Below are 288,358 nucleotides of genomic sequence, written 5' to 3'. Positions count from 1 at the left end.
TTACAATTGGCGGGTATTATTCCAACGGCAGCGGTGGCTGCATATGGTTGTCTGTAACTAGCGCGTATGCTGCTTGCGTACCCTTGCCGAATCATATGTGGACACTTAAACCAGTGCACTGATACTACGACAATGCAAATTAGAAACTATAGCCCAAACCAAAATCAATTTCTTTTGTCGTCGTTCCAAAGTTTTGCAACTCCTATCCCTATCTTATTATGTCACCAATTAAATGTCACCCTAGGAAAAATTTGGTAGAATATAGCAAAAAAAGAAATCTTATAAAATATGCCGCTACGACATAGTCCTCAGCGAAACAATCCGCTGAGCTCGGAAAACTTTTGCGTCATTTGTTGCTCCGAAATGTCCAATACTCAGCCGTGTTTTTGTACTCCTTGCAATCACTTTTTCCATAAAGCATGTCTGGAAGAATGGTTCCCTCATCACGATGATTGTCCGAACTGTAGCCGAGTATGTACGTTACCTCAAGCGAAACTAGTTGTTGGCAATTGTTCGCCAAACAAGCCGTAGCCGGAACCAACAGAATTACCAGGTTCCTCGGGGATTACTACTCGAAGTCTTGCCAAAGCTTTGGAGGTAGCACAGACCCCGGCAAATGGACATTTTCAGCCAGAGACGAGAAAGGTAACCTAGGGAAATGGCAATAATACCCAACTGAGCCAAATTCCAACTGTAGGTTCAGTCCCGGTTGAACGAACCACTAGGCCAACTCGTTCCAAAAGAACTCGAGCACCAGCCAAAAAGCAGGTCCCGAAGTTCCCGCCAGGTCGATCTTCCGGTCCGGAAGTAGTGTGTTTGTCGCGATTGGATGCTAGCCATAGTTCCAACCAGACTGAAGCTCCGTCGCCACTCACTATAGCCCTTGGGAAGCACCCAATGCACGGACAGCCCCTCCAAGCCTGGGGTTGGACTTGGATGCTCTCCAACAGATAATTGAGCGCACTGTGGCCAGAGCCATTTCCACCTTGCAAATTCAGCCGCCAGCGAGTCCGCAGGAAGGGTATGCGAGGCCAAATATTCCAACACCAGTTTCATGTATAACCAGCAGCTCTAGCCAGCCAACGGCCAAGAGGGCCGACATTATGCAAAAGTGGAATGTTCCTTTTGATGGTTCTACCGAAGGTCTAGGGGTAGAAGAATTCATTTACCGAGTCAAAACATTAACCGATGAAACCGATGAACCACATCTTGCTGGTTGGCAAAGCGCGCGAATGGTATTGGAGATACCACAAGCAGGTATATCGCATCGTTTGGACGGAATTTTGTGAAGCTCTTAGACAACAATATAAAGACTATCGTTCCGAGTTTATGAGCAAGGAATTGATTCGATCGCCAAAACAAAACGTCGGAGAATAAATTTGGCATTAAAATGGCGGAAGAGGAATTAATAGAAATATTAAAAGCAAATCCCGAAACCCGTCACAAAATCTTATATCAGTCTATTAGCTTAGTTGGTCAATTGAGAAGATTGAGATTCAGAAATCTGAAAAGTCTAGGCCACCGGTAGGCCGACGTTCGATACATAGTCTGGAGGAATCGCGCCCCGAAAGCGATCAAGAAGAGTATGAGGATATCAGCGTAGAAGCCATTCAAAGTTCGACTGCTAAGCGTTTTTGCTGGAATTGTGAGGAGCTTGGACATGTGTGGGAAAATTGTATGGCAGATGGCTGTGGAGCTCCGAATGTCTATAAGCCGCAGTGCCAAACATGTATTCGTAGAGCTTCGGAAAACCGTCAGAAAAGTGCATCCAACAACAGCCGGATGCACCCGAAAAACCACCATTAAACTTGCCCGTTGACTTAGAGCGAGACAAGAAGAGTTTGGCTTCTTGTTGTCAGAAAATAAAGTAAACGAATACGATCGTAAAGAGAAGTTGTCGGTTTTTACCGTATCCCGAACGGATTAATAAATATTTAGAGGTTCGAAAAAGAATTTTTAATGAAGAACCACATGAAGCCCCAAAACGAATCCAGCGTTTAAGAAAATATTATGATAATGTCAAAAATAACCGTAGACTGTTAGTTTCCGTTATTATTAGTAGTCCCAAGGATATGCGCAGTTATGCCGAAGTATCCTTTCTGGGTCGAACAGAACAGGGTCTGTTAGACACCGCTGTATAGTATCAGTATGTATAGGTGCTGAAGTAGCTCAGACTGGCCCCAGACATCATTGCAGCTGTCGAGATAAGTTCGAAGGACGATGAGGCAGCCGAACCAGATCCCTTACGGTATCCTTTGACTAGGCAGCAAAACCAACAACTCGAGGTTGTTAAACAGTTATTTCCCAACGCGACGGAGGGACTAGGGCGTACGGCCTTGCTTAAGCATCATATCGATGTAGGTCAGGCAGCGGTGGAAAAGTTGCTATATGCCGAGGTAGATCGCATGATCCAACTAGCCGTTATTGAGCCGTGATCCAGTGCTTGGAGTTCGCCAATGCGACTGGTTCTCAAGCCCAACAAAGTCCGTCTGTGTCTCGATGCTCGACGACTGAATGAAGTCACCCGTAAGGATGCCTACCCATTACCAAGTATCGATGGTATTTTTGCCCGGTTGCCCAAGGGAAATATCATAACCAAGCTGGACCTAAAAGATGCTTATTGGCAGATCGAACTCTCTGAGGATTCCAAGTCACTAACTGCTTTTACGGTCCCGGGAAGGCCTTTATATCAGTATAAGGTCATGCCTTTTGGCCTGTGTAACGCTCCATCCACTATGTGTCGTTTGATGGATGAGATCATTCCCCCGGATTTGCGTTACTGCGTCTTTGGATACTTGGACGATCTTTGCATCGTATCTGCAGATTTCTCTTCCCATCTAGCAGTGCTGGTACGAACCGCTGAACAGTTCAGAAAAGCCAACCTGACTCTGAAAATTAAGAAGAGTCAGTTCTGTGTCACCAGCGTAAATTATCTTGGATACGTCATCACTAATGAGGTATTTGCACTGATCCCTCCAAAGTAGCTTGTATAGTGAACTGGCCGCCGCCGAGGAATCTAAAACAGGTTCGCGGCTTTCTTGGGGTCTGTGGCTGGTATCGTAGATTCATCCAGAATTTCTCTGAGCTATCCTGTCCTATCACCGAGCTTCTTTCCAACAAAAAGAAATTTGTTTGGACCCCGGAAGCACAAGTCGCAATGCAGGAAAAGCCAATAGCGTTTATGTCGAAAAAACTAAGTCGTGCGCAACGTAACTATAGCGTTACGGAGCGCGAGTGCTTGGCCGTAATTTTGGCCATCGAAAAGTTCCGTTGCTATCTGGAACTGCAGGAATTCGAAGTGGTTACTGATCATTCCAGTTTGTTGTGGCTAATGCGCCAGCAAAACGTGTCGGGGAGGTTAGCTCGATGGATTTTAAGATTGCAGCAATTTAAATTCTCGATATCGCACACACATATCGCAAGATCACATTGTCCCCGATGCTCTTTCCCAATTACATGAACCTGAAGTATCCGCAGTAGAGATGAGTCCTGTGATAGATCTCGAATCCGATGCCTTTCAGGATGAGAGCTACCAACAGTTACAAGAACAGTATAAGAAAAATTCCTCTCAACTGCCCGATCAGAAAATTATCGACCTGTACATTCGAACAGAACACGCAGATGCAAAGGCGGTGCAAGACAGTCAAACTTGGAAGTATGGGTTCCCGAGCGATTGGAGACCGAAGCGCATGCCGGCATGCAAAAGACCATAGAAAGAGTTCGAAGAAGTCTGTTTTGGCCCGGCTTAGCTAAAGATGTTCGAGAGTATATTCGTAGTTTTGAAGTGTGCAAAGTATGCAAAGCTCCTAATTATACTCTGCGGCCACCCATGGGAAACCACATACCAACTTGTCGACCATTTCAACGATTGTACATAGATCTGCTTGGACCCTATCCACGCAGCAAAAATGCATGTTGGTTTGCTAATTGTTTTAGATCACTTCAGTAAAAACCATTGGCTACACTCCTTGAAGAAATTTACTTCCGTAGTAATCCAAGAATATCTGCTAAAGCATATCTTTCATGCATATGGTGTGCCTAAAACTATTGTTAGCGACAATGGAAAACAATTCAAAGCTACAGAATTCAACGCATCCCAGCTGGGAATTAAACTTATCTACACGGCACTATACTCTCCTCAAAGTAATCCGGCGGAAAGAGTAAATCGTATCTTCAGCAGGATCAGACCTACTGGGATCAGCATTTCACAAGTATATCTTGTTGGCTGCGATCGTCACTACATCAGTCCGTAGGTTGTTCACCATGGGAAGGATTATAAGCTTCTGAAGGATTTAGACTTGCTGGAAGAACCCGTTGTCCCGGTATCTAGGTCAGACAATTTAGCTCTAATTCGAAAAGATATACAGGGCAATATTAAGAAAGCGTATGATCGCAACGTTGCTCAATACAATTTACGAGCAAAGCCTGTGTCGTTCCGAGGTCAGGAAGTATTTCACCGAAATTTTTCTTTTGTCAAATTCACGCAAAAATTTAATGCCAAATTGGCTCCTAAATTTCTTAAATTTAGCGTTCGAAAAAAACTTCGTAATTGTTTCTACCTTCTGGAAAATCTGCAGGGCCGAGAAATAGGAACCTTTCATGCGAAAGACATTCGATCCTGAATCCCGCTAATATTCTGTCTAACGGTGGCATATTATCGGGTGGTGTAACGGCTGCGGTTGAAAAGGACCGATTCAGGTTAGGTTATCGCTATGGTGCTCGGGTATATCGCATGCAATAACCTTGGGCCAATTTTCGCTGCATGGCATAGCATAGTTGGGGTGGGTGCAGGCAAGCTCGATGTAGGGAATAGCTGAGCTAAGCTTCCGTAAGTGTTGTGCAGCGCATCGCAACGGAGCTTTCGAAGCCGAGCTTTAAGATCGGTAAGCTCTTATTTAAGCAGTGAAAAAGCACCAGAGCGTTCTCTTTTGAATCTTGAGTGAATCTTGAATTTGAATCTGTGCAGCCGGTGATTATCTCCGCCTCGGTAGCAAATATATATCTAAATCGACCACGTGCAATCACCCTAAAAAGAAACGAGGGTGAACGTTGTGAGTTGCTGCGGACACCGCAACTCTACATTTCTACTCGATACTTAGTCAGTATGGCTCTCCTCCGGCAAACACCGCTAATATTAAACGAAACGACAAAGAGTGCGTGCGAGAGAGACAGAAAATCAGTCTGAGCGTGACGTCGGGCGCTGCGTACCCACTGCGAATTGATTTGTTGGTTTTGGCAATACAAATTATCCGATCTGATCCAGATTCAGCAATTTGATAGATATGGTCATTCTCTATGATTCTGCGTTTTTAGTTTTCTCGAATCTGCAATATTGTGGATGCCCCAGATTTTCGTCCTTTGCGGGGGCGGAAGGGGGTGTGGCGAAATTTTGACACGAAAAGGTCAAGGTTCGATATCACAGGAGTGTGGATACCAAATTTGTTTGCTCTGGCTCTTATAGGTTCTGAGATCCTTGAACTCATATTTTGCAATTGGCTAAACCGACCATGAAACCTGTGTGTTAGAGAGAGACAGAGCGAGAAAGAATGAAATTGCTTAGAAGAAAGAAGATATGGTCATCCTCTACGATTCTGCGTTTTGAAAGTTTTGCAAAGTTTCTGCAAAGTTTTGAAATATACTTGTAGCAGTGACATATCACAGAAGTCCGCATATAAAACGTCGTTCCTCTAGCTTTTATCTTTCTTTGGACGTTGACATGCAATGACTGCATCTTTCAAGAGGCGATGCAGTTACTGCACCGTCAAGTGGCCCGTGTGAAACCAGCAGAAGGCTGTTACGCGCGGATCCCAGGCAAAACGCAGCCCTCCTCCCGCCCAACCGACCGAGGGGCGCTGCCGCATGACGCGCGGTGCGTAGCCGAACCAAACGCGAACATGCAAGAAAGATAGCTATTAGACTAACATTCGAGGAAAATTAGTACTAAACTTACTAAGAAACTAAGCATGCAATCAAAATACAAATACCACTACAGTTACTAATTAATAGAAAGGTGTGTAAGGATTAATAATTTAATAAGAGGAAGAGAATTAGTGGTGGATATAATATGGTAGAGGGAATTATAATCCGAGCATAAGACCCTAAACGGTTCATGCAAGGAATAATTCGATCTACAAAGTGGAAGGAACAACGGTATAAAATTTCTAGTCAGTCTTATAGGAATCGTGAAGTTTATGCGGCTCAACAGATCAGGGCTGTCTATGTCACCCCTGATCAAGTTGTGCATAAATATCACACCAAGCATTTTTCTACGGTTAACTAAGGATGGGAGGTTTACTAATAGTAGTCTACTAGAGTAAGATGGGAGTCTTACACCCGCATCCCAGTTAAGGCCCCGCAGAGCAAAGAGTAAAAAGTTTTTCTGTACTGATTCTATACGGTCCTGGTGTACTTTGTACTGAGGGCACCATACACAGGAGCCGTATTCTAAGATCGGACGAACAAGCGAGGTATAGACAGTCTTTGTTATATAGGGGTCGTCAAATTCCTTTGACCACCTCTTTATAAACCCAAGCACGCCCATGGCCTTATTTACCATGGTAGAAATGTGTTCGGAAAACTTTAACTTGGGGTCTAACATAACACCCAGATCATCCACCAGGGTAATTCTCTCAAGAGAACCACCAAATAGGGTGTAGGGAGCCAACAAAGGGCTAGAACGATGAAATGTCATAACTTTGCATTTCGAGGCATTAAGGTGTAACAAGTTTGCACAACACCATGACTGAAAGTTATTGAGATCGGATTGCAAGCGAGAATGAAATGAAATGTCCTTGTACTGGACACAGAGTTTAACATCATCCGCATACATAAGTACTCGAGAGTATGTTAATACTGAAGGTAAGTCATTAATAAAGAGTGTGAAGAGTAAGGGGCCTAGATGGCTGCCTTGTGGTACTCCCGAAGAAACCTTTACTGGTAAAGAGAGGGAGTTTTTGAAGAGGACTCTTTGAGACCTAGAACAAAGATAGCTAGATATCCATCTCAGGAGGTTGGGCGGAAACCCTAAAAGGTCAAGTTTATGCGCTAAAAGGGAATGGTTTACAGAGTCGAATGCTTTACTAAAGTCGGTGTAAATAACATCCGTCTGTAAGTTACATTGAAAGCCTTTAATAATGAAAGAGGTAAACTCTAACAAGTTCGTGGTGGTTGATCGCCGCCTTATAAATCCATGCTGAGTTGGAGATATAAGTGACTTGCAGAGATGTTGCAAGTGCGGAGTTAAAACCTTCTCAAACATTTTAGGAATAGCGGATAACTTTGCTATACCTCTATAATTTTTTGCATCAAAAAGGTAGCAATTTTTTTTGGAGAGGAATTATAAACGATTCCTTCCAGATCGGGGGGAAGCAAGAAGAATCAATGGACAGGTTGAATAGTTTAAGCAAAGGTCCACACAGAGCCTCGGCGCAGTACCTGAGTACACAACCTGGAACCCCGTCTGGACCCGGTGAAAAAACCGGCTTAACTAGTCGAAGATCATGAAGTAGGGAACATTCATTTAACAAGGGACTGAAAATGCCGTTCGACCTCGGTAAACCGTATGGGTACGGATGACCAGAGTAGCTTTCCTCAGAATAGGTGGTTTGGAAGAATTGGGCAAAAAGATCGGCAATTGCCTGATCATTATTTGCCGACGTATTACAAAATGATAGCGAGGATGGGTGTGCGGACGTTCTACGCTTACTGTTTACGAAGCAGTAAAACTGTTTAGGGTCCTGAGAAAAACGTATCCTGCATCGAGATAGGTAGTTCTTATAGCACTGAGCATTAAGAACTGAAAAGTTTGACCGAGCTAATACATAGCGAGAGTGAGAAGTAGGAGAACCCACTTCTTGAAATTTTGTATAAGGTCTTGATTTTAAGTTTTTTAGACTGGATAACTCTTTGGTAAACCAAGGGGGTTTTCCAGATCTAGTCGGACAAGAAAGCGGGACACAAGAATCGAAAAATGTGCCAAGAGCATTGTAAAAAATGTTTGTGCCTTTTATGATATCAGTGCACAAGTACAAAGCGGACCAATCAAAATCCCTAATGAGGTTATTAAGCTTCGCAAACTCGGCTTTACGAAAGCAGCGGACACGTTCGGGCAGCCTACTCGACCGATCCAATACAGTTGGTCCTATATCTAGCGACACCTCGAAAGTAGGGTGGTAGGCGTCTTCAGGTATAGTGAGCGGAAGGGCTCGGGTTAACAACACTATGGTCGGATCCAATACAAAGCACAGATCAAGCAATCGACCCAAGGAATTTTTCACATGGTTGACTTGAGACAGGGATAGGTCAAGCAAGCCGTCAACAAAGTCATGTCGTGACATGGGCTCTAGGATACTAGACTCGTTTACCGAATACCAAACAGTTCCTGGCAAGTTGAAGTCACCAAGAACTATCATACGATCTTTATCAGATAGCGAGGAAGAAACAGCGGTTAAAGCGGACAAGTCCTGCTCATAAATTGAAATATCCGAAGAAGGTGGGATATACGAGCAAGTAATGAATATAGCGAAAGCGGGAAGAATCAGTTTTACACACAGGAATTCCAGTTCCTGTTGAGTTTGGACTGTGAAGTGTTCCGACGTGAAGTAAGAGTCCACTGCAATTAGAACCCCCCCTGCACGTCGAGACGAACGGTCCTTTCTAAAAGTTGTGTACCGACCTGCCAAAACCTCGGAACTAAGAATGTCCGGCTTTAACCAGGTTTCAGTAAACACAATAACGTGGGAAGCAAATGCAACACTATCCCGGAAAAGAATGCTGAGCTTACTACGCAAGCCTCTTACATTCTGATAGGTTACTAAAAGAGATGTTAGTTTTTTGGAAAGGTGGAAGCAAGACGGGAAGTTGAGGAAGAGGAAGTTGAGGTTGAGGGTGGCACACTGGAAAGATTTGTAAGGGATATTGGGGGGGCCTATTCTTCTTCTTAGCCTTAAACTCCTTCACCACCAAATGCTCCGGCCAAATTTTGGCGGAGCAAATGGTGTCAAATTGAGTTGGGGAGATGCTTATCTTAAACGAGGCTATCTCCCTGGCATAAGAGAAGTTAAATTTTTTCACCTTTAAACCCACGGCTTTTATTTTGCTTTGAATAAAAGCAATTACATCATTAGATGTGAGGTCAGGGGCCAGCCGTGAAACAAAAACTTGTCGTTTTGGTGGGACTCCCACCAGTGGTTTAGTCACCACAGGCCTAGTACCTTCGGTGGCAATATCCGGAGGTCCGGAACGTCTATTTACTGGTGGGATCGGGATAGACGGGACAACTAGCGAACTTGCGGACACCACGGACACGGACGCTGCAGACGTACTTGGCTGCACATTCTCCGAGGCGATGAATTCGGCTACCGAATCTGCATCGCCAGCAGCTGTCGTTGCCCTTGGAGTGGCAAACGAGATCAACTGCTGCACACTTGGAGTGGTCGGAGTCAGTTTTTCGGCGGCGCACGGCTGAGTGACGCAGAAGTCCGCATATAAAACGTCGCTCCTCTAGCTTTTATAGTCTTTGAGTACAATGCGCTGATAGGGACGGACAGACGGACAGACAGACAGGGCTCAATCGACTCAGCTATTGATGCTGATCAAGAATATATACACTTAATGGGGTCGGAAACGATTCCTTCTGGACGTTACACACATCCATTTTCACCACAAATTTAATATACACCAATACTCATTTTGAGTATCGGGTATAAAAAAAACTCAAATAACTTCCCACAAAGCCAAACCGAAAACGAATAAAAAAGAACTGTGAAAATTCCACGCGGTGGGAGCTTCGCACAAAATCGGGCGAAATTAATAACCGTGCGCTGAGAAAACTGGCAAGACAACCAGACAACCCTGGCGTAAAGTGCATATTTGCCTCGCCTCGCCGCCAAGTGTTTTTTTTTTGTTGCAAACCCGTGCGTCCCACAGCTCTGCCAGGAGCGAACAACACTCGTGTCTCCGTGGAAAAGTCGGTAAAACGGTACTTTAAAGTGCCCTGTAGAGAAAAATTAGATTTTTTCTTAGCCCTCGTGGTTTTGTTCTGTTTCGCCCCTAGGGCCCTGGCCACGAGTTTTTTCTCCTTTAGAAATCGTTGGAGAGTACACCTGCCCGGCTACATAACCTCCACTGGCCCTTGCGCCATCCCTAACCTACGTGCATAGAGGGCATAGAGATCACCCCGCTCCCCGTATGCGCCGCTAACTCGCTTTCTGCGAGTTGTCATTTTTTTGGTTCCTTCTGAGCCCTTATATGCCTATGTAACTTTCATTAACTCTGCGTCACAGTCTCACCTCGATAGCCGTGAAAGACATGCGCAGCGGCCAGCCTCAAACCACAAAAAAAAAGAAATAAAATTGTTTAATTAAATTTCGTTTTGGCTCACCAATGCGGATCGCTGGTCTGACCCCCGCTGCTTTTGATAATTATTTTTCATTTTTCTTTTTTCTTTATACATATTTAATGTCCTTATTTCTAATATCATATATTATATTCATATACTCTATCGTTTAGATATACATATATCTATAACTTTTCTCTTTCTCCTTTAGTGATTAAGCCTCATATTTTTTCCATTCCATTCGTTTTTTTCTATCCTTGATTTGCCTACTGGTTGTAATTAAAGACTTGTGTTATTTTCGGTAGTGATTATGTAGCAACATGTCTAGTATTAAGTACAGAGAAATATATTGAATTTTGTTAGCCATGAATATGGAGTAGACTTCTAATTTCCTAGTGACATGGTGACGTAATGGGGTAGGGTGAGAATTATAGGGATTTCCAGAACCTTCGTGCAACTGGAAATCATGGAAGGGTGGCTACAGAATTGTGTGGCTCGATTTCCATCTCAAGACCTCACGCCCGCGATAGTTTTGGAACACACCGACGAAAGCCTCTAGTACTTTCGGGTATGAAAGTATGATTGTGCCATTTAATTTCGGCTATGCTCGGAATAGGTATATTGTTGTTTTCGGAGTTATCTCCCTGTAGAGTCACGGGATTCTACAATTTTAAGGTTTATGTAGTAGGAGTCGAGACGCGGTCAAACAAATCAATTACTTTGATATCGGGTATTTTCTGGCGAGTCTAGAGCTCAAATACGATTGACTCATAAGCCATTTTAACAAAGCATGATCTGTAATAATGACAAATTCAAATGGAATCCGAAAATTTTGACTATGTAAAACGAGAGCACTGCAAAGTTTACCTTTCAGGTCCTCCGAAAGGTCGGAGGACCTGTTGACCACCAGCTGGAAGATCGGTCTGCGTCCTGGTACCAAAGGACGGGCTAAAGAGAAGGCAAGGTGAGATGAGGAACCCAAAAACTCGGGAGGCTTACCAGATTCAAGGCGATGCCAAACAACACGACCTCGATCAGCAGGGGGATATTCGCCAGACCTGGAAATTATAAGTGGAAGTTAAAATCGCAAAATAAGAACAAGAAGAAAGCTAACAAAACCCCGGGGCACCCTAGGGTGCCAAGAGGCCCATGTAGAGCCCCGTTACATGGAACGGTGAGTACCGGCACGAGCCCTTATAAGGCGGGGGCAGCACGAGATCACTTCTTTTTGAAGAAAAAAACGTGAGTGAAAAAGTTAAAATGCTGCAACACTTAATCCGATACTTGACCGAGCAACGAAAGTTGATGGGCCGTGGGTTTTATGCTGCCGATACCCAAAGTCGGCGACAGGCATACCGGCTCGAGAGCGAAGGGAGAAGGGCACGAAGGAATGGGTCCCCAGAGCTGCGGCTTCTGGCCGCACCGCTGGTGTCCACCGCTGGATCAATGGGACCAACGATGTTCCCGGTGGTATCGCCGGGGTGCAGCGAGGCGGAGAGTGACCTCGAGTTGGTGACCTGGGAGTCGGCCCCGACGAGGAAACGCGCGAGGAGCCCCGCGCCAGCAAACGCGAGGAGCTCCACTCCACCAAGCGCGAGGAGCCCCGCATCAGCAAGCGCGAGGAGCCCCGCACCGTCAGGCGCGAGAAGCGCGAGGAGCGCCACACACGGCCGCCAACCAACGGCGAAAACCTGCCCGCGACGGAAGTTGGACCGTACCCAAAGGAGCGACCGGCTGGAGTAAGCCAGAAGTGGACAGAGACGCGGAGGGAGGAGCCCAGAGAGGGGCGGCTATCGAAGCGGATATCCACGCGATCGAAGGGACCGGCCGAGAAGGAGAAGCGGTCGGCCACGCGGTCAACGCGCCCGGCCGAAAGGGAGAAATCGTGGGCGAGCACAAGGGGTAGATCGGCGACGCGGCAGGCGGGGCAAGAAGACCAGCGGCCAGCCAAACCGCAGCAGAGGAGGAGCTGAGGCAACGACGCGTGTGGGGGACGCCCTGGCGCTGGCCAAGAGGCTGAAAGCCGGGAAGCAGGCGAAGCCGAAGACGCGGAGGCAGAGCGCCAGAAGCGAGCCATCGAGCACCAGTGGCAGTGTGCGCTCCGATGTCACGCCGTGGAGCAGATGGAGGCGAAGATAAAGAGGCCAGAAAGCTCGCCGGACGGGCTGGTGTTGATCTCCAGCGACGAGGAGGAGGCGGAGTGCCACCAGCTCCGAAGGCGGCTCGAGTCCAGTCGCCCGAAGAGGACTGGAGGAGGCAGCGGTGTCAATCGACAACGCGGAGAGTGCGGCGAACGCAACGATGCCCGCCACGACGGAGGAGACGGCGGTGCCAAACGACAACGCGGAGATGACTGCGAACGCGACGATGCCCACCAGGACGGATGGGGTGGCAGTGGCAGGCGACGGACGGGATGCATGCGCGGCACCAGAGGTAAAGTACTCAACCGAGGCAAGGGAGCGGGGTCCATGGCAATGTCCGGAACCCAGCCAGACCAAGAGGCCACAGATAGGCCGGCAGACGTCGTGCCCAGGCGAGCGTGCGGAGGCGCGCCGGCCGGAGCTGCAGCGTCAGGCATCATGGCCCCAGACGGGAAGACCGGCGGACAACCCGCGGTGGCAGCTCATCAAACGCGAGGAGTGGCCAGCCGTCGTCACGCGCTCTCTCACATGGATGAGACCCACGACGAGGAGGGTGAAGCGCTTGGTCACGAACGGGGGCGTCCGATATCGTTTATCGGTGTCCACCGAACGGCAGGAGGTATTCCGTGCAATACACTAAAAAAAAGGAAAAAGAAAAATAATATAAATATATATAAATATAAACGGCATGACAAAGAGTGCGAGCGACAGAGACAGAAAATCAGTCTGAGCGTGACGTCGGGCGCTGCGTAGCCACTGCAAATTGATTTGTTCCTTTCCGATCTGATCCAGATTCAGAAATCTGATAGATATGGTCATTCTTTATGAATGTGCGCTTTTAGTTTTCTCGAATCTGCAATATTGTGGATGCAACAGATTTTCGTCCTTTGTGTGGGCGGAAGGGGGTGTGGCGAAATTAGCTCTTATAGGTTCTGAGATCCTTGAACTCACATTTTGCAATTGGCAAAACCGACCATGAAACCTGTGTGTTAGAGAGAGACAGAGCGAGAAAGAATAAAATTTTTTTCTTGATTCTGGCTATAATAATTATACGATCTGGTTCAGATTTTGCACTCTAGAAGATATAGTCATCCTCTACGATTCTGTGTTTTCTCGTATCTTTGAAATTGTGGATGCCACAGATTTTCGCCCTTTGTGGGGGCGGAAGTGAGCGGGGCGAAGTTTTGAAATATACTTGTAATAGTGACATATCACAGAAGTCCGGATATAAAATGTCGTTGCTCTAGCTTTTGTAGTCTTTGAGCACTAGGCGCTGATAGGAACGGACAGACAGACAGGGCTCAATTGATGCTGATCAAGAATATTTATACTTTATGGGGTCGGAAACGATTCCTTCTGGACGTTACACACATCCACTTTTACCACAAATGTAATATACCCCAATACTCATTTTGAGTATCGGGTATAACAATTATGATGAATAAAACAAATACATGAAGTAGAAAAGGAACATGGTGTTTACCTTTCAATGGGAGAGATTTCATCGCTGAAATCATCGGTAAAGTATGAATGAATGCGACGGAAGGCGAGAAGAGAGAAGGAAAATTTACCCGAGGCACCCGGGGCCAGGCGGCCGGGCGTTGAAAACGCGAGGTGGAGCCACGGGAAGGCCAGCGCATCAGCCGAGGGCCACAAGAAGCCAACCGGACACGCGAATGCACCGGAACAAGGTGAAAAATAAAACTTACCCGAGTCCATTGAGGAATTCGCGGGGCGGAAGTATAGTACGCACGCGCAGTATCGAGTAGAACACAGAAGCGACTCTACCCTTTATCGAGTAGATCGCAAAAGCAACCCTTAGTCGTATCGAGTAAGTCACAAAAGCGACCCTACCCGTTGTCGAGCGGATCGCGAGAGCAACCCAGACGATCGCACACAGCGTGGAGATTCGGCAGCACCGTATCGGGTGAAGCCAAGAGAGGGCGCCAGGGTGCAGCCGGCTCGTGAATAAATCGCGCGCGCGTCTTTTGAAATGTCCCAATACGGGACGCGGAAATTCGGGGTTTTCCGCTAATGCAAGAAAGGGGGAAGTGTGAGGAAATGTATTCCTACACGCAGGGGCGGTACAGGGTTAAGGGCTAGAGGCCGTTATCCGGGAATATGCGGATGCGGCGAATTCCCGAGGGGAGCTCTCCCAGAGAACCAAGACGAAAGGAGAGGACCCTCGTGGAGAGAGCCGCGGAATGACGGGATCGGGCCGGCAGTGGTCCGGCGCATGACCAAATACGGTCATGAGATCAGGCCAACAGCCACGTCCCGTTATGAAGCGAGTAGAGAATGAAGAAAACGCTGATGGAAAAATAATTGCACCGCATGGCGGAAAGTGCCGATGTAGCCAGGCGAGCCTATAAGAGGAAGACCGCGACGGTGAGGGTGGACAGCCAGCCAGAGAGGAGACATCAAGACTGAAGTGAAAAGTGAGCAACAAGCAGTGAGACCCGGCACGAAGGGAAGAACTTTGGAAAGCGAACACGTTGCGTGAGGATTGAGAGGCGGACTCGAGCCCAAAGCCAAGAGCCAAAAGCCCCAATCCCTTGAACCAACGGTGCAACGCTTGGAGTGCATCCCAATTCCATCTTGGTAAAAACAAGATAATTGATGGAATTCCAGCTTCGGGCTTGCGAGATCAGGCTCGCACTCAGTGCTTCTCGGATCCGAAGCAAATTCTACGTGCATTCTCGGAAATCCGCCTTCCGCAGCGGAAACAGTATGCCACACCAGTCTCGGCAGATGCTGCAGCTAACATGGGCTTACGCTGCGCCAACAGAAAATCACGTGGTCATTTCGCCAAGGACTGTGTTCGGGCCAGCCGCTGAAGAATAACTGTAACTTTAACATTATTACTGTATGAGCAGAGAGAGCCGCCTATGTTGTAAAACGTTGACGTTCTGCAGAGCTGCTGCGCTCTCCCGCTAAAGGGGCTCTCTGCCGCCGCCACTTCGGCAACTACTTTGATCTGCTGCCGCCACTTCGGCAATCACTTTGATTTAACGCCGTCGTCTATAGTTTAGTTCTATGCTAACCCCTCTGCGCATTGGTTGCATATCGATCTCGCATAAAGTTTATCTGGCAATAGCAAGCAATCGGCATCCGCTAAGCCACCAAGATTAAATACGAATTATAAAGTTTAACCCAAAATCTCTTTTCATTTTTGAAACACATAGGTGCCAAAAAAGCTTGGCATCTCAAACATTGGTGACCCCGACGTGATATAAAACCATTTCTTAATCGCGTTCCGTTAAAACACTTATTAATTATACAATATTGTGTTGTTGTGTAGTTTAACTACCAACAAATACATTTGGGTGCACGTTGAAAAACAATTTAAAGTGCAAATTCAGTGAGAGTGCGGCTGGAATATTTATAGACAAATTCCGGTACTTTAAGCGTCGAATCTCTCATTCTCTGCGCAGCTGCAGCCGCGGTTCTTGACTTTTCGTGTCTTGCATTCTCGCTCTCGCGTCTATACATCGTCGCTTAAGCGGTATTTTTTTTTCCGTTGTTGTGTCGAATTGCACAACGGTTAACATGGACAACGATCCGAATACAGCCGCGGGCGGAAATATTGTGGTGGCTGATTCCAGACTGAGTCTGTATAAGCGTAAAAGTCAGTCATTATATGATCGACTGCACAGGCTTGGCGAATCCTTCGCGGGGAATAAAATCGATAAGATGACCGCCGCGGAAGTCGAGGTGCGCCTTGATATGTTGGCAGAAATTCGAGAGGAATTTAATAAGGCCCATAATGAATTGGAGGCTCTCGATCAAAACGAGATTGGGAGTGAGCTGCGCGAAATCTTCGATACTCTTTTCATATCGTTGAAAGCTGAGTTGCTGGCTGCTGTTGAAGTAAGCCAGTCACACGCCGCTGCCCATTCTACGACTCTGCCAAGCCATTCCGGACATAGTACCATCATCATGGCTCACAAGCAGCGACTTCCTGAGCTGAAGGTGCCTAAATTTTCTGGTGGATACGTCGAGTTCTCGGATTTTATGGCAATGTTCAAATCGGTGATTGAAGCGGATGCGGATCTCAGTGACATCGAGAAATTCCAGCACCTTCGCTCTTGCCTCGCTGATGCGGCTTTGGATTCGGTTCGATCGTTAGAGCTCTCCAGTGCCAATTATCGTGCGGCTCTGGATATACTTAATAAACGCTTTAATAACAAAAGACTTGTTTTCCAGGCACACATCAAGAAGATTCTTGGGCTAAAGAGGGTAGACTCGCCTTCTGCTAAAAGGCTTCGGGAGTTTTCGGATGCAGTCAATTTACACATGCGAGCGTTGCAGACTTTGGGAACTGCTGAGGAGGTTTCAGGATCCATGGTCATCAACATGCTGCTGCAGAAGTTGGATTCGAAGACGCAAACCAAATGGGAGGAGCACACATCGTCGGATGCTATACCTACCGCAGAGGAATTCTTCGAATTCTTGCAGCAACGCTGCCAGAAAATGGAGCGATTGGAATATGCTACAGCGACACACGCTAGTAGCGATCAGGTGGGAAAAAACCATTCCTATACGCAGGTTAAGAAAACGTTTGTAGCTTCAAACTCTTCCGCCGACCCGTCTGTATGCGTCTTTTGCCACTCAGCGGGCCATGGAATATACTCGTGCAAGATATTCGGAAATCTCTCACCGTTGCTGCGCCACAAAGAAGTGAAGAAGCTTTCCCTATGCTTCAATTGCCTAAGGCCGGGGCACCGGACCCGCGCATGCAATAGTGGAAAATGTCGAGTATGCGGCGGTAGGCATCATAGTTTGTTGCACTTCGATAGTATACAGCCCACAACACAAGGCTGCCCAGGTATTACTCCTCCCGATCTGGCCGTTCAACCGGACACTCTTTCCGTTGCTCAAAATTCTGCTAGCAGCTCGTCTCTACCTTCGTCTACCTCTCTTGCTGCCCAAGGTCTTCACTCTGATGTCGTGCTTCTGGCTACAGCCGTGGTTCTCGTAAAGAATCGGTCTGGCGTTTTAGTTCCTTGTCGTGCCATCTTAGATTCAGGATCGCAGCTGCATCTCGTCACATCCAGGTTCGCCCAGCAGCTTCAGCTTAGGAGAACTCAATCGTCTGCACTTGTGTCTGGGCTGGGCGATACCAGCGTTTCTACTGAGGGATCCACCATAAGCATTTGTATGCATTCTCGCACCTCTGCTTACACAACTACGCTTACTGCTCTCATCGCCCCCACGATTACCGATTCTCAACCAAGTATGACAGTAAATGTATCCGATTGGCGTATTCCATCTAACATTCAGCTCGCTGATCCTGCATTTTTCAATCCTCAACGGGTTGATCTTCTCATTGGTGCGAGCGTTTTTTATGATCTCCTCTGCGTAGGACAAATCAAACTCACCGATGGACTGCCTCTTCTGCAGAAGACCCGGCTTGGGTGGATCGTATCTGGCGGTGGACAGAAGGTATCAAGCTCGGCGCTTTTGGCCACGCACAATTGTCCAGATTCGATAGCTGAGATGGAAGCAAGGTTGGATAAAACTCTTCGTATGTTTTGGGAAGTCGAGAATTGTGTGGAGGCTGGGTTGAATACCAAAGAAGAAGACGATTGTGAAGCACATTTCGTAAGCCACCTTTCACGGTTGCCATCCGGGGAGTATGCAGTTCGTCTGCCGCTAAATAACAATACTGATCGTTTAGGAGAATCTTATGCTCAGGCTTATCGACGGTTCATCAGTCTGGAGCGAAAACTGGAGCGTAATCCTACACTCAAGGAGCGGTATTCCGCCTTTATGAGGGAGTACATTGATTTGCATCATATGCACCAAGTCAACCCTGATTCCCGTAGCCTCTGCAAATATTTCTTGCCTCATCACTGTGTCCTAAAGGAGGACAGTACGACGACAAAACTCCGTGTCGTTTTCGATGGATCCGCAGCTACATCAACTGGATGTTCTCTAAATGATGTGATGATGACAGGCCCTGTTATTCAGCCTGCATTGTTTAACATATTGATTCGCTTTCAAACATATCCAGTCGCTCTCACTGGGGACATTTATAAAATGTACCGCTGCGTACGAGTGTCTCCACCCGACAATTTGTATCAGTGCATCCTATGGCGAGATTCCATCGAGTCCGAGGTTCAAGTCTACACATTAGACACCGTCACATACACATTTTTAGCGGTCCGCGCAATGCACCAGCTGGCCATCGACGAGGGTGAGTCCTACCCTCTTGGCTCAGCTGCTCTGCGGCAGGAGTTTTACGTGGATGACCTTATTTCGGGCGGTAATTCGGTCGCACAGGTCATGGACAAGATGCACCAAACATCAGCTTTACTGTCCCGTGGTAATTTTAGACTTAGGAAATGGTGCTCCAGTCACCAGGAACTACTTCAGGGAACCCCTGAAGATGACATAGAGAAGTTCCTAAAGTTTAATGATGGAAGCGACATAGCCAAAACGCTCGGCTTAGCTTGGGACCCTGCTTCGGATCAGCTGCTTTTTGCCTTGTCCGCACTGGACACAAACTCAAAGATATCAAAGCAGTCGGTTTTATCTACGATTGCGCGGTTCTACGACCCTCTTGGATTGATAAATCCAGTCATTGTCAAATCTTCCTTCAGCAGCTTTGAAGAGAAAATTTGGATTGGGATGAAAGCCTACCCTCAGCGTTGCATTCAACTTGGATGGACTTGAGAAATAGTTTGGCAAGCATTTCTCGGATCTCATTTCCTCGCTTGGTTCTTCGTTCTAGTGTGGCTACAGAAGTTCACGGATTCTGTGATGCCAGCTTAGAAGCATATGGCGCTTGCGTGTATGTCGTGTCCAGGGAAGCCCAGTCTTCGAGCCACGTTTTGTGCTCAAAGTCGCGAGTGGCGCCGCTAAAGACTATATCGATTTCTAAGCTGGAATTAAGTGGAGCCCATTTGCTTGCGAAAATCATGCAGAATGTAAAGGACATGGGAATCTTTACAGGTCGGTTCTATTGCTGGTCGGATTCGTCAACAGCATTATCTTGGATTAGGGACGAGCCAGCTAAATTTCAAGTTTTCGTGGCAAATCGAGTGGCATCAATTCAGGAGTTGACGGCAGCCATGGAATGGCGCTATGTTCCCACATCTTTAAATCCTGCTGATATTCTCTCGAGAGGCTCGCTTCCCAACCATCTTATCCAGTCAGAGCTATGGTTTCACCGCCCATCCTTTTTGCTGGGCTCCAAGGATAAGTGGCCTGTATCTCCTACTTACATAGCAACTTTGGAGCTTCGCCAGAGAGTATTGCTAATCACGTCTCCACATGCCGGTTTCACGTCCGGATGCAAATTTGCGAGTTCATTCTTTCGCATGCAGCGCACATTCGCCCACATGCATAAATTTATACATCGTCTTAGGCATCCAGGACTCACCGTTTCTGATATTCGGCAAGGAACGCATCTTCTAATTCGACACATTCAGCTGGCAAATTTGTGGATGGACATAAAGGAGATTCGGCGCAATGGTCAAGTCATGAAATCCAGTTCTATTAGTTCGCTCAACCCGTTCATCGATCATTCTGGACTACTTAGAGTTGGAGGTCGTCTTGGCAACTCATCGCTAGGATTTGACGCTCAGCACCCGCTCATTCTGCCAAAGGGACATTCCATTACCTTTGCGCTGATAAGATATTATCATGAAAGAAACCTCCATGCCGAACCTCGCGCCTTGCTATCCAAAATTCGGAATATTGGAATACTGGAATATTGGCCCATTGGAGGTGTTAAGGCAGTGTCAAGGGTCGTCAGCAGATGTGTGAGATGCTTCAGGACTAGGCCGCGCATGGTTGAACACATCATGGGAGACCTACCTAAGGAACGTTTGGAAGGATCTCGAGCTTTTGAAGTCACTGGAGTAGATTACTGTGGACCTTTTTTCTACCGATCAGAAATCCGCACGAGGACTCCGATCAAGTGCTACATTAGCGTATTCATCTGTTTCACTTCTAAGGCTATACACATGGAGCTCGTAAAGGATTTGAACACCGCATCGTTTCTAGGCGCACTAAAGCGTTTTACTTCCACTCGAGGAAGGCCAAGTCAAATTTGGTCGGACAATGCGACAAACTTCGTTGGGGCCAAGAACGAGCTTCTGGAGCTAAAGAAGCTTTGTCTGAGCGAACCGCGAACCGAGGTCCATGAATCTTGCTTGGCTGACTCGATCGACTGGCGTTTCATCCCAACACGCTCTCCGCATTTTGGAGGGTTGTGGGAAGCGGCGGTGAAGACCTCAAAATATCACCTGTACCGCTCAGTTGGACCATCTGTGCTTAGCTTCGACGAGCTGCGCACTCTGATCTGTCAGATCACTGCAATTTTTAACTCTCGCCCTTTGCGCTGTCTTTCAGAAAATCTTGATTATTTAGACGTTTTGACTCCTGCTCATCTGCTTCTAGGCGGCCCCCATGAGCAAATCCTCGAGCCTGACCTAACGAAGCTGAACTACAATCGTCTGGATGGCTGGCAGCGGGTCACCCAGATCAGATTCAGATTTTGCACTCTAGAAGATATAGTCATCCTCTACGATTCTGTGTTTTCTCGTATCTTTGAAATTGTGGATGCCACAGATTTTCGCCCTTTGTGGGGGCGGAAGTGAGCGGGGCGAAGTTTTGAAATATACTTGTAATAGTGACATATCACAGAAGTCCGGATATAAAATGTCGTTGCTCTAGCTTTTGTAGTCTTTGAGCACTAGGCGCTGATAGGAACGGACAGACAGACAGGGCTCAATTGATGCTGATCAAGAATATTTATACTTTATGGGGTCGGAAACGATTCCTTCTGGACGTTACACACATCCACTTTTACCACAAATGTAATATACCCCAATACTCATTTTGAGTATCGGGTATAACAATTATGATGAATAAAACAAATACATGAAGTAGAAAAGGAACATGGTGTTTACCTTTCAATGGGAGAGATTTCATCGCTGAAATCATCGGTAAAGTATGAATGAATGCGACGGAAGGCGAGAAGAGAGAAGGAAAATTTACCCGAGGCACCCGGGCCAGGCGGCCGGGCGTTGAAAACGCGAGGTGGAGCCACGGGAAGGCCAGCGCATCAGCCGAGGGCCACAAGAAGCCAACCGGACACGCGAATGCACCGGAACAAGGTGAAAAATAAAACTTACCCGAGTCCATTGAGGAATTCGCGGGGCGGAAGTATAGTACGCACGCGCAGTATCGAGTAGAACACAGAAGCGACTCTACCCTTTATCGAGTAGATCGCAAAAGCAACCCTTAGTCGTATCGAGTAAGTCACAAAAGCGACCCTACCCGTTGTCGAGCGGATCGCGAGAGCAACCCAGACGATCGCACACAGCGTGGAGATTCGGCAGCACCGTATCGGGTGAAGCCAAGAGAGGGCGCCAGGGTGCAGCCGGCTCGTGAATAAATCGCGCGCGCGTCTTTTGAAATGTCCCAATACGGGACGCGGAAATTCGGGGTTTTCCGCTAATGCAAGAAAGGGGGAAGTGTGAGGAAATGTATTCCTACACGCAGGGGGCGGTACAGGGTTAAGGGCTAGAGGCCGTTATCCGGGAATATGCGGATGCGGCGAATTCCCGAGGGGAGCTCTCCCAGAGAACCAAGACGAAAGGAGAGGACCCTCGTGGAGAGAGCCGCGGAATGACGGGATCGGGCCGGCAGTGGTCCGGCGCATGACCAAATACGGTCATGAGATCAGGCCAACAGCCACGTCCCGTTATGAAGCGAGTAGAGAATGAAGAAAACGCTGATGGAAAAATAATTGCACCGCATGGCGGAAAGTGCCGATGTAGCCAGGCGAGCCTATAAGAGGAAGACCGCGACGGTGAGGGTGGACAGCCAGCCAGAGAGGAGACATCAAGACTGAAGTGAAAAGTGAGCAACAAGCAGTGAGACCCGGCACGAAGGGAAGAACTTTGGAAAGCGAACACGTTGCGTGAGGATTGAGAGGCGGACTCGAGCCCAAAGCCAAGAGCCAAAAGCCCCAATCCCTTGAACCAACGGTGCAACGCTTGGAGTGCATCCCAATTCCATCTTGGTAAAAACAAGATAATTGATGGAATTCCAGCTTCGGGCTTGCGAGATCAGGCTCGCACTCAGTGCTTCTCGGATCCGAAGCAAATTCTACGTGCATTCTCGGAAATCCGCCTTCCGCAGCGGAAACAGTATGCCACACCAGTCTCGGCAGATGCTGCAGCTAACATGGGCTTACGCTGCGCCAACAGAAAATCACGTGGTCATTTCGCCAAGGACTGTGTTCGGGCCAGCCGCTGAAGAATAACTGTAACTTTAACATTATTACTGTATGAGCAGAGAGAGCCGCCTATGTTGTAAAACGTTGACGTTCTGCAGAGCTGCTGCGCTCTCCCGCTAAAGGGGCTCTCTGCCGCCGCCACTTCGGCAACTACTTTGATCTGCTGCCGCCACTTCGGCAATCACTTTGATTTAACGCCGTCGTCTATAGTTTAGTTCTATGCTAACCCCTCTGCGCATTGGTTGCATATCGATCTCGCATAAAGTTTATCTGGCAATAGCAAGCAATCGGCATCCGCTAAGCCACCAAGATTAAATACGAATTATAAAGTTTAACCCAAAATCTCTTTTCATTTTTGAAACACATAGGTGCCAAAAAAGCTTGGCATCTCAAACATTGGTGACCCCGACGTGATATAAAACCATTTCTTAATCGCGTTCCGTTAAAACACTTATTAATTATACAATATTGTGTTGTTGTGTAGTTTAACTACCAACAAATACATTTGGGTGCACGTTGAAAAACAATTTAAAGTGCAAATTCAGTGAGAGTGCGGCTGGAATATTTATAGACAAATTCCGGTACTTTAAGCGTCGAATCTCTCATTCTCTGCGCAGCTGCAGCCGCGGTTCTTGACTTTTCGTGTCTTGCATTCTCGCTCTCGCGTCTATACATCGTCGCTTAAGCGGTATTTTTTTTTCCGTTGTTGTGTCGAATTGCACAACGGTTAACATGGACAACGATCCGAATACAGGCGCGGGCGGAAATATTGTGGTGGCTGATTCCAGACTGAGTCTGTATAAGCGTAAAAGTCAGTCATTATATGATCGACTGCACAGGCTTGGCGAATCCTTCGCGGGGAATAAAATCGATAAGATGACCGCCGCGGAAGTCGAGGTGCGCCTTGATATGTTGGCAGAAATTCGAGAGGAATTTAATAAGGCCCATAATGAATTGGAGGCTCTCGATCAAAACGAGATTGGGAGTGAGCTGCGCGAAATCTTCGATACTCTTTTCATATCGTTGAAAGCTGAGTTGCTGGCTGCTGTTGAAGTAAGCCAGTCACACGCCGCTGCCCATTCTACGACTCTGCCAAGCCATTCCGGACATAGTACCATCATCATGGCTCACAAGCAGCGACTTCCTGAGCTGAAGGTGCCTAAATTTTCTGGTGGATACGTCGAGTTCTCGGATTTTATGGCAATGTTCAAATCGGTGATTGAAGCGGATGCGGATCTCAGTGACATCGAGAAATTCCAGCACCTTCGCTCTTGCCTCGCTGATGCGGCTTTGGATTCGGTTCGATCGTTAGAGCTCTCCAGTGCCAATTATCGTGCGGCTCTGGATATACTTAATAAACGCTTTAATAACAAAAGACTTGTTTTCCAGGCACACATCAAGAAGATTCTTGGGCTAAAGAGGGTAGACTCGCCTTCTGCTAAAAGGCTTCGGGAGTTTTCGGATGCAGTCAATTTACACATGCGAGCGTTGCAGACTTTGGGAACTGCTGAGGAGGTTTCAGGATCCATGGTCATCAACATGCTGCTGCAGAAGTTGGATTCGAAGACGCAAACCAAATGGGAGGAGCACACATCGTCGGATGCTATACCTACCGCAGAGGAATTCTTCGAATTCTTGCAGCAACGCTGCCAGAAAATGGAGCGATTGGAATATGCTACAGCGACACACGCTAGTAGCGATCAGGTGGGAAAAAACCATTCCTATACGCAGGTTAAGAAAACGTTTGTAGCTTCCAACTCTTCCGCCGACCCGTCTGTATGCGTCTTTTGCCACTCAGCGGGCCATGGAATATACTAGTGCAAGATATTCGGAAATCTCTCACCGTTGCTGCGCCACAAAGAAGTGAAGAAGCTTTCCCTATGCTTCAATTGCCTAAAACCGGGGCACCGGACCCGCGCATGCAATAGTACAAATGTCGAGTATGCGGCGGTAGGCATCATAGTTTGTTGCACTTCGATAGTATACAGCCCACAACACAAGGCTGCCCAGGTATTACTCCTCCCGATCTGGCCGTTCAACCGGACACTCTTTCCGTTGCTCGAAATTCTGCTAGCACTCGTCTCTACCTTCGTCTACCTCTCTTGCTGCCCAAGGTCTTCACTCTGATGTCGTGCTTCTGGCTACAGCCGTGGTTCTCGTGAAGAATCGGTCTGGCGTTTTAGTTCCTTGTCGTGCCATCTTAGATTCAGGATCGCAGCTGCATCTCGTCACATCCAGGCTCGCCCAGCAGCTTCAGCTTAGGAGAACTCAATCGTCTGCACTTGTGTCTGGGCTGGGTGATACCAGCGTTTCTACTGAGGGATCCACCATAAGCATTTGTATGCATTCTCGCACCTCTGCTTACACAACTACGCTTACTGCTCTCATCGCCCCACGATTACCGATTCTCAACCAAGTATGACAGTAAATGTATCCGATTGGCGTATTCCATCTAACATTCAGCTCGCTGATCCTGCATTTTTCAATCCTCAACGGGTTGATCTTCTCATTGGTGCGAGCGTTTTTTATGATCTCCTCTGCGTAGGACAAATCAAACTCACCGATGGACTGCCTCTTCTGCAGAAGACCCGGCTTGGGTGGATCGTATCTGGCGGTGGACAGAAGGTATCAAGCTCGGCGCTTTTGGCCACGCACAATTATCCAGATTCGATAGCTGAGATGGAAGCAAGGTTGGATAAAACTCTTCGTATGTTTTGGGAAGTCGAGAATTGTGTGGAGGCTGGGTTGAATACCAAAGAAGAAGACGATTGTGAAGCACATTTCGTAAGCCACCTTTCACGGTTGCCATCCGGGGAGTATGCAGTTCGTCTGCCGCTAAATAACAATACTGATCGTTTAGGAGAATCTTATGCTCAGGCTTATCGACGGTTCATCAGTCTGGAGCGAAAACTGGAGCGTAATCCTACACTCAAGGAGCGGTATTCCGCCTTTATGAGGGAGTACATTGATTTGCATCATATGCACCAAGTCAACCCTGATTCCCGTAGCCTCTGCAAATATTTCTTGCCTCATCACTGTGTCCTAAAGGAGGACAGTACGACGACAAAACTCCGTGTCGTTTTCGATGGATCCGCAGCTACATCAACTGGATGTTCTCTAAATGATGTGATGATGACAGGCCCTGTTATTCAGCCTGCATTGTTTAACATATTGATTCGCTTTCAAACATATCCAGTCGCTCTCACTGGGGACATTTATAAAATGTACCGCTGCGTACGAGTGTCTCCACCCGACAATTTGTATCAGTGCATCCTATGGCGAGATTCCATCGAGTCCGAGGTTCAAGTCTACACATTAGACACCGTCACATACACATTTTTAGCGGTCCGCGCAATGCACCAGCTGGCCATCGACGAGGGTGAGTCCTACCCTCTTGGCTCAGCTGCTCTGCGGCAGGAGTTTTACGTGGATGACCTTATTTCGGGCGGTAATTCGGTCGCACAGGTCATGGACAAGATGCACCAAACATCAGCTTTACTGTCCCGTGGTAATTTTAGACTTAGGAAATGGTGCTCCAGTCACCAGGAACTACTTCAGGGAACCCCTGAAGATGACATAGAGAAGTTCCTAAAGTTTAATGATGGAAGCGACATAGCCAAAACGCTCGGCTTAGCTTGGGACCCTGCTTCGGATCAGCTGCTTTTTGCCTTGTCCGCACTGGACACAAACTCAAAGATATCAAAGCAGTCGGTTTTATCTACGATTGCGCGGTTCTACGACCCTCTTGGATTGATAAATCCAGTCATTGTCAAATCTTCCTTCAGCAGCTTTGAAGAGAAAATTTGGATTGGGATGAAAGCCTACCCTCAGCGTTGCATTCAACTTGGATGGACTTGAGAAATAGTTTGGCAAGCATTTCTCGGATCTCATTTCCTCGCTTGGTTCTTCGTTCTAGTGTGGCTACAGAAGTTCACGGATTCTGTGATGCCAGCTTAGAAGCATATGGCGCTTGCGTGTATGTCGTGTCCAGGGAAGCCCAGTCTTCGAGCCACGTTTTGTGCTCAAAGTCGCGAGTGGCGCCGCTAAAGACTATATCGATTTCTAAGCTGGAATTAAGTGGAGCCCATTTGCTTGCGAAAATCATGCAGAATGTAAAGGACATGGGAATCTTTACAGGTCGGTTCTATTGCTGGTCGGATTCGTCAACAGCATTATCTTGGATTAGGGACGAGCCAGCTAAATTTCAAGTTTTCGTGGCAAATCGAGTGGCATCAATTCAGGAGTTGACGGCAGCCATGGAATGGCGCTATGTTCCCACATCTTTAAATCCTGCTGATATTCTCTCGAGAGGCTCGCTTCCCAACCATCTTATCCAGTCAGAGCTATGGTTTCACCGCCCATCCTTTTTGCTGGGCTCCAAGGATAAGTGGCCTGTATCTCCTACTTACATAGCAACTTTGGAGCTTCGCCAGAGAGTATTGCTAATCACGTCTCCACATGCCGGTTTCACGTCCGGATGCAAATTTGCGAGTTCATTCTTTCGCATGCAGCGCACATTCGCCCACATGCATAAATTTATACATCGTCTTAGGCATCCAGGACTCACCGTTTCTGATATTCGGCAAGGAACGCATCTTCTAATTCGACACATTCAGCTGGCAAATTTGTGGATGGACATAAAGGAGATTCGGCGCAATGGTCAAGTCATGAAATCCAGTTCTATTAGTTCGCTCAACCCGTTCATCGATCATTCTGGACTACTTAGAGTTGGAGGTCGTCTTGGCAACTCATCGCTAGGATTTGACGCTCAGCACCCGCTCATTCTGCCAAAGGGACATTCCATTACCTTTGCGCTGATAAGATATTATCATGAAAGAAACCTCCATGCCGAACCTCGCGCCTTGCTATCCAAAATTCGGAATATTGGAATACTGGAATATTGGCCCATTGGAGGTGTTAAGGCAGTGTCAAGGGTCGTCAGCAGATGTGTGAGATGCTTCAGGACTAGGCCGCGCATGGTTGAACACATCATGGGAGACCTACCTAAGGAACGTTTGGAAGGATCTCGAGCTTTTGAAGTCACTGGAGTAGATTACTGTGGACCTTTTTTCTACCGATCAGAAATCCGCACGAGGACTCCGATCAAGTGCTACATTAGCGTATTCATCTGTTTCACTTCTAAGGCTATACACATGGAGCTCGTAAAGGATTTGAACACCGCATCGTTTCTAGGCGCACTAAAGCGTTTTACTTCCACTCGAGGAAGGCCAAGTCAAATTTGGTCGGACAATGCGACAAACTTCGTTGGGGCCAAGAACGAGCTTCTGGAGCTAAAGAAGCTTTGTCTGAGCGAACCGCGAACCGAGGTCCATGAATCTTGCTTGGCTGACTCGATCGACTGGCGTTTCATCCCAACACGCTCTCCGCATTTTGGAGGGTTGTGGGAAGCGGCGGTGAAGACCTCAAAATATCACCTGTACCGCTCAGTTGGACCATCTGTGCTTAGCTTCGACGAGCTGCGCACTCTGATCTGTCAGATCACTGCAATTTTTAACTCTCGCCCTTTGCGCTGTCTTTCAGAAAATCTTGATTATTTAGACGTTTTGACTCCTGCTCATCTGCTTCTAGGCGGCCCCATGAGCAAATCCTCGAGCCTGACCTAACGAAGCTGAACTACAATCGTCTGGATGGCTGGCAGCGGGTCACCCAGATCAGATTCAGATTTTGCACTCTAGAAGATATAGTCATCCTCTACGATTCTGTGTTTTCTCGTATCTTTGAAATTGTGGATGCCACAGATTTTCGCCCTTTGTGGGGGCGGAAGTGAGCGGGGCGAAGTTTTGAAATATACTTGTAATAGTGACATATCACAGAAGTCCGGATATAAAATGTCGTTGCTCTAGCTTTTGTAGTCTTTGAGCACTAGGCGCTGATAGGAACGGACAGACAGACAGGGCTCAATTGATGCTGATCAAGAATATTTATACTTTATGGGGTCGGAAACGATTCCTTCTGGACGTTACACACATCCACTTTTACCACAAATGTAATATACCCCAATACTCATTTTGAGTATCGGGTATAACAATTATGATGAATAAAACAAATACATGAAGTAGAAAAGGAACATGGTGTTTACCTTTCAATGGGAGAGATTTCATCGCTGAAATCATCGGTAAAGTATGAATGAATGCGACGGAAGGCGAGAAGAGAGAAGGAAAATTTACCCGAGGCACCCGGGGCCAGGCGGCCGGGCGTTGAAAACGCGAGGTGGAGCCACGGGAAGGCCAGCGCATCAGCCGAGGGCCACAAGAAGCCAACCGGACACGCGAATGCACCGGAACAAGGTGAAAAATAAAACTTACCCGAGTCCATTGAGGAATTCGCGGGGCGGAAGTATAGTACGCACGCGCAGTATCGAGTAGAACACAGAAGCGACTCTACCCTTTATCGAGTAGATCGCAAAAGCAACCCTTAGTCGTATCGAGTAAGTCACAAAAGCGACCCTACCCGTTGTCGAGCGGATCGCGAGAGCAACCCAGACGATCGCACACAGCGTGGAGATTCGGCAGCACCGTATCGGGTGAAGCCAAGAGAGGGCGCCAGGGTGCAGCCGGCTCGTGAATAAATCGCGCGCGCGTCTTTTGAAATGTCCCAATACGGGACGCGGAAATTCGGGGTTTTCCGCTAATGCAAGAAAGGGGGAAGTGTGAGGAAATGTATTCCTACACGCAGGGGGCGGTACAGGGTTAAGGGCTAGAGGCCGTTATCCGGGAATATGCGGATGCGGCGAATTCCCGAGGGGAGCTCTCCCAGAGAACCAAGACGAAAGGAGAGGACCCTCGTGGAGAGAGCCGCGGAATGACGGGATCGGGCCGGCAGTGGTCCGGCGCATGACCAAATACGGTCATGAGATCAGGCCAACAGCCACGTCCCGTTATGAAGCGAGTAGAGAATGAAGAAAACGCTGATGGAAAAATAATTGCACCGCATGGCGGAAAGTGCCGATGTAGCCAGGCGAGCCTATAAGAGGAAGACCGCGACGGTGAGGGTGGACAGCCAGCCAGAGAGGAGACATCAAGACTGAAGTGAAAAGTGAGCAACAAGCAGTGAGACCCGGCACGAAGGGAAGAACTTTGGAAAGCGAACACGTTGCGTGAGGATTGAGAGGCGGACTCGAGCCCAAAGCCAAGAGCCAAAAGCCCCAATCCCTTGAACCAACGGTGCAACGCTTGGAGTGCATCCCAATTCCATCTTGGTAAAAACAAGATAATTGATGGAATTCCAGCTTCGGGCTTGCGAGATCAGGCTCGCACTCAGTGCTTCTCGGATCCGAAGCAAATTCTACGTGCATTCTCGGAAATCCGCCTTCCGCAGCGGAAACAGTATGCCACACCAGTCTCGGCAGATGCTGCAGCTAACATGGGCTTACGCTGCGCCAACAGAAAATCACGTGGTCATTTCGCCAAGGACTGTGTTCGGGCCAGCCGCTGAAGAATAACTGTAACTTTAACATTATTACTGTATGAGCAGAGAGAGCCGCCTATGTTGTAAAACGTTGACGTTCTGCAGAGCTGCTGCGCTCTCCCGCTAAAGGGGCTCTCTGCCGCCGCCACTTCGGCAACTACTTTGATCTGCTGCCGCCACTTCGGCAATCACTTTGATTTAACGCCGTCGTCTATAGTTTAGTTCTATGCTAACCCCTCTGCGCATTGGTTGCATATCGATCTCGCATAAAGTTTATCTGGCAATAGCAAGCAATCGGCATCCGCTAAGCCACCAAGATTAAATACGAATTATAAAGTTTAACCCAAAATCTCTTTTCATTTTTGAAACACATAGGTGCCAAAAAAGCTTGGCATCTCAAACATTGGTGACCCCGACGTGATATAAAACCATTTCTTAATCGCGTTCCGTTAAAACACTTATTAATTATACAATATTGTGTTGTTGTGTAGTTTAACTACCAACAAATACATTTGGGTGCACGTTGAAAAACAATTTAAAGTGCAAATTCAGTGAGAGTGCGGCTGGAATATTTATAGACAAATTCCGGTACTTTAAGCGTCGAATCTCTCATTCTCTGCGCAGCTGCAGCCGCGGTTCTTGACTTTTCGTGTCTTGCATTCTCGCTCTCGCGTCTATACATCGTCGCTTAAGCGGTATTTTTTTTTCCGTTGTTGTGTCGAATTGCACAACGGTTAACATGGACAACGATCCGAATACAGGCGCGGGCGGAAATATTGTGGTGGCTGATTCCAGACTGAGTCTGTATAAGCGTAAAAGTCAGTCATTATATGATCGACTGCACAGGCTTGGCGAATCCTTCGCGGGGAATAAAATCGATAAGATGACCGCCGCGGAAGTCGAGGTGCGCCTTGATATGTTGGCAGAAATTCGAGAGGAATTTAATAAGGCCCATAATGAATTGGAGGCTCTCGATCAAAACGAGATTGGGAGTGAGCTGCGCGAAATCTTCGATACTCTTTTCATATCGTTGAAAGCTGAGTTGCTGGCTGCTGTTGAAGTAAGCCAGTCACACGCCGCTGCCCATTCTACGACTCTGCCAAGCCATTCCGGACATAGTACCATCATCATGGCTCACAAGCAGCGACTTCCTGAGCTGAAGGTGCCTAAATTTTCTGGTGGATACGTCGAGTTCTCGGATTTTATGGCAATGTTCAAATCGGTGATTGAAGCGGATGCGGATCTCAGTGACATCGAGAAATTCCAGCACCTTCGCTCTTGCCTCGCTGATGCGGCTTTGGATTCGGTTCGATCGTTAGAGCTCTCCAGTGCCAATTATCGTGCGGCTCTGGATATACTTAATAAACGCTTTAATAACAAAAGACTTGTTTTCCAGGCACACATCAAGAAGATTCTTGGGCTAAAGAGGGTAGACTCGCCTTCTGCTAAAAGGCTTCGGGAGTTTTCGGATGCAGTCAATTTACACATGCGAGCGTTGCAGACTTTGGGAACTGCTGAGGAGGTTTCAGGATCCATGGTCATCAACATGCTGCTGCAGAAGTTGGATTCGAAGACGCAAACCAAATGGGAGGAGCACACATCGTCGGATGCTATACCTACCGCAGAGGAATTCTTCGAATTCTTGCAGCAACGCTGCCAGAAAATGGAGCGATTGGAATATGCTACAGCGACACACGCTAGTAGCGATCAGGTGGGAAAAAACCATTCCTATACGCAGGTTAAGAAAACGTTTGTAGCTTCCAACTCTTCCGCCGACCCGTCTGTATGCGTCTTTTGCCACTCAGCGGGCCATGGAATATACTAGTGCAAGATATTCGGAAATCTCTCACCGTTGCTGCGCCACAAAGAAGTGAAGAAGCTTTCCCTATGCTTCAATTGCCTAAAACCGGGGCACCGGACCCGCGCATGCAATAGTACAAATGTCGAGTATGCGGCGGTAGGCATCATAGTTTGTTGCACTTCGATAGTATACAGCCCACAACACAAGGCTGCCCAGGTATTACTCCTCCCGATCTGGCCGTTCAACCGGACACTCTTTCCGTTGCTCGAAATTCTGCTAGCACTCGTCTCTACCTTCGTCTACCTCTCTTGCTGCCCAAGGTCTTCACTCTGATGTCGTGCTTCTGGCTACAGCCGTGGTTCTCGTGAAGAATCGGTCTGGCGTTTTAGTTCCTTGTCGTGCCATCTTAGATTCAGGATCGCAGCTGCATCTCGTCACATCCAGGCTCGCCCAGCAGCTTCAGCTTAGGAGAACTCAATCGTCTGCACTTGTGTCTGGGCTGGGTGATACCAGCGTTTCTACTGAGGGATCCACCATAAGCATTTGTATGCATTCTCGCACCTCTGCTTACACAACTACGCTTACTGCTCTCATCGCCCCCACGATTACCGATTCTCAACCAAGTATGACAGTAAATGTATCCGATTGGCGTATTCCATCTAACATTCAGCTCGCTGATCCTGCATTTTTCAATCCTCAACGGGTTGATCTTCTCATTGGTGCGAGCGTTTTTTATGATCTCCTCTGCGTAGGACAAATCAAACTCACCGATGGACTGCCTCTTCTGCAGAAGACCCGGCTTGGGTGGATCGTATCTGGCGGTGGACAGAAGGTATCAAGCTCGGCGCTTTTGGCCACGCACAATTATCCAGATTCGATAGCTGAGATGGAAGCAAGGTTGGATAAAACTCTTCGTATGTTTTGGGAAGTCGAGAATTGTGTGGAGGCTGGGTTGAATACCAAAGAAGAAGACGATTGTGAAGCACATTTCGTAAGCCACCTTTCACGGTTGCCATCCGGGGAGTATGCAGTTCGTCTGCCGCTAAATAACAATACTGATCGTTTAGGAGAATCTTATGCTCAGGCTTATCGACGGTTCATCAGTCTGGAGCGAAAACTGGAGCGTAATCCTACACTCAAGGAGCGGTATTCCGCCTTTATGAGGGAGTACATTGATTTGCATCATATGCACCAAGTCAACGCTGATTCCCGTAGCCTCTGCAATTATTTCTTGCCTCATCACTGTGTCCTAAAGGAGGACAGTACGACGACAAAACTCCGTGTCGTTTTCGATGGATCCGCAGCTACATCAACTGGATGTTCTCTAAATGATGTGATGATGACAGGCCCTGTTATTCAGCCTGCATTGTTTAACATATTGATTCGCTTTCAAACATATCCAGTCGCTCTCACTGGGGACATTTATAAAATGTACCGCTGCGTACGAGTGTCTCCACCCGACAATTTGTATCAGTGCATCCTATGGCGAGATTCCATCGAGTCCGAGGTTCAAGTCTACACATTAGACACCGTCACATACACATTTTTAGCGGTCCGCGCAATGCACCAGCTGGCCATCGACGAGGGTGAGTCCTACCCTCTTGGCTCAGCTGCTCTGCGGCAGGAGTTTTACGTGGATGACCTTATTTCGGGCGGTAATTCGGTCGCACAGGTCATGGACAAGATGCACCAAACATCAGCTTTACTGTCCCGTGGTAATTTTAGACTTAGGAAATGGTGCTCCAGTCACCAGGAACTACTTCAGGGAACCCCTGAAGATGACATAGAGAAGTTCCTAAAGTTTAATGATGGAAGCGACATAGCCAAAACGCTCGGCTTAGCTTGGGACCCTGCTTCGGATCAGCTGCTTTTTGCCTTGTCCGCACTGGACACAAACTCAAAGATATCAAAGCAGTCGGTTTTATCTACGATTGCGCGGTTCTACGACCCTCTTGGATTGATAAATCCAGTCATTGTCAAATCTTCCTTCAGCAGCTTTGAAGAGAAAATTTGGATTGGGATGAAAGCCTACCCTCAGCGTTGCATTCAACTTGGATGGACTTGAGAAATAGTTTGGCAAGCATTTCTCGGATCTCATTTCCTCGCTTGGTTCTTCGTTCTAGTGTGGCTACAGAAGTTCACGGATTCTGTGATGCCAGCTTAGAAGCATATGGCGCTTGCGTGTATGTCGTGTCCAGGGAAGCCCAGTCTTCGAGCCACGTTTTGTGCTCAAAGTCGCGAGTGGCGCCGCTAAAGACTATATCGATTTCTAAGCTGGAATTAAGTGGAGCCCATTTGCTTGCGAAAATCATGCAGAATGTAAAGGACATGGGAATCTTTACAGGTCGGTTCTATTGCTGGTCGGATTCGTCAACAGCATTATCTTGGATTAGGGACGAGCCAGCTAAATTTCAAGTTTTCGTGGCAAATCGAGTGGCATCAATTCAGGAGTTGACGGCAGCCATGGAATGGCGCTATGTTCCCACATCTTTAAATCCTGCTGATATTCTCTCGAGAGGCTCGCTTCCCAACCATCTTATCCAGTCAGAGCTATGGTTTCACCGCCCATCCTTTTTGCTGGGCTCCAAGGATAAGTGGCCTGTATCTCCTACTTACATAGCAACTTTGGAGCTTCGCCAGAGAGTATTGCTAATCACGTCTCCACATGCCGGTTTCACGTCCGGATGCAAATTTGCGAATTCATTCTTTCGCATGCAGCGCACATTCGCCCACATGCATAAATTTATACATCGTCTTAGGCATCCAGGACTCACCGTTTCTGATATTCGGCAAGGAGCGCATCTTCTAATTCGACACATTCAGCTGGCAAATTTGTGGATGGACATAAAGGAGATTCGGCGCAATGGTCAAGTCATGAAATCCAGTTCTATTAGTTCGCTCAACCCGTTCATCGATCATTCTGGACTACTTAGAGTTGGAGGTCGTCTTGGCAACTCATCGCTAGGATTTGACGCTCAGCACCCGCTCATTCTGCCAAAGGGACATTCCATTACCTTTGCGCTGATAAGATATTATCATGAAAGAAACCTCCATGCCGAACCTCGCGCCTTGCTATCCAAAATTCGGAATATTGGAATACTGGAATATTGGCCCATTGGAGGTGTTAAGGCAGTGTCAAGGGTCGTCAGCAGATGTGTGAGATGCTTCAGGACTAGGCCGCGCATGGTTGAACACATCATGGGAGACCTACCTAAGGAACGTTTGGAAGGATCTCGAGCTTTTGAAGTCACTGGAGTAGATTACTGTGGACCTTTTTTCTACCGATCAGAAATCCGCACGAGGACTCCGATCAAGTGCTACATTAGCGTATTCATCTGTTTCACTTCTAAGGCTATACACATGGAGCTCGTAAAGGATTTGAACACCGCATCGTTTCTAGGCGCACTAAAGCGTTTTACTTCCACTCGAGGAAGGCCAAGTCAAATTTGGTCGGACAATGCGACAAACTTCGTTGGGGCCAAGAACGAGCTTCTGGAGCTAAAGAAGCTTTGTCTGAGCGAACCGCGAACCGAGGTCCATGAATCTTGCTTGGCTGACTCGATCGACTGGCGTTTCATCCCACCACGCTCTCCGCATTTTGGAGGGTTGTGGGAAGCGGCGGTGAAGACCTCAAAATATCACCTGTACCGCTCAGTTGGACCATCTGTGCTTAGCTTCGACGAGCTGCGCACTCTGATCTGTCAGATCACTGCAATTTTTAACTCTCGCCCTTTGCGCTGTCTTTCAGAAAATCTTGATTATTTAGACGTTTTGACTCCTGCTCATCTGCTTCTAGGCGGCCCCCATGAGCAAATCCTCGAGCCTGACCTAACGAAGCTGAACTACAATCGTCTGGATGGCTGGCAGCGGGTCACCCAACTACAGCAAATATTTTGGAGCCGTTGGCGCGAAGAGTATCTCACTCTTTTGCAAGAGCGCGCGAAGTGGCGTACCCCCGCGCAAAACATCTGCAAGAACGACCTCGTTCTGGTGAAGGACGAAAATCTTCCTCCAATGCGTTGGCCACTGGCTAGAGTGGTCGATGTCGTTTTGGGCAAGGACGGAGTGTGTCGCGTCGCTGACCTGAAGACATCCTCAGGAAACATCAGGAGGGCCGTCACTCGGCTATGTTTGCTGCCCCTTAAGGAATCTGTTGAGAGACTAGCTCCCAACGGGGGGAGTATGTTCGGGCCAGCCGCTGAAGAATAACCGTAACTTTAACATTATTATTGTATGAGCAGAGAGAGCCGCCTATGTTGTAAAACGTTGACGTTCTGCAGAGCTGCTGCGCTCTCCCGCTAAAGGGGCTCTCTGCCGCCGCCACTTCGGCAACTACTTTGATCTGCTGCCGCCACTTCGGCAATCACTTTGATCTAACGCCGTCGTCTATAGTTTAGTTCTATGCTAACCCCTCTGCGCATTGGTTGCATATCGATCTCGCATAAAGTTTATCTGGCAATAGCAAGCAATCGGCTTCCGCTAAGCCACCAAGATTAAATACGAATTATAAAGTTTAACCCAAAATCTCTTTTCATTTTTGAAACACATAGGTGCCAAAAAAGCTTGGCATCTCAAACAGACTGCTTTAAGCTAAAAAGGGAGCCTGGATCCTGCTACGCATGTGGGGCATTTGTTCAACTAGGCGGACAATGCCCGAAGAGGAAAAGCATAATCAACAAAAATTATGTAAGATACTGTAAGCTACAAAAATTATGTAAGATACTGTAAGCTTTTCTTATGCAATAATAATGTTACACCATTAATTGCAGCATGCCTCATAGATTCTGGGAGTCCAATATCGTTCGTCAAGAAAATCAATATCCATCCTTGAGACAGTTTCTGAATAATATTTTGGGCTGAATCGAAGCCAATTGAAAACATTTGGTAAAATTTTATGTTATGTTTTGAAAGAAGGAATAAAATGTTTTTTTCATTCGCTCATATGAATTCTATGAGTCTATGAGTCTTGGATGGTTCTTGGCAGAAGTTAAATGAGAGTTAAATTTAGACCTAAACAGTTTGAAAATGGTTACACTAGATGCTACAAATGAGGAAGCTAATAATCAGTAAGTAATTATTCAGCAATACCGATTGAAAGATTGAAACAGGTACTTCGACGATGCGGTGGTTACTGATGAAATCGTTAGTAGCAGGGGATTTAAGGAAATGTATGTATAGATTTAAGAAAACTTAACTTAACTTAATCGATTATCTGCTCGATAAACTAGCCAAAAAGATCTTTACGAAGCTTGACCTCAAAAAAGCCTATTGAAATTTTAGAATAGTTTTTCTAAATGTAAAAGACCGAAAACTTTGGGTGGCTGCAAATTAAGGTATTTTACGACGAAAAACTAATAAGTGCGTGCGTTCGTTTTCAATAGATTTTGTCGACTCCTCTATATTCAAACAATTTCGTTTAAGCCTATCGTACCTACGGTGGCAAAGCGGGGCGAATTCGCCAAGAGCGAGAGAGCGAGCTTTTATTGCGCTCCCGCTTTGCCCTAGCCTAACTTACACTAGACTTTATCAAATTCGATCCTAATCTTATTCTAATACAAATTATAAGCCAAATGGCGCTACACCGGCCCCGTTGAAGGCCTGGAAGGCTTCAAGCCAGTGGCAGAAGCGCCAACTTGTGGATTGGCCTCCTGAACGTGGCTGCGCTGCTTGTCCTTAGGTCGACCACTCTGACCCTTCCGTCCTGCCCTGCGGTTGTTCCAACCACTCTTCCGAGGAGCCACTGTTCAGGGGACAGGTTGTCCTCGGCGACGATTACGAGGTTGTACGTTGCCACATACAACGATTGTTGTGTGTGGCGGTGCCACTCGAGCTGGTCGGGGGTGTATCGGGCAGGACTGGTGCACGCGCTGGCTCCGGCTGTATGGTCGGTAGTATGGGGGGTTCCTATACTGGTCCTTTCATTTACGTGCTCGCGTCGATGCCTTATCTTATTATTTTTGTTCGCGTGCAATACCCTGCGTATGACCGTATGACTAGTGTCAGGGGGTTGGGGAAGGAGGATGAGGAGGCTGGGGGAATTAGAAGGGACAAAGGAATTAAAGGGAAAGGGAAGTTGGCTTCCGCCATGCATATCCGAACCGATGGGTAGCTGTGCTGGTGTTGAATGCAACAGCCATGGCCCTCCCAACCTTGATCATCCTAATTCCGGAGAAAATATGGCTTATGGATGATCCCTTTTCCCGCCTGGGGTCATACCACACTCTCCCTCATCGATCCCTGCATGGCTCCTAAACAAAAATCTTCTAACAAATCATTTCCAAATCATTGACAATATTTATTTTTAACGATAGGGCCTAAAGCTAAATACATGGGTGGAAAGAAAACGAGGGGGAACGTTGTGAGTTGCTGCGGACACCGCAACTCTACAGTTATACCCGATACTAAGTCAGTATGGCTCTCCTGCGGCAGACGCCGCTAATATTAAACGACACGACAAAGAGTGCGTGCGAGAGAGACAGAAAATCAGTCTGAGCGTGACGTCGGGCGCTGCGTAGCCAGTGCAAATTGATTTGTTCCTTTTGGCTATAAAAATTATCTGATCTGGTCCAGATTCAGCAATCTGATAGATGTGATCATTATCTATGATTCTGCGTTTTTAGTTTTCTCGTATCCTCAATATTGTGGATGCAACAGATTTTCGTTCTTTGTGGGCTCGGAAGGGGGTGGGGCAAAATATTGAAATATAGGTTTTAAAGTGAGATCTAACAGGAGTGCGGATACCAAATTTGGTTGCTCTAGCTTTTATAGTCTCTGAGATCAAGGCGCTAATGTTCTAAGCAAAGCCGCCTATGCTACGTGTGTGTTAGAGAGAGACAGGGCGAGAAAAAATGAAATTGTTTTCTTGATGCTGGCTATAATAATAATACGATCCAATTCAGATTCTCCAGTCTAAAAGATATGGTCATTCTCTACGATTCTGCGTTTTTGGTTTTCTCGTATCTTTAAAATTGTGGATGCCACAGATATTCGCCCTTTGTGGGGGCGGAAGTGGGCGGGGCGTAGTTTTGAAATATTTTTGTAGCAGTGACATATCACAGAAGTCTGGATCCAAAACATCGTTGCTCTAGCTCTTATAGTCTTTGAGCACTAGGCGCTGAAGGGGACGGACAGACGGACAGACGGACGGACGGACGGACGGACAGACAGACAGGGCTCAATCGACTCGGCTATTGATGCTGATCAAGAATATATATACTTTATGGGGTCGGAAACGATTCCTTCTGGACGTTACACACATCCACTTTTACCACAAATCTAATATACCCCAATACTCATTTTGAGTATCGGGTATAATTATATATAGGGTTGAGTATAAGCTAGGGCAATAAGAGAATTAAAAATATAGGAATAATAATTTTAAATAATATGAATAATATGTATGATCTCAAAAACACATAGTAGGGTACTGGGAATAATTTCATGAATATTTAACTAGGAACTTTTGTAATTTAAGATTTCTTCATTTTCGTTATTTTCGTATTAATGCAAAAAGTAAGGATAACTAATCACAGTCGCATAGGTGTGAAGCACCGGCTGCCGCTGATCTTCGCTAAAGCTTAAAGCTTCCAAAGCTCTTGAGCATTTCGTGGGCTTAAGGCCTTTTTAAAAAAAAAAAAAAAAACCCCAACATAATTTAGGGAAAATCAAAGAACACCGGGCGACCGGGCTCATGTATGGTTTTTGTCTCTTTATGTTAAAAGTTTATAAACGATAACTGGGAGTTCGTTCACTTACGTACTTTCATGTTCCGGCCACGTCCAAAAGACCTTTCGGCGAGGGGAATACCTGCAAGTTTTAGAGAGAGAGCACACACACATGGACACGCATGACCACGGCTAACACCAGATTATTTTGATCTTCTTTTCTTTTTCTTTTTGCTTAGGGACTTTTTTTGGCCATATATAGTGCATAAATCAAATTATTCCATATTTAACTTCTATATATTATTATTTATTCAATATTTATTCGTTTATTCAGGTTCGTTGGGGTAGGTCTTGATACATAGACCAAGGTGTGGGCGCACGGAAAAAGCACCAAGCAGCTGGTTTCGTTTCACGGGCACAAAGGGGTCAACGGCCTAACAAGCGCACATATGTTCCTTGGGAGTAAGTGCACAATGGGCCACAAAAAGGTTCATACGACTTCTGCCCGTTCCGTTGGGGTTTATTTAATTCACTTAACCTGCACATGCCATGATCTGACTTTTAGGTTAGGGCGAAGCACGGTGACAAAAAAAATTCGGGTCAGGGTCTCTTTTTCCTTGGACGAGTCTGGTTATTCCTTGTCATTAGCAAGGAAGATCACTTGTCACTTTTTATGGCCCACTCTCGGTCGCGACGGCTCGCGTTGGGGCGGCGAAGAACTCGCTGCTGCCGGCGCTAAAGCTCGGAAACGGCTGAGGGGCCGCTCTCTGTCGGCGCTGAAGCTCGGGAACTGCTGAAGGGCTCGCTGTGGTGGATGGCGTTGGGGCTTTAGGTGGAGCTTCCCAACTCTACGGAGGACCGCTTCGGTGGATGGCGTTGGGGCTTTAGGTGGAGCTTCCCAACTCTACGGTGGACCGCTTTGGTGGAGGGCGTTGGGGCTTTAGGTGGAGCTTCCCAACTCTACGGTGGCCCGCTTTGGGGCGATCGTCGGAAAATTCGCACCACCCTCTGCACAGTGGATCGAGGATTGGTTTCTCTTCTGTGTGGATGGGGTCTTGCTTTCGAAAGGCCGGCGGATCGTGCTGATCTCCCGAGAACTTTTATTTGATTTTTAACTTTTATTAAATTTTTTTTGAGAGCTGGATAAGTACGTCCGTACTGTTCAGATACCACGAGGAGAGAGAGAGCTGCTTCTCCCGGAAATCAAGGCCTCATCCAATCTTTCTTCCCTTTTTCTTTTGGATTTGTCAAAATGACAGTGTGAGGAAGAGGCCGATTAAAACGTCAGCCAAAAGAAATAATATGGGCAGCCCACGGTGACGAAGCGCACCCAATAGATGGCGTGTTAAAAGCTTAGCTTTCTTTAACCCAAAAGAAGACTTAGCCTATTCGCGAAGCATAATTTTAGGGAAAATTAAGACGTCGATGCCAACAATTTTTTTCTTACAACAAGCGCACTACATAATCCCCCCCACTTAAATCACGCTTGGGGTGGGACACCCGAAGTGGGATCCGCGCTTGTAACAATTCATGTCAAGGTTTTATATCCTTGGTATGAAATTTGCCTACAAGGCGGCCTTGAAAATCTTCAAGTTCGTAATAGCAGTTTCCTAGCTTCCTTCGCACTCGGGACTTTATAAAGGTTGGTGCTAACTTTGCGCTAAAGCCCTTAGCGAAATTGCTTTGCTGAAAGTTACGTCTATATACTTCTTGTCCATCCCTAAAGGAAATTTGTCTCGTTCGTAGGTTATAGGATCTGGCATTTCGGAAGAGCTGGGCCTGTATAGAGCCTTTTGCTTTGCTGCGAATTATGTCGAAGGAATCTTCTCGCGAAAATTGGACACCGCGATCTTCTAACATGTCTAGGTTACGCATCAGTTTATAGCTACTGGCATCGGTTACCATATGCTGTCCAAAAGCAAGCCGATACGGGGTAGTGCTTATGGCTAAATGATGACTAGACCGAAGTGCACAGCAAATGCTGCTTAATTTCTCATCCCAATTACGTTGATCCGGGTCAACATAACTTTTAATGGCCGCCAGAACGGATCTATTTACTCTCTCCGAAGCATTGGCTTGAGGAGAATAAAAGGCAGTATAGAAATGAAAGATATTATATTTGTCAAGCAAGGAGTTAAAAGTGTGAGATTTAAATTGGACCCCATTATCGCTTACAATGGTTTCGGGGACCCCGAAACAGTGAAAGAGGTCTTCTTCCAGGAAGCGTTTTATGGAATCTGCTGTAAATTTTCGTACCGGCTTCAAAAATGGAAATTTTGACAGATGGTCTAAGACGACAAAGATGCCAATATTTCCTGACTTGCTTCTCGGATAAGGTCCTAAAAAATCTACAAATAATTTTTGAAAGAATCGAGAAGGTAATCCCGTATTTCCCATTGGTTGCTTTAAGGGTTGATTTGGATGCTTCGTGGTTTTACAGATATGGCAATTATTTATGAGTTCTTTGACATCCACCACTAAGTTTGGCCAATAAAAAGATCGCCTGAGTCTTTCAAGGGTTTTATTTATCCCACTGTGGGCACACAAGGGATCCTCATGGGCAGCTTTGAGGACGGGTTTTACAAGGGATGGGGGTATCCAAAGCTTCCAGCAGGAATCGTCTGTGATCTTGGTTCCATCGGCATGTTCCGCACGCCGAAAGATGCGTTCATCTTTGATTTTTAGATCAGGCAATCGGGAACTGTTCAACCTAAACTAAACTCAGGAGAATCAGGGTCGACCAACATGCTATCAATCGCCAAGAAGGACAAGTCCTCTGAGTGCGTACGGGACAAGGCATCGGGGACTATGTTATCACTCCCTTTTCGGTGTAAGATTTTGAATTCAAGTCCTTGCAACTTCAAGGACCAGCGAGCCAATCGGGAGCTAAGATCAGCCTGCGACATTAGCCACTTTAAGGAGGCATGATCTGTAATGATTGTGAATTCTTGGCCCTCAACGTATGCTCTGAACTTTTTTACAGCTAAAACCGCAGCGTAACACTCTTTTTCAGCTACAGTGTATTGCTTCTGGCATTTGTTAAGCTTTTTCGACATAAAAGCAATTGGAACGTCTGCGCCCTCGTTGTTTTCCTGCATTAGAACTGCCCCTACGCCTGTATGACTGGCGTCACAGTGTATAGAGAATTGTATGGAGAAATTTGGGCTATGTAGAACTGGCGCGGAACACATTTGAGACTTTAAGGACTCGACAGCAAGCTGAGCCTCGTCAGTCCAAATAAACTTGCGCTTAGATTTCAGAGTATCTGATATGGGTGAACTAATAGCTGCATAATTGTGGATGAACTTGTGGTACCAGCCTGTCATTCCGAGAAATCGACGAACTTGTTTGATCGACTGGGGAGCTGGAAAGTCCTTAACGGCGGCTATTTTGTCAGGATCAGTGCGAATATTTCCAATCAAGTGGCCTAAATATTTAACCTCCTTCCGGCAAAATTTGCTTTTTTCCACATTTATAGTAAGATTGGCCTTGGAAAGTTGGGATGCGACCAGGGACAACACCTCCAGATGGTGCTCAAAATTATCGGATATAACTAAGAGGTCGTCAAGATATATGAATATTTCATTCCGTAGATGGGCTGGTATGATTTTATCCATAAGTCGCGACAAGGTACAAGGTGCGTTAATTAAGCCAAATGGCATGACGACAAACTCATATAAGGGACGGCCAGGCACGGTAAACGCTGTCTTATCACGAGATTTTTGATCGAGAGGAATTTGCCAAAACGCGTCCTTTAGATCGATGCTTGTGATGAACTCTGCTTTCGGTAGTCTACTCAGGATTCCGTCTATAAGGGGCATGGGATATGCATCCTTTACCGTGACCGAGTTTACTTTCCTACAATCGATACACAATCTAACCTTGCCAGGCTTTTTAACCAGCACTACGGGCGAAGACCACGAACTAACCGATTCTTGTATAACCCCAAGCTTAAGCATTCGGTCTAATTCCTCGTACATTAGCTTCTCCGTTGCCGGTGACACCGCATAGTGGCGTTGTTTAATGGGCTTTGCGTCGGCTACCTCTATCGTGTGAGTGATTACAGAGGTCTTTCCTAGACCTTGCTTTGAGTAAGATGGGAAGAGAGTTATTACCTCCTGTAGTAATACTTGCTGTGAAGGCAGAAGCGCCCTCATTGTGGGGTCTTCTAAGGTTTCAATACGTAAATTTTGTGTCATCAAGTGCAACGGTAAAAGTACAAAAGCCGTCCAAAAATCGATTCCTAAATAGAGAGATTACCCGTCAAGGAAGGTACAATATAAAAACAAAGTTCCTTGGATTCCCCGACTATACTTTGGCTTTTTCCGCCGGCAGTTCTAACTTTTAGGGACAGCGGCTTTTATTTGACTTTATTCCGAATAACGTCGGACGCGCAACTTCCCCCATGCAGCTAACTGAAGCTCCAGTATCCATTAGTCCTATGACTGGTTTACCAAAAAGCATAATCTGAGCATGGGGTCGTAAATCATTTAGTTTTCCAACTACAGAAGCTAAGAGCAGTCTTTTCTCAAGTTTGCATTGTTTCTTAAAATCGCTTCTTCGGCGCTGGGATCGATTTGGAAGGCTAGCAAGGTGGTCAGCGTATACGCTGTTTGACACATCTGATATAATAAGGTCAGTGGAAGGAGAAGAATTGTTCACTCGGTATTGGTCGCTTGATTGACCAGTTGTTTGCGTGCACTTTTCGGCGGTGCACGCGACAACGAGTTTTTTGCCGTGTGGGGGAGCAACTAGGCTTATAAGTATCGGCCCTGCCACAACCATAGCAAAATACCCTACGTTCGGCCATACACTCTTGGTATCGATGGCCTTTGCCACCGCAATTCCAACAGACGAACTCCACTGCTGATACTTCCAGATCTTCTTTTTCACATACTTCTTCACTATCTGGGGTAATAGATTCGTCTAATATAGCATTGACTTGGCGGCGTGGTAAAGTTCGGGGGGCCGCCAGGGGAGGCTTGGTTTTAGCTACGGACTGCATGAATATTTCTCGCGTTCGGACAAGGTGACGTAAGGATTTCACAGTTGCAGCCGACTCATACAAAATTTCATGCTGTATATCAGCCAAAAGGTTTGCTCGCAGTGTCTCAACCAAGGCTGCCTCAGACATGGGCTCAGACAGTTTATATGCCAATGCGGCAATTACGCCATAAAAATCATCAAAGGATTTGTTTGGTCGCTTTTTCCTTAATTCGATCTCTTTTCTGATATTCCTATCTGTTCTATCGTCTTTAAATTGGCCACGCAAGGCTAGGCATAGATATTCCCAACGGACTTCAGGGACACTTTTATGATACCGCCAAAACCACTCGCTGGCGCCTCCATCAAAGAGGTTACTGGCGTATCGAGCTGTTATTTCAAAGTTACCGTCCAAAGTTTGCTTTGTAAGTGCTTCAATACGGTAAATGAAGTCCTCAATCGACATACCAGCCTTTCCCGTAAACCGCAAGTTCCAATTAGACATTATCTGGCTAACACGATCTGCCCGAAGGGATGAAGCGGAGGAACCTGTGGAAACTCCTGAGCCAACATTATGGGCTTTCCCCAAATTCGAGGGTGACGAACTATTTCCCGATTGATTAATCCCCGGCACTGGTACCTGTTCACTAGTGGACAGCCGAAAAAGTTGCTCGATCGTTTGCTGTTCTAGTTCTGCTACCGGTTGCATCCGAGCTGCATTTATGTTCGGGGAGGGTACAGAAGCCGTACTTTGAAGTCCATCGGATATGGCTCGAACTAGCCGGTTAGTTTGATCAGCCATGCTGGTCGCCAAAATTCGGGTTTGCTCTACCATAGCTACTCTAATCGCGTCAACTATGGACTGCTGTATAGTTTCCGCCATAGTGGCCTGACTCTGTTGAGGGTCGACGGAGATTGGAGACCTGTTGGCATTCTCTGAGTTAGCCATCTCGAGAGGGCTTAACGCTTCAACTCTTTTGCTTTGACTTCTAGTCTGAAGGGACTGAGTAACAGATGGCATTCGTGCTTTAGACGTAGACGGACCAATGGGACTAAGATTCTCAGCTGAGGCCGATGTGATGTTCAGGTCTTGGTGACAAGTGGGACACTTCCGTTTGTTACCACTTTTAGCGGTGAAGCACACTCTGTGAAAGGTGTGCCCACAATTGGCCGATAATAGTTGTACCTGGTAAACGATTACTTCGGAGCAAATTTGGCAATGTTTCCCCGTTTCTTCTGAGAGGGCTAAATTCTCCGTACTACGAGACACCACCATTTCGGCTTGGGCCCCACAAAGTATTAATATATTAGATATATATATAGCAAATGCAACAAAAATGAAAAAAAAATTTTACAAAAAAAGTCAAAGTCAATAGATATAGATATCAAAACAGTTTAGGAGCCGTGCAATCGTTCTTGGGTAACAATAGAGTAAAGCGGATTGCATTGTTTTTGGGTAGGGAAGGGACAGGAATGGGGCAACCTACTTATAACTGAAATCTGCCTCACAGGTTAGGTCCGTGGCCGGATAAATAATCCCTCATCCAGCGAAATCTAAAAGGTCAGATCAGAAGTATTGGGGCTAATGAATTCCACTAATCATCAGGTAGTATGGGAGTCCAAGTCACCTAGGCTTACCGAGGCGTGCAACCTCAGTAATCTTCTCAGGGGTTCCTCGGGACAGCCAAAACCAAATTAATTAGGGGCAATCTCCGTAGAATTTCATCCTAAACGATTTGGAATGCGCTCTCCTTTCCTGCAGTAGTGTTCTCGCTTAGCTCCTATAACAATCTTCAACTAGTTGATAGGCTAAGCTCGACCCACGGAGTTATACCCAATATAAGTTATAACACTTCCAGTGTATCGGACCCACTGCACGCCAATATACCCTACACGATTCTAGGCCCTGTAGGCCATGATGAGCTTACACGGATCCACAGTATCCACTGGATAATGTGCAGAGGAAAGACGAGCAAAAAAACAACAAAAAAAACGGTCTGGCAAGGATAAAAGTCAGGTGTTACTTTTGACCAAGGTATTTCTTTAAATGGGGCAAGCCGGATCGGGCCCCACGTTGGGCGCCAAAATAAGATAAATGTAGCATATCACATACAACGATTGTTGTGTGTGGCGGTGCCACTCGAGCTGGTCGGGGGTGTGTCGGGCAGGACTGGTGGCTCCGGCTGTATGGTCCGGTAGTATGGGGGGGTTCCTATACTGGTCCTTTCATTTACGTGCTCGCGTCGATGCCTTATCTTATTATTTTTGTTCGCGAGCAATACCCTGTGTATGACCGTATGACTAGTGTCAGGGGGTTGGGGAAGGAGGATGAGGAGGCTGGGGAATTAGAAGGGACAAAGGAATTAAAGGGAAAGGGAAGTTGGCTTTCGCCATGCATATCCGAACCGACGGGTAGCTGTGCTGGTGTTGGATGCAACAGCCATGGCCCTCCCAACCTTGATCATCCTAATTCCGGAGAAAATATGGCTTATGGATGATCCCTTTTCCCGCCTGGGGTCATACCACACTCTCCCTCATCGATCCCTGCATGGCTCCTAAACAAAAATCTTCTAACAAATCATTTCCAAATCATTGACAATATTTATTTTTAACGATAGGGCCTAAAGCTAAATACATGGGTGGAAAGAAAATTATATATAGTTAAGGGTTGAGTATAAGCTAGGGCAATAAGAGAATTAAAAATATAGGAATAATAATTTTAAATAATATGAATAATATGTATGATCTCAAAAACACATAGTAGGGTACTGGGAATAATTTCATGAATATTTAACTAGGAACTTTTGTAATTTAAGATTTTTTCATTTTCGTTATTTTCGTATTAATGCAAAAAGTAAGGGTAACTAATCACAGTCGCATAGGTGTGAAGCACCGGCTGCCGCTGATCTTCGCTAAAGCTTAAAGCTTCCAAAGCTCTTGAGCATTTCGTGGGCTTAAGGCCTTTTTTAAAAAAAAAAAAAACCCCAACATAATTTAGGGAAAATCAAAGAACACCGGGCGACCGGGCTCATGTATGGTTTTTGTCTCTTTATGTTAAAAGTTTATAAACGATAACTGGGAGTTCGTTCACTTACGTACTTTCATGTTCCGGCCACGTCCAAAAGATCTTTCGGCGAGGGGAATACCTGCAAGTTTTAGAGAGAGAGCACACACACATGGACACGCATGACCACGGCTAACACCAGATTATTTTGATCTTCTTTTCTTTTTCTTTTTGCTTAGGGACTTTTTTTGGCCATATATAGTGCATAAATCAAATTATTCCATATTTAACTTCTATATATTATTATTTATTCAATATTTATTCGTTTATTCAGGTTCGTTGGGGTAGGTCTTGATACATAGACCAAGGTGTGGGCGCACGGAAAAAGCACCAAGCAGCTGGTTTCGTTTCACGGGCACAAAGGGGTCAACGGCCTAACAAGCGCACATATGTTCCTTGGGAGTAAGTGCACAATGGGCCACAAAAAGGTTCATACGACTTCTGCCCGTTCCGTTGGGGTTTATTTAATTCACTTAACCTGCACATGCCATGATCTGACTTTTAGGTTAGGGCGAAGCACGGTGACAAAAAAAATTCGGGTCAGGGTCTCTTTTTCCTTGGACGAGTCTGGTTATTCCTTGTCATTAGCAAGGAAGATCACTTGTCACTTTTTATGGCCCACTCTCGGTCGCGACGGCTTGCGTTGGGGCGGCGAAGAGCTCGCTGCTGCCGGCGCTAAAGCTCGGAAACGGCTGAGGGGCCGCTCTCTGTCGGCGCTGAAGCTCGGGAACTGCTGAAGGGCTCGCTGTGGTGGATGGCGTTGGGGCTTTAGGTGGAGCTTCCCAACTCTACGGTGGTCCGCTTCGGTGGAGGGCGTTGGGGCTTTAGGTGGAGCTTCCCAACTCTACGGTGGCCCGCTTTGGGGCGATCGTCGGAAAATTCGCACTATCCTCTGCACAGTGGATCGAGCATTGGTTTCTCTTCTGTGTGGATGGGGTCTTGCTTTCGAAAGGCCGGCGGATCGTGCTGATCTCCCGAGAACTTTTATTTGATTTTTAACTTTTATTAAATTTTTTTTGAGAGCTGGATAAGTACGTCCGTACTGTTCAGATACCACGAGGAGAGAGAGAGCTGCTTCTCCCGGAAATCAAGGCCTCATCCAATCTTTCTTCCCTTTTTCTTTTGGATTTGTCAAAATGACAGTGTGAGGAAGAGGCCGATTAAAACGTCAGCCAAAAGAAATAATATGGGCAGCCCACGGTGACGAAGCGCACCCAATAGATGGCGTGTTAAAAGCTCAGCTTTCTTTAACCCAAAAGAAGACTTAGAAAATTAAGACGTCGATGCCAACAATTTTTTTCTTACAACAAGCGCACTACAAGGTCGCCTTCCTTGATGTTGGGTTCCTCCTGGTGCCACTTGCATCTTATTTGCAAGCCCAGCACATACTCCCGGGACCATCGCTGCCAGAACATTTGGCTGGCTGACGAGACAAGCCGCCATCACTTTACGCAGCTCAGACCCTCCTGGTCCAGGGTCCTGGGTGCTGGGGGTGCGATTAGCGGCCCGCCTGTCAGCAGGTGCCCGGGAGTCAGCGCGTCTCCGTCGCTTGGGTCTGGGCTTAGGGGTCCTAGCGGGCGCGAGTTGAGTACCGCCTCGATCCCGACCAGCACGGTCTCCAGCTCCTCTGCGGTGAGGAGAGCGCTTCCGACTGCCCGTAGGAGTAGGCCCTTGGCATACCTCACACCGGCCTCCCAAAGTCCGCTCATGTGCGGTGCTCGAGGCGGTATGATGGCAAACTCGCACCCGCTTCTTGACGCGAAGTTCGCTGAAGTGGCGACTTGCTCCGACGAAATTTGTCGCGTTGTCGCAGTTCACGCGTTGCGGACATCCTCGACGACCGACGAACCTTTGGAATGCCAACAAGAAGGAATTAGTCGTCAAATCGGAGACAATTTCTAAATGAACCGCCTTGGATGCAAAACAGACAAATAACGCCATGTACGACTTATAAGGCGGCCTTCCATGAATTTTCAGAGTCGTATAGACTGGGCCACAAAAATCAACGCCACATACTGAAAATGGGCGGAGAGCACGGAGCCGGTCTGCGGGTAAGTTGCCCATCATTTGGGTCTGGAGCAGAGGCTTGCATTTAAAGCAACGAATGCACGAATACGCTGTCTAAGGATACTCACGAGTGCTCGTGGGCCGGCATGAAAATTCGTTTGATGCAGATGGCGAACGTTTGTCTGCACAAACTGCGAGCATTTTGTCAATAACAAAGGAAACTTGGCATTATATGACAAAGGAGCGTTAACTAGTCGCCCCCCAACTCGCAACAACGAAAAAGAGCACCAAGTCCCAGCCTCTTCATGGATGAAGGGATTCAAACGCTGAAGACTGGGGCCTAACTTGGTGCCTTTACGAACCCTTTCAATATCTTCTTGAGACTCATTTTTCTGCGTTATTTCGACTATTTTTAGAAACGCCTCGTCGTATTCTACGGATGACGGAATTTTCTCAAAGTTGAGACTTTTGTCTTTGCATTTTCGGATGAAGCGGAACACGAAAACGAACACTCTTAGCAGTTTGAGGTGTGACGAGTATCCCTCGATTAAATCCACTAAATAATTTGGCTTGGCCGCGACGGTCAGTCCGACCGATTTCTTCCGACTTTCCATCTGTAGCTCTTCTTCGGAAAGCTCGAAGTGTGGATTTCTGGGCCAGCTCTCTTCTTCAAACTTAAGGAACGCTGGTTCACCAAACCAGATCGACTGCACGATTTCCTCTACGCCACAACCTCTCGAAAATATGTCTGCTGGGTTCTGTTTTGTTGGCACATGCCACGTAGCTTCACTTGACACACTTGACACTCTTGAATCTGCGCTACTCGGTTCGCAACGAATGTTGACAACGACGAAGGGTGGGATCGGATCCAATGAAGAGTAATTTCTGAATCTGACCAGTATATTATTTTTTCAATTGGAACCTTGAGTAGCGATTTGATTCGGTGACAAGGGTCTGCAAGAAGGTGAGCGGCATATAACTCAAGCCTTGGGAGCGTTTTCGTCTTGAGCGGCGCTACTTTCGACTTTGCAGTCAACAAGGAGACCTCGAAACCTTCTGCAGTCTTTCTACGGATATAGACGCAGGCTCCATAAGCTCTCATGGATCCGTCGGCAAAGGCATGTACTTGAATCGGTGACATGGGATCAGTATGCACAAAACGAGGCATGGTAATCTTCTCCAACTGACGCAAGGATTCTTTTAATAAGTTCCATGCTGTTTCCAAGTTCATTGGAATTGACTCATCCCAATCTAGCTTGTTAAGCCAAAGCTCCTGCAGTAGGATCTTTCCCTTAATTACTAAAGGACTTAACAAGCCAAGGGGGTCAAACAGCTTTGATGTCACCGATAATATGTTCCGTTTTGTCGCTCGGAGACCCATAACTGACGTGTAAATTTGGAACTTAAAGACGTCATCGTGTGGCAGCCACGATATTCCTAAAGCCTTAGTTGACTCTGAGTCCGAGATCGTTATCGGTTTAACTGTGCTCTCGGATGCGGTGACCTCAGGTGAGTTAGAAAACCATTTAGTCAATTCAAACCCAGCAGTTTGAAGAACCTGAGCCACATCAGACTTAATTGTCTTTAGCTCCTTTACGCAACCAGCACCAGTCAACATGTCATCGACATAGAAGTCGGAGTCAATAACTTCAGCAGCTTTAGGGAATGAGAGTTTTGCAGACTCACTCAACCTCTTCAAACACCGAATAGCCAAAATTGGGGCTGGTCCTGTCCCATATGTTACGGTGTTGAGCTGGTATATTCTCAAGGACTCAGACGGGTCTCTTCTCCACACTATGAGCTGGAATTGTCTATCCGCATCAGCGACCCAGACTTGGCGATACATCTTCTTGACATCAGCTGTCAAGGCGTACCTGTGTAGTCTGAATCGGAGCAATGTCGAATACAGCTCATCGTATCGTAGGACCGACCATCAAGATGTCGTTTAAGGCCACCTGAGAGGACGTTTTACAAGACGCATCGAAAACGACACGGAGCTTGGTCGACGTGCTTTCGGGCCTCAACACACACTGATGTGGAATGAAATAATGTGGAGTTTTAGGGATTGTGTTGTCTGTGGTAGACATGTGACCCAAGTAGAGGTACTCTTCCATGAACTCCAAGTACATTTCCTGTAACTCGGGGTCACGAGACAATCTTTTTTCAAGCTATAAAAACCGCCGTTTAGCCACTTCAAAGGAGTTGCCTAAGATACTGGGATCTGATTTGAACGGCAGTTTTACTTCAAACCGACCAGAAGGCACGACCTGAGTAGTCCTTATATAATGCTCTTCACATAACTTGTGTTCAGGAGATAAAGACTTTTGAGAAGACGGCAATTCTTCCAGTGACTCTTCTCGACAACTCAAACAATTCCTCGCTTCTTGGGTGGCAGTCACCTTTGGAGTGTATCTGCCCGACACAATCCAGCCGAGTCTGGATTGTCTTGTCTAATTTGACCAACAGTAAAAGTTCGAAAAATGTTTCTGCACCTATCAACATATCTATCTTCTGAAGAAATATGGGTCTGCAAGTTTTCCAGTCACTCAAGTTAAGTGTTTGATCAGGGTGATACCCCGAAATGGACCTTAAAATCCAGAAATCGACCGAAAACTCACTACCAGTAATTCGCGACTTCACCACCGTATGTATCTTTTTTTTGACTTGTGAATTGGATTCACCAATACCAAGCAAGTTGATACACGACTCCTCCCTACGGATCTGTAAGCGCTGTGCTAAGTCCTCAGTTATAAAACATGTTCACCATTATTTGTTCGGACGCTTACGATCGACGTAGCCAGAATAACTCTATCCATAGCTGTCGCATGGAGAGCATGCGAAGTGGAAGGTTGATTCTGATTGGGAGGAGGAGAAGAATTCTCTGGGGGTGATGGTAACGCCAGACTTTTATTCGCCACTGTGTACCTATGCAATAAGGTATGGTGTGAGCAGCCACACACTCGACACTTCTTAGCTTTCCATCGTACTACAGAGTGGCCTTGTTGCAGACAATTGATGCACAGGGATGCAGTTTTAGCGAATTCGAACCTTTGCATTACTGCCAGCCGACCAAATGGACTGCAATCTGTCAACAAATGGCCTTTCGCATTGCAGTAGCTGCATTGTTGGTTTTTGGTGTTCGCGGTAGAACACGCGAATGAGCTCCGACTATGCGGCTTGCTTGGCACAGCTTTCTGCTCCTGCTTTGGTTTGTCCGAATTTTCGGCGGAAAGATGCTGATGTCTGCGATTAAGCAACTTTTTACAGTCAGCCCAAAGTGGCAGCTTCTCATAATCGAGCTGTTCTTCCCATTTCTCATTGGTCACCGGATCGACTCTGCTCAAGACGAGATGAATAATCATCGCATTTGAGATCTTTTTATCATCGCCTATCGACAACAATGAACCATATATGGATGAGGCGGTATCGCTAAGGTTCCTTAAGGACGATGCTGATTGCTGGGTCATTTTGGGAAGACTAAATAGGGCATCAATGTGATTTTTACAGATCAGACAATCATTATCGTAGACCCGTTTTAAGCTAGCCATTGCTTTCTCATAGTTGGTCTCGGTTACTTGGAAAGCCCTAACTGTTCCCAACGCTTCACCAGAGAGACACGAAAGCAAATGGTTGAACTTTTCGATAATTGGAATGCTTTCGTTATTGTGAACCAGAGTCTCAAATAAACCTATGAAGTTTTTAAAGTCCGAAAAGTGGCCGCTGAACTGCGGCAGTGCTAACTTCGGAAGGCGAGCACGAGTTGGGCCACCATAAGCTGGTACTGCAGGTTTTGTCTCATCAGCTGTCTGCAAGGCGCAAATGAGAGTCATTAATTTGAAGTTCGCGTGCCGTGTCAATGCTACGCATCAGCGTTTCGAGTCTGCACTCGAGCTCCGTCAAAACCAGCGGAATATCCCACGCTTCTAAACGGTCCGCTAATAAACGAATGCCTTTGCGCTTTTTCTTCAGCTCTTCAAGGACGATATTTGCGAAGCACGACTATGTCCTAATTGATAGCTGACACCAAACGAATATACCCGACGAAAACAGGGTAGCGCGTCACTTGGTGTTTGGTTTGGATCAAGCGCGCCAAAGAAAAAGAACAGCAATAAGCAACGGTGATGAGCGAAAGCGAAACGAAAAATTCACCGCTGCAGCTGCGTATTGGTATGCGTGCTTGGCCAACGACCCAACTATAAATATGTATATTTGACACAACGAAAACGAGAAAGGGGGAAGGGGTGACAGCGATTGCAGTTAAATGAGTTACATATATGTGTTGCGTCCAAGATGGTTAGGTGTATGTATATGTATTAATATATGTATGCTCAGCTCTAACTACAGCATGAAAATCTAGCTCTACTATGTCATACGTATGTGCCAAGAATTGAAAGCGAGGTGCAATTGTTTCAGCACAAGACAATAATTGCGAGTTTTTTAATCTTTGCGTCTTCACTCGAGCTTTCAATTTTTGCACAGATACCTCTTTATCAGATCGGAAAATCCAGGTGATGTACTCTCCTCTTCTGGTGCTGGATGCTTCCACTTGGCTCTCCTTTGATATATGTATTTATGTAGCTGCAGACAGGGTATTGCACGACCGACGCGGTTATTTTCAGTTTGTTTGCTGTTTTCTTGCACAAACGTCGCGGTCAATTTGGCAACTTAGATTTGGGCATATGTAAATATGTACATACATACATATTGAAAAATTAGAAGAGTTTTTCTAACGAAATTAACCGAAAACTTTGGGTGGCTGTAATTTAATTATTTATTCGGCGGGGCGAAAATGGATACGCTCGATCTATTTCAATTTTAGCGAACAACTATCTTTTTTTTCACAATTCAAATTTCTTACTCTAGCTAACCTACGGTGGCAAAGCGGGGCGAATTCGCCAGGAGCGAGAGAGCGAGCTTTTATTGCGCTCCCGCTTTGCCCTAGCCTAACTTACACTAGACTTCATAATTAAGATCAAATAACTAATAATCGCCGCCATGGATGGAAGGTCACGCAACACCGGCCCCGGTGCCCCGGCAGGCGTTCAACTGCATCGGCTTCAACACATTGGGAGCGGCGCCAACTTGTGTATGGCCCGCCAAAAAACCGCTCCAGTGCTAGTCCTTATTTCGACGACCCTGAACATGCCGTCCTCTCCTTCGTGGGTGGCGATGACCCTCCCCACGAGCCACTCCTGAGGCGGCAGATTGTCCTCGGCCACGATGACGAGGTCTCCTTCCTCGAGGTTCGGTTGCCGCTGGTGCCATTTGCCCCGAATTTGCAGCCCCAGGACATATTCGCGGGACCATCGCTGCCAAAACGCTTGCCTGACTGACGAGACAAGTCGCCATCGCCGCAAGCAACTGAGACTCTCCTGGTCCGGAGTCCGCAGTGCTGGGGGGGCGATGAGCGACCCGCCTGTCAGCAGGTGCCCGGGTGTTAGGGCCTCGCCGTCGCTTGGATCTTGGCTGATGGCTCCCAGCGGCCTCGAGTTTATTATGGCCTCGATGCCGACGAGGACTGTGGCGAGCTCTTCGGCGGTTAGGGGCGCACTGCCCACCGCCCGTAGGAGTAGGCTCTTGGCAGTTTTTACACCTGCCTCCCATAGCCCTCCCATGTGAGGAGCTCGCGGCGGTATGAACGCAAATTCGCATCCGTTTTTTGACGCGAAGTCGCGAATTGCGTCTCCCTGCTCCTTGAGCCTGATCCGCAAAGCGCTGAGATGGCGGCTCGCTCCGACGAAGTTCATCCCGTTGTCGCAATGGACGACTTGGGGATATCCTCGGCGCCCGACGAACCTTTGGAAAGCCAACAAAAAACAGTCAGTGGTTAGATCGGAAACTATTTCTAGGTGAAACGCCTTGGAAGCAAAACAAACAAAAAGCGCAATGTATGACTTGTATGGGGGCCTTCCGCGAATTTTCAATGTCGTGTGCACTGGTCAACAAAAATCAACGCCGCAAATTGAAAATGGGCGGAGAGCACGGAGTCGATCTGCGGGTAAATTCCCCATGAGTTGCGTCAACAATCGAGGCTTGCATTTAAAACATCGAACGGTCTGACGGCAGACCTCCTGAGCGTTCACTATCCAAACGCTCTGTCGAAGGATGCTCACAAGTGCTCGTGGGCCGACAGGAAAATTCGAATGGTGCAGATGACGAATATAGCTTCGCACGAATTGCGAGCGCTTAGTCAAAAGCAGAGGAAACTTGGCATCGTATGATATAGGAGCTTTGGCTAGTCGCCCCCCCACTCGCAACAACGAAAAGTTGCACCAAGTCCCTGTGTCTTCATGGATGAATGGGTTCAACCGCTGAAGACTAGGACCAATTGTAGATCCTTTCCTAACCTTTTCGATTTCTCCTTGATACTCGTGATGCTGGACGATTTCGACAATTTTATAAAAGGCTTCATTGTATTCGGTTGGTGAGATAGTTTTTTCGAAATTTAGGCTTGGGTCTTTACATTTTCTTATAAAGCGGAACACATACACGAACACTCTAAGCAGTTTGAGGTGTGACGAGAATCCCTCGATGACATCTTACAGCTCCGAACTTCGCACAGCCGCGGTCAGCCCGACCGCAGTCTTCCTCTCTTCCAGCTGAAGATCATCGGAGTGTTCGAAATGAGCGTTCTTGGGCCAGTTTTCTTCTTCCTCTTTCAGAAATGATGGTCCTTCGAACCAAATTGACTGAACGATTTCGACGACGTCACAACCTCTTGAGACAATATCTGCTGGGTTCTGTTTCGTGGGTACATGCCGCCACGTAGCATCATCTGACCGCTCTTGAATCTCAGCCACTCTATTTGAAACGAAAGTCGACAACGACGATGGATGAGACCGGATCCAATGAAGAGTTACCTCTGAATCCGACCAATAAACGACTCGTTCAATGGGCACGTTTAATACGGGCTTGATTCTGTGACAGAGATCTGCGAGAAGGTGAGCAGCACATAACTCAAGCCTTGGGAGCGTTTTGGTCTTGAGCGGCGCTACTTTGGATTTCGAAGTCAACAATGATATTTTTAAACCTTCTGCAGTTCTGCTACGTATATAGACGCACGCTCCATAGGCTCTCATGGAGGCGTCAGCAAAGGCATGTATTTGAACCGGTGACATCGGATCGGAATACACAAACCGAGATATGGATATGTCTTCCAATTGAGAGAGTGTATTTTTCAACTTATTCCGTGCTGTTTCCAAATGCTGCGGGATCGACTCATCCCAATCTAGTTTGTTAAGCCAAAGCTCCTGCAATAGGATCTTGCCTTTTATGACGATAGGACTTAACAAACCAAGGGGGTCAAACAACTTTGATGTCACCGATAGTATGTTCCGTTTTGTCGCTCGGAGACCCATAACTGAATTGTCAATTTTGAACTTAAAGGCATCGGCAGTAGGTAACCATGAGATTCCTAACGCCTTTGTCGACTCTGAATCCGAAATTGTTATGGGTTTGGCTGTGCTCTCAGATGCGGTGATCTCGGGTGAGTTTGAAAACCACTTAGTCAACTCAAACCCTGCGGTCTGAAGAACCTGAGACACTTCGGACTTAATTGCCCTTAGCTCCTCTACGCATGCAGCACCAGTCAACAAGTCATCGACGTAAAAGTCGGACCCAATAACGTTAGCAGCTCTAGGGAATGAGAGCTTCGCAGACTCACTCAACCTTTTCAAACACCGGATAGCTAAGAATGGGGCTGGTCCAGTCCCATAGGTTACAGTGTTGAGCTTGTAGAATCTCAAGGATTCAGAAGGGTCTCTTCTCCACACTATGAGCTGAAACTGCCGATCCGCTTCGTTCACCATCACTTGGCGATACATCTTTTTAACATCAGCAGTCAGGGCAAACCTGTGCAGACGGAAACGGAGCAGTGTCGAGTATAATTCCTCTTGAATGGTAGGTCCCACCATCAGAATATCATTTAAGGCCACCTGTGAGGACGTCTTGGACGAAGCATCGAACACGACTCGGAGCTTGGTAGACGTACTTTGGGGCCTCAGAACACACTGATGAGGGATTCGTAGTGTGGAGTAGAAGGAATCGTATTGTCAGTAGGAGGCATATGACCTAAGGAGAGGTACTCTTCCATGATTTCCAAGTACATTTTCTTCAACTCAGGGTCACGATGCAATCGTTTTTCAAGCGACAAAAACCGCCGTTTCGCAACCTCAAAGGAGTTGCCTAAACAATTTGGATCCGATTTAAACGGGAGCCTTACTTCGAACCGACCTGATGATAGTACCTGAGTTGTCTTACGATAGTGTTCTTCACATAGCTTGTGCTCAGGTGTGGCAATTTTCTTGGTAGATGGCATTTCTTCCAGTGACCAAAACTTTTTCAAGGTCCTATCGATGGATACTAGCAACTCTTCAGTGCAACTCAAACTGTTTGTAATTTGAGGAGCAGAACTCCTGGAAACATATTTTCCCGACACAACCCAACCAAGAAGGGTTTTCTGAAGAGTTGGAAAGTCAGGACCTTGTTTAATTTGACCAACAGCTAATAATTCAAAGAACGATTCTGCTCCAATTAGCATATCTATTCTTTGTGGCTTGTAGAAATAAGGGTCTGCCAGTGGTAGGTTCTCTGGGATTCGCCAGTCAGTCACATTCACTGACTGGTCAGGGTGATAACCTGAAATTGATTTCAGGATCCAAAAATCAAAGAAGAACTCACTACCATTTATTCGCGACTTCACCACTGTGTGTATTTTATCCTTTACTTGAGAATAAGAGTCACCAATTCCAAGCAAGTTAATACAGGACTCCTCTCTACGGATCTGTAAGCGATTAGCGAGGTCCTCGGTAATGAAATTTGTTTGTGATCCAGAGTCGAGCAGAGCTCTGGCCAGAATGTGTTTTTTTTTTTTTTTTATATATGTGGACGTTGACATGCAATGACTGCATCTTTCAAGAGGCGATGCAGTTACTGCACCGTCAAGTGGCCCGTGTGACACCAGCAGAAGGCTGTTACGCGCGGATCCCAGGCAAAACGCAGCCCTCCTCCCGCCCAACCGACCGAGGGGCGCTGCCGCATGACGCGCGGTGCGTAGCCGAACCAAACGCGAACATGCAAGAAATATAGCTATTAGACTAACATTCGAGGAAAATTAGTACTAAACTTACTAAGAAACTAAGCATGCAATCAAAGTACAAATACCACTACAGTTACTAATTAATAGAAAGGTGTGTAAGGATTAATAATTTAATAAGAGGAAGAGAATTAGTGGTGGATATAATATGGTAGAGGGAATTATAATCCGAGCATAAGACCCTAAACGGTTCATGCAAGGAATAATTCGATCTACAAAGTGGAAGGAACAACGGTATAAAATTTCTAGTCAGTCTAATAGGAATCGTGAAGTTTATGCGGCTCAACAGATCAGGGCTGTCTATGTCACCCCTGATCAAGTTGTGCATAAATATCACACCAAGCATTTTTCTACGGTTAACTAAGGATGGGAGGTTTACTAATAGTAGTCTACTAGAGTAAGATGGGAGTCTTACACCCGCATCCCAGTTAAGGCCCCGCAGAGCAAAGAGTAAAAAGTTTTTCTGTACTGATTCTATACGGTCCTGGTGTACTTTGTACTGAGGGCACCATACACAGGAGCCGTATTCTAAGATCGGACGAACAAGCGAGGTATAGAGAGTCTTTGTTATATAGGGGTCGTCAAATTCCTTTGACCACCTCTTTATAAACCCAAGCACGCTCATGGCCTTATTTACCATGGTAGAAATGTGTTCGGAAAACTTTAACTTGGGGTCTAACATAACACCCAGATCATCCACCAGGGTAATTCTCTCAAGAGAACCACCAAATAGGGTGTAAGGAGCCAACAAAGGGCTAGAACGATGAAATGTCATAACTTTGCATTTCGAGGCATTAAGGTGTAACAAGTTTGCACAACACCATGACTGAAAGTTATTGAGATCGGATTGCAAGCGAGGATGAAATGAAATGTCCTTGTACTGGACACAGAGTTTAACATCATCCGCATACATAAGTACTCGAGAGTATGTTAATACTGAAGGTAAGTCATTAATAAAGAGTGTGAAGAGTAAGGGGCCTAGATGGCTGCCTTGTGGTACTCCCGAAGAAACCTTTACTGGGAAAGAGAGGGAGTTTTTGAAGAGGACTCTTTGAGACCTAGAACAAAGATAGCTAGAAATCCATCTCAGGAGGTTGGGCGGAAACCCTAAAAGGTCAAGTTTATGCGCTAAAAGGGAATGGTTTACAGAGTCGAATGCTTTACTAAAGTCGGTGTAAATAACATCCGTCTGTAAGTTACCTTGAAAGCCTTTAATAATGAAAGAGGTAAACTCTAACAAGTTCGTGGTGGTTGATCGCCGCCTTATAAATCCATGCTGAGTTGGAGATATAAGTGACTTGCAGAGATGTTGCAAGTGCGGAGTTAAAACCTTCTCAAACATTTTAGGAATAGCGGATAACTTTGCTATACCTCTATAATTTTTTGCATCAGACTTGCTACCTTTTTTATGGAGAGGAATTATAAACGATTCCTTCCAGATCGGGGGGAAGCAAGAAGAATCAATGGATAGGGTGAATAGTTTAACCAAAGGTCCACACAGAGCCTCGGCGCAGTACCTGAGTACACAACCTGGAACCCCGTCTGGACCCGGTGAAAACACCGGCTTAACTAGTCGAAGATCATGAAGTAGGGAACATTCATTTAACAAGGGACTGAAAATGCCGTTCGACCTCGGTAAACCGTATGGGTACGGGTGACCAGAGTAGCTTTCCTCAGAATAGGTGGTTTGGAAGAATTGGGCAAAAAGATCGGCAATTGCCTGATCATTATTTGCCGACGTATTACAAAATGATAGCGAGGATGGGTGTGCGGACGTTCTACGCTTACTGTTTACGAAGCTGTAAAACTGTTTAGGGTCCTGAGAAAAACGTATCCTGCATCGAGATAGGTAGTTCTTATAGCATTGAGCATTAAGAACTGAAAAGTTTGACCGAGCTAATACATAGCGAGAGTGAGAAGTAGGAGAACCCACTTCTTGAAATTTTTTATATAGTCTTGATTTTAAGTTTTTTAGACTGGATAACTCTTTGGTAAACCAAGGGGGTTTTCCAGATCTAGTCGGACAAGAAAGCGGGACACAAGAATCGAAAAATGTGCCAAGAGCATTGTAAAAAATGTTTGTGCCTTTTATGATATCAGTGCACAAGTACAAAGCGGACCAATCAAAATCCCTAATGAGGTTATTAAGCTTCGCAAACTCGGCTTTACGAAAGCAGCGGACACGTTCGGGCAGCCTACTCGACCGATCCAATACAGTTGGTCCTATATCTAGCGACACCTCGAAAGTAGGGTGGTAGGCGTCTTCAGGTATAGTGAGCGGAAGGGCTCGGGTTAACAACACTATGGTCGGATCCGATACAAAGCACAGATCAAGCAATCGACCCAAGGAATTATTCACATGGTTGACTTGAGACAGGGATAGGTCAAGCAAGCCGTCAACAAAGTCATGTCGTGACATGGGCACTAGGATACTAGACTCGTTTACCGAAGACCAAACAGTTCCTGGCAAGTTGAAGTCACCAAGAACTATCATACGATCTTTATCAGATAGCGAGGAAGAAACAGCGGTTAAAGCGGACAAGTGTTGCTCATAAATTGAAATATCCGAAGAAGGTGGGATATACGAGCAAGTAATGAATATAGCGAAAGCGGGAAGAATCAGTTTTACACACAGGAATTCCAGTTCCTGTTGAACTTGGACTGTGAAGTGTTCCGACGTGAAGTAAGAGTCCACTGCAATTAGAACCCCCCCTGCCCGTCGAGACGAACGGTCCTTTCTAAAAGTTGTGTACCGACCTGCCAAAACCTCGGAACTAAGAATGTCCGGCTTTAACCAGGTTTCAGTAAACACAATAACGTGGGAAGCAAATGCAACACTATCCCGGAAAAGAATGCTGAGCTTACTACGCAAGCCTCTTACATTCTGATAGGTTACTAAAAGAGAAGTTAGTTTTTTGGAAAGGTGGAAGCGAGACGGGAAGTTGAGGAAGAGGAAGTTGAGGTTGAGGTTGAGGGTGGCACACTGGAAAGGTTTGGAAGGGATATGGGGGGCCTATTCTTCTTCTTAGCCTTAAACTCCTTCACCACCAAATGCTCCGGCCAAAATTTGGCGGAGCAAATGGTGTCAAATTGAGTTGGGGAGATGCTTATCTTAAACGAGGCTATCTCCCTGGCATAAGAGAAGTTAAATTTCTCCACCTTTAAACCCACGGCTTTTATTTTGCTTTGAATAAAAGCAATTACATCATTAGATGTGAGGTCAGGGGCCAGCCGTGAAACAAAAACTTGTCGTTTTGGTGGGACTCCCACCAGTGGTTTAGTCACCACAGGCCTAGTACCTGTGGTGGCAATATCCGGAGGTCCGGAACGTCTATTTACTGGTGGGATCGGTATAGACGGGACAACTAGCGAACTGGCGGACACCACGGACACGGACGCTGCAGACGTACTTGGCTGCACATTCTCCGAGGCGATGAATTCGGCTACCGAATCTGCGTCGCCAGCAGCTGTCGTTGCCCTTGGAGTGGCAAACGAGATCAACTGCTGCACACTTGGAGTGGTCGGAGTCAGTTTTTCGGCGGCGCACGGCTGAGTGACGGTTGGCAATTGCAGATCCCGCGGAGTGACCTTTTTGCGCCTCGGAGACTCATTCAGCAGTTTTAAACCGCTAAACTGAGCCTCCATGGCTAGGAGCCGATCGTATTGGTTTTTAAAACCAACGGTCAGCTCCTTAAAGCCACTCCGCGTCTGCCTCATGAAAGCCACCATGTCATTCTCCACCGCACGGCATGCCTCGCAACTGTAATGCAAGCCATTACGTTTGGCTATAGCATCACTCACGAGGCCAGAAAATCCAGCGCATTTTGCGTGCACTACGCTGTCGCAGAGCCAGCAGGGGACATTCGGCTGATCGTGGGTGATCTGCTTCTTACAGCTTTTTTTGGCACAGACCACAGCGTATTCCATTTTATTTTATTATTTATTTATATATATACTTTTATTTGCAAAACAAATTGGTATCAGACCAATGTGCCAGACAACGCTCAAAGCGGAATTGGTAAAAAAAAAGAGAGCAGCGTGGAGAGCGGTTATAGCGAGAGCTACTAGGCAGAGAGCGCTATTGCTCAGAAAGTTTAAAGAGCGAGAGAGAAAGAACAGTTATTGAAGTTGAGGTGATAGCGAGAGAGTGATAAAACAACAAAAGCTACCAGACGAGAGCGGACTGCAATGCAATGTAATGCGTACTCACTCACTGCAACAACACAAACACAAGCACAAGCACAAGCCGACGCCGAAAAATAAAAAGTTAAATAATGTTTTAACACAAATCAAAAGGCATGCACTCGCGTAATAGAATAGGTTTCCAGATTGTTGTCTGGTTAGGAAGTAAATTTAGAATTTAGTTATGAAAACACCGGCTGTTTATTCAAAACAAAAGGAAAAAATGCGGAGCGCAAAACAAAAACACGTCTGATCACTACGAAAGATACGAAAGATTCACCGCTCTTAGTTCGGACGCTTACGATCGACGTAGCCAGAATTACCCTGTCCAACGCTGTCGCATGCAGAACATGTTACGTGGAAGGTTGATTCTGATTTGATGGAGGAGAAGGACTCTCTTGGGGTGGTGGCAACGCGAGACTATTAGCCGACACTGTGTATCGATGCAATAATGTATGATGTGAGCGGCTGTACACTCGACATTTATTGGCTTTGCATTTTACAACAGCGTGGCCTTTTCGCAGACAATTAATGCATAAGGATGCCGACTTGGCTGACTCAAACCTTTGCATCACCGAGAGACGCGAAAATGGAGGGCAATTTGACACTACATGGTCTCCTGAATTGCAGTAGCTACAAGTTTGCTGAGTTCTACTGTTGGTGGAAGTGGAAGAACAAGCAAATGAACTGCGATTATGTTGCTTGCTTGGCATGACTTTGTCTTGCCTTGGCTTGGTCGATTTTTCAGCAGACAGATGCTGGTATCGACGATTCAAGACTTTCTCAAAGTCGGACCAAAGCGGCAACTTCTCATAAGTAAGTTCATCCCACTTTTGTTTCGTCACTGGGTCGACTCTGTTTAAAACGAGATGAATGAGCTTTGCATTCGAAATTTTTGTATCATCTCCGATCGACAGTAACGATCCGTAAATCGACGAAACAGTATCGATTAGATTTCTTAGAGATGATGCAGATTGATGCGATATTCTCGGCAGATTGAACAATGTGGAAATATTATTCGTGAAAATCAAGTAATCGTTGTCATATACTCGTTTTAGGCCAGCCATGGCCTTTTCATAATTTGCCTCGGTGACTTGGAACGCCTTTATTGTTCCTAATGCTTCATCAGAGAGGCACGAAATCAAATGATTAAATTTTTCGATCGCCGGTATGCTGTTGTCGCTATGGAGTAGTCTCTCAAAAGGCTAATGAAATTTTTGAACTCCGAGTGTATACCACTAAATGTGGGTAATGCCAATTTCGGAAGTCTAGCATGAGTTGGGGCTGAAGAAGACACTGGCTTCGTCTCGCTTGCTGCATCAAAGGCGGCGATAAGCGACATTATCTTTCCCTTGGTGACAATCGTCAGCACTTACAACTCGGCTGCATACGCATCATCACCTGTTATGTCCTCGATTTGCTCCTGCAAATGGTTCGCCTTTTCAACTGAATGTTTTAAATGTTTGAACGAGATCGATAATCGAAAACGAATTTTAATTGAATGTCGAGGCACGAGGTATCAAGGGAAGAGTAGTGGCAAGTGACGTTCGAAAACAATATACCCGTTAGATACAAAGTAGCGTGTCACTTGGCGCACCGTTAAGCTCAAGAGCGGCAACGAAAATTCTCCCAACAAATACAACGCAAGCAGCAGTGGAGAAGCGAAAGCGAAAACGAAATAATGCACCGGTGCTGCAGCTTGTATGTATGTGTGGATACTTACTTTCTATACGCCGTGGCTTGGGTGAACGAACGAACAAACTTTCTTGTGAGGTTCTAACGACGAGAAAGGTAGAACAAAATAAAGGGTGGGGGGGGAGGTGATTGCAGTAAACGATAGATGTATGTACATATAACTGTTGCGTCCAAATGGCGGTTCACATATGTCTGTATGTGTCGATATGTATGTATTTATGTGTGTTTAGTTATATTTATGCAATTACTAATAAAATGCATGCAATCAAGCTCTACTATATGTATATCATACGTCTGTGCCTAGAATTGAAGGCGATGTGCAATGTTTTCAGCACAAGACACCTCAAAGAGAGATATGAATGTCTTTTGCTCAGCCTTCAATTTTCTGCACAAATACCTCTGATTCCTCTTTTGGATCTTTGAATCCAACTGCTACTTTCCTGGCTTTATCGCAGGGCATCCCTCGGTGGTAGCAGAAATTTTCACAAAAATTATTCTTGGCGCGACCGACGCGATGATATTATGCAAATTGATTGCTGATTGACACACACACCACGACGCGGGCAACGAATATGTTTGCATATACTGCAATTTCTTGTGTCACTGTCACTTATTGTTGTTGCCTATAATTAACTTTACAGTCCACCCGGGGGCGCCATGAAAAACTAGAAGAGTTTTTCTAACGAAATTAACCGAAAACTTTGGGTGGCTGTAATTTAATTATTTATTCGGCGGGGCGAAAATGGATACGCTCGATCTATTTCAATTTTAGCGAACAACTATCTTTTTTTTCACAATTCAAATTTCTTACTCTAGCTAACCTACGGTGGCAAAGCGGGGCGAATTCGCCAGGAGCGAGAGAGCGAGCTTTTATTGCGCTCCCGCTTTGCCCTAGCCTAACTTACACTAGACTTCATAATTAAGATCAAATAACTAATAATCGCCGCCATGGATGGAAGGTCACGCAACACCGGCCCCGGTGCCCCGGCAGGCGTTCAACTGCATCGGCTTCAACACATTGGGAGCGGCGCCAACTTGTGTATGGCCCGCCAAAAAACCGCTCCAGTGCTAGTCCTTATTTCGACGACCCTGAACATGCCGTCCTCTCCTTCGTGGGTGGCGATGACCCTCCCCACGAGCCACTCCTGAGGCGGCAGATTGTCCTCGGCCACGATGACGAGGTCTCCTTCCTCGAGGTTCGGTTGCCGCTGGTGCCATTTGCCCCGAATTTGCAGCCCCAGGACATATTCGCGGGACCATCGCTGCCAAAACGCTTGCCTGACTGACGAGACAAGTCGCCATCGCCGCAAGCAACTGAGACTCTCCTGGTCCGGAGTCCGCAGTGCTGGGGGGGCGATGAGCGACCCGCCTGTCGCTTGGATCTTGGCTGATGGCTCCCAGCGGCCTCGAGTTTATTATGGCCTCGATGCCGACGAGGACTGTGGCGAGCTCTTCGGCGGTTAGGGGCGCACTGCCTACCGCCCGTAGGAGTAGGCTCTTGGCAGTTTTTACACCTGCCTCCCATAGCCCTCCCATGTGAGGAGCTCGCGGCGGTATGAACGCAAATTCGCATCCGTTTTTTGACGCGAAGTCGCGAATTGCGTCTCCCTGCTCCTTGAGCCTGATCCGCAAAGCGCTGAGATGGCGGCTCGCTCCGACGAAGTTCATCCCGTTGTCGCAATGGACGACTTGGGGATATCCTCGGCGCCCGACGAACCTTTGGAAAGCCAACAAAAAACAGTCAGTGGTTAGATCGGAAACTATTTCTAGGTGAAACGCCTTGGAAGCAAAACAAACAAAAAGCGCAATGTATGACTTGTATGGGGGCCTTCCGCGAATTTTCAATGTCGTGTGCACTGGTCAACAAAAATCAACGCCGCAAATTGAAAATGGGCGGAGAGCACGGAGTCGATCTGCGGGTAAATTCCCCATGAGTTGCGTCAACAATCGAGGCTTGCATTTAAAACATCGAACGGTCTGACGGCAGACCTCCTGAGCGTTCACTATCCAAACGCTCTGTCGAAGGATGCTCACAAGTGCTCGTGGGCCGACAGGAAAATTCGAATGGTGCAGATGACGAATATAGCTTCGCACGAATTGCGAGCGCTTAGTCAAAAGCAGAGGAAACTTGGCATCGTATGATATAGGAGCTTTGGCTAGTCGCCCCCCCACTCGCAACAACGAAAAGTTGCACCAAGTCCCTGTGTCTTCATGGATGAATGGGTTCAACCGCTGAAGACTAGGACCAATTGTAGATCCTTTCCTAACCTTTTCGATTTCTCCTTGATACTCGTGATGCTGGACGATTTCGACAATTTTATAAAAGGCTTCATTGTATTCGGTTGGTGAGATAGTTTTTTCGAAATTTAGGCTTGGGTCTTTACATTTTCTTATAAAGCGGAACACATACACGAACACTCTAAGCAGTTTGAGGTGTGACGAGAATCCCTCGATGACATCTTACAGCTCCGAACTTCGCACAGCCGCGGTCAGCCCGACCGCAGTCTTCCTCTTTTCCAGCTGAAGATCATCGGAGTGTTCGAAATGAGCGTTCTTGGGCCAGTTTTCTTCTTCCTCTTTCAGAAATGATGGTCCTTCGAACCAAATTGACTGAACGATTTCGACGACGTCACAACCTCTTGAGACAATATCTGCTGGGTTCTGTTTCGTGGGTACATGCCGCCACGTAGCATCATCTGACCGCTCTTGAATCTCAGCCACTCTATTTGAAACGAAAGTCGACAACGACGATGGATGAGACCGGATCCAATGAAGAGTTACCTCTGAATCCGACCAATAAACGACTCGTTCAATGGGCACGTTTAATACGGGCTTGATTCTGTGACAGAGATCTGCGAGAAGGTGAGCAGCACATAACTCAAGCCTTGGGAGCGTTTTGGTCTTGAGCGGCGCTACTTTGGATTTCGAAGTCAACAATGATATTTTTAAACCTTCTGCAGTTCTGCTACGTATATAGACGAACGCTCCATAGGCTCTCATGGAGGCGTCAGCAAAGGCATGTATTTGAACCGGTGACATCGGATCGGAATACACAAACCGAGATATGGATATGTCTTCCAATTGAGAGAGTGTATTTTTCAACTTATTCCGTGCTGTTTCCAAATGCTGCGGGATCGACTCATCCCAATCTAGTTTGTTAAGCCAAAGCTCCTGCAATAGGATCTTGCCTTTTATGACGATATGACTTAACAAACCAAGGGGGTCAAACAACTTTGATGTCACCGATAGTATGTTCCGTTTTGTCGCTCGGAGACCCATAACTGAATTGTCAATTTTGAACTTAAAGGCATCGTCAGTAGGTAACCATGAGATTCCTAACGCCTTTGTCGACTCTGAATCCGAAATTGTTATGGGTTTGGCTGTGCTCTCAGATGCGGTGATCTCGGGTGAGTTTGAAAACCACTTAGTCAACTCAAACCCTGCGGTCTGAAGAACCTGAGACACTTCGGACTTAATTGCCCTTAGCTCCTCTACGCATGCAGCACCAGTCAACAAGTCATCGACGTAAAAGTCGGACCCAATAACGTTAGCAGCTCTAGGGAATGAGAGCTTCGCAGACTCACTCAACCTTTTCAAACACCGGATAGCTAAGAATGGGGCTGGTCCAGTCCCATAGGTTACAGTGTTGAGCTTGTAGAATCTCAAGGATTCTTCTCCACACTATGAGCTGAAACTGCCGATCCGCTTCGTTCACCATCACTTGGCGATACATCTTTTTAACATCAGCAGTCAGGGCAAACCTGTGCAGACGGAAACGGAGCAGTGTCGAGTATAATTCCTCTTGAATGGTAGGTCCCACCATCAGAATATCATTTAAGGCCACCTGTGAGGACGTCTTGGACGAAGCATCGAACACGACTCGGAGCTTGGTAGACGTACTTTGGGGCCTCAGAACACACTGATGAGGGATTCGTAGTGTGGAGTAGAAGGAATCGTATTGTCAGTAGGAGGCATATGACCTAAGGAGAGGTACTCTTCCATGATTTCCAAGTACATTTTCTTCAACTCAGGGTCACGATGCAATCGTTTTTCAAGCGACAAAAACCGCCGTTTCGCAACCTCAAAGGAGTTGCCTAAACAATTTGGATCCGATTTAAACGGGAGCCTTACTTCGAACCGACCTGATGATAGTACCTGAGTTGTCTTACGATAGTGTTCTTCACATAGCTTGTGCTCAGGTGTGGCAATTTTCTTGGTAGATGGCATTTCTTCCAGTGACCAAAACTTTTTCAAGGTCCTATCGATGGATACTAGCAACTCTTCAGTGCAACTCAAACTGTTTGTAATTTGAGGAGCAGAACTCCTGGAAACATATTTTCCCGACACAACCCAACCAAGAAGGGTTTTCTGAAGAGTTGGAAAGTCAGGACCTTGTTTAATTTGACCAACAGCTAATAATTCAAAGAACGATTCTGCTCCAATTAGCATATCTATTCTTTGTGGCTTGTAGAAATAAGGGTCTGCCAGTGGTAGGTTCTCTGGGATTCGCCAGTCAGTCACATTCACTGACTGGTCAGGGTGATAACCTGAAATTGATTTCAGGATCCAAAAATCAAAGAAGAACTCACTACCATTTATTCGCGACTTCACCACTGTGTGTATTTTATCCTTTACTTGAGAATAAGAGTCACCAATTCCAAGCAAGTTAATACAGGACTCCTCTCTACGGATCTGTAAGCGATTAGCGAGGTCCTCGGTAATGAAATTTGTTTGTGATCCAGAGTCGAGCAGAGCTCTGGCCAGAATGTGTTCACCGCTCTTAGTTCGGACGCTTACGATCGACGTAGCCAGAATTACCCTGTCCAACGCTGTCGCATGCAGAACATGTGACGTGGAAGGTTGATTCTGATTTGATGGAGGAGAAGGACTCTCTTGGGGTGGTGGCAACGCGAGACTATTAGCCGACACTGTGTATCAATGCAATAATGTATGATGTGAGCGGCTGTACACTCGACATTTATTGGCTTTGCATTTTACAACAGCGTGGCCTTTTCGCAGACAATTAATGCATAAGGATGCCGACTTGGCTAACTCAAACCTTTGCATCACCGAGAGACGCGAAAATGGAGGGCAATTTGACACTACATGGTCTCCTGAATTGCAGTAGCTACAAGTTTGCTGAGTTCTACTGTTGGTGGAAGTGGAAGAACAAGCAAATGAACTGCGATTATGTTGCTTGCTTGGCATGACTTTGTCTTGCCTTGGCTTGGTCGATTTTTCAGCAGACAGATGCTGGTATCGACGATTCAAGACTTTCTCAAAGTCGGACCAAAGCGGCAACTTCTCATAAGTAAGTTCATCCCACTTTTGTTTCGTCACTGGGTCGACTCTGTTTAAAACGAGATGAATGAGCTTTGCATTCGAAATTTTTGTATCATCTCCGATCGACAGTAACGATCCGTAAATCGACGAAACAGTATCGATTAGATTTCTTAGAGATGATGCAGATTGATGCGATATTCTCGGCAGATTGAACAATGTGGAAATATTATTCGTGAAAATCAAGTAATCGTTGTCATATACTCGTTTTAGGCCAGCCATGGCCTTTTCATAATTTGCCTCGGTGACTTGGAACGCCTTTATTGTTCCTAATGCTTCATCAGAGAGGCACGAAATCAAATGATTAAATTTTTCGATCGCCGGTATGCTGTTGTCGCTATGGAGTAGTCTCTCAAAAGGCTAATGAAATTTTTGAACTCCGAGTGTATACCACTAAATGTGGGTAATGCCAATTTCGGAAGTCTAGCATGAGTTGGGGCTGAAGAAGACACTGGCTTGGTCTCGCTTGCTGCATCAAAGGCGGCGATAAGCGACATTATCTTTCCCTTGGTGACAATCGTCAGCACTTACAACTCGGTTGCATATGCATCATCACCTGTTATGTCCTCGATTTGCTCCTGCAAATGGTTCGCCTTTTCAATTGAAGCATTCAAACAATCTAATCTACATTGTAACTCCGGTAATTGCAAAGGAATCGACCCTTGATCTTATCGATCCTCTAAGCGGCGAATGCTTTTCACTCGACTTTTGTGCTTAATCTTTAAGTCTTCAAGAGTGGATTTACTGTTTTCTGCCCTAATATATGTGTATGTAGATTTTACGCAACAAACCACTATTATTTCAATTTATTTATTTATTATTATTATTTTTTTTTTAAATGTTTGAACGAGAACGATAATCGAAAACGAATTTTAATTGAATGTCGAGGCACGAGGTATCAAGGGAAGAGTAGTGGCAAGTGACGTTCGAAAACAATATACCCGTTAGATACAAAGTAGCGTGTCACTTGGCGCACCGTTAAGCTCAAGAGCGGCAACGAAAATTCTCCCAACAAATACAACGCAAGCAGCAGTGGAGAAGCGAAAGCGAAAACGAAATAATGCACCGGTGCTGCTGCTTGTATGTATGTGTGGATACTTACTTTCTATACGCCGTGGCTTGGGTGAACGAACGAACAAACTTTCTTGTGAGGTTCTAACGACGAGAAAGGTAGAACAAAATAAAGGGTGGGGGGGGAGGTGATTGCAGTAAACGATAGATGTATGTACATATAACTGTTGCGTCTAAATGGCGGTTCACATATGTCTGTATGTGTCGATATGTATGTATTTATGTGTGTTTAGTTATATTTATGCAATTACTAATAAAATGCATGCAATCAAGCTCTACTATATGTATATCATACGTCTGTGCCTAGAATTGAAGGCGATGTGCAATGTTTTCAGCACAAGACACCTCAAAGAGAGATATGAATGTCTTTTGCTCAGCCTTCAATTTTCTGCACAAATACCTCTGATTCCTCTTTTGGATCTTTGAATCCAACTGCTACTTTCCTGGCTTTATCGCAGGGCATCCCTCGGTGGTAGCAGAAATTTTCACAAAAATTATTCTTGGCGCGACCGACGCGATGATATTATGCAAATTGATTGCTGATTGACACACACACCACGACGCGGGCAACGAATATGTTTGCATATACTGCAATTTCTTGTGTCACTGTCACTTATTGTTGTTGCCTATAATTAACTTTACAGTCCACCCGGGGGCGCCATGAAAAACTAGAAGAGTTTTTCTAACGAAATTAACCGAAAACTTTGGGTGGCTGTAATTTAATTATTTATTCGGCGGGGCGAAAATGGATACGCTCGATCTATTTCAATTTTAGCGAACAACTATCTTTTTTTTCACAATTCAAATTTCTTACTCTAGCTAACCTACGGTGGCAAAGCGGGGCGAATTCGCCAGGAGCGAGCTTTTATTGCGCTCCCGCTTTGCCCTAGCCTAACTTACACTAGACTTCATAATTAAGATCAAATAACTAATAATCGCCGCCATGGATGGAAGGTCACGCAACACATATGTTGGTTGATAAATTGTATTTATTTTTCACTCGTGTCACTGTCACTTTTGCCTTCCACTTTTAATTAATACTTTTAATTTGCGAGTCCACCCGGGGGCGCCATGAAATTTTAGAATAGTTTTTCTAAATATAAAAGACCGAAAACTTTGGGTGGCTGCAAATTAATGTATTTTACGACGAAAAACTAATAAGTGCGTGCGTATTCAAACAATTTCGTTTAAGCCTATCGTACCTACTGTGGCAAAGCGGGGCGAATTCGACAAGAGCGAGAGAGCGAGCTTTTATTGCGCTCCCGCTTTGCCCTAGCCTAACTTACACTAGACTTCATCAAATTCGATCCCAATCTTATTCTAATACAAATTATAAGCCAAATGGCGCTACATGTGTTTTTTAATAATGAATCAATTAAATATACATCGTTTGTAACACAATTCGGACACAATTAGGACAATTCGAGTTCCTCAGAATGATGAATGCTGCCGGCATTAGCATTGTTTTAAAGGTTCGTTAACAAGATTAACAAGATTCGATGATATCCGGATGCGGCGAATTCCCGAAGGGAGCTCTCCCGGAGATCCACGATGAGAGGAGAGGACCCCGGAGAGAGAGCAGCGGGATGACGGGATCGGGCCGGCAGTGGTCCAGCGCATGACCAAATATGGTCATGAGATCAGGCCACCAGCCAGGTCCCGTTATGAAGCGAGTAGAGAATGAAGGAAACGCCGATGGAAAAATACGGGCACCGCATGGCGGAAATGCCGTTGGAGCCAGGCGGCCGCGTTGCCCGCGTTGAAGCGAGCCTATAAGAGGAAGGCTGCGACGATGAGCGAAGACAGTCAGCCAGAGAGGAGACATCAAGAGTGAAAAGTGCGCAACAAGCAGTGAGAGTGAACGAAGGGAAAAACTTTGGAAAGCGAACACGTTGCGTGAGGATTGAGAGGCGGACTCGAGCCTAAAGCCAAGAGCCAAAGGCCCCTACCCCTTGAACCAACAACGCGACGCTTGAAGTGCATCCTATAGGAGGCGAACTGCGATCGGGCCGAAAAGCCAAATTGCGTCGAGTGAGAGCGAACGCGTCAGGCGCCGACTGAGTGGCGGATTTGGGCTACGTGCCAAGAATCACTAGCCCCAGTTGTCAGAGCCGGCGGAGCCACGCTTGGAGACGCCTTGGGGGGTCCAGAGTAGGTCGCGCTTACCAAGAACGGAGAGGAGAACCTAATTGTCGAACCAGCCCAGGAGGCGAAGTAGCGTAAGATAGCTCTAAGATACCAATAAAGCATAATTGTCATATCAGTAACCTAACCCAATCCGTGCGTTCTTATTTGTAAATGTAAATGTAAAAATGTAAATGTCCAGTGTGAGCAAAAAAAACGTTAAAAGAAAAGCAGAAACTGTTTATTCAGTGGGTGCTATGTCACTTTTAAAAGTGTCATAATGCTCATAATGTGTCATAATGCGGGCCTTTCTTAATTTGGACGTTGACATGCAATGACTGCATCTTTCAAGAGGCGATGCAGTTACTGCACCGTCAAGTGGCCCGTGTGACACCAGCAGAAGGCTGTTACGCGCGGATCCCAGGCAAAACGCATCCCTTCTCCCGCCCAACCGACCGAGGGGCGCTGCCGCATGACGCGCGGTGCGTAGCCGAACCAAACTCGAACATGCAAGAAAGATAGCTATTAGACTAACATTCGAGGAAAATTAGCACTAAACTTACTAAGAAACTAAGCATGCAATCAAAATACAAATACCACTACAATTACTAATTACTTGAAAGATGTGTAAGGATTAATAATTTAATAAGAGGAAGAGAATTAGTGTTGGATATAATATGGTAGAGGGAATTATAATCCGAGCATAAGACCCTAAACGGTTCATGCAAGGAATAATTCGATCTACAAAGTGGAAGGAACAACGGTATAAAATTTCTAGTCAGTCTAATAGGAATCGTAAAGTTTATGCGGCTCAACAGATCAGGGCTGTCTATGTCACCCCTGATCGAGTTGTGCATAAATATCACACCAAGCATTTTTCTACGGTTAACTAAGGATGGGAGGTTTACTAATAGTTGTCTACTAGAGTAAGATGGGAGTCTTACACCCGCATCCCAGTTAAGGCCCCGCAGAGCAAAGAGTAAAAAGTTTTTCTGTACTGATTCTATACGGTCCTGGTGTACTTTGTACTGAGGGCACCATACACAGGAGCCGTATTCTAAGATCGGACGAACAAGCGAGGTATAGAGAGTCTTTGTTATATAGGGGTCGTCAAATTCCTTTGACCACCTCTTTATAAACCCAAGCACGCCTATGGCCTTATTTACCATGGTAGAAATGTGTTCGGAAAACTTTAACTTGGGGTCTAACATAACACCCAGATCATCCACCAGGGTAATTCTCTCAAGAGAACCACCAAATAGGGTGTAGGGAGCCAACAAAGGGCTAGAACGATGAAATATCATAACTTTGCATTTCGAGGCATTAAGGTGTAACAAGTTTGCACAACACCATGACTGAAAGCTATTGAGATCGGATTGCAAGCGAGAATGAAATGAAATGTCCTTGTACTGGACACAGAGTTTAACATCATCCGCATACATAAGTACTCGAGCGTATGTTAATGCTGAAGGCAACTCATTAATAAAGAGTGTGAAGAGTAAGGGGCCCAGATGGCTGCCCTGTGGTACTCCCAAAGAAACCTTTACTGGTGAAGAGAGGGAGTTTTTGAAGAGGACTCTTTGAGACCTGGAACAAAGATAGCTAGAAATCCATCTCAAGAGGTTGGGCGGAAACCCTAAAAGGTCAAGTTTATGCGCTAAAAGGGAATGGTTTACAGAGTCGAATGCTTTACTAAAGTCGGTGTAAATAACATCCGTCTGTAAGTTACCTTGAAAGCCTTTAATAATGAAAGAGGTAAACTCTAACAAGTTCGTGGTGGTTGATCGCCGCCTTATAAATCCATGCTGAGTGGGAGATATAAGTGACTTTTCCTTCAAGATCGGGGGAAGCAAGAAGAATCGATGGACAGGGTGAATAGTTTCAGCAAGGGTCCACACAGAACCTCGGCGCAGTACCTGAGTAAACAACCTGGAACCCCGTCTGGACCCGATGAAAACACCGGCTTCACTAGTCGAAGATCATGAAGTAAAGAACATTCATTTAACTGGGTACGGATGAATTCCTCAGAATAGGTGGTTTGGAAGAATTGGGCAAAAAGATCGGCAATTGCCTGATTATTATTTGCCAACGTATTATAAAATGATAGCGAGGATGGGTGTGCGGACGTTCTACGCTTACTGTTTACAAAGCTGTAAAACTGTTTAGGGTCCTGAGAAAAACGGCGGTGCTTAAACTAATCAAGTTGGGCGCTGGTTTTTATTTTTGTTTAATCTGGGGAACTTTTTGCCGCTGCTTTGACGTAATGTTGTTGGAACGAGCATCAGCTGGCATTTGAAGGAAGTGAGGGCATAAACTGATTGGATGATTCCCTTTGGAGCAGAGATCATACGTGCTCCTCTTTTGATCGAGCGAAACCTCCAAGGATAAGGACTTCCTTGGGACCGAAACGGATTGCTTCTGGAATTTTCTGAAGGGGGTATGCTCGCCCTGAAGTGGGGCTGAGTTTTCATGCCTGGATGGCCATGCTCGGTCACTTCGAGATAGGTACCGCTCCGCCAGGAACTTGTCCATGGAGCGCCAGGTGGGAATCTGGACTTGTGCGTCACGAATTGCTCCCAAAGCTCCAAGGTCGTCTTTGGCAGCTTAGCGGAAATGAGGTACACCAGCACTCCATCAGCGAAAACGCTGTCTGTGGAGACCTCGGAGTGGGTGAGTATCGTGAGGCACTTGTGGACAGCCCTCTGGAGTTCTTTTAGCGCTGCTGCTGACTCGGTACAGATTTGGTGCAGACTGAAAAGGATCTTCAGCTGGGCTTTGAGGATCTGCCTCTTGTTCAAATTTAAGCTTGGGAGAAGTAGGAGGTCACAACCGTTGGCAGAACGAAGTATTGTTTAACTTGGAGCTAGAACGAGAAATGCATACATATGTACCTATGCCAGGGAAACTCGGACTGGAATGGAATGGAATGGTTTTTGAAATCTTGAACTGCTTCTTCGGCGCTCGTAAGCCGTTGACCACGCAGTATTTTTTTTAATGTGAGTGAATAAAAAAAAAATCATTGGATGCCAAGTCAGGACTGTAGTGCGGATGAGTCATCAATTCGATGTTTTGAGTGCTTAAAAATTAACATAATTAAGATGTGTGAGAGCTCGCCTTGTCATGATAGAGAATTATTGGTGTTCGGCAGTTGGTTTTGCGAATTTCTACGAAGACCTCCGGCAAAAAAATGATCGTGTACCACTCAGAATTGACAGTCCTACGTTGCTCTAGCAGAACAATGGCCACATGACCCATTCTCCCGAAGAAACAGGCAACCATTTGATTCAAAGTGTTTCATGCTCGAACAACTTCTGTTGGATTTGGCTCATCTTGGAACACCCACATGATTCATCACCTATCACGATTTAATAAACTACTTTTAAAGCACCACGGTCGAACTTTTTAAAGATTTCCTTACTTCAATCGACGCGAGCCTTTTTTTGAGCGATTGATAAGTTATGGGGTATCCAACAAGAACAAACCTTTTTTACAACTAAGTGTTCATGGAAAATGGAATGTATTGAAGTGGACCTAATGTGCATGGATGCCTCTATCTCACAATATGTCACATGTCGATCTTGCACTATCAGTTCACGCACACCATCGATGTTTTCTGGCACACCAATTGATTTTGGACGACCTTCACCGGACTCGTCATCGACTGAACTACGACCACGAATTTAACTAAAAACCAGCGATAATCTGTCCTTTTTGATGATAATTTCTCGACATACAAAGAACTAAGTTCATCAACATATTCTTGTTGGGATAACCCACGTCTAAAGTTGTGAAAAAGAATCCAAGGAAAACCATTTTTGTGCCAAATGGATTTTTTTAACTGATTGTAAAAAAAACAAAAACCAATTGTACATATTTGCTAAAAAATGATAAAATTTATTATGGCGTTGGAATCGTAACTAAAAAACCTAGCTTAAACGTTTTGCTGCGGTGAACGCCGCACGTCGGCAAAGCTGACCATGAAACCTGTGTGTTAGAGAGAGACAGTATTTTGCAGTCTAGAAGATATAGTCATCCTCTACGATTCTGTGTTTTCTGTTTTCTCGTATCTTTATAATTGTGGATGCCAAAGATTATCGCCCTTTGTGGGGGCGGAAGTGGGTGGGGCGAAGTTTTGAAATACACTTGTATACTGATACTGTGATAGACATATCACAGAAGTCTGGATACAAAATGTCGTGGCTCTAGCTCATACAGTCTCTGAGCACTAGCCGCTCATAGGGACGGACAGACGGAGGGACGGACAGACAGACAGGGCTCAATCGACTCGGCTATTGATGCTGATCAAGAACATAAATAGTTTGTGGTAGAGCTGGGAAAACATCGATAGTTGAGACATTCGATATTCTCGAGGCTTTTCAACAAAAAATTCGATACTATCGATGGTATCGGGATTTTTTTAATCATTGTCGACGGTCGATAGTTGACCGCGATAGGCGAGCTAGTATTAGATCTAGTATTTAATGTATATCGATAGAAGGTGAATTTCCAGCCACGAATGAACGGGCATATTTTTCGGCTACCACGAGGTGCCGCCATAATTTTAAGCTTCACTTTACTGTCGAGAGGTTAAAGCAGGAGGACATACTGCGGTAAGATTATTTGGCAACATTGTGCTAGATTATGACCGATGTACTTTATAGAATAAAACAGCGCCAGCGCCAGCCAGTGCCAGCGCCAGTGCCAGTACCTGCAGCAGTCAGCAGCAACTTGCGCCAGCCTAACTGCTAGAGCGGATTTAATTGGTGCTGTTAAAGGCAACTCCGCGGGACCATCGACATGATCTTTTATTCGCAGTCCTGGGCAAGGAACTGCAAGGGCAATTTGCGCTGGAGTACAGGCAGTCAGCCACCTCCAGTCAGAGAATTGCCAGGGACGCAGGCAGCGTCGATTTGAGCTGGGCTGCAGGCAGCGCCCAGATGAACGCGGACAGCGTGTATATTTGGACTGGGCCGCAGGCAGCGACCCAAAGCAGACGCAGGCAGCGTCGATTAGCTGGAATTTCTAGGGAATAGAAGGATGCAACATTCCCCCAGAAGAAGTAACCGAATAATGAAGGGGCAAGCCACCCCCACAACAACGAGTGCGTCTTCGCAACCTGGAAGTAGTAGTAGTGCAGGAAACAGGCCGCCGAAGTCGAAAGTAATAGTTACGTCGGCGCCGCTGATTCCTAGCCAAGCCACCACAGCCTCCTTGGTAGCTTCCCAACCTAGGAGTATTACGACCACAGCAGGAGTTTCCGCACATGGACAGAACGAGCCACCTCTAATGCTGGATCTCTTGGAGAGAATTGCAGCGTTGGAGAAGGAGCTGGAAAGGGCAAGAGCCTAGAACGATGTGAGTACGAACATCGATACCGTAATACCTAACGGGGTCGGTGCGAGCAGTGCGGCGTCACAGCTGACCTGGAGAACAACCAACGCTTGTTGAAGGCACTGAAGGATGAAGCCCGCGAGACCGTCAAGTCTCTCCTAATTCATCCAAGCAACGTGAGCACTGTCGTGGAGCAGCTGCGTTTCAGATATGGCCGACCGGAGCAGCTTATACGCAGCCAGCTGAGTGGAATACGAGAGGTGCCCAATATTTCGGAGCACAATCTGGCGAAATACGTGCTCCTTTTTTGATCGAGCGAAACCTCCAAGGATAAGGACTTCCTTGGGACCGAAACGGATTGCTTCTGGAATTTTCTGAAGTGGGTATGCTCGCCCTGAAGTGGGGCTGAGTTTTCATGCCTGGATGGCCATGCTCGGTCACTTCGAGATAGGTACCGCTCCGCCAGGAACTTGTCCATGGAGCGCCAGGTGGGAATCTGGACTTGTGCGTCACGAATTGCTCCCAAAGCTCCAAGGTCGTCTTTGGCAGCTTAGCGGAAATGAGGTACACCAGCACTCCATCAGCGAAAACGCTGTCTGTGGAGACCTCGGAGTGGGTGAGTATCATGAGGCACTTGTGGACAGCCCTCTGGAGTTCTTTTAGCGCTGCTGCTGATTCAGTACAGATTTGGTGCAGACTGAAAAGGATCTTCAGCTGGGCTTTGAGGATCTGCCTCCTGTTCAAATTTAAGCTTGGGAGAAGTAGGAGGTCACAACCGTTGGCAGAACGAAGTATTGTTTAACTTGGAGCTAGAACGAGAAATGCATACATATGTACCTATGCCAGGGAAACTCGGACTGGAATGGAATGGAATGGTTTTTGAAATCTTGAACTGCTTCTTCGGCGCTCGTAAACCGTTGACCACGCAGTATTTTTTTTAATGTGAGTGAATAAAAAAAAAATCATTGGATGCCAAGTCAGGACTGTAGTGCGGATGAGTCATCAATTTGATGTTTTGAGTGCTTAAAAATTAACATAATTAAGATGTGTGAGAGCTCGCCTTGTCATGATAGAGAATTATTGGTGTTCGGCAGTTGGTTTTGCGAATTTCTACGAAGACCTCCGGCAAAAAAATGATCGTGTACCACTCAGAATTGACAGTCCTACGTTGCTCTAGCAGAACAATGGCCACATGACCCATTCTCCCGAAGAAACAGGCAACCATTTGATTCAAAGTGTTTCATGCTCGAACAACTTCTGTTGGATTTGGCTCATCTTGGAACACCCACATGATTCATCACCTATCACGATTTAATAAACTACTTTTAAAGCACCACGGTCGAACTTTTTAAAGATTTCCTTACTTCAATCGACGCGAGCCTTTTTTTGAGCGATTGATAAGTTATGGGGTATCCAACAAGAACAAACCTTTTTACAACTAAGTGTTCATGGAAAATGGAATGTATTGAAGTGGACCTAATGTGCATGGATGCCTCTATCTCACAATATGTCACATGTCGATCTTGCACTATCAGTTCACGCACACCATCGATGTTTTCTGGCACACCAATTGATTTTGGACGACCTTCACCGGACTCGTCATCGACTGAACTACGACCACGAATTTAACTAAAAACCAGCGATAATCTGTCCTTTTTGATGATAATTTCTCGACATACAAAAAACTAAGTTCATCAACATATTCTTGTTGGGATAATCCACGTCTAAAGTTGTGAAAAAGAATCCAAGGAAAACCATTTTTGTGCCAATTGGATTTTTTTAACTGATTGTAAAAAAAACAAAAACCAATTGTACATGTTTGCTAAAAAATGATAAAATTTATTATGGCGTTGGAATCGTAACTAAAAAACCTAGCTTAAACGTTTTGCTGCGGTGAACGCCGCACGTCGGCAAAGCTGACCATGAAACCTGTGTGTTAGAGAGAGACAGTATTTTGCAGTCTAGAAGATATAGTCATCCTCTACGATTCTGTGTTTTCTGTTTTCTCGTATCTTTATAATTGTGGATGCCAAAGATTATCGCCCTTTGTGGGGGCGGAAGTGGGTGGGGCGAAGTTTTGAAATACACTTGTATCAGTGACATATCACAGAAGTCTGGATACAAAATGCCGTGGCTCTAGCTCATACAGTCTCTGAGCACTAGCCGCTCATAGGGACGGACAGACGGAGGGACGGACAGACAGACAGGGCTCAATCGACTCGGCTATTGATGCTGATCAAGAACATAAATAGTTTATGGTAGAGCTGGGAAAACATCGATAGTTGAGACATTCGATATTCTCGAGGTTTTTCAACAAAAAATTCGATACTATCGATGGTATCGGGATTTTTTTAATCATTGTCGACGGTCGATAGTTGACCGCGATAGGCGAACTAGTATTAGAGCTAGTATTTAATGTATATCGATAAAAGGTGAATTTCCCGCCACGAATGAACGGGCATATTTTTCGGCTACCACGAGGTGCTGCCATAATTTTAAGCTTCACTTTACTGTCGAGAGGTTAAAGCAGGAGGACATACTGCGGTAAGATTATTTGGCAACATTGTGCTAGGTTATGACCGATGTACTTTATAGAATAAAACAGCGCCAGCGCCAGCCAGTGCCAGCGCCAGTGCCAGTACCTGCAGCAGTCAGCAGCAACTTGCGCCAGCTTAACTGCTAGAGCGGATTTAATTGGTGCTGTTAAAGGCAACTCCGCGGGACCATCGACATGATCTTTTATTCGCAGTCCTGGGCAAGGAACTGCAAGGGCAATTTGCGCTGGAGTACAGGCAGTCAGCCACCTCCAGTCAGAGAATTGCCAGGGACGCAGGCAGCGTCGATTTGAGCTGGGCTGCAGGCAGCGCCCAGATGAACGCGGACAGCGTGTATATTTGGACTGGGCCGCAGGCAGCGACCCAAAGCAGACGCAGGCAGCGTCGATTAGCTGGAACTTCTAGGGAATAGAAGGATGCAACATTCCCCCAGAAGAAGTAACCGAATAATGGAGGGGCAAGCCACCCCCACAACAACGAGTGCGTCTTCGCAACCTGGAAGTAGTAGTAGTGCAGGAAACAGGCCGCCGAAGTCGAAAGTAATAGTTACGTCGGCGCCGCTGATTCCTAGCGAAGCCACCACAGCCTCCTTGGTAGCTTCCCAACCTAGGAGTATTACGACCACAGCAGGAGTTTCCGCACATGGACAGAACGAGCCACCTCTAATGCTGGATCTCTTGGAGAGAATTGCAGCGTTGGAGAAGGAGCTGGAAAGGGCAAGAGCCTAGAACGATGTGAGTACGAACATCGATACCGTAATACCTAACGGGGTCGGTGCGAGCAGTGCGGCGTCACAGCTGACCTGGAGAACAACCAACGCTTGTTGAAGGCACTGAAGGATGAAGCCCGCGAGACCGTCAAGTCTCTCCTAATTCATCCAAGCAACGTGAGCACTGTCGTCGAGCAGCTGCGTTTCAGATATGGCCGACCGGAGCAGCTTATACGCAGCCAGCTGAGTGGAATACGAGAGGTGCCCAATATTTCGGAGCACAATCTGGCGAAGATTATTCCCTTTGCAACCCGTGTGAGTAATCTCACTGCCTTCTTGCAGCCAGCGAGGGCAGATCAGCATTTGGGGAACCCAACACTTTTGGAAGAACTTGTGGCCAAACTCCCTACAAGCAAGCGAGTGGAGTGGGCAAGGCATGCTGCAACGATTATACCTTTCCCAACTATTGTGCATTTTAGTGCGTGGTTGACGGAGTACGCTAACGTGGTGTGTACTATCGTGGACATTGAAGGGAAGGAACCAAAGCGTCGATTGCTACATGCAAGCATCGACCAAGACCAAGGCGAGCAACAAGACAGCCGTCTCAGAGGTTGTCCAATCTGTGGAGGGCAACATGCAGTTAAAGGCTGCAGAGACTTCAATGGAGCTTCTCCACCAGACAGGTGGAGGTACGTGAGGAGGCATCGACTATTCTTTTCATGCCTACGAAGTGGTCACATGACTAGATCCTGCAATTCGCATGGTGAGTGTCAAGTGAATGGATGCAGAAAGAGGCGTCACCGTCTGGTACATGGTGTGGACAACGAACGTAGAAGGTCGCCGCAACGAGGCGGTGAGAAAGGCTACAGCCAGCGAAACTAGCAGACAGCAGTTTCTAGACGTAGCCTGGACAGAGGGGCTCCGCAGGCGGATGCACCCGCACAGAGGATATTAAATTGTGTCGACGCAGAAAGAGGCCGCTTACTGTTTCGTATACTGCCAGTAACGCTGTACGGAGCAAACCGACGGATGGATACATACGCACTTTTGGATGAAGGATCATCTGTTACGATGATTGACGATTCCCTCAGAAAGGATCTGGGCGTGCAAGGTGAGCGTCGACATCTGAATACTCAGTGGTTTGGAGGTAGATCCTCCAGGGAGCTTACCAGATTGGTAAGCCTGCAAATCAGTGGAGCAGGCAAGCCAATTCGCCATGCGTTGCGAAACGTGTATTCCGTTTCGAACCTAAGCCACCCGGTGCAGACTCTACGCCGACGAGATGTTCAAGGTGTGGATAAGGATGCCAGCTTACCAATGAGGCCCTACAGCAACGCATTGCCGAAGATACTCATTGGACTGGATCACGGACATCTAGGATATTCACTTAGATCGAGACGGTTTGCCAGACAGGGACCGTATGCGGCTGCAACCGAGCTGGGCTGGGTTGTCTTTGGGCCGGTAAGTGGGAAATCAAACATGCCTTCACCACGGTCTTGCCTCCTAGCTGTGTCACTGGAGGACACTATTCAGAGGATGGTGGAAGACTATTTCGATGTCGAGAACTTCAGCGTGAAGCCCGCGCCACCAGTTGCAGCGCAGGCAGCGACGAAGAGCGGGCGCAGAAGATACTCGAAGATACTACGGTGAGATTGGGCCAACGTTACCAGACAGGACTACTATGGAAGGATGACCACATTGTGCTGCCACGGAGCTATGATATGGCGTACAAGCGGTTGGTCAACGTCGAGAAGAAGATGAAGCGCAACGGGTCGTTCGCGCAGGAATACACCAGGGTCATCAAGGATTACGTGTCTAAAGTATGGACAGTGGAAAGCGACAGGCTATGGTACTTGCCACACTTTGGAGTCAAAAACCCGAACATTTTAGAGAAGGTGCTGTTGGAGTCTGTGGCGACATCAAGGAGATGTTCCATCAGGTCCTGATCCAACCCGAAGACAGATGTTCCCAACGGTTTCTGTGGAGAGATGGCGATGACAGAAGAGATCCTGACATCTACGAGATAATCGTAATGACCTTTGGAGCAGCCTGCCTGCCAAGCGCTGCGCATTACGTGAAGACTGTGAATGCTGAACAGTTTCGACATTCGGATCCAAGAGCAGTCAAGGCCATCATCGACTGTCATTATGTGGATGACTATGTGGACAGCTTTGCTACCGAGAGCGAAGCCATCAGCGTATCTACCCAAGTGAAGGAGATACATGCGAACGCTGGATTTGAGCTGTGCCAGTTTTCATCCAGCTCACCAATTGTGGAGACGGCATTGGGCCCACCAGGACGAAGCGTGAGCGTCGGATGGAATGAGGCTGAACAGAAGATTCTCGGAATGTGTCGGCAGGCAGCCACGGACGATATCAGGTTCACTGTGAAGTATCATCGATTTCCAAGCAGCGTATTGAACGGCGATCGAGTCCCTACCAAGAGGGAGTATTTGAGCTTGGTCATGTCCACGTTCGATCCCCTGGGATTCCGGTGTTGCCTTATGATAACAGCGAAGTTGCTGCTACGAGAGATTTGGAGGCAGAAGATCCAGTGGGATGAACCACTTCCGGACGAGATATACAAGGCCTTTGTGAACTGGCGCAAGGAAATGGACGGCGTGGGACAGTTCCGATGTCCTCGCCATTACTTCGGGCGTGGACTCGTGAAGGCTATAGAAATGCACGTCTTCGTGGATGCAAGTCAGTCTGCATTCGCGGCAGTGGCCTACTGGAGGGTCACCTATGAGGATGACGACGTGCTGGTGAGCTTCGTATGTGACAAAACGAAGTGCGAGCCGATGAGAACAATGTCAATCCCACGGTTGGAGCTGCAGGCAGCAGTTCTAGACCAGGCTGATGGACACTGTCAAGAGGGAACACAGTGTGACCATCAGTGATATCGTTTTATGGACGGACTCCAAGACGGTGCTAAGATGGATCGGCAGCACCCACCGACGATATAAGCAGTTCGTCGGCAATCGGGTGGCAGAAATCTTGGAGTCGACGAAGGTAGCCCAATGGAGATGGGTACCAACAGCCGACAATGCGGCGGATGATGTGACGCGTTCGCAATGCCACGTGGACCTCAGTCAGAAGTCACGTTGGCTAGGCGGACCAGCATTTTATATAGATGTCCATGGAGTTCTGCGAGCATACGGCAGAGTGGATGCCGCATTGGGTATGCCATACAGTGCGAAGAGGCCAATAATCCTGTCACACAAGCACAGTCTTACGGAGATGATTGTGCATCATTTCCACGCCAAGATGAAGCATCAAAACGTGGATGCTACGATTGCGGAGATCCGAACAAGGTTATGGATTACGAAGCTGAGACGCGTACTACGGAAGACGATCTCAGCATGCAACGTGTGCAAGTTGCATCGGGCGCGGGCAGCGCCACCAATAATGGGACCCCTGCCGAAGGATCGCCTGGAGGCCAATTGCTGGCCATTTAAGAATACCGGACTGGATTACTTTGGACCACTATTGGTGAAAGTATCGCGGCACACGGAGAAGCGCTGGGTCGCCCTTTTCACGTGCCTGACGACCAGGGCGATACATCTGGAGTTGACACATGACCTGTCAACTGATTCCTGTATAATTGCGATACGGAACTTCGTCTGCCGTCGAGGCCCAGTACATAGACTGCGCAGTGACAACGGCAAGAACTTCATAGGAGCTGACAGGGAAGCCAGACGATTTGGCGACGTGTTCGAGTCAGAAAGGATTCAGAGTGAGCTATCTGGCCGAAGCATCGAGTGGGTTTTCAATTGCCCAGTGAATCCATCTGAAGGAGGAGTCTGGGAACGAATGGTGCAGTGCGTGAAGAAGGTTCTGCGCTACACATTGAAGGAGATAGCGCCGAGGGATCACGTACTGGTGAGTTTTCTGATCGAAGCAGATTACATTGTGAATTCGCGTCCGCTCACCCACTTGCCGGTGGATGCGGACCAAGAAGCCCCCCTGACGCCAAATATTCTGCTCAGAGGAGTAGCTAACCTGCCGGACACGCCTGGCGACGATGTGGAGCTGCCCAAGGAGTGCGCTACACGCAAGCAGTGGCGTTTCTGGAAGAGGTGGGTCTTGGAGTACCTCCCTACACTTGTTCGCCGAGAGAAATAGTGCCAGAGGACAGAGCCGATTCGCCAGGGTGACATGGTCTTCATCTGCGATCCAGCCTTTCCCCGAAGAGAGTGGCGCAAGGGCATCGTGGAAGCCGTTTACAAAGGAGTCGATTGAGTCATCAGACGCGCTAGTGTGCTCGTGAATGACAGCGGCCTATCCCGGATTATGATGCGTCCCGTCTCCAAATTTGCGGTTTTGGATTTGAGTGAAGCGGTTCTTCACGGGGTCGGGGTAGTCGACGGTCGATAGTTGACCGCGATAGGCGAGCTAGTATTAGATCTAGTATTTAATGTATATCGATAGAAGGTGAAGCCACGAATGAACGGGCATATTTTTCGGCTACCACGAGGTGCTGCCATAATTTTAAGCTTCACTTTACTGTCGAGAGGTTAAAGCAGGAGGACATACTGCGGTAAGATTATTTGGCAACATTGTGCTAGGTTATAACCGATGTACTTTATAGAATAAAACAGCGCCAGCGCCAGCCAGTGCCAGTGCCAGTACCTGCAGCGGTCGGCAGCAGAGGCAGCAACTTGCGACAGCTTAACTGCTAGAGCGGATTTAATTGGTGCTGTTAAAGCAAAGACTATACAATACCAAGATGTTGCATGAGCGACCAAAAAGCTGTTCTATGGCGGGTCCTAACATTAGGACCCAAAAGGCACGAGGGAGCGCGCGGGGTTTCAATTCCCTTTTCGCCTGTACTTCGTCTTTACCGCGACCCCGCTGCCCATCGGTTTCGTCTGTTCGGCAATGCCTTCACCAGCAACGAAATAATTCTGGACTCTCGAGCCTCAGCACCGCCGAAGCGGTGGTCGCGGATCGCCGATGTCTTTGGAGCGGCACAGTGGGACCGTTGACCGTCTCAGCTTGCTAAGTTAGTTAGTGAATATGAGTTCAATAAATATTTGCACACTGAAAAAATGTTAAACTTTGAGTGCTTATATCTCCTAAACTAAAACTATCTTGAAAATTCGATTGGAAAATTCTCTATTAGATGCGTACATTAAATTTATCTAAAGCACTCATACAATTTTTTGACTATTTCGGCTGAGTCCCCACTGTGCCGCGCCAAAGACATCAGCGACCACGCTGCCCTACGGTTTCGGCACGCAGACACTGACATGCTTTCACACCGACTCGACGCTGACCGAGGCATTGACGAAGCCGAGTAGCATTTCGGAGGCGAAGGTAGCGTAAAAGAGAATTGAAGTACTAGCCCCGCGCGCCCGTACCATGAAGCGTCAAACGAAAATTGAAAAAGCATTTGTTCCTCATGCAACATCTTGTTATTGTATAGTCTTTGGTTAAAGGCAACTCCGCGGGACCATCGGCAATCATTATTAAATTATAATAAAAAATTAAACTTTCACTATAGCACTATAGTTAGTTAAAATTATTCGCTCTATCATATAAAATGCGCTGTAGACCTTGTAGACACTTCTTGTTTCAAGCTGTACTTTTCTTTGGTTTGTTGCTCTGCTTTAAATTTGGATGCAATTGGACTAGACTTAAAATACGTGACAATCCGTTTGCACTTTCCGGTAGTATATATTAGGCACAACTAAATTTATTGTGTGTGCAAAGCACTGTAGACGTTATTTTTTCAACAGTTCACAAGCTTTCTTTATAGAATTGGCACTATCAGTTGTAACTGCTAATATTTTAGTAAAAATATGCCACTCGTCAAAGATCGCCTGTAGGAAATCAGCTATGTTTTGAGCTGACTGATTTAAACTATCAAGTAATGGTACTTTCAGCTTTCAATACCATCCAAAAGTGCACACAGTTTCGTCTTCAATTCAAAAATGGATGCATGTCTTCCGAAAGAAGTATGGGCAAAGCCCTGTCACTCATTTTTTTTCGATCAGAAGAGGGATCGTAATAACCCTCCAAAAATGGCGGCTCTTTTGGCGATTTGTCAAATGAAATGCCGGGATGCAGTCTTTTAATGTGGTCGAATAAATTGGACGTGTTGCCACTTCTTCTATAATCATTGTAACAGTGTATGCACCTGGCGGTCTTGGACCTCTCAAAATGAAGCCAGACCTTCGCTTTGCCAATTCGCTGCCTTTTTAAAGTAGGCGATTCTCCTTCAATTCTATTGTCGGGATATGCGTATGAACAAAACTAAAATGAAAATTTGCGCATAGCAATAATTAAATTTTTCCACATTTGGAAAATAAAATGCCATTAACACCAATATACACGCGTCTGTTTGTGACAAATGCAAATCAAATAGTGATGTGATCAAAAAATGTTCAAGCGCTATCGCTTACTATCGAATCAAATCGAAATCAAAACATCGATAGTGTATATCTCACACAAAAATTCAATGTATCGATAGTGTAGTGAGTGGTCGACCCAGCTCTAATGGGAACCATACACAGGAGCCGTATTCCAAGATCGGCCGAACTAGCGAGGTATAGAGAGTCTTTGTTATATAGGGGTTGTCAAATTCCTTTGACCACTTCTTTATAAGCCCAAGCACGACCATGGCCTTATTTACCTTGCTAGAAATTTGTTCAGAAAACTTTAACTTGGAGTCTAACATAACACCAAGATCATCCACCAGGGTAATTCACATAGGGTATAGGGAGCCAACAAGGGGCTAGAACGATGAAATGTCATAACTTTGCATTTCGAGGCATTAAGGTTTAACAAGTTTGCCCAACACCATGACTCAAATTTATTGAGATCGGATTGCAAGCGAGAATGAAATGAAATATCCTTATACTGGACACAGAGTTTAAAATCATCCACATACATAAGTACTCGAGAGTATGTTAATATCGAAGGCAAGTCATTAATAAAGAGTGTGAAGAGTAAGGGGCCTAGATGGCTGCCCTGTGGTACTCCCGAAGAAACCTTTACGGGTGAAGAGAGGCAGTTTTTGAAGAGGACTCTTTGAGACCTGGAACAAAGATAGCTAGAAATCCATCTCAGGAGGTTGGCGGAAACCCGATAAGGTCAAGTTTATGCGCTAAAAGGGAATGGTTTACAGAGTCGAATGCTTTACTAAAGTTGGTGTAAATAACATCCGTCTGTAAGTTACCTTGAAAGCCTTTAATAATGAAAGAGGTAAACTCTAACAAGTTCGTGGTGGTTGATCGCCGCCTTATAAATCCATGCTGAGTGGGAGATATAAGTGACTTTTCCTTCCAGATCGGGGGAAGCAAGAAGAATCGATGGACAGGGTGAATAGTTTCAGCAAGGGTCCACACAGAACCTCGGCGCAGTACCTGAGTAAACAACCTGGAACCCCGTCTGGACCCGATGAAAACACCGGCTTCACTAGTCGAAGATCATAAAGTAAAGAACATTAATTTAACTGGGTACGGATGAATTCCACAGAATAGGTGGTTTGGAAGAATTGGGCAAAAAGATCGGCAATTGCCTGATTATTATTTGCCAACGTATTATAAAATGATAGCGAGGATGGGTGTGCGGACGTTCTACGCTTACTGTTTACAAAGCAGTAAAACTGTTTAGGGTCCTGAGAAAAACGGCGGTGCTTAAACTAATCAAGTTGGGCGCTGGTTTTTATTTTTGTTTAATCTGGGGAACTTTTTGCCGCTGCTTTGACGTAATGTTGTTGGAACGAGCATCAGCTGGCATTTGAAGGAAGTGAGGGCATAAACTGATTGGATGATTCCCTTTGGAGCAGAGATCATACGTGCTCCTCTTTTGATCGAGCGAAACCTCCAAGGATAAGGACTTCCTTGGGACCGAAACGGATTGCTTCTGGAATTTTCTGAAGTGGGTATGCTCGCCCTGAAGTGGGGCTGAGTTTTCATGCCTGGATGGCCATGCTCGGTCACTTCGAGATAGGTACCGCTCCGCCAGGAACTTGTCCATGGAGCGCCAGGTGGGAATCTGGACTTGTGCGTCACGAATTGCTCCCAAAGCTCCAAGGTCGTCTTTGGCAGCTTAGCGGAAATGAGGTACACCAGCACTCCATCAGCGAAAACGCTGTCTGTGGAGACCTCGGAGTGGGTGAGTATCGTGAGGCACTTGTGGACAGCCCTCTGGAGTTCTTTTAGCGCTGCTGCTGACTCGGTACAGATTTGGTGCAGACTGAAAAGGATCTTCAGCTTGGCTTTGAGGATCTGCCTCTTGTTCAAATTTAAGCTTGGGAGAAGTAGGAGGTCACAACCGTTGGCAGAACGAAGTATTGTTTAACTTGGAGCTAGAACGAGAAATGCATACATATGTACCTATGCCAGGGAAACTCGGACTGGAATGGAATGGAATGGTTTTTGAAATCTTGAACTGCTTCTTCGGCGCTCGTAAGCCGTTGACCACGCAGTATTTTTTTTAATGTGAGTGAATAAAAAAAAAATCATTGGATGCCAAGTCACGACTGTAGTGCGGATGAGTCATCAATTCGATGTTTTGAGTGCTTAAAAATTAACATAATTAAGATGTGTGAGAGCTCGCCTTGTCATGATAGAGAATTATTGGTGTTCGGCAGTTGGTTTTGCGAATTTCTACGAAGACCTCCGGCAAAAAAATGATCGTGTACCACTCAGAATTGACAGTCCTACGTTGCTCTAGCAGAACAATGGCTACATGACCCATTCTCCCGAAGAAACAGGCAACCATTTGATTCAAAGTGTTTCATGCTCGAACAACTTCTGTTGGATTTGGCTCATCTTGGAACACCCACATGATTCATCACCTATCACGATTTAATAAACTACTTTTAAAGCACCACGGTCGAACTTTTTAAAGATTTCCTTACTTCAATCGACGCGAGCCTTTTTTTGAGCGATTGATAAGTTATGGGGTATCCAACAAGAACAAACCTTTTTTACAACTAAGTGTTCATGGAAAATGGAATGTATTGAAGTGGACCTAATGTGCATGGATGCTTCTATCTCACAATATGTCACATGTCGATCTTGCACTATCAGTTCACGCACACCATCGATGTTTTCTGGCACACCAATTGATTTTGGACGACCTTCACCGGACTCGTCATCAACTGAACTACGACCACGAATTTAACTAAAAACCAGCGATAATCTGTCCTTTTTGATGATAATTTCTCGACATACAAAGAACTAAGTTCATCAACATATTCTTGTTGGAATAACCCACGTCTAAAGTTGTGAAAAAGAATCCAAGGAAAACCATTTTTGTGCCAAATGGATTTTTTTAACTGATTGTAAAAAAACAAAAACCAATTGTACATATTTGCTAAAAAATGATACAATTTATTATGGCGCTGTCAGATTTTACGTATTGACATTAGTACTGCCAATTTCCGAAATATAAATAGCAGCCCTCGTATAATCGTGTATGAATATGTGCGAATATGTGCACGGCGCGGTAGCTTGTAGCGGGGGGTGGAATCGTAACTAAAAAACCTAGCTTAAACTTTTTGCTGCGGTGAACGCCGTGTGGATCGTGGATCTTCCGAGCGCCCGTCCCGAGCGTGCGAGAGCGACCTGGGAGCGACCTGCTGCCCTGAACAGGATGAATGGACCTTCCTTCTTGCGAAAAAAGATGCTGGACTGAACGGTGCTCGCCAGAAGTCAATCTTCCAGAAATTCGACATAGGGTATAGCTTTTGTATGAGCGTGTCCAAATCTAGCTTTCGTTTAAGCACATCATTTTGAGTCATGATACGCATTTTTGGTTATGTTAAGAAATTTATCAGTATTATGAAGTCCCCGGATCTCTCATCTCGGGACCTTCGCAAAGGATCGCATTTGATATGTCGCATCGTTGTCGCATCCGGGCCCACCTGTATCCTGAGTATCTTGCTCTGCGGAGAAGAAACTGCGTGGAGGCTGCCAGCAGTACCATCTCGCTCTCGCCGTGTATAGATGACTTTGGTCTAATTCATGTTGGTGGCGGGCTGCGGCACTCAACTCTCGGCTTCGATGAACGCCACCCAATCAGCGGACGTTAATGGTTTTTAATACCCTTCAAAAACCTCTCTCTCAAGTTTTCTATTATCGCGATCATCGCATGAACGCTTTCAGTGCATACACGCACACATTCCATTGCTTCGACCTTTTCTTCAGTCAGTTCTCTTCGTCCTTGAAAGCCTCTAACACCTAAATCGAAGTTCACGGTAGCTACTTCTAACAAACATTCGTTCGTTCTCTTTCGTAGATCAGACGAGCTTTTGTTTTGCGATCCGCATATTTCCCTTTGTTTTTTTTTTTTTTACTTTGGACGTTGACATGCAATGACTGCATCTTTCAAGAGGCGATGCAGTTACTGCACCGTCAAGTGGCCCGTGTGACACCAGCAGAAGGCTGTTACGCGCGGATCCCAGGCAAAACGCAGCCCTCCTCCCGCCCAACCGACCGAGGGGCGCTGCCGCATGACGCGCGGTGCGTAGCCGAACCAAACGCGAACATGCAAGAAAGATAGCTATTAGACTAACATTCGAGGAAAATTAGTACTAAACTTACTAAGAAACTAAGCATGCAATCAAAATACAAATACCACTACAGTTACTAATTAATAGAAAGGTGTGTAAGGATTAATAATTTAATAAGAGGAAGAGAATTAGTGGTGGATATAATATGGTAGAGGGAATTATAATCCGAGCATAAGACCCTAAACGGTTCATGCAAGGAATAATTCGATCTACAAAGTGGAAGGAACAACGGTATAAAATTTCTAGTCAGTCTAATAGGAATCGTGAAGTTTATGCGGCTCAACAGATCAGGGCTGTCTATGTCACCCCTGATCAAGTTGTGCATAAATATCACACCAAGCATTTTTCTACGGTTAACTAAGGATGGGAGGTTTACTAATAGTAGTCTACTAGAGTAAGATGGGAGTCTTACACCCGCATCCCAGTTAAGGCCCCGCAGAGCAAAGAGTAAAAAGTTTTTCTGTACTGATGCTATACGGTCCTGGTGTACTTTGCACTGAGGGCACCATACACAGGAGCCGTATTCTAAGATCGGACGAACAAGCGAGGTATAGAGAGTCTCTGTTATATAGGGGTCGTCAAATTCCTTTGACCACCTCTTTATAAACCCAAGCACGCCCATGGCCTTATTTACCATGGTAGAAATGTGTTCGGAAAACTTTAACTTGGGGTCTAACATAACAACCAGATCATCCACCAGGGTAATTCTCTCAAGAGAACCACCAAATAGGGTGTAGGGAGCCAACAAAGGGCTAGAACGATGAAATGTCATAACTTTGCATTTCGAGGCATTAAGGTGTAACAAGTTTGCACAACACCATGACTGAAAGTTATTGAGATCGGATTGCAAGCGAGAATGAAATGAAATGTCCTTGTACTGGACACAGAGTTTAACATCATCCGCATACATAAGTACTCGAGAGTATGTTAATACTGAAGGTAAGTCATTAATAAAGAGTGTGAAGAGTAAGGGGCCAAGATGGCTGCCTTGTGGTACTCCCGAAGAAACCTTTACTGGTAAAGAGAGGGAGTTTTTGAAGAGGACTCTTTGAGACCTAGAACAAAGATAGCTAGAAATCCATCTCAGGAGGTTGGGCGGAAACCCTAAAAGGTCAAGTTTATGCGCTAAACGGGAATGGTTTACAGAGTCGAATGCTTTACTAAAGTCGGTGTAAATAACATCCGTCTGTAAGTTACATTGAAAGCCTTTAATAATGAAAGAGGTAAACTCTAACAAGTTCGTGGTGGTTGATCGCCGCCTTATAAATCCATGCTGAGTTGGAGATATAAGTGACTTGCAGAGATGTTGCAAGTGCGGAGTTAAAACCTTCTCAAACATTTTAGGAATAGCGGATAACTTTGCTATACCTCTATAATTTTTTGCATCAGACTTGCTACCTTTTTTATGGAGAGGAATTATAAACGATTCCTTCCAGATCGGGGGGAAGCAAGAAGAATCAATGGACAGGGTGAATAGTTTAAGCAAAGGTCCACACAGAGCCTCGGCGCAGTACCTGAGTACACAACCTGGAACCCCGTCTGGACCCGGTGAAAACACCGGCTTAACTAGTCGAAGATCATGAAGTAGGGAACATTCATTTAACAAGGGACTGAAAATGCCGTTCGACCTCGGTAAACCGTATGGGTACGGATGACCAGAGTAGCTTTCCTCAGAATAGGTGGTTTGGAAGAATTGGGCAAAAAGATCGGCAATTGCCTGATCATTATTTGCCGACGTATTACAAAATGATAGCGAAGATGGGTGTGCGGACGTTCTACGCTTACTGTTTACGAAGCTGTAAAACTGTTTAGGGTCCTGAGAAAAACGTATCCTGCATCGAGATAGGTAGTTCTTATAGCATTGAACATTAAGAACTGAAAAGTTTGACCGAGCTAATACATAGCGAGAGTGAGAAGTAGGAGAACGCACTTCTTGAAATTTTCTTGATTTTAAATTTTTTAGACTGGATAACTCTTTGGTAAACCAAGGGGGTTTTCCAGATCTAGTCGGACAAGAAAGCGGGACACAAGAATCGAAAAATGTGCCAAGAGCATTGTAAAAAATGTTTGTGCCTTTTATGATATCAGTGCACAAGTACAAAGCGGACCAATCAAAATTCCTAATGAGGTTATTAAGCTTCGCAAACTCGGCTTTACGAAAGCAGCGGACACGTTCAGGTAGCCTACTCGACCGATCCAATACAGTTGGTCCTATATCTAGCGACACCTCGAAACTAGGGTGGTGGGCGTCTTCAGGTATAGTGCGCGGAAGGGCTCGGGTTAACAACATTATGGTCGGATCCGATACAAAGCACAGATCAAGCAATCGACCCAAGGAATTTTTCACCTGGTTGACTTGAGACAGGGATAGGTCAAGCAAGCCGTCAACAAAGTCATGTCGTGACATGGGCACTAGGATACTAGACTCGTTTACCGAAGACCAAACAGTTCCTGGCAAGTTGAAGTCACCAAAAACTATCATACGATCTTTATCAGATAGCGAGGAAGAAACAGCGGTTAAAGCGGACAAGTGCTGCTCATAAATTGAAATATCCGAAGAAGGTGGGATATACGAGCAAGTAATGAATATAGCGAAAACGGGAAGAATCAGTTTTACACACAGGAATTCCAGTCCCTGTTGAGTTTGGACTGTGAAGTGTTCCGACGTGAAGTAAGAGTCCACTGCAATTAGAACCCCCCCTGCACGTCGAGACGAACGGTCCTTTCTAAAAGTTGTGTACCGACCTGCCAAAACCTCGGAACTAAGAATGTCCGGCTTTAACCAGGTTTCAGTAAACTGAAACTCAACTCAACTCTCGGCTTCGATGAACGCCACCCAATCAGCGGACGTTAATGGTTTTTAATACCCTTTAAAAACCTCTCTCTCAAGTTTTCTATTATCGCGATCATCGCATGAACGCTTTCAGTGCATACACGCACACATTCCATTGCTTCGACCTTTTCTTCAGTCAGTTCTCTTCGTCCTTGAAAGCCTCTAACACCTAAATCGAAGTTCACGGTAGCTACTTCTAACAAACATTCGTTCGTTCTCTTTCGTAGATCAGACGAGCTTTTGTTTTGCGATCCGCATATTTCCCTTTGTTTTTTTTTTTTTTACTTTGGACGTTGACATGCAATGACTGCATCTTTCAAGAGGCGATGCAGTTACTGCACCGTCAAGTGGCCCGTGTGACACCAGCAGAAGGCTGTTACGCGCGGATCCCAGGCAAAACGCAGCCCTCCTCCCGCCCAACCGACCGAGGGGCGCTGCCGCATGACGCGCGGTGCGTAGCCGAACCAAACGCGAACATGCAAGAAAGATAGCTATTAGACTAACATTCGAGGAAAATTAGTACTAAACTTACTAAGAAACTAAGCATGCAATCAAAATACAAATACCACTACAGTTACTAATTAATAGAAAGGTGTGTAAGGATTAATAATTTAATAAGAGGAAGAGAATTAGTGGTGGATATAATATGGTAGAGGGAATTATAATCCGAGCATAAGACCCTAAACGGTTCATGCAAGGAATAATTCGATCTACAAAGTGGAAGGAACAACGGTATAAAATTTCTAGTCAGTCTAATAGGAATCGTGAAGTTTATGCGGCTCAACAGATCAGGGCTGTCTATGTCACCCCTGATCAAGTTGTGCATAAATATCACACCAAGCATTTTTCTACGGTTAACTAAGGATGGGAGGTTTACTAATAGTAGTCTACTAGAGTAAGATGGGAGTCTTACACCCGCATCCCAGTTAAGGCCCCGCAGAGCAAAGAGTAAAAAGTTTTTCTGTACTGATGCTATACGGTCCTGGTGTACTTTGCACTGAGGGCACCATACACAGGAGCCGTATTCTAAGATCGGACGAACAAGCGAGGTATAGAGAGTCTCTGTTATATAGGGGTCGTCAAATTCCTTTGACCACCTCTTTATAAACCCAAGCACGCCCATGGCCTTATTTACCATGGTAGAAATGTGTTCGGAAAACTTTAACTTGGGGTCTAACATAACACCCAGATCATCCACCAGGGTAATTCTCTCAAGAGAACCACCAAATAGGGTGTAGGGAGCCAACAAAGGGCTAGAACGATGAAATGTCATAACTTTGCATTTCGAGGCATTAAGGTGTAACAAGTTTGCACAACACCATGACTGAAAGTTATTGAGATCGGATTGCAAGCGAGAATGAAATGAAATGTCCTTGTACTGGACACAGAGTTTAACATCATCCGCATACATAAGTACTCGAGAGTATGTTAATACTGAAGGTAAGTCATTAATAAAGAGTGTGAAGAGTAAGGGGCCAAGATGGCTGCCTTGTGGTACTCCCGAAGAAACCTTTACTGGTAAAGAGAGGGAGTTTTTGAAGAGGACTCTTTGAGACCTAGAACAAAGATAGCTAGAAATCCATCTCAGGAGGTTGGGCGGAAACCCTAAAAGGTCAAGTTTATGCGCTAAACGGGAATGGTTTACAGAGTCGAATGCTTTACTAAAGTCGGTGTAAATAACATCCGTCTGTAAGTTACATTGAAAGCCTTTAATAATGAAAGAGGTAAACTCTAACAAGTTCGTGGTGGTTGATCGCCGCCTTATAAATCCATGCTGAGTTGGAGATATAAGTGACTTGCAGAGATGTTGCAAGTGCGGAGTTAAAACCTTCTCAAACATTTTAGGAATAGCGGATAACTTTGCTATACCTCTATAATTTTTTGCATCAGACTTGCTACCTTTTTTATGGAGAGGAATTATAAACGATTCCTTCCACATCGGGGGGAAGCAAGAAGAATCAATGGACAGGGTGAATAGTTTAAGCAAAGGTCCACACAGAGCCTCGGCGCAGTACCTGAGTACACAACCTGGAACCCCGTCTGGACCCGGTGAAAACACCGGCTTAACTAGTCGAAGATCATGAAGTAGGGAACATTCATTTAACAAGGGACTGAAAATGCCGTTCGACCTCGGTAAACCGTATGGGTACGGATGACCAGAGTAGCTTTCCTCAGAATAGGTGGTTTGGAAGAATTGGGCAAAAAGATCGGCAATTGCCTGATCATTATTTGCCGACGTATTACAAAATGATAGCGAAGATGGGTGTGCGGACGTTCTACGCTTACTGTTTACGAAGCTGTAAAACTGTTTAGGGTCCTGAGAAAAACGTATCCTGCATCGAGATAGGTAGTTCTTATAGCATTGAACATTAAGAACTGAAAAGTTTGACCGAGCTAATACATAGCGAGAGTGAGAAGTAGGAGAACGCACTTCTTGAAATTTTCTTGATTTTAAATTTTTTAGACTGGATAACTCTTTGGTAAACCAAGGGGGTTTTCCAGATCTAGTCGGACAAGAAAGCGGGACACAAGAATCGAAAAATGTGCCAAGAGCATTGTAAAAAATGTTTGTGCCTTTTATGATATCAGTGCACAAGTACAAAGCGGACCAATCAAAATTCCTAATGAGGTTATTAAGCTTCGCAAACTCGGCTTTACGAAAGCAGCGGACACGTTCAGGTAGCCTACTCGACCGATCCAATACAGTTGGTCCTATATCTAGCGACACCTCGAAACTAGGGTGGTGGGCGTCTTCAGGTATAGTGCGCGGAAGGGCTCGGGTTAACAACATTATGGTCGGATCCGATACAAAGCACAGATCAAGCAATCGACCCAAGGAATTTTTCACCTGGTTGACTTGAGACAGGGATAGGTCAAGCAAGCCGTCAACAAAGTCATGTCGTGACATGGGCACTAGGATACTAGACTCGTTTACCGAAGACCAAACAGTTCCTGGCAAGTTGAAGTCACCAAGAACTATCATACGATCTTTATCAGATAGCGAGGAAGAAACAGCGGTTAAAGCGGACAAGTGCTGCTCATAAATTGAAATATCCGAAGAAGGTGGGATATACGAGCAAGTAATGAATATAGCGAAAGCGGGAAGAATCAGTTTTACACACAGGAATTCCAGTTCCTGTTGAGTTTGGACTGTGAAGTGTTCCGACGTGAAGTAAGAGTCCACTGCAATTAGAACCCCCCCTGCACGTCGAGACGAACGGTCCTTTCTAAAAGTTGTGTACCGACCTGCCAAAACCTCGGAACTAAGAATGTCCGGCTTTAACCAGGTTTCAGTAAACACAATAACGTGGGAAGCAAATGCAACACTATCCCGGAAAAGAATGCTGAGCTTACTACGCAAGCCTCTTACATTCTGATAGGTTACTAAAAGAGATGTTAGTTTTTTGGAAAGGTGGAAGCAAGACGTGAAGTTGAGGAAGAGGAAGTTGAGGTTGAGGATGGCACACTGGAAAGATTTGGAAGGGATATGGGGGGCCTATTCTTCTTCTTAGCCTTAAACTCCTTCACCGCCAAATGCTCCGGCCAAAATTTGGCGGAGCAAATGGTGTCAAATTGAGTTGGGGAGATGCTTATCTTAAACGAGGCTATCTCCCTGGCATAAGAGAAGTTGAATTTTTCCACCTTTAAACCCACGGCTTTTATTCTGCTTTGAATAAAAGCAATTGCATCATTAGATGTGAGGTCAGGGGCCAGCCGTGAAACAGAAACTTGTCGTTTTGGTGGGACTCCCACCAGTGGTTTAGTCACCACAGGCCTAGTACCTGTGGTGGCAATATCCGGAGGTCCGGAACGCCTATTTACTGGTGGGATCGGGATGGACGGGACAACTAGCGAGCTTGCGGACACCACGGACACGGACGCTGCAGACGTACTTGGCTGCACATTCTCCGAGGCGATGAATACGGCTACCGAATCTGCATCGCCAGCAGCTGTCGTTGCCCTTGGAGTGGCAAACGAGATCAACTGCTGCACACTTGGAGTGGTCGGAGTCAGTTTTTCGGCGGCGCACGGCTGAGTGACGGTTGGCACTTGCAGATCCCGCGGAGTGACCTTTTTACGCCTCGGAGACTCATTCAGCAGTTTTAAACCGCTAAACTGAGCCTCCATGGCTAGGAGCCGATCGTATTGGTTTTTAAAACCAACGGTCAGCTCCTTAAAGCCACTCCGCGTCTGCCTCATAAATGCTACCATGTCTTTCTCCACCGCACGGCATGCCTCGCAACTGTAATGCACCATTACGTTTGGCTATAGCATCACTCACGAGGCCAGAAAATCCAGCGCATTTTGCGTGCACTACGCTGTCGGAGAGCCAGCAGGGGATAATCGGCTGATCGTGGGTGATCTGCTTATTGCATGATTTTTTGGCACATACATCAGAAAACTCCATAATAAGATATTTGAACAAAATTAGAATCAAATAATATTTCCAAACAAATGGCTATCAAACCAGTGTGCCAGACAAACGCTAACAGGAGGAGAGGATAACAGTTGCAGCAGCAGCTAATGAGAGAGAGAGAGCTACTGAACAGAAAGTTACGAGAGCGAGAGAGAAAGAACAGTTATTTAAGTTTAGGTGATAGGGAGAGAGTGATAACACAACAAAAGCTACCAGACAAGAGCGGACTGCAATGCAATGTAATGCGTACTCACTCACTGCAACAACACAAACACGACAAGCCGACGCCGAAAAATAAAAAGTTAAATAATGTTTTAACACAAATCAAAAGGCATGCACTCGCGGAATAGAATAGGTTTCCAGATTGTTGGCTGGTTAGGAAGTTAATTAAAATTTATTTAGGAAAACACCGGCTGTTTATTCAAAACAAAAGGAAAAAATGCGGAGCGCAAAACAAAAACGCGTCTGATCACTACGAAAGAGAAAACAGTATTTTTGTGATGTGTTGACGATTCGATTTTTAAATAGTTAACACGCTGTTTTCACCGGGTTCTGACGGAATTCCCGGCTGTGTACTCAATAATGCCTCCAAAAGAAAGGTAGCAAATCTGATGCAAAGAACAATAAAGGTCTTTCTAAGTAATTCGTTATTCCTAAAATGTTTGAGAAGGTTTTAACTTCGCACCTGCAACATGTCTGCAAGTCACTTACATCTCCAACTCAGCATGGATTTATAAGGAGGCGATCAACCACCACGAACTTTTTAGAGTTTACATCTTCCATCATTAAAGGCTTTCAAGATAACTTACAGGCGGATGTTACTTACATTGACTTTAGTAAAGCATCCGACTCTGTAAACCATTCCCTTTTAGCGCATAAACTTGACCTTTTAGGGTTTCCGCCCAACCTCCTGAGATGGATTTCTAGCTATCTTTGTTCCAGGTCTCAAAGAGTCCTCTTCAAAAACTGCCTCTCTTCACCCGTAAAGGTTTCTTCGGGAGTACCACAGGGCAGCCATCTAGGCCCCTTACTCTTCACACTCTTTATTAATGACTTGCCTTCGATATTAACATACTCTCGAGTACTTATGTATGTGGATGATTTTAAACTCTGTGTCCAGTATAAGGATATTTCATTTCATTCTCGCTTGCAATCCGATCTCAATAAATTTGAGTCATGGTGTTGGGCAAACTTGTTAAACCTTAATGCCTCGAAATGCAAAGTTATGACATTTTATCGTTCTAGCCCATTGTTGGCTCCCTATACCCTATGTGAATTACCCTGGTGGATGATCTTGGTGTTATGTTAGACTCCAAGTTAAAGTTTTCTGAACAAATTTCTAGCAAGGTAAATAAGGCCATGGTCGTGCTTGGGCTTATAAAGAAGTGGTCAAAGGAATTTGACAACCCCTATATAACAAAGACTCTCTATACCTCGCTAGTTCGGCCGATCTTGGAATACGGCTCCTGTGTATGGTTCCCATTAGAGCTGGGTCGACCACTCACTACACTATCGATACATTGAATTTTTGTGTGAGATATACACTATCGATGTTTTGATTTCGATTTGATTCGATAGTAAGCGATAGCGCTTGAACATTTTTTGATCACATCACTATTTGATTTGCATTTGTCACAAACAGACGCGTGTATATTGGTGTTAATGGCATTTTATTTTCCAAATGTGGAAAAATTTAATTATTGCTATGCGCAAATTTTCATTTTAGTTTTGTTCATACGCATATCCCGACAATAGAATTGAAGGAGAATCGCCTACTTTAAAAAGGCAGCGAATTGGCAAAGCGAAGGTCTGGCTTCATTTTGAGAGGTCCAAGACCGCCAGGTGCATACACTGTTACAATGATTATAGAAGAAGTGGCAACACGTCCAATTTATTCGACCACATTAAAAGACTGCATCCCGGCATTTCATTTGACAAATCGCTAAAAGAGCCGCCATTTTTGGAGGGTTATTACGATCCCTCTTCTGATCGAAAAAAATGAGTGACAGGGCTTTGCCCACACTTCTTTCGGAAGACATGCATCCATTTTTGAATTGAAGACGAAACTGTGCACTTTTGGATGGTATTGAAAGCTGAAAGTACCATTACTTGATAGTTTAAATCAGTCAGCTCAAAACATAGCTGATTTCCTACAGGCGATCTTTGACGAGTGGCATATTTTTACTAAAATATTAGCAGTTACAACTGATAGTGCCAATTCTATAAAGAAAGCTTGTGAACTGTTGAAAAAATAACGTCTACAGTGCTTTGCACACACAATAAATGTCGTTGTGCCTAATATATACTACCGGAAAGTGCAAACGGATTGTCACGTATTTTAAGTCTAGTCCAATTGCATCCAAATTTAAAGCAGAGCAACAAACCAAAGAAAAGTACAGCTTGAAACAAGAAGTGTCTACAAGGTCTACAGCGCATTTTATATGATAGAGCGAATAATTTTAACTAACTATAGTGCTATAGTGAAAGTTTAATTTTTTTATTATAATTTAATAATGATTGTCGATGGTCCCGCGGAGTTGCCTTTAACCAAAGACTATACAATAACAAGATGTTGCATGAGGAACAAATGCTTTTTCAATTTTCGTTTGACGCTTCATGGTACGGGCGCGCGGGGCTAGTCCTTCAATTCTCTTTTACGCTACCTTCGCCTCCGAAATGCTACTCGGCTTCGTCAAGGCCTCGGTCAGCGTCGAGTCGGTGTGAAAGCATGTCAGTGTCTGCGTGCCGAAACCGTAGGGCAGCGTGGTCGCTGATGTCTTTGGCGCGGCACAGTGGGGACTCAGCCGCTATAGTCAAAAAATTGTATGAGTGCTTTAGATAAATTTAATGTACGCATCTAATAGAGAATTTTCCAATCGAATTTTCAAGATAGTTTTAGTTTAGGAGATATAAGCACTCAAAGTTTAACATTTTTTCAGTGTGCAAATATTTATTGAACTCATATTCACTAACTAATTTAGCAAGCTGAGACGGTCAACGGTCCCACTGTGCCGCTCCAAAGACATCGGCGATCCGCGACCACCGCTTCGGCGGTGCTGAGGCTTGAGAGTCCAGAATTATTTCGTTGCTGGTGAAGGCATTGCCGAGCAGACAAAACCGATGGGCAGCGGGGTCGCGGTAAAGACGAAGTACAGGCGAAAAGGGAATTGAAACCCCTCGCGCTCCCTCGTGCCTTTTGGGTCCTAATGTTAGGACCCGCCATAGAACAGCTTTTTGGTCGCTCATGCAACATCTTGGTATTGTATAGTCTTTGCTTTAACAGCACCAATTAAATCCGCTCTAGCAGTTAAGCTGCCGCAAGTTGCTGCCTCTGCTGCCGACCGCTGCAGGTACTGGCATTGGCACTGGCTGGCGCTGGCGCTGTTTTATTCTATAAAGTACATCGGTTATAACCTAGCACAATGTTGCCAAATAATCTTACCGCAGTATGTCCTCCTGCTTTAACCTCTCGACAGTAAAGTGAAGCTTAAAATTATGGCAGCACCTCGTGGTAGCCGAAAAATATGCCCTTTCATTCGTGGCTTCACCTTCTATCGATATACATTAAATACTAGATCTAATACTAGCTCGCCTATCGCGGTCAACTATCGACCGTCGACTACCCCGACCCCGTGAAGAACCGCTTCACTCAAATCCAAAACCGCAAATTTGGAGACGGGACGCATCATAGTCCGGGATAGGCCGCTGTCATTCACGAGCACACTAGCGCGTCTGATGACTCAATCGACTCCTTTGTAAACGGCTTCCACGATGCCCTTGCGCCACTCTCTTCGGGGAAAGGCTGGATCGCAGATGAAGACCATGTCACCCTGGCGAATCGGCTCTGTCCTCTGGCACTATTTCTCTCGGCGAACAAGTGTAGGGAGGTACTCCAAGACCCACCTCTTCCAGAAACGCCACTGCTTGCGTGTAGCGCACTCCTTGGGCAGCTCCACATCGTCGCCAGGCGTGTCCGGCAGGTTAGCTACTCCTCTGAGCAGAATATTTGGCGTCAGGGGGGCTTCTTGGTCCGCATCCACCGGCAAGTGGGTGAGCGGACGCGAATTCACAATGTTCTCTGCTTCGATCAGAAAACTCACCAGTACGTGATCCCTCGGCGCTATCTCCTTCAATGTGTAGCGCAGAACCTTCTTCACGCACTGCACCATTCGTTCCCAGACTCCTCCTTCAGATGGATTCACTGGGCAATTGAAAACCCACTCGATGCTTCGGCCAGATAGCTCACTCTGAATCCTTTCTGACTCGAACACGTCGCCAAATCGTCTGGCTTCCCTGTCAGCTCCTATGAAGTTCTTGCCGTTGTCACTGCGCAGTCTATGTACTGGGCCTCGACGGCAGACGAAGTTCCGTATCGCAATTATACAGGAATCAGTTGACAGGTCATGTGTCAACTCCAGATGTATCGCCCTGGTCGTCAGGCACGTGAAAAGGGCGACCCAGCGCTTCTCCGTGTGCCGCGATACTTTCACCAATAGTGGTCCAAAGTAATCCAGTCCGGTATTCTTAAATGGCCAGCAATTGGCCTCCAGGCGATCCTTCGGCAGGGGTCCCATTATTGGTGGCGCTGCCCGCGCCCGATGCAACTTGCACACGTTGCATGCTGAGATCGTCTTCCGTAGTACGCGTCTCAGCTTCGTAATCCATAACCTTGTTCGGATCTCCGCAATCGTAGCATCCACGTTTTGATGCTTCATCTTGGCGTGGAAATGATGCACAATCATCTCCGTAAGACTGTGCTTGTGTGACAGGATTATTGGCCTCCTCGCACTGTATGGCATACCCAATGCGGCATCCACTCTGCCGTATGCTCGCAGAACTCCATGGCCATCTATATAAAATGCTGGTCCGCCTAGCCAACGTGACTTCTGACTGAGGTCCACGTGGCATTGCGAACGCGTCACATCATCCGCCGCATTGTCGGCTGTTGGTACCCATCTCCATTGGGCTACCTTCGTCGACTCCAAGATTTCTGCCACCCGATTGCCGACGAACTGCTTATATCGTCGGTGGGTGCTGCCGATCCATCTTAGCACCGTCTTGGAGTCCGTCCATAAAACGATATCACTGATGGTCACACTGTGTTCCCTCTTGACAGTGTCCATCAGCCTGGTTACTAGAACTGCTGCCTGCAGCTCCAACCGTGGGATTGACATTGTTCTCATCGGCGCGCACTTCGTTTTGTCACATACGAAGCTCACCAGCACGTCGTCATCCTCATAGGTGACCCTCCAGTAGGCCACTGCCGCGAATGCAGACTGACTTGCATCCACGAAGACGTGCATTTCTATAGCCTTCACGAGTCCACGCCCGAAGTAATGGCGAGGACATCGGAACTGTCCCACGGCGTCCATTTCCTTGCGCCAGTTCACAAAGGCCTTGTATATCTCGTCCGGAAGTGGTTCATCCCACTGGATCTTCTGCCTCCAAATCTCTCGTAGCAGCAACTTCGCTGTTATCATAAGGCAACACCGGAATCCCAGGGGATCGAACGTGGACATGACCAAGCTCAAATACTCCCTCTTGGTAGGGACTCGATCGCCGTTCAATACGCTGCTTGGAAATCGATGATACTTCACAGTGAACCTGATATCGTCCGTGGCTGCCTGCCGACACATTCCGAGAATCTTCTGTTCAGCCTCATTCCATCCGACGCTCACGCTTCGTCCTGGTGGGCCCAATGCCGTCTCCACAATTGGTGAGCTGGATGAAAACTGGCACAGCTCAAATCCAGTGTTCGCATGTATCTCCTTCACTCGGGTAGATACGCTGATGGCTTCGCTCTCGGTAGCAAAGCTGTCCACATAGTCATCCACATAATGACAGTCGATGATGGCCTTGACTGCTCTTGGATCCGAATGTCGAAACTGTTCAGCATTCACAGTCTTCACGTAATGCGCAGCGCTTGGCAGGCAGGCTGCTCCAAAGGTCATTACGATCATCTCGTAGATGTCAGGATCTCTTCTGTCATCGCCATCTCTCCACAGAAACCGTTGGGAACATCTGTCTTCGGGTTGGATCAGGACCTGATGGAACATCTCCTTGATGTCGCCACAGACTCCAACAGCACCTTCTCTAAAATGAAAGAGCACAGCTGGCAAGGGTTTATAATGTTGAGGCCCTTTGGCCAGCGCCGAATTTAACGATGTTCCTCCAACTCTGGCTGCAGCGTCAAAAACCAGCCGAACCTTACCCGGCTTGTTCGGGTTTTTGACTCCAAAGTGTGGCAAGTACCATAGCCTGTCGCTTTCCACTGTCCATACTTTAGACACGTAATCCTTGATGACCCTGGTGTATTCCTGCGCGAACGACCCGTTGCGCTTCATCTTCTTCTCCGTGGCAGCACAATGTGGTCATCCTTCCATAGTAGTCCTGTCTGGTAACGTTGGCCCAATCTCACCGTAGTATCTTCGAGTATCTTCTGCGCCCGCTCTTCGTCGCTGCCTGCAACTGGTGGCGCGGGCTTCACGCCGAAGTTCTCGACATCGAAATAGTCTTCCACCATCCTCTGAATAGTGTCCTCCAGTGACACAGCTAGGAGGCAAGACCGTGGTGAAGGCATGTTTGATTTCCCACTTACCGGCCCAAAGACAACCCAGCCCAGCTCGGTTGCAGCCGCATACGGTCCCTGTCTGGCAAACCGTCTCGATCTAAGTGGAAATCCTAGATGTCCGTGATCCAGTCCAATGAGTATCTTCGGCAATGCGTTGCTGTAGGGCCTCATTGGTAGGCTGGCATCCTTATCCACACCTTGAACATCTCGTCGGCGTAGAGTCTGCATCGGGTGGCTTAGGTTCGAAACGGAATACACGTTTCGCAACGCATGGCGAATTGGCTTGCCTGCTCCACTGATTTGCAGGCTTACCAATCTGGTAAGCTCCCTGGAGGATCTACCTCCAAACCACTGAATATTCAGATGTCGACGCTCACCTTGCACGCCCAGATCCTTTCTGAGGGAATCGTCAATCATCGTAACAGATGATCCTTCATCCAAAAGTGCGTATGTATCCATCCGTCGGTTTGCTCCGTACAGCGTTACTGGCAGTATACGAAACAGTAAGCGGCCTCTTTCTGCGTCGACACAATTTAATATCCTCTGTGCGGGTGCATCCGCCTGCGGAGCCCCTCTGTCCAGGCTACGTCTAGAAACTGCTGTCTGCTGGTTTCGCTGGCTGTAGCCTTTCTCACCGCCTCGTTGCGGCGACCTTCTACGTTCGTTGTCCACACCATGTAGCAGACGGTGATGCCTCTTTCTGCATCCATTCACTTGACACTCACCATGCGAATTGCAGGATCTAGTCATGTGACCACTTCGTAGGCATGAAAAGAATAGTCGATGCCTCCTCACGTACCTCCACCTGTCTGGTGGAGAAGCTCCATTGAAGTCTCTGCAGCCTTTAACTGCATGTTGCCCTCCACAGATTGGACAACCTCTAAGACGGCTGTCTTGTTGCTCGCCTCGGTCTTGGTCGATGCTTGCATGTAGCAATCGACGCTTTGGTTCCTTCCCTTCAATGTCCACGATAGTACACACCACGTTAGCGTACTCCGTCAACCACGCACTAAAATGCACAATAGTTGGGAAAGGTATAATCGTTGCAGCATGCCTTGCCCACTCCACTCGCTTGCTTGTAGGGAGTTTGGCCACAAGTTCTTCCAAAAGTGTTGGGTTCCCCAAATGCTGATCTGCCCTCGCTGGCTGCAAGAAGGCAGTGAGATTACTCACACGGGTTGCAAAGGGAATAATCTTCGCCAGATTGTGCTCCGAAATATTGGGCACCTCTCGTATTCCACTCAGCTGGCTGCGTATAAGCTGCTCCGGTCGGCCATATCTGAAACGCAGCTGCTCGACGACAGTGCTCACGTTGCTTGGATGAATTAGGAGAGACTTGACGGTCTCGCGGGCTTCATCCTTCAGTGCCTTCAACAAGCGTTGGTTGTTCTCCAGGTCAGCTGTGACGCCGCACTGCTCGCACCGACCCCGTTAGGTATTACGGTATCGATGTTCGTACTCACATCGTTCTGGGCTTTTGCCCTTTCCAGCTCCTTCTCCAACGCTGCAATTCTCTCCAAGAGATCCAGCATTAGAGGTGGCTCGTTCTGTCCATGTGCGGAAACTCCTGCTGTGGTCGTAATACTCCTAGGTTGGGAAGCTACCAAGGAGGCTGTGGTGGCTTGGCTAGGAATCAGCGGCGCCGACGTAACTATTATTTTCGACTTCGGCGGCCTGTTTCCTGCACTACTACTACTTCCAGGTTGCGAAGACGCACTCGTTGTTGTGGGGGTGGCTTGCCCCTCCATTATTCGGTTACTTCTTCTGGGGGAATGTTGCATCCTTCTATTCCCTAGAAGTTCCAGCTAATCGACGCTGCCTGCGTCTGCTTTGGGTCGCTGCCTGCGGCCCAGTCCAAATATACACGCTGTCCGCGTTCATCTGGGCGCTGCCTGCAGCCCAGCTCAAATCGACGCTGCCTGCGTCCCTGGCAATTCTCTGACTGGAGGTGGCTGACTGCCTGTACTCCAGCGCAAATTGCCCTTGCAGTTCCTTGCCCAGGACTGCGAATAAAAGATCATGTCGATGGTCCCGCGGAGTTGCCTTTAACAGCACCAATTAAATCCGCTCTAGCAGTTAAGCTGGCGCAAGTTGCTGCTGACTGCTGCAGGTACTGGCACTGGTGCTGGCACTGGCTGGCGCTGGCGCTGTTTTATTCTATAAGGTACATCGGTCATAACCTAGCACAATGTTGCCAAATAATCTTACCGCAGTATGTCCTCCTGCTTTAACCTCTCGACAGTAAAGTAAAGCTTAAAATTATGGCGGCACCTCGTGGTAGCCGAAAAATATGCCCGTTCATTCGTGGCTGGAAATTCACCTTCTATCGATATACATTAAATACTAGATCTAATACTAGTTCGCCTATCGCGGTCAACTATCGACCGTCGACAATGATTAAAAAAATCCCGATACCATCGATAGTATCGAATTTTTTGTTGAAAAGCCTCGAGAATATCGAATGTCTCAACTATCGATGTTTTCCCAGCTCTACCACAAACTATTTATGTTCTTGATCAGCATCAATAGCCGAGTCGATTGAGCCCTGTCTGTCTGTCCGTCCCTCCGTCTGTCCGTCCCTATGAGCGGCTAGTGCTCAGAGACTGTATGAGCTAGAGCCACGACATTTTGTATCCAGACTTCTGTGATATGTCTATCACAGTATCAGTATACAAGTGTATTTCAAAACTTCGCCCCACCCACTTCCGCCCCCACAAAGGGCGATAATCTTTGGCATCCACAATTATAAAGATACGAGAAAACAGAAAACACAGAATCGTAGAGGATGACTATATCTTCTAGACTGCAAAATACTGTCTCTCTCTAACACACAGGTTTCATGGTCAGCTTTGCCGACGTGCGGCGGTCACCGCAGCAAAACGTTTAAGCTAGGTTTTTTAGTTACGATTCCAACGCCATAATAAATTTTATCATTTTTTAGCAAATATGTACAATTGGTTTTTGTTTTTTTTACAATCAGTTAAAAAAATCCAATTGGCACAAAAATGGTTTTCCTTGGATTCTTTTTCACAACTTTAGACGTGGATTATCCCAACAAGAATATGTTGATGAACTTAGTTCTTTGTATGTCGAGAAATTATCATCAAAAAGGACAGATTATCGCTGGTTTTTAGTTAAATTCGTGGTCGTAGTTCAGTCGATGACGAGTCCGGTGAAGGTCGTCCAAAATCAATTGGTGTGCCAGAAAACATCGATGGTGTGCGTGAACTGATAGTGCAAGATCGACATGTGACATATTGTGAGATAGAGGCATCCATGCACATTAGGTCCACTTCAATACATTCCATTTTCCATGAACACTTAGTTGTAAAAAAGGTTTGTTCTTGTTGGATACCCCATAACTTATCAATCGCTCAAAAAAAGGCTCGCGTCGATTGAAGTAAGGAAATCTTTAAAAAGTTCGACCGTGGTGCTTTAAAAGTAGTTTATTAAATCGTGATAGGTGATGAATCATGTGGGTGTTCCAAGATGAGCCAAATCCAACAGAAGTTGTTCGAGCATGAAACACTTTGAATCAAATGGTTGCCTGTTTCTTCGGGAGAATGGGTCATGTGGCCATTGTTCTGCTAGAGCAACGTAGGACTGTCAATTCTGAGTGGTACACGATCATTTTTTTGCCGGAGGTCTTCGTAGAAATTCGCAAAACCAACTGCCGAACACCAATAATTCTCTATCATGACAAGGCGAGCTCTCACACATCTTAATTATGTTAATTTTTAAGCACTCAAAACATCGAATTGATGACTCATCCGCACTACAGTCGTGACTTGGCATCCAATGATTTTTTTTTTATTCACTCACATTAAAAAAAATACTGCGTGGTCAACGGCTTACGAGCGCCGAAGAAGCAGTTCAAGATTTCAAAAACCATTCCATTCCATTCCAGTCCGAGTTTCCCTGGCATAGGTACATATGTATGCATTTCTCGTTCTAGCTCCAAGTTAAACAATACTTCATTCTGCCAACGGTTGTGACCTCCTACTTCTCCCAAGCTTAAATTTGAACAAGAGGCAGATCCTCAAAGCCCAGCTGAAGATCCTTTTCAGTCTGCACCAAATCTGTACCGAGTCAGCAGCAGCGCTAAAAGAACTCCAGAGGGCTGTCCACAAGTGCCTCACGATACTCACCCACTCCGAGGTCTCCACAGACAGCGTTTTCGCTGATGGAGTGCTGGTGTACCTCATTTCCGCTAAGCTGCCAAAGACGACCTTGGAGCTTTGGGAGCAATTCGTGACGCACAAGTCCAGATTCCCACCTGGCGCTCCATGGACAAGTTCCTGGCGGAGCGGTACCTATCTCGAAGTGACCGAGCATGGCCATCCAGGCATGAAAACTCAGCCCCACTTCAGGGCGAGCATACCCACTTCAGAAAATTCCAGAAGCAATCCGTTTCGGTCCCAAGGAAGTCCTTATCCTTGGAGGTTTCGCTCGATCAAAAAAGGAGCACGTATTTCGCCAGATTGTGCTCCGAAATATTGGGCACCTCTCGTATTCCACTCAGCTGGCTGCGTATAAGCTGCTCCGGTCGGCCATATCTGAAACGCAGCTGCTCGACGACAGTGCTCACGTTGCTTGGATGAATTAGGAGAGACTTGACGGTCTCGCGGGCTTCATCCTTCAGTGCCTTCAACAAGCGTTGGTTGTTCTCCAGGTCAGCTGTGACGCCGCACTGCTCGCACCGACCCCGTTAGGTATTACGGTATCGATGTTCGTACTCACATCGTTCTGGGCTCTTGCCCTTTCCAGCTCCTTCTCCAACGCTGCAATTCTCTCCAAGAGATCCAGCATTAGAGGTGGCTCGTTCTGTCCATGTGCGGAAACTCCTGCTGTGGTCGTAATACTCCTAGGTTGGGAAGCTACCAAGGAGGCTGTGGTGGCTTGGCTAGGAATCAGCGGCGCCGACGTAACTATTATTTTCGACTTCGGCGGCCTGTTTCCTGCACTACTACTACTTCCAGGTTGCGAAGACGCACTCGTTGTTGTGGGGGTGGCTTGCCCCTCCATTATTCGGTTACTTCTTCTGGGGGAATGTTGCATCCTTCTATTCCCTAGAAGTTCCAGCTAATCGACGCTGCCTGCGTCTGCTTTGGGTCGCTGCCTGCGGCCCAGTCCAAATATACACGCTGTCCGCGTTCATCTGGGCGCTGCCTGCAGCCCAGCTCAATTCGACGCTGCCTGCGTCCCTGGCAATTCTCTGACTGGAGGTGGCTGACTGCCTGTACTCCAGCGCAAATTGCCCTTGCAGTTCCTTGCCCAGGACTGCGAATAAAAGATCATGTCGATGGTCCCGCGGAGTTGCCTTTAACAGCACCAATTAAATCCGCTCTAGCAGTTAAGCTGGCGCAAGTTGCTGCTGACTGCTGCAGGTACTGGCACTGGCGCTGGCACTGGCGCTGGCACTGGCTGGCGCTGGCGCTGTTTTATTCTATAAGGTACATCGGTCATAACCTAGCACAATGTTGCCAAATAATCTTACCGCAGTATGTCCTCCTGCTTTAACCTCTCGACAGTAAAGTGAAGCTTAAAATTATGGCGGCACCTCGTGGTAGCCGAAAAATATGCCCGTTCATTCGTGGCTGGAAATTCACCTTCTATCGATATACATTAAATACTAGATCTAATACTAGTTCGCCTATCGCGGTCAACTATCGACCGTCGACAATGATAAAAAAAATACCGATACCATCGATAGTTTCGAATTTTTTGTTGAAAAACCTCGAGAATATCGAATGTCTCAACTATCGATGTTTTCCCAGCTCTACCATAAACTATTTATGTTCTTGATCAGCATCAATAGCCGAGTCGATTGAGCCTTGTCTGTCTGTCCGTCCCTCCGTCTGTCCGTCCCTATGAGCGGCTAGTGCTCAGAGCCTGTATGAGCTGGAGCCACGATATTTTGTATACAGACTTCTGTGGTGTCACTGATACAAGTGTATTTCAAAACTTCGCCCCACCCACTTCCGCCCCCACAAAGGGCGATAATCTATGGCATCCACAATTATAAAGATACGAGAAAACAGAAAACACATAATCGTAGAGGATTGGTTGGTTTTAAAAACCAATACGATCGGCTCCTAGGCATGGAGGCTCAGTTTAGCGGTTTAAAACTGCTGAATGAGTCTCCGAGGCGCAAAAAGGTCACTCCGCGGGATCTGCAATTGCCAACCGTCACTCAGCCGTGCACCGCCGAAAAACTGACTCCGACCACTCCAAGTGTGCAGCAGTTGATCTCGTTTGCCACTCCAAGGGCAACGACAGCTGCTGGCGATGCAGATTTGGTAGCCGAATTCATCGCCTCGGGGAATGTGCAGCCAAGTACGTCTGCAGCGTCCGTGTCCGTGGTGTCCGCAAGTTCGCTAGTTGTCCCGTCTATCCCGATCCCACCAGTAAATAGACGTTCCGGACCTCCGGATATTGCCACCACAGGTACTAGGCCTGTGGTGACTAAACCACTGGTGGGAGTCCCACCAAAACGACAAGTTTTTGTTTCACGGCTGGCCCCTGACCTCACATCTAATGATGTAATTGCTTTTATTCAAAGCAAAATAAAAGCCGTGGGTTTAAAGGTGGAGAAATTTAACTTCTCTTATGCCAGGGAGATAGCCTCGTTTAAGATAAGCATCTCCCCAACTCAATTTGACACCATTTGCTCCGCCAAATTTTGGCCGGAGCATTTGGTTGTGAAGGAATTTAAGGCTAAGAAGAAGAATAGGCCCCCCATATCCCTTCCAAATCTTTCCAGTGTGCCACCCTCAACCTCAACTTCCTCTTCCTCAACTTCACGTCTTGCTTCCACCTTTCCAAAAAACTAACATCTCTTTTAGTAACCTATCAGAATGTAAGAGGCTTGCGTAGTAAGCTCAGCATTCTTTTCCGGGATAGTGTTGCATTTGCTTCCCACGTTATTGTGTTTACTGAAACCTGATTAAAGCCGGACATTCTTAGTTCCGAGGTTTTGGCAGGTCGGTACACAACTTTTAGAAAGGACCGTTCGTCTCGACGTGCAGGGGGGGTTCTAATTGCAGTGGACTCTTACTTCACGTCGGAACACTTCACAGTCCAAACTCAACAGGAACTGGAATTCCTGTGTGTAAAACTGATTCTTCCCGCTTTTGCTATATTCATTACTTGCTCGTATATTCCACCTTCTTCGGATATCTATATTTATGAGCAGCACTTGTCCGCTTTAACCGCTGTTTCTTCCTCGCTATCAGATAAAGATCGTATGATAGTTCTTGGTGACTTCAACTTGCCAGGAACTGTTTGGTCTTCGGTAAACGAGTCTAGTATCCTAGTGCCCATGTCACGACATGACTTTGTTGACGGCTTGCTTGACCTGTCCCTGTCTCAAGTCAACCATGTGAAAAATTCCTTGGGTCGATTGCATAATCTGTGCTTTGTCTCGGATCCGACCATAATGTTGTTAACCCGAGCCCTTCCGCTCACTATACCTGAAGACGTCTACCATCCTACTTTCGAAGTGTCGCTAGATATAGGACCAACTGTATTGGATCGGTCGAGAAGGCCACCTGAACGTGGCCGTTGCTTTCGTAAAGCCGAGTTTGCGAAGCTTAATAACCTCAATAGGGACTTTGATTGGTCCGCTTTGTACTTATGCACTGATGTCATAGAAGGCACAAACATTTTTTACAATGCTCTTGGCACATTTTTTGATTCTTGTGTCCCGCTTTCTTGTCCGATTACATCTGGAAAATCCCCTTGGTTTACCAAAGAGTTGTCCAGGCTAAAAAACTTAAAATCAAGACTTCATAATACATTTCAGGAAGTTGGTTCTCCTACTTCTCACTCTCGCTGTGTAATAGCTCGGTCAAACTTTTCAGTTCTTAATGCACAATGCTATAAGAACTATCTATCTCGATGCAGGATACGTTTTTCTCAGGACCCTAAACAGTTTTACAGCTTCGTAAACAGTAAGCGTAGAACGTCCGCACACCCATCCTCGCTATCATTGTAATACGTTGGCAAATAATGATCAGGCAATTGCCGATCTTTTTGCCCAATTCTTCCAAACCACCTATTCTGAGGAATTCATCCGTACCCATACGGTTTACCGAGGGCGAACGGCATTTTCAGTCCCTTGTTAAATGAATGTTCTTTACTTCATGATCTTCGACTAGTTAAGCCGGTGTTTTCACCGGGTCCAAACGGGGTTCCAGGTTGTTTACTCAGGTACTGAGCCGAGACACTGTGTGGACCCTTGCTTAAACTATTCACCCTGTCCATCGATTCTTCTTGCTTCCCCCCGATCTGGAAGGAATCGTTTATAATTCCTCTCCATTAAAAAGGTAGCAAGTCTGATGCAAAAATCAGGTATTAACTCCGCACTTGCAACATCTCTCTTGTTCTCTCGCTTGTTCGTCCGATCATAGAATACGGCTCCTGTATATGGTGCCCTCAGTACAAAGTACACCAGGACCGTATAGAATCAGTACAAAAAAAGTTTTTACGCTTTGCTCTGCGAAGCTTAACTGGGATGCGGGTGTGAGACTCCCATCTTACTCTAGTAGACTGCTATTAGTAAACCTCCCGTAGAAAAATGCCTGATGCCTGGCCTCCCTGATCTGTTGAGCCGCATAAACTTCACGATTCCTATTAGACTGACTAGAAATTTTATACCGTTGTTCCTTCCACTTTGTAGATCGAATTATTCCTTGCATGAACCGTTTAGGGTCTTATGCTCGGATTATAATTCCCTCTACCATATCATATCCACCACTAATTCTCTTCCTCTTATTAAATTACTAATCCTTACACACCTTTCTAGTAAGTAGTAATTAGTAATTGTAGTGGTATTTTTATTTTTATTTTGAATGCATGCCTAGTTCTCTTAGAAACTTCAGTGCTAACCTTCTTCGAATATTAGTCTAACAGCTATCTTTCCTGCATGCTCGCGTAACAGCCTTCTGCTGGTGTCACACGGGCCATTTGACGGTGCAGTAATTGCATCGCCTCTTGCAAGATGCAGTCATTGCATGTCAACTTCAAAATATAAACGCTAAATTTAAACCCTAACGGAGAAATTTTTACTTGTAAATATGAAGTCAGATTTGCCGAAAAGGATCGGCAGCTTCCAACAAATCTATGTTAAATAAATAAATAAAAACAAAATAAGATGTTAAAAAGTTAGAAATTGTAAGCATTTCATAGGGTTTTTACTCATATATGCGTATTCGGGTGTGATAGGGTCAGTGGTCAGTGTGTGTTTAAAAAGGCTGTGATCACTTATAAAAGTGAAATTTTCATAGGTCGAGGATCTGTAACGTGACCTCTTGGGTGTCTGTTCTATGGTTTCTTTCGCTTGCGCAGGGAAAAAAAGTGTGTTTCCGGTCCTTGCGTTTATCTATAAAATTTAAAATTTTACCTAAAATCTATACTTAAGTTCAAGATTATATAATTTGTGAGGGCGCTCCTAATGCGCATTCACAAAACTTTTCTCAGTACTTTCTGGATTTATTAGACAATTTTTGTGCAGATGCGATGCTTGACGGAAATTGTAATCATTTATTTTACTTTCTTTTTTGTTTACAAATATGTTTGACTTAAACTATAGAATTGTATCAAAAATCTCTAAACTCACTTTACATCCCTTACAACCAGGGATGCCAGGCTGGATCCATGCGACAAAGATTATCGATATTTGTGGCAGATTGTATTAACATAGATATTTTCTTAATTTCAATGCTATCAAAATATGAAATTTTATTAAAACGGAGGAGTATAACATCTACCGCGGAGTTAACAACGCTAACGGTATGTTCCATATTATTAGCTTCTGAATAACGCTCTTCTGTTCCCTCAACTAATTTACATTCTCTAAAGACTTTTTTTTGCAAAGCGATTATTTCATCTCTTAAAATAGTTTGTAATATAGAGCTAAGTTTATAATTTGGTTGAATGAAACAACGAGCTGTAGCCACAATCGCTGCTGACAGAGGTCCTGAAATTCCAAAAGTGGTGATAAACTCTCCGATATTCGGAGTTAGGCGGAAAGGCACTGGTCTATGTTGATTAAGCTGACATTTGTCATCATTAACATCGAACTTAAAATATGAAATGTTCATGAGCCCAGAGTCCTGATGAAGATACATCATATCAGCATTGAGGCGTGTTAAATTTAACGCGTGTTCACAAAGATAAGAAAGAGCCAGTTGTAGCGTGAGCTAAAAATAAAATATAAGAGAATAATTTGTATAAAAATCTCGTGTCACGATGTTGGTGGTTCAACTCCTCCTAAGGGGCTAGAAAGATTTTTATGAAATTTGTTGTATATACAACGATTTCCACAATAAATATCATATATATGGCGATTCACATCTTTGTTCATTTTTATTTCTACCAATAGATTAAACATGATTCCTATGTCATGTGATTGGTGAATTTCTTAATAAATTGGAATTTTGTAAAATATTCAAAATAGTAGGATTTTCCTCCTTTCCTCTTTTGTCGACCTCTCATGTCACCTGTTTAGTAGCAACCATAAACACGAAAAACTACATTGCCCCCAAAGACAAGATATGTAACTTAGATCTTCAAAAAGTTTTTTAAGCGTAAAATAACAAATAGAAAAAAAAACTGGAAAACTCTCACTCTATAATTTCATATTCTCCGGCAAATCTTTTGCCATATTAAAAGAATGCCATTTCGCATCCAAACGCGGGTATTGATATGCACGGACAAACTCTCTTCAATATCCTCCTCACGGAAGTGGAATCACAACGATCTCATAATCCAGGAATTAACACACATCGTAAGCTCACACTCAACAAAACTCTGTACTGTAGGCTCCCAGCCACCAAGGAATCAATTGCAAGTCGTAGACAAGTACGCCCAAGGTACGCATCGGACACCCACAAACTACACACCAACAAATAGGTATAGCAAAGTTATCCGCTATTCCCAAAATGTTTGAGACGGTATTAACTCCGCACTTGCAACATCTTTGCAAGTCACTTACATCTCCCACTCAGCATGGATTTATAAGGCGGCGATCAACCACCCCGAACTTGTTAGACTTTACCTCTTTCATTATTAAAGGCTTTCAAGGTAACTTACAGACGGATGTTATTTACACCGACTTTAGTAAAGCATTCGACTCTGTAAACCATTCCCGTTTAGCGCATAAACTTGACCTTTTAGGGTTTCCGCCCAACCTCCTGAGATGGATTTCTAGCTATCTTTGTTCCAGGTCTCAAAGAGTCCTCTTCAAAAACTCCCTCTCTTTACCAGTAAAGGTTTCTTCGGGAGTACCACAGGGCAGCCATCTAGGCCCCTTACTCTTCACACTCTTTATTAATGACTTGCCTTCAGTATTAACATACTCTCGAGTACTTATGTATGCGGATGATGTTAAACTCTGTGTCCAGTACAAGGACATTTCATTTCATTCTCGCTTGCAATCCGATCTCAATAACTTTCAGTCATGGTGTTGTGCAAACTTGTTACACCTTAATGCCTCGAAATGCAAAGTTATGACATTTCATCGTTCTAGCCCTTTGTTGGCTCCCTACACCCTATTTGGTGGTTCTCTTGAGAGAATTACCCTGGTGGATGATCTGGGTGTTATGTTAGACCCCAAGTTAAAGTTTTCCGAACACATTTCTACCATGGTAAATAAGGCCATGGGCGTGCTTGGGTTTATAAAGAGGTGGTCAAAGGAATTTGACGACCCCTATATAACAAAGACTCTCTATACCTCGCTTGTTCGTCCGATCTTAGAATACGGCTCCTGTGTATGGTGCCCTCAGTACAAAGTACACCAGGACCGTATAGAATCAGTACAGAAAAACTTTTTACTCTTTGCTCTGCGGGGCCTTAACTGGGATGCGGGTGTAAGACTCCCATCTTACTCTAGTAGACTACTATTAGTAAACCTCCCATCCTAAGTTAACCGTAGAAAAATGCTTGGTGTGATATTTATGCACAACTTGATCAGGGGTGACATAGACAGCCCTGATCTGTTGAGCCGCATAAACTTCACGATTCCTATTAGACTGACTAGAAATTTTATACCGTTGTTCCTTCCACTTTGTAGATCGAATTATTCCTTGCATGAACCGTTTAGGGTCTTATGCTCGGATTATAATTCCCTCTACCATATTATATCCACCACTAATTCTCTTCCTCTTATTAAATTATTAATCCTTACACATCTTTCAAGTAATTAGTAATTGTAGTGGTATTTGTATTTTGATTGCATGCTTAGTTTCTTAGTAAGTTTAGTGCTAATTTTCCTCGAATGTTAGTCTAATAGCTATCTTTCTTGCATGTTCGCGTTTGGTTCGGCTACGCACCGCGCGTCATGCGGCAGCGCCCCTCGGTCGGTTGGGCGGGAGGAGGGCTGCGTTTTGCCTGGGATCCGCGCGTAACAGCCTTCTGCTGGTGTCACACGGGCCACTTGACGGTGCAGTAACTGCATCGCCTCTTGAAAGATGCAGTCATTGCATGTCAACGTCCACACAAAAACTCCCTCTCTTTACCAGTAAAGGTTTCTTCGGGAGTACCACAAGGCAGCCATCTAGGGCCCCTTACTCTTCACACTCTTTATTAATGACTTGCCTTCGGTATTAACATACTCTCGAGTACTTAAGTAATGTATGTGGATAATGTTAAGCTCTGTGTCCAGTATAAAAACATTTCATTTCATTCTCGCTTGCAATCCGATCTCAATATCTTTCAGTCATGGTGTTGAGCAAACTTTTTACACCTTAATGCCTCGAAATGCAAAGTTATGACATTTCATCGTTCTAGCCCTTTGTTGGCTCCCTATACCCTATTTGATGGTTCTCTTAAGAGAATTACCCTGGTAGATGATCTGGGTGTTATGTTAGACCCCAAGTTAAAGTTTTCCGAACACATTTCTACCATGGTAAATAAGGCCATGGGCGTGCTTGGGTTTATAAAGAGGTGGTCAAAGGAATTTGACGACCCCTATATAACAAAGACTCTCTATACCTCGCTTGTTCGTCCGATCTTAGAATACGGCTCCTGTGTATGGTGCCCTCAGTACAAAGTACACCAGGACCGTATAGAATCAGTACAGAAAAACTTTTTACTCTTTGCTCTGCGGGGCCTTAACTGGGATGCGGGTGTAAGACTCCCATCTTACTCTAGTAGACTACTATTAGTAAACCTCCCATCCTTAGTTAACCGTAGAAAAATGCTTGGTGTGATATTTATGCACAACTTGATCAGGGGTGACATAGACAGCCCTGATCTGTTGAGCCGCATAAACTTCACGATTCCTATTAGACTGACTAGAAATTTTATACCGTTGTTCCCTCCACTTTGTAGATCGAATTATTCCTTGCATGAACCGTTTAGGGTCTTATGCTCGGATTATAATTCCCTCTACCATATTATATCCACCACTAATTCTCTTCCCCTTATTAAATTATTAATCCTTACACACCTTTCTATTAATTAGTAACTGTAGTGGTATTTGTACTTTGATTGCATGCTTAGTTTCTTAGTAAGTTTAGTACTAATTTTCCTCGAATGTTAGTCTAATAGCTATCTTTCTTGCATGTTCGCGTTTGGTTCGGCTACGCACCGCGCGTCATGCGGCAGCGCCCCTCGGTCGGTTGGGCGGGAGGAGGGCTGCGTTTTGCCTGGGATTCGCGCATAACAGCCTTCTGCTGGTGTCACACGGGCCACTTGACGGTGCAGTAACTGCATCGCCTCTTGAAAGATGCAGTCATTGCATGTCAACGTCCACACTGGTAAATAAGGCCATGGGCGTGCTTGGGTTTATAAAGAGGTGGTCAAAGGAATTTGACGACCCCTATATAACAAAGACTCTCTATACCTCGCTTGTTCGTCCGATCTTAGAATACGGCTCCTGTGTATGGTGCCTGTTCGGAGCAGAACCCAGCCGATTAGCTGCTTGCCAAATAGCACCTAATTCTTGGCCCTCAGCCGCTTATTTTGTTTGTTACTTATGTCTATGTCACTCATTTGTTTGTTAAAGCTTTGCGCTTGCTTGCCCTGCTAAACGCTCTCTGCCAGCTCGCTCTTCGCTATCTCCGTTATGCGTCTGCCTACCGACATCGGCCGAGCGAAGCTGCGCTTAGCGATCGGAGCGGCAATGTAAAGGGCAGGCAAGCCACACTTGCAATTTGGATGTCACGCATTAAAGAACATATCGTAATTTTATTTCTGCGCCGAGTTTTATTTAATTCGAAATAATTAGTCGGCCGATTGGGGATAAAAAACATTATCTCCACATAAAATTTGGTGACCCCGACGTGATCTCTGAGTTGCAGTGTCAATTAATAATCATTCGCGATCGACATTTGTTAGCCCTAGCAAATTTTCGGCGGTTAAGCACAATTCGGTGCTAAAACACACTTACATACACCTACATACACGCATTGCTGGCTATTAATTTCTCTGTCGCGACAATTCGGTCAGTGCAGTGCAGCGAACTCACTAATACACACAAGCGGAGTACAAAGCGGAATCGGACAGCTCGCACAGCCGCACAGCTAAAGGCATTAGCTATAATCCCTTTGCTTTCGGTTCCCACGTTTATACGTATACAGGGTGTCTTTTTCGGTCGTGCTGAGTGACTCTTTTAAAACCTCAACATGGCAGCACCTGAGCCTACCAATGTCGCGAACGCAGCAATGCCGAGTGATGTAGATTTCTACAAGCACAAGGCCGAGTCCATCGCGCGCCAACTAAAGGCCATGGATCGCTTTCTCACCAAGGAAGAGCTTGCCGAGTTAGATGAGGCAGAACTTCAAGCTCGCTTAGAGCAAATCGAGCGAATGAATGCGGATTTCGATGCCGCTCAAACGAGCCTTGAAAGGCTGGATTTCCTGCAGTTAGCCCATGATTCCCGGCTGGACTTTTCGAATGTTTATGTGAAGGTTAGGTCCAGGCTGTCGCGGGAGTTGATGGCTGCTCGCACGGTAAATGTTGCCAATTCAACGGCTCGGCATACTCTCGAGGGGAATTCGTCGTTGTTCGCCTATAATAGTATAGGCCGTTCTCGAATGCCCGAGTTGCAGCTTCCGCGATTCGGGGGGAACTACATGGATTGGCCAGAATTCCACTCGATGTTCTCGACAATGGTGCACAAAGACCATCGTATACCAATCATCGAAAAATTCCAATATCTTCGTGGAGGTCTAGATGGTGCTGCGCTGGATACGATTCGTTCCTTGGAACTTTCTGAGGAGAATTACGACAAGGCGTTGAATTTACTAATGTTGCGATTCGATAATAAACTGTTACATTTTCAGGCACACGTCAAGGCTATTTTCGGGCTGCAAGGGGTGGAGAAGGGCTCAGCTATCGGCTTGCGCGCGCTCAGCGACAAAATCAATTCGCACTTGCGTGCACTTCAGACCTTGGCGACCCCGCAGGAGATTTCGGATGGGTTGCTGATCTTCATCATAGGCACGAAACTGGACCACAAAACAAAGGAGAAATGGGAAGAGAACTTGCCGACGTCAGGATTGCCTCGGTGGTCAAGCATGGCCTCATTTTTGGAAGCGAGATGTCGGATGCTGGAGAATTTGGGATCAGCCACGGCAACAAGTCCTAGTCAACAGGTGGGAGAAGACAAACCTGTCACCCTTATCAACTCCAGTAACGACCATCCTAACCCCATATGTAACCATTGCAATTCCTCCGAGCATTACATATCTAGATGTCAGGCATTCCTGAATCTCTCTGCGTTTGAACTGCCTCAACAAAGGCCATGAATTGCAGAGGTGCAGGTCAGGACTTTGCAGGCATTGCCAGGCCAAACATCACACGCTACTCCACATTCCATCGGGAACTGGTGCTTCATCTTCCTCTTCACCGGCCGAGGAATCGATCCAGCAAGAGGCCGCGACTGTGCTTCTAGCAAGCGGGTGTTCTAGCCCTCCCCCTCGATCCAGAAATCTCAGCCTAGCCAGAACGTGTTGCTACCTACTGCCCTCGTCTATGTAACAGATCGTTATGGAGCACTTATCCCATGTCGTGCCATTTTGGATTCTGCATCACAGGCAAACTTTGTAACATCTAGACCTGCTGATCAGTTGCAGTTGGATCATCGCTCGTCTTATGTTCACATCTCTGGAATCGGAGATTCCATTCTACCTTCGAGCAAGTCTGTACATATAGTTGTACAATCCCAGGACGCAAGCTATCGAGCTTCCTTCGCTGCAATTGTCACCAACTCAATTACGGAAATGCAGCCTAACTTCGGCGTAGACGCAAAGGATTGGCCAATGCCGAATAATCTAAAACTAGCTGATCCTAATTTCTCCAAGCCACAACGTATCGATCTGTTGATAGGTTCTGGTTTGTTCTTCGATTTAATGTGCGTCGGACAGATTCGACTATCAGCCCAATTGCCAACATTGCAGGAGACAAAACTTGGTTGGATAGTATCAGGAAGCATTGATAGCTCGGAGAATAAGCGTGCAGCTTTAGCCGCTTTTGAAAATTCCTCGTGCATCTCTATTGACGATTTTCGACCCACAACGCTGGAGTACCAAAACTTAGAGCAGCAATGCAGGAAGCAGCTGCTCGAGTGCCAGGTGCAAGTGGAAAAACTGCGATCGGAGAATCAGGAACTGCAGCGCGAACTTTTCCATATATTAAAAACCTACATATCCACGCTAAATGAAATTCAACTTTCAACAATTTCTACATTGCCGAATTTCCTGCCATTCTATGCAATTACAGAGGTTCCCGCCTTCGTAAAGAAGCGCCGATTGCTGCTTTCGACGATCATCCCAGCGTAGCCGCCAGCTGCGCCCAAGCAAGCATCTTCAAGAGGGCCGTTGGAAAAATAGCGGTTCTGCCCCTTCAGGATGGATCTGTTGAAAGCCTTTGCCTTCCAAAGGGGGGTGAATGTTCGGAGCAGAACCCAGCCGATTAGCTGCTTGCCAAATAGCACCTAATTCTTGGCCCTCAGCCGCTTATTTTGTTTGTTACTTATGTCTATGTCACTCATTTGTTTGTTAAGGCTTTGCGCTTGCTTGCCCTGCTAAACGCTCTCTGCCAGCTCGCTCTTCGCTATCTCCGCTTTGCGTCTGCCTACCGACGTCGGCCGAGCGAAGCTGCGCTTAGCGATCGGAGCGGCAATGTAAAGGGCAGGCAAGCCACACTTGCAATTTGGATGTCACGCATTAAAGAACAGATCGTAATTTTATTTCTGCGCCGAGTTTTATTTAATTCGAAATAATTAGTCGGCCGATTGGGGATAAAAAACATTATCTCCACAGTGCCCTCAGTACAAAGTACACCAGGACCGTATAGAATCAGTACAGAAAAACTTTTTACTCTTTGCTCTGCGGGGCCTTAACTGGGATGCGGGTGTGAGACTCCCATCTTTCTCTAGTACAAACCTCCCATCCCTAGTTAACCGTAGAAAAATGCTTGGTGTGATTTTTATGCACAACTTGATCAGGGGTGTCATAGACAGAAAAATGTTTCCATATTCTTCAGATTGCAGATTCTGAATCAGATCGTATCATTATTATAGCCAGACGGAACAAATTAATTTTCAATGGCTACGTAGCGTGGTCAAGCCGTGTACTCGTTTTCTATCTCTCTCTCACATACTCTTTCTCGTGGATTGCGTCCTTAGATTAGCCAGGTAACAGCCCAGAAACCCATTTCGATATAGAATATCTGAGCCCTTATGACTGCCAAAATTAGAAAACGGAAGCCAAAAACTGTAGTTGAGTCAGTGGGAGTTAAAGAAGAAGCTTGGTTTGAGTAAGCAACGGATGAATATATGGATATCAATTCATTTATAATTTTAAAAAAAATCTGCGGAAAACAAAATAGTTTACTGGAAAAAAGTAACATTTTATAAGAAATGTGCCAAAAAGAAACTGCACACTTACAATCGTAAATTAGTCAATTAGCTAAATGCTACAAAGTTAGCGTTAATAGTGTGAGAAATATTATAATTAAGTTTGGAGAGATATGTTCTTTAAAAGATTTGCCAAAAACTGGAAGAAAAAAGAGCCAAGGGTTCAAAGTATTGACGAAAATGTATTAGCCCTATTAGAATTGGAAAAAAAAGCGCGAACAAGTATAAGTATGGTTCAAAGAATAAAGCAACGCCATAAAAACAAGAAGTGCCAAAAAAGTCTGCGACAAGTAGAAGTATGCAAAACGAGAGTGCGAAAGCTTAATTATCGCTTGCTCAATGATGCAGTTTAATGCCTTATTATTGACGATGAAACTTATGTTAAATTGGACTCGAAAACTTTACACGGCTTCAGTTTTATACAAAAACGAGGGGGAACGTTGTGAGTTGCTGCGGACACCGCAACTCTACAGTTATACCCGATACTAAGTCAGTATGGCTCTCCTCCGGCAGATCCCTCTAATATTAAACGACGCTACAAAGAGTGCGTGCGAGAGAGACAGAAAATCAGTCTGAGCGTGACGTCGGGCGCTGCGTAGCCACTGCAAATTGATATCTTGCTTTTGGCTACAAAAATAATCTGATCTGATCCAGATTCAGCAATCTGATAGATATGGTCATTATCTATGATTCTGCGTTTTTAGTTTTCTCGAATCTGCCATATTGTGGATGCAACAGATTTTCGTCCTTTGTGGGGCGGAAAGGGGTGGGGCGAAATTTTGAGATATACGTTTTATAGTGACATCTTAAAGGAGTGTGTGTACCAAATTTGGTTACTCTAGCCTTAATAGTCTCTGAGATTTGTGGATGCCTCAGATTATCGTCCTTTGCGGGGGCGGAAGGGGGTGTGGCGAAATTTTGAAACAAAATGGTCAAGGTCCGATATCACAGGAGTGTGGATACCAAATTTGGTTGCTCTGGCTCTTATAGGTTCTGAGATCCTTGAACTCATATTTTGCAATTGGCAAAACCGACCATGAAACCTGTGTGTTAGAGAGAGACAGCGCGAGAAAGAATGAAATTGTTTTCTTGATTCTGGCTATAATAATTATACGATCTGGTTGAGATCTTACATTCTAAAACATATAGTCATCCTCTACGATTCTGCGTTTTTGGTTTTATCGTATCTTTAAAAATGTGGATGCCACAGATTTTCGTTCTTTGTGGGGGCGGAAGTGGGCGGGGCGAAGTTTTGAAATATTTTTGTAGCAGTGACATATCACAGAGGTCTGGATCCAAAACATCATTGCTCTAGCTCTTATAGTCTTTGAGCACTAGGCGCTGAAGGGGACGGACAGACGGACGGACGGACAGACGGACAGACGGACAGACAGACATGGCTCAATCGACTCGGCTATTGATGCTGATCAAGAATATATATACTTTATGGGGTCGGAAACGATTCCTTCTGGACGTTACACACATCCACTTTTACCACAAATCTAATATACCCCAAACCTCATTTTGAGTATCGGGTATAATTAAAAGTGGAACTGTTAACGAGTCGATAAATTTGGGGAGAAATATGGCAAGCCATTTGCCGCTGTGGCCTAAGAACCAGTGCTTTTTTCACATAAGGGACAATCAACGCCGGTGTGTACATGAAGGAGTGTTTGAAAACGCGTCTTATACCTTTTTATCAAAAACACAATGTGTCCAGAATATTTTGGCCAGATCTGGCGTCCGCGCGCTATGCTTGCTCAACTTTGGTGGGTTCTCCGCTTGGGCCTTAGTTAAAAGAAATTTAAAAAAGGATGGTAGTCTCTCCGAAAACAATAAAATATGAAGAAAAAAACTAGATGTGTGCAACCCGTTACCAAAGAGTGTGTGCAAAACTTAATGAGAGGTGTTAAGCAAAAAAGTTCGATCAAAAATAAGTTTGTTAAGCTATTAAGCGTTTTTAATAACTGTTGCAATTTTGAATTTAATGAAAGTCGAGAGGTTGTATTTAATTTACAATTTATTTGCATTTGTAAACCAACTTATCGCGTATGTACATATGGGGGTGATTGGGCAAACGAATGATGCGAGGATATTAATCTAATAGCTGCGACGATCAGCTCAAGACTAAAAATTCAAGGGTTGACGGGCCAAATTGCCGGGCCCTATGCAGCAAGCTTAGACGCGAGCGAGAGAGTAGGATAGCCGGAGAGCGTTAGAGCTGCTCGGGGCCGCTGTTAAGCCGAGTACGAGAGATTCAGATATAAGGAGACGGAAGAATTCTGCTGCATATGCATATGCGGTAACAAATGATCTTTACAGTAGGCGTTGGAAATGACAAAAAAAAAAAAATGCATTTCTTTTGGGCCGCACCACTGGCAATAATTTACAATGTTTAAGCTGCTTGACCCGACAAAGTTGCTAGACATTTTTTAAAATTTATTAACAACATTTTATGTTTTTCTTTAAAATTGAAAATAAATAAAAATTATATTCGGAACACAAAAACTTCGAAGCTATAAGAAAAACAAAGTGTGAATTTCTTAACGGCACATTCCTTAGTTTTACTGAATTTTTTCCTTCGTTTGATCAGATTACTAAAAGCCTGGTGCACTGTACTGTTACTGTAAAAATTAGCAGAGGGGATTGGGAGACGCTTGCTCTCCGCTCTCTTCACGATCGAATCCAAACTGATCAAGGAATATTTTCCTCAGTTCCAACAGCTTGGTACACTCAAGACCTTTACGTTGGGGCGCATGCAGGGCCATGAGACGCACAAGAGAAACGAAATGACAGATGTCCTCGCTAAGAGAGGTGGAATTAAGGTAGGCAATTAATCAGTACCCTACCGTTCTGTGGGCTCAAAAAAGGACACAGATCGGGATATGTGACGAATAAGAAACACTGAATAGTGTAGGTCAAAGGCAAGACAATTTATTTCTCATCCCGGAAAAGAAAGACTTCTCAACTTGAATAAGGGCGACATTTGGACTTTAAAAGAATACCTCACGGTATACCTAAGATATCACATATATTCCTGTAGATTCTGCGAAATAGAGCAGAGAACACATGCTTTGTAAATGCCATGTAATCTATAGGAGATCTCAACATTTGATGGAAGCAGCAGTGCCCTCTCTCGGAATTTTGGATAAAAGACCCACCAAAAGTATTAAATTTATAAAACAAAAAACAAAATACATTTCACATAATCCTACTGGCCAGTACAAAAGAGTACTTCACGAGCCTTGCCGTCAAAAAGATATAATTCGATACTTGGTCGCGAGTGACTCGGACAAATTGCCAATTTGTAAACATTTGTTTCATAAACATTGTCCAATTGTGGCTTTTCGATCTAAAGTCGGGGGAACTGAGCCAGGGCCATGGCTAGAGGTGCCTGGCGGTCAGGCAGAAAAGGCTAGGCTGTGGTCCCCGAAAAATATTAACCTGTATGGACCCTGGGGTCAAATATAGAGGCAGAGAAGGAGCAAACACGGCTTGGGATGTCAACCCAAATGTTGGTGAAAAGCGTGACTGCTACCACCGGCGGGCACGGGGAGGAGCAATCCTCTCTGCCTGTCGCCAGCGGTCACACCTCGTGCATGGCGGGAGCAGGCCAAGCCATTTGTAATAATACTGCCACAAAAACAAAAATGACGCGTTGCAGAATAAGCCCCGCGGGTGACGCTGTCGAGACAGTCTCGGACCTGGAGAGCGTGCTATCTATAAGTAAGACCGAAGAGGAAAGCCTTCTCTCGCTGGAACCAGGTACCAGCTCCCTGCGTAGAGAAGGGCCGAAGCGTTCCAGGGAGGGGATGAAGGCAAAAGTACGGTTTAATGCGGCACTCAATTTACTGAGCTGGCATGAGCTGATATGCAATGACTGCATCTTTCACGAGGCGATGCAATTACTGTACCGACAAGTGGCCCGTGTAACACAAACGAGGGGCGCTGCACATTAACCAAACCGAACATGGACGAGAGAGATAGCTGTTAGACTAATATGCAAGAAAAATTAGAAAAAAAAATTACTAAGAGAACTAAGCATGCATTCAAAACACAATTACTACTACAATTGCTAATTATCAGAAAGGTATGTGAGTATTAGTAATTTAAAAAGAGAAAGGGAATTAGTGGTGGATATAATATACATAGTAGAGGGAATTATAATCCGAGCAGAAGACGGTCCTGGTACTTTGTACTGAGGGCACCATACACAGGAGAACTAGCGACGTATAGAGAGTCTTTGTTATGTAGGGGTCGTCAAATTCGTTTGACCAGATCTTTATAAACCCAAGCACGCCCATGGCCTTATTTACCATGGTAGAAATGTGTTCAGACAACTTTAGCTTGGCGTCCACCAGGTTAATTCTCTCAAGAGAACCACCACATAGGGTATATGGAGCCAGGCTAGAACGATGAAATGGACTGGACATATCCATATATACATACATGCCGTTTCCTTTATTCCACCGTTCTATTGACGGTGCCATATTATCGGCAAATCCGGGCGTTCTCCACGTATTTGAGTGCTCCTCAATATCCACATTCCGCATAAAAACAGAAGTGCTTATACATAGTTCCGTTATCGGCGCAAGCAGTTGTGCCCCAGTGAATTTAAAATAATACACCCACAGCGAGCCCAATTTTATCCACCGACTAATACGCCAGCCCCCGTATACACATACCCCTCGGCATATGCACATGTCCATATGTACTTACCGCTCTAGCTCAAAGAATTAAACCATACTTCGTTCTGCCAATGCTTGTGGCCTCCTACTTTTCCAAAGGTTTAATTTGATCCGCATTTCGCCTCCGATCCAGTGCTTACATTCATATACATATGTACTGTAACTAATATTTCTACTTCTACCAGCTGAGCTTTCATGCCTAACGTATGCACATGCATACCAACGCACATACATATGTTTAAGCACATATTCTAGCAGTCACCTTGTTTATTCCGTGCATGCCCAATGGTCCATATTTTTTTTTGATTTTATAAATACATACATACATCTATATATAAACTAACACGGTGCACTGCGTCTACCGTGTTATAATCTCGTCAAAAGGGGGGGTCGTTAATCCAAGCCACGGTATTTAGCACCTATGTACATCCATACATACAAGAAGAAGCAACGGTGCATTCTTTTCGTTTTTTTTTTTCACTTTCTCTTCTCCACCGTTTGGCTTGCGTTGTTGTTGGTGGGAGAATATTTTTCGGTGTCGCGCTTGACCGTAACGGAACGCCAAGTGACCCGCTACCCTGCATTTCGAGGGTATATTGTCCATTCTTTTTGCAACCGACTCTATATAGTGGTACCTTGTGTCTCAATATTATTGCTCATCCTCATTAGTCGTTCTTGGTTGGACAGTTTTTTATATTATTCGTAGTATTTTTATATTATATATTCCGGCCACTGTGTACGATCTCTATAATATAAATTCGCAATAAATTCAACCAAGTCCACTTATCCACGGTTCGTCGTTCAGAACTTCCGCTTTTCCATTCCCGCTCACTGCTTTGCGACTCTGATACGCGTGATCGCAAATCCATCAGCCAACCATATCCACTGGTGAAAAGAAATCTCGTAAGAAGTTTAAGCGGGTACGTTCGCTGAGTTTGACCCATCCACCCAGCTCCAACGGCTCAGTCACTACGCCCACATCTTCCCGTCTGGGCCCAGCTGAGCGAGGTCCGACCACGTCCCGGGCTCACACACCACATGCCTTCGAGGTTTTGTTGCTCCCCTCGGTAGTCCCTCGCACGGTTCCTAGCACTATGGCCCAATCGGCCGCCAGTTCCGCACGGTCTAAGTTTGCCTTGGCTGCAAGCAGACTGACACGCTTCGACCAGAAGCTCAGCGCTCCACATGCAAGCACACCAACCCGCTCGCTCTCCCAAGTCCATCGAGATCAACTCCGAAGTCTCTGGGCGAAAGTAGACGCGGAGTTCGAGGCCTGTGTGGGTGCGATAGCGGAAGCAGATCCAGCTGACGTCCAAGGGATGTACGATGACTGTTACGCGGTCTACGCGCAATGCCTTGCCGAACTGAACGATCAGCTCGAGCCCCAGACTGCTCCTCACACGCCGCAACTGGCCGTTCAAGTGACGACTACCGGCGGTTGCCGCCTTCCTCCATGTGACACTGACGTTTTCAGTGGGGACTACCAGCAGTGGCTCACGTACCGAGACCTGTTCACCGCCATCTATATAGAAAACCCGAGGTTGGCTCCAGTGGAAAAACTGTTCCACCTCAACAAAAAGACGAGCGGTGAGGGTCACGACATAGTGGCACAGGCTCCACTCACGAACGAGGGTTTTGCGCTCGCATGGAACGCCCTCCGTGAGCGTTTCCAAAACAAAAGGCTGATACTCAAAGCCCAGCTGAAGATCCTTTTCAGTCTGCCCCAAATCCGTACCGAGTCAGCAGCGCCGCTAAAAGAGCTCCAGAGGGCTGTCCACAAGTGCCTAACGACACTCACCCACTCCGAGGTCTCCACAGACAGCGTTTTCGCTGACGGAGTGCTAGTGTATCTCATTTCCGCTAAGATGCCAAAGACAACCTTAGAGCTTTGGGAGCAATCCGTGACGCACAAGTCCGAAATTCCTACCTGGCACGCCATGGACAAGTTCTTGGCGGAGCGGTACCTGTCTGTCGAAGAGACCGAGGACGGCCATCCAGGCATGGAGACTCAGGCCCACTCAAGGGCGAGCGTACCCTTGTCAGAAAATTCAAAGGGCAATCACAACCCATTCCGGTCCCAAGGGAGCCCTGTTGCAAGGCGGGATCACTCGTTCGGAACAACTGTGGATCCGAAGCGTATAACGTGTGATCTTTGCTCCAAAGAGAACCATCCGATCCGGGTATGCCCTCAATTCCTTCAGATGAGACCTGATGCTCGCGCCAGCTATATTAAGCAAAAACTGCTTTGCTTAAACTGTTTCGCAAGAAGTCACTAGATGCGGGAATGCCAAAGCGCCCACAACTGCAACACGTGTGGAGACCGGCATCATACGCTGTTGCACCGTGGCACTCCAGTTTCCAGCCAATCCGTGTCCATTTCCGTACCACTTTCGAAACCTGCCGAAGTTCAGCCTAGTGTTCAGAACTATTTCGCCTCCGGCAAGAGGGCTGTACTCCTGAGCACGGCCATTATTAATATTTGCCACTTGGGGACAAACTTCCACGCCTCTAATCGACCCGGGTTTCGAGGCAACGTTTATTACGGAACGTCTCTTCAATATAATCAAGTTGCCGTTCCGACTTATCCAGGCACAAGTCTCGGGCCTCAATAAGACAGAATCCGCTCAATCCACGAAGCTTTGTCATTTTGCCATCCATTCCTCGACGAGGCCGGACTTGCACGTCAACGCCACGGCTTACGTTCTGCCGGAACTGGGGGGTTCCATCCTATCCGATTCCGCAAAATTCGTTGCGAGACCTGCCGAACCTCGCATGGGCGGATCCGACCTTCTATGAGAGTTCATAAATAGATGTCCTGATTGGAGCGGATATCCTTCCGTCCATTCTGTTAAGCGGTTCACTGACCAACATCTGTGGCTCTCTCCTCGGGCAGGAAACCGTTTTCGGGTGGGTACTTACCGGCCCAGTGCCCAATACTGTACAAAGCAGTATTTCACCCTTCTATACGCAAGTTTCGAGCGAGCTAGAGGCTCCCTTAGACCAGCTTCTTACCAAGTTTTGGGAGGTGGAGACAGTACCGGGGAAAATTGTAGGCGAGTCGGATGCCTACTGCAAAAGCAATTTCCTCTGAACCACTTCGAGAACGTCGAACTGAAAGTACGTTGTCGTGTTGCCGTTCCGTGACCCAGATCGTCTCGGATCCTATCTGGGGTATTCCAGGTCGATTGCCCTGACTCAGTTTTTACGGAACGAAAATCGTTTAAAAAGAGACGCTACCTTACAAAAGCAATACGACTCCGTGATCCAAGAATACCTAGACCTTGATCACATGACAGAAGTTCCTCTGACTCATGGGTCCTCAACTTACTACCTTCCGCACCACGCTGTCTTCAAGCCTGAGAGCACTACCACGAAGGTCCGCGTGGTATTTAACACATCCAGCCCTTCGACCAACGCACTCCGTTGAATGATCTTCTGCACGCCGACCCGGTCCTCCAATCTGACTTGACCCTACAGATCCTTAACTGGCGTTATTTCCGGTACGTGTTCAACATCACCAAAATGTATCGCCAGATTTGGGTTGATCCAAAACACACCCCTTTCCTTTGAAACAAGGAGGGACACTTCCGCGACTATGAACTAAAGACCGTAACCTTTGGAGTCAGCTGTGCTCCTTTTCTTGCCATCCGAGTGTTGCAACAGCTAGCAGGCGACGTCCAGTCTAGATTCCCGAGAGCAAGTCACATTATCCGGTCATTCATGTACGTCGACGATGTCCTTGCCGGAGCGGACTCTACCGATGAGGCTCGACTAGCCGTCCGCGAGTTACAAGCCGCACTTTGCAGGCTTTACGCTGAGGAAGTGGACTTCAAACCACACAATTATTCTGGCAGGAATTCCGAGTGCTTATCTACTCCACAACGACTTCATGAAGATTGATGAAGAGAGCACGGGTAAGACTCTCGGGATTCGCTGGAAGGCGACTTCAGACGAGTTATTTTTTGTCCCTCCTGAGCTGGCGTCTGAGTCGTCATACACCAAGCGATCAGTTCTGTCCCAGATGGCAGGGTTGCTCGACCCCGCGGGGTGGTTGGCCCCATTCATTGTCCGGTCCAAGATATTCATGCAAGAAATCTGGTTGCAGGACCTGGGATGGGAGCTTCCAAGCGAGATGTGCCAACGCTGGCAAAGTTTCCTGCGGGGTTACTCCGTTCTCGACCAAATCCATATTCCAAGATGGACGCCGCCCGCGTCTCCCCGTGAGCCGCCCCGAGGCAGGGACCCCAGCACCTTCAGTTGACTCACTTCTACAACATCGAAGCCTCAACATCCTCCCGACGGCACTGGTGGTCCTGGATACGGGTTCCAAAAACTTCGAGACGGCGGCGCTCATCGACCCATGCACGCCGGTGAGCTGCATTGACGACTCCTTGGCCAGCGCCTTCAAGTTGCCCACCACCCGTGTAGGGGACGAGAAAGTGTGTACGGCGATGATCCGCGCCAAAATTGGCGACTTCCGGTTGAAGACGGTGCTTAAGGTCGAGCACCGATGGCGCATCCGCACGCCGATCCGACATCTGAGCGATTCCGTCCGGGCGCGGTTCGGTGACCTGAGGCTTGCCGATGAGCAATTCCATCGACCGGCCACAATCTCGCTCATCTTGGGAGCGGACGTTTAAACGAAGGTGATCCAGCCCGGGTTCCTTGCGCGTGAGGACGGCCTGCCGGTGGCCCAGAGCACCGTGTTTGGATGGATCGTGTCGGGGGCGTACACTCAGCCATAGACCCCCAGCTACTCTTTGCAATCCTGCAAGGGGGTGGAGGATGTTCAGGGCAGCCGCAGATAATTGCTGCGCAGTGTACTAACTCCGGTCCCAGCTCGCTCTCGCGCGCTCGGAGGGGCACTCGGAAAATCTACGATCGACACTACACGATCCACACGGCGCTCACCGCAGCATCAAGCTTAGAGCATAAGACTTAGAGTTAGTTACGCTTCCACCCCCGATTCAAGCGGCCGATCTACCGCGCGACCCCCGAACCAAATACACAGCGACATATATCTACCACGAAACACAACGATCTTTTACATTTCTTGCGACGGCTACTAGAAGGTTCCCTGGATCAACGATTTTGATATTGGAGAATTGAGCTTCGCCCGCTCCACTAAAAACAGTTATTACTTTGCATATCGGGGCATTAAGAAGTAACAAATTTGCACAACACCATGACTGAAAGTTATTGAGATCGGATTGCAAGCGAGAATAAAATGAAATGTCTTTATACTGGACACAGAGTTTAACATCATCCGCATACATAGGTACTCGAGAGTATGTGAAGAGTAGGGGCCTAGATGGCTGCTCTGTGGTACTCCCGAAGAAACCTTTACTGGTGAAGAGAGGTAGTTTTTGAAGAGGGCTCTTTGAGACCTGGAGCAAAGATAGCTAGAAATCCATCTCAGGAGGTTGGGCGGGAGCCCTAAAAGGACAAGTTTGTGTGCTAGAAGGGAATGGTTTACAGAGTCGTTTGCTTTACTAAAGTCGGTGCAAAAAACATCCGTCTGTAAGTTACTTTGAAAGCCTTTAATAATGAAAGAGGTAAACTCTAACAAGCTCGTGGTGGTTGATCGCCGCTTTATAAACCCATGTTGAGTTGGAGATATTAATGACTTGCAGAGATGTGCAAGTGCGAAGATAAAACATTCTCAATAATTTTAGGAATAGCGGATGCTTTATCTCTATAATTTTTTGGAACAACCTGGAACCCCGTCTGAACCCGGTGAAAACACCGGCTTAACTAGTCGAAGAAGTAGAACATTCATTCATAAGATCAAATAAATTTTCAAAACAAATAGTGATCAGACCAGTGTGCCAGACAGACGCTAATAGGAGGAGAGGAGAGCAGTTGCAGCAGCAGCTAATGAGAGAGAGAGCTACTGAACAGAAATTTACGAGAGCGAGAGAGAAAGAACAGTTATTTAAGTTTAGGTGATAGGGAAAGAGTGATAGTGCAACAAAAGCTACCAGACGAGAGCGGACTGTAATGCAATTTAATGCGTACTCACGACAAGCCGACGTCGAAAAATAAAAAGTTTAATAATGTTTTAACACAAATAAAAAGGCAGGCTCTCGCGGAATATTTACGAAAACACCGGTTGTTGGTGCAAAGCAAAAGGGAAAAGAGCGATGCGCAAAACAAAAACGCGTCTGGTCACAACGAAAGAGAACGACGATATCTCCCAAGGCCATGAGCGAGGCTGCCATTGTGGTGCAGTGGAAGCTAGTCCACGCGCAGCTTGTCGAATCGCTCTTCTCGCGAAAGGAGGAGGACCCCAGCGCTCACATGCCTACGTTCGATGGAGCAGGATGGCTGAACGGCGTCAAGATCCTCAAATGCAACGACGAAGCTGCTACAGAGGCAGAACCCAGACGTGCCAACGGCAGACTGCAGTGTTCTGCATGAGGAGCAGGGGTCAGAATGTGATCCTCTAGATCAGCAAGGAGGCAGAGGACCTTCTGTATCCCCAGTTCGGGAAGATGGCGTGGGGCGTAGGTAGTGCCTACCTTAAAAAGCGCCAACCCGAAGACGAAGTTCTGCATACCCTGCAGGCAGGCGAGGTGGAGAAAGAACTAGATCTGGAAACCACAGTGAAGGCCGCCCAGGGTCTTGCGCCGAAAGACTCTGAGGGATAGAAGGACGGTAACCTGACAGTAATAGTCAAACCGTCGTGTGAGGCTGACACTAAGGATGCTGCAGCTCAACCTTCATAAGAGCAAAATAGCGTCGGAGAAACTCCTCAATGTCATGGAGCAAGGGCCCGAGGACATAGCTTTAGTCCAGGAGCCGTGGGTTGTGTCAGGCAACTCAGTGACCGGTCTAAAGTTCTCAAATTACAACCTTCTCTACTCAAGCAGTAAGCAGGAAAAGAACCGCCGTACTCGTACGGAAAGGAATCCATGCTCATCTTATGTCTCATTACAGCACGGATGACCTGACGCAAACCCTGGAGCATTCGACTCTCGAGGACTTTAAAATCACATAAGCACTCGCGCGATGGTTCATTTGACGACTTAAAGATTCTTTTTGGACTGTTTTTATATAAGAAGTTTAATAAATTCATCACATTTCAAGTTGAGAAAAAAATCAAAAGTTCCCATTTAAATACACAAAAACGTAAAAACGTGCTTTCATCTTTACGATTTATTATCACTCCGAATTTTGAAAATAAAGTACTAAAAAAGTATAGGGATGCACTAGACTTTTTGGGAAAGCTGATGTGGATAACGCCTAGAAGAGAATTTTGTAACCAGACTACTGTGATATTGCACTGTTATAACTGTATTTCAAAATTTCGTCCTGTCCCCACAAAAGACGAAAATCTATGGCATACACAAATTCGAAGATACGAGAAAACGGAAAACGTAGAGCCATGGAGACTGGCCATATACACCAAACTGCTGAAGGGAAGCAGAGGGAAGCGAATCGAAACGGCTTGTGTTGGTGTGAGAATAAAAAAAAAAAGACAGATGTAATCTCCCAAACGTTTCGAACGATTTTTATAAATTTGTTGTTGTCAAATAATTAATTAATTAAATCTAAATTAGAAAGCAACAATTTTTTAATAAATCATAAATCTGATTAGCTACTTACCATTTTTCTAAAATGCCAAAAATCCGTAGCTGCCGAAAATGTCTTCAATGCCCAATCTTTAAGTAAAGTTTTTGGGACCATAGTCCATTGAATTTCGGAGAATATTTCTCTTAAAATTGTATGTGTCGTTTGAGTTCCTCTAGCCTGGACTTCAGAAAGGCGCTCATAATATTTAACAATTGGCATATCATAGTCAATTTTCATTTTATGACAGCATTTCTTGAAGATTTTTATTAGTGAGATACTATTGGGATTATCTTCAGCCAATCGCATCTGTGGCGATATTGGGACAACACGAGGTACTGTTATATTTAAAAAACGCCGGCTTGTCTCTTTTTGCTTCTCTAGGTAATAATTTAACATTCTCTTTAATTGCAATACTCGCTCTTCACGGCGAGCATCGCCAAGTCCAGAATCCAGGACTACTAAATAAGGATAGATTTTTCCATTTGTGCCTCTGATATATAGCCTTCGTGCAGCAGTATTGTTCTTTTGAACTATTTCCACACGTGGCATAAATCTTGCGATTCTTACATAATAATGTGAAGATGAAGGAATCAATAACTCTCCAGGAAGTTCAACTTCAGCGGTTTTCTGGCTAAAGTTTGATAAAAATCTACACTTGTCTTCTATCAAAAACGAAGTCGGTAATTTTTTAACCTTGGTTTCCAAAACCTTAATCCAGGTTTTTAATTTAGTTATTAAATTGTGCAATTTCATAGCGCCGGGTTTCGAAAAATCAAAATCATTCGTAAATTGTTCCTTCATTTTCTGAAATACCGGATCCTGAAAGGTTACTTGGGCCCGCCGTGCTAGGGATTCTGAGGCGGCAGAATTAGATATAGATGATGTTACAGAGCCCGGGACATTTTCAATCCCAATGCCAAATGTGGATCCTAGCTTTTTAACGAAGTGTAATGTATGGGGGGTTATGGTTGCATTGACGACTGTATTTCTATTCTCAAATGCTATAGCATAGCACTTTATTAAGCCTTGGCGCAGTTGTCGAAGAACCTCTTCGGTCCAACTCTCCCGAAACCAAACCATTTGATCAACTATGCCTTCCAAAGAACTCAGAATTGTTGGATGCACTTCTCGTTGCAATTGCATTACCTTAGAACATCGCCACATAGGGGGCGTTGCTTTAATAGGGTTAACTGAAGGAGTAGTGCCTTGATTACCTCTACCGCAACTCGAAGAAATGGTCTCCAAATTCTAAAAAAAAATAAAAACAAATTAAACATTTTTTTATTTACATTAATAAGCTTGGTTGGTTTTACATATGGGCATTTCCATTTAAAACGAACAAGGTGGATTTTTACTTTTACAATCGACTTATCTTTCAAGAAAATTAAAGAAACCAAGTATTCGCACGGCACAAAAACAGCGACGAATGTTGGGCATTGATGTCTCTTAAATTTATTTATCTCTTTTGATTTATTATTTATGTCGCTTGGAACATTGGGCCATTTCTCTGAGATTTTTTAGATAGTTCAATATGTAAGAAAGTCTTGTGCTTATATTAATTAAGTTTGAATACATTCAAAAATATAATCGGGCTGATATTTCAAGACAAAAGAAAATGTGTTTTTGTTGGCATGGTGATAGTTGAAAATGCACATGTGGCGGATTTAGGAAGTGGTTTGTCTTTAACGCTTGGGTAAAATAGCCTGAGAAAAAATATAGGCTTATAAATGGATTACAATCACAAATGTTTCTGAAATGGATTCTAATGTATTCTAAGGATAGCTCGCAAATAACAGTATACAGTTTTTTCCTTTAGGGTCTGGTCACTGACAAAACAGAAAAACTACACGCACGCTCGCTCTCTCACTGAGCAGAACACTTTTTTTGTTTTCGTTGGGTTATTTGTTCGTATTTTTTACGACTCAAAGTCAACTCAACAGTCAAACAATCAAGTCATACAATTTACATATGCCACTTACAAGTACGCAATAGACACTTTTCTCTTTAGCTCGTAACAAAATTCTCAGTTAAAAACAATAACAAGAAAGGAGTGTAAAAATCGGTGTTTGCTTGAGCGAAAGACGAATTCGAAAAAATAGATTTGACCGGATGTTTTTTAGTTCTTTTCCAAATGATTCCGTAAATTTGAGTATTTTTTCCAGACACCCCGTAAGAGTCAACCCTTATTTGCAAGGTCTTACTCTAGGGTATACCCTATACCATTGTATTTTACGAGAAGAGATAAAAAATTTATATTATAAATATAACTTACAGAGTTTAATGTTTTTCCAGCAAACACGGCTTGTTCGGCTGATTTATGCTTCTCGCGTTGCTCAATCTTTAAAGTCAAATATAACGTCCGTATTGGAAAATAGACCGCTTGTGGATAAAGACGCCCAATCTATAAAAGTAAAAATAAATAAAATTTTTATGTCTGTATGTATTAGGAAGTATGTATAAAATATGCCACTCCATAGTTACTACTTTATTGCCTTTGTCGGCGGCGATTAACCCAATGTACATTGGAAACCTTTTGACACTTTAAATGATTAATGTTCGCATTTTGCTCCTACCATTTCCTACATCAACAAAAAAAAAAAACTGGATTTATGAATTTTGGCCGTCAGCCATCGGGTGTTAAAGGGGGATAAACGGATGTGCTTCATACCCTAGGAAAAACGGGTCACGAGCTAGCTAGCCAGCTACCCAAAGCTGGCATGGGCGCAGTTAAGGCCCCAAGCAAGCGGCAACGCTCCGCGGAAGACATCATTACGCAAGTCCAACAGGCCAAGAGGACGAAAACCAAGCTGAGCAACCCCTCGTTTGCAGAGTGGCGAGAGGAAAAAGACTCATTGGCGTCATAGACAGTGGCTCCATGGATGGCCATATTCCTCGAGACAAGTGGCACCTCGTGGAAAACGAGCTCCAGCACCACTTCCATCAGAAGTTCGAGGAGAACGGAGGACCACCGCCCAAGTGTGAGGACGCCGGGTGGCACCAAGGCAGAGTGAAAGCCATCGCCTGCCAAGATGCTCGCTCGGCGGCCCTCTAAAATGGGAGGACATTCCCAGCAAACTGAGGGCCAGAGCATGGGTCTCGGCGAAGTCTGCAGAGCGAAGATACATTCTTCGGATTCTGCATCCACGTCCTGAACGAGGAGGACGTGGACTATGGCTACAAAAAGGTAGTCATAGTCCGTACAAATCTGAATCAAGGGGCACGCAGCCGGAAGTCGAGCCATACCTGGAGCCCCAGGAGGCCCCGAGCTTGGAGGCTAAGCCTGCTATGTTCAACGTAGCGTCTATGGTGTGGGAAGACTTCCTGAAAGGCACGTGTCGGACAAAAGCGACCTAGCAAGGGGTCTGAGGCTCATCAAGGTCGGGGAGGAGTTGGATTCTCCAGAAAGCAACCACGACAACACTATGATGGAGGTCAACCTCAGGAATGTCACTGACACTCCTGCAGCAATGAGTCGATAACATCCTCCCGACCGCCATCACAGGTGCACTGACGGACCTGGGGGTTGACTCCCGGACGGTGAGCCTGATCGATCAGATATTACAATGCAGGACGGTTGAGGCATCACTGGGGACGTCAACATCTACCAGATTTGTCAGCAGAGGCACACCGCAGGACGGAGTGTTCCCGCAGCTCCTATGGAACGTGGGAGTGAACGAACTGCTGTGGAAGATAGAGGGGGGTGGCTGCCGCGTGGTGGCGTAGCATTCTCCGGTAAATTTCCGTAGACGCTGTGTGAGTGCTTGACAAGCACACTCATGAAGATGTCAAAATGGGCGGACAAATGCGGTCTAGGTGTCAATCTGTCTGAACCGGAACTGGTATTTTTCACTAGGAAGTACAAAGTTTCGGCACTGATTCCCCCAAAACTATGTGGGGAAGCGCTAGTCTTTAGCAACAACGCGAAGTATCTTGGCCTAATCGTCGATAGAAAGCTCGACTGGAAAGAGTAAAGAAGGCCATATTAGCCTTCTAAACTTGCAGAAAAACCATCGGACTAAAATAGAGAATGACCCCCTGTATAGTTCGGTGGCTTTACACGGCCATCATACGACCAATCATGCTCTATGGAGTGGTGGTATGGTGGCCAGCCTTAGACAAAAGAACATACCTCAATAAACTCAGCAGAGTTCAACGCATGGCCCAAGTGAAGACCTCGATACCATGCTGGACCTCCTTCCCGTAGACCTCATGGGAAAGAGAAGGTTGAAACACTTTCCGCCCTCAGAATAAGGGATGCCAAACTATGGAAAGCATCCGCGTTTGGTCACTCGGGAATCTTGACAAGACTACCGCAATTACCAGAGAGGACAGATTACTGTACCCCTAGGGACCACCTCTCGTCGCCTTTCCAGGTATCCATCCCACCTAGGGAGGACTGGGAGATAGGCGAACCAGGACCTGCAAATGCAGTCCACTTCTGCACTAATGGCTCAAAGCTAGATGGTGGAGTCTACTGTAACGAGATAAATATCAGTTACTGCTTTAGGCTCCCAGATCACTTTAGTGTGTTTCCAGCGGAGGTTGAGGCAATCAAAGAGGGCATTTCCATTGCCTCCAAACTACGCCTAGACACTCACTTGGTGTGCGTCTTCTAGGACAGCCAAGCAGCTATTACAGCTTCAGGATCAATATCGTCAAACTCAGCGACTGTAAACGACTGCCGCAGGTCTCTGCAGGAGATCGCACAGCAATTAGATTTCTTCCTTACATGGGTCCCCGGACATAGGAGCGTCGATGGGAATTATGCCACCGATGAGCTAGCCAGGCAGAGCACTACAATTTCTCTCTTAGCAGAGAGGGCGCAAGTAGCGATGCCTTTGGCTACGTGTAGGCTTCGGCTTCCCACGCTCGAAATATTTGAGCAAAAGGCAAACAGGAGATGATATGGCCATAACGATCGAAAAAGCGCTCGGCGGAGCTATAAAGACATATTTGAGCTCTACAGTTACTCGAGCCTTCACGGGACACTGAAAGATCGGCACTCACGCCTCTAGACTGCCAATACCTCACAATGACTTCTGCAGGAGTTGTCGCGACGAGGAAGATGAGAAATCGGTCCCCCACTTCTTCGTTTAGTTTTTCAGTAATAAAGGACATTTCTAAGAATGCTCAAACTTAAAGGTCGTAAAAAAAATTCTGAAAACTTATTATGTAAAAAAAATATTATTAGTTTTTTCCATCTTTGGCCATTTTTTACTTTTTTTGAGTTTTTAAATTATTAATCATACAAAATAAATCTTAATATTTTCCACCCTGCAAGTTAAAGTAACATTGATTGCTGATTGACTTACTCGGATTTACTCGCATTTCAAAATTCTACTCCAATTTGATTTAACTTCGACTTTTTACTGAATCAGCTTATGGATATTATAATATACAGTGGTGCTCATAGACTTAAGCCACAAGAATTAAACCAAGAATTTAAACGAAAATCAAGAAAAGTTTTTATTTTACAGCTCCCATTTTGTCTCAAATTAGTTCTATATGTCAGTGTTATAATACAACAATAAGCAAGTTATGAAAATAAATATCCTGCGAAATAATTACAAAATCTGAAACCATCTCCAAAATGACCTGCTCATATAATTAAGCCACCTGGAAAAAAATGGTTAAAAAAGTTAAATTTTGCCCAGTATTCCTTGTATTTTTCATAAATGTACTTTAATATTGAGTGGGATGAACTTTCTGCTTAAGAACAGTGGAGCAACGCTTTGGTATTGAATCTACAAGACGTGCGCACTGTTGAGGGGTGATTTTCTTCCATTCCTCCTGTAAAATTCGGCACAAATCCTTTTAATTGTTGGTTTTTTTTTTTGGCAACGACTTGGTTTAGAATTCCCCACAAGTTCTCTATACGGTTCAGGTCGGGACTCTGCGGTGGCCATTGCAAAACATTGATTCCCTCTTGGTTAAGCCACGACTTGACTATCCTGCAGCAATGTATCGGGTTGTTGTCCTGTTGAAATATCCAGGCAAGTGGCAAATTATCGGCATATTCTCCAGATAAATTGTTACACAGAATGTCTCTCTACATTTCGGCATTCATAATGCCTTGAATCTTCACCAGAGGACCTAAGCCCGATGCGGTGAAACACCCCCATGATCGAGGCGCCACCATGTTTAACGGTCTTCTTTGTGTATTTTGGATTTAATTGTTTGTTAGGAGGACGTCGTACATATAGTTTACCATCACTTCTAAAGACATTAAACTTGGATTTTTCGATCTAAACAATCATATTTAAAAAATTGGGACCTTTGTGAATATGCTCTGTGGCAAATTGAAGGCGCTTTTTAGCATTCTTGATGGACAGCAATGGGCTTAGGTCCCCTGGTGAAGATTCAAGGCATTATGAACGCCGAGGGAATCAATGTATGAATATATATTTTCATAACTTGGTTATTGTTGTATTAGAACACTGACATAATTTGAGACAAAAAAATTGGAGCAGTAAAATAAAAACTTTTCTTGATTTTCATTTGAATTCTTGGTGTAGTTCTTGTGGCTTAAGTCTATGAGCACCACTGTACATTAATACTTACTTGACTTATGACTATTATAATATATATTAATACTTACTTGACTTAAAAGGTTCAATATAACATCGCCCTCAAATTGTTCCAAGCAACACAAGAGCTGTGGCACCCATGGTAACCAGTAAGAGGGAGGAATCCCAGAAACATATTTCTCCAAAGTGCTTATAAGAGTATTGGTTGTGTTATCATAAGACAAAAACCATAAAACTTTGGCAATATACTTCCGAGTCTTGCTTTCGTTTTGGTTTCTGCATGCATGCAAATAACATATTAATGCATTAGAGGCTAATGGCATTTGTTTGTCCTTCAAAAAAATTTGTTCCATATAGTCTCCCCACATAGCCCATGCTTTTGTAAGTCCATCATGTAGCTGTGCAGCGGCGCTAAATGCCTTGCCAGCTTCTTCTGTACGTCCAATTTGAGCCAACAAAAGTCCCTTTAATGCATAGAATTCCGCATTCATTTCACCAGTAAAATACTTTAAGTTTGTCGATTCGATGACTTCCAAAGCTTCATTAATTTCATTTCTTCCGGATGTGGATGGCATTTGAAGGTAGCATTTTACTTGTTGACGAATTTTCTAATATGAAGAAAAATAATTAGGTGTTATTTTAAAAAATATTTTATTTTGCTGCCATAAAGAACGTATACTTTATAAGTTTCTATATGTATGTATACTCGACTTTTCCACTTGATTATTCATATACTATACATATACGTAATTTTGTAATTTTTTAAAAAACAAATCGGAACATTGTATGGGCGCCAAGCACTGTTATACACGTGGGCGGAATCGGCATCTCACTTTCTTACGCACATAAGATAGGGCCATGTCGACTTCTGATATCCATACATACATATGTACATAAGTTTTTATAATGAATGGGGTCGGAGATCCTTTTTTATTCGTTAAAAACATTTGAATACCTAAATAATACAAATGTCGCTACTCTTTTTTAGAAGTACTACTAGAAATGTGAAAAAATCAGTGGGCTCCGGATTATTAAAAAATTAAAACCGGTGTCCGTTCATATTAAGAATATTACAATTTGCACGTTCTAATCTAAAATGTAATTTTACGAAAATTTGATGCATATAGTATATGTAGGTACATATATATGTATACATACATACGTACATGTTCTAATGGGTAGAAATCGTTTTTTTATTATTACCTGAAAACAATCCACAATAGGAACAGATGGTATAGTGTATATTCTGGATAATGTCTCTTGACAAACTCCAGTCAAGTTATGTTTTCTAGCAATTTTTCCAAAAGAAATAATTGCTTGTGCAGATGCATGCACGCCCAACATTGTACTTCCTTGATCTGCTTGTTGCTCCAGATGTTGAGTTATTATTTGGTAGTGGTGTTGCCTCCAAGTAAATATGTCGCTCCAGTGCGACAAATCATCGGAAATGATTGGTAAACGGTTACGCCACGTTTTTACGATAGCTTTCATGTCATGCAACGATGAATTGCGCGATTGTGAAAGACCTTGGTGAATCTGACTTGCTTCGTGAAGTTCCATAATTTGTTGGGAAGCTTGAAGGTATGGCAAATGAATATGAGATACAATGTTTGGTAATCTTCGCCACTCACGAATGCATAAACTAGATGCAATCTCTACATATCGTTCAACACTTCCTGTCTGTCTTTCTTCTTGGTGTAATATAGACAAATATCCTTTATAAAGATTTAGTTTAAAACCATGGTGTTTTAAATAACATTGCTCAGTTTTTGCCAAGGCATTTTTCATCAGATTCCAGTCAGGGACGCGCCAAGAACTTTCAAGTATTAGGAACATATTTTTTTCCTTATTAGATTGAGCATAGTCCAATAGAATATCCCACTGGTTAAGTTCCTTTGCACATCGCATCCAGTGTTTTTCCCATAGTAGCAATTCACTATTTATATTTGTACTAACGAGCCCGCTGTTTAAATCTTGCTTGAACTTAGTCATTGCCAGATCATAAGCCCCTTGTGCTTCTTCGAAAAAGCCCATTTGTTCATATGAAACAGCCACGTTTGTTTCCGGATAGTTCGCAAATTTGAGCCATAAACCTGCCCACAAGTCTTCCTCATGCATAGCGGAGTACATTTTTGACAATGAGTCATATATATTATTTGATTGATGGATATCCGATTCAGTCTGATTTGTTTCCACATCCTCATTATTGCCTTTGTTTCGCATTGATTGTTTTAATGCTAAATCTTCCAAAACTAATATTGTTCTGTGCCACAGGTTATGCGATTTTCCCAGGTAGGTTAATAAATTTGGCGGAATATATATGGATGGTGTGCACTTGGTCAAACTTTCAACAAAGGTATTAAGCGTACTTGGAAAACAATCTTTTTGATTAACATTTGTTCCTGAAGAAAGAAATGGTATAAGTTCTTTTGTTATGTTGTACCGTTGATCTTCAGTAAATATATTCCAAATGCGAGGAAATATCGATAACCATACGCTTTCAGCTAGTTCAGTATCTACATGGCATAGCTGTGAGGTCGCAACAAGCATCTGATCGGTACGTATATTTCGATTTGCTTCAAGAAATTCAGCTTGTTTATAAATTAGTTCTATCAAAGTATCACGTCTGGTCGGTAATATTTGTTGGCAGTCATCTTTCCGGGCAGCAGTGAATTCAAGTTTCAAATCGATATCAAACACATCATCTTTATCATCAACGCTCTGAACATTCTCAAAAGATTCGGATTGAGAAGATAAAAAGGATACAAATGTATTATCCTGAGTTTCAGTTGAATTTGCTGGAATAACTGATGTTATGCTAGGTATCTTAAAAGCTTCATTGGAACATTGAATTTGGGTCATCGTATTTGCTGTTAAAATAAGCAATTCAATGCATTGTTTTATCCAATAATGAGAACCAATTGTGTCCCAAGCTTGAGAACAAATTATATACAGCAATCTATCATGAAGCCTCCGACGCATAGAAGAATCTAAAATCTCAAAGAATTTGGCGCGAATATGTGGATTTTGAAATCTTAGCCCATTTAGAAAGGCTCCTTCTAATTTACTAGTGAGCTCAGTCTGTTTAAGCACTTCATCTCGATATATAAAATTTATAATTTCCAAAAACTGGACGTTTAATTCAATGTCATCAGCGAATTTCTTTTCAACATTTTGCATTAACTTTACCAGTAATGCTGATTTTTCCCGTATAGATGGTACTTGAGTCATAATATTAGGTTCTTTAGTTTTGACCCAGTCATCAAGCATTTTAATTATACATTTTATAATTTTTACTTCTGAACTTTTTTCAATTAGACTAACCAAAATTGTCCCTATAAATAGTTTTCTGATTTCCACACTCATTATAAATATTCTGTTTTTGATCAATTCCAATGAAAGCACTAGAAGTTCCAAAGCTAATGAATTGGAATCTGGAGGTTGTATGTTTACATTATTACTGCCAATGGTGTTTATGTGATCTTTTGTTAAGCGATTAAGAACTCGAATAAATTGGACCAAAATTCGATCGATATAGCTATGATTGTTTGTCGTACACGCTTTTAAGATCATCAACGTTCCGAAGAGGGACGATGCGTTTGGCTGCGGACTCTTTTCGTAAAATGTGAGATTGTCCGTGATCATTTTACTAATTGCACTATATAAGATATCGAGATCATCATGCTTATGTTGTGCGTCCGGAGGAAAGATACCCATTAGTCGTGTAAGAAACATATGCATCAAACGAACAATCCTAGTATTTTGATGAATAATACACAAGGATAGACCTCGTTGAACTGGTCGTACTATCGACACCAATTGTTCTGAGCTTAATATCGTAGTTAAGAATGTAAGAAAATCAATTCCGGTGCATATATTATTTAAATTATGGTGAGGTGTTTCCACTGTAGCAAGTACTTTATCAAGCCAGTTGAGTTTAATATCAAAAGGTTGAGGCCAAATTTCAGGTCGCATTGCCATTTTTAACAGCATAACACATCTAAAATTATATAAAATTTCCAAATGTTAAAAATGTAGGCACGAAATATGAAAATATATTAAAAACTCGAAGTATGCGCAGAATAGGGCCCAGCGAAAACAAATTTCGAATTTTTTTGTTTAATTAAAAGCAAGCTAACGAGAAAATTAAAATTCTATACACAGGCTATGGCTTTATGTCCAGTGAGCACGAGCATTTTTCGCTTGTATTAAAAAATTTATTTCGCTAGGCCTGCTGCAAAAATGGTCGTATATTAGATAAATTACATCGTTATATAAATATTACCGGTTATCGTTTTTTATACCCGATACTCAAAATTAGTATATTGGATTTGTGGTGAAAGTGGATGTGTGTAACGTCCAGAAGGAAGCGTTTCCGATCCCATAAAGTACATATATTCTTGATCAGCGTCAATAGCAGAGTCGATTGAGCCATGTCTGTCTGTCCGTCCCTATGAGCGCCTAGTGCTCAGAGACTATAAGAGCTATAGCAACGACATGTTATATTCGGACTTCTGTGATATGTAACTGTTACAAGTATATTTCAAAGCTTCGCCCCGCCCACTTGCGCCCCCACAAAGGGCGATAATCTGTGGCATCCACAGTTTCAAAGATACGAGAAAACAGAAAACGCAGAATCGTAGAGGATGACTATATCTTTTAGACTGCAGAATCTAAACCAGATCATATTATTATTATAGCCAAAATGAAGAAAACAATTTAATTTTCTCTCGCTCTGTCTCTCTCTAACACACACGTTTAATAGTCGGATTTGCCTATCGCCATAAGTTAGCGCCTAGATCTCAGAGACTATAAGAGCTAGAGAAACTAAATTTGGTATCCACACTACTGTGAACCTGCACAAGTGTATTTCAAAATTTCGCCACCCCTGTCCGCCCCCGCAAAGGACGAAAATCTTTGGCATCCACAAATCGCAAAGACTATTCGAGCTAGAGCAACCAAATTTTGTATTCATACTTCTTTTAAAATCCACTGTTACAAGTGTATTTAAAAATTTCGCCCCACCACCTTCCGCCCCCACAAAGGACGAAAATCTGTGGCATCCACAATATTGAAGATACGAGAAAATTAAAAACGCACAATTATATAGAATGACCAGATTGCCGAATCTGGATCAGATCGGATCATTTTCATAGCCAAAAGAAACAAATCAATTTTCAGTGGATACGCAGAACCCGACGACACGTTCAGACACGTTTTCTGTCTCCCGCACGCACACATTGTCGCTCAATGTAGCCATAATGACTATGTATCGGGTATAAATGTAAAGTTGCGGTCGCAGCAGCAACTCACAACGTTCCCCCTCGTTTTTTTTTTTTTTGCAGTTTGAGTATACCGGTATATTTTCGGTTCAGAATACAATACAAGCAGCAGGAAAATATGTAAACGGGTCGTATTGTTTTTCGAATTAAATAATTTTTTTAAATGAAACTTTGTCTTTACGTAAAAAGTAATACAAGAACCTACATTAAACCTACACACATCCACCTACACCTACCCTGCAGTACCAGCAGTGAGCGATGACGAATGTCATCTACAATGTCATCTAGGCGTTGACGCCAGCCAAATCGAACTTCCTTTCTTCCTTTTCCGCGCGTGCCGAACGTAATTCGGTTCTGCCGACCGTGCACAGTAAAAGAGAACTTCGTTTTTTTCTTTGTCTCTTTTGCGCTTGCGTCGTCAGAACTCTTTTGCTTTGTCAAATTGTTAAATTGTGCGTAAACGAAGCGAAATTAAGTGCTGTAATTTTTTATACCCGATACTCAAAATGAGTATTGGGGTATATTAGATTTGTGGTAAAAGTGGATGTGTGTAACGTCCAGAAGGAATCGTTTCCGACCCCATAAAGTATATATATTCTTGATCTGCATCAATAGCCGAGTCGATTGAGCCCTGTCTGTCTGTCCGTCCGTCCGTCTGTCCGTCCCCTTCAGCGCCCAGTGTTCAAAGACTATAAGAGCTAGAGCAACGTTGTTTTGGATCCAGACTTCTGTGATATGTCACTGCTTCAAAAATATTTCAAAACTTCGCCCCGCCCACTTCCGCCCCCACAAAGGACAAAAATCTGTGGCATCCACATTTTTAAAGATACGATAAAACCAAAAACGCAGAATCGTAGAGGATGACTATATGTTCTCAACCAGATCGTATAATTATTATAGCCAGAAAACAATTTCATTCTTTCTCGCTCTGTCTCTCTCTAACACACAGGTTTCATGGTCGGTTTTGCCAATTGCAAAATATGAGTTCAAGGATCTCAGAACCTATAAGAGCCAGAGCAACCAAATTTGGTATCCACACTCCTGTGATATCGGACCTTGACCGTTTCGTGTCCAAATTTCGCCACACCCCCTTCCGCCCCCGCAAAGGACGAAAATCTGGGGCATCCACAAATCTCAGAGACTATTAAGGCTAGAGTAACCAAATTTGGTATCCAAGCTCCTGTTAGATCTCACTATAAAACGTATATCTCAGAACTTCGCCCCACCCCCTTCCGCCCCCACAAAGGACGAAAATCTGTTGCATCCACAATATTGCAGATTCGAGAAAACTTAAAACGCAGAATCATAGATAATGACCATATCTTTGAATATGAATCTGGATCAGATCAGATCATTTTTATAGCCAAAAGGAACAAATCAATTTGCACTGGCTACGCAGCCCCCGACGTCACGCTCAGACTAATTTTCTGTCTCTCTCGCACGCACTCTTTATCGTGTCGTTTAATATTAGCGGCGTCTGCCGGAGGAGAGCCATACTGACTAAGTATCGGGTATAAATGTAGAGTTGCGGTGTCCGCAGCAACTCACAACGTTCCCCCTCGTTTTATTATTATTATCAGATATTCTCTTATGCTCGAGAATAAAAGAAGAATAAAAAAATATAATCTAAGTCCGTATTAGCGAATTAGTCCAGCAGTAAAACAAACAACAAAACAAAAACAACAAAAAGTAACCCCTATTTGCGACGCATGGCTCGAGCAGGTACATATATTTCGACAAAAATCATAGCTTATTAAGAGCATGACTTTTCGACAAAAATATTCCCTTATTAAATGCATGATTTTTCGTCAATGCTCGATGACAATGTCATCGACTATGCCCTAGGACCTCTCCATGTTAATGTCAACAGCTCAGCGTATGGCCATAAACTATGTCATCGGCTGAGTCATCGAAGACGCGTACTGCAGGGTAGTATATGCATTTATTTCTATGAAATAGTCAACGGGTAGGGGATGAAACAAGAACGTATTAACGTATGTATGAACGGACAGACTTGGCCAAATCGACTCGAGTCAACAAAAAAAAGCAGCATACTGAATTGTCTATCCCGGAGTTTTCCTGAACGTTTTTATTATAATGTTTTATTATTATTATTATTATTATTATTATTACTATATTATTACAATATTCGAATAAACGGCTTTAAAGATAAATGAAAGCGAAAATTTTCTGATAATTTTTTTAGATAGATAGAACATTAAAAATATTAGCAGAGCAACGCAATTTACTTAATATACTTAATCAATTCCTAGAAGAAAACTAGCGCATTAACTAACATTAAGTATAAATGCTTTAGTGGTAGAAATACATATATATATAAAAATAAACATAAACCCTTTTATAACGCTTTTTCTATAATAATACAAATAATTTGTTTTTAAGTATAGGACTATGATATTTTTTTGTATTAGATTACATTACTTTAAGGAATTCTTGGGAAATAACATTTTAAAATGTATAGAACTTTATTAGACAGTTCAATATTTAAAAGGAAAAAAGAACTTTGGAAGAACTTTTATTACGAATTATATACACACATACTGTATGGTTACGAGTTTTAGATTGCGTATATTTTCATTATCCCTTTTATTCGAAGTACTTTTGCACCGTCTCTCTTGATAATCGTTTTCCAAGTGCCTTATCCTTATCGATATTTCTTATGCGATGGTGTGATAGATACCAACGCGCGCTCTGTGTTATTTAAATACTAATTGAATGCCTTATTCACTATTACCTAGCTACAATACATATGTATATTATAGGAGAAATGAAAATAAATGAAAACATGACTATAAAAATAGCAAAAAAAATAAAGTGAACAATTAATTTTTTTCTGATTTGAATAGGATTTCACAATATAAGTTAAATTAATTGTGTCATAGCTTGCAAATTAATAACCGTTTCTCGTTGTCAGCAAATATGTGTCGTTTATTTAAACTTTGAGAAAAGATTCAGAGAGCAACCGTTAGCATCGGCTCTTAACGAACTTGTTCGAGCTCGGCTAGAAACCGTTTTTTTTTCTGTTTCACTTTGGCTGTTCCCCGGCCGTTTGCTTAAGTGAAATGAAGAAAAATGTCTTTTGCGTATGTATTGGTGAGTGAAAACGAGACGGCAACATATCGGAGTCGATATTAAGAGTTTTCTGTTTGGCACAGACGTGGCAGCGTAAGTGGAAGCGAGACGGCCACATAACCAGTCTGTTTTTGCTATGCTTTGATTTCCAATTTATACCTCACTTGGCATGAACCCAATAACGGCAAAGAATATAATTAATTTTGTCTGTTAGAGACAATATGATTTTAAGAATGGTATGTACCGCTGGCCAAAACAGCCTTGCCAAACTACCAATATGGATTCAGGATTCAGCACGGCACACCCGAACAACTGCACAGGGTAGTGGAATACATACTAGACGACTTCCAAAACAAGCAGTACACTGTGGCTGCTTACCTGGATATTTCACAGGCTTCCGACCGGGTGTGGCACGAGGGACTACTCGCCAAGATCAAAGTGATGCTCAAAACTCAGCTGTATGAAGTTATCAAAAGCTTTCTGACGGAGAGGACCTTCCGTGTAGTCCAGGATGGTGCAGCTTCTTTGACCAAGACCTTCAAGGCAGGAGTACCGCAAGGCAGCGTGCTTGGGACGACACTTTACTGCTTATTCACATGCCAAATCCGGTCCGAAGGCAACCAGGCAGACCCTCAAGGTGGCCACATTTGCTGGCGACACAGCAGTACTCACGGGGGCTAGCTGTGTTTATGATGCCATAGACAATATACAGCAATACCTCAAGCTGTTTGACAACTGGGCCGGCCGATGAAACATCTCCATAAACCCTGATAAGTGTGCAGTGGTGACGCACACTTTAAGAATAGGCTCTAGCCCTGGTGTCTTTCTGCTTGGGAAACTCGTGGACTAGCGTAGGAATCACACTTACCTCGGAGTTACACTGGATGCACGTTTAACTTTCTTTAACTTAACATTCACATCCGTAGCGTGAGGTAGATAAAGCCTAGAAAATGTTCTGACTACTTAAACAAAGCAACAAGATCATTTTAAACGAGGGAAACGTTGTGAGTTGCTTCTGTGACCGCAACTCTACATTTATACCTGATATTTAGTCAGTATGGTTCTCCTTCGGCGGACGACGCTATCATTGAATAAAACATTTTGCGTGCGAGAGAGACAGAAAATAAGTCGGGCGCTGTGTAGCGACCGAAAATAGATTTTTAGATGTTTTAGCACTAGGCGCTCATAGGGACGGACAGACGGACGGACAGTCAGACATAGCTCAATCGACTCGGCTATTGATGCTGATCAAGAGTATATATACTTCATGGGGCCGGAAATGCTTCCTTCCGGACGGTACACAAATCCATTTTCACCACAAATCTAATATACCCCTTTACTCATTTTGAGTATCGGGTATAAAAACAAAGTCATGATCTACAAATCCATGCTAGCCCCTCCTGGAAGTACGGCATTCAGGTGTATTGGATTGCCCCAAACCTAACCTTGCGAGGATCATGACGTTCCAGAGTAAATTTCTGCTCAGGATATCCGGAGCTAAGTGGTATATCCGTAACCGAGACATCGCCAAGGACCTTAAGGTTGTTGGTGATGTTATCAACAATCAAGCGAATAGCCATATTTGTAAGCTCAAATGCCACCCTAATGTGCGGCGAGGCGATTTGCGGGAACCAGATACCAGAAACCCTAACAGCACTAATGGAAGCTCATTTCCTAGGATGTACCGAGGCCACTGATGCCAAAAGGCATCCATAGCAACCAAGAAGCAAAACGAGGGGAAACGCTGTGAGTTGCTGCGGCGACCGCAACTCTACATTTATACCCGATACATAGTCAGTATGGCTACATTGAGCGACAATGTGTGCGTGCGGGAGAGACAGAAAACGTGTCTGAACATGTCGTCGGGCGCTGCCTAGCCACTGAAAATTCATTTGTTCCTTTTGGCTATAAAAATGATCCGATCTGATCCATTCATTCATACGGTCATTCTCTATGATTGTCTGTTTTTAGTTTTCTCGTATCTTGAATATTATGTATGCCACAGATTTTCTTCCTTTGTGGGGGCGGAAGGGGTTGGGGCGAAATTTTGAAATATAGGTTTTATAGTGAGATCTAACAGGAGTTTGGATACCAAATTTGGTTACTCTAGCCTTAATAGTCTCTGAGATTTGTGGATGCCCCAGATTTTCGTCCTTTGCTGGGGGGGAAGGGGGTGGGCGAAATTTTGAATCTAACTCGTCAAGGTTCGATATCACAGTAGTGTGGATCAAAAATTTGATTGCTCTAGCCCTTATAGTCTCTGAGATCTAGGAACTGATATTTTGCAATAGGCAAGCCGACCATGAAACCTGTGTTAGAGAGAGAAAGAGCGAAAGAGAATGAAAATGTTTTCTTTATTCTGTCTCTCCTCTTTTCTTGTATCTTTGAAATTGTGGATGCCACACTCCGATTGCACCCGTCTAATACTTAGAAGTTTTTTAGTTTATATATGTTAGTCGCTTCTAGGCGGTGTGTTATTGCGTTCATAGCCTCGTTCAAAATCACGGAGATATCAACAAACGCTCCCAGTGCATACTTTCTATTGTGAAGGGCGTTCTCGATGGTAGCTACTAACGAGTGCACTGGCGTCCCCACCGATTTTTTTTAGGTATATGAATGCTGGTTAGTTGACATCAGTTCCCCTACCTCATTCCTGATGTGTATATCCAGCAGCTTTTCAGTGTTTTTAGTAGAAAGGAGGTAAGACTGATCGGTCTGTATTCCTTGGGACTCACATAGCTTCACTTTCCTGCTTATGGAAGGAAGACAACTCCCGTTCAGCGGAGCAGTCTATAACCCAGGGGAGTTTCTTAGAGGTTATCAGATCGGCTTTGGTTTTTTTTTTTATACCCGATACTCAAAATGAGTATTGGGGTATATTAGATTTGTGGTAAAAGTGGATGTGCGCAACACCCAAAAGAAAGCATTTCCGACCCCATAAAGTATTTATGTTCTTGATCAGCATCAATAATCGAGTCGATAAACCCATGTCAGTCTGTTCGGCCACCCGTATCGATGAGCGTTTAGATCTCAGAGACTCAGAGAACTAGAACAACTCAAATTTGTATTCAGACCGCGTGATATCACACTGTTACACGTTTGTTTCAAAATTTCCGTCCCTACAAAATTAATTGGTTTGTCTATGGGAATGATCCGTATACAGGCATGAGTACAGCAGTGATTTTATGAAAGCTTTGGATTCATGTGGGGCTCCAGTACATATATATATACACATTAAGAGATCGAAAACGACATTCTTCTGGCTGGTGGTACATACATTTACACGAATACAATACACTGTACTCTACATATGTATGTGTACCGCGTAAAAATAAATCAATTTAATTAGCTAAGAAGCTAAGCTAACTATGCGAAGTACAATATTTGTTCATTACCTTCGAGATAAACTTTCTCCAGGTGATATGATTCCAGCTTGAGGATCATTAACCTGACATGCTAAACGGACTAAAAAATTGAGTACCGTATCGCAGTATGACTTATCAATGGATCGAAGAACGTCATCAGTTTTAGTATATGATCCAACACCTGTAAAAATATAATATTTATATATTATATTTATTTATTTATTAAATTAACAATTATCTGTTAATAATGGTACTTAATTACAAAAGGAGGAAAAAAGATAAGTTAAAAGTTAGTTAAATTTAAGTGATTATAAATATTGCATGCAATTAGTCTAAGGAACAGTTCACGGGATAAGGAATGAATAAAAGGTTCATGTTCGGCATAATTTGACCAACATATGGCTAAGCGGATTGGCCTAAAAGTACGGGTAGGTCTAGATGGGACGGCCAAGTCAATCTGACCCAACAGAGTTTGGGAGTCAACAATCCCGAGAAGGAGCTTGGCTTGTGCACGAACATAACGCCATTGCATATTTTGCGATGGTGCAACGACGGCAGGTCGATAAGATTTAGCCTGACCGGTAGAGTGGCAAGATTCTACCCGAGTCCCAGTTAAAGTTACGAAGGGCAAAAATTAAAGGGCTCCACACACAAGAACAATACTCCAATATAGGATGTACTACCGAGATATACAGTTGTTTCGTAACGTACAGGTCGTCAAACTCCTTAAACCAACGCTTGATAAACACCCTTAGCTTTATTTACTGTTGCAGCTATGTGGCTGTTAAAACACATCTTATGATCAAAAAGGACTCCGAGGTCATTTGAACTCGAAATTCGTTCGAGAATATGATTTCCTAGAACATATGAGACAAAATGTGGATCGCGACGGTAAAATGTCATAAGTTTGCATTTAGAAAGGTTCAGAAAAGGAAGTAGTTGGAGGTAGTTGAACAGCACAATAGTAGTTCACTTAGATCCAGTTGAAGGCGTGTGTGCAAATACCAATCAGAGTAAGGCAGACAGATTTTAACATCATCAGCATACATTAGTGTAGTAGAGTATGTTATAACTTGAGGTAGGTCATTCACACATAAAATAAATAGAAGCGGAGTAACATTAACAATATTTGACAACACATTAGAAAACAAAACACGTTGAGTACGGTTAGAGAGATAAGAGAAAATCCAATCTAGAAGGTTCGTTGGGAATCCTAATAAAGAGAGCTTGTGAATAAGCAGAGCATGGTTCACAGAATCGAATGTTGCTGAAGTCCGTAAAAACTACATCCGTCTGCAAACCAATTTGAAAACCACGGTGGATTAGGTTAGAAAACTCAAGAAGGTTAGTCGATGTTGAACGATGTCTGAAAAAACCGTGTTGCGACGGAGATATCAAGCTGCAACAAAGATGTTGCAGTTGCCGGGTGACCAGGAACTCGAGAAGCTTCGGGATGGCGGAAAGCTTTGCGATATCACGCTAGTTTTCAATATTTGATCTTGAACCTTTTTTGTGAAGCGGAATGATGTAGGACTCATTCCAAATTACTGGGAGGCAAGACTGTTCCAGAGAAAGGTTGAAGAGAAAGGTCAAGGGTTTGCAAAGGGACTGGGCACAGTGTTTTAAAATGCTGCTTGGTACCTTATCTGGACCCGCAGAAAACGATATGTCCATAGATGACAAACCTTCCAGAACAACGCTTTCCTCGAAAATGGGCAGAAAAATGCTGTTAGCTTGAGGTAGCTGGTACGGATACGGAGTGGATGCGTTGTAAATATGAGACGAGTACGTTGTTTGGAAAAAGGTAGCGAATAAATTTGCAATACCAACAGCAGAAGCTTCTGTTTTGTTCTGGTAATAAAGGGACGGAGGAAAAGCGTTTGACTTACGCTTAGAGTTAACGAACGAATAGAATTTTTTAGGATCACTACGAAAGTTACTACTACATTGGGAAAGGTAATGATTCTAACACTGACTATTCACGGCAAGGAACAGAGAACGAGCGGAGGAGTATAGAGCTAAGTCCGACGTGGAGCCCGACTTCTGGTACTTTTTATAGAGCCTGGATCTATTATTTTTTAAGTATGACAAATACTTGGAGAACCAGGTTAGGTTAGGTTAGGTAAGGTTGAGGGCGGAGTAAATAGCTATAAAATGAGTTAACAGTTGCATCTATGTTCGGTAATGAATAAAGAAACGACCAATCAACACCCGGGAGATGTAGATCCAAATCGATATATGTATGTTTTGCGAAAACACTTTATGTGGCAAGGAGCCATGGTACTTTCAGCACAACCAGATCGGGTACACTCAAGGGATATCGACAAAGTTGGATGGTAAGGATCTTCAGGGTATGATATTGGGCTTGCTTTGGCTTGCTCGTTAACAAACATGAGGTCAAGAAGTCTGTCCCTAATGTTTTTAACGGCATTAATTTGGACAAGGGAAATATCCGTTAGCCCATTGATAAAGTCATAATGGCAATTGGGAAACAACAGGTTAGCGTCATCGCAAGGCAGCCAAGAAAGAAATGGGAGGTTAAAGTCCCCCATGAAAATAATTTGATAATTGCAACCTAATGCAGATACGACAGTCATCAGACATGGGAGGAATGTAGGAGCAGGTTAAATAGAAAAATGCCGAACCAACACGAACTTTGTGTGCAACAAATTCAATTCCATGGATATTATTAAATGGGAATAACTCAGATGAGAAATCAGATTTGACTGCAACCAGAACCCCACCAGCGAAAGATGGGCGGTCCATTCTATAAATAGTGTAATTGTCAATGAAAATTTCATGATCATTGACAGAAGAGTTAAGCCAGGTTTCGGTAAACGCGATGGCATCGAAATCAAAGGACGCACTATTTGTATGAATTTGACGTAATTTGCCCAACAAACTGCGTACGTTCTGATAGTGAATAGAAAAATAGTACATCAGTTTTTTGGAGCAGCAGGTTCGGTAATTCTAGGGTCTAATAAGCTAAAAAAAAATATCCTTACGGATATATAGATAAATACTTAGTAGATGTTGCTACTTTCCTTGTACAGCGGATTCTCTTAGATTTTCAGCAGATTTTTTTCTATGCTCTATCAAATCCGTTCCCTGGCGTTTACTTGAGGTTTCCCGAATCAGCTCATCTTCAGATCCATCAATTTTCGCTTCCCGTTCGTCTTCTTTAATGCGGTGCAGTTCCCATTTGATAATAACTTCTGCTAAATCAACAGCTAGCTTTTTATGTTCAATAGACGCAGTTGCGGGGAATCCAAGCCGTTGCATATAATTAATCAAGTGCTGCACTAGTTGGTGTCTAACAGGAAAATATACCTAAAATATAAGCGTTTATCAAATATTTTTATATACATGTGTATAACAAATAGACTTACCTTATAGTGTCGAATTATTAGTTGTAAAATATGAAAAAGCTGTTGCATTGCGTGACCTTCTTCAACGATAATTTTTTTTGTCCAATGAGTCAACATAGTGTTCCCATCTTCCATTCGTAATGGCATAGCAGGCGTTAAGACATCTAAAGCCTGTTTTACAATTGATCTGGCTTCTAATGCGTGTCCTTTCAGTAGAGAATGAAATACTTGTAGGACGATTTTCTTATGAATGGCCAGTCTAGCGATTATATGCGCCAGCAATAAATGACCATGGTATCTGGCAGTAGGATCCACGGAATTTTTACTAAGTAAGCAAGGCCAGGCAAAGGTCATGAGGCGCCTAAGCTTATTTCCCTGTTTCTTATTATTAGCATCACCATCGTGTATATGTTGAGAAGCACGCTCAACCAGTAAACACGCAAGCTGTAGCAAAGCAATTCTTACTGCATCGTCATATTGTTTATCCGGGTCAAAAACCTTATTAATAAATACGGAAACAATATTTTTCTCATCTTCTTGATACGGAGTCGGCGGTGCGCCTATAAGTTTATTTCCTTCGCCTTTGTCAAAACTTACAGTAAAACATGGAATCAAAACTGCTGTAATGATTTTTGCTTTTAGCTCCTCGGAAATTGAATTGTTATTGAAATTTTCAACAAAGCGAAAAAATGCGTTTCGTTTCCAGTTGACCGTAAAGCTTTGAGCAACAGTATTTTGTAAAAAGTCTCTTAGGAAATAGACGTCTGGAATAAATCGATAACACAATGCCCTTAATAATTGAAAGAGTAGATCAATGTCATTTGTATTGTTTGAAAAATATAACAAAAGTATTCGTCCAATTAAATGCCATAGATCGCATGCCACATTTTCTAGGCATGTCGAGTACAAATTACTATGCCACATACTCTTAAGGGCATCTACAATATCCTGACGTGTCGGAATCCATTGGTCATCTAATTCCATTAGTGTAAAAATAATCAAAACGGCTTGATGCTGAGCTTCGTATTTATGTGGTTGGTGGATATCTGTATTCCAATTCAAATATGCCAATAATATTGTATATTTACTGGTTTTTATTACAGAACGAAAGGATGTTCCCATTTCGTGCTTTAAAATATAAATAAAAAAACGGTTCCATTGAGCATCCATCATAATTGATTCCATTATAAATAGATCTACAGTTTCAGCAGGAAACCGTTGAAGAAACTTTAAGAGCGCTTCGCGATATGGACTAGATGCCTCTATCATCAAGTTATTTTCCGTTTTCAAGACGAGTTGGCATAGCTTTTCAATATATTTTGGTGACGCTGATATATGATAAAACATTTCAATAAGTGTGACAATTTTTTGTTCATATTCTCCACCTTTAGATGACGCAAAGAAATTCGTGTTATGATTGGTACACTTATAATCACCAACAAATATTTCAATAATTTTAGTGCAATGTTGCAATATTTGCTCACTTAGCTTTTCATTAAACATTTGTGGGAATAGCTGAGTAAAAAATGACAAACGCTTTATTGCTGGAATAGATAAATTCCTATGGTCTCCCAACTTCAGAAGTAGTGGACGCATCGCAGATTGAATCTATAAAAATTTCAATAAAATAATATAATATTTATAAAATATCGTATTTTTATACTTGATACTCAAAGAGTAAAGGGATATGTTCCAGAAGGAAGCGTTTTCGACCGCATAAAACACTCGTTTAATGACTAAACTATGCAAACACCACATTTCCGCTGTTTGAGGCTTTAAAAATGTTAAATGATTTTTTTTCTGGTTTGGTTTTTTTTTTCTAAAAACTCATATTTTTGTATTTGTTTTTCAGTGGTTGTTCTTTTTTTTTACAAATAACTTAAATATCTTACGGCTGGTTGCATGAAATTCCGATAAGCTTGTGCCTTTTTTATTAATAATTGTTTTCAGCCCAACATCAAATTTTGCTTTGAAATAATTGGTCAATGCAACAACTTGCGTTTTCGTGCAAACAACTGACGCAGCCCGATACTGGTATCAATACTTTGGACGTGAAACATAGCAGAGGATTTTGTGAGTGCAATACATTAAATTATGCTTGTTCAACGATGAACATATCATTGTACACGATCAATCAAGCAATCAAAAACCGATCTCTAAAGAAATCACATAAAGTATACAAGTTATAAACACTCGGATGTGAGCAGGGATCTGTAACCCATTAAAAAGTACGACAACAAAACACAAGTGGATAATCCTAAAATAAAATAATAATAATAATAAATGCTTACATTAGCATGCACTCACTTGCCACCCGCAGTAAAAATTTATCCTTTGCGTGGGTCTAACGACATTTAGTTTGAATTTACAACTTAACTCGCAAATGTCTAGCCTTTTTTTTTAAGGTCTTTTGAGACTCTCCGTTGTTTCCCCCCTGTGGTAAGAGCAAGGAGTCAAACCAGCTCCTTTAAGATTAACCAAGTGTCTAGTTCACTGACAGCTAAATGTAGCAAAATAAAAAAATTCTAGTTTCCTTTCTGTAGGAAGGAATAGAGTATACAAGAAATTAATGAAACATATATGTCAATTAATAATTAGCCTGTAAATCTCGCCTTTTTTTAATACAGAAAATTTTACGCGATGGAAGTGGAAAGTCGAAAAAAAATATATATAATATATTCCGTACCATCGAAAATTCTTAAAGGCCAGAAATTAAGAAATATACCAGCGCACACTGGCCCAGCGACCACATTTTTCGACGTTAATTCGAAAAAATGCATGTTAATGAAACTTAATTTTAATATAACATCTAATTAGTATATACAGTAATTTAAAAAAAATCATAAATCTTTTTTGTTTTAATGCATCCCTGGCTTTTTTGCAACGTTTTAAAGTCAGCTGTTTGATAAGGTGCAAGCGATAGTAAAAAACGCGGGAAACTGTTTGTGTACTTAACCAATGCACTGTGGTTCCGCCAAAGGCCAAAAATCAAAAAATGTTATGACAACGTACAAAAAAAAATTATAAACAAATTGTCTCTAAAATGTTCAATTTTTGCAATGGCAAACTGGATTTTTCCAGAAACATAACGGGACTTACTAAAAATAGAACAAAACATGAACACGTGTTCATTTTTAAAGCAATGCCCAGCAAAAGCTACATTTTTCAAAGAAAAAGTCAGCTTCAAACTTTTTTTGGGCGTGATTTTTATGTTTACTTAAAATTTTAGTTGTGTTCCCCCCGGATTCCCCCATAGATTTTATATTCATTGTATTAATCTAAGTCTTTACTTAATAAGAGTGTTTAAGTCAGCTGCAGAAACATGCAGATGTGTGTGAAATATTTAATAGTCTAACACATCTTATTTTTTTAAGGTCGAACTTGCCCAGCAGAGCCACCTTGTTTGTTTTGTGTACTGTGTGTTTGTATTTGTCTTCAATTGTGCTGTACAATTTTTATAACAAAGCTCTTAATATTTTATATTATATTAATATTTTTCGTTTTTAACTTTTAATTCGATAGGCAAAATTTGTCAGTGTGTATTCGCACGCCTACATATTTTTAATTTCTGGTGATCCAAAACGGGCACAAACACTGAAAAAGTACGCGAAGTTATTACTGCTGTACAAAAAAATATTGAAAACAACGGCGTTATTACTGCTGTACAACGAAATATTGAAAACAACGGCTTTATTCCTGAACTGAATGCGCTTATTCAACCTATTGAATACATTTGCAAAAAATTTTTTGTATTTTGGATGCGTTACAAACGTAAGAAATCTTCCATTTTACAATATGAATGTGATTGGCTGAGTACAACGGAATCAATTTTATTGAAATGTACCCAAAATGTATCCCAGAACGAGGGGGAACGTTGTGAGTTGCAGCGGACACCGCAACTCTACAGTTATACCCGATACTAAGTCAGTAGGAGAGAGAGCCACTCCGGCAGACGCCGCTAATTTGAACGACACGACAAAGAGTGCGTGCGAGAGAGACAGAAAATCAGTCTGAGCGTGACGTCGGGGGCTGCGTAGCCAGTGCAAATTGATTTGTTCCTTTTGGCTATAAAAATGATCTGATCTGATCCAGATTGAGCAATCTGATAGATATGATCATTATCTATGATTCTGCGTTTTTAGTTTTCTCGTATTCTCAATATTGTGGATGCAACAGATTTTCGTCCTTTGTGGGGGCGGAAGGAGGTGGGGCGAAATTTTGAGATATACGTTTTAAAGTGAGATCTAACAGGAGTGCGGATACCAAATTTGGTTACTCTAGCCTTAATAGTCTCTGAGATTTGTGAATATCCCCAGATTTTCATCCTTTGCGGGGGCGGAAGGGGGTGTGGCGAAATTTTGAAACAAACTCGTCTCGGTCCGATATATTAGGAGTGTGGATACCAAATTTGGTTGCTCTAGCTTTTATAGTCGCTGAGATCTAGGCGCTAATGTTTTACTCTAAGCAAAGCCGGCTATGCTACGTGTGTGTTAGAGAGAGACAGGGCGAGAAAAAATGAAATTGTTTTCTTGATGCTGGCTATAATAATAATACGATCTTATTCAAATTCTGCAGTCTAAAAGATATGGTCATTCTCTACGATTCTGCATTTTTGGTTTTCTCGTATCTTTAAAATTGTGGATGCCACAGATTTTCGTCCTTTGTGGAGGCGGAAGTGGGCGGGGCGAAGTTTTGAAATATTTTTGTAGCAGTGACATATCACAGAAGTCTGGATCCAAAATATCGTTGCTCTAGCTCTTATAGTCTTTGAGCACTAGGCGCTAATAGGGAAGGACAGACGGACGGACGGACAGACGGACAGACAGACATGGCCCAATCGACTCGGCTATTGATGCTGATCAAGAATATATATACTTTATGGGGTCGGAAACGATTCCTTCTGGACGTTACACACATCCACTTTTACCACAAATCTAATATACCCCAATACTCATTTTGAGTATCGGGTATAAAAAGGCGGAAAGTGCTCCACGTGGCCGTGAAAAACCTAATTTTATGGAGTCTTCAACTCCATAGCTCATAGACCAGCTGAGGCTAGTCGAAATTGATAAGTGCGCTGTTTCTGCATTACGCAACGAAAATCAAAGCCAAAATGTGTTGCCAGGTGCCAAAGTTATGACATTTCATCGTTCTAGCCCTTTGTTGGCTCCCTACACCCTATTTGGTGGTTCTCTTGAGAGAATTACCCTGGTGGATGATCTGGGTGTTATGTTAGACCCCAAGTTAAAGTTTTCCGAACACATTTCTACCATGGTAAATAAGGCCATGGGCGTGCTTGGGTTTATAAAGAGGTGGTCAAAGGAATTTGACGACCCCTATATAACAAAGACTCTCTATACCTCGCTTGTTCGTCCGATCTTAGAATACGGCTCCTGTGTATGGTGCCCTCAGTACAAAGTACACCAGGACCGTATAGAATCAGTACAGAAAAGCTTTTTACTCTTTGATCTGCGGGGCCTTAACTGGGATGCGGGTGTAAGACTCCCACCTTACTCTAGTAGACTACTATTAGTAAACCTCCCATCCTTAGTTAACCGTAGAAAAATGCTTGGTGTGATATTTATGCACAACTTGATCAGGGGTGACATAGACAGCCCTGATCTGTTGAGCCGCATAAACTTCACGATTCCTATTAGACTGACTAGAAATTTTATACCGTTGTTCCCTCCACTTTGTAGATCGAATTATTCCTTGCATGAACCGTTTAGGGTCTTATGCTCGGATTATAATTCCCTCTACCATATTATATCCACCACTAATTCTCTTCCTCTTATTAAATTATTAATCCTTACACACCTTTCTATTAATTAGTAACTGTAGTGGTATTTGTATTTTGATTGCATGCTTAGTTTCTTAGTAAGTTTAGTACTAATTTTCCTCGAATGTTAGTCTAATAGCTATCTTTCTTGCATGTTCGCGTTTGGTTCGGCTACGCGCCGCGCGTCATGCGGCAGCGCCCCTCGGTCGGTTGGGCGGGAGGAGGGCTGCGTTTTGCCTGGGATTCGCGCGTAACAGCCTTCTGCTGGTGTCACACGGGCCACTTGACGGTGCAGTAACTGCATCGCCTCTTGAAAGATGCAGTCATTGCATGTCAACGTCCAACAAAAAAAAAAAAAAAAAAGAATGCTGTGCTTGCTACGTAAGTTACGAAGAGGTTACTGAGAGAAGTTATTGTTTTGGAAGTGTGGAAGCAGGACGGAAAGATGAGGATGGCACATTGGGCACCTTTAAACCGACGGCTTTTATTTTGCTTTGTATAAAAGAAGTTACATCATTAGATGTGAGGTCAGGGGTAAGATTTATGGGGGGCCTATTCTTCTTCTTAACCTTGAACTCCTTCACCACCAAATGCTCTGGCCAAAATTTGGCAGAGCAAATGGTGTTAAAATCAGTTGGGGAGACAGTTATTTTGAATGAAGCTATCTCCCTGGGTTAAGAGAAATTAAACTTCTCCACCTTTAAACCTACGGCTTTTATTTTGCTTTGTATAAAAGCAGTTACATCATTAGATGTGAGGTAAGGGGCCAACCGTGAGACAAAAACTTGTCGTTTTGGTGGGATCCCCACCAGTAGTTTAGGCACCACAGGCCTAGTACCTGAACCTGTTAAGCCAGGAGAACATTTCCTGGGCAATCAAATGCTTTAAGCCTCACATGCGGAAATAGATGGTATCCTCTTTGTCCAACTTATTTCCGCTTGAAAAAACCATTTATTGTTCAAAAGAATCTACGAGGGAGTCTTCTCCCACGGGTACATTCCTGACTCCTAGCTTTAGACCAAAGTCTTCATTCCTAAGGCAGGCAAGCGCTCGAACATTTTAAAAGACCCAGACCCACTCAGAAAAAGTCGGTCTGGTTCACATCGGAAAAAAAAACGTTTGTGGCCTAGTGATACCAAGTAATTCCATATTGTGTGCCGGCGCTTACCAAACGCTTCAAACATTTATCGGCATGTTAGAATTTACAATCTGGAAAAACTTCGTTGCCTGTGTATCAAGCCTAATTTCCTCAAGATCAGAAATGTCCACTTTGCAAGGTATATTATCATTTCATCACTTTTGCTTGGCTTTGCAATGGGGGTTGCAATAATTGTATCAAAGTGGAAATCTTGGCATTGCAGAGTCTGTTCAAAACCGCATCATACTTTGTTGCATTGTAACACAATCGACTCATCCAAAAGTCTGCAAGCACTCTGAATGCAATTCCACTTGTGTCGAATCATGCAATGGCACTCGACAATGATCAGATAATTTCAGAAACAGCAGTTGTTATTATTACAAGTAGATCAAGCCAATATCAGCCAGCCAAAGTTTTGCTGCACTCCAGTTATCAAGTGAACTTTGTAACCGAATTGGCAAAAAGTTTGCAGTTAAAAAGAACTCAAATTTGTTATGTATTGATGAGTTCAGCTTATCGGCATATCAAGTTGACAGTCCACAATCTGCTCTCTCATACATCCATTTGAAATGGTGATCTTAAAATTAATTTCCTCGCATCACTCAGATAAGGCTCTTCGGCCTGAATCATTAGTAGCTGGTACTGATCCAGTCTTTTATAAGCCACAAAGTCGATTTGTTATTTAAAACAAAGGACAAGTGTATCACAAAGTGGCCTCATTGCTGGCAATCCCAAACGAAGCACATACATTTTTACAAATATCCTTTATAGTAGACTCGAAAATCGTGTGGATACTTGTTGTGTCCACAATAGCCTATTAAATGAGCATGAGTTATTCAAATACAATACCCTTCATTCCCAAAAAGCCAGCCACATTATCGGCGAGCTGGACGACTTGTTGAAAAGTCGTTGTTATTCTTCAAATCAAAAAGGTTTCAAAGTGGAGAACCACGAGTTCTTTGATGAGTTCAAACGCATTGAATTTCCCATTAGATTGTCAGTCGCAATGAAAATCAATAAATCTCAAGGCCAAACTGTAAGTTTGCGGATTAGATTTGGGAACACCTTGATTTTCACACGGACATGCACGGCATATTCTTGCGAACTTTTTTATGTGGGCTTAAGACGGTCTGACAAAAAATATTGTACATTCCATTGCTCTTAGGAAATAAATAGTAGTTTTTCAAGCAGACACAAGAGCTATTTTGAGTGAAACAGCCAATTCGCAAGACTCGTCTATCAAAACGAAAAGTGGTGTGTATAAAACTGCACACATAATAAGACTAAGACTGAAAAACCATGCCTTGCGAAAAAAGCGATGGACTACACGAATTCAATATAGTCCTATTTTTCTGTTTTCGGAGGCACAGGTAAGAAAAAGTGGGTTTGATGATAGGCGTTTTTTTTGCTATTACATAATTTTATTGAATACCTGTGAAGCTTACCTTTTCTTTTTCAAGTGTGATTCCAGTTATAAAATGCTTCATGCAGAGATACGCAGTTTCTTGAAGCTCTGATTTATCATTCTCCATTACTTTAAAAATTATATTAATAATTTTTTCTTTATAACCAATATCAGTTATATAATGACATGCAGCCAGTGCACGTAAAGCACTAGTCCTGAGAGGTATAAGATTGGCCACGTTTTTATAACAATCCAATTTGGCCAATGTTGCATCTTCAGCTTCACTTAACGTGAGCAACTCGTGAAAAAATAGTTTATGATAGGTATTTGATAAATCTGAAATAAATTTGTTTAATATTAATAATTTACTTAAACGGATGCGGGTATTGTATTTTAAATTATATGGAGGCGACCACTATCTCTATCAGCATACAAAAATGTTGATGTTGATTTGTATTTCAGCCCCAGGACGTTTATAGGCTATATATAAAATCGGAAACGTGACCGCCGATCGGAAAATCGCGATTTTAGTATTTTTGTATGAATATTTTCAAGGGTTCTGTGAAGTCCAGTTCTATCAAACGTATGTTAATTAAACAAATAAATACAATTTTTGAATGTCAGCTACCGTATTAACTATACAACCAGCGACAAAAAAAGCCGCACTGTGAAATTTTATCCGTTTGTGATTTCTCTAGTTAGTGGTTTTCGCAAATATTATCCTATTCGTTTATTATACCCGATACTCAAAATGAGTAGAGGGGTATATTAGATTTGTGGTGATTTTTCCGTCTGTCGGTCCCTATTAGCCCATAGTGCTCAAAGACTAAGAGAGCTAGATCAGCGATATTTTGTATCCAGACTTCTGTGATATGCTACTGTTACAGGTATATTTCAATACTCCGCCCCGCCCAATTCCGCCACTACAAAAGACGAACATCTGTGGCATCCACAATTTTAAATATACAAGAAAACCAAAAACCAGAAAAACAAAACCACTATATCTTTTAGACTGCAGAATCTGAGCCAGATCGTATTAATTTTATAGAATTATGAAAACAATTTCATTCTTTCTCGCTCTGTCTCACTCTATTGCTAAAAATGAGCGGCTATATCTCAGAGACTATAAGAGCTAGAACAACCAAATTTGGTATCCACACTCCTGTGATATCGGACCGTGACAGTTTTGTCTCAAAATTTCGCCACACCCCCCTTCCTCCACCGCAAAGGACGAAAATCTGGGGCATCCACAAATCTCAGAGACTATTAAGGCTAGAGTAACCAAATTTGGTATCCAAACTCCTGTTAGATCTCACTATAAAACGTGTATTTCAAAATTTCGCCTCACCCCCCTTCCGGCCCCGCAAAGTGCGAAAATCGGTGGCATCCTCAATATTAAAGACACGAGAAAACTGAAAACACACAATTATAAAGAATGGCCATATCTACCAAGTTGTCGAATCTGGATCAGATCGGATCATTTTTATAGCAAAAGGAAGAAATCAATTTGCAGTGGCTCAAACGTTCAGACACGTTTTCTGTCTCTCCCGCACGCACTCTTTGTCGCTCAATGTAGCCATACTGACTATGTATCGGGTATAAATGTAGAGTTGCAGTCGTAATCCTTTTATTTAATCTGTTTTATCTGTTCAAACTTAATAAAGATTTGAATGAAAACTGAGTCCCATTGCCTTCTTAATTACAAAGCCTCCATAAAAAAAGCTCGGATACATTAAAACACTTCTTATAAAAAAGCTGGAAAATGTTAAGATTTCCGCATAATCACCAAAGCTTGTTTTAAACCACCTATGTAGACTTCCCACTTTTCATGCTTTTTAACTTATAAACTTTATAAACTAACTCAAGAACATGGTTCCAAACAGCTCTTCGCAGATTTGCATCCAGCACTTGCAACAAGGTAATACCTAACTCAGCACTAAGGATCAAGAATCACACCGCATTTGGAATAGGCTCGTCCCCTGCAAAGGATCACGAAACACGAACAACGACCACAATAACTAAATTACATGTACATTGATAATAAAGATATGATTCCCAAAATTTCAGGCCTGACAACCGACACTACCCCGGTCTTAAGGAGTCATTACAGAGCCTGCATTGGAAAGTCTTGCTTAATTTTAGGGCGCTGTTAAGGTATAGAAATCATTACTTACCAATCGTAAACAATCTTGGTTCCAAGGTGGTACAAAACGTGTTTCCATCCATTAATCCGATTTGTGCATTGGCTGGTTGATGTCTCAACAAATGTTTTTTTGGTGGTATTATATCAGCGAGTACATCTTTATGTGGGTCCATAACTTCCGATACTGTTTTAGATTGAATTGCTCCTATATGCTTTAAGAGTATCATAGATTCCTCTCTTACAATCCCATTAGGACTTGTAATATGTCGAACTAGTTCGTGAATAACTTCATATGTGGCCTTTGTTTGCAAGTCTTTAAGATCATCATTTTTATAACTTACACTAATAGGGCTTAAGCAAATTTCCAGCATGGTCTTCATATAATTTTTTGTAATTTCGATGGCCCCATTGGAAACATCTCCCTCTAGGTCCATTAACACAAACATGAATGCTTTCAAAAAGTTGAAGAGATGTTGATATAGAGCACGCAGAGACATATGCTTACATAAAAACTGAATGGCTTGACAGCCACCAACCTTTGAATACCAAGGTCGATCATAGCATAAGGATGTCATTTTTTCTGCCAAATACTGGATTAAAGGTAATCTACATGCTCTTTCTTTATTTCCCATTATATTTGTGGCAGTATCAAGAATTATTCCCATGCAAGCTATGCCAGGTTTGCATAGTTCCTTTTCTTCGTGACCCATGCAAGCAGCTAATGCCTCGATTAGAACCATGGGATCTATGCCATTAGAGACTTGGTAGCCTTTTTGAGGAAACGGACCCGCCTGTTGTGCAATAGCTACCATTGTATAATGTCTTACAACAGCTGCCATTACTGGACAAACAGAATCTCGCAAGTCTTTCGTCGCTGAAGCTACTAACATTCCAATAAGAGCAGTCTGATGAGTTCCACGCACACTAACATCCTCAACTTTATGTTGAAATATTGACCAATTCATTATATTGCTTTCCACAAAGTCTGCATGGGTAAACAGTTTTAGCAACGTATGTTTCTCATCATCCAAACTAATGAACGCTGCTAAAAAACATCTGATTACTTCCCAGCTTTGACGCCTATAAAACTGATCAGTAGAATTAGACCCTAATGCTTTAAATGCAGAATGAATCGCTTCGTCCACGGGAAATTCGATTGGAGTTTCATATTCTTGAAAGTATGTTATAATGGAAATGATTGGTTTTTCATTTTGATCATAATGTAGAGTCTGTGGTTCCACCATCATTTTGCGATTGCCACCTCCAAATTTTCCAAGAACGCGAAAAGCAACAAGGGCGGCATTGTCCTGATTTCTTAAAGTTTTCCAAAGGGCTTGCATCAACGCCGCTCTAACTGGTTGTATGTGATCATATAAAAAATCAGGCTGCAAATTGTCAACGCAGAGTTCCAATGTTCTTAGTCCCTAAAATTAGAAATTGTAGCTATATTAAATTATAAGAAAGCATGTATTTATTAGTTACATATATAGATAAATATATTTTTTGTCTTATTTTTCTAAGACTTAAGCATCGTTTGCACCACGTAAAGTCTAGTGTGAACAAACTGTGTTTTAGGTGTGTTTTAGCACTCCTATTTCTGCACATCAACATAAACAAAGTGGATTTTTCTGGGAAACAGGCTCGTTGATTCTTTAAAGTTTAATTAGGTGGCTGTAGTAGATTCTAAAATCTAATAGATAGGCATCATCTTATAATAGTTAAAGTAGGTATTGTAACGAGCCGGTGGTGTCAGAGGTACTTCCCTTCTATGCGTTCAAAACATCTGGTTAAAGTCAAACAAAATTTTTCAGGGGTGTACCAAAAAATACGGGTGACCTAAAGCTTCTCTACAGGCAGAAAAATTCTATATAAATCCACATGAAATAAAAAAGAATATCATGACACAGAAATTTGCATGTGTTCATTTCAGTTTTATCCAGAGATCAATTTATCGTTAAATGATATAAAACGCATCCGTACAAGAAATGGTTATATGTCTACTAATCACAGCAGAAGGCTGTTACGCGCGGATCCCAGGCATAACGCAGCCTTCCTCCCGCCTAACCGACCGAGGGACTATGTTAATACCGAAATTAGGAAATTAAAGTCTGAAATTAAAGGCTTTTAGGAATATCGGATAACTTTGCTATACCTCTATAATTTAATTTTTCGTCAGACCTGCTACCTTTTTTATGGAGAGGAATTATAAACGATTCCTTAGATCAGGCGGAAGCAAGAAGAATCAAAGGACCGTGTAAAGAACTTAGCCAACTTCTTGAAATTTTGTATAAAGTCTGGATCTTAAGTTTTTTAGACTGGATAACTCTTTGGTAAACCAAGGGGGTTTCCCAAATCTAATCGGAAGAGAAAGCGGGGCACAAGAATCAAAAAATATGCCGCGACCGCAACTCTACATTTATACCCAATACATGGTTAGTGTGGCTACATTGAGCGACAGAGTGCGTGCGGAAGAGACAAAAAAAAACCTGTCTGAACGTGTCGTCAGGCGCTGCGTAGCTACTGCAAATTGATTTGTTCCTTTTGGCTATAAAAATTATCCGATCTGGTCCAGATTCGGCAATCAGGTAGGTTTGGTCATTCTTTATGATGGTGCGTTTTTAGTTTGTATTGTATCTTCGCTTCTAGCTCTTTCTTAAGCGGGTCGTGTTTTTCTTGCTCCTGCATTATCTGCCCTTTGTTTAAATATCATCAAACATTGTTGTCATTTTGTTTTGGTATATCATCGAATCTCTTTGATTTGATTTGAATATTGATTAAAATTTGGGTTAATCACCAGTGTTTCGTTTGTAAACAAGTGTTTAATACAAATACTATATCGCAACGTAATAACGGACTCGTGCAGGCAATTTGTTATTGCTTTTACCCAGTCTGCTTTTGGTTATCGTTTCTTCGGTGTGCACTGTTCTCGCGCATCAGCGTTTGCATCGCCTACACTTTCTTGAAAGCATAAGCGGGCCTGCTGCTCGAATTCTTGCTCTCACTCTCTCTGGATTACGTACAGTTCTTCTTCTTTTTGGACTATACTTTTGTTGTCTGCTTTGGTGAGTTCGTTCCCTGCACTTCGTTGGATCGTCTGCTCTGAAATATTGCCGCTGCTGCTGATTGTCGGGCTCGCTCTGCTGTCTGCTCTCCCATTTCACTCTGTGCTTTTATTATTCGTGCACAGTGAGTCTACTGCTGTCTAAAATGGCAATTGTTTGCAGTGCAAAGAAATGCGAATTCGGTGGTGTAATCATTGGTGATTCATTCCTTAGCTGCTGGCTGTGCGACAATTTTGCCCACATAAAATGTGCTGGTGGTGGAAATATTGGCCGGCTAAACGATCTGATCTCGAAACGTATGGGTCTGTCTTGGTCATGTTTGGCTTGTCGGGAGATTGAGGCCGAAATGCGCACTTTCATGAGACAGACTCGAACTGGGTTTTTGGATATCCGGAAACAATTCGTGGCTCTCAACGAGAAATTTCTAGCCCTAGAATCGCAGTTTCTTGAGCTCAAACTCTTTAGCAAATCGCTTAGACGGAAAATTCCGCATAATGATACCAATCTCTTGCAACCTAATCCGATTGGTACGTCTGCCTTCCACCTTTATCCATCGGAACCATTTTTTACTCCGTGTGGTCAAATGCTTTTCCTCCTTTCATTCATTACCAGAACAAAACAAAAGCATATGCGGTTGGTATTGGAAATTTATTCGCTACCTCTTTTCAATTGAATTTTAAAACACTGTGCCCAGTCCATTTGCAAACCTTTGACCTTTCTCTTTGGAACAGTCTTGTCTCCCAGTAATTTTGAATGAGTCCTACATCATTCCGCTCTATCAAATATTGAAAACTATGAGTTCTTGGTCACCCGGAAACTGCAACATCCTTGTTGCAGCTTAATATCTCCGTCGCAACACGGTTTTCTCAGACATCGTTCAACATCGACTAACCTTCTTGAGTTTTCTAACCTAATCCACCGTAGTTTTCAAAGTGGTTTGCAGACGGATGTAGTTTTTACGGACTTCTGCAAAGCATTCGATTTTGTGAACCATGCTCTGCTTATTCACAAGCTCTCTTTATTAGGGCTCCCAACGAATTTTCTAAATTGGATTTTGTCCTATCTGTCTAACCGTACTCAACGTGTTTTGTTTTCTAATGTGTTGTCAAATATTGTTAATGTTACTTCACGAGTGCTACAAGGAAGTCATCTGGGCCCGCTTCTGTTTTTTTTATGTTTGAATGACCTACCTCAAGTTATAACATACTCTACTACACTAATGTATGCTGTCTGCCTTACTCTGATTGGTATTTGCACACAGGCCTTCAACTGGATCTAAGTGAACTACTATTGTGCTGTTCAACTACCTCCAACTACTTCCTTTTCTGAACCTTTCGAAATGCAAACTTATGACATTTTACCTTCGCGATCCACATTTTGTCTCATATGTTCTAGGAAATCATGTTCTCGAGCGAATTTCGAGTTCAAATGACCTCGGAGTCCTTTTTGATCATAAGATGTGTTTTAACAGCCACATAGCTGCAACAGTAAATAAAGCTAAGGGTGTTTATCAAGCGTTGGTTTAAGGAGTTTGACGACCCGTACGTTACGAAACAACTGTATATTAATTCGTATTTCAATTTTCTTTGTGTATTATCTTATGCTCGGCATATAAAAAATATAAAAAAATAAGTATGTATACAGTACATACAAAGACATAATAAATATACGAGAAAGTTTCCATGTTGGTGAGCCCCGTAGCAACAGTCTGGGATGTGTTTTCTTCGGGCGTGTCAGATATTATTGGCTTTTCTTTCGTTCCGTACTTTTAGGCCAACCCGCTTACCCATATGTAGGTATAATTATGCCGAACACTAACCTTTTAGGGTTATATGCCATAACTATAACTTCTTCTGATATACCTTATCCCCTGAACTATCGCTTAAACTAATAGCATTCAACATTTATAATCACCTAAAATTGAACTAACTTTTAACTTCTCTTCTTTCCCCCTTTTTTAATTAAGTACTATTATTAGCAGATAATTGTTAATTAAATTTTGAAATACACATGTAACAGTGAGATCTAACAAGGGTATAGATACAAAATTTTGTTGCTCTAGCTCTAATAGTCTTTGAGATTTGTGGATGCCAAAGATTTTCGTTCTTTGCGGGGGCGGAAAGGGGTGGGCCGAAATTTTGAAATACACTTGTGCAGGTTTGATATCACAGGAGCGTGAATACCAAATTTGGTTGCTCTAGCTCTTGTAGTCCCTGAGATCTAGGCGCTCACTTTTTGCGGTAGGCAGAGCCGACCATGAAAAGTGTGTGTTAGAGAGAGACAGAGCGAGAGGAAATGAAATTGTTTTCTTCATTCTGGCTACAATAATGATACGATCTGGTTCAAATTCATCAGTTTTATAACATCAGTGCACAAGTCAAAGGCGGACCAATCAAAATCCCTAATGAGGTTATTAAGTAAGCTTCGCAAACTAGGCTTTACGAAAGCAGAGGACACTTTCGAATAGCCTACTCGACCGATCCAATACAGTTGGTCCTATATTTAGCGACACTTCGAAAGTAGGATGGTAGGCGTCTTCAGGTATAGTGAGCGGAAGGACTTGGGTTAACAACAATATGGTCGGATCTGCAACAAAGCTCAGATCAAGCAATCGACCCAAGGAATTTTTCACATGGTTGACTTGAGATATGGATAGGTCAAGCAAGCCGTCAACAAAGTTAAGAAACAGCTGTTAAAGCGGACAAGTGCTGCTAATAAATAGAGAAATCCGAAGAAAGTAAAATAAATGAGTAAGTGATGAATATAGCGAAAGCGGGAAGAATCAGTTTTACACACAGGAATTCCAGTTCCTGTTGAACTTGGACTGTTCCGACGCGAAGTTAGAGTCCGCTGCAATCAGAATCCCTCCTGCACGTCAAGACGAACGGTCCTTTCTAAAAGTTGTGTAATGACCTGCCAAAACCTCGGAACTAAGAATTTCCGGCTTTAATTAGGTTTCGGCAAACACAATAACGTGGGAAGCAAATGCAAAACTATCCCGGAAAAGAATGCTGAGCTTACTACGTATCTTACTACTATCTTAAAATTACTTGCTTACTATTGTAAGCTTATATATGTAAAATAATTGTTAATATAAAAACTTACCTGACTGATTAAAGTAGGTGAACCATTTAAAGCAGAAACTAATGGATCCATTAGCATTGGTAAATAAGGCAGTAAAGATGACAGTCGAACCGGTACAGTCAAACAAAGCTCCACAAAAAGATCCCGCATATGTTGCTTATGAAATCCACTTTGTAATCGATTTAGACCTTCCAATAAATTTGGTAATAGGGGTAAAAATTCTTGGTACAGTAAGTCATGACTGCCGCCACCTATAGATCTAAACAATGCCCTAAGTAGTAAAAAATAGTTGTACGGCTCATCAGAAATCAATGCTAATTCCATTGAGCGGATAACTATTTTGTGAAGATGTGGGCGTAACATCTGTTCGTTTTCGACAGGAAAGAGACTGACGCTTCCAAAAACAAGTTTAAACAACCGTAGATACAAATTAGATCGCTCAACGTTTGATCCCATTTCTTCCATTTTTTCCAAAAGATATTCCACCAAAACGGTGGCAAAAAGCGGCGATGTTGTTGGATTAGCTAAAAACGAGTTGGCTATTACTTGCAGGGATTGATTTTTATAGATTCTCTCCACCAAAAAATTGATTGTAGTTGCAAATATTTCTTGAAAGTTCTGCGAATGCATCATAAGGAACTGTGGAATAAATAATAAAAGTTCAAAAATAATTTATTATTATAGTATTGTATAGGGCGCAAGCAACCCCCGTCTAACTTGTCCTAGCCACAAAAAATACACTCGATATAACGCGACTTATCAAGAATTTGCGTGAAGAAACTATTATAACTGAAATGTGACACGAAACAGAGTGTGTGAGAAAGAGAGTAAGTAAGCGGCGTGGTCACGCTATGTAGTCACTGAAATTTCATTTGTTCCGTCTGGCTATAATAGTTTCAAATTCTGCTGGAAGATATGGTTATTCTCTACGATTCTGCGTTTTTCTCGTATCTTCTAAATTGTGGATGCCACAGATTTCTATCTTTGTGGGGGCGGAAACAAACTTGATTCAGTGTGATATTACAGGAGTCTGGATACAAAATTTTGTTGCGAACAGACAGATATTGCCCAATCGACTCGGCTATTGATGCTGATCAAGAATATATATACTTTATGGTCGGAAACGCTTCCTTTAGCGCGTTACACGCTTTTTTTTCCGCACAAATATAATATACTCTACACTCGTTTGAAGTATCGGGAATAAAAAAATCCCCTCGATGGACCTCGATCTCTCAAAATTGAACGTGCAGAAAATTTTTATCGGTCAAACATTTTGTCGGGGACGACCCAAAATAAAACTTCGAGCGACGACGACACAAAATATTTCATTGGGTCACGACGATGACCCCAAACTATTTTATATAATATATTATATATAATATATATATAATACGTAAGCGCCATAGTCGATTGATCCTAACTTTTTTTTAGTTACATTCTCTCATAATGTTTAAATGATCAGACTAAAACTATCGAAAACTATCTTATTTAAATCAGGAAGGCTAGCTTATGATTATTGATTATTATAAATATGATATGTATGTATTATTAACATAAGGCGCAAAGTTAATCAAAATTTTCCAGATGGTTACCTAGCATCTGGTTTCAGATGCTTACATCAGTTACCATGTGCCACAGTCTAAAAGTAAGGTCTGTTTTTAGAAAGACTTTAATGAAAAGAGAGCAAAATTTTTTCCCAAAGTAAAATCGTGATTGGTTTTCAAGGAGGCAACTCTGAACCCATTGAGTAAATATCAACATACGAAGCGCCATAAACATCAGAGACGTCAAAAAGTCACATTCAAGTTTTACGCACACAAACGCAATTAAGAACAGTTTCGTGCCGACCGCTCATGAGCAAAATCATACGAGTTAAATCAGTGCGATGCCGAAGCCACCGACACCTCAAGATATGTAAAGTTTGAGTGGAGCACCGATCGTATGTGCTTCAGCAAGTATCCGTCAACGCACAGAGTTTATTCCGGTGATTTTCATGCATGAACGTTTTTTGATAAACAAGTGCTGCTCAATCAGTCAAACGAGAGTTTTATTATACCCGATACTCAAAATGAGTATTGGGGTATTTTAGATTTGTGGTAAAAGTGGATGTGGGTAACGTCCAGAAGGAATCGTTTCCGACCCTATAAAGTAAATACATATATTCTTAATCAGCATCAATAGCCGAGTCGATTGAGTCCTGTCTGTCTGTCAGTCCGTCCGTCTGTCCGTCCCTATTAGCGCCTAGTGCTCAAAGACTATAAGAGCTAGAGCAACGATGTTTTGGATCCAGACTTCTGTGATATGTCGCTGCTACAAGAATATTTCAAAACTTTGCCCCGCCCACTTTCGCCCCCACAAAGAACGAAAATCTGTGACATCCACAATTTTAAAGATACGAGAAAACCAAAAACGCAGAATCGTAGAGAATGACCATATCTTTTAGACTGCAGAATCTGAATTGGATCGTATCATTATTATAGCCAGCATCAAGAAAACAATTTAATTTTTTCTCGCCCTGTCTGTCTCTAACACACACGTAGCATACATAGCCGGCTTTGCTTAGAGTAAAACATTAGCGTCTAGATCTCAGAGACTATAAAAGCTAGAGCAACCAGATTTAGTATCCACACTCCTAAGATATCGGACCGAGACGAGTTTGTTTCAAAATTTCGCCACACCCCCTTCCGCCCCCGCAAAGGACGAAAATCTGGGGGTATCCACAAATCTCATAGACTATTAACGCTAGAGTAACCAAATTTGGTATCCGCACTCCTGTTAAATCTCACTATAAAACCTATATCTCAAAATTGTATAAATGTAGAGTTTCGGTCTCCACAGCAACTCACAACGTTCCCCCTCGTTTTTTTTTACTTACAATGCCACTGAAATGCTCCAGAACTTCTTTTTCTTCTTTACTTCTAGATATTAATCCTGAAGTTCGCTGTTGGTTTGGATTAACGTTAATTGTATAAATATCTAAAGCCTCCATTGCAAAATGAACTAAGTCAATATATACACATAAAATCTCTGGATTAAAAAGCTTTTCTTGTGTAATAAGACTTGTATCAGAAATCTGAAACTTTAAAAGATATTAGGGAAAATACAACAACAAAAAATCGATTTTAAACATACTTTTGAATTAAAAAAACCCCATGTAATTGTTTTAACTCCACCGACGAGGGTTTTGACTAAGCTTCGAAACTCAGCAACATTAACTGAACACACCCATTGAGCTCCAGATGCCGATGCTTTAGCTTGTTCACTTGTCAGCTGATCCTTGAAAGCAAATATATATATGTTTATATTATTATAGTATAAATATTGTTTACAGTACATACATCCTTTAGTTCTGGCAAGTTAATTAGTGGTAATGTTGAGTTTCCTTGAAGATTGTTGGGTGCTCCAGAGTTCGATTGTCCTTTGCTTAAAATGAAATTCATAATAATTTTAAGTAATATTAATGATTCAGAATATTTTTTGCGTCAGCTAATTTAACTTTTACACGAAATTTTAGCCAAACAATACACAGTTGAACGGTTATGAAAGGAAATTTCGGCACTCCGAAAAAACGTTCCTTTGCAATTAATAAAAAAATGTATCTTCTGCATTGGCAATAACTATTAAAAATTTGTTAAAAACAGAGTGTACCTCTTCAGACAATATTTTTTCTAAACGAAAGGTAAAGTCTAGATGTTTTAATTATCATATTCATAAAATAAATTGATAACGCTTAAGAATACATATATTTTAAAACTGGGGCTTTATACGGTTTACTGTACAATATAAAAGATAATACAGTCCACTAAGTCGTAACCATAGTAAATTTCAGTCCTTCGATCAGGATCACATCTCATAATTCGGTAAAGAGGTGCCTGCAAATCCCAACTAAATCGTACATCTACGGAGGCTCGGGAATTTGTACAGTCATGTGCTTGTGTGCAAACATTAGATCACAAGTTGGGCCGATTGGTTGCTCCCAAGAGACTTCAATATAATGATGAAAATGAATTTGTGGATCCGACTATGAGAAAGTATTTTAGTCCCCATGAAACTTACACTGAAGCGAAAGGTGACCGGGGCAGTCACGACAACTCTAATCTACTGCTATCGAGCACTGTGGACCGCGTTTTTGAAAAAAAATGCAATTTCTGGAAAAGATTCGGTACTCAGCGGGACCCGTTTTGAGAAAACGCACATTCCTACGTTTTTTGGAAGTTACGAGTTTCATTACTTGAAATCCTATCTGGAGTGCAAAGCGTTTGTTCAGGGCAGCAGCAAATGATTGGCGCGCACTGTGCCAGTTCCGTGCGCTCCGGTCCCTTCTCGCTCTCGCGCGCTCGGGACGGGCGCACGGAAGATCCACGATCCATACGCGCTCACCGCAGCATAACGTTTAAGCTGGGGTTTTTTTTAGTTACGATTCCATCCTCGGTACAAGCTGCGGCATCGTGCAAATATTCGCACATATTCATACACAATTATATTATACACGAAAATACCCTTTTCTTGGAGAAACCCGAGGTTCTCCCTTTCAACACCTTCCGATTTGTCGCTGGATAGCAGCTCCTCCGATCCACCCCCCTACAAACATTTTTTAAAACATATATATATATATATATATATTCCTGACGCGACAGTATTTCTATTTGTGTTAATGCGCTAGTCACATGGAGTTCACATAGTTGTGTGCTTTTAAACATAATTATTTTCTTATTCTAACATTTTTAGTATTACTAATATTTGTATTATTAATACTAATACTAATTCTAATCTTATTATTATTTGTATTATTATTTTGTATTATTATTATTATTTTTTTTTATCCTGGTCTGATGAGCTCGTGGGGTGGCTTAAAGGGGGCCTAGCTGAGGCCACCGGACGGGTCGCGGGTTGCGGATAGCGAACGGCCTACCTCGGTAGGTCAGCTGCGAATAAGCAGGCATCCCTCACGGGAGAGTACCGAAATAAGCAGTCCCGGACAGTCAGCGGGTAGCAACACTGACGATGCGCTTGTGCTGCCGCCTCAATAAGTAGCTCACACACTCCCATCCCTACACGATACCTACCACATCCCAACCCCCACACCCACCTCACACCACGCCGGACTAAGTGTGTTACTCGACCCGTGCCGAGAGTCAGCCTGGCTGGGGGCCCGGTATAAAAACTAGCCCAGTCGCTAACGGAGGGCTCCGGGACTTAGCAGCGCCCTGTTCTAATGATGCCTTACCAGGGCAACGTGGATCTCTGCCCGGGCTGATCTTTCCCTTTCTCTGCATCTCGTGGGATGATTATGGAAAAAACAGCAACAAATACAAAAAACACACAAAAAAAACAAATGAGTCTGGCACTCCCCAAACGCCAACTGGGAGCAATCCCAAGCATGGAAAGGCAGCGTCACAAAGGCCTGGCCCTACCAGCTCTGCAGCAGGGAATACCTGCAAGGTGGAAGGTGCCTGTGCGAACCCGAAGGGGTCCCATCCCGAATCCGGAGTGGGTGGCAAGGTAACCCCCGAAGCTGACACCTTGGAAAGGAAGCTAAGCAATACTGCGGCTGCCCGACCTTCTGGTAAAGCGGAGGGGGTTGACTTGCCGTCGACAAGCGCCCAAGCCAAACGCTATGCCGAAAAGAGGAGTGCAGGACACATACACCGTCGGCAACACGCCAGCAGCGATGCCAGCCCATCAGCCGACTGGCTGAAGAAGGTGGAATGGGCTTGGGCTGTGCTCCCGGAGTTCCCCTTAGAACAGAAAAAGGTGACTCCCCAAGCTAAGAGGCAGCGCTCGCAGGAGACACCGGGACCGGTAGCAAAGCTCTCCAGAGTGCTGCCCAATGTCTCTTTTGCGCAGATTGCGGAAAGGACGCTAATTGTCGTCCTCGACATAGGCAGCGCAGAGGGAAGGATTCCAAGGAGTCAGTGGAAGTGGGTGGAAGGGGCATTGGCCGACCGCTGCTTCGACCTCCTCGACAAGGACCCAGGACCACCGCCAGTCTGCAAGGATATGGGGTGGTTCCAGGGAAACGTTAAGATAATTGCCTGCGAAGACGAGCGCTCCGTGAAGCTGTACAAAGCGGCGGTGGCGCAGGTCGGCGAGATCTATGCTGGGGCGAAACTCGTCGCAGTCGACTGGAGCGAGGTGCCCAGCAGACCGAGGGCCAGAATTTGGGTGCCGGCTACCTTCAAAGAGCCAGAACGCATCCTCAAGATGTTGCAAAGATGCAACCCAGGACTACCGACCTCGGATTTGAAGGTAGCCAAGGTTGAGACGACACAAGGCCCGACTAACCAGGCAATGCTCGTCCTCTACAAAAAGCTCGTCGACAATGGAGGCAGTAAAAGGCGAGCTAAACTTCGGCTTCAGCTCGGTCACCATCAAGGTGTTTAAATCGAACGCGGCGGCCGCGGCGCTTCCTGTTGTCAACACAGACGTGCAGGACGTCGCTGCGGAGATCGAAGCGCCTGACGACGAGCTGGAGCCAGACCAAGAAGGATTCTCTTCTGAAGGGAGCTGTTGCTCGATTTTGAATCAATGTGCCGAGAGAGGGTCTCAGACGACTCGGACGCAGATATTACAGTGGTGGAGAACCTTGAATCACTCTCCACCACTGTAAAGCAGCATCGGCTGCCGACGTAGTCCTGATTCAGGAGCCTTGGGTGGTAGGAAGCAAGGTCTGTGGATTGGGGACGATGGAATACAAGATAATTGTATCCCAAAATGAAGGTAAAATCCGTACCTGCATACTTGCGAGAAAGCATTTAAATATCTTTCTGCTCCATAATTATAGCGATGGCGATAACACGGCGGCAAGCCTAGAGCTGAACGGGAATCATCTCAGGCTGGTGGCGTCCTATATGGCCCACGAGGAGGATGATCCTCCCAACGACCTTGTTCGCAAAATAGCCAGCGACAGCGAAAGGACGGGCAAAAACCTACTTATAGGTTGTGATGCCAACGCCCACCACACCCAATGGGGGAGCAAGGACACGAATGTAAGGGGTGAGTCACTGTTCAGCTTCATCCTGAACTCAGATTTATTTATTTGCAATCGGGGCAACGACCCCACGTTTATAATTAAAAATCGGCAGGAGGTCATTGACCTCACGCTAGTGTCAAACAAACTGCTAGACACAATCAAGAGCTGGAAAGTCCTAGGAGACCACTCCTTCTCGGACCACAGGTATATCGAGACGATATTATCCCTCGAAACCCAACGACTATATCAACCCCAGAAAAGCCAACTGGGAAAAATATAGCACAACCCTGGAGAAACTACTCCCTGCTAACGCCCCTAATTGCCCGAACACGGAAGCCAACCTAAACCATCTTGTGAACAGGTTTACGGATGCGTGCAACAAAGCCTACAAGGCAGCATGCCCTTCTACCAGACCAAGGGGGAAAAAGAAACCCCCCCTGGTGGTCTAAGCAACTAGACACCCTTCGTAGAACTTGTAGGACTCTATTCAATAGAGCCACAAGAGCTAAGGAGGATACTCACTGGGCAGACTATAAAATCAGCCTTGCACTACACAAAAAGGAAACGAGGAGGGCTAAAAGAGCCTCCTGGCACAAATTTTGCTCCGAAATTGAGGAAAAGTCGGAGGCCGCAAGGCTCCGGAAAGTTTTTTCAAAAACAACTCCTTTAGTAGGTTATCTTAAAAAGAATGATGGTACGTGGACCAACTCCAGTGAGGAGTCCCTAAACATTCTGCTCGACACGCATTTCCCCGGATGTACAACCACCGAGCCGATATACCTCCCAGGAGAGGGATCGGTAGAATCGATGGACCATATCCTTACAAAACGGAACATAAGCTGGGCAGTAAACAGCTTCAACCTGTTTAAATCGCCAAGCCCGGACCAGGTAATCCCGGCCCTTCAGAACTTCAGAAGGCCGGGGATACGGCCATCAGCTGGCTAAACAGTAGTATCTTCAGGAAGATACTGGCAATATCGTAAGCATGGCTTAAGGCTAGAATAGTTTTCATCCCTTAAGCAGGTAAAGCCTCACACTCAACCCCGAAAGACTTTAGACCAATCAGTTTATCGTCTTTCCTACTCAAAACCTTTGAGAGACTTATCGGGTTACAAGAGTGTAGCAAAGTCTCAGCATCTCAAAGAATACTCATTAATAACTTTTCTCGATATCGAGGGAGCCATTACAGAAGCCCTGACTGACCTGGGGGTGGACTGTCACTTGGTGATGCTCATTGATCAATTGCTCATATGCAGGACGGTGACATCATAGATGTCTGTTATTAATCGGTGATTTCGGTGATTTATTCCAATCGTGCACATAACGAATAGCTCCAAAAGAGAGACCAAAAATGCATGTGGACTGTGCAGTTGAATTTATTACAAAGTGAGTTCTCGATTTGAAAAAAAAAAAAAAAAATATATGTATAATCGACTAGTAATATTGCAAGTTAAAATTATATTACTATGCAATACAACTGTTTTTACGATATAATGTGCTGTAGTTTTGTTTTAATAATTAATTGTTCCCAGTGTTATTGTCTGTGTTGTTGTTACCTTAATATTGTTACTTTAGCTAAAGGACAGTTGGGACAAGGACATAGGCACAATACACATATCAATGTATGTAAGATTAATAATAATGTATCGTTTATTAATAGTGTTTTTCGAAAAAGAGTACAAAGTGTATGATTTAAGATGTGCAATTAATGAGTCTGTCCTTCCGACTTTTTGTTCAACTTTCTGCTTCTACTTCCAACAACCGACTGCTTTTTCGATAACCCCTTATCGGTTAGGCCTTTTAAATATCAATTACTTCTGGTTATATCGGTTAGGTCTTATCGATGGTATCTTAAGTTCAAATGTTAATTTAGGTGGGATAGTGCTAACTACTTGATACCCTGTCTTTTACATGTATGCTTTCTAGCATTCATTTTTTGATAAGTGGTGCTTAAATAATGGGTCATTTCCTGAAAAAGCTAATAAAGTTTATGAAGATCTACAACAGCAGGTTAAAGACGTCATTCTCCTGATGTCATTAAACATGCTTTAGTATCCATTGGAGAGCTCTCCGAAGATGCTGCTGAGTCTAGGGATAAGGATATAAAAATGTATCGACTCCATCACACTCGGAAGATCTCACGTGTCGCAACAAATACAGATTTATTAAACAGATTATTGTTGAGCTCGGATCCATTTTTAACTGGGCAACGAAAACTTCAAAACCAAAATAAATCTGTTCTTTTGAAATCTGTTTTAGATTTACTTAATTAATTTAATTCATTTCACATCATTCAATATTTGTTTTTATTTTTATTTTTCGTTCAACAAAATTTATTAAAAATTAATTGATTATGTTTAGTTTCTTAAATTAGTAGTACAGTAGTAGTACTGTGTGGTGGCCTGCCCTAACAATAAGGACAATCACCAATCAGCTGGGAACTGCCGCCCTCTGCATCAGTGGAGCTCTTCGAACTACACCAAATGATGCGCTAAACGCCATTTTATGCCTCCAGAGCCTTGACCTTGCAGGAAAGGAGCGGTCAGAAATGGCAGCAATACGTCTTAGGGACTCTGAACAATGGGTACCTCAACACATAGGTCACTCATCTATACTAAATAAAAACAACATGGTCCCAGCAAGAACGGACTATCAAGTTCCAAGGGAGCACACGGAGACTCCATTCAGCACCATCATCCCTCACGGAGACGAATGGCTCGAGGGTTTCCCAGGCCCAGATGGGGCCATACGAATCTTTACGGATGGCTCGAAGATGGACGGCAGGGTCGGAGGAGGAATCTACTCTGAACAGCATAAACATAAGGCAATCTTTCAGGCTTCCGGATCACTGTAGCGTCTTCAAAGAGGAAGTTACTGCGTTTACTGCCTGTACTGCCTTCACACAGTTACTGCCACGGCAACCCATCTAAACATCTACAGCAATAACCAAGCTGCGATTAGATCACTTAACGTGATCTCCTCGAACTCGGCTACTGTGGCGAAGTGCCGCAGATCTCTTCACGAAATGGCTCAGCAATTTGCTATCAGCATTATATGGGTGCCGGGCCACCGGGACATCGAGGGCAACTGCATAGCGGACGAGCTCGCCAGATCTGGTACTACGACCCCCCTTCTCCAAGATAAGGAGGATATTTGTATGCCTATGGCCACCTGCAAGCTCATCATAAAAGAGCAGTACATGCGACTAACAGACAACAAGTGGCAAATAGCGACACGTTGTCGCACAGCTCAGCAAACATGGCCGACCATAGATAAGAAGCGCACCGCAGAGCTCTGCAAACTAGGCAGGGAAAGGTGCAGCGCAGTCATACGTTCCCTCACAGGACACTGGCTAGTAGGCACCCACGCAAGTAGGCTGGGTGCCCCATACAATGATTTCTGCCGCAGCTGCAGAGACGAGGAAGGAGGAGGAGAAAGTGGAACACCTGTTCTGCTCCTGTCCAGCTCTCAGCAGAAGACGGCTACAACACTTAGGCTCTGCCTTTCTCAAAGACATCTCGGAGATGTCTACGTTATGTCCCAGAAAGATCGCAAACTTTATAAGAGCATCTGGCTGGGACAACTGCTGACATGAAGTCTCACTGCAGGAAGGGAATGATCCCAAGCGGTATCACAATTGGCCGAAACCGGCCTAAGTTTGCCGGGCTCCGAGCGAGCCTGGCAGCCGCCTCTACCTAACCTATTATTTTTTAATTATTATTATTTTTTATTTTTTTATTTATTTTTTTTTTATTAAGATTTTATCAAGTGTTTTTCTAATTTCTCCCTAAATCGCGTTGCTCTACTAATATTTTGAATATTGAAAGGTAACTCGTTCCATACCCGAATAGCAATTGTTAAAAATTGTTTTTCTGAATTTGTTCGTTCTCTTTCGTAGTGATCAGACGCGTTTTTGTTTTGCGCTCCGCATTTTTTCCTTTTGTTTTGAATAAACAGCCGGTGTTTTCCTAAATAAATTTTAATTAACTTCCTAACCAGCCAACAATCTGAACACCTATTCTATTCCGCGAGTGCATGCCTTTTGATTTGTGTTAAAACATTATTTAACTTTTTATTTTTCGGCGTCGGCTTGTCGTGTTTGTGTTGTTGCAGTGAGTGAGTACGAGAGTACCGCTCTCGTCTGGTAGCTTTTGTTGTGTTATCACTCTCTCCCTATCACCTAAACTTAAATAACTGTTCTTTCTCTCTCGCTCTCGTAACTTTCTGTTCAGTAGCTCTCTCTCTCTCATTAGCTGCTGCTGCAACTGTTCTCCTCTCCTCCTATTAGCGTTTGTCTGGCACACTGGTTTGATAGCCATTTGTTTTGAAATATTATTTGATTCTAATTTTGTTCAAATTTCTTATTATGAAGTTTTCTGTTGTATGTGCCAAAAAATCATGCAATCATGCAGATCACCCACGATCAGCCGATTATCCCCTGCTGGCTCTGCGACAGCGTAGTGCACGCAAAATGCGATGTATTCGATGTAGAAAGACAATTGTTCTGTACCCTATCCATGTCTATCAATCCATTTTGAATATTTGCCTTGCTAAGTTTGAGATATGATCGGCTCGTCTCTTATTATATATGTAGCGGGCAGTGTTGTTAAATGTTACTTTTAGTTTTTTTTTGTTGAGATTCAGCGTCACAACTTCCAAATATTTCAATCCCATAGAATAAGGTGGGTGTCAAATATGTCTTAGCTATCATTAGTTTGAGTATATCTGGTAAGTATTTTTGTGTTGGTGCGAGTTCTCTTAGTAGACTATATGCTCTACCAGTAGCTTTCACTACCTGGTTACTCCAAGAAAGCGAATTGTTAAATTTTAATCCTAAGTTGTCCACAAGATTTACGTAATTTATTTGTTTTCCTTCGATTTCAAGTTTTGGATAGGCAATCGTATTTAGTTGCTTCTTGTATATTATTACACATTTAAATTTATCTGGATTAAGTGCCAGACCATTACGCTTCGTCCAGCTACTAACATTGAACAAATCACTGTTACACACACTTATACACTTATCAATTTTACTCAATGGACGACTAACATACATTTGGACGTCATCCGCATACATATGACTTTTACAATTTAACAGGACGTCTGGCAGGTCATTTACATATAATGAGAAACAAAGGCGGTCCAAGAACTGAACCTGACTAATTTACTTAATAAGATTTCGTTGCTCTCTGAGCATGCAAGATCTGTTCTGCGTTGGAGTCGGAGAGTTATTGCTATCTCTGGCTGCGCTCAGTCGAATAAATGCTTTGAAATCGACCGCCTGTTTTATTGTTCTGCTATAACCTGACAATTAGTAAAAATCGCAACTAGAGCCGGCTGGACCGGAGTCAACGTATAATTTAATTTGGAAAAAGTTTTCCGAATTTTCAGCCGTAGTACAGCTTCTTTGTCTCCTGTAACCTGAAAGTTTGTTACTTAGTAGTGCATTGTCATCTATGAAAGTTCGAATTTGTTGTGACATTAATTTTTCAAGGACTTTTGACAAAAACGATAGAATTGATATTGGTCTATACTCATTTTTTCCTTTATGGACAGGTGTTATTTTCGCAAGCTTCCATGTACTTGGAAATATGGATTTTGTTAAGACAGTGTTGCAAATATAAGTCACATGTGGCAATATTTTCGGAAGTAAGTTTTTTTTTAAATTTGGATTGTATTAAATTTTTTCTTTATAGTTTTAAATTCTTGATAATGAACAGACGTTCTGTAGCGTTTTCATTTGTTATATGCTTTGTCCCTTACTGTTATATTGTAAGCAATACATTGGTTGAACCATGGATTTTTCTTTGGTGAAATCTTTAATTTACGCAGCGGTACGAATTTGTCATAAAGACATGTTATGTGAGCTCGTAGTTGTTTTACTTGGGAATTAACATCATCCATGTTAAATATTATATTCCAGTCATATGTATTAAATTCATCATTAAGTTTGGTAATGTCAATGCTCTTAAAATTTCGGTGCAATATTTCGTCGTCAATCTTTTTACAATTAAAACGAGGGGGAACGTTGTGAGTTGCTGCGGAAACCGCAACTCTACATTTATACCCGATACTAAGTCTGTATGGCTCTCCTTCGGCAGACGCCGCTAATATTAAACGACACGACAAAGAGTGCGTGCGAGAGAGACAGAAAATCAGTCTGAGCGTGACGTCGGGCGCTGCGTAGCCACTGCAAATTGATTTGTTCCTTTTGGCTATACAAATTATCTGATCTGATCCAGATTCAGCAATCTGATAGATATGGTCGTTATCTATGATTCTGCGTTTTTAGTTTTCTCGAATCTGCAATATTGTGGATGCAACAGATTTTCGTCCTTTGTGTGGGCGGAAGGGGGTGGGGCGAAATTTTTAGATATACGTTTTATAGTGGGATCTAACAGGAGTGCGGATACTAAATTTGGTTACTCTAGCGTTAATAGTCTCTGAGATTTGTGGATGCCCCAGATTTTCGTCCTTTGCGGGGGCGGAAGGGGGTGTGGCGAAATTTTGACACGAAACGGTCAAGGTCCGATATCACAGGAGTGTGGATACCAAATTTGGTTTCTCTAGCTCTTATGGGTTCTGAGATCCTTGAACTCATATTTTGCAAATGGCAAAACCGACCATGAAACCTGTGTGTTAGAGAGAGACAGAGCAAGAAAGAATGAAATTGTTTTCTTGATTCTAGCTATAATAATTATACGATCTGGTTCAGATTTTGCACTCTGGAAGATATAGTCATCCTCTACGATTTTTTAGTGTTTTTTTAGTGTTTTATGGCGTTTTTAGTTTTCTCGTATCGTCGAAATTGTGGATGCCACAGATTTTCGCCTTTTGTGAGGGCGGAAGTGGGCGGGGCAAAGTTTTGAAATATTCTTGTAGCAGTGACATATCACAGAAGTCTGGATCCAAAACATCGTTGCTCTAGCTCTTATAGTCTTTGAGCACTAGGCGCTGAAGGGGACGGACAGACGGACGGACGGACAGACGGACAGACAGACATGGCTCAATCGACTCGGCTATTGATGCTGATCAAGAATTTATATACTTTATGGGGTCGGAAACGATTCCATCTGGACGTTACACACATCCACTTTTACCACAAATCTAATATACCCCAATACTCATTTTGAGTATCGGGTATAAAAACAACATGGTCCCAGCAAGAACGGACTATCAAGTTCCAAGGGAGTACACGGATACTCCATTCAGCACCATCATCCCTCACGGAGACGAATGGCTCGAGGGTTTCCCAGGCCCAGATGGGGCCATACGAATCTTTACGGATGGCTCGAAGATGGACGGCAGGGTCGGAGGAGGAATCTACTCTGAACAGCATAAACATAAGGCAATCTTTCAGGCTTCCGGATCACTGTAGCGTCTTCAAAGAGGAAGTTACTGCGTTTACTGCCTGTACTGCCTTCACACAGTTACTGCCACGGCAACCCATCTAAACATCTACAGCAATAACCAAGCTGCGATTAGATCACTTAACGTGATCTCCTCGAACTCGGCTACTGTGGCGAAGTGCCGCAGATCTCTTCACGAAATGGCTCAGCAATTTGCTATCAGCATTATATGGGTGCCGGGCCACCGGGACATCGAGGGCAACTGCATAGCGGACGAGCTCGCCAGATCTGGTACTACGACCCCCCTTCTCCAAGATAAGGAGGATATTTGTATGCCTATGGCCACCTGCAAGCTCATCATAAAAGAGCAGTACATGCGACTAACAGACAACAAGTGGCAAATAGCGACACGTTGTCGCACAGCTCAGCAAACATGGCCGACCATAGATAAGAAGCGCACCGCAGAGCTCTGCAAACTAGGCAGGGAAAGGTGCAGCGCAGTCATACGTTCCCTCACAGGACACTGGCTAGTAGGCACCCACGCAAGTAGGCTGGGTGCCCCATACAATGATTTCTGCCGCAGCTGCAGAGACGAGGAAGGAGGAGGAGAAAGTGGAACACCTGTTCTGCTCCTGTCCAGCTCTCAGCAGAAGACGGCTACAACACTTAGGCTCTGCCTTTCTCAAAGACATCTCGGAGATGTCTACGTTATGTCCCAGAAAGATCGCAAACTTTATAAGAGCATCTGGCTGGGACAACTGCTGACATGAAGTCTCACTGCAGGAAGGGAATGATCCCAAGCGGTATCACAATTGGCCGAAACCGGCCTAAGTTTGCCGGGCTCCGAGCGAGCCTGGCAGCCGCCTCTACCTAACCTATTATTTTTTAATTATTATTATTTTTTATTTTTTTATTTATTTTTTTTTTATTAAGATTTTATCAAGTGTTTTTCTAATTTCTCCCTAAATCGCGTTGCTCTACTAATATTTTGAATATTGAAAGGTAACTCGTTCCATACCCGAATAGCAATTGTTAAAAATTGTTTTTCTGAATTTGTTCGTTCTCTTTCGTAGTGATCAGACGCGTTTTTGTTTTGCGCTCCGCATTTTTTCCTTTTGTTTTGAATAAACAGCCGGTGTTTTCCTAAATAAATTTTAATTAACTTCCTAACCAGCCAACAATCTGGAAACCTATTCTATTCCGCGAGTGCATGCCTTTTGATTTGTGTTAAAACATTATTTAACTTTTTATTTTTCGGCGTCGGCTTGTCGTGTTTGTGTTGTTGCAGTGAGTGAGTACGAGAGTACCGCTCTCGTCTGGTAGCTTTTGTTGTGTTATCACTCTCTCCCTATCACCTAAACTTAAATAACTGTTCTTTCTCTCTCGCTCTCGTAACTTTCTGTTCAGTAGCTCTCTCTCTCTCATTAGCTGCTGCTGCAACTGTTCTCCTCTCCTCCTATTAGCGTTTGTCTGGCACACTGGTTTGATAGCCATTTGTTTTGAAATATTATTTGATTCTAATTTTGTTCAAATTTCTTATTATGAAGTTTTCTGTTGTATGTGCCAAAAAATCATGCAATCATGCAGATCACCCACGATCAGCCGATTATCCCCTGCTGGCTCTGCGACAGCGTAGTGCACGCAAAATGCGATGTATTCGATGTAGAAAGACAATTGTTCTGTACCCTATCCATGTCTATCAATCCATTTTGAATATTTGCCTTGCTAAGTTTGAGATATGATCGGCTCGTCTCTTATTATATATGTAGCGGGCAGTGTTGTTAAATGTTACTTTTAGTTTTTTTTTGTTGAGATTCAGCGTCACAACTTCCAAATATTTCAATCCCATAGAATAAGGTGGGTGTCAAATATGTCTTAGCTATCATTAGTTTGAGTATATCTGGTAAGTATTTTTGTGTTGGTGCGAGTTCTCTTAGTAGACTATATGCTCTACCAGTAGCTTTCACTACCTGGTTACTCCAAGAAAGCGAATTGTTAAATTTTAATCCTAAGTTGTCCACAAGATTTACGTAATTTATTTGTTTTCCTTCGATTTCAAGTTTTGGATAGGCAATCGTATTTAGTTGTTTCTTGTATATTATTACACATTTAAATTTATCTGGATTAAGTGCCAGACCATTACGCTTCGTCCAGCTACTAACATTGAACAAATCACTGTTACACACACTTATACACTTATCAATTTTACCCAATGGACGACTAACATACATTTGGACGTCATCCGCATACATATGACTTTTACAATTTAACAGGACGTCTGGCAGGTCATTTACATATAATGAGAAACAAAGGCGGTCCAAGAACTGAACCTGACTAATTTACTTAATAAGATTTCGTTGCTCTCTGAGCATGCAAGATCTGTTCTGCGTTGGAGTCGGAGAGTTATTGCTATCTCTGGCTGCGCTCAGTCGAATAAATGCTTTGAAATCGACCGCCTGTTTTATTGTTCTGCTATAACCTGACAATTAGTAAAAATCGCAACTAGAGCCGGCTGGACCGGAGTCAACGTATAATTTAATTTGGAAAAAGTTTTCCGAATTTTCAGCCGTAGTACAGCTTCTTTGTCTCCTGTAACCTGAAAGTTTGTTACTTAGTAGTGCATTGTCATCTATGAAAGTTCGAATTTGTTGTGACATTAATTTTTCAAGGACTTTTGACAAAAACGATAGAATTGATATTGGTCTATACTCATTTTTTCCTTTATGGACAGGTGTTATTTTCGCAAGCTTCCATGTACTTGGAAATATGGATTTTGTTAAGACAGTGTTGCAAATATAAGTCACATGTGGCAATATTTTCGGAAGTAAGTTTTTTTTTAAATTTGGATTGTATTAAATTTTTTCTTTATAGTTTTAAATTCTTGATAATGAACAGACGTTCTGTAGCGTTTTCATTTGTTATATGCTTTGTCCCTTACTGTTATATTGCAAGCAATACATTGGTTGAACCATGGATTTTTCTTTGGTGAAATCTTTAATTTACGCAGCGGTACGAATTTGTCATAAAGACATGTTATGTGAGCTCGTAGTTGTTTTACTTGGGAATTAACATCATCCATGTTAAATATTATATTCCAGTCATATGTATTAAATTCATCATTAAGTTTGGTAATGTCAATGCTCTTAAAATTTCGGTGCAATATTTCGTCGTCAATCTTTTTACAATTAAAACGAGGGGGAACGTTGTGAGTTGCTGCGGAAACCGCAACTCTACATTTATACCCGATACTAAGTCTGTATGGCTCTCCTTCGGCAGACGCCGCTAATATTAAACGACACGACAAAGAGTGCGTGCGAGAGAGACAGAAAATCAGTCTGAGCGTGACGTCGGGCGCTGCGTAGCCACTGCAAATTGATTTGTTCCTTTTGGCTATACAAATTATCTGATCTGATCCAGATTCAGCAATCAGCAATAGATATGGTCATTATCTATGATTCTGCGTTTTTAGTTTTCTCAAATGTGCAATATTGTGGATGCAACAGATTTTCGTCCTTTGTGTGGGCGGAAGGGGGTGGGGCGAAATTTTGAGATACACGTTTTATAGTAAGATCTAACAGGAGTGCGGATATCAAATTTGGTTACTCTAGCCTTAATAGTCTCTGAGATTTTTGAATATCCCCAGATTTTCGTCCTTTGCGGGGGCGGAAGGGGGTGTGGCGAAATTTTGAAACAAACTCGTCTCGGTCCGATATATTAGGAGTGTGGATACCAAATTTGGTTGCTCTAGCTTTTGTAGTCTCTGAGATCTAGGCGCTCATGTTTTACTCTAAGCAAAGCCGCCTATGCTACGTGTGTGTTAGAGAGAGACAGGGCGAGAAAAAATGAAATTGTTTTCTCGATGCTGGCTATAATAATAATACGATCCAATTCAGATTCCGCAGTCTTAAAGATATGGTCATTCTCTACAATTCTACGTTTTTGGTTTTCTCATATCTTTAAAATTGTGGATGCCACAGATTTTCGTCCTTTGTGGGGGCGGAAGTGGGCGGGGCGAAGTTTTGAAATATTTTTGTAGCAGTGACATATCACAGAAGTCTGGATCCAAAACATCGTTGCTCTAGCTCTTATAGTCTTTGAGCACTAGGCGCTGAAGGGGACGGACAGACGAACGGACGGACAGACGGACGGACGGACAGACGGACAGACAGACATGGCTCAATCGACTCGGCTATTGATGCTGATCAAGAATATATATACTTTATGGGGTCGGAAACGATTCCTTTTGGACGTTACACACATCCACTTTTACCACAAATCTAATTTACCCCAATACTCATTTTGAGTATCGGGTATAATCATAAGTCAGGAAAAGTAGGTCGTGTCTGGAAAATATTGGGACAGATAACTGATCAGATGGCTAGATGCAAGCCTAACGATGCCATCGCTGACGCCATATGTGGTTCCTTCAGTATAATGCTGTTTAGATCCCCGATTATAATTACGTCAGTATAGCTTACAGATAAGTCTGAAATTACGTCAATTATTTGGTGGTAGATTGTGTTGCGATGTGGTATGTACAGACAGCCCAATAGTAATTTAAGAGAACTGTTGGAGGCCGATAATTCTATAAAAAGGTATTCTATTGCACTTTCTGGAGGGTGTTTGGCATATTAATCTGGAATTAAGTTTCATATTTATGTATATAGCAACATCCCCACCATTTCAAACATATATCGGAACTCATCAATCTTACCATAAAAACTCTTTTCATCTTTCTGTTTTGCCAGCGTACGAATCAATATCCTACTATTCGTTGGAAGTCTATTCATATTATGGACCATTTAAAAGACATTTAATAGCATATTAGCACACGAAATATACACAAATCACTTCTAGCTCTAAAAAAACATAAAACCTTAAACATTAACATTATATTGCTAGGGCTAAGAGAAGTTTAATTAACGAAAAAGGTTATTCTAGTCTGTCTCAACTGGCCTGTTAACTGCATCATCCTCGGAAGTATCCCGCAATGTTTGTAAGGCATGCATGTTCTCCACTCTAAAAATCTCTCCAGCAGGATGCTTCTTAACATTCACGATCGCCCGACGAGTGAAAACAGCCGATAGTGCTTTTCGTTTTTTCATTTTCATCGCCTTTTTGAAAACAGCCAGATTCTCTTTAATAAAAAACGTAGCCGGCGAGTTGAATTCCATTAGGTCCAGTGATAGCATTTTTTTCGATTCCCTGCGATAGTTTCCAATAGCTCGAAACAACGCCGCCTTATCTCTCACACTCTCTAGTCGCAGGATTATCACTGGATCAACAGCTGTTCCGTGAGTTCTCTGTCGGATCCTAAAGATGTCTTTCACCTTCAATATTTCACCTTCTTCAAAGGGTATTCCATGAAAACGTAGATCACACGCAATGATCCCTTTGGCGCACTCAACACATTATGTGCTTAGATCTCTAACTTGCGCACGTATTTCTTGCCTACCGTGTACCTCATTTTTGAGTTGGATAATCTGCTGCTCCATTTCGTGGATTACCACACCCGCCTTTTCCAATTGCAGGACACGTTTAGTAAGTTTCTTCACATCTTCTGCCATACCAAGAATTTGATTGGTCATTGCTGTGAACTTTTCCTCTATGGCCTGCAATACAGCCTCAGACTTTTGCGTATGTTTAGCAAACATTCTGTCCAGTGCTTTCTGTATATTATCTGGTATATCCTTAGAACTTCTGGAACGCTTGAGTTCCAGATTTTTCTCTCAGACGTTTTGATACTAGAGCCATGTTCAAACGTTTTTCCTTTATGGTACTGCTTGGCAGAGGTTTACACTGCGTTTCTTACTTTGAAAGACTGCTTTATTAACGTATTGATATACTGCTTTGCCGACTCCGTTACTATGCGTTGCCAATCGCTTTGCTGTCTGCATTGCTTGCAACTGCGAAATGATCAAATGCTGGTTTACTGAGAGTGGTTCAGAACAATAAGAAATATTCTGTAGTGAACCCATGCAACTACATATGCAACACTCTGTTATATATATAAACTCATATATAAGCGCGTATATAAACGCAGTGACATAAACAACTATTGTTTACACATTGTTGTACACATTCCTTTTGTACAGCAACATGATTTGCCGCTTGAGCGCGGATCAGCTAGCTGGCCAAACTGCTGATCAAGCATTTCCCCAAAAGACAGGCAGACCCCAAACGCACTCATACGGAGGCTAAGGGTCTCTTTCAATAGTCCACTTAATGCTGATCATGCATTAACATAGACTCAGGCAGAGACCGCTCGCACTAATACTAATGCAGTAGTACTCTCTTCATAAGATGCATGGGAGAACTCTCACTCTCCGATAAACATAAGAACAATTGTACCCTAGGCTAAGAATCAAAAGTATTCCAATAAACATTCACTTATCAGAACTCAAACACAACGGATCTTCTTCTTCGTACTGAACTCTTTACAATTCTTCTTCCACAGCACAACCAATAACAAATATTTTTCCACTGTATTTTATTAAAGTTGGCGTTGTAGTGTTGACTTCAATTATTTCCACCATCAATGCGTCTTTCAATGCGGACACAGTTTATGATGTGAATAAAACACTCTGTTTAATAAATAATAGTGTAGTTTTGTTGGTGAGTTTTTCAACATTGGTCCTTCGAGCCGGATCTTCGCCTTCCCCATAAGGAGAAGCTCACCCCATCTAGCATCCGCGGATCGCTCCAACTCCAAGATAAGTACGACTCTTCGATTGTGCCCAAAACCAGTGCGTGATTTTGTGCGAGTTTCCATCCCAGTCCGAGTTCCCGGGGCACATTTGTATGCGTTTCTCGTTCCTAAATAATATTCCTACCGCTCCCAGCTACCAGCTGAGCTTTCGTTGCTGACATAATCACATGTATCAAACATATGTGTAAGCAACGCAATCCAAGCGGCTGGCAACAAACATAAAGACATATTCTTGTAATTACTTTTGTTATTCATTCAGTGCATGCTCAACTTTCTTTCGGTTTTATAAAGATATAGAATAACAAATCAAAATCAATATTTGTTTAACTAATTATATTGTCAATAAAAATAACACACGATTCCATACATACGGCACATATGCATTTATCTTACATATACGTACCCATTTTAAATTAGCATATTCTTGCACATCTACATATGTTATATATATTTTATATAAAACGGTTATATACCGTTTTAACCGTTGTTTTAAATCTCAATATTTTTGTTCATCCTAAATGTTCGTTCTTGGATGAACATTTCCTCATTGATCGTAGTATTTATATCTATACATTCCGGCCACATTATACGATAAATACTCGCAATAAATTCCACCAAAACTACATATCCACGGTTCGTAATTCAGTCACTACGCCGACATTTTCCCGTCCGGCACCAGTTGAACGAGGCCCGAACACATCCAGGGCTGTCAGACCACCTGCTTTCGAGGCCTTGTTGCTCCCCTCGGTAGTCCCTCGTACGGTTCCTAGCACTATGGTCCAACCGGCCGTCAGTTCCGCACAGTCTAAGTTTGCCTAGGCTGCAAGCATACTAGCTCGCTTCGACCAGAAGTACACCAACCCGCTCGCTCTCCCATGTCCATCGAGATCAACTCCGAAGCCTGTGGGCGAAGGTGGACGCGGAGTTCGAGGCCAGTTCGGTGGCGATGGCGGATCGAGAGGGTGTAGCTGATGTCCAAGGGATGAACGATGACCGAACCAAACAATCAGCTCGAGCCCCCGACTTACCCTCACACGCCACAACTTGCCGTTCAAGTGACGACTACCGGCGATTGCCGCCTCCCTCCATGCGACACTGAAGTTTTCAGCGGGGACTACCAGCAGTGGCTCACGTTCCGAGACCTGTTCACCGCCATCTATATAAAACACCCGAGGTTGGCTCCAGTGGAAAAACTGTTCCACCTCAACAAAAAAAACGAGCGGTGAGGCCCACGACATAGTGGCCCAGGCTCCACTCACGAACGAAGGTTTCGAGTCCGCATGGAACGCCCTACGTGAAGGAGCGCAGCAGTAAGATCCTTTTCAGTCTGCCCCAAATCCGTTCCGAGTCAGCAACAGCGCTAAAAGAGCTTCAGAGGGCCGTCCACAAGTGCCTCACGACAATCACCCGATCCGAGCGATAAGGAAATCCTTATCCTAGGATGGTTCACTCGTTCGAGGCCACAGTGACTCAAAAGAGGATCACGTGTGATCTCTGCTCCAAAGAGAATCATCCAATCCGTTTATGCCCTCACTTCCTTCAAATGCCCGCTCCAATTACATTAAGCAAAAGCTGCTTTGCTTGAGCTGCTTTCCAAGAGGCCACCAGATACGAGAATGCCAAAGCACCCACAATTGCATCACTTGTGGAGACCGGCACCAAACGCTTGTATACCGTAGCAACCCAGCAAACTCCAGCGAGCCGATTTCCAAAACGGTACGTGGCCCGAGCTAAATCTACGAGTGCCAAGCGCATAAAGAGACTTGACGAGCCTTCCATGGGCGGATCCTACATTTTTCGAGAGCTCTCCAATCGATCTTCTGATTGGAGCTGATCTGCCACCATCCGTCCTGCTAGCGGCTTGCAGACCAACATATGTGGATCTCTCCTCGGACAAGAAACAGTTATCGGCTAGGTACTTACAGGCCCAGTATCTAGCATGGCAAATCAAATTGTATCCTTTTGAAGTAGAGTTTCCAGACTACCTAACAAACTGGTAGAAGACTCGGGGTTCTACTACGAAAGTAATTTCCTTCCAGCTTCCTCCGCAGACTTGCTCGAACGGTCTCCTACGCTTAACCGAAGGGAATATTTCCAAAATATTCACTGAGTGAAAGCTCAACGCTCCGTTCGGAGTTCACGCCTGAACTTGAATGTGAATCCGTCCTTAAACCAACATGGCCTCATCAGACCATGTAACCACGTGGCAATTTCCAATGTTCTAAATGTGCCTTTTACACGCCAAGCCGTCGTGATCGAGGGATTAGCTCGTATTATTGCGGGAACTGCCTGGCTTAACAACACTCTGGCATGGATTGTCGCAATGGTGGGCTGTGCAGGGTGTGTGGCAAGAACCACCACACGCCACTCAACATACCCTCGTTTCGTCGTCCAGCACGCTTGGCCTGCCGGCGTGCCGTCAGCCGATCGGTCGTGTGAACCGCAACAACATCGTCTACGACTCCAGCATCCCAAGCTGAACGCCGATCTCGTTTCCCCGTGAGCCGCCCCGTGGTAGGTACCCCAGCGCAATCCGTCGACTCCCTTCTACAACATCGAAGCCTCAACATCCTCCCGACGGCGCTGTTGCGAGGTGCCCTGTCTGAGCCTAAGCCCAAATGAAAAATTAGGGATATCTCGTTTGACATGAGAGGCGTGGAAGTGGAAGGGGTGGAAGTGTTCTATCTATAGTGCGGCATTGAAGATTAGGACAAGGAATAGAAATGACATATGCGGTAACGCCTTTGCCACTCAGTTGTCGATGCAATCGCCACCTGGTGCCTTCTTCTTTTCAGTCTTTTGACAGGCCTCTTTGATTTTAAAGTGCATTACAGGCTGACGCAGACTGGAAAGGTTGGAACCTCTACTCCAGGTTCAACGCAAAGGCTTCAACCCTTCTACGCAAAGCCTTCAACCTGTCCAGGAGTCGTCCCGTTTCCTATTTGGAAGTCGGTGCGTGGTTTGTCCCTGGTTCCTGGTTAGTTTACAAAGGTCACTTTTCGAGCTTTCTTCTGATGTCGACTCTGGAGGATCCTGCTCGTGTCCTCCTCCTGCTCCTCTTCGTGAGTTGGAAGTCCATTGGAAGAGCGGAAGCTACAGCAGCATTGCTTACTTTGGAGACGAGAATGTCTATCGCTCTATGTACATATGTCGTCGACTGCCATATTGAGGTCCAGAGAGTCTTTCTGATCAGGGCAATATTGGAGACCGGCTAAGAAACCTTGCTCTGGCTGGGATCGTCTGGGGGTCATTGACAGCGTCACGATCAGTGGCAGGGAGTCAAAGCTCAGGGCGTGCTGTTTACGGAGCCCTGGGATAGTAGGATACCAGGGATCGACTTGTACCCGAAAAATTCCAGGAAGGAGGGCGTTTACTTGTGCTGAGGAACTTGTGAGTCTGGCTCTCCCTTTTTAGCTGCACCAATGCATTGGTTTGCATTCAAGTCGCCTCTAACGATGAATTTGTTGTCCAGCTGAGCCAAAAGATGGTCAAAATCAGCGCAACTTTCAAACACAGGTTGCTTTAGGCTTATGTTCTTGGTGTGGTCGAACTCGTAGCAGCGAAAACATTGCCGCACGCTGTTGTTTTTCCTATTGCTTTGTTTGGGGCTCAACTCTACTACGACAGCGTTGACGTTGACGATAACATATTGGATAAGCTTAAGCTACAAAGCGTTTGTTTTTTACCTGTGAAAAAAACAGTGAACAAAATACCAGCCTTAAACATTATTTTAACTACACCAAGAAAAAACGAGGGGGAACGTTGTGAGTTGCTGCGCTGCGTAGCCACTGCAAATTGATTTGTTACTTTTGGCTATAATAATAATTCGATTTGATTCGGCAAGATTCGGCAATCTGGTGATATGGCCATTCTCTATGATTGTGCGTTTTTAATTTTCTCATAATTTTAAAATTGTGGTTACCACAGATTTTCGTCTGCTGTATTGGCGGAAGGAAGTGGGGCGAAATTTCGAAACACACTTGTAGCAGTGAGCTCTCTACAGTGAGCAAAAAGAAATACACTTGTAACGGAGAGTTCTGCAGTGAAAAATTACAAATGGTTTTGAAACAGTGAGAGCTCTAGTCAGTTCGATTAGTCTCTGAGACTTGTGGATGCCCCAGACTTTCGTCCTTTGCGGGGCGGAAGGGAGTGTGGCGAAATTTTGAAACAAACTCGTCAAGGTCCGATATCACACGAGTGTGGATGAAAAATGTGGTTGCTCTAGCTTTTATAGTCTCTGTGATCTAGGCGCTAATGTTTTGCGCTAAGCAAGGCCGGCTATGATACGTGTGTGGTAGAGAGAGACAGGGCGAGAAAAAATGAAATTGTTTTCTTGATTTTGGCTATAATAATGATACGATCCAATTCAGATTCTGCAGTCCAAAAGATATGGTCATTCTCTACGATTCTGCGCTTTTAATTTTCTAGTATCTTTGAAACTGTGGATGCCACAGATTTTCGCCCATTGTGGGCGGGGCAATGTTTTGAAATATACTTGTAACAGTGACATATCACAGAAGTCCGGATATAAAATGTCGTTGCTCTAGCTCTTATACTCTTTGAGCACTAGGCGCTAATAGGGACGGACGGACAGACAGACATGGCTTAATCGACTCGGCTATTGATGCTGATCAAGAATATATACTTTATGGGGTCGGAAACGATTCCTTTTGGACGTTACAGACATCCATTTTCACCATAAAACTAATATACCCCAATACTCATTTTGAGTATCGGGTATAATAAGTGATTAAACATTTTTAAAGCATCAAGTCTATCATTAACAGTCTTGTTGATTCGCAGCGGAAAAAACAATTCCAATTTTGTTGACTAGTGTAGTCTAATCCTTGGGGGTTGAGACGGACAGGCTCTTGGCCGTTCTCAAAAAACTGTTAAAATTTATGACAGTTGATATTGGTAGAACAATATCCTACTAAAAAAATATATGTAAATGTATTTGAAAAATCGAGGTACATAAACGTCAATATGATTAGCTAAATAATTTGAGTTTCTAGCTTTAGTTATAAAAGTCTGTAAGAGTATTAAAAATAAAATTAATATAATTCATTATGTTCGTTATATACATAATTATATGGAATTGTTCCACCTTCTACTGTTAGCTACAAAGCAAGACCGAAGGCAACAAAAACACCTCAAATTTCTCCATGCAAAACATCGTTTTGGAGCATGGAAAGAACCTGGAGAGCAATTGTTTTCTAATCAAAACACACAAACAACTATACATATGTATATATCGTAATGTTTACTTACCATTTTTGAACGATTAAGGGTAGCTGAATTTTGGCAATAGTCTCAAATTTTTTCACAAAAACCTTCAATAGTTTTGACAAAATTTGTCGAGATCGCTGGGGCTCCAGTTCACTGTGATGCCGCAAACAATCAACTAGATTTAATAAAAGCTTGCAAGACATAGTTTGTATTCCTACGGCAAGTGTCTCATCATGAACATTTTTTGAGAACAGATTTACTGCTTTTATTAGCACGTCCAAACTTAGACTCTGACGAACATGATGTGCTAGATCTGCTAGCGTAGAATATGCCAACGGCCGAATTGATTCCAATGTGACTCCCTTACCAATAAGCAAGTCTTCATCAAATAATTTGTCTATTGATGGAATAAACTCTACAAATAAATAAAAAATTGGAATTAATTTTGGATGTGTGATAAATCTGTTAGTAAATAAAGGTCTCGTATGCTGGTGTTTGTTGTTGAGCTACTCCAGATCGTATACATTTTTTATATATATTTAGTAGGTATATCTGGTCTGATGAGCTCGTGAGGTAGCTCAAAGGGGGCCTAGCTGAGGCCACCGGACGGGTCGCGGGTTGCGGATAGCGAACGGCCTACCTCGGTAGGTCAGCTGCGAATAAGCGGGCATCCCTCACGGGAGAGTACCGAAATAAGCAGTCCCGGACAGCCAGCGGGTGTTAGCTAGGTAGCAGCACTGACGATGCGCTTGTGGTGCCGCCTCAATAAGTAGCTCACACACTCCCATCCCTACACGATACCTACCACATCCCAACCCCCACACCCACCTCACACCACGCCGGACTAAGTGTGTTACTCGACCCGTGCCGAGAGTCAGCCTGGCTGGGGGCCCGGTATAAAAACTAGCCCAGTCGCTAACGGAGGGCTCCGGGACTTAGCAGCGCCCTGTTCTAATGATGCCTTACCAGGGCAACGTGGATCTCTGCCCGGGCTGACCTTTCCCTTTCTCTGCATCTCGTGGGATGATTATGGAAAAAACAGCAACAAATACAAAAAACACACAAAAAAAACAAATGAGTCTGGCACTCCCCAAACGCCAACTGGGAGCAATCCCAAGCATGGAAAGGCAGCGTCACAAAGGCCTGGCCCTACCAGCTCTGCAGCAGGGAATACCTGCAAGGTGGAAGGTGCCTGTGCGAACCCGAAGGGGTCCCATCCCGAATCCGGAGTGGGTGGCAAGGTAACCCCCGAAGCTGACACCTTGGAAAGGAAGCTAAGCAATACTGCGGCTGCCCGACCTTCTGGTAAAGCGGAGGGGGTTGACTTGCCGTCGACAAGCGCCCAAGCCAAACGCTATGCCGAAAAGAGGAGTGCAGGACACATACTCCGTCGGCAACACGCCAGCAGCGATGCCAGCCCATCAGCCGACTGGCTGATGAAGGTGGAATGGGCTTGGGCTGTGCTCCCGGAGTTCCCCTTAGAACAGAAAAAGGTGACTCCCCAAGCTAAGAGGCAGCGCTCGCAGGAGACACCGGGACCGGTAGCAAAGCTCTCCAGAGTGCTGCCCAATGTCTCTTTTGCGCAGATTGCGGAAAGGACGCTAATTGTCGTCCTCGACATAGGCAGCGCAGAGGGAAGGATTCCAAGGAGTCAGTGGAAGTGGGTGGAAGGGGCATTGGCCGACCGCTGCTTCGACCTCCTCGACAAGGACCCAGGACCACCGCCAGTCTGCAAGGATATGGGGTGGTTCCAGGGAAACGTTAAGATAATTGCCTGCGAAGACGAGCGCTCCGTGAAGCTGTACAAAGCGGCGGTGGCGCAGGTCGGCGAGATCTATGCTGGGGCGAAACTCGTCGCAGTCGACTGGAGCGAGGTGCCCAGCAGACCGAGGGCCAGAATTTGGGTGCCGGCTACCTTCAAAGAGCCAGAACGCATCCTCAAGATGTTGCAAAGATGCAACCCAGGACTACCGACCTCGGATTTGAAGGTAGTCAAGGTTGAGACGACACAAGGCCCGACTAACCAGGCAATGCTCGTCCTCTACAAAAAGCTCGTCGACAATGGAGGCAGTAAAAGGCGAGCTAAACTTCGGCTTCAGCTCGGTCACCATCAAGGTGTTTAAATCGAACGCGGCGGCCGCGGCGCTTCCTGTTGTCAACACAGACGTGCAGGACGTCGCTGCGGAGATCGAAGCGCCTGACGACGAGCTGGAGCCAGACCAAGAAGGATTCTCTTCTGAAGGGAGCTGTTGCTCGATTTTGAATCAATGTGCCGAGAGAGGGTCTCAGACGACTCGGACGCAGATATTACAGTGGTGGAGAACCTTGAATCACTCTCCACCACTGTAAAGCAGCATCGGCTGCCGACGTAGTCCTGATTCAGGAGCCTTGGGTGGTAGGAAGCAAGGTCTGTGGATTGGGGACGATGGAATACAAGATAATTGTATCCCAAAATGAAGGTAAAATCCGTACCTGCATACTTGCGAGAAAGCATTTAAATATCTTTCTGCTCCATAATTATAGCGATGGCGATAACACGGCGGCAAGCCTAGAGCTGAACGGGAATCATCTCAGGCTGGTGGCGTCCTATATGGCCCACGAGGAGGATGATCCTCCCAACGACCTTGTTCGCAAAATAGCCAGCGACAGCGAAAGGACGGGCAAAAACCTACTTATAGGTTGTGATGCCAACGCCCACCACACCCAATGGGGGAGCAAGGACACGAATGTAAGGGGTGAGTCACTGTTCAGCTTCATCCTGAACTCAGATTTATTTATTTGCAATCGGGGCAACGACCCCACGTTTATAATTAAAAATCGGCAGGAGGTCATTGACCTCACGCTAGTGTCAAACAAACTGCTAGACACAATCAAGAGCTGGAAAGTCCTAGGAGACCACTCCTTCTCGGACCACAGGTATATCGAGACGATATTATCCCTCGAAACCCAACGACTATATCAACCCCAGAAAAGCCAACTGGGAAAAATATAGCACAACCCTGGAGAAACTACTCCCTGCTAACGCCCCTAATTGCCCGAACACGGAAGCCAACCTAAACCATCTTGTGAACAGGTTTACGGATGCGTGCAACAAAGCCTACAAGGCAGCATGCCCTTCTACCAGACCAAGGGGGAAAAAGAAACCCCCCCCTGGTGGTCTAAGCAACTAGACACCCTTCGTAGAACTTGTAGGACTCTATTCAATAGAGCCACAAGAGCTAAGGAGGATACTCACTGGGCAGACTATAAAATCAGCCTTGCACTACACAAAAAGGAAACGAGGAGGGCTAAAAGAGCCTCCTGGCACAAATTTTGCTCCGAAATTGAGGAAAAGTCGGAGGCCGCAAGGCTCCGGAAAGTTTTTTCAAAAACAACTCCTTTAGTAGGTTATCTTAAAAAGAATGATGGTACGTGGACCAACTCCAGTGAGGAGTCCCTAAACATTCTGCTCGACACGCATTTCCCCGGATGTACAACCACCGAGCCGATATACCTCCCAGGAGAGGGATCGGTAGAATCGATGGACCATATCCTTACAAAACGGAACATAAGCTGGGCAGTAAACAGCTTCAACCTGTTTAAATCGCCAAGCCCGGACCAGGTAATCCCGGCCCTTCAGAACTTCAGAAGGCCGGGGATACGGCCATCAGCTGGCTAAACAGTAGTATCTTCAGGAAGATACTGGCAATATCGTAAGCATGGCTTAAGGCAAGAATAGTTTTCATCCCTTAAGCAGGTAAAGCCTCACACTCAACCCCGAAAGACTTTAGACCAATCAGTTTATCGTCTTTCCTACTCAAAACCTTTGAGAGACTTATCGGGTTACAAGAGTGTAGCAAAGTCTCAGCATCTCAAAGAATACTCATTAATAACTTTTCTCGATATCGAGGGAGCCATTACAGAAACCCTGACTGACCTGGGGGTGGACTGTCACTTGGTGATGCTCATTGATCAATTGCTCATATGCAGGACGGTGACATCATAGATGTCTGTTATTAATCGGTGATTTCGGTGATTTATTCCAATCGTGCACATAACGAATAGCTCCAAAAGAGAGACCAAAAATGCATGTGGACTGTGCAGTTGAATTTATTACAAAGTGAGTTCTCGATTTGAAAAAAAAAAAAAAAATATGTGTATAATCGACTAGTAATATTGCAAGTTAAAATTATATTACTATGCAATACAACTGTTTTTACGATATAATGTGCTGTAGTTTTGTTTTAATAATTAATTGTTCCCAGTGTTATTGTCTGTGTTGTTGTTACCTTAATATTGTTACTTTAGCTAAAGGACAGTTGGGACAAGGACATAGGCACAATACACATATCAATGTATGTAAGATTAATAATAATGTATCGTTTATTAATAGTGTTTTTCGAAAAAGAGTACAAAGTGTATGATTTAAGATGTGCAATTAATGAGTCTGTTCTTCCGACTTTTTGTTCAACTTTCTGCTTCTACTTCCAACAACCGACTGCTTTTTCGATAACCCCTTATCGGTTAGGCCTTTTAAATATCAATTACTTCTGGTTATATCGGTTAGGTCTTATCGATGGTATCTTAAGTTCAAATGTTAATTTAGGTGGGATAGTGCTAACTACTTGATACCCTGTCTTTTACATGTATGCTTTCTAGCATTCATTTTTTGATAAGTGGTGCTTAAATAATGGGTCATTTCCTGAAAAAGCTAATAAAGTTTATGAAGATCTACAACAGCAGGTTAAAGACGTCATTCTCCTGATGTCATTAAACATGCTTTAGTATCCATTGGAGAGCTCTCCGAAGATGCTGCTGAGTCTAGGGATAAGGATATAAAAATGTATCGACTCCATCACACTCGGAAGATCTCACGTGTCGCAACAAATACAGATTTATTAAACAGATTATTGTTGAGCTCGGATCCATTTTTAACTGGGCAACGAAAACTTCAAAACCAAAATAAATCTATTCTTTTGAAATCTGTTTTAGATTTACTTAATTAATTTAATTCATTTCACATCATTCAATATTTGTTTTTATTTTTATTTTTCGTTCAACAAAATTTATTAAAAATTAATTGATTATGTTTAGTTTCTTAAATTAGTAGTACAGTAGTAGTACTGTGTGGTGGCCTGCCCTAACAATAAGGACAATCACCAATCAGCTGGGAACTGCCGCCCTCTGCATCAGTGGAGCTCTTCGAACTACACCAAATGATGCGCTAAACGCCATTTTATGCCTCCAGAGCCTTGACCTTGCAGGAAAGGAGCGGTCAGAAATGGCAGCAATACGTCTTAGGGACTCTGAACAATGGGTACCTCAACACATAGGTCACTCATCTATACTAAATAAAAACAACATGGTCCCAGCAAGAACGGACTATCAAGTTCCAAGGGAGCACACGGAGACTCCATTCAGCACAATTATCCATCATAGAGACGAATGGCTCGAGGGACTCCCCGGCCCAGAAGGGGCCATAAGCATCTTCACGGATGGCTCAAAGCTGGACGGCAGGGTTGGAGGAGGAATCTACGCTGAACAGCTAAACATAAGGCAATCTTTCAGGCTCCCGGATCACTGTAGCGTCTTCCAAGCGGAAGTTACAGCAATCAGGGAGGCTCTGTACTGCCTTCACACGGTTACCACCACGGCAACCAATCTAAACATCTACAGCGATAGCCAAGCTGCGATCAGATCACTTAACGCGATCTCCTCGAACTCGGCTACTGTGGCAAAGTGCCGCAGATCTCTTCACGAGATGGCTCAGCAATTTGCTATCAGCCTTATATCGGTCCCGGGCCACCGGGACATCGAGGGCAACTGCATAGCGGACGAGCTCGCCAGATCTGGTACTACGACCCCCCTTCTCCAAGATAAGGAGGACATTTGTATGCCTATGGCCACCTGCAAGCTCATCATAAAAGTGCAGTACATGCGCCTAACAGACAACAAGTGGCAAATAGGGCCACGTTGTCGCACAGCTCGGCAAACATGGCCGACCATAGATAAGAAGCGCACCGCAGAGCTCTGCAAACTAGGCAGGGAAAGGTGCAGAGCAGTCATACGTTCCCTTACAGGACACTGGCTAGTAGGCACCCACGCAAGTAGGCTGGGTGCCCCATACAATGATTTCTGCCGCAGCTGCAGAGATGAGGACGAGGAGGAGACAGTGGAACACCTGTTCTGTTCCTGTCCAGCTCTCAGCAGAAGAAGGCTGCATCACTTGGGCTCCGCCTTTCTGAACGACATCTCAGAGATGTCCACGATGTGTCCCAGAAAGATCGCAAACTTTATAAGAGCATCTGGATGGGTCAACTGTTGACATGAAATCTCACTGCAGGGAGGGAATGATCCCAAGCGGTATCACAACGGGCCGAAACCGGCCTAAGTGTGCCGAGCTCCGAGCGAGCCTGGCAGCCGCCTCTACCCAACCTAACCTAACCTAGTAGGTATAAGATGAGGTGGTAAAGTATTTTACACCCTCCTATTACCCCCACCATATTTTAATCGGGATTTTTAGTATTTTTCTATGAAAGGTATTCAAATAATTAACATTGTAAAGTATGTTTTGATTTATTTGTTGTATATGTTACGTGTTTTGAGATTGTGAAAGGTTAGCATACTGGTCTTCATAAGTAAGTAAGAACATCATTTGGTTAATTAAGACTTGAACAATTCCAGCAAGACGCAAGGTAGCCCATTTTGCAGCTTCCCCAAAATGTTATTCGATTCGTGATTTTTTTTTTTTTTTTTTTTTTGCTATAAATCAGTTCTTTACAAAAGTACATATTACATTTTTTAGTTAAAACGAAATCTTTTTCCAAATAACACTTTTTTCAACGTTCAATTAGTAATTTGACCAAACAAAGGTAAAAAAATTCAGTTAAATTTTAAAAATGATGACCCACTAGATAATTTGGTTTTTTTAAACAAATAATAAATAATATTATTCCGAATTTATTTTTTGTCCAAATATAAATTTATTTATATTTTGTGGAACCCCGCGTGGCATTTATTCCACATTTGACCCTCTTGGGCATCGATTCGATAGTCGTATAAAGCCTTCAGGCGAGAAAGAGCTATAGTCTTCCTCCTTCTGGGTGTTACACACAAACATTTTTATCAAAAATCTACAATACCCCTATACTCTTTGGGTACAAAATTAGGGAGGAAAACGTTAATCGAACAGGAACAGTCAGGAAATCGCCAGCAACAAGGACACCCGCACTGGGAGCACTCACCGCGGTACTGTCGGTTATGATGGAAGAATGAGTATGATCTCTCAGCCTTATTTAACGTGGCGGTTCCACAGGTAGGGACTTTAACCACTACGTCTGATGCATAGCTTTGCCCGAAAGTGCGATATTTATCTGGTATGGAATCTGGTATGATGCGCCAAAAGAAGCTATGGCAAATACATAGCGGTCTTGGCACCCGGTTTAGAGCGGAACTCCGCTCTCCCCGCGTAACGTTTGGGTATCAACCACAGAAACCACGATACTCGCCCTGGATAGAGAATCCACAAGGCCCGTGCACCGCTAGCACGTTCAGCCGCTGTTGTCGCCTGGAGAACGCCAGTCCGGCCAACCTGTCTAGGATCCGCATTCTCTCCTGAGAAGCGGACACTGCGCAGAAGGGTCCCAATCGGGTCCCTTCAGAAGTGGAACCAGGATGCTTCCATTCCGTTGGGAAGTGCCCTGTTTCCAGGCAGTGGGAATACATCGCTGTCAGGTGCTGAGCGCCTGCAATTCAACCTGGCATCGCATGCATCAACCTCGAAAGCTTTGAGGGCCGGCGGACCCTCGATCGGGATGGCAATGTTTGCATTGGACTCCGCAACAGGGAAGAAGTTGTCACGGAGCACATCCGCATAGTTCCCGCCATGTTGCGACCAGCCCAACATATGTTCGAAGTACAGGTAAAGGTCGAAATACAGAATTCGGATGGATTATATCCGATTGCACCAAATCAAAAAGTGATAAATTGATTTTGGCGACAACAATAGACGTTGGGGACTTTGAGCGGATCTGGTAATTGGAAAATGAAAAGAATGACGTTGAAGATGTTTGCGAGAAGCATTTCTTGGAAACAACAAGAAGAGATGAGAAGGCAAGTGTGTGTTTAAAATACCATTTAAAAATGAAATGGATCTAGGATATTCAAACCACAAGCTATGGCGCGATTTTACAGTTTAGAAAGAAAGCTCAGCAATAATATAAAATTAAAAAAAATTTCATAAAGTTTATGCATGTATATATAAAATCTTAGGACATATAGTAGAGCTCTAAGATGGAAAATATGATTTGCCCCATCAAGGAGTCATAAGCGAATCCAGTCTAACGACAAAGCTGAGGGTGGTTTTCGATGCTTCAGCGAAAACCACTAACAATAAAAGTTTAAATGATATCAAGTGGGTTTGACCAAGAGTCCAAAAAGACATTTTCGATATTATGGTGATATGGCGTAAATGGCCATTTTTATTAATATCTGCGGACATTGAAAAAATGCACCGACAAATTAATATTGATAAAGAAGACCAAACAACTAGGAAGTTACCGGGAAGTTTAATAGTTTGGGTATAACTTAAGAAAATACAAATGGATAATATAAGGCGTTAGAGATGACAAAGAAAATAAAGTATTAACCATAGAGGAGTATGAATCCGTAAAAACATTGGGACTCCTATGGGAACCGAGTTTATGTCCTTAGGCTGGTTGTCTCCAGTGACAGTTGTCGGAAAATTGTTTATTCAATAATTTTGGCCAGCAGACAAAAATTGGGATGAAGAATTATCAGAACAGGATACTCGGGTATGGAATTCGTTTAAAGATAGTTTAACAGAATTAGAGAGCATTCGGATACCAAGATGGCTAAATTATCAGCACAATAAGTCGATGCAAATTCATGGGCTTGCCGATGCATTCGAAAAGGCTTATGCTGCCGTAGTGTATGCCAAGGTAGATGGTTATACAATTATAGAAGCCAGAAAAAGCAATGTTAATCCGAAGAAGAGTTGCACGGAGACCGCAACTCTACATTTGTACACGATACATAGTCAGTATGGCTACATTGAGCGACAATGTGTGCGTGCGCGAGAGACAGAGAACATGTCTGAACATGCCGTCGAACGCTGCGTAGCCACTGCAAATTGATTTGTTACTTTTGGCTATAAAAATTATCCGATCTGATCCAGATTCAGCAATCTCATAGATACGGTCATTCTCTATGATTTTGCGTTTTCTCGTATCTTCAATGTTGTGGATGCCATAGATTTTTGTCTTTTGTAGGGGTGGAAGGGGGTGGGGCGAAATTTTGAGATTAACGTTTTATAGTGAGATCTAACAAGAGTGTGGATAGCAAATTTGGTCACTCTAGACTTAATAGTCTCTAAGATTTGTGGATGCCCCAGATTGTCGTCCATCGTGGGGGCGGAAGGGGGTGTGTCGAAATTTTGAAACTAACTCGTCAAGGTCCGATATCACAGGAGTGTGGATCAAAAATTTGGTTGCTCTAGCTTTTATAGTCTCTGAGATCTAGGAACTCATATTTTGGAATAGGCAAAGCCGACCATGAAACCTGTGAGTTAGAGAGAGACAGAGCGAGAAAAAATGAAATTTTTTTCTTGATTCTGGCTATAATAATGAAACGATCCAATTCAGAATCTGCAGTCTAGAAGATATGGTCATTCTCTACTATTCTGCGTTTTTGGTTTTCTCGTATCTTTGAAATTGTGGATGCCACAGATTATCGCCCTTTGTGGGGTCGGAAGTGGGCGGGGAAAAGTTTTTAAATATACTTGTAACAGTGACATATCACAGAAGTCCGGATACAAAAAGTCGTTGCTCTAGCTCTTATAGTCTCTGAGCACTAGGCGCTCATAGGGACGGACAGACAGACATGGCTCAATCGACTCGGCTATTGACGCTGATCAAGAATATATATATCTTATGGGGTCGGAAACGCTTCCTTCTGGACGTTACACACATCCACTTTTACCAAAAATCCAATATAACCCTATACTAATTTTGAGTATCGGGTATAAAAAGTTGATGGCTTAGCTGGCAACAAAATGTAACAACGCACACAGTATACCTAAAATGCATACGATCAAACACGCCAACCAGCAATCATGACTTATAAACAAGCGAGGGGATCGTTTCGCACGTTTTGCTTTTATGAACTGACGCACTTACGTGTATATAGAATGGTTAGGACGATCGGTTCATCAAAAATATATATACCTTATGAGGCGGTGATGCTTTTTTCATTTTGTGACGAACATTTACACAACCAGTAGAGATACGCCTGTTTATTGTTTGACATAAAATAATCGTGAACTTAACTTGTGAAATCTACAAGATCGACTGATATAGACCTAGATGGACCAAATTTGCTATTCTGATCAAAAATATATGAGTACATTCCCTTTGAGATCGGAATTTTCCCACATTAGCGTTTTAAATCTTTGTACAAAATAACAAAAATCTATAAAAGCTTGCATTGTCCGTTTCTGTTTTGTTAGTGACCAGACAGGCCGTCAGCCATCGGGTGCTACAGGGGGATGAACGGATGGCGGGTCGGCTCGCACAACTGTAAACTCGGAATGAGGCGCAGCCACTCCGGAACACCCAGTGCCTGCGTTCCACACCCAGGGTACTGAGGGTTGCGAGCGAACCGTCACCCGCCGTAACTGTACACACCGGTGGAAGTGCGACTGGAAACAGGTCCTGGCACGGTCATGTCTCTGCCATGATGCTGGCGAATGGTAGTCGGGCGGAGAGAAGAAAACTCTCAGTGAAATTACCCCAATCCAAGGTGACACTGTTATATGCCGAGGGATGCATGGCCGAGGGGGTGCCCGGCCGCTAATATGCAGATCTGGATACCTACCGACCTCCAGTTTAAACTAGGCTTCCCGGGGCAAGCGGGCTATGCCGCGGGTGACCAACCGCTTCCCGCCTACTCGTAGGAACAACTATAAAAAACTACAAAAATATAAAAAACAACAACACCGCAAAGTAGCTCGGTACTCCTTTTAAAGTACCGGAGGGACAAGACCATCCCTCTAAATCAACACCTGGGAAACCAGGTCCAACGAAGACGGGGAAAGAGACTCAGTCGGTCCACCGTCTTTAAGCAGCAGCCGCAGCGAGGGGGGGGGGGGGGGGGGGGGGGGGGGGGGGGGCCTGAAAAGCCAATCGGGTCCTTCCAAGTCGGGTGGCTCCAAGGGCGAATCGGGTACCGGGGTGGTTGCTAAGCAGAGCGAAATCGTGGCTGGTAAGCGCTCCGGGACCCAAGAACCCAAGGAAGCCCCGACAGGTAGCGTCCCTGCACAACGGGGAGGAAAGCCGTCGTACCAGGACAGGAGACGAGCGGCTTTCATCCTGGCCAACGAGGACCCCAACTACAGGTCGTCAGCCGAAGGAAAGGAGCAGAGGCTGTGGGCCTCCTCAATCCTGCCACATTTGCAGCCAGCCAAAGCCGGAAAGGGCGCAGCCAAGGCCCCCAACAAGCGGCAACGTTTAGCGGAGGATCCCGCTAGTCAGCCAGGCCAAGAAAGCCAAGCCGGTGAAGACCCACCTCACGAACCGATCGTTCGCTGAGGTTGCGAGGGGAAAGATCCTAATCGGTGTCCTTGACAGGGGCGCCGAGGACGGCCATGTCCCTCGCGACAAGTGGCACCTGGTGGAGAACGAGCTTTAGGACCGGTTCCTACAGGAACTGGAGGAGAACGGCGGATCACCGCCAAAGTGTGAGGACGCAGGGTGGCATCAAGGCAAGGTGAAGGCCATCGCCTGCCAAGACGCTCGCTCTGCGGCCCTTTACATGAAAGCGGTGGCTGCTCTCAAAGAGGTTTATCCAGGGGCGAAACTGGAGGCCGTGAAGTGGGAAGATGTCCCCAGCCGACCAAGAGCCAGAGCATGGGTCTCGGCTAAGCCCGCAGAGCCTGAAAAGATCCTCAGATTACTGCAGGTTTGCAACGCCCACCTTCCTACAGCCGATTGGAAGGTGGCCAAGGCGGAGGATACCCTAGGACAGAGGCGCCAGATAATCCTCGTCCTTAATGAGGAGTCGCTAGAACCCCTCGGGAACAAAAAAGTCAACATATCCACCTACAAGTCCGATCGCAAGGGCAGGCAAGCGGAGGTCGGAGGCGAGCCTCAGGAATGTCATTGACGCTCCTGCAGATAAACATCCACCATTGTAAGGCAGCATGCGATGCTCTACTGCTCCACCTGGCCAAGGGTGGAGCCGACATAGTCCTAATTCAGGAGCCCTGGATCCGCGGAAACAGGGTCTCCGGTCTGAGGACTTCAGACTACAAGCTATACGTAGCTGAAATCGTAGGAAAAATTCGTACCTGCATTCTTGCAAAAAGAGAGTTGTACTTATTTTTGCTTCCAAATTTCAGCAACGAGGACCACACCGCAGTGAGCCTCGAAGGCCAGGAGCGCTCACTGAGGATCTGCTCCGCATACATGGGGCATGATCAGCCAGACCCTCCTCCACACGCGCCTCTCCGGGCTCTAATCGCAGACTGTTCGGCCTAATTGTGGGATGCGACGCCAACGCACATCACTGTCAGTGGGGAAGCACTGACACAAACGAAAGGGGTGAGTACCTTTTCAGTTACTTACTGACCACTCAGATGGTCTTATTAAACTGGGGTAGTGATCCCACCTTCATCATTAAAAACCACAAGGAGGTCCTGGACCTCACGCTTGCCTCTCATGAGATACAGAGTAACATTGTATCTTGGAGGGTCCTAGAAGAACACTCCTTCTCGGACCACAGGTACGTGGAAACTGTTTTCTCTTTCTCAGTACCGAAGCCAGTTCAATTCCGGAACATCAGGCGGACAAACTGGACTCGGTACTCTGATTATCTCTGTCGTATTCTCCCTGAGCCCCCACTTCAGGAGGAGTTTTGCAGGGAGGCCGTGGCCTCGTCTTCCTAACATCGTCACCGACGCCTGCAATAAGGCGCTCGATAAAGCCTGCCCCTCTGGCAAGAACAGAGGCCGGAGGAAACCTAAATGGTGGAATCCGAAACTGGGGGAACTCCGGAAAGCCTCCCGGATACTCTTCAATAAAGCTAAGGCTGAAAACGTTGAGCAAAACTGGGCCGAGTACAAGGCCAGTCTGTCAACCTACAACAAAGAACTTAGGAAAGCCAAACGCGCTTCCTGGCGTAAGTTCTGCAGCGAAATCGAGAACAGCTCAGAAGCTTCGCGCTTGAGCAGAGTTCTCTCGAAGACAACACCCACCCTGGACTACTTGAAGAACGCCCACCAGTCGTGGACTACGTCCAGCGATGAATCGCTAAATCTCCTCCTAAATACTCACTTCCCTGGCTGCGATCTATCTATCGTCTCAAATGCCTTCCTGAGCCTGCTAAGCCGGGATAACATTTCCTGGGCGATCAGAAGCTTTAAACCTTACAAGTCCGCGGAGCCAGACGGCATTTACCCTGCCCAACTGATTCACGCGGGACATAAAGCCATTAACTTACTCAAAATAATTTACGAAGGAATCTTCTCCCACGCATGCATCCCTAACACCTGGCTTCAGACCAAAGTCGTATTCATACCCAAGGCAGGTAAGCCCTCGCACACTGCCCCAAAAGATTTCAGACCCATTAGTCTATCGTCTTTTCTTCTGAAGGCGATGGAACGGCTCCTGAGGCTGCATCTCACGGCGTGTATTCCGCCCAGTCTGATCTCGGACTCCCAGCATGCCTATCGGAAGATCCGCCGAAACGGCCCTACACTCGATCACATCGATCATCGAAGGATCCTGGTAGCCTTCCTCGACATAGAAAAGGCGCCTTTAATAATATCCTTCCGACCGCCATCACGGGCGCACTGACGAATCTGGGGATTGACTCCAGGACGGTGAGCCTGATCGATCAGATGCTACAATGCACCAGGTTTGTCAGCAGAGGCACACCGCAGGGCGGAGTCCTCTCACCCCTCCTATGGAACGTGGCAGTGAACGCACTGCTGCGGGATATAGCGGTGGCTGCCGTGTGCAGACGATGTTGCTATAGCCTTCTCAGGAAAATTTCCGCAGACGTTGTGTAAGTGCATGACAAGTACTCTCACGAAAATTTCGAGATGAGCAGACAAATGCTGGTTAGGAGTTAATCCGTCTAAAACGGAACTTGTCCTTTTCACTAGGAAGTACTAAGTTCCGGTACTGAAACCCCAAAAGTATCTTGACCTAATCCTAGACAGAAAGCTCGATTGGAAACTGAGCATAGAGGAAAGAGTAAAGAAGGCCACAGTGGCCCTTTAAACATGCAGGAAAGCAATCGGACTGAAATGGGGAATAACCCCGTATATTCGGTGGCTATACACCGCCATCATATGACCAATCATGCTCTATGGAGTGGTATGCTGGCCAACCCTAGACAAAAGTAATTGTCTTAACAGACTCAGTAGAGTTCAACGCATGGCAGAGCTGGGTGTTGGCCGTTCTTTGCACTGGATAAAACTCCTGAGTGTTTATACATCCAGTAATCGTGGAGTGCAAGGTTACATTTAACTTCAAAACTTACTCTGACGTAGATCTGTTGCAAATATATGGCGGGCGGCAATCAATAGTTCTTTTCTAAGATGTGCTGCTTCTTTGGGACAATTGGCCATCAGGTTGAGCATCCCATTTGTTACAGATAGCGAATTAGCTATAACCACTTCCTAAAAGTTAAAATAATTAATTATAATTATCACGTTAAATTACACATTCGAATCTTTAAATTACCTGAAATATTCGTACAATGTATGCCAAAAATGACAATGTTTTGATTTGTGCACCCATGAAGTCGACAAAAGTTTCCTTTTGAGTCGAATTTCTATAAACAAAAATGTATTCATTTGATTTAAATTTTATGTACATACATATGTAATTAATTCAATGACATGTGTAGTAAAAGTAGATGTGCATTTACGTAGCGCTTTTACGACAAAATGTTTAAAAAAAAAGAGGAAAATTTCAAATTTTTATAAAGTTTTACTTCTATTTGCATTTGAATTAAGTAGCCTTATATTCAGCCAAAAGATATGAGGCATACAAATGTGGTTTGGGAGCTTGGGGTTAAAAGTTTCAAAACTTTGCGAATTGAGTGGGGACTGAGTGTAAATTTTCAAAGTAATTTAATATACAGTTTATTTTTTTATTAAATCCGCGTAGGCATCTACGTTACTAGCGTTACGTTACGATTGGGTTATTTTGTCAAACAAACCAAAAAATAACTTTTATCAAGAATAATACAGCCAAACAAAAAAAAAGAGTCGTGCGCGGCTGACCAGAGTATCCTATCCCTATGTATTTTGAGGCCCTGAGAAGGAACCCAAGGTCAGATTTGCTCCATCACGTCAGGTTTTTTTTCTAACCTCAAAAAACCTACATATATGGTCGAAACATGGTGGAAACTCATTTGAAAAATTTATCGGATTTGCTTGAAGCTCGTCACTCGGGGCTTTCGGGGTCAATAATTACGAGTTTGAAGTCAGTTAAAAAAAATTCAAAATTGTGGATCCAGTAAGTCCGGATTCACTTAAAACGAATAACTCCCCGGCCGTGCTTCATCTACATATATGTACATCTACATCTTCCCCCTTTAAATAGATATTTTGAGGAGAAAAGAACTAGATACATCTCGAAACAAGAAAACTGAAACTGGGGGAAAGTTTTAGCGAGCAAGACCCCCTCGACCGGTGTACATTTAAGACTGCTGCGACAACAGTTCGAAAGAAGAAATGCTGATACGTGTTTCTCTATGACCGCGTCTGGCAAGATGGAACGACAGTTGAAGCTGTCAAGCCACTGCTTCCTCCAACCCTGATATATTTCAACAAAATCGAGAATTGGATCTTCGGACTTTCCTTAACTGGGAGCCTCTTCCCAGATACAATTACCCAGCTCTATATCGCCTAACAACGTAGTGTAACTACTAAAAGTTATATTTTTCTGAGATAAATATACGTTGAGCTGCCATAACTCAAACGTCTTTAGCTTGAATTTTGTATACATGTCGAAGTCTTCATCTGTCGAGAGTTTTCTTTTAATAATGGTGGTTTCACATATGGAAGTTCTACAGAATATTGAAACTGTCCACTCTCTTCAGGAAGTCGAGATGGAAAACGACTTAAGCGACCTATTATAGAAAGCTAATGGACCAGACTCAGCGGCAGGCTCTTAGCTTTTAATTAGAAAACGACAATTGATAGCAATGTACTTACCGTTGTATGACTGTTGGCTGTAAATTAATGGTGGTCAATATTAAAGGTATAAATTCGGAAACCTCTTGATGGACTGCATTCTTATATATTTGGTACATCAATACTACAATAATTGGAAGCTCTTGTAAAACTTTTAGGGATAATATTCCTCGAGGCAGTAGGGTATACTGAAAAAAGAATTATAATAATAATAATAATAAGGAAGTTATACAAATAACGAAATTTTCACATTAGTTTTAGTATCTCTCTATTTTATCTACATCCCCAAAGCATTTAATTTCACCCATTTTCCCCCATTTCACTCATAGAAAATGTAACAGTTTTAAAAATGATTGATTTGTTGGTTTATCTGTGTCAGCATAATTTAAGATTTAAAATGCTTTAATCCCTATATTTCAATTTGAAATAATTTCTAGTCAAATCTCTATTAGAACTGATATTCTAGCTCTAGGTAAAAAACTAGAAAATTAAATACTTTCGGAGTTTTAAATTGTTATGATGATTCGACTTTAATAGTGTTAAATTGAAGATAACAATAAAAGATACATTTTACATCATACCAATTTTAATCCGTGGAAAATTAAGTATGGAATTAATTAAAAAATTTAATTAAAATTAACGTTTTCGACATGACTATAACTAGAACTAACAGACAGAATATTTTTGTACTTAATGGGGTCGGAACAAAAAATGATCACGATCACCAAAGATCGAATACACTCCTATACTCTTTGAGTGCCGGGTATAAAAAAAAACAAACAAAACTCCTTGGCTACATTCTTTTTCGATAGACAGGATACTTTATGTGGTCTCTTGTTAGATAGACTTTTCTGTACTGTAGGGTCGACATCCATAGAAAAAAACTGTGTTATATCATAATAAGATGCAAATGGGCTTTGACTTACGAATGAACGCTATACTTACAGTAGGCTGTTGGGAATTCGAATCAAGCTGTTTTTCGACATGTATAGTTTTAACAGAATAGGCTTCGGGTAACAGACTTTCCAAGTTTAGTTCCGTTAAGTCGCCTAACCAGATATCGTTTGACGTTTCAAAAATAGATGTTACATGGTTGGGTAGATTTGTATAGATATCCTTGACGAATCCTAAAAAAAGTTGTATCTAGATGAAGCGAAAATTATTAAATTACAGACAATGTATATGTATAAGATATAGATTTAACTATTTATACATTTATGTATATGTATATATTTCATTTATTTATATTATATTTATATATATTTATATATTTAACTATTCGGAAAGTTTTCTATCAGAGCATAGAAAACTATGTGCAGCATTTTTATACCCGATACTCAAGAAGTGTATTAGATTTGTGGGGCAAGTGGATGTGTGTAGTGTCCATAATGACGTGTTTCCCATTAAGTATATATATTCTTGATCAGCATCAATAGCCGAGTCGACTGAGCTCAGTCTGTCTGTCCGTCCCTATAAGCGCCTAGTGCTCAAAGACTATAAGAACTAGAGCAACGACATTTTATATCCGGACTTCTGTGATATGTTACTGTTACAAGTATATTTCAAAACTTCGCCTCGCCCACTTCCGCCCCCACAAAGAGCGAAAGTCTGTGGCATCCATAATATTGAAGATTCGAGAAAACTAAAAACGCACAATCATAGAGACCATATTTACCAGATTGCTGAATCTGGATCATTTGTATAGCCAAATCAATTTGCAGTGTCTACGCAGCGTCCGACGACACGCTCAGACTGATTTTCTGTCTCTCTCGCACGTACTTTTTGTGGTGTAGTTTAATAGTAGCGGCGTCTGCCGGAGGGGAGCCATACTGACTAAGTATCGGGTATAAATGTAGAGTTGCGGTCTCCGCAGCAATTCACAACGTTCCCCCTCATTTCTTTCAAAATTAGGCGTTTTCACATTATCACAAATGAATCAAAACGAATTTCAGTTTCAAACGAAATAAAATAGATGACTTATTGATGCATAATTGTTGATTAACATAAATCTTACACCATTACCAGGGTAATTTAGCTTCTGTCTTCTTTATAAATATTTTGTTCTTCTTTTATCACGCTGTATATTTTTGAACCAGGTCAGCTGTTTTTGTTTGTTTTCGCAAGAGTAACCGGAGCCTGCCCAAATAATTTTTATGAAAACGCACTATAAAAAAATAAACGTCGCGCAAATATTTTTCTTTTCGAGTTGTCAAGTTAAACTTTTTTTGAAAAATAGTATTGGTCCAAGTCGGAAACAATGACCCTTCGGAACCGATCCCAAACAAATTTAAATTAACTCTAACAATTTAACGTACGCACATGATGCTTTCTCAAGCAGCTGTATCAAAACAGGCTTCTTTGATTTGATCAAGTTTTCCACATTCCGAGAGAATTTTGTAATGTATGACAACTTTAATGTTAACTATTTATTTGAAATTTTAAGAGAACATTTTTAGACCCTGAGACCTTTGAAAATTACAGTTTTATAAATAAACGCAAAACTTATTGTCGGGTTAAGCAGCTTAAATATTGTAAATTATTGCCAGTGGTGAGGCCCAAAGGAAATGCATTTTGTTGTTGTCATTTCCAATGCCACCACTGTAAAGATCATTTGCTACCGCATATGCATATGCAGCGGAATTCTTTCGTCTCTTTATATCACAATCTCTCGGCTCGGCTTAACAGTGGCCCCGAGCAGCTCTAACGATCTCGGGCTATCCTACTCTCTCGATCGCGTCTAAGCTTGCTGCATAGGGCCCGGCAATTTGGCCCGTCAGCCCTTGCATGGTCAGTCTTGAGCTAATCGTCGCAGCTATTAGATTAACATCCTCGCACCAATCGTTCGCCCAATCATCCCCATATTGTACATACGCGATAAGTTGGTTTACCTATGCAAATAAATTGTGAATTATATAGAACCTCTCGACTTTCATTAACTTCAAAAATTGCAATAGTTATTAAAAACGCTTAATAGCTTAACATTTGGTGACCCCGACGTGATTTTGCAATAAATAATCCATCAGTGCAATCACAAACTAATATAGCATTCAAAGATCTAAACTAATTGCCATCTCAACCAGTGTCATCGACCACATAAGTTATCCATACATATATACACCGGCCTCCCTTGCATATTCTGTAGTGCACGTAGCTGTTGGCTTGCGCTTCTCTTTTCGGTCATCTTCCCGCAAGAAACGTTTCTTACACCGGCCGCCTTTGTATATACGGTTAGTACATAGCTGTTCGCTTGCAGTGCTCGGTTATTGTCGTCTATTGCTCGTGTTACTCTTTGCGATCATCTTCCCGCTAGAGACGTTGGTCTTTCTGCTAACGCTGCCGCTACCATGGAAATTAATGCTGCTAACGAAATTCCAATGACCAGTGAGCAAAACAGCGTGTCTTTTTTGAATCTTGAGTCAACGGAATTATGCGAGAAAATGAAAAGGTTAGCTACCGCTTGGCAGAATGAGTCGTCGGACTGTGACTACTACATGCTTGTGGTTAAGCAAGAGCAAGTCGAGAAAGTGATCGGCAAATTTGAGATGTTTCACGGCGAGCTTGAGGAATTGGATCGAAGCGAAATTCACAGTGGTTTGTGTGACATTTTTGAGTCACTTGCCAGCTCGCTGAAGGCGGCGATTATGAGGGATATGGCTAAGAGTAGCGGCCGCATGCCGTTTCATTCTACCTTGGCTGGAGGAAACACACCGGTTGAGTTTGCCGGCAATTTCCACCTCACCGTAGACAAGTACCATCCCTGCCTCCTATACAATTGCCGACGTTTAGCGGCGGGTATGCGAACTGGACGGACTTCTATTCAATTTTTGCCACCATCATCGACAGCCATTTTGACTTAACAAACATAGAAAAGCTCCAGCATTTGCGTTCCTGTCTGCGGGATTCGGCATTGGAGACTGTTCGGTCGCTGGAAATCTCAGATGGCAATTATGCTGTGGCATTAGATTTGTTGGAAAACAGTCAATAATCGGCGATTGGACTTTCAGGCACACATCAATGAGATCTTGGCGCTCCAGGCTGTGGAACCTGGTTGAGTGGTCATGCTTCGGGAGCTTTCAGACAAGTTCAATTCACATATGCGCGCGCTCCAGGGTTCCAGGGATCGCATGATGCATCGTCGTGCAGGAGCTTCTCCGAAAACTGGATCCAGCGAGCCAAGAGAAGTGGGAGGAACGATTCAACGACCCCGCATTCGCAAACTTAATTCCGTCGTGGGAATCTATGGCCTCGTTCTTGGAGCAGCGATGCAGATCATTGGAGACGATGGACTTTTCTATGGCAAGCTATGCGTTGAGCAGTCAGGTGGGCAGAAGTAGAAAGCAAAATAATTCTAGGTCCACATTGGTTACAACGAACCAAACCGTAGCACGCTGCGCGCTGTGCAACGATGGTGCTCACGAGGTCCAGCACTGTCAGAAGTTTAAAGCGCTGTCCCCTACAAATCGCCATAAAGAAGCCGGAGTTTTAGTTCACTGCCGAGCGTTGCTGGATTCCGGCTCCCAGTTGCAACTAATAACTTCTCGTTACGCGAGACAGCATCAGCTTCGAAAAATGAAATCATCGACTGCAGTCTCGGGAATAGGCTCTAGCTCTAACTCTAGCACCGTCACGGATGGATTTTCGGTCAACGTTAGCCTGCACTCTCGCTCATCGGATTACTCAACTCTCATCACTGCTATTGTAGCTTCTAGCATAACCGATCGACAGCCAAGCTTTGGAATTGACACTCAAAACTGGAACATTCCAACGAACATACCACTAGCAGATCCAGAGTTTCATAAGCCGCTGCGCGTCGATCTGTTAATTGGCGCAAGTCCGTTTTTCGAACTCTTGTGTGTTGGTCAGGTCAAGCTACTGCCAGTATTGCCTTCAATTCAGAAAACGCGCTTGGGATGGGTCGTGTCTTGAGGTTGTTCCCGTTTAAAAGGTTCCTCTTTGATGGTCTCTCGCGCTCTGGCCGTAGCTGCTGAGGATAATAGTTCAGAGGATCGTCTTGAGGTGCTTCTTCGGAGGTTTTGGGAGGGAGAAAATTGCATCGAACCAATAGTAAAGTCTACCAAAGAAGAGCTAGATTGTGAAGCACACTTTGTGCAGCATTTCCGTCGATTATGATGGCGATTATTGTGTTCGGCTGCCAGCAAAATATAATTTAGATCTTCTTGGAGAATCCTACAATCAAGCGCTTCGTAGATTCCTGACCCTTGAGAGAAGGTTAGATCGTCGCCCTTATGTTAAATCTCAGTATGCAGCATTTTCAAAGGAGTACCTTGACTTAGGCCATATGTCTCAGGTTCCTGCCCAGTCAATCATCAACTGCCGATATTTTTTGCCTCACCATTGCGTCATGAAGGAAGATAGTTCTACGACCAAGCCTCGCGTAGTTTTTGATGGATCCGCTTCAACCTCATCTGGATATTCCCTGAACGACGTTTTAATGGCGGGTCCCGTAATTGGACGTTGACATGCAATGACTGCATCCTTCAAGAGGCGATGCAGTTACTGCACCGTCAAGTGACCCGTGTGAAACCAGCGGAAGGCTGTTACGCGCGGATCCCAGGCAAAACGCAGCCCTCCTCCCGCCCAACCGACCGAGGGGCGCTGCCGCATAACGCGCGGCGCGTAGCCAAGCCGAACGCGAGCATGCAGGAAAAATAGCTGTTAGACTAACATTCGAGGAAAATTAGCACTAAACTTACTAAGAAACTAAGCATGCAATCAAAATACAAATACAACTACAATTACTAATTACTAGAAAGGTGTGTAAGGATTAGTAATTTAATAAGAGGAAAAGAATTAGTGGTGGATATAATATGGTAGAGGGAATTATAATCCGAGCATAAGACCCTAAACGGTTCATGCAAGGAATAATTCGATCTACAAAGTGGAGGGAACAACGGTATAAAATGTCTAGTCAGTCTAATAGGAATCGTGAAGTTTATGCGGCTCAACAGATCAGGGCTGTCTATGTCACCCCTGATCAAGTTGTGCATAAATATCACACCAAGCATTTTTCTACGGTTAACTAAGGATGGGAGGTTTACTAATAGTAGTCTACTAGAGTAAGATGGGAGTCTTACACCCGCATCCCAGTTAAGGCCCCGCAGAGCAAAGAGTAAAAAGTTTTTCTGTACTGCTGCTATACGGTCCTGGTGTACTTTGTACTGAGGGCACCATACACAGGAGCCGTATTCTAAGATCGGACGAACAAGCGAGGTATAGAGAGTCTTTGTTATATAGGGGTCGTCAAATTCCTTTGACCACCTCTTTATAAACCCAAGCACGCCCATGGCCTTATTTACCATGGTAGAAATGTGTTCGGAAAACTTTAACTTGGGGTCCAACATAACACCCAGATCATCCACCAGGGTAATTCTCTCAAGAGAACCACCAAATAGGGTATAGGGAGCCAACAAAGGGCTAGAACGATGAAATGTCATAACTTTGCATTTCGAGGCATTAAGGTGTAACAAGTTTGCACAACACCATGACTGAAAGTTATTGAGATCGGATTGCAAGCGAGAATGAAATGAAATGTCCTTGTACTGGACACAGAGTTTAACATCATCCGCATACATAAGTACTCGAGAGTATGTTAATACTGAAGGCAAGTCATTAATAAAGAGTGTGAAGAGTAAGGGGCCTAGATTAGATGGCTGCCCTGTGGTACTCCCGAAGAAACCTTTACTGGTAAAGAGAGGGAGTTTTTGAAGAGGACTCTTTGAGACCTGGAACAAAGATAGCTAGAAATCCATCTCAGGAGGTTGGGCGGAAACCCTAAAAGGTCAAGTTTATGCGCTAAAAGGGAATGGTTTACAGAGTCGGATGCTTTACTAAAGTCAATGTAAGTAACATCCGCCTGTAAGTTATCTTGAAAGCCTTTAATGATGGAAGATGTAAACTCTAAAATGTTCGTGGTGGTTGATCGCCTCCTTATAAATCCATGCTGAGTTGGAGATGTAAGTGACTTGCAGACATGTTGCAGGTGCGAAGTTAAAACCTTCTCTAACATTTTAGGAATAACGAATTACTTAGAAAGACCTTTATTGTTCTTTGCATCAGATTTGCTACCTTTCTTTTGGAGGCATTATTGAGTACACAGCCGGGAATTCCGTCAGAACCCGGTGAAAACAGCGTGTTAACTATTTAAAAATCGAATCGTCAACACATCACAAAAATACTGTTTTCTCTTTCGTAGTGATCAGACGCGTTTTTGTTTTGCGCTCCGCATTTTTTCCTTTTGTTTTGAATAAACAGCCGGTGTTTTCCTAAATAAATTTTAATTAACTTCCTAACCAGCCAACAATCTGGAAACCTATTCTATTCCGCGAGTGCATGCCTTTTGATTTGTGTTAAAACATTATTTAACTTTATATTTTTCGGCGTCGGCTTGTCGTGTTTGTGTTGTTGCAGTGAGTGAGTACGCATAACATTGCATTGCAGTCCGCTCTCGTCTGGTAGCTTTTGTTGTGTTATCACTCTCTCCCTATCACCTAAACTTAAATAACTGTTCTTTCTCTCTCGCTCTCGTAACTTTCTGTTCAGTAGCTCTCTCTCTCTCATTAGCTGCTGCTGCAACTGTTCTCCTCTCCTCCTATTAGCGTTTGTCTGGCACACTGGTTTGATAGCCATTTGTTTGGAAATATTATTTGATTCTAATTTTGTTCAAATATCTTATTATGGAGTTTTCTGATGTATGTGCCAAAAAATCATGCAATAAGCAGATCACCCACGATCAGCCGATTATCCCCTGCTGGCTCTCCGACAGCGTAGTGCACGCAAAATGCGCAGGATTTTCTGGCCTCGTGAGTGATGCCATTTCAAAACGTAATGGTTTGCACTACAGTTGCGAGGCATGCCGTGCGGTGGAGAAAGACATGGTGGCTTTCATGAGGCAGACGCGGAAGGGCTTTAAGGAGCTGACCTTTGGCTTTAAAAAGCAATACGATCGGCTCCTAGCCATGGAGTCTCAATTTGGCAGTCTGCAACTGCTGAATGAGTCTCCGAGGCGTAAAAAGGTCACTCCGCGGGATCTGCAAGTGCCAACCGTCACTCAGCCGTGCGCCGCCGAAAAACTGACTCCGACCACTCCAAGTGTGCAGCAGTTGATCTCGTTTGCCACTCCAAGGGCAACGACAGCTGCTGGCGATGCAGATTCGGTAGCCGTATTCATCGCCTCGGAGAATGTGCAGCCAAGTACGTCTGCAGCGTCCGTGTCCGTGGTGTCCGCAAGTTCGCTAGTTGTCCCGTCCATCCCGATCCCACCAGTAAATAGGCGTTCCGGACCTCCGGATATTGCCACCACAGGTACTAGGCCTGTGGTGACTAAACCACTGGTGGGAGTCCCACCAAAACGACAAGTTTTTGTTTCACGGCTGGCCCCTGACCTCACATCTAATGATGTAATTGCTTTTATTCAAAGCAGAATAAAAGCCGTGGGTTTAAAGGTGGAAAAATTCAACTTCTCTTATGCCAGGGAGATAGCCTCGTTTAAGATAAGCATCTCCCCAACTCAATTTGACACCATTTGCTCCGCCAAATTTTGGCCGGAGCATTTGGTGGTGAAGGAGTTTAAGGCTAAGAAGAAGAATAGGCCCCCCAATATCCCTTACAAATCTTTCCAGTGTGCCACCCTGAACCTCAACTTCCTCTTCCTCAACTTCCCGTCTTGCTTCCACCTTTTCAAAAAACTAACTTCTCTTTTAGTAACTTATCAGAATGTAAGAGGCTTGCGTAGTAAGCTCAGCATTCTTTTCCGGGATAGTGTTGCATTTGCTTCCCACGTTATTGTGTTTACTGAAACCTGGTTAAAGCCGGACATTCTTAGTTCCGACGTTTTGGCAGGTCGGTACACAACTTTTACTAAGGAACGATCGTTTCGACGTGCAGGGGGGGTTCTAATTGCAGTGGACTCTTTCTTCACGTCGGAACACTTCACAGTCCAAGTTCAACAGGAACTGGAATTCCTGTGTGTAAAACTGATTCTTCCCGCTTTCGCTATATTCATTACTTGCTCGTATATCCCACCTTCTTCGGATATTTCAATTTATGAGCAGCACTTGTCCGCTTTAACCGCTGTTTCTTCCTCGCTATCTGATAAAGATCGTATGATAGTTCTTGGTGACTTCAACTTGCCAGGAACTGTTTGGTCTTTGGTAAACGAGTCTAGTATCCAAGTGCCCATGTCACGACATGACTTTGTTGACGGCTTGCTTGACCTATCCCTGTCTCAAGTCAACCATGTGAAAAATTCCTTGGGTCGATTGCTTGATCTGTGCTTTGTATCGGATCCGTCCATAGTGTTGTTAACCCGAGCCCTTCCGCTCACTATACCTGAAGACGCCTACCACCCTACTTTCGAGGTGTCGCTAGATATAGGACCAACTGTATTGGATCGGTCGAGTAGGCTGCCCGAACGTGTCCGCTGCTTTCGTAAAGCCGAGTTTGCGAAGCTTAATAACCTCATTAGGGATTTTGATTGGTCCGCTTTGTACTTGTGCACTGATATCATAAAAGGCACAAACATTTTTTACAATGCTCTTGGCACATTTTTCGATTCTTGTGTCCCGCTTTCTTGTCCGACTAGATCTGGAAAACCCCCTTGGTTTACCAAAGAGTTATCCAGTCTAAAAAACTTAAAATCAAGACTTTATAAAAAATTTCAAGAAGTGGGTTCTCCTACTTCTCACTCTCGCTATGTATTAGCTCGGTCAAACTTTTCAGTTCTTAATGCTCAATGCATTATAAACTACCTATCTCGATGCAGGATACGTTTTTCTCAGGACCCTAAACAGTTTTACTGCTTCGTAAACAGTAAGCGTAGAACGTCCGCACACCCATCCTCGCTATCATTTTGTAATACGTCGGCAAATAATGATCAGGCAATTGCCGATCTTTTTGCCCAGTTTTTCCAAACCACCTATTCTGAGGAAAGCTACTCTGGTCAACCGTACCCATACGGATTACCGAGGTCGAACGGCATTTTCAGTCCCTTGTTAAATGAATATTCCCTACTTCATGATCTTCGACTAGTGAAGCCGGTGTTTTCATCGGGTCCAGACGGGGTTCCAAGTTGTGTACTCAGGTACTGCGCCGAGGCTCTGTGTGGACCCTTGCTGAAACTATTCACCCTGTCCATCGATTCTTTTTGCTTCCCCCCGATCTGGAAGGAATCGTTTATAATTCCTCTCCATAAAAAAGGTAGCAAGTCTGACGCAAAAAATTATAGAGGTATAACAAAGTTACCCGATATTCCCAAAATGTTTGAGAAGGTTTTAACTCCGCATTTCAACATCTCTGCAAGTCACTTATATCTCCAACTCAGCATCGATTTATAAGGCGGCGATCAACCACCACGAACTTGTTAGAGTTTACCTCTTTCATTATTAAAGGCTTTCAAGGTAACTTACAGACGGATGTTATTTACACCGACTTTAGTAAAGCATTCGACTCTGTAAACCATTCCCTTTTAGCGCATAAACTTGACCTTTTAGGGTTTCCGCCCAACCTCCTGAGATGGATTTCTAGCTATCTTTGTTCCAGGTCTCAAAGAGTCCTCTTCAAAAACTCCCTCTCTTTACCAGTAAAGGTTTCTTCGGGAGTACCACAGGGCAGCCATCTAATCTAGGCCCCTTACTCTTCACACTCTTTATTAATGACTTACCTTCAGTATTAACATACTCTCGAGTACTTATGTATGCGGATGATGTTAAACTCTGTGTCCAGTACAAGGACATTTCATTTCATTCTCGCTTGCAATCCGATCTCAATAACTTTCAGTCATGGTGTTGTGCAAACTTGTTACACCTTAATGCCTCGAAATGCAAAGTTATGACATTTCATCGTTCTAGCCCTTTGTTGGCTCCCTACACCCTATTTGGTGGTTCTCTTGAGAGAATTACCCTGGTGGATGATCTGGGTGTTATGTTAGACCCCAAGTTAAAGTTTTCCGAACACATTTCTACCATGGTAAATAAGGCCATGGGCGGGCTTGGGTTTATAAAGAGGTGGTCAAAGGAATTTGACGACCCCTATATAACAAAGACTCTCTATACCTCGCTTGTTCGTCCGATCTTAGAATACGGCTTAGAATATGGTGCCCTCAGTACAAAGTACACCAGGACCGTATAGCATCAGTACAGAAAAACTTTTTACTCTTTGCTCTGCGGGGCCTTAACTGGGATGCGGGTGTAAGACTCCCATTTTACTTTAGTAGACTACTATTAGTAAACCTCCCATCCTTAGTTAACCGTAGAAAAATGCTTGGTGTGATATTTATGCACAACTTGATCAGGGGTGACATAGACAGCCCTGATCTGTTGAGCCGCATAAACTTCACGATTCCTATTAGACTGACCAGAAATTTTATACCGTTGTTCCCTCCACTTTGTAGATCGAATTATTCCTTGCATGAACCGTTTAGGGTCTTATGCTCGGATTATAATTCCCTCTACCATATTATATCCACCACTAATTCTTTTCCTCTTATTAAATTACTAATCCTTACACACCTTTCTAGTAATTAGTAATTGTAGTGGTATTTGTATTTTGATTGCATGCTTAGTTTCTTAGTAAGTTTAGTGCTAATTTTCCTCGAATGTTAGTCTAACAGCTATTTTTCCTGCATGCTCGCGTTCGGCTTGGCTACGCGCCGCGCGTTATGCGGCAGCGCCCCTCGGTCGGTTGGGCGGGAGAAGGGCTGCGTTTTGCCTGGGATCCGCGCGTAACAGCCTTCTGCTCGTTTCACACGGGCCACTTGACGGTGCAGTAACTGCATCGCCTCTTGAAAGATGCAGTCATTGCATGTCAACGTCCAAAGATACACGTATTTTTTAACCGCAAATTAATTCCCAAAAAATTAACGTCGAGCCAACGCATCCCCGTTTGAGCAAAACCTTGAGACTGAAAAGTTCTTTGCACACATAGTTTTTGTTAATTCATCGTGAGCACATAAAAAACTAAAAATGGCTTTCATCCGTAGCATGAACGACTTTCATAAGAAAATGGATGCAGCCGAGGGTAAGGTGGTGGTCTTGGACTTTTACGCCACCTGGTACGGGCCCTGCAAAGACATGGACAAAAGCGTCAAGTCCATGGCCGGCAAGTACTCCACAACGGCGATGGTCATCAAGAGCAATGTGGACAAATTCTTAGATCTGGTGGATCAATACAAGATCAAGAGCATGCCCACATTTATCTTCCTACGGGGCACGACGCGCCTTGCCCGCTTCAGAGGCGCCGATGAGCACAATCTGATTAAAACTATGAAAAAGCTGACCAAGTAAATCCAGCCAATCAAGCCTCAGGCGGGAGAGAGGAGGCCCGACCGCAAATTTAAGCCTACCTTTTTTATACTGAATGTGCGCTATGTGTTTTGCGACCCTCGAAAGAGGGAAATTTTCTTTGTGTATTTCTAGAATATAAGAAAAAGAGAATGTTGCCCTAAACTATATTTCATTGATATTTAACGTGTAAGCTTGGAATGCCGCCGTAAAGAAAGTTAAACTACTCAAAATGCCTTTTATATGATAATTATAATTTGCTTTAACCATTATTAACCATTTAGAAATAAAGATTTCCAACTTTCTCTATACGTGCTCCCGGGGTAACCGTACCAACAACAACTATAGCACTGCAAACGAACGCAGAGAGAGCACACTCTCTCCCCTGCGATATTATGCTCAAGCAGCACATTGCTAAGCGAGTCGTAAAGGGCCCAGTGCCCGTCCCCCGACACTTACAAACCTGGCAACCAACTACACCGACCTGGCAAAAGTCAAAACGCATCGCAGCTGGCAGCGCATTGTGCTGTCGAAGCGCCCTACAAATGGGCTCATTAATGCCATAATTGGTCCGGTGGAGATCAACTGCAAAGGGTGCATGGGTCCTTAGGCTCCTGGCAGGGGCACTGAAGCTAATCCTACTAAGCAGGTCAGGACAATCGACGTTACCCACGAGAATGTCATAAATAAACATCTGAGCCGCAATGGTCCTTCGATCCTCGAGAGATGCACGAGGCTACATCTGCACTCATAAGACGGCAGCGGAATGGAGAAGGGCAGAGGCTGAAGTGCAAATTTGAGAAACTTTCGTTTCAGTTTTCGATGCGTGAAATTTGAACGACCCCAGTGGGATGCCAGACCATGGAAGCGTACTCAAGGCGCGAGCGCACAAGTAATGAGTACAAACTCAGCCTCGTATATGGGTCCCTTAACTGGGATGAATTGCGCTTAACAAAGCCAAACATGGCATAGGCTTTTGGCAATATAAAATTCAGATGCTCAGCAAAAATAAATCTTGAGCCGAACAAGACCCCCAGGTCAAGTATCTCCGTCTGCTTTAAGAGAGGATTGCCATCTATAGAGTAAGAGGCCAGCACATTGAAGACACACTTGCTAAAGGAAACAAAGCAGCATTTGCTAACGTTGAGAGGGAGCGAATTAAGTCGGCACCAACGACCAACTCTATCCAGGTTGCGCTGAAGAATGATACTGTCTCCTAAGGTTTTGATCGATCGGAAGATTTTAAGATCATCAGCATTAAGCAGATGCTCAGAAGCTTGAATGCTGAGAGATATTTAATAAATAAATAAAAATATGTCGTTGATAAAAATTGAGAACAGAAGTGGACCAAGTGCACTTCCCTGTGGAAGGCCGGAAGTAGCCAAGAATGGGTCCAAAGGCTTTCCAACACGACATGCCGCTCAAGATATGACCCAAACCAGCTGATTTTCAGATTTAAAAACTGAATAGGGAGTTAATAAATACATTATTTTGTCGAAACACCGGCTGTTTGTACAAATTAAACGGAAAAGAAGCGGAGCGCAGAACCAAATTAAGTCTGGTCACTACAAAAGAGAACAAACGAACGTAATTATAAAGTTTTTGTTTCAAAATTATAAATGAATTAATATTTTGTGGCACCCCCCTTGGCCCATACGTAGGTTGCTAATTATATTTCGGGAATTGGCAATACTAATGCCAATACGTAAAATCTGGCAAAGCCACAATAAACTTTGTCATTTTTTAGAACATACATATGTACATACAATTGTGTTTTCTTTGTTTACAATCAGTTAAAAAAATTCATTTTGCAAAAAAATTTAAATTTTTCAAGATGGTTTTCGTTGGCTTATTTTTCACAACTTTCGACGTGGATTATCCCAACAAGAATATGTTGATGAACTTAGTTCTTTGTATGGCGAGAAATCCTCATCAAAAAATACAGATTATCGCTGGTTAGCAGAATTGAATCGTGGTCGTAGTTCAGTCGATGACGAGTCCCGTGAAGGTCGTCTAAAATCAGTTGTTGTGCCACAAAACATCGATGGTGTGCGTGAACTGATAGTGCAAGATCGACATGTGACATATCGTGAGATAGAGGCATTCTTGCACATTAATTCCACTTCAATACATTCCATTTTCCATGAACACTTAGTTGTAAAAAGGGTTTGTTCTCGTTGGATAAACTATAACTTATCAATCGCTCAAAACAAGGCTCGCGTCGATTGGAATAAGGAAATCCTTAAAGAGTTCGACCGTGGTGCTTCAAATGGCGATTATAAAATCGTGATGGGTGATGAATCATGAATATATGCGTATGAGCTGGAAACTAAACAGCAATCGACCGTGTCGGTGTTTCAAGATGAGCCAAATCCAACAGAAGTTGTTCGAGCACGAAGCACTTTGAAGCAAATGGTTGCCTGTTTCTTCGGGAGAATGGGTCATGTGGCCATTGTTCTTCTAGAGCAACGTAGGACTGTCAATTCTGAGTGGTACACGATCATTTTTTTGCCGGAGGTCTTCTGAGAAATTCGCAAAACCAACTGCCGAGCACGAATCATTCTCCATCATGACAAAGCGAGCTCTCACACATCTCGACAATCAGGTCAATTTGTAAACAGTCAAAACATTGAATTGATTGATCCGCCCTTCAGTTCTGACTTGGAACCCAATGACTTCTTTTCAATGACTTCAAAAACCATGTTTTGAAGGTGTCTCAAAAGGAATTGAAAAACTGCTATGAGCAATGGTTCTAGCGAATGCAAAAGTGTATTGATCATGAGGGGGAATATATTGAAAAACAATAAAACCATTTTATTTAAAAATTGTTGTTTCTATTTCCTATTTCCGAAATATAAATATTCCCTCGTATTACACATTTGACGCTATGGTGCATCGAATAGTATAAAGAATCACGTCAAAGAATCACTGACAGAGCGTACTTCTTCGCTCTCACCAACTGATTCCATAATGGGCACAATTTCACTGCGAATAATTTCTTCATACTTTTTTTTCATTCAGCATACCCTTAATCAATATTAGCGATTCAGTTTTATATTTAGATATGTATCCCAACATCATAGTATAAGGCGAATGTTAAGGCAATGCAGGAATTTCCGGAATAGCGTTCTCCTCTTCTGCGGCGAACTGCGCGGTAACCATCCGGTCCAATTGGATTAAATTTAGACACATCCAAAAATATACCTCGTGACTACTACGATTAACCCCAATTTAATTTTTCTTTAGACCAATTTAAGCGAGGTTTCTTCATTTGACTATGCAGAAGTGGCTTGTGTCCTTGTTATTACAGACACCTCCTTTGGCCGACGTTGATTTTTTTTGAGCCGAAATATCATTTGCAAAACGTTGCTGCAGCTCTGATGCTATCTCAACATAATTTTTAAACCAATCCTGAGGCTCATTTAATAATAAGACGATTTTTTATACAGCTTGGCTAAGTCTGGTACTACAAGATATTAATGAATTACTCATTTTAAAATAACCTCTGAATTATATTGAATTTTTTATTAGTTAACAAGAAAAAAATCAACTTATTACACAAAATTTAGTTGTGGTTGTAAAAAGGTGTTTTTCTATTTTAATTTTAATTTTCTTCCGTTCAAAATTACCGAAAAGCGTCACAAACGTGTGTAAAAATAATTTTTTTCTAAGTATATGACTATGAAATTAGTATATACTTTTGTCTAAATCTATGTATTTAGATACGATGACGTATCATTAGGCACCTGTTTTCGCCATGACAAAAAACTTTTTAATACGGCAACAGTCGTTTAGTAGTAATGTAAACGTAGAATCAGAGTTGCCGAAAAAGATCGTGTTATTCTTTCATTTTTTTTTTGTATTAATTTTTCATTTTACCTAAGTCCGTTACCGCCGAGTCAGTTTTAAAAACAGATACTAGACTCAGGGGTTTTAGTCTGGATGATGTGGATGATATGGTAGCATAGGCATGTAGAAATATGAAACATGGAAAAAAATTTGTTTTTTACAAACAAGTAGATTTTTGAATTAAAACACAATCGAAGGTGTAAAAATGAGTGCTCGCAAAGAACGGGTTTTTCCTTTGCTGTCTGGTCACTGACAAAACAAAAAAGAATACGCATACACGCTCTCTCACTGAGCAGAAAACTTTTTGTCTCTTCGCTTGTCTTATCTGTTTCGGTTGAGCTGACACACGATCGTGTCTAACAATAACAACTTAAAGAGACACTTTTGCTCCAGTGCTCACAGAAAAAGTGTCAGTAGATGAGCTGAAACAAAAAAGTGTTTTTTTTTCCTGCATATTTTGTGTTATATGTATTGTAAAATAATTTTATATACTTGCAAATATTTTGCGAACTGAAGAGACATGATTAGGATTTGTGATGAAAATGAAGTTTATACCAGTTAGAAATCCAACTACATTTTGCCCCAATAATATCTGAAAAATCGATTTCAAACAATAAACATGCACATTATAGCACCGTTTTTCATTCAAATAGGCAAGTGATCGTTGCATTGGGCAACACACTAACAAGCACACATATATAGGCAAAAAAATCATTTTTATTTCGTTCGCGACAAAATTCTTTGTAAAAAACAGAACTAAAAGAGAAGTGAAAAAATTGGTCTTTGTTAGAGCGAAGAGCGAGTTGAGCAACAATAGATTTAATGGGGTTTTTTCTGTCTCTTTCACAATGTGTCTGTAAATGAGAGAGGTCTGGTCAAAAGCTAAAAATATTATGTTGGTCGGTGATCGTTTTACGGTTTTCAAGGTTGTCGATGTAAATAACACAAAAAAACAGGTTACAAAACTTGCTAAGTTTGCAAAAAAAACATAACATAAACCAAAACCTTACAATCATAGAAAATTACCGTATGTACCAGTCTCAGTCTATACTCCGTCAAGTAAAGACGCGCGAAATCTAACCAGCAGCGAGCACACCGAAATCCAGCACACAAAACCTAACACAAAAACATTCAAGTGCACAAAGCAAACTAACAAAAAAAACAAAAAAACGAGGGGGAACGCTGTGAGTTGCTGCGGACACCGCAACTCTACAGTTATACCCGATACTTAGTCAGTATGGCTCTCCTCCGGCAGACGCCGCTAATATTAAACGACACGACAAAAAGTGCGTGAGAGAGAGACAGAAAATCAGTCTGAGCGTGACGTCGGGCGCTGCGTAGCCAGTGCAAATTGATTTGTTCATTTTGGCTATAAAAATTATCTGATCTGATAATCAGATCAGATTCAGTAATCTGATAGATATGATCATTATCTATGATTCTGCGTTTTTAGTTTTCTCGTATCCTCAATATTGTGGATGCAACAGATTTTCGTCCTTTGTGGGGGCGGAAGGGGGTGGGGCGAAATTTTGAGATATACGTTTTAAAGTGAGATCTAACAGGAGTGCGGATACCAAATTTGGTTACTCTAGCCTTAATAGTCTCTGAGATTTTTGAATATCCCCAGATTTTCATCCTTTGCGGGGAGGAGTGTGGATACCACATTTGGTTGCTCTAGCTTTTATAGTCTCTGAGATCTAGGCGCTAATGTTTTACTCTAAGCAAAGCCGGCTATGCTACGTGTGTGTTAGAGAGAGACAGGGCGAGAAAAAATGAAATTGTTTTCTTGATGCTGGCTATAATAATAATACGATCCAATTCAGATTCCGCAGTCTTAAAGATATGGTCATTCTCTACAATTCTACGTTTTTGGTTTTCTCATATCTTTAAAATTGTGGATGCCACAGACTTTCGTTCTTTGTGGGGGCGGAAGTGGGCGGGGCGAAGTTTTGAAATATTTTTGTAGCAGTGACATATCACAGAAGTCTGGATCCAAAACATCGTTGCTCTAGCTCTTATAGTCTTTGAGCACTAGGCGCTGAAGGGACGGACAGACGAACGGACGGACAGACGGACAGACAGACAGACAGACAGGGCCCAATCGACTCGGCTATTGATGCTGATCAAGAATATATATACTTTATGGGGTCGGAAACGATTCCTTCTGGACGTTACACACATCCACTTTTACCACAAATCTAATATACCCCAATACTCATTTTGAGTATCGGGTATAAGAACACACCTAACGAACAGTTAGACCATTTAGTGCAGCGGGCGTCAGCCCTAGCCTACCTGAAATGTCGCGACCACCAGACCCCAAATTCCACGCACCGTGGGACAAATCATCGTTTCTCGAACCCAAATATATTACAATAATCAGAACAGACAATAAAACCTTCGAAAACGTGTCCCCCTTCATTATTTAAAAAGTCATAGACTTTCAATGTGAAGTAGACTCAGTCAAAAAAAATCAGGGACGGTTCACTGCTCATTAAACAAAAGGAACAACACAGGCATCAAAGCTCCTGAAAATCGAAAAATTCCACGATTTTCCTGTGAAAGCATCCGATCACAAAACCCTTAACTCCTCCAAAGGTGTCATCTACTCCAACGATTTACGCAACATTGAAATAGAAGTCATCAAAAGCGAACTCACAACACAAAAGGTCATTGACGCAACTAAAATTCACAAACACAAAGACGGCTTACTCCAAGAAACCGGTCTGATCATCCTCACATTCGATACACCAACACTCCCCCAACACATCATGATAGGATACGAACGAGTAAACGTTTGCCCCCAAACGCCTCGCCCCCTCAAATGCAATAATTGCCAGAAATTCGGTCACCCAACCAAATACTGCACAACCCCCAAAATCTGCAAAAACTGCTCCGAAGTACACCCCGTCGACGACGAGCTATGCTCCAAGCCCAAATTCTGTAGCAACTGCAAACATAACACCAACATCCAAAACAACCACAGCCCACTAGACCCCAAATGCCCGGAATTCCTCAAGCAAAAAGAGTTTGCAATTATCAAATCCTTCGAGAAAGTAGACTTCTTAACCGCAAAAAAAATATATTTTCAACGCAACACGCACCAATCCACACCATACGCCGAGATAGCTGCAAAAACACAAACAGTAGTACCGACCCTCAACCATCCTTCATCATCACACAACACTCAGACCACACAACACAAAAGGCCAATTACAAACTACGCAGACATCTCAGACTCAAACACACACCCATCCAAATCAATCCAGCAACCCACCCAAGAAGAAATGGCCATGGAAACAGACCTCGAGGCAATAACTAAAACCAAACTCCGAAGCTGGACTAAAGAAAAGGACAAACTCAACAGTCACCAAGCCACTCAAGGCAAAAGATAAATCCGAAAAAACAAAAACTACAAAACCTAGCGTCACTATCAAACAACACCCTTTCTAACCAAATCTACAACGAAGAAGATCTCTAAATAATAACAATAGTATTAACATTCATTTCAAGCCCCTTAGAAGTAAATACAATCACTAGTATGCAACTTAAAATAATGCAATGGAACATACACGTCTACAAAAACAACTACATTGAATTACAAAGTCTCATGAAAGCATATAACCCCCATATTGTTGCCCTACAAGAAACCCACATATCCAACCCCAACTATCTCCCTACCCCAACCAACCATTCAATATACTGCAGCTACAACCAGCTTAATGCTTTTGGTGGCACAGCCATCCTCATACACAACTCCATATCCCACACCCAAATCCCTCTCAACTCCGACTTTGACGCTGTGGGTGTCAACATAAAATCAAAATCCAAAGTCAACATCATATCCTCATACATCTCCCCTAACAAACCCTTCAACTCCCGCAATCTACATAACGTCCTAACCCTAACCACAAACGACCCCACTCTAGTCCTAGGAGACTTTAACAGCTGGCACCCCTACTGGGGCTCACCTTCCTAGACCGTTCCAACTACGTCCTCCTAAACGACAAATCCCCCACCCACTTCTCAACACACTCTCCCTAGCATCAGCAACTATTGCTCCAGAACTCCTCTGGGAAGTAATAGACGACCTCCACGGTAGCGACCACTTCCCCATACTAATCTCCCTTTTCAACAACCCATCCCTCCCAAAATTTACCTCAAAACCGTCCTTCAAACTTAAAAGAGCCGACTGGGACCTCTACCAAAAACACATCCATAAACTCAACTCCACTACCCAAACAAGCGACAACGTCAACAGGGAAAACGCTCTAATAAAAAAAATAATAATCCACAGCGCCCACCTTTCCATCCCCCAGAACACCACTTTCTCCCTCCCCCGTACCGTTCCTTGGTGGAACAAAGAACTAGCAATCCTTAAAAGTTCAAAAACCAATAAATGGAATAAACTCAAACGAGACATAAACAACACCACCTACATAGAATATAAAAAAGCAAATGCCAAATTCAAAAGAGCAATCAGGGAAGCTAAACAGAAATCGATTCTTGATTTCACAGCCCAAATACACCCTACCTCAGACACATCCTCAACATGGTCTAACATCAGACGACTATGCGGACTTTACCCTGTTACCCCGACTTCCGATTATCTTTCGTAGTGATCAGACGTGTTTTTGTTTTGCGCTCCGCATTTTTTCCTTTTGTTTTGAATAAACAGCCGGTGTTTTCCTAACTAAATTCTAATTATACTTTCTAACCAGACAACAATCTGGAAACCTATTCATTTACGCGAGGGCATGCCTTTTGATTTGTGTTAAAACATTATTTAACTTTTTAGTTTTCGGCGTCGGCTTGTGTTTGTGTTGTTGCAGTGAGTGAGTATTGCATTGCAGTCCGCTCTCGTCTGGTAGCTTTTGTTGTTTTATCACTCTCTCGCTATCACCTCAACTTCAATAACTGTTCTTTCTCTCTCGCTCTTTAAACTTTCTGAGCAATAGCGCTCTCTGTTTAGTAGCTCTCGCTATAACCGCTCTCCACTCTGCTCTCAACTTTTTACCAATTCCGCTTTGAGCGTTGTCTGGCACATTGGACTGATACCAATTTGTTTTGCAAATAATTGTAAATTGTAATTGTGTCATTGGACTGATACCAGTTTGTTTTGCAAGTAATTGTAAATAAATAATAATAAAATGGAATACGCTGTGGTCTGTGCCAAAAAAACCTGCAAGAAGCAGATCACCCACGATCAGCCGAATGTCCCCTGCTGGCTCTGCGACAGCGTAGTGCACGCAAAATGCGCTGGATTTTCTGGCCTCGTGAGTGATGCTATAGCCAAACGTAATGGCTTGCATTACAGTTGCGAGGCATGCCGTGCGGTGGAGAATGACATGGTGGCTTTCATGAGGCAGACGCGGAGTGGCTTTAAGGAGCTGACCGTTGGTTTTAAAAACCAATACGATCGGCTCCTAGCCATGGAGGCTCAGTTTAGCGGTTTAAAACTGCTGAATGAGTCTCCGAGGCGCAAAAAGGTCACTCCGCGGGATCTGCAATTGCCAGCCGTCACTCAGCCGTGCGCAGCCAAAAAACTGACTCCGACCACTCCAAGTGTGCAGCAGTTGATCTCGGAGAATGTGCAGCCAAGTACGTCTGCAGCGTCCGTGTCCGTGGTGTCCGCAAGTTCGCTAGTTGTCCCGTCTATCCCGATCCCACCAGTAAATAGACGTTCCGGACCTCCGGATATTGCCACCACAGGTACTAGGCCTGTGGTGACTAAACCACTGGTGGGAGTCCCACCAAAACGACAAGTTTTTGTTTCACGGCTGGCCCCTGACCTCACATCTAATGATGTAATTGCTTTTATTCAAAGCAAAATAAAAGCCGTGGGTTTAAAGGTGGAGAAATTTAACTTCTCTTATGCCAGGGAGATAGCCTCGTTTAAGATAAGCATCTCCCCAACTCAATTTGACACCATTTGCTCCGCCAAATTTTGGCCGGAGCATTTGGTTGTGAAGGAATTTAAGGTTAAGAAGAAGAATAGGCCCCCCATATCCCTTCCAAATCTTTCCAGTGTGCCACCCTCAACCTCAACTTCCTCTTCCTCAACTTCCCGTCTTGCTTCCACCTTTCCAAAAAACGAACTTCTCTTTTAGTAACCTATCAGAATGTAAGAGGCTTGCGTAGTAAGCTCAGCATTCTTTTCCGGGATAGTGTTGCATTTGCTTCCCACGTTATTGTGTTTACTGAAACCTGGTTAAAGCCGGACATTCTTAGTTCCGAGGTTTTGGCAGGTCGGTACACAACTTTTAAAAAGGACCGTTCGTCTCGACGTGCAGGGGGGGTTCTAATTGCAGTGGACTCTTACTTCACGTCGGAACACTTCACAGTCCAAGTTCAACAGGAACTGGAATTCCTGTGTGTAAAACTGATTCTTCCCGCTTTCGCTATATTCATTACTTGCTCGTATATCCCACCTTCTTCGGATATTTCAATTTATGAGCAGCACTTGTCCGCTTTAACCGCTGTTTCTTCCTCGCTATCTGATAAAGATCGTTTGATAGTTCTTGGTGACTTCAACTTGCCAGGAACTGTTTGGTCTTCGGTAAACGAGTCTAGTATCCTAGTGCCCATGTCACGACATGACTTTGTTGACGGCTTGCTTGACCTATCCCTGTCTCAAGTCAACCATGTGAAAAATTCCTTGGGTCGATTGCTTGATCTGTGCTTTGTATCGGATCCGACCATAGTGTTGTTAACCCGAGCCCTTTCGCTCACTATACCTGAAGACGCCTACCACCCTACTTTCGAGGTGTCGCTAGATATAGGACCAACTGTATTGGATCGGTCGAGTAGGCTGCCCGAACGTGTCCGCTGCTTTCGTAAAGCCGAGTTTGCGAAGCTTAATAACCTCATTAGGGATTTTGATTGGTCCGCTTTGTACTTGTGCACTGATATCATAAAAGGCACAAACATTTTTTACAATGCTCTTGGCACATTTTTCGATTCTTGTGTCCCGCTTTCTTGTCCGACTAGATCTGGAAAACCCCCTTGGCTTACCAAAGAGTTATCCAGTCTAAAAAACTTAAAATCAAGACTTTATAAAAAATTTCAAGAAGTGGGTTCTCCTACTTCTCACTCTCGCTATGTATTAGCTCGGTCAAACTTTTCAGTTCTTAATACTCAATGCTATAAGAACTACCTATCTCGATGCAGGATACGTTTTTCTCAGGACCCTAAACAGTTTTACAGCTTCGTAAACAGTAAGCGTAGAACGTCCGCACACCCATCCTCGCTATCATTTTGTAATACGTCGGCAAATAATGATCAGGCAATTGCCGATCTTTTTGCCCAATTCTTCCAAACCACCTATTCTGAGAAAAGCAACTCTGGTCATCCGTACCCATACGGTTTACCGAGGTCGAACGGCATTTTCAGTCCCTTGTTAAATGAATGTTCCCTACTTCATGATCTTCGACTAGTTAAGCCGGTGTTTTCACCGGGTCCAGTCGGGGTTCCAGGTTGTGTACTCAGGTACTGCGCCGAGGCTCTGTGTGGACCTTTGCTTAAACTATTCAACCTGTCCATTGATTCTTCTTGCTTCCCCCCGATCTGGAAGGAATCGTTTATAATTCCTCTCCATAAAAAAGGTAGCAAGTCTGATGCAAAAAATTATAGAGGTATAGCAAAGTTATCCGCTATTTCTAAAATGTTTGAGAAGGTTTTAACTCCGCACTTGCAACATCTCTGCAAGTCACTTATATCTCCAACTCAGCATGGATTTATAAGGCGGCGATCAACCACCACGAACTTGTTAGAGTTTACCTCTTTCATTATTAAAGGCTTTCAAGGTAACTTACAGACGGATGTTATTTACACCGACTTTAGTAAAGCATTCGACTCTGTAAACCATTCCCTTTTAGCGCATAAACTTGACCTTTTAGGGTTTCCGCCCAACCTCCTGAGATGGATTTCTAGCTATCTTTGTTCTAGGTCTCAAAGAGTCCTCTTCAAAAACTCCCTCTCTTTACCAGTAAAGGTTTCTTCGGGAGTACCACAAGGCAGCCATCTAGGCCCCTTACTCTTCACACTCTTTATTAATGACTTACCTTCAGTATTAACATACTCTCGAGTACTTATGTATGCGGATGATGTTAAACTCTGTGTCCAGTACAAGGACATTTCATTTCATTCTCGCTTGCAATCCGATCTCAATAACTTTCAGTCATGGTGTTGTGCAAACTTGTTACAACCTTAATGCCTCGAAATGCAAAGTTATGACATTTCATCGTTCTAGCCCTTTGTTGGCTCCCTACACCCTATTTGGTGGTTCTCTTGAGAGAATTACCCTGGTGGATGATCTGGGTGTTATGTTAGACCCCAAGTTAAAGTTTTCCGAACACATTTCTACCATGGTAAAAAAGGCCATGGGCGGGCTTGGGTTTATAAAGAGGTGGTCAAAGGAATTTGACGACCCCTATATAACAAAGACTCTCTATACCTCGCTTGTTCGTCCGATCTTAGAATACGGCTCCTGTGTATGGTGCCCTCAGTACAAAGTACACCAGGACCGTATAGCATCAGTACAGAAAAACTTTTTACTCTTTGCTCTGCGGGGCCTTAACTGGGATGCGGGTGTAAGACTCCCATCTTACTCTAGTAGACTACTATTAGTAAACCTCCCATCCTTAGTTAACCGTAGAAAAATGCTTGGTGTGATATTTATGCACAACTTGATCAGGGGTGACATAGACAGCCCTGATCTGTTGAGCCGCATAAACTTCACGATTCCTATTAGACTGACTAGAAATTTTATACCGTTGTTCCCTCCACTTTGTAGATCGAATTATTCCTTGCATGAACCGTTTAGGGTCTTATGCTCGGATTATAAATTCCTCTACCATATTATATCCACCACTAATTCTCTTCCTCTTATTAAATTATTAATCCTTACACACCTTTCTATTAATTAGTAACTGTAGTGGTATTTGTACTTTGATTGCATGCTTAGTTTCTTAGTAAGTTTAGTACTAATTTTCCTCGAATGTTAGTCTAATAGCTATCTTTCTTGCATGTTCGCGTTTGGTTCGGCTACGCGGGAGGAGGGCTGCGTTTTGCCTGGGATCCGCGCGTAACAGCCTTCTGCTGGTGTCACACGGGCCACTTGACGGTGCAGTAACTGCATCGCCTCTTGAAAGATGCAGTCATTGCATGTCAACGTCCAAAGAAAAAAAAAAAAAAAAAAAAAAAAAAAACATTCACAATATCTTTAGAAGACATTGGGCAGAAGAAGCTCACGATCGTAATTTCTCCGCAACAGTCCGGACGAACAAATCCCACACAGACTCCCTTATAAACTACACCCCAACTCCACCAGCATTAGAAATCGAAAATGACATTACACTCATAGAATTCTCATCAGCACTGTACTCTCTGAAAGGAAACACCCCCGGCCTCGACCGCATCTCCTACTCAATGATAAAACACGCACCATCCACCCTTAAAACCAGAAAATAAACCACTTTAACAAAATACTCGACTCATACATCCCTCAATCGCTCAAACTCAGCCTAATCCTCCCGATTCTAAATACACAAAAACCACTAACAGACATAAAATCCTACAGACCTATATCACTTAACTCATGCCTAGCCAAAACGCTCGACAAGATAGTGGCAAAAAGGTTATGGTGGTTTGTTTTGAACAACAAACTAATTCACAACAGCCAACTAGGTTTTAAAAGAGGCAAATCGGAACTAGATAGTCTACTCTACGTAGGCCACCTAGCCACCAAAGCCATTGCCCAAAAAAAACATCTAACCTTAATATCCCTTGACTTCACCAAAGCTTTCGACAAAATAGGAATCCACTCCATCATTCAACAACTAAAAAAATGGAAAGTAGGTCCACGAATGTTACAATATGTCATAAACTTCATGTCAAACAGGAAAATCCTCGTGAAAAGCGGCTCGAACCTCTCGAACACCGTCCCACTCCCCAAAGGCATACCCCAAGGCTCCCCCATCTCAGTTATCCTTTTTCTTATAGCGTACAACCCACTCTCCGAAATCTTATCCTTTCACAAGCAGATCAAATTCAGTGCATACGCCGACTACTTCCTCCTTATCATCCAACACAGCAAAAGGAAAAGCCCCACAACCGACATCCAAACAATCCTCAAACAAATAAACAACTGGTGCACTCAGTCAGGAGCAGACCTCTCCAAAGACAAAAGCCAACTCCTACACATATGTCGCAAACATAACTGCAAACCAAAACTAAACTCACTCCCAAAAAACCTAAAAAAAAAAACAGAGACTGCTAAGCACGATTGACAGAGCCAAACAAATTTCCCAGAATAACCTCATACCGTTCTCCCCGATTAAAACGTCCAACACCAATAAATTCAACATGACAACCATCCTTAAATCAACCAATATCACCCTATCCAAACACGATAAAAACATCACCCCCCCTATAGTCTTCCACACCATCAAACCCAACCTCCACCAACACACCTTCATATACACAGACGGGTCCAAAGCAGCAGGCATTACCGGCTATAGAATCTGCAGTGAGACATCAACCATAAAATCCGGACTACTTCCACAGTACTCCTCAGTCCTTTCCAGCGAAATGATAGCTATCCACGAAGCCATTTTATTAAGCCGCAACAAAGGCGAAAGATACGCTATCTGCACAGATTCACTCTCCTCTATTTCCGCAATTACCAATCCCAACAATTCCTCGTACTACCCCACCACAATCCGTAACCTCGTCACCAAACTTTTCCCAAAAATAACAATTATCTGGATACCTAGCCACATTGGCATAAAAGGGAATGAAATTGCTGACACCGCAGCCAAAACTACCTCCAGACAACCCGTCATATATACCCCCAATCATAATTCTAACGACATCTCACTATTCCTTAAGAAAATCCTCCTATCGAAACAAACAGACCTCCTCACTAAGACTTCCCCCTGGTATCAACAACTTATCAATCTATCTTCCACTCATCCTCCCCCCATAAACATAAACAACCTTAACAGAAGACACCAAGTCATCCTAAAAAGACTGAGACTAGGGCACACAAGATTCACCAATGCCCACTACCTGGATAAAACATCCTCCAACGCATGGCCACTGTGCCACAACCCAAACATAGACATAAGACACATACTATACACATGCCCCGCCCTCTCTCCACTGTAGTATGTCGTATGCCAAATAAGCATATGCCCATAGCATTGTAGTGTATACAATATGTCAAGTGGTCATATGCCCAAAGTTAATGTAGAGTATCACGCTCATAAACATAAAGACACTTTGTCGCAATGTTTACGTAACACAGCCGCACTCAAGAGCTGTAATACGATCAGTCCTTTGTATGTGGACTGGCCTGCAGCGTGAGAACTGCAGTGTCGGCAATATATTCCAAGTGCCCAAATGAGCATTCCAATGTATATGCCTTCTGCATATACATTCTTACAAACATAAATATACACATACATATGGCATGCTACATGATCCCGTTCTGCCGCTGCTCTTAGCGACAGGATATTATGTACTTTTAGGCTAAAGAAATTTATGAAGAATAAATTGGATTCATTCATACCAAAACCAAACGACGGAACAGAAGTGTTTTTCTCTGTTCAAGTTATATTTGAACCCTCTTTGTACACCACAAACATCCTCAATATTCCATAACACCGACCCCATGCAATACATCTCCAACCCTAACAACAATAACGCAAAAATAATCCTCAACTACCTAGTTCAATCCAAAATCATTCACTACATATAACCTCATAAACTATCATACCTGTACATATACATATACACAACTAGTATACTAGATAATAATACCTTTACAACATATAATATCGTATAAAACCAACCCTGTACATATGTATATAAGTTCATAAGTATATACACTTGAGTGTATAATTATACCATAGCGAGCTTAAGGCCTCAGTAGCTATAGCCCCATACTTGTTAATACCTAGTTTTAACTATTTATTAGCTTTATATAACAATAATAATAATAATAATACCGTATCTACCAGATCGCCGAATCTGGATCAGATCGGATAATTATTATAACTAAAAGGAACAAATCTGCAGTGGCTACGCAGCCACTTTCTTTCTCTCTATCACATACTCTTTGTCTTTGGCGGGTTGGCCAATATATGCATGAATTCTTATTGATGTTTTTTATTAATTAATATTTAAACTACTACACTGCCATGATGCAGTTGACCAAAGAGGTTATTACCCCATGGCTCTTCGCAATATACTCAGCATGCCTAAGTACAGGCTATATCCCCATCCAATGGAAAACCTCGAGGGTTGTCTTCCTCCCTAAGGCAGGAAAGTGCAGCCACGTGAGTCCCAAGGATTACAGACCGATAAGCCTTACCTCCTTTCTACTAAAAACACTAGAAAAGCTGTTGGATTTACACATCAGGAATGAGGTAGGGGGACTGATGTCAATAAACCAACACGCCTACACCAAGGGGAAATCAGTGGAGACGGCACTACACTCGCTAGTAGCCACCATCGAGAGCGCCCTTCACAACAAAAAGTATGCTTTGGGAGCATTTGTGGACATCTCAGGAGCATTCAACAACGTGGCAACAACCGCAATAACAAGTCGCCTAGAAGCGAATAACATACACCCTGCAATCAAAGTCTGGATCAAAAACCTCCTAAGTTGTAGACGGGTGCAATCGGAGTGGGGCACCGCTTCCATGGTAAAGGGGGCACACAGAGGCACACCTCAAGGTGGAGTCCTATCGCCACTACTGTGGAATTTGGTGGTCGACGACCTCATTAAGAGATTTGAAAGGAAGGCCCCAAAAATAACAGCCTATGCAGATGACATAAGCATACTTATTACGGGTGTATGTCCATCGACCCTCAGCTCCATAATGGAACGTACACTCAGGGAGATACGTGAGTGGGCGGAAGAGGTAGGACTCAGTATCAACGCGTACAAGACGGACCTCATCCTCTTTACCAAGAGGTACAAGGTACCGATATGGACCCCCCGAAAATTGACCAAACTAGGCTGACTCCAAAATCACAGGTGAAATACCTAGGCACAGTACTGGACAGCAAGCTGGCATGGAGGCCCAATGTAGTGGAAAGGGTGAAGAAGGCTACCATTGCGCTTTATGCATCCAAGAAGATGCTCAGCAGCACATGGGGCCTGTCACCTGCTCTAATGCCCTGGATCTACATCTCGGTGGTGCGACCAACTCTGCTGTATGGAGCCTTAGTGTGGTGGCAGGCTATTGAAAAGAAGACATACCATAAGCTTATGGAAAAGACTCAGCGACAGGCTCTGCTCTGTATTACAGGGGCGCTGAGGTCAACCCCAACAAAAGCACTCGAGACTATACTCGGAATCGACCCCCTGGACATTCACGCTCGCCTGATTGCGGGAAAGGCAGCACAACGCCTTATAGCATCAGGAAACCTATCAATACAAGGATACGGGCACAGTTCAATTGGCAGGGACATGACCAGATCAACTGATTACATGACCCCCCAAACTTGCCTTGACGTCAAAACAACCACATCTTTGGGACCTGAAGACTGGAAAATTGGAAGGGACCAAACTGAGCACCTCAATATATACACAGACGGCTCCAAGATGGAAGGAGGAGTAGGAGCGGGCCTATATTGTACAGACCCTGAGATAAGGCTGTCGTATAAGCTACCGGACCAATGCAGCATATTCCAGGCAGAAGTTTTTGCCATCGGAAAGGCAGCGGTCAACCTATTCGTCGACAGCCAAGCGGCGATAAGATCCATGCAGTCGTCCGCGGTCAGTTCCAGAAGTGTCTTGGCGAGCAGGGAGGCATTAGACATCCTAAGCACGACAAAGACAGTGCGGATCTATTGGGTTCCCAGCCACCATGGCATCGAAGGAAACGAAGCGGCGGACGTACTAGCTAAGGAAGGCGTCGGGCTGGAGAATAGGAGAACCGAGAACGTGCCTGTCTCCCTCAGGACGCTGCAAGGCGATCTAGAGAAGCAGGCTAGAGCACAGACTGATAGCAGGTGGAGGAGAACCACCACCTGCAGAACCTCGAAGATAATGTGCAAGGAGCGCAACGAGAAACTTAGCCACTACCTACTGCACCTACCACGAAATGACTGTAGATTGCTAGTGGGGATACTAACAGGTCACTGTCTGGCTGCTGCACATGCAGCAAAGCTAGGCATCACCAACAGAGACAGTTGTAGGAAATGTGAGGAACCTGGGGCTATCGAAACCCTGGAACATCTCATCTGCAACTGTCCGGCTCTCTCAAGGGCAAGGAGGAGATACCTGGGCGCCCCAGTGTTGGCATCACTGGAAGATGCCTCCAAAAGGACGCCACAGGAACTGCTGGCCTATGCTAAAAACACCTCGATTCTCGGGGACTTTTAAAAGCACATCAACACTCCCGCGACGGTTTCAGTGTTGCTGAGCGGTTGCGATCCGGGCTGCCACAGTACTCCCCATAGACAAGTTTAAAATGTTAAGTTGTGTTTGTTCTTCTCCTTTGTCCGTAATGGGACATTTGATTAGCTGATAGTCAGTAGAGCTGGTCTCAGAATTTGCTATAAATGCTGGCTTAAGCCTGTCGACTGAAATAGCTGTCTCTTTTCCATTAATACGGATTGTGAAGACCCGGTCTGATGACTTGGATGCAATCGGGTATGGTCCTGTGTACGGCCGCTCCAAGCGTTTCTTTACAGCATGAGTCCGGACAAATATATGAGAGCAATTGTGAATATCCTTAAGCAAGAAGAGCTTGATGTGATGCGAAGCTGGAGTTGGCTTTACCACCTGCATTCTACTCCTAAATTGGCTGGCAGTCGGTTGTAATAGTCAATGGGCACCCGAAACACGATATCCAGAGCGACTGTATTGCTTCACAGTCTCTCTGCAGTCAAATCCTTCAAGCGGGAAAAACGGTCAATCATTGTCAGACAATATCTGTATCTGATCAGAGCGTTGTGCGTCTTCGACCACTATAGAACGTTCTTATGCATTGACGGCAAAACGTATTTTCGAGAAATTAGTTTGAGAGTTGACCTGCCACTTGGGCGAGACAGTCCGTGTACGTTTGAAAACCTATGGAATCGCAAAGATTGAGGAATATATGGTCGAGCCGTTCGCGTTGTCATATCGCCCGTTGCCACTCACGTGCACGATTGCAGTTTAGTGTTGGGATATGAACCCCAGCTGCCGGAGCTGTCTCTCCGACGCTTTCTCTGGCTTCTGGTGTTAGGCATATATCAGTGGCTTGTGATTAGTTTTAATCACAAAGATCCTAGCCTCCACCATGTGCTTGAAATACTTTATAGCCTCGTAAATCGACAACAGCTCTCTATCGTATATGCTGTACCTTCTTTCATGTGGCACTGAGTTTTTTGGAGAAGAACCGAGCTTAAAAACCTACTGCGTACAAATTTGCAAAGCAGCAGCACGTTTTTTAAATTCGGACTTTTGCTACTTATCGCATCGACGTTCTGATGAATTTTCTCAGCGGAATTAGGTTGAGTCGACATAACACACATGGAGTCGATGGCACTATTTTCGATCATCTTGTCAGCAATTTTTGCCAGCTTGTCCAGATCGTTCTCCTCCCAAACCGAAATGAGCGGACCAATCGACGAAGGCAACTCGGTGAGGATGAGGTTTCGTATGACGGCTTCGCATCCACTAGCGGGTGCTAAGCGACGCAAGTGAAGCAGGATTTCAGATGACTTATTCAAAGTCATGTCTCCACCCCGGAGAAACCGTCTTATTTTCCAACTTGTTGTCAGACGGTGGCGAGTAATGAGATCTTCGGTTGCTTGAACTAAAGTTGCGGATCGTATTTATTGAGTTTTGGAATAATGATGTGAGCTAAATGTTGAGAGTTAACTCATTTAGTGTGGCCTCCGTGTTCGCCATACTTGTTGCGTCGTAAAATTTGTCGCCGTCTTCTGCCGGTTTGTCTTTGATCGAGGAACGCAAAAAATAGCTCTGTTGCATTTGCGGTTGTTTTTTAACGTAGGGGTCACCACTTTGGCCGGTTGGCCAATATGAGCATGAATTCTTATTGATGTTCTTTATTAATTAATAGAAGTCTTAGATCAAGATGCCAGACCGCTTGTCAAAGTCGCCACATCGGCGAACGACTCTTAGATCAGTGTTGCTGAGGGGCTGCGATCCGTGCTGCCACATGTCGTTCAATGTTAGCGCCCTCTGGCAAAAGGGGAGCTATACTGACTATGTATCGGGTATATCGTTTTTAATTATATCTGGTTCTCTTAAATCAACTTTTCAATAGTCTCTTTTTCTTCCTCTTTTTGTAAAGCCGAAAAATACTTAACCGGCAGCTGGCCGTCGTTTAGAAGTTAACTCTCGCATGAGCCGTTGAGAAAAGCAATTTTCGTTATATTTAATTTCGTTTATATTTAATTTTCATCGTTATATGTTAAACGCATGAGAAAAAAAAATACAAAAAAACTTGACTACTAGCTGTCTGAAACTTATGGATGCGGATTCTAATACATATATGGTATTATATGATAATCTCAGCCACGCCCCCAATCGTCAAACACGGGTAATTAATAATCCACCCTCGTATATATGTAGTACTACACAGCCACCCACAATGTTAAGTTTTTGTAGTTTTTTTTTTTTTGTATTTGATTGCTTTTTGAGCGAATTGAGTGGTCTGCACTGACCAAACACTTCAATAGTATTAGCAGGTCCGTTTTAGCATCTCTTGGGATGGACTGATTAACTAGTTGACGTAATCTTTGTTATCGATGTTTTGTTATAGTTATCAAAGGACCTATAATTAAAGAAATGAGTTTGCATATTTACTTACTTCTGGGTTAAAAGATGGACGAAAGTGTTTATGCAGTTCAATTATTATTCGAAGGCTTACAAGGACATTTTCTTCATTGTCAGTTTTTAATATTTTGAGCATCATTGTTATAATTGATTTGACATGTTGTCTTAAATTTTCTGTTATGGGCAGTCGATGAATCATCTCCAAAATAAGTTTACGGATCTAAAATAAATTTTAAAAATCACATAAATTATAAATAATTATATATACATAATAACATTACAAGAATTGAAGGTTAGTTGCGGGGGCCGAAGAGGTCGAAAAAATTACCAGAACTTTTTGTTGTTTTTCATTGCAGAAAGTAAATATTTTGTATTTATTCATGTATATTTTTTACAAAGTTTATAGTATATAAAATACAATTTTTCAAATATGTGAAAGTCTGAGGGTCTAAAAATGTTTCTTTTGGAACTTTACTATATATAGATCTGATCGGATTTAGAATGTTAAAAAATATTCCCGCCACGAAAATTTCAGCTCAAAACACTCCACTTTTATATTAAACTAGAGGGCCCTGCCACGTTTCTCTGTGGCGCACATTGTGGTTGTACGAATAAGAAAAGAAGATAAATAAATTGATTAGTTCATCGATGGAGAATAATATGTCGCACTTGAATCTGATTTACGATTATGACAATTTCCTCTTCGCCTACTACGGATGAGATAAAAAATAAAAAGATCAATTTTTTTCTCGATAGCAGGTGTGTTTTCCAAAAGTTTTGGGGGTAAGTTGGTTGCTGGGGATGTCTTTCCAATTCCTGATCCACACGTTGCTGCCGATGCTTCTGCCCCAGGACCGAGATGTCTTTTATGAGTGGCTCCACCATCACGCTCTCGCTCGGGACTTCAACTTAGAGCAGTGATTCGCCCAAGCAGCCACTTGCTAGGCGGTTGATTCGGCTCCTTCAGTACCACAAGAGTGTCCACGGTTATGTCGTTGGACTCCTGCTGCCATTTCGTGCGAGGTTGCAAGGAAGTAAGGTATTCCAGACTCCAGCGTTTCCGGAATCCTTGAACCTTGGCTTGCAGTTGTCTCCAACGCTGCAGTCTGTTAATGTTGACGTCTAACAAGGACGGTTCTGGCACCGACATGTGAGGTTGACCTGTAAGAAAATGAGCGGGGGTAAGGGGATCCAAGCTGTGATCGCTGGGCGCGCGAGTTAAAATTGTTGAATATTCTTCGAAAGTCAACGCACTGCTACCAATTACTCGGCGAAGGTGGAGTTTGATAGATCGTACGCCTGTCTCCCAAAGACCTCCAAAATGCGGGGCAGACGGCGGAATGAAGTGCCAGTTGATTTCCTGACTCGTCAGAAAATTAGCAATTTCCTCGTCCTGACTTTGAGATACAGTTAGTTCCTTTCTGGCTCCATGGAATGTTGTGCCATTGTCTGAGTAGAAATCGAATATGGGGCCACGTCGAGACCAAAACCGTTTGAAGGCGGCGATAAATGCAGGAGTCGTCAAATCACTGACGAGCTCGATATGAATTGTTTTTTTGGACAGACAAGCAAAGATGGCAAACCAAGCTTTGCCAAACTTCGGTGTCCGACCTGCTGATGTCTTCATGGTAACTGGTCCAGCGTAATCCAATCCAGAATGTAGAAAGCAGCGGGTGGGCTGAACGCGAAAGGCGGGAAGATCAGCCATGAGTTGTGTGCTCGTTCCTTTGCGCTGGAGTAAACATATCTTGCAGTTGAATACAATTTTGCGGACTATGTTACGGGCTCCAAGGATCCAATACTTCTGTCTCAACGTGTGGAACATAAATTCGACTCCAGCGTGTAGCGATGTGACGTGCTGGTGTTTAGCTAATAAAACAGCGACTGGTGATTCCTTTGGAAGAAGTATGGGATGTTTTGCATCATAGGTTGCCATCGAATTGCCAATGCGTCCTCCTACGCGCAGAATTCCGTGGTCGTCAACAAATGGAGTGTAGTGAATCAACTTGGATTTTTAAGAAAGTGCTTGTCCAGTGCTCAGCTGTTTATACTCCACGTGGAAGAACTCCATCTGGACATGCTTGATTACCCTAGAGCGGGCATATTGAAGCTCCCATGACGATAAAAACGATGACAGGCGGTCCTTGCAACGAAGTCGATGTACAAAGCGAAAGCAATGGCTATTTGTCCGCAAGAGATGTGACCAGGAGGAAGCTTTGTTGATCATACAATTAAGATCATTTCCTTCATCGGAAATGTGTAGATTAACTTAGGGTTTGACCTTTACTTCCATCCGCGCAGCGTCCTCAGTCTACAGTGTGAACTTTGCCTTAGCAGGTGGCCAAGTGCGATGTGATTGGGAAAGCCACTGTGGTCCATTCCAGCACAGTTGATGTTCTACCAGATCCTTTGGTAGAAGTCCGCGTGATGCACAGTCCACGGGATTGTCCTCAGTGCGAATGTGTTGACAGCAGCTACGTGGGCACGCTTCCAGAATCTCAGCAGTGCGATTACAAACACAAGTGTTCCAAGTCCGTGGGGGTGATGAGAGCCAATGTAGTACAATTTCGGAGTCTGACCAACACGACGTACTGGAAATAGGAATAGTTAGAGCTGGCTTAACCAGAGACATCAATTTCGACAGAAGATGGGCGGCATTCAATTCGAGCCGTGGGATGGATATAGGTTTGATGGGTGCAACACGGGTTTTTGCGGCGATCAGTCTTACAACCTAGTCATTATTGAGTCTCACGCGACTGTAGAGGACAGCGGCGCATGCATGAGACGAAGCATCGGCGAATCCATGCAGCTCCGTTGCTTGAAGTGGCGAGGCTGATACTCACAAATGTCCTTCGGCAGTGAATTGAGTATTGACCAACAGTTTGAACTCCATTTTCGAAGTTTAAATTGAGCTTGGCTCAATAGCAAATTTAATTCATCTTTGAGTGCAATGAGATCGTCGATGAGATCGTCCCCGTTGTATATAATCCTCCATATAGTCGACATACTGTTGTTTGAGAGCAGGCAATTTTTCGAAATTTCCGCTCGAGAGAAGAAAAGCGGCGTAGTGATTGTGGCAATGTGGATCCCATCGGAGGAGCAGAGTCCTTGAACGGATATTGGACGATGTACACGCCATCGTTTCTGCGGGTGTGCGTATGAACGAAGTGTTGCTCAGCGGGATCACTTGCATCAATGGTAGCGTCACTTGGTTGAACTCGTTCCATGTCCATGAACGATCGAACCAAGGTGTCCAGATCCTCGTGGGCGTGATGTGCTAGTGCGTGGTTGTGAGCATCACTACTGAGACGGCAGCTGACTGTAATGATCCAACCAAAATAAGTATGAAGTGCAATAGGATATTCAGAACCAAACTCTTTGCGTTGTCCAGTGTAAATGTTCCAAAGCTGATCAGCTCCTAAAATCACGTCGATTTTGCCTGGTTCACCGAATGTAGGGTCCGCTAAGGGTAGATCACGAATCCTTTCCACATCGGTGTGTTAGACTCGATCCTTTGGGCTGGAATCGATGAGGTTAAAGTGTTCATAATCAGACCTGTTACCACCACTGAGGCTCAGCTTGTGCGGGAGAGCAGCGTGAATGTGGCGCGACCTCTAGTAACCCCAGAAGGGCTTGCGCCTAGACCAACTACTGGTATATGAGCATGCGTGCACGGCAATCCGATTCGTTGAATAAATGATTCGGCGGCCATCGTTATAGTTGAACCAGCATCCAGCAATATCCTGCAGGTTGTTTCGTTGCCCCAGGAGTCGACTATAGTGGCTGACCACGGCAGGATCAGCATCCGCAGCGAACTTGGACGAGCGGAAGGTTGAGTCAGCGGATGTATTGACAGCAGCGGAAACCGGGACAGAGCGTATATCCTCTGGATGGACAAGAGTGTGGTGCCTCAACTTACACAGACTTCCACAACTTATGGAATTACACCTATTTACTTGATGAGATCGGCTTAGACAATTGAAGCACAAATTATTATCCAGTTCGAACGTGCGGCGATCCACAACATCAAGAGCCTTGAATTGAGTACACGCATAAATAATGTGTTGCCCGTGACAATATACACAACCGCGAACATGCGTCTTTGGCACGTCCACCTGATGAGAAACTGCATGACGTCTATCCAGCGCCGTGTGTGTATTCTGGAGTAGCTTTGGATCTTGACAAGACTGAAGTGCATCGCAACGGGCGAAGACAAAGCCGAACAGGTCATTTATGGTCACATTTTCCTTGCACGCTTCACTGGAGGTGGCCCAAGCTTCCTTGCATTCAGGGTCTAGCTTTGAGAGCAAGATATGGATCAGCCACACATCGCGGCTGTCGCAGCTCAGTGCATGTAGACCACGTATACTTTCGTCGGCGGTGTCGACTATTTTACGCAACTCGGCGATGTTTGAACCTTTTGCGGTTGGCAACGAAAGAAAGGTTTGAATGAACGAACGAGCAATCAGTGACTTTTTGTTATAGCGATTTTCGAGCCTCTCCCATGCGTCCTGGTAATTGGCATCCGATACGGGAATATGTTTTATCAGAGACAACGCTTCACCATCCAGATAGGATTTCAAATAATGCAACTTTTGGCACTTGGACGGACTACTCCTCTTGTCGACTGACCCTAAGAACAAGTCACTAAACTGACACCAATCCTCGTATCTGCCCGAAAACGTCGGAATGCGTATTTTCTCGAACTGCAGCTCTGTGGTTCCCGACGAGTCCCGAATCCTCTCCAGAAGTTGTGTTTGTCCCTCAAATAAGCGTTCCACAGTGTTCGATAGCAGTAGATTTGAGTTGTCGTGCTCGTTATCGTGACTGCTCCGGTCACGTATGGCTTCAGTGAAAATACTATGCGCACTAAAGAACCGTTTCTCATATTCGGGGATATCCAAATCCGGATCCACGTATTCATCTTCATCATTATATTGGACCAGCCCTTCAGAGAGCTCCATAAAGCGGTTGAAAGTTGCAACCAGTCGCTCCAACTTGTGCTCTAATGTTTGCACAGAAGTACATGACTGTACAAACTCTTGAGCCTCCGTAGCCACGCGAGTTAGTTGGGATTTGCAGGCACCACGTTGCTGAATTAGACGATGCACTAGGGCCTTCATGGCCAACAGCGATCAACGATATCACTCAATATGTATATGATGCGGGTGCCTATGATGCGGCGGTATAAACTATGCGTGCGGTTGGTTCCATCTAGAGATTTCGACTAACTTCCACTCCACAAAAGAAGTCGAGCCAAAAGGGAATTGAAAGATCAGGCGATGCGACGGTTCAATGTAAAACGGTACACATCGTTGTATGCGTGTGCAGCTGCGGGCTTTAGCTATACGTGTGAGAATATTACAGCTATTTTTTGGACACAAGCAATAACAACACAGCTATGCGCGTAAAAATAGTTACTTAAGCGGTGCAATACAATCATGAGCGTATGAATAAGGCAGTTGTAATATACATGAACATTGAACAAAAAACTACGAGGCTCATTTCTCAAAAAATAGATAGATATAATCTCTGACACTTGAATTTGATACAGGCACTAATATTTACAGCACAATCCAAAGAAAACGGTGAATTGAAAGTTTCATCAAATCTTTATTCAATGTAGCATAAACTTAAAAGAATCTAGGGGGACACTCCTGCTCACTTAGATTGCTCAGTTGTCCACTTGTTCACTGTTCATGCACAGATCCCTAAGCACAGCAGATTTAAAAAAAAAAAAAAAAAATCAAAAAAAACAAAAACGTTACATTTCAATTTTAATCAAAAATTTAAAACTTAAAAAAAAAACAGATCTGCAATAATTGCACTGGACTTCTTGGCTTCCAACTTCCTCGAAATTATGCCAAACTCGAATTAGCGACACACTGAATTTTTAAAAGTAAGTAAACAGCTTTGCCGGTAATACAAGTGTGAAACAAACGCAAATATGAGCAACAACTGCCAGAACGTAAAATGCCCTTTGAGGAGCAAAATTGCGCAAAAAGTGAGTAGAGAGCAAGTGAGCAAAAATGAACTAGTGAACAAAAAAGAACAAGTGAGCAAAAAAAAAAACAGTTTGGAAGGAACATGTTCAGTCGCTCACTTAAGTGAATAACTCTTTTTTGTCACCTCACTCATGAGCAACACAACACTAGTCCAGAAGTCTCCAAATGAGACATCTCCTGGTCAAACCAAACTAGATATAAATCTGTCGCAAACTGTAACATAAACCAGTATAGAATCCATAAGTTATCCTTCTCAATTTCTTGTATAAAACTGCTCTGAAATTTTTCATGTGCTTTTAAATATTTTTGTATTAATTGAGAACATTTTGATGTCGTTTAGAGATGATTGTCGAAAAAAATATTAAGCTCAATGAAGGTACATACAACAACACATATTAATAAATTTGTGGAGCGTCATGCTCACATACATATTTTAACGAATGGAAGATTAAGTATGCCGTTGCTAAGTATTAAGTTGTCATGCCATTTACTGGAAATATTCAGTCGAAACTCAAACTTTGTTCGGATAGTCTCAGATGTGCGAATTTTTAGAATGGTTAAATACGAAGAGTTCAAAGTTGAGCTGAGTTGGCTGAGCGCGGCTTATCGACGAGCGGTTTTAAAGCCAAACTGCAGCTGCGGTTTAAAGCTGCATTGGATAGAGCAGGCTTAAATGTCGAGAATTATGAGTTCTTGGATGAGTAAGGCCCGAGAGGTTGACAGTGAAGGAAAAGCAGCCGGCGGCGGACAATAGCCAATAGTCAAGTGCCCAACAGCAGCTGATGACGAATGATAAAGATCACACGTCTAGATGAGGGAATTCGGCAAGTGGAACAAATTTTAATTGGGTATTCCTGTCAACAACATAACAACAGCCAAACCGAAATTTGTTACACCCGGTTTTGACGGCACAACAATATTTTGCGTTGTTATGACACAATTCGAAATGTCAGCGTCGAGCTTTGTTGATTTCCTTGAAGGGTCATACTGCTGAGATGCTACAATTGATTCCGTACGCAGATAAGCGTGCCCTAGAGCGTCGATATGGAAGGGGCTACATGCAGTAAGTTCATCGCCACGAGCTGAAGGGCAGGCTACATAGTCTTTTTAAGAGTTCGCGCAGACATAGAGGGACTCTCACGCTTGTCTTACAATGAAACACCAACCGAATTTCTAGAGAGATACAATATTAATGGTTCTATAGATGGTTCATCTAAATCTTGCTTGTATTCACTTATCCCTGTCACTTAGTTGCATATACACACGTCGGCATAAGTATTTTGACAAAGCTCTACGCAACGTTTAGCGTTGAATTTTGACGAATTGCTACGTGTTACAGCTCTCTTATCTGATTTACCGCTAACTACATGAATGCATAAAGTATATTGCAAATTATCTTCGTAGTTGCATTTTGCGTTTTGTTAATATGCTTCTTATTCTCATTCGTAATCTGATCTTGGCTGGACAAAAGTATTTTGTCAGAACTTCCATTAATTTGCATTGATCTGCTGTTGATAGAAAGCGAAACCATTATTACGGATTATCTCAGTTTAGAGATTGTAAATGCTGATAAAAATTGTTTTCGTTCAATAATTTGTGAAATATGAGTAACCGAAAGGAATTCAGTGAATCTCTTAAAAATGAAATAATAGTGAAGTTCAACTCTGGTATTTCAGTGCAAAATATCAGTAGATTATAGTATATTTCACGTCAGACAAACTGCTATAAAAAAAACAAATTTAAAAAAACCAACACTGCAAAAAACGCTACACGTTGTGGCAGACCACGAAAGACAACTGCCAAGGTAGACACTTTTAGTTTGCGGCAATTTAAGCAGGATGTCTTAAAAACTCCTCGATCGGTTGCCAATGACTTGAAGGGAACAGGAAATTTTGATGTCAGCGAACGGACAATACGTAGACGTCTTAAGGAAACTGATTTTGGAACATATATTACTAGAGCTATACTGCAAATAACACAGCGCAATAAGTCAAAGCGCCTTGAACTTGCCAAAAAATTGATCGGCAAATAATTTAAATTTTGGAAAAAATTTTTATGGAGCGATGCAAGTGCTTTTCAGTTTCACGGCTCAAAAAAAAAAAAGTTTTCGTAAGAAACCTAAAAGAACGTCGCAAAAAAGTGGCACCTATATGTGTAATGTGCCCATAATGTTTTATGGATGCGTCGCCTACAATGGCTCGCGAAATTTAGTTCCTGTTGATGGTAGCATGAATAAAGACAAATATTTGGAAGTGCTAAACTATCACGCTTTCTCCTCTGGAGATCATTTTATTGGGGAGACCTTTACCTTCCAACAGGACAACGCCCCGTGTCATAAAGCTAAAGTCGTTACCCAATTCTTGAAGGACATTGGGGTTAATACTTTGGACTAGCCGGCCCAGAGCCCAGAGCCCAGACTTAAACATTATCGAGAATCTCTGGTCTTATATAAAAAGAAACCGGACTCCAAATTTGACAAGGAACCGTGAGAATAAAATCTGAGAGGTGAAATCACTCTGGAGAGAAATTCTGCTGGCTTATATCCACAGCTTAGTGGAGTCAGTTCCGAGACGTCTGCAAAAGGTGATAGAGGCAAAGGGAGGATATATATTTTGCTGATTCATCATAAAAAGTTAGTTCGTTCCATTCGTATTTGTTTTTTTTTACATTTTATAAAATGTCAAAATACTTATGCCACCGTCTGTTTAGGAATAATTAATTTTCATTTAACAATAAACCCACTTATCATACTTTGTTTACATATTGTTAATAGCTTAATATAATACCTATCTACGATAAATGAATAAAGTTTCTACTTTGAAAAAATAAGAAGTTACAACCGAATATGTTGTGCATAATTTTTCAAAATACTTATGCCGATGTGTGTAAAACATAGCCATTGAAAATATTCAGCCAGGTTCCGTTTTCACATTCACAAACGTTTTCCGATTTACTTTTGAATACACATAAATTGGGGCTCCCGTTTTCACATTCCGCAAGATTTATTCATTTTCAAAACGAAAACATTTTCGTTGACGAAATGAAAAGTACACGGCATTTTATACAACGAAACGAACCTTAATTGCAAAAGGAAAAATTAGATGACTTATTGATGCATTAACATAAACTTGACACCTACATATATCAGGGTAATTTAACTTTTGCTTTCTTTATAAATCATTTTACTTTAACCCAACCTCAAATTTGGCTCCGAACAAATGGGCCAGGGCAACAACAATTTTCGTTTTGGTGCAAACAGCAAAAATATGTGAAAACTGGAGATCCTTAAAACGAAACGTATTAGCTGAAAACGTAATCCGCAAAAGTAAATGAAAACCGGAGCCTGCCTGATTATAAATATAAAAATTTGGCAGCGGACTCTTCTGATGACCAATTATAGCATTCCATATAGGTATGTACAGTCCTTGACTTAGGTGTTTGCACAGCTATAATATTTGAGTTTACTGCTGTTTTTATACCATTTTCATGGCTATTTTCAAAAGAAAAATAATTTTATTCGATAAATAAATACATTTCCTGTAAAATTGACTTTTATGTTTTAAGTTTTCTAAACTGAAAAAATTATAAAATAAGACGTATTGGCTCCCTTAGGACTTTTTAATCAGCTATGTTCTTGTAATTTGCCATAAGGTCTTTTTTTTTTAACAGTCATTAACCCTTAATTCTAGTTCTGTGGAACTGTACAATATTCAATACCGAAGTCCTCAAAACGATTAAATGTAGAACACTGAGAGGTAAGAAAAAATAAACCAAAGAATCTCGGCTCAAAAGATCTCAAAACTATAAAGGTCGAAACACACAGGCTGCCTAATGCAGGGCACGTCCTCCGTACCGTAATGGGATGAACCTTGTCCTTGTCTTGCTAAATCTCAACAGCACTCTCTATCGAGGATAAGAAAGTACTCGAGAAGAACAAACGTGCGTTTTTCCGTGGAACCTACATAAGCTGCTGCTCCAGGCATATGGAGCTTTCCAATATCTGAGAACTGTCAACAGGCCCATTATCCATTTGAAACCTGATCATCATCAAACTCCAAAGTCACTCAATTTTGGCGAAGGCCAGGAAAAAAAGGCAAGCGAAATTTCATTTGATACCGAGCGAAAACAAAGAAAACAACAGCAGCTAAAAAGAGGTGATACGAGACAGCTGTTTGCGATCGATAAGATCAGCCAAAGCGATAAGCCAAAGCTCGTCTTCATTTCCGCGAAAGGGGGCTCACCATCAGTGCACCCACAACTACAGAGCTTAAAATCGAAATACAGTTAAGTGTGGTGTCCCAAAGGGATCAATACTTGGTCCGTTATTGTTCTGCATTCATGTAAATGACCTGCCAATAGTATTGTCTGACTCTAATGTGAACATGTCCGCCGATGACGTCCAATTATATGTTAGTCGATCGTTAAATAGAATAGATGAGAGCAATATAGGACTTGAGAAAATCAGTGCATGGGCAACCCACAATCACCTATGCCTAAATCCAACCAAGTCAAAATGTTTGATTACACACAAAAAAAGTGTCGCGCGGCAGACCAGAGCATCACATCACATCCCTATATATTTTGGTAGGTCCTTTCGTGGTAGGTGCAGTAGGTAGTGGCTAAGTTTCTCATTGCGATCCTTGCACATTATTTTCGAGGTTCTGCAGGTGGTGGTACTCCTCCACCTGCTTTCGGTTTGTGATCTGGCCTGCTTCTAGATCGCTTTGCAGCGTTCTAAGGGAGACAGGAACGTTCTCGGTTCCAGCCCGACGCCTTCCTTAGCTAGTACGTCCGCCTCCTCGTTTCCTTCGATGCCTTGGTGACTGGGAACCCAATAGATCCGCACTGACTTTGTCGTGCTTATGGTATCTAGTGCCTCCCTGCTCGCCATGCCACCTGCATGGATCTGATTGCCGCTTGGCTGTCGACGAATAGATTGACCGCATCGTGCGCTCGCTCTATAAGCTGAGCGAAATATGCTACATCGGTCCGGTAGCTTATCCGACTGGCAAAAATCCTCTAGCTGAACCCTCCACGAGGTTCCGCTCGCCGGAACCAGGTACCAGCTCCCTGCGTAGGGAAGGGCCGAAGCGTTCCAGGGAGGGGATGAAGGCAAAAGCTCAGTATAGACGGCCCTCAAGTTACTGAGCCGGCTCCAGGGCAAGGCGGATATCTCCCAAGAGGAGAAGTCTAAGCTAGCCTTGGCTGAGCAACGGGTACAGGAGGGTCGCGAACACTACGCGCAGCTGCCCCAGATGAAGGCAACAAACGGTGGATTCGCCAACAAGGTGAAGGAGGTGTTGGCCACACAGAGGCAACGCTCGATCGAGAGTTCTGCCAAAGACACTTCGGCGAGCAAGCGGCAACGCGGGCCCAAGGAGGAATGTAGGAGGACCCCAGCGCCCACGTTCGATGGAGCAGGATGGCTGAACGGGGTCAAGATCCTCAAATGGTGCCCCTACTGGAAGCTCTGTGGGAGGGGGCCAAGCTGGAGGTGGTAGACAGGGAGCTGATCCCGTCCATACCAAAGGCGAAGGTGCTCATCGCCATTGCTGTCCAGGGGGAGCGAGCACTGAAGCTGCTGCAGAGGCAAAATCCGGACGTGCCAACGGCTGATTGGAAGGTTCTGCATGCCGGTAGCCCACTACCCAATTAGGGGGGCCAGCACGTGATCCTCCAGATCAGCAAGGTGGCGGAGGACATCCTGTATCCCAAGTTCGGGAAGATGGCGTGGGGCGTAGGTAGCGTATACCTACGGCTGAAAAAGCGCCACCCCGAGGATAACGATGCGCACACCCTCCAGGCAGGCGAGGTCGAGAAGGACCTAGGTCTGGAGACCATAGTGGAGGCCGCCCAGGGTCTTCGCTGGACGACTCGGAGGAGGAGGAAGACGGTGACGGTGACCTGACAATCATAGTCAACCCGTCGTGCGAGGTTGAGTTAGCCACCCATGACACTAAGGGTGCTGCAACTCAATCTCCATAAAAGCAAGGTAGCGTCGGCGGAGCTCCTCATTGCCATGGAGCAAGGGCCCGCCGACATAGCTTTAGTCCAGGAGCCGTGGATTGCGTCAGGCAACTCTGTGGCCGGACTAAAGTCCTCAAATTACAGCCTTCTCTACTCAACATCGGTAAGCAGGAACAGAACCGCCGTACTCGTACGGAAGGGAATCCATGCTCATCTTATGTCTCATTACAGCACGGATGACCTGACGGTGGTGATGCTGGAGAGCGAGGAAAAGCGCCTAATGGCAGCTTCCTGCTACATGGCACACGACAGGCCCGCCCCGCCGGAAGAACTTAGGAGTCTGGTGACAGAAGCCGGCTCCAAAAATCTCCAACTCCTCATCGGTGCAGACGCCAACGCCCATCACAATGTGTGGGGAAGCCCTGACACCAACGATAGAGGTGAGTCACTCCTAGACTTTATCTTATCCACTAACTTAGATGTAGCAAACGTGGGGGAGGAACACACCTTCGTGGGTCCCACCTCGTCAAACGTGCTAGACCTAACTCTCGTCACGGGAAAGAGTACTTTGGTATCTGACTGGAGAGTCCTCGAAAGATCATCCTTCTCAGACCATAAGTACATTCAGTTCAAGTGCGAATTCGAACACTGTTCAAAGATAACAGTCTATAGAAACCCCCGGAATACAAACTGGTTAAAGTTTAAAAAGACAGTTACTTCGAAGCTCACGAACTTGGGCTCAGTGAAATCTGCGGAGGATATAGAGAAGTCCCTAAAGACCCTATCCAACGAGTTACTGAGCGCCTACCACGAATCGTGCAAACCCTCGAGAACGAAGAAGAGGTCCAAGCCACTCTGGTGGAACCGAGATTTCTCTCACCAAAGGAACAACCTCAAGGAATTTTATCGGATGAAAATAAGTCATTTAATTCTGAAGAGTTTTTGTCAAAGTTCACAAATGAGTTGTCCGATTTAAATGCAAATGGCCTCACCATTCAAAATAAAACTGTTCATTCGGAAGTTCGAGCTGTTGTTTGCGATGCTCCTGCAAAAGCATTTGTTACAGGAACACCTGGACATATGTCCAGCCACGGCTGTACCAAATGTATACAGGTAGCGCATAAAGTGGATTCTACATTAACTTACAGCACTAGTTGTGCAGAATTACTAACAGATGAAGCTTTTTCAATCCGAAAGTATCCAAAAGCACCATAATAATGAGTATTTAACGGTTCAGTCCGCTTTTGAAAAGCTTGGGGTCCTAATGATAGTTCCCCTACATTGCCTGCATCTTATAGAATGGGGTGTAATGCGAACATTTTTGGAAAGAATATTATATAATAAAGTAAAATTTCAAAACAAAACAAAGTCACGATTTTCGAAATATTACCATCAATGCGAAGTCATAAAACCAGGGAGTTCGCACGGAAGCCCAGAAAATTGTTAGAGCTTTCGAATTGAAAAAGCACTGAGTTTAGGAAATTCTTACTTTCTACTGGGATTGTAGCTCTTAAAGATACAATCCATGAAGAGCAGTACTATGTGTTTCTTTTTCTGCACTGTGCATATAGACTACTCTGCTCTTAAAAACAGCGCGAAACTAATATAGAAAATGCTCAAAAAATGTTAAAACTGTTTGTTGAGAACTTTCCTATTATTTTCGGTGAAAACAGTGTGTCCTGCAATGTACACGGCTTACTTCACGTAAGAAAGACTGTAAAACCAGTCGGAAACCCAATTTCAGAATCGTCTTACGGTTCCGAAAATTTTTTGCAAATTCTTAAACATTTTGTCCGTAAGCCAAAATTCAGAAACACAGTCGAAGATAGGTACGTTACTCCGGGTAGAGAACCAGTATTGTTAGTAGGCAAGGTTTTAAAGATTCAGAACTGTACCCTATTCAAATCGAGTCATTTGAAGAGGAATTAGGAAAGATTTTTATTATAGGTAGAATAATTAAAAACATTAGATGTTTTTATATTGAACCATTAAATTCAACTCAGTTAGGTATGTATATACCTAGTCAATTTAGAAGCGCCAACTTGCTGGAAAAGTTTTCGGTAGAAGAATATGAGCGGAAAGCCGTTGCTATTCCAAATAAAGGGGAACAGTTTTAGTTCCGTTGTTGCATGTCAAGGTGCATTTGGAATTTTAAAAAGATTCCCAAGAGCGAAAGCAAACGGCATCTTATTTTCAAGCCAAAATATCGGCACTCGAAAATGCGTGGAATCGTTTCAACAAAAACGACTCCAAACTTCGCGATACATACAAAACGGATGAATACGTAAAGTTCCGTGAAGATTACGTACAGCATGAAAGCAATACATTACGATTTTTACCGAATGCATTGACAAGCTATCGCAGACGTCTAGCGTTCGTGGGGAACGTCAAATCGTCCCTAAAGGAAAGCATGAGAAAGCTCCAGTAGGTCCCAAAGATAGCGATCTGATCCAGCAGTCTTCGAAGAATTACAGCAAATTGTTTTCACTATGTTGCCGACAAAAGGCCATAGTAGAGTCCGTTAAAAGCAATCTGAAACAATTTTCAGAGGCGGAAGGACGCGCATCAAGTGATTTGATAAAATCACTATGGACTCAAGCAGGACCCAGTGGAAGGAGGATACGACATGGAAGCCTACCTAACACTGGAAAGTAAGGTACAAAGAGCATTGGCCAAATCAGCCACACCAAACACGGACAACGTGCATCTTCCACGCATCAGCATTTGATGGGGATCTATTAAAATGGACCCAGTTCTTTGAACTGTTCTCATGTATGGTTCATGAAACTAACATGCCTACAGTGAAAAATATGTGGTATCTTAAAACCACCGTTACCGGCGGGCAGAACGATTGATCCGACATATCGATCTAGAGGAAGAAAATTATGAAGCCGCTTGGGAAATACTAGTTGACGCATACAACAATCCCAGAGATACAAATATGGATGTTACTAATAATGCCTTGCATGAACAATCATTGGGAAGCTTAAAGGACATTCATGCGCTGGACACGATGCTTTAGTTCTTAGAGCAAAGATGGATGCGAATAATTTCACTCCAAATCTCCATCGGAACGACTTAATTGCGTACAAAAACAAAAAATGTGCGTTACTTGTTTTATAACGAATCACAAAACAAACGCATGCCCAGGTCGAAACTGCTTCAAGTGCGACAAGAAGCACAACACGATCCTAAATCTGGAAACAGCATCGGGCGCAGCTACCAAATCAAGAGCACCGACGGTTGGTGCAGCAAGTAACAATAGTTACAATCTACTGGCCACAGCAAAGGTGGCTGTAGAAGCCAACAACGGCAGTTTGCTAATTTCAGAGCACTGCTAGGATTCAGGATCACAGATAAACTTAATCTCTGAACGAATGGCATCAATGTTGTCACTCAAACTAAAAGACACAACATTACGGATCGAAGGAATTGGAGGTCAATCAAAGACCAGCAGGGCACGAGTAAATGTGCTCATGAAGTCCCTTCACAATGGTTTTACGCAAAGAATTTAAGCTTTCGTATTACCACAGATAATAGCTGATCAACCAGCTCAGGCACTCTATTCAGAGAGCTTAAACGTACCAAGCAAGCTCTCACTGGCAGATCCAAACTTCCATAAGCCAGGCAAAATCGACATGCTAATTGGAGCCGAGCATTACTATTCATTGCTGCTACCAGATTAACAGCAGCTAAGGACAGGAGGCCCGTTGCACACACACTACAACACACAAAACTGGGATGGATTGTGGGAGGAAAAGTCAAGTCTGCCCACAGTTCCTCACCCATTTCTGCAACGGGAGTCAATAAGCTCATGGAAAGATTCCGGACTCAGGAGTATCTAGAGTCGGAAGAAAAACCACGCACTCCAGTAGAAGCACAGTGCGAAACTCATTTTATAGAAAACCTTCAGACAGCTTCGGATGGCCGGTTTATTGTAAAACTCCCATTTTGCGAACACCCTTCAGCCCTGAGTCTTTGGAAACTGCAACAAAAAGATTCCTAGCGTTGGAGTGCCGCATCTCAACAGAAACTTGGAAGAGTTATGTGGACTACATGGAAGAGTATGAAGGTCTAGGACATATGAAGATTGTGCCAGCATCAAAGGTTCCTAAAAAACACTACATTATTTCACATCACTGTGTACTCAATCCTGAGAGCACCACAACAAAGCTTAGGGTAGTATTCGATGCCTCATGCAAGTCAGCAAACGGGAAATCTTTGAACGATGTCCATTCTGCTACGATTTCGAACTCATAAGTGTGAATACGTCACAGCGGACATTGAAAAGATGTATCGACAAGTATTGATGAATCCGGAGGATCAATTCCATCAGATGATAGTCTGGAGAAACAATCCGTCCGAAGAGATCAGGTACTATCGCCTAAAAACAGTCACATATGGGACAACGCTGCTCCGTTCCTAGCAAAGAAATGTCTGGATCATTTGGCAACACAATACAAAGACAGAATACCAGTAGGATCATCAACATTAAAAATCGATTTCTACGTTGACGACTGTCTAACTGGAGCAAACACTATTCCAGAAGCAATTCAAGTTCGACAAGAACTAAATAAGATATTGCTACCATACGGATTCAAATTGCGCAAGTGGGGCTCTAACAATGAACAAATTCTCCAAGGAATACCCAAAGAGGATATTGTAAGCGATGTCAAGCTAGTAGAGACACTAGAGCACTACAGCGTGAAGACTCTGGGTCTCATTTGGATGCCGAAAAAGGACAAATTGAGTGGACGAACACAAAAAAGCCAGGCTACACGTATCACCAAACGGGTGGTATGTTCCAAACTGGCCCAAATATTTGACTCTTTGCACCGGTCGTAGCAAAAGCAAAAATCTTCATGCAACAGCTTTGGGAGCTCAAACTGGATTGGGATGACAAATTGCCATACAGCTCCAAAACGAATGGAAGGAATACCGGGAAGACCTACAAACATTGAACAAGATGCATATTCCTTGGCATATCTATGATGGTAAAGTTCCAGCTACCCAAGAACTCTACACGTTTGTAGATGCATCAGAACGAGCATATGGCGCAGCAGTATACGTACGCGCTACATACAAAAATAACCAAGTGTCAGTAAGACAAAAAATCACTACCACGGTTAGAGCTGTGTGCAGCAGTTTTTGATTCCGAACTCACAAAGCGAGTCCGACAGGATCCGCACATGAACATTAACACAGTTCCAGGATGCTTTTGGAGTGACTCCACCGTTGTGCTATCCTGGATAAACGCATGATCATCAAAATACCATACCTGCATGCCCGCACTATAATCCTGCGAACCATCCAACAAGTAGAGTTTACAGCAGAGTTCAAACAGTTACAACGCTATACGACTGTGGATAGAAAGAGCTCGATCATACCGTTATCTCCCTTCCTAGGAGACGAGTTGGTGGTAGACTTGAAGAAGCTCTACTATACAACGCAAAACACACAGTTTTGCTATCATACAATGACCGAATCGTCAAAATGATCTTGCGTGAACTCCAAGAGGAGAACATGCATTGTGGTGCTCAAGCATTAAGGGCGATTTCAAGACAACAATATTGTATCATCAATGACAAGACAATGGCTAGAAGCATTGTTCGCAGCTGTGTTAGTTGCAGCAAGGCATACCATCATACCAACATCCACCGAAACCAGTTCATGGGCACTAGGAAGGAATTCCGACGTTGTCTTAAAGTAACCAACGAGGAGTTCATCTGCTTTGACCATCAGACGATCTTCAATGTGGACAATCGCTGGGCGCTTCAACTGTTTAACAATAAAACAGCAACACTATGTCAGGTAACACACACAAAGGCTGACATGGTATGTTTAAAAACTCAGCATCCAAATAAATGGATCTTCGCAACGCATTCTACAACTAAACTTCAAGCAGTATGCAACGGAGTTCCATAACACTGGAAGGAACTGGCTTACTCTCCCTGTCTCCTGGATGCACTGCCCGCAATATTAAAGTAAGCATCAGCACCTTCAGCACCACAATCAGCGAAGTAAAATCGACCTACACTCGGTTGGGTGACGTGAGCCCACCGGAGACGATTTGAACGTTTGTTGAACACCTGTTCAACGGCCGGGAGAATGTTCAGTTGCAGAAATATGCATAAGTAATATTTTATAATACCCGTTGGCATAACACAGTGACACCGTGACACAGTTTTCTATTTAACATGTAATATAATACCTCACGAAAAAACACTAGCCACTGCAGTAAGTTTTGCTGACAATGCAATCTCTCCGCAGAGGGCGAAGACAGCGGTGCAATTGCTGACCATCACAAAGTCGCAATTGCCCACCAGACAATAAAATTATACATAATACCCAAACATATATTTCTACAGACTCAGCACTCTTGTTCCTTTTGTTACCTATAAATAAGAATCAATTTTATCAATAAAGTCAGTATCAGAAACAGTACCATAACTGCCTCTCACTCATCTTCCATCGCAAACATCTGTCGCCGTATCTTCAGACCATCCTTTGTGCACAGTGGGATACCCACTCCGCAGTCCCACTGGTTCAAGTTCTAGTTGCGACGACCAAACTGTAGACGGTTTATGTACCGTATGCAACCCAGCTTCCTACACACACACACACACACATTAACAATGCCCTAGGACCTCTCCATGCTAATGTCAACAGCTCAGCGTATGGACGGTCATCAACAATGTCATCGGGATTAGTGACGCCGTCTTCGACGTGTTAGCAGCTGAGTCATCAAAGACCCGTACTGCAGGGGTCATTCCACCGCACAACTACAAGCAACAGTCGATATTGTTGAACTGTGCACACGCTCAGCAAATGAAGGAAAGAAAATTAAATGAAAGATACTGTGAAAAGGAGACATGAATCATGTTTTGATACTGGGCACAGTGTGATTCCTAACTGTTAACACGAATTAGTGTGCACTCGTGCAGGGCTCTAATATGTATACATACATTATTTGTGCTGCACTGCATTTAGTTATATCATGACGGCCCAAAAGTGTTCTACGGCGGGGTTTTTCATGACGCCCCCTAGACAGAAGACGGGTGCCGGGTTTCAAATCTCTTTTAGGCCCTTCATCTCTGACCGCGACCCGCTGCCTACCTACTTGGGCTCCGCTGCCTGCATACTCGTTCGGTCCCAAAATTGTATAGTAACACAAGGTAGAGACTCTTCTTGCATCACATTGCTTGCGCATGATTCAGCACCTTGATGCTAGATAACTGTACCGAGTGAATTATTCATTTGTTATAAAAAAAACAAAAGCTTACGTATTTCCTTCATGGAAGTTCGCAAGTATAGGGGTATATTAGATTGGTGGTGAAAATGGATGTGTGTAACGTCGAGAAGGAAGCGTTTCCGACCCCATTTAGTATATATATTCTTGACCAGCATCAATAGCCGAGTCGATTGAGCCCTGTCTGTCTGTTCGTCCCTATGAGCGCCTAGTGCTCAGAGCCCCCAAATTTGGTATCCACTCTCCTGTGATATCGCCCCCATTTCCGCCCGCGCAAAGGACGATAATCTTTGGCATTCACAAATCGCAGACTATTAAATCTAGAGCAACCAAATTTGGTATCCAAACTCCTGTTAGATCTCTCTGTTACAAGTGTATTTCAAAATTTCATGTTCAGACACGTTTTCTGTCTCTCCAGCAGGCACACATTGTCGCTAAATGTAGAGTTGCGGTCGCAGAAGCAACTCACAACGTTCCCCCTCGTTTTAAAATGGGTCCTGAAAAAGTTGGCATTAGAACTTTTATTTTTAAAAGCATGCCAAACCGAGTCGGTTGTCAAACCGTTAAATTGTCTGTATTCGATTTTTTGAAATTAGTTCTTCGTAAGAATCATTCCTTATGGTCTACACACGAAGGTGAAAAAAGGCATACAAAAATGTATTGGTGAATAGGCTACAATTTGACAAAACTAGCAGCTTTTTTATTTTTGAAAATACCAACAACAAAACAGCCTTAATAAATTAAACTCGAGTCATCAATGTACTTAATCATGCCCAAGGAACGTTTTTTTATACCCGATACTCAAAATGAGTATTGGGGTATATTAGATTTGTGGTAAAAGTGGATGTGTGTAACGTCCAGAAGGAATCGTTTCCGACCCCATAAAGTATATATATTCTTGATCAGCATCAATAGCCGAGTCGATTGGGCCCTGTCTGTCTGTCTGTCTGTCCGTCTGTCCGTCCGTCCGTCTGCCCGTCCCCTTCAGCGCCTAGTGCTCAAAGACTATAAGAGCTAGAGCAACGATGTTTTGGACCCAGACTTCTGTGATATGTCACTGCTACAAAAATATTTCAAAACTTCGCCCCGCCCACTTCCGCCCCCACAAAGGACGAAAATCTGTGGCATCCACAATTTTAAAGATATGAGAAAACCAAAAACGTAGAATTGTAGAGAATGACCATATCTTTAAGACTGCGGAATCTGAATTGGATCGTATTATTATTATAGCCAGCATCAAGAAAACAATTTCATTTTTTCTCGCCCTGTCTCTCTCTAACACACACGTAGCATAGGCGGCTTTGCTTAGAATAAAACATTAGCGCCTAGATCTCAGAGACTACAAAAGCTAGAGCAACCAAATTTGGTATCCACACTCCTAATATATCGGACCGAGACGAGTTTGTTTCAAAATTTCGCCACACCCCCTTCCGCCCCCGCAAAGGACGAAAATCTGGGGATATTCAAAAATCTCAGAGACCATTAAGGCTAGGTAACCAAATTTGGTATCCGCACTCCTGTTAGATCTTACTATAAAACGTGTATCTCAAAATTTCACCCCACCCCCTTCCGCCCACACAAAGGACGAAAATCTGTTGCATCCACAATATTGCACATTCGAGAAAACTAAAAACGCAGAATCATAGATAGTGACCATATCTATCAGATTGCTGAATCTGGATCAGATCAGATCATTTTTATAGCCAATAGGAACAAATCAATTTGCAGTGGCTACGCAGCGCCCGACGTCACGCTCAGACTGATTTTCTGTCTCTCTCGCACGCACTCTTTGTCGTGTCGTTTAATATTAGCGGCGTCTGCCGGAGGAGAGCCATACTGACTTAGTATCGGGTATAACTGTAGAGTTGCGGTGTCCGCAGCAACTCACAACGTTCCCCCTCGTTTTTTTTTTGCAATCTAGTGCCCTAGAAGGGTCTCTAATTTTGCGTCGCCAAAAACTGTATACATATTTGTTACAAGCTAAGCAGCCAAACAAATGAGTAGGCAACTAAAGTAGGCAGGCAAATGAGTGGCTGCGATCAGAGACGAAGGATAGCCTAAAAGAGACTAGGTGTACCAGTACCCCGCGAGCCCGTACGTAGAAGCATCGAACGAAAATTGAAATGGAATTTGTTCCTGATGCGATATCTTGATATTGTATGGTATTTGATTATAAGTTTATAATATATATTTTGTCATAACCATCAATAAGAACCACCAACAATCATTTTTATAAACGCTATAAAAATATACATATATTTTATTATACTATAATAATTAATTATACTGTGTATGTATTTTTAAAAAACTCACGTGTTGCATGGTGTTTTCTTGAATGAACTGAGGGTCGCCCTCTTGCAATATCCGCATAAATATTTTTAGTGAGGTTTCCAGGAATGATGGATAGGATGAGCTTTGAATTATCATTTCAAAGTGTTCGCTTAGTTCTTGTGTGGCTTTTAACTTGATTTCCTCTTTTGCAGAGGGATCGTTAAGTATATTCAAATAATTTCGGAAAGTGATAACCGGAATACTTTCACTGACAGACATTTTTGTATAGTGATGGGCTTGACAGCCTATTGCCTTCTAATGTAAGCCGGTATAAACAATATTTAATATTTCAGAATTAAGAGTTTGAATCATTAATCATGCCAGGGATGAAGAGTCATCACAAAACAAAAATTTTTTTTAAATATTTAGAAATATGGGATAGGAACACTTTTCTATTGTCAACACAATATGGGGTATGCTCCACATATAATAGTAAAAATAATTAAGTGATGAAAATTGATGCACACATTTTTGCATAGCGCATTTTTCCCCATTTTCAAAACGGAGATATTTCTTTGCACCGATATATAATGTAAACGACGTTTTAATAAACAAAACGAATCTAAGCGCCGTTTCGCACCGGGCATATCTATGGGGAACGGGAGGAAAGAAGTGAAACTCAGATTCCCACTGGCACAATACTAAAAATGACTATAAAATAAAAATGTTTTGGTATGAATTGTTAAATTTCACAATTTGATGGATAATTTAACGATTTTATTGGCTATAATATTGTTCGGGCCAGTCGACGAAGAATAACCGTAAATTTAAGCATTCTTAATTTACGAGCAAAGTGAGCCGCCTACATTGTTCAAACGTTGACTTTCTGCAGAGCTGCTGCGCTCTCCTGCTAAAAGGGCTCTCTGCTGCCGCCACTTCGGCAATTATCTTGATCTGGCGCCGCCTCTTCGGCAATCACTTTGATCTGCCGCCGTCGTTTATTTAGTTCTATGCTAACCCCTTTACGCATTGGTTGCATATTGACCTCTCATAAAATTATCTGGCCATAGCAAACAATCGGCTTCCGCTAAGCCACCAACATTAAATACCTATTATAAAGTTAAACCAAGTTCTCTTTTTATTTTGAAACAAATAAGTGCCAAAATAGCTTGGCATCTCAAACATTGGTGACCCCCGACGTGATATAAAAACATTGCTTAATCGCGTTCCGTTTAAAACACTTACTAATTGTACAATATTTTGTTGTTGGGTGGTTTAACTCCTAACAAATACATTTGGTGCACGTTAAAAAGCAATTTAAAGTGCAAATTTCAGTGAGAGTGCGGCTGGAATATTTATATACATACTCCGGTACTTTAAGCGTCGAATCTCTCATTCTCTGCGCAGCTGCAGCCGCGGTTCTTTACTGTGAACTTGGACTGTGAAGTGTTTCGACGTGAAGTAAGAGTCCACTGCAATTAGAACCCCCCCTGCACGTCGAGACGAACGGTCCTTTCTAAAGGTTGTGTACCGACCTGCCAAAACCTCGGAACTAAGAATGTCCGGCTTTAACCAGGCTTCAGTAAACACAATAACGTGGGAAGCAAATGCAACACTATCCCGGAAAAGAATGCTGAGCTTACTACGCAAGCCTTACATTCTGATAGGTTACTAAAAGAGAAGTTCGTTTTTTGGAAAGGTGGAAGCAAGACGGGAAGTTGAGGAAGAGGAAGTTGAGGTTGAGGGTGGCACACTGGAAAGATTTGTGAGGGGGTGATATGGGTGTGATATGGGGGGCCTATTCTTCTTCTTAGCCTTAAACTCCTTCACAACCAAATGCTCCGGCCAAAATTTGGCGAAGCAAATGGTGTCAAATTGAGTTGGGGAGATGCTTATCTTAAACGAGGCTATCTCCCTGGCATAAGAGAAGTTGAATATCTCGCCCTTTAAGCCCACGGCTTTTATTTTGCTTTGAATAAAAGCAATTACATCATTAGATGGGCCAGCCGTGAAACAAAAACTTGTCGTTTTGGTGGGACTCCCACCAGTGGTTTAGTCACCACAGGCCGTCTATTTACTGGTGGGATCGGGATAGACGGAACTACTAGGAACTTGCGGACACCACGGACACTGACGCTGCAGACGTACTTGGCTGCACATTCTCCGAGGCGATGAATTCGGCGACCGAATCTGCATCGCTAGCAGCTGTCGTTGCCCTTGGAGTGGCAAACGAGATAAACTGCTGCACCCTTGGAGTGGTCGGAGTCAGTTTCTCGGCCGCGAACGGCTGAGTGACGGTTGGCACTTGCAGATCCCGCGAAGTGACCTTTTTACGCCTCGGAGACTCATTCATCAGTTGCAGACTGCCAAATTGGACTCCATAGCTAGGAGCCGATCGTACTGCTTTTTAAAGCCAAAGGTCAGCTCCTTAAAGCCCTTCCGCGTCTGCCTCATGAAAGCCACCATGTCTTTCTCCACCGCACGGCATGCCTCGCAACTGTAGTGCAAGCCATTACGCTTTAAAATGGCATCACTCACAAGGCCAGAAAATCCAGCGCATTTTGCGTGAACTACATTGTCGCAGAGCCAGCAGGGGATAATCGGCTGATCGTGGGTGATCTGCTTATTGCATGATTTTTTGGCACATACAACAGAAAACTCCATAATAAGAAATTTGAAAAAAAAATTAAAATCAAATAAAATTTCAAAACAAATGGCTATCAAACCAGTGTGCCAGACAAACGCTAATAGGAGGAGAGGAGAACAGTTGCAGCAGCAGCTAATGAGAGAGAGAGAGCTACTGAACAGAAAGTTACGAGAGCGAGAGAGAAAAAACAGTTATTTAAGTTTAGGTGATAGGGAGAGAGTGATAACACAACAAAAGCTACCAGACGAGAGCGGACTGCAATGCAATGTAATGCGTACTCACTCACTGCAACAACACAAACACGACAAGCCGACGCCGAAAAATAAAAAGTTAAATAATGTTTTAACACAAATCAAAAGGCATGCACTCGCGGAATAGAATAGGTTTCCAGATTGTTGGCTGGTTAGGAAGTTAATTAAAGTTTATTTAGGAAAACATCGTATACATCGTCGCTTAAGCGTTATTTTATTTTCCGTTGCTGTGTCAAATTGCACAACGTTTAACATGGACAACTATCCGAATACAGGCGCGGACGGAAATATTGTGATGGATGATTCCAGACTAAGTCCTTATAAGCGTAAAAGTCAGTCATTATATGATCGATTGCACAGGCTTGGTGAACTCTTCGCAGGGAATAAAATCGACAAGTTGACCGCCGCGGAAGTCGAGGTGCGCATTGATATGTTGGCAGAAATTCAAGAGGAATTCAATAAGGCCCATAATGAATTGGATGCTCTCGACCAAAACGAGATTGTGCCAAAGTTTTCTGGTGGATACGTCGAGTTTTCGGATTTTATGGCAATGTTTAAATCGGTGATTGAAGCGGATGCGGATCTCAGTGACATCGAGAAATTCCAGCACCTTCGCTCTTGCCTTGCTGATGCGGCTTTGGATTCGGTTCGATCGTTGGAGCTCTCCAGTGCCAAATATCGTGCGGCTCTGGATATACTTAATAAACGCTTTAATAACAAAAGACTTGTTTTCCTGGCACACATAAAGAAGATTCTTGGGCTAGAGAGGGTAGACTCGCCTTCTGCTAAAAGGCTTCGGGAGTTTTCGGATGCAGTCAATTTACACAGACATTGCGAACTGCTGAGGAGATCTCAGGACTCATGGTTATCAACATGCTGCTGCAGAAGTTGGATTCGAAGACGCAAACCAAGTGGGAGGAGCACACATCGTCAGATGCTATACCTACAGCTGAAGAATTCTACGAATTCTTGCAGCAACGCTGCCAGAAAATGGAGCGGCTGGAATACGCTACAGCGACACACGCTAGTAGCGATCAAGTGGGAAAAAACGAACTCTATACGCATGTTAAAAAAAAATTTGTAGCTTCCAACTCTTCCGCCGACCCGTCTGTATGCGTCTTTTGCCACTCAGCGGGCCATGGAATATACTCGTGCAAGATATTCGGAAATCTTTCACCGTTGCTGCGCCACAAAGAAGTGAAGCTTTCCCTATGCTTCAATTGCATAAAAACGGGGCACCGGACCCGCGCATGCAATAGTGGAAAATGTCGAGGATGCGGCGGTAGGCATCATAGTTTGCTGCACTTCGATACTATGCTGCCCAAAACACAAAGCTGCACAGGTATTACTCCTCCCAATCTGGCTATTCTACCAAAAGCTCTTTCCGTTGCTCAAAATTCTGTTAGCAGCTCGCCTCTAAATTCGTCTACCTCTCTTGCTGCCCAAGGTCTTCACTCTGATGTGCTTCTGGCTACAGCCGTGGTTCTCGTTAAGAATCGGTCTGGCGTTTAAGTTCCTTGTCGTGCCATCTTAGATTCAGGATCGCAGCTGCATTTCGTCACATCCAGGTTCGCCCAGCAGCTTCAGCTTAGGAGAACTCAATCGTCTGCACTTGTGTCTGTGCTGGGCGATACCAGCGTTTCTACTGAGGGATCCACCACAAGCATTTGTATGCATTCTCGCACCTCTGCTTACACAACTACGCTTACTGCTCTCATCGCCCCCACGATTACCGATTCTCAACCAAGTATGACAGTAAATGTATCCGATTGGAGTATTCCATCTAACATTCAGCTCGCTGATCCTGCATTTCTCAATCCTCAACGGGTTGATCTCCTCATTGGTGCGTGCGTTTTTTATGATCTCCTCTGCGTAGGGCAAATCAAACTCACCGATGGCCTGCCTCTTCTGCAGAAGACCCGGCTTGGGTGGATCGTATCTGGCGGCGGACAGAAGGTATCAAGCTCGGCGCTTTTGGCCACGCGCAATTGTCCAGATTCGATAGCTGAGAAGGAAGCAAGGTTGGATAAAACTCTTCGTATGTTTTGGGAAGTCGAGAATTGTTGTTGAATACCAAAGAAGAAGACGATTGTGAAGCACATTTCGCAAGCGACCTTTCACGGTTGCCATCCAGGGAGTATACAGTTCGTCTGCCATTACATAACAATACTGAGCGTTTAGGAGAATCTTATGCTCAGGCTTATCGACGGTTCATCAGTCTGGAGCGAAAACTGGAGCGTAATCCCACACTCAAGGAGCGGTATTCTGCCTTTACAGGAGTACATTGATTTACATCATATGCACTGGTCTGATGAGCTCGTGAGGTAGCTCAAAGGGGGCCTTGCTGAGGCCACCGGACGGGTCGCGGGTTGCGGATAGCGAACGGCCTACCTCGGTAGGTCAGCTGCGAATAAGCGGGCATCCCTCACGGGAGAGTACCGAAATAAGCAGTCCCGGACAGCCAGCGGGTGTTAGCTAGGTAGCAGCACTGACAATGCGCTTGTGGTGCCGCCTCAATAAGTAGCTCACACACTCCCATCCATACACAATACCTACCCACATCCCAACCCCCACACCCACCTCACACCACGCCGGACTAAGTGTGTTACTCGACCCGTGCCGAGAGTCAGCCTGACTGGGGCCCGGTATAAAAACTAGCCCAGTCGCTAACGGAGGGCTCAGGGACTTAGCAGCCCCCTGTTATAATGATGCCTTACCCGGACAACGTGGATCTCTGCCCGGGCTGACCTTTCCCTTTCTCTGCATCTCGTGGGAACAGGATGTATAATAACAAGAACAAAAACAAAAAAACTAACAAAAAAACAAATGAGTGCGGCGCTCCCCAAATGCCAACTGGGAGCAATCCCAAGCTCGGAAAGGCCTCGCCCAACCGGCTCTATAGTAGGGAATACCTGCAAGGTGGAAGGTGCCTGTGCGAACCCGAGGGGGTCCCATCCCGAATCCTGTGTGGGTGGCAAGGTAACTCCCGAAGCTGACACCTTGGAAGGAAAGCTAAGCAATATTGCGGCTGCCCGACCTTCTGGTAAAGCGGAGGGGGTTGACTTGCCGTCGACAAGCGCCCAAGCCAAACGCTACACCTATGCCGAAAAGAGAAATTCAGGACACATACTCCGTCGGCAACACGCCAGCAGCGATGCCAGCCCATCAGCCGACTGGCTGAAGAAGGTGGAATGGGCTTGGGCTGTGCTCCCGGAGTTCCCCTTAGAACAGAAAAAGGTGACTCCCCAAGCTAAGAGGCAGCGCTCGCAGGAGACACCGGGACCGGTAGCAAAGCTCTCCAGAGTGCTGCCCAATGTCTCCTTTGCGCAGATTGCCAAGGAGAGGACGCTAATTGGTGTCCTCGACAGAGGCAGCGCAGAGGGTAGAATCCCAAGGAGTCAGTGGAAGTGGGTGGAAGCGGCACTGGCCGACCGCTGCTTCGAACTCCTCGACAAAGACCCTGGACCTCCGCCAGTCTGCAAGGACATGGGGTGGTTCCAGGGCAATGTTAAGATAATTGCCTGCGAAGACGAGCGCTCTGTAAAGCATTATAAAGCGGCGGTAGCGCAGGTCGGCGAGGTCTATGCTGGGGCGAAACTCGTCGCAGTCGACTGGAGCGAGGTGCCCAGCAGACCGAGGGCCAGAATTTGGGGGCCGGCTACCTTTAAGGAGCCAGAACGCATCCTCAAGATGCTGCAGAGATGCAACCCAGGACTACCAACCTCAGATTGGAAGGTAGCCAAGGTTGAGACGACACAAGGGCCGACTAACCAGGCAGTGCTCGTTCTCAATAAAGAGTCGCTGGCCCCGATAGAGGCAGCAAAAGGAGAGCTAAACTGCGGCTTCAGCTCGGTCACCATCAAGGTGTACAAATCGGACGCGGCGGCCGCGGCGCTTCCTGTCGTCAACCCAGACGTGCAGGATGTCGCTGCGGAGATCGAAGCGCCTGACGACGAGCTGGAGCCAGACCAGGAAGGCTTCTCCTCAGAGACAGAGCTGATGCTCGACTTTGAGTCAATGTGCCGAGAGAGAGTCTCAGATGACTCGGACGCGGACATCACGGTGGTGGAGAATCTTGAAGATGGTCCTAAGGATCCTTAGGATCCTAGACGCAAGCGGAGCCGACGTAGTCCTGATCCAGGAGCCTTGGGTGGTAAGGTCTGTGGATTGGGGACGAGGGAATACAAGATCATTGTATCCCAAAATGAAGATAAAATCCGTACCTGCATACTTGCTAGAAAGCACCTAAATATCTTTCTGCTCCATAATTATAGCGATGGCGATAACACGGCGGCAAGCCTAGAGCTGAACGGGAATCATCTCAGGCTGGTGGCGTCCTATATGGCCCACGAGGAGGATGATCCTCCGAACGACCTTGTTCGCAAAATAGCCAGCGACAGCGAAAGGACGGACAAAGACCTACTTATAGGTTGCGATGCCAACGCCCACCACACCCAATGGGGGAGCACAGACACGAATGTAAGGGGTGAGTCACTGTTCAGCTTCATCCTGAACTCAAATTTATTCATATGCAATCGGGGTAACGACCCCACATTTATAATTAAAAATCGGCAGGAGGTCATTGACCTCACACTAGTGTCAAGCAAACTGCTGGACACAATCAAGAGCTGCAGAGTCCTAGGAGACCACTCCTTCTCGGACCACAGGTATATCGAGACGATATTATCCTTCGATATTCCCAAACCAACCGACTATATCAACCCCAGAAAAGCCAACTGGGAAAAATATAACACAACCCTGGAGGAGCTACTCCCTCCTAACGCCCCTAATTGCCCGAACACTGAAGACAACCTAAACCGTTTTACCCGCAAAGATAATTGCAACGTCATCCGCGTATGCCACTACTTTACAGCCCCCCTCTTCCAGGTCACATAGAATCTTATTGACTGCAATGTTCCATAGAAGAGGAGACAGAACTCCCGCTTGCGGGGTTCCTCTGTTGACATACCTTGACTGGGTGGACGATCCCATCGATGATGTCACCGTCCTGCGTATGAGCAATTGATCAATGAGCATCACCAAGTGACGGTCCACCCCCAGGTCAGTCAGGGCTTCTGTAATGGCGCCCGGTGTGACGTTGTTGAAGGCTCCCTCGATATCGAGAAAAGCTATTAGTGAGTATTCTTTGAGATGCAGGGATTTTTCTACACTCGAGATCACTTCGTGAAGTGCCGTTTCCGTGGATTTTCCTTTCCGGTAGGCATGCTGCGCACTTGAGTACAGCTGGGGACTTATGGTAGTCCGTAATTGTCTTTGAGTAGGAAAGACGATAAACTGATTGGTCTAAAGTCTTTCGGGGTTGAGTGTGAGGCTTTGCCTGCTTTAGGGATGAAAACTATCCTAGCCTTAAGCCACGTTTGCGGTATTGTACATACCGCCAGTATCTTCCTGAAGATACTATGTAGCCAGTTGATGGCCGTCTCCCCGGCCTTCTGAAGTTGGGCCGGGATTACCTGGTCCGGGCCTGGCGATTTAAACGGGTTGAAGCTGTTTACTGCCCAACTTATGTTCCGTTTTGTAAGGATATGGTCCATCGATTCTACCGATCCCTCTCCTGGGAGGTGTGACGGCTCGGTGGATGTGCATCCGGGGAAATGCGTGTCGAGCAGAATGTGTAGGGACTCCTCACTAGAGATGGTCCACGTACCATCATTCTTTTTGAGGTAACCTGCCGAGGGGGTAGTTTTTGAGAGAACTTTCCGGAGTCTTGCGGCCTCCGAAGTTTCCTCGATTTCGTAGCAAAATTTTTGCCAGGAGGCTGTTTTAGCCTTCCTCGTTTCCTTTTTTCCAAACACTATGCGACCTAATGACCGCAAAGCTTGCTCGATTGTCCGAATGGACAGAATCGCGCGGATTGGGACTAAATCCCTCGAAAACGGAACTCGTGTTATTCACAAAAAAATACAAGGTCCCGCCCCTCAACCCCCCAACACTAAACGGATACAGGCTCTCCTTCAGCGACAGTGCCAGTTACTTAGGGTTGGTAATTGACAAAAAGCTTAGCTGGAACCTGAATGTCAAGGATAGAGTGAGGAAGGCAACGACAGCACTCTATACTTGCAAAAAAGCTATCGGCCTAAAGTGGGGCATGAACCCAAGCATAGTCCGATGGATATATCTGGCAATAGTCAGACCTATAATACTCTACGGAGTTGCTGTCTGGTGGCCTGCCCTAACAAAAAGGACAATCACCAATCAGCTGGGCAAGGTTCAGCGAACAGCCGCCCTCTGCATCAGTGGAGCTCTTCGAACTACACCAAATGATGCGCTAAACGCCATGTTATGCCTTCAGAGCCTTGACTTTGCAGGAAAGGAGCGGGCAGAAATGGCAGCAATACGTCTTAGGGACTCTGAACAATGGGTACCCCAGAACATAGGTCACTCATCTATACTAAATAAAAACAACATGGTCCCGGCAAGAACGGACTATCAAGTTCCAATGGAGCACACGGAGACTCCATTCAGCATAATCATCCCTCATAGAGACGATTGGCTCGAGGGACTCCCCGGCCCAGACGGGGCCATAAGCATCTTCACGGATGGCTCAAAACTGGACGGCAGGGTTGGAGGAGGAATCTACTCTGAACAACTTAACATAAGGCAATCTTTCAGGCTTCCGGATCACTGTAGCGTCTTCCAAGCGGAAGTTACAGCAATCAGGGAGGCTCTGTACTGCCTTCACACGGTTTCCACCACGGCAACCAATCTAAACATCTACAGCGACAGCCAAGCTGCGATCAGATCACTTAACGCGATCTCCTCGAACTCGGCTACTGTGGCGAAGTGCCGCAGATCTCTTCACGAGATGGCTCAGCAATTTGCTATCAGCCTTATATGGGTCCCGGGCCACCGGGATATCGAGGGCAGCTGCATAGCGGACGAGCTGGCCAGATCTGGCACTACAACCCCCCTTCTCCAAGATAAGGAGGATATTTGTATGCCTATGGCCACCTGCAAGCTCATCATAAAGGAGCAGTACACGCGACTGATAGACAACAAGTGGCAAATAGGGCCACGTTGTCGCACAGCTCGGCAAACATGGCCGACCATAGATAAGAAGCGCACCTCAGAGCTCTGCAAACTAGGCAGGGAAAGGTGCAGCGCAGTCATACGTTCCCTCACAGGACACTGGCTAGTAGGCACCCACGCAAACAGGCTGCAGAGACGAGGACGAGGAGGAAACAGTGGAACACCTGTTCTGTTCCTGTCCAGCTCTCAGCAGAAGGAGGCTGCATCACTTGGGCTCTGCCTTTCTGAACGACATCTCGGAGATGCCCACGCTATGTCCCAGAAAGATCGTCATCTTTATAAGGGCATCTGGATGGGACAACTGTTGCCATGAAGTCTCATCTGCAGGGAGGGAATGATCCCAAGCGGTATCACAACGGGCCGAAACCGGCCTAAGTGTGCTGGGCTCCGAGCGAGCTTGGCTTGGCGGCCGTCTCTACCTAACCTAACCTAACCTACATCATATGCACCAAGTCAACCCTGATTCCCGTAGCCTCTGCAAATATTTCTTGCTTCATCACTGTGTTCTAAAGGAGGACAGTACGACGACGAAACTCCGTGTCGTTTTCGATGGATACGCAGCTACATCAACTGGATATTCTCTAAATGATGTGATGATGACGGGCCCTGTTATTCAGCCTGCATTGTTTAACATATTGATTCGCTTTCGAACATATCCAGTCGCTCTCACTGGGGACATTTGTAAAATGTACCGCTGCGTACGAGTGTCTCCACCCGACAATTTGTATCAGTGCATCCTATGGCGAGATTCCATCGATTCCGAGGTTCAAGTCTACACATTAGACACCGTCACATACGGGACGAGGGCTGCAATATTTTTAGCGGTCCGCGCAATGCACCAGCTGGCCATCGACGAGGGTCAGTCCTACCCTCTTGGCTCAGCTGCTCTGCGGCAGGAGTTTTGCGTAGATGATCTTATTTCGGGCGGTAATTTGGTCGCACAGGTCATGGACAAGATGCACCAAACATCAGCTTTACTGTCCCGTGGTAATTTTAGACTTAGGAAATGGTGCTCCAGTCACCATGAAGTACTTGAGGGAACCCCTGAAGATGACATAGAGAAGTTCCTAAAGTTTAATGATGGAAGCGACATAGCCAAAACTCTCGGCTTAGCGTGGGACCCTGCTTCGGATCAGCTGCTTTTAGCCTTGTCCGCACTGGACACAAACTCAAAGCCATCAAAGCGGTCGGTTTTATCTACGATTGCGCGGTTCTACGACCCTCTTGGATTGATAAATCCAGTCATTGTCAAATCTTCCTTCAGCAGCTTTGGAGAGAAAATTTGGATTGGGATGAAAGCCTACCCTCAGCGATGCATTAAACTTGGATGCACTTGAGAAACACTTTGGCAAGCATTTCTCATTTCCTCGATCATTCTTCGTTGTAGTGTAGCTACAGAAGTTCCCGGATTCTGTGATGCCAGCTTAGAAGCATATGGCGCTTGCGTATATGTCGTGTCTAGGGAAGCCCAGTCTTCGAACCACGTTTTGTGCTCAAAGTACGAGTGCCGCCACTAAAGACTTTATCGATTCCTGAGCTTTAATTAAGTGGAGCCCAATTGCTTGCGAAAATCATGCAGAATTTAAAGGACATGGGAATCTTTACAGGTCGGTTTTATTGCTGGTTGGACTCGTCAACAGCATTATCTTGGATTAGGGACAAGCCAGCCAAATTTCAAGTTTTCGTGGCAAATCGAGTGGCATCAATTCAGGAGTTGACGGCAGCCATGGAATGGCGCTATGTTCCCACATCTTTAAAGCCTTCTGATATTCTCTCGAGAGGCTTGCTTCCCAGCCATCTTATCCAGTCAGAGCTATGGTTTCACGGCCCATCTTTTTTGCTAGTCTCCAAGGATAAGTGGCCTGTAGCTCCAGCTACCGATATAGCAATTTTGGAGCTTTTCAAGCGAGTATTGCTGATCACGTCTCCACATGCCGATATCACGTCCGGATGCAAATTTTGCAAAATTCGTTCTTTCGCATGCAGCGCACATTCGCCTACATGGCGTCCAGGACTCACCGTGTATGATATTCGGCAAGGAAAGCATCTTCTGATTCGACACATTAAAATGGCAAATTGTGGATGAACATAAAGCAGATTCGACGCAATGGTCAAGTCATGAAATCCAGTTCTATTAGTTCGCTCAACCCGTTCATCGATCATTCTGGACTACTTAGAGTTGGAGGTTGTCTTGGCAACTCATCGCTATGATTTGTCGCTCAGCACCCGCTCATTCTGCCAAAGGGACATTCCATTACCTTTGCGCTGATAAGAAAGAAACCTCCCTGCCGGACCTCGCGCCTTGCTATCCAAAATTCGGCTGGAATATTGGCCCATTGGAGGTATTAAAGCAGTGTCAAGGGTCGTCAGCAAGTGTGTGAGATGCTTCAGGACTTGGCCGCGCATGGTTGAACACATCATGGGAGACCTACCTAAGGAACGTTTGGAAAGATCTCGAGCTTTTGAAGTCACTGGAGTAGATTACAGTGGACCTTATTTCTACCGATCAGAAATCCGAACGAGGCCTCCGATCAAGTGCTAGATTAGCGTACTCATCTGCTTCACTTCTAAGGCTATACACATGAAGCTCGTTAAGGAAAATACAAATTACAATCCTAATTATAATAAAAAAATACACATATTATGTAAACGCCGCGGCACACTGCTCTAGCATTGAACTAGGCTTTCAATGCGTGGGCCATCGTAGTTAGAGCTCTCACTCTCTTTGCGGTTTAACAATTAGAAAACTGTCCGGTGTGTTACCTGTGCTAGGTAGTTGCAGAATAGTGGGAAATCTGCTGAAACACAGAGCTACAGTGTCACACTCGTTTACAAATACAGGTTTAGACTTTGCCGGACTTTTACCATATCCGATGCTCTAAAAACCGTGGGCAGAAATCTTATGAGGGGTCATATTTCCGTATTTGTGTGTATGCCGACAAAGGCTATTGGTTTGGAAGTCGTGAGCGATTTTTCTCAAGAAAAGGAATCTGTGCAAAAATCGTTTCCGATAATGGAACGAACTTTGTGGGAGCTTCGCGGAAATTGTCCGAGGAATACCAAAGAGCTCTTAAGGGCAACATAGAAGTGGTGCCAATATTACAAAGAGAACAGATCGAGTGGCACTTCATTCCCCAGGCAGGACGTGACTTCGGTGGTGTTTGGGAAGATGTGGTAAAATCGGTGAAATACCAATTGAAAGTGGTAATTGGGGACAATAAAATGAGGAAATGCCAACTCTATTATGTCAAACTGCAGCGGTACCAAATTCACGCCTTTTGTATACAGCTGCAAATGATATCGACAAATTGATACGGCCAGTATTTGGCCCCATTGAGACACTTTCAGATGAAAATATTGGGAATCTGGATAAATTGAGATTAACTCAGAAAATTAAAAGAGAATTTTGGATTAAATGGAAGGAAGATTATTTGCACACACTGCAACAAAGAAATAAATGGAAAATAGGAATGCAGAATATTAAAAAAGGACAGATTGTAATAATGAAAGACGAAAACTGTCACCTAGCTAGATGGCCCTTGGGAAAAATATGAGAAATACATAAAGGCAGGGACGATGGAGCCAGAGTAGTAACTATAAGACAGACGCTTCGATAAAACGACCTATAATTAAAACTTTTCCATTAGCTGGAATTGAGTCAGAAGAGCAAGACTCAGAAATGACTCCATAGGATACCAAAAAGTCATTCAAATGGCGTTTATTGAAAGATAGCACAGATAATGTCATTTTGGGTCGAATTAGAAAAGAAGGGTGGTTGGCTCTTCAACGTTCCAGTAAACATTAATGCTAGAATTCAACGTAGTAACTCAAATCCAGAACTAATTGATCTTCCTCAACAAGGAATTTTAACAAAAATACATGGTTTTACTGTGCGTACCGATGATAAAATACTAGTACCTCATCACAGTATTCGAACAGAAAGCTACGAGCTAATCTCATCATTATACCCGATACTCAAAATGAGTATTGGGGTATATTAGATTTGTGGTGAAAATGGATGTGTGTAACGTACAGAAGGAATCGCTTCCGACCCCATAAAGTATATATTTTCTTGATCAGCATCAATAGCCAAGTCGATTGAGCCCTGTCTGTCTGTCCGTCCGTCCGTCTGTCCGTCCCTATTAGCGCCTAGTGCTCAAAGACTATAAGAGCTAGAGCAACGATGTTTTGGTTCCAGACTTCTGTGATATGTCACTGCTAAAAGAATATTTCGAAACTTCGCCCCGCCCACTTCCGCCCCCACAAAGAACGAAAATCTGTGGCATCCACAATTTTTAAGATACAAGAAAACCAAAAATCGCAGAATCGTAGAGAATGACCATATCTTATAGACTGCAGAATCAGAATTGGATCGTATTATTATTATAGCCAGCATCAAGAAAACAATTTCATCTTTTCTCGCCCTGTCTCTCTCTAACACACACGTAGCTCAGCCGGCTTTGCTTAGAGTAAAACATTAGCGTCTAGATCTCAGAGACTATAAAAGCTAGATTAACCAAATTTGGTATCCACGCTCGTAAGATATCGGACCTTGACGAGTTTGTTTCAAAATTTCGCCTTCGCAAAGGACGAAAATCTGGGGGTATCCACAAATCTCAGAGACTATTAACGCTAGAGTAACCAAATTTGGTATCCGCACTCCTGTTAGATCTCACTATAAAACGTATATCTCAAAATTTCGGCCCCACAAAGAACGAAAATCTGTTGCATCCACAATATTGCAGATTCGAGAAAACTAAAAACGCACAATCATAGATAGTGACCATATCTATCAGATTCCTGAATCTGGATCAAATCAGATCATTTTTATAGCCAATAAGCCGTCGGTGGTCATGAGTGGCGGGGGAAGGGGTTCGGGTCAGGGATCGGAAAGGTGTGGGAGAGGGGCCCCCAGCTTAGCAGATGCCGCATGATCCACGACTCACACCTGCGTCGCTGGGTCCCCAGGGCGAGGGTGTAGGAGAGGGAGCCTAGCTTTGCGGATGCCACGTGAATCCACGACTAACATCCAACAGCGCCAGGTTCCCAGGGGAGGAAGGTATAGGGGAGGGAAACCCAGCTTGGTGGATGCCTCATGATCCACGACTCAAATCCACTTCGCTGGGTCCCCGAGGCAGGAAAGAGGGTTGGTTTGGCGAGTGATTCCCAAAGCGGGAGTCTTGTAGAGCAGGTGGGTTGAAGTTAGTGTCTTTATTTATTTTGCGAGTCGTCAATTTCCCTACTTAAAACCTCGCGCCTGCAGCGGGGGGCAACTGCCAAAAATGTACATGCAAGTACATGGAGAAGTCATAAAGCGGAAAAAAATTAAAATCTGGCTCCTACACTGTTCCCCACCTAACGCACCGATCACTTCCCCGCTCATATATGTGAGGTGGCTCACCTTTTTCTCCCCGCGCCGATGTCCAGCTGTCTCCTGGCTCCTGCTGCTGATGATCCTCGTGGCGTTCACTTTCCTGACATTTTTTAATGTATATATTGCCTTTTCGTGGCTCGACTGTTCCGCGTGGGAGTTCAGGAATCACTCTCGAGTCTCGCTCTCGCTGGACCGGGTCAGGCTTCATTCTTATCTTTTCGGCAGCTTATCTGCCGCTTCGCTGCTTCGCAGCTTTCGGCTGCCGGCCTCTGCTCGGGGGTGGTTTTAGGCGTATCGCCGTCGACCCTTCGGCTGCGTGGGTGTGAGATCGATCGGCTCTCTCTGTTTCCCTCTCTTTTGTGCCATTTCTCTTGGTGTTCGTGGCGCTGCTGTTGTGTTGGCCGTTGGTTCTCTGGCTTTGGATGTGTGGGTGTGAGAGTGGGAGCGATCGTGAGCTCTCTCTCCGTTTCCCTTTCCTTTGTGCTTTTCTCTTCGTTTTCCGTGGTGCTGCTGTGTTGCGGTAGGTCCACCGCGGGTGATGCTCTGGTTGGTTCTTGGTACTGGTTCCGTGTTCTTTTACCCTATAGAAATTAGAAGTCCTCGTCGTTTTGGGGTTCCTTAATCTATTTCTTATTATAATTGGGGTGGTATCTACAGAGGGGAGGGTAAATCAAAATTAATGGAATTGTCTGTTGGTGGGTCAAAAATTATAATGAGTATTTATAAGGGAAATCATTAGTTGTCCCACCAGGGGATGGTGTTGCTGCCCTTTTGTGAAGGTTGTGCCTTCACAGTAACTGTTGAGGAACGCATAACAAGTCCATCGCTAAGCGAAGAACCATCGCCAAAAGAGAACAAGAAGAGAATGGAAGAGACGAAAATTTGCATACACACATATTCTTACCGCCGCTGCGACGGCATTTTTCAGTACCAAATAGACATCGAACTGGACAAGAACAAAATAAATACAGTCCACTAAAATCAAATCCGTCGAGCATATTATTCGCGAACATTCTTTGGTCCTTCGACCCGGATTCTTGAACAGTTTTGTGTGCTTTGGTATTCATTGAAAATTGCTTACAATGGAACAATTAAAGGCATTGGTAAAAGCCCGTGGCAGACTCAAGGCCATTATCACACGCGCATTGGCTTGGGCTGAACGGGAGGAACCAACTACAACGGCGGAGGTCACCTCACGGATGGAACTGCTCCAATCGGCTTGGAAAGAGTTCTCACAACTTGGAGATTCCATAGCCCTTCTCGAACATGTGGATGGGTATGGGGATCCAGAGGAAGACAATGCACTCTACGAGGAAAAGTATCTATTGGCACATGCAATGATTTTGGAGAAAAAGGGGTTAGTACAACCAACTACAACTGCAACGATCAACGGGGAGCAGCAGAGAGCTTCATCTAAACAACAACGCAGTACTCAGCATGCTACAACAACAACAACAGCTATTTGAACAGTTAGCTGCAAACCAGAACACGACGAACATGTCTATGCGTGCTGCTGGAGGGAGCGAGAGCGTCGAGTTTAGAGGCGCGGTGAATTCGAATTCGGCAGTTGGTGCGGTCACACCAATACAGAGCGAATTGCCCAAAATCCAAATCAAACGGTTCGCTGGCAG

General features: G+C 44.1%; 5 protein-coding genes across 7 annotated transcripts; 1 reads left to right on the top strand and 4 right to left on the bottom strand.

Annotated features, from left to right (window-relative positions):
* Window positions 1-54,441: 54,441 nt before the first annotated feature.
* LOC117188214 lies at window positions 54,442-65,266 on the bottom strand. The gene is made up of 2 exons (XM_033391711.1): window positions 65,048-65,266; window positions 54,442-55,475 (listed from the first exon to the last, which is right to left on the bottom strand). Exon 2 carries the CDS (start codon window positions 55,424-55,426, stop codon window positions 54,737-54,739), a length of 690 nt encoding a protein of 229 aa, XP_033247602.1. The 5' UTR covers window positions 55,427-55,475; window positions 65,048-65,266; the 3' UTR covers window positions 54,442-54,736.
* Window positions 65,267-65,365: 99 nt separating this feature from the next.
* Window positions 65,366-71,734, bottom strand: LOC117188213. The gene is made up of 2 exons (XM_033391710.1): window positions 71,462-71,734; window positions 65,366-66,367 (listed from the first exon to the last, which is right to left on the bottom strand). The coding sequence occupies exons 1-2, from the start codon at window positions 71,522-71,524 to the stop codon at window positions 65,726-65,728; spliced, it is 705 nt and encodes a 234-aa protein (XP_033247601.1). The 5' UTR covers window positions 71,525-71,734; the 3' UTR covers window positions 65,366-65,725.
* A 43,909-nt stretch (window positions 71,735-115,643) lies between these two features.
* Window positions 115,644-271,794, bottom strand: LOC117188125 (transcription-associated protein 1). 3 transcript variants are annotated; one of them, XM_033391474.1, is made up of 21 exons: window positions 271,448-271,782; window positions 249,948-250,133; window positions 217,910-218,107; window positions 216,986-217,152; window positions 215,505-215,595; window positions 215,302-215,440; window positions 200,803-201,175; window positions 177,839-177,923; window positions 177,633-177,776; window positions 177,376-177,579; window positions 174,522-175,139; window positions 168,386-169,778; window positions 166,252-166,547; window positions 157,911-159,497; window positions 157,566-157,851; window positions 154,552-154,702; window positions 143,985-146,781; window positions 142,853-143,389; window positions 138,527-138,655; window positions 136,288-137,502; window positions 115,644-116,330 (listed from the first exon to the last, which is right to left on the bottom strand). In XM_033391474.1, exons 1-21 carry the CDS (start codon window positions 271,682-271,684, stop codon window positions 115,758-115,760), a joined length of 11,406 nt encoding a protein of 3,801 aa, XP_033247365.1. In that variant the 5' UTR covers window positions 271,685-271,782; the 3' UTR covers window positions 115,644-115,757. The 3 variants fall into 3 exon arrangements, with proteins under 3 accessions (XP_033247365.1, XP_033247366.1, XP_033247367.1); XM_033391475.1 differs by lacking the exons at window positions 115,644-116,330; window positions 136,288-137,502; window positions 138,527-138,655; ... (9 more) ...; window positions 177,633-177,776; window positions 177,839-177,923 and adding an exon at window positions 200,633-200,729 and having other exon boundaries at window positions 271,448-271,792; XM_033391476.1 differs by lacking the exons at window positions 115,644-116,330; window positions 136,288-137,502; window positions 138,527-138,655; ... (13 more) ...; window positions 215,505-215,595; window positions 216,986-217,152 and having other exon boundaries at window positions 218,035-218,091; window positions 271,448-271,794.
* On the top strand, window positions 228,943-229,263 carry LOC117187726 (thioredoxin-1-like). The gene has a single exon (XM_033390507.1). The coding sequence runs from the start codon at window positions 228,943-228,945 to the stop codon at window positions 229,261-229,263; it is 321 nt and encodes a 106-aa protein (XP_033246398.1).
* Window positions 250,201-252,766, bottom strand: LOC117188126. The gene is made up of 2 exons (XM_033391477.1): window positions 252,757-252,766; window positions 250,201-252,504 (listed from the first exon to the last, which is right to left on the bottom strand). Exon 2 carries the CDS (start codon window positions 251,847-251,849, stop codon window positions 250,818-250,820), a length of 1,032 nt encoding a protein of 343 aa, XP_033247368.1. The 5' UTR covers window positions 251,850-252,504; window positions 252,757-252,766; the 3' UTR covers window positions 250,201-250,817.
* Window positions 271,795-288,358: the final 16,564 nt, after the last annotated feature.

Source organism: Drosophila miranda, chromosome 3, assembly GCF_003369915.1.
Source record: "Drosophila miranda strain MSH22 chromosome 3, D.miranda_PacBio2.1, whole genome shotgun sequence".
In the NCBI taxonomy this organism is placed as follows: domain Eukaryota; kingdom Metazoa; phylum Arthropoda; class Insecta; order Diptera; family Drosophilidae; genus Drosophila; species Drosophila miranda.
The sequence above is the reverse complement of the archived record's forward strand: the minus strand, read 5'-3'. Positions and strand labels throughout refer to the sequence as shown.

Bases quoted from the DNA above. Each gene is read 5' to 3' on its own strand.
- LOC117188214 (XM_033391711.1), bottom strand. From the start codon at position 55,426: ATGAACTTCGTCGGAGCGAGCCGCCATCTCAGCGCTTTGCGGATCAGG.
- LOC117188213 (XM_033391710.1), bottom strand. From the start codon at position 71,524: ATGCCCTGCGATAAAGCCAGGAAAGTAGCAGTTGGATTCAAAGATCCA. The intron at 66,368-71,461 runs GTATTTGTGCAG...GGCTTTCCAAAG, and splicing joins ATCCAAAAGAGGAATCAGAG to GTTCGTCGGGCGCCGAGGAT.
- LOC117187726 (XM_033390507.1), top strand. From the start codon at position 228,943: ATGGCTTTCATCCGTAGCATGAACGACTTTCATAAGAAAATGGATGCA.
- LOC117188126 (XM_033391477.1), bottom strand. From the start codon at position 251,849: ATGGCAACCTATGATGCAAAACATCCCATACTTCTTCCAAAGGAATCA.
- LOC117188125 (XM_033391474.1), bottom strand. From the start codon at position 271,684: ATGTCTGTCAGTGAAAGTATTCCGGTTATCACTTTCCGAAATTATTTG. The intron at 215,441-215,504 runs GTAATTTAAAGA...TTTAACTTTTAG, and splicing joins ACATTGTACGAATATTTCAG to GAAGTGGTTATAGCTAATTC. The intron at 138,656-142,852 runs GTAAGTATTAAT...TTACTTTTATAG, and splicing joins TATTGAACCTTTTAAGTCAA to ATTGGGCGTCTTTATCCACA.